General features: G+C 39.3%; 6 protein-coding genes, 1 long non-coding RNA gene and 1 other non-coding gene across 10 annotated transcripts in view; 4 read left to right on the top strand and 4 right to left on the bottom strand.

Moving 5' to 3' along the window:
• Positions 1 to 17,055: 17,055 nt before the first annotated feature.
• trnat-cgu (transfer RNA threonine (anticodon CGU)) lies at positions 17,056 to 17,127 on the bottom strand. The gene has a single exon. It is a non-coding gene; the product is annotated as a tRNA-Thr (tRNA).
• A 2,157-nt stretch (positions 17,128 to 19,284) lies between these two features.
• LOC127451323 (polycomb protein suz12-A) lies at positions 19,285 to 33,490 on the top strand. Its single transcript, XM_051715913.1, has 16 exons — positions 19,285 to 20,044; positions 20,887 to 20,933; positions 21,040 to 21,104; positions 22,916 to 22,984; positions 23,098 to 23,147; positions 23,249 to 23,334; positions 23,674 to 23,893; positions 24,011 to 24,113; positions 24,239 to 24,344; positions 24,434 to 24,614; positions 24,710 to 24,798; positions 25,086 to 25,229; positions 26,469 to 26,626; positions 26,824 to 27,022; positions 30,722 to 30,801; positions 31,562 to 33,490. The coding sequence occupies exons 1-16, from the start codon at positions 19,870 to 19,872 to the stop codon at positions 31,881 to 31,883; spliced, it is 2,094 nt and encodes a 697-aa protein (XP_051571873.1). The 5' UTR covers positions 19,285 to 19,869; the 3' UTR covers positions 31,884 to 33,490.
• Positions 23,937 to 26,860, bottom strand: LOC127451326 (uncharacterized). Its single transcript, XR_007899089.1, has 4 exons — positions 26,727 to 26,860; positions 26,475 to 26,637; positions 24,168 to 24,297; positions 23,937 to 24,073 (listed from the first exon to the last, which is right to left on the bottom strand). It is a non-coding gene; the product is annotated as an uncharacterized LOC127451326 (long non-coding RNA).
• Positions 33,491 to 33,578: 88 nt separating the features above from the next.
• LOC127451325 (cytokine receptor-like factor 3) lies at positions 33,579 to 58,023 on the bottom strand. Its single transcript, XM_051715917.1, has 9 exons — positions 57,887 to 58,023; positions 54,436 to 54,563; positions 46,629 to 46,836; positions 46,089 to 46,176; positions 39,704 to 39,881; positions 38,699 to 38,921; positions 38,444 to 38,582; positions 38,034 to 38,146; positions 33,579 to 35,436 (listed from the first exon to the last, which is right to left on the bottom strand). The coding sequence occupies exons 2-9, from the start codon at positions 54,550 to 54,552 to the stop codon at positions 35,168 to 35,170; spliced, it is 1,335 nt and encodes a 444-aa protein (XP_051571877.1). The 5' UTR covers positions 54,553 to 54,563; positions 57,887 to 58,023; the 3' UTR covers positions 33,579 to 35,167.
• A 6,812-nt stretch (positions 58,024 to 64,835) lies between these two features.
• Positions 64,836 to 211,328, top strand: LOC127451440 (caskin-1-like). Its single transcript, XM_051716153.1, has 23 exons — positions 64,836 to 65,486; positions 145,538 to 145,589; positions 168,890 to 168,987; positions 170,168 to 170,313; positions 173,542 to 173,637; positions 173,765 to 173,895; positions 182,728 to 182,836; positions 183,201 to 183,309; positions 183,462 to 183,556; positions 185,847 to 185,973; positions 190,133 to 190,363; positions 191,218 to 191,244; positions 192,213 to 192,317; positions 193,694 to 193,809; positions 199,161 to 199,257; positions 199,539 to 199,642; positions 201,140 to 201,250; positions 202,393 to 202,494; positions 202,589 to 202,727; positions 203,074 to 204,272; positions 204,396 to 205,131; positions 205,285 to 205,804; positions 207,790 to 211,328. The coding sequence occupies exons 1-23, from the start codon at positions 65,393 to 65,395 to the stop codon at positions 207,884 to 207,886; spliced, it is 4,641 nt and encodes a 1,546-aa protein (XP_051572113.1). The 5' UTR covers positions 64,836 to 65,392; the 3' UTR covers positions 207,887 to 211,328.
• Positions 211,329 to 211,730: 402 nt separating this feature from the next.
• On the bottom strand, positions 211,731 to 227,967 carry LOC127451441 (E3 ubiquitin-protein ligase TRAF7-like). 2 transcript variants are annotated; one of them, XM_051716155.1, is made up of 21 exons: positions 227,847 to 227,967; positions 225,544 to 225,676; positions 225,392 to 225,449; positions 225,058 to 225,143; positions 224,518 to 224,634; positions 224,277 to 224,369; positions 223,936 to 223,969; positions 223,314 to 223,497; positions 222,028 to 222,162; positions 220,753 to 220,970; positions 220,140 to 220,213; positions 218,867 to 218,915; positions 218,652 to 218,779; positions 218,472 to 218,554; positions 218,343 to 218,382; positions 216,947 to 217,063; positions 216,205 to 216,327; positions 214,789 to 214,908; positions 213,557 to 213,688; positions 213,348 to 213,467; positions 211,731 to 213,256 (listed from the first exon to the last, which is right to left on the bottom strand). In XM_051716155.1, the coding sequence occupies exons 2-21, from the start codon at positions 225,637 to 225,639 to the stop codon at positions 213,242 to 213,244; spliced, it is 2,022 nt and encodes a 673-aa protein (XP_051572115.1). In that variant the 5' UTR covers positions 225,640 to 225,676; positions 227,847 to 227,967; the 3' UTR covers positions 211,731 to 213,241. The 2 variants fall into 2 exon arrangements, with proteins under 2 accessions (XP_051572115.1, XP_051572116.1); XM_051716156.1 differs by lacking the exon at positions 227,847 to 227,967 and having other exon boundaries at positions 225,546 to 225,676.
• Positions 227,968 to 231,918: 3,951 nt separating this feature from the next.
• On the top strand, positions 231,919 to 240,876 carry LOC127451573 (guanine nucleotide-binding protein G(I)/G(S)/G(O) subunit gamma-13-like). Of its 2 annotated transcripts, XM_051716333.1 has the most exons (4): positions 231,919 to 232,310; positions 235,662 to 235,807; positions 239,615 to 239,704; positions 240,339 to 240,876. In XM_051716333.1, exons 2-4 carry the CDS (start codon positions 235,710 to 235,712, stop codon positions 240,406 to 240,408), a joined length of 258 nt encoding a protein of 85 aa, XP_051572293.1. In that variant the 5' UTR covers positions 231,919 to 232,310; positions 235,662 to 235,709; the 3' UTR covers positions 240,409 to 240,876. The 2 variants fall into 2 exon arrangements, with proteins under 2 accessions (XP_051572293.1, XP_051572294.1); XM_051716334.1 differs by having other exon boundaries at positions 231,937 to 232,310; positions 239,615 to 240,876.
• An 18,088-nt stretch (positions 240,877 to 258,964) lies between these two features.
• Positions 258,965 to 260,191, top strand: part of LOC127451939 (dynactin subunit 5) — a 1,853-nt gene continuing 626 nt past the window's right edge. The window contains exons 1-5 of the mRNA XM_051717021.1: positions 258,965 to 259,088; positions 259,378 to 259,446; positions 259,538 to 259,656; positions 259,794 to 259,905; positions 259,999 to 260,101. Of these exons, the coding sequence (XP_051572981.1) occupies positions 259,041 to 259,088; positions 259,378 to 259,446; positions 259,538 to 259,656; positions 259,794 to 259,905; positions 259,999 to 260,101 (451 nt within the window). The 5' untranslated portion in view covers positions 258,965 to 259,040. The remainder of the gene's footprint in view (positions 259,089 to 259,377; positions 259,447 to 259,537; positions 259,657 to 259,793; positions 259,906 to 259,998; positions 260,102 to 260,191) is intronic.

Below are 260,191 nucleotides of genomic sequence, written 5' to 3'. Positions count from 1 at the left end.
CAAAAAATAGAAGTTTGTTTGAAATCTTTGCAAATTTATTAAAAATAAAATAAATAAATATTAAAAAAAATCACATGTACATAAGTATTCACAGCCTTTGCTCAATACTTTGTTGAAGCACCTTTGGCACCAATTACAGCCTCAAGTCTTTTGGAGTATGATGCTACAAGCTTGGCACACCTATTTTTGGGCAGTTTCTCCCATTCTTCTTTGCAGGACCTCTCAAGCTCCATCAGGTTGGATGGGGAGCGTCTGTGCACAGCAATTTTCAGATCTCTCCAGAGATGTTCAATCGGGTTCAAGTCTGGGCTCTGGCTGGGCCACTCAAGGACATTCACAGAGTTGTCCCGGAGCCACTCCTTTGTTATCTTGGCTGTGTGCTTAGGGTCGTTGTCCTGTTGGAAGATGAACCTTCCCCCAGTCTGAGTTCCAGAGTGCTCTGGAGCAGGTTTTCATCAAGGATGTCTCTGTACATTGCTGCATTCATCTTTCCCTTGATCCTGACTAGTCTCCCAGTTCCTGCCGCTGAAAAACATCCCCACAGCATGATGCTGCCACCACCATGCTTCACTGTAGGGATGGTATTGGCCAGGAGATGAGCGGTGCCTGGTTTCCTCCAGACATGACGCTTGCCATTCAGGCCAAAGAGTTCAATCTTTGTTTCATCAGACCAGAGAATTTTGTTTCTCATGGTCTGAGAGTCCTTCATGTGCCTTTTACTGAGGAGTGGCTTCCGTCTGGCCACTCTACCATACAGGCCTGATTGGTGGAGTGCTGCAGAGATGGTTGTTCTTCTGAAAGGTTCTCCTCTCTCCACAGAGAAACGCTGGAGCTCTGTCAGAGTGACCATTGGTCACCTCCCTGACTAAGGCCCTTCTCCTCCGATCGCTCAATTTGGCCTGACGGCCAGCTCTAGGAAGAGTCCTGGTGGTTCCAAACTTCTTCCATTTACAGATGATGGAGGCCACTGTGCTCTTTGGGACCTTCAATGCTGCAGAAATTTTTCTGTACCCTTCCCTAGATATGTGCCTCGATACAATCCTGTCTTGGAGGTCCACAGACAATTCCTTGGACTTCATGGCTTGGTTTGTGCTCTGACATGCACTGTTTACTGTGGGACCTTATATAGACAGGTGTGTGCCTTTCGAAATCATGTCCAATCAACTGAATTTACCACAGGTGGACTCCAATAAAGTTGTAGAAACATCTCAAGGATGATCAGTGGAAACAGGAGCTCAATTTTGAGTGTCATGGCAAAGGCTGTGAATACTTATGTACATGTGATTTTTTTGTTTTTTATTTGTAATAAATTTGCAAAGATTTCAAACAAACTTCTTTAACGTTGTCATTATGGGGTATTGTTTGTAGAATTTTGAGGAAAATAATGAATTTAATTCATTTTGGAATAAGGTTGTAACATAACAAAATGTGGAAAAAGTGAAGCGCTGTGAATACTTTCTGGATGCACTGTATGTTAAACATTTTACCTCTGATTGCCAGGATATCTTGGAGGGTTTGGATCATGTCAGTGGCTGTAGGTACCATTACATGATTCACATGATAGTACTTTGGCAGAGCTGCAAGATGTTGAGATGTCAATGAGTAACCCATGTAGAAATACAGTATATTTAAATTAAAATGACTTTTTTTACTTTTAGTTAGTTTATGACAAACTCTTAGGCAGTAGACACGTGCACTGTAGAGAATGCAAAATATTTTAGCATGAATAAATCTTCAATAAACAAACAAGTAAAATAAAAAAACTACGTCACATCATGTTCTCTGACAATTAAAAGTATATTTTCATTGAGAGAGCACTCTAATGCTATTAAATATACATAATTTAAACAATGATAGGTTATAAAGTTGTACTCAGTTGAAGGTGTCTATAGAAAATGGTAGTTGTCCTTTCTCTGCACCTGTACTCAGCAGAGGTCTGCTGCTCTCATTTGGGCCGTTTTGCACCATCAATTTCTACGAGTCTAGATGGTCTGACCCACAATGGGCTAAATTTGGGCACTCATGCCTCTCTTTGTCTTCCTGTAACAAAGATGTCGACTCCCCTCATGTACTCATCCAAAGAGCATTCAGTACAAGTGGGTGGAGGTGCTGGTTAATTCACTGTATTTTGTTTCTTCGGGTTATTTAAGGTGGATCACTGCCTTTCAGTTTGGTAATTGGTTACAGTCTGCGATCACATTTGCCAAAAACTGAACAACACTTTCACTAGACCGCTTTGGCAGAAACAAGAGCCCAACAAATATTATAAATACTTGTTCAATACTTACAATAATATGTTTCTAAATTTTTAATAACATGTTACTTGTTTTTAGAAAATGTTTATTATTGAGGTCAAGTTAATTCTGTAGCATTGTTTAATTGTGATTATTTTGTTTGGACAGTGAGGTCTTCATTAACATAAGCCTGATCTTTTCCTCAAGACTGCAAATACGGCATTTTCCAAAAATATCTAAATGAAAACCCAGTGCTTTTCAAATACTAATAAACACAACTTTAACCAGTGACTGCAAAAGCAGGCACTTAAAGCACAGACACTAAAAGTTAGGCTTTTAAAAAAGTCAAGCTCATGACATTCATGACATTACTCTGTTTCATGCACCATATGGAAAAATAAAATGTAGTCTGTATCTAGCAAATGGGTGCTTGCTGTTCTCACTGAAATAGCACATGTTCGAATTATTTCAGTAAAATATTGTTTACAACTATAGGCTAGATACATTAAATATGATGTTGAGGAAGGGTAAATTGCCCCTTTCTTTTGCCCCTCTTATTTTGGAACTGTCAGTTCCAGTGTACACTGCAACAGTGGGTCTGTTGCATGTACAAGTTATTCTGTGCCAAATGTGGAAGAACATGGTTTTGGCAAGGATGCTCTATTTCTACTTGGTTCAAGCATTGTAGAGATGGTAAACAGACTGACCCCTTTATTTTTCAAATCTACCAAGCTAAACCTTTCTGGCATTGATTCAGGCAGTGGAAAGGCAAATTTTTTGGCATTTAACACGTATAATTCAATCCAATGGAATAAACATACTCGTTAACAATAAGAATTTAGTGATCAAGAACTGTTTTAAAAGCTATATATCAAATAAAATCAGAACACATATAAACAAAGAAATTGATGCAGTGTGTATGCATGTACTATCTTTGTTTTACAGATAACTGTTTTTCATCAGTACACAACACTGAGAGATAAGAGGATCGTGATTGTGACTGAAATTTGAGTGTTAATTTACTGAAATCTTCCTCTTCACCCATTCGATTCTGGCATGTGCACGAGAACATCTTTGTTTACATAGGTGCAGTGCAGTGAGTGCACACTGACACCACATAAGGAGAAAAAGGCAGAGGAAAAAACATTGTGTACATTGGTTCTTTCGTGTATTGTCACCACAACAAATTTTAATGTGTGAAAATGATCAAGATTTGAGAACGTGGCAGTCTTCAGCACGCCCCTTACAATACGGGTACATCCCACACTTTGAGAACCAATGTGTACACCAAAGAAAAACAATACTTTCACCAAGCGGCAAGACAGTTATCAAAAAAATGTAATAAATAAATACCAGAAAACCTCAACCCTTGACCACGCCTTCAAGAGAAAACCAAAACAGACGCTTCCCCACACATAGCATAACATTCTTAGTCTTGACATACAATTTGCTAACAAAGTGTCTGCCACAGACAAAATAAATCTAAGCATCCCACTGTCAGGATTTATTTCTGAAATTCTGAAATACTTAAATATCCATGGAAATGCCACGGCAAATCCAGGAAATAAAAGATTAATTACAAATTCTCAGTGTTCTACGGGACCCTTTAATATTTTGTGTATATGACACAATGGTGAAACATCTCAAATTATGCATCCATGTGGCTCACATGATAACGTTAGATAGACTCAATTTCAAATATAGATAGAAACTACATTTACATTTAAAGTAAACGCTCTTTTCCAAAGTGACTTACAATGCTCCACACGAGACTGTTGATGACCTGATTTACAAACATAAACTTATTCACAGATCTTTTGTGATTCATCACAACAATATCACAGGCAACTTAAGTCAGGTAGGATTTTAAGGCTTCCAGATTCGAGATGGTTATATTTTAATTTACTTGTAAGTTCTTTCCTCTTTCATCCTTTGATTTCTATAGACCTACATTCATGAAGATTATACATCAGCTGAAAAGCTAGACCCATGGCTACAATGTGTTAAACCAACTTTCTAATGTAACTTTTATTATTTTATTAACCAAAATAATCATCCAAATTATGATAATATCAAATGTGCAAGTTAACTTAATTGTGTTTAAGATTACTCTGCAAAAAGATCTCTTGGATCTCTCTGACAAACACTTAAACTTGGCCACTCCTGTCTGGGATCTGAAAATGCATTTGGCCGTGGCCCAGTTGGTCTGGATTGGCAATGGACAGACTTGTGACAGAATTAACCACACAGTAAGTTTTTACTCTCCAGCATGTTTATGATATCTCATATCATTCAGATTATTAAGGGCACAAGGCTTTACCACATTAGAGATACAATATCTAAAAAGCCAACTTCTTAAGAAGTTGTTTTATAACTTTTTGATCGTGAGATGTTGCTAAAAGTCCTCTAACCTGAACAAATCTTGCCATGGAATTACTGGGTGAACTTAGATGGAAAGTTTGATAAATATTCTTTTAAAGCAAATTTGTGCCTTGTACAAACTTGGCTATTCCCATACGTTTCCCTTTAATAAACAAGAGGTCCATTTTTGTGTGTAAATTCCCACTGCACGTTATACCACAATCATTTTCCAGCTAATTCCACCACATTCTTGTTTGAAAAACAGCCTGTCACATAACGTTTGACTAAATAGGTGATCTTTAGAAACTTTCTGTATCTGCTTGCCAGACTTGTCCTGGAAATAATTTGCAAGTAGAGTCCAGGTATCACAGGACATTTTCAAGCCAAATGACAGATCGTGTAAGTCCGCTAGAAGCCTATGTAATGAGAATAAAAGATGTTTTCTCTAAAAGGTTTATTCCTTATAAAGGCGATACACTGTTTTTTGTCTTGACAGACAGGCCAAGAGAGAATACAGAGAAAATTGTCTGCCTCAAACTAAAAATAAATTTGGTGGTAAAGCACACCACAAGGCTTAAGACTGCTGGCTGGGTACAACTGAACATGTCATTTGTATCTTGTTTGCTTCAACAAATATAAAGAATCTGGACACTTAAAGCAACGCATAAAAATATATGAATGTCTTTGCATTATATAAAAAAATATCTAACCAAGTGGCATATATTTTAAAGAAATATACTTTTCAAGCAAAAAATATCACATAAAAAAAGATAGTAGGTTAAATAATTAATCAATATATTGCTCAAAATAAAGACAATACTTTGTTGGTGTCAAATGTTAGTGAACATGCCCATAGTTGATGTGAATTATACTTTTGATGGGAATTGGAGGTGAACTGACATCTGCAACAACAACAAAAAAACCCTCCTGAGACCAGTTGTTTAAAAGTGACTGAAAGATGGCTAAGAAATTTTTTAGAAAAGGCTGAATTTGTTTGCAGACACCACTTGGTTTGATTTTTTGTGAAATGCAACAACATTCAGACATTGTAAGTGTGACTAAAGTGTCTGAATGTGTTTTGATACTTATTTTTTTTTAGCATTTCTCTCACTAATTTAAATGATATTCCCCTCTCTAATTTTTACAAAAGCATACTTCTCCACCTCTGTTTGACTGCTTCTTTTTTCTCTCCTCTGTGTTCATATTTGATAGGATCTTTCATTTCTGCTGGCAGATTTTTCACTGTTCACAAAGTTCTGGCTGTGCTCTAACATACCACAGGGCATGTTTGCGAATCATTTTAATCATGAGGTGTATGATTTATTCTGGCATTCCCACTCCTTTCTCCATTGAGCAGAAGCTTTACTAGATACTGTGTATCTTAGTTTCGCTTGCCTAGCGTTGACAATGCTTCTAGGAATATGTGTGTACACATATATGGCCAACAATTTGACAATTACACCCCGATAAAAACACTGAAAACTTGAAAAGGACAACTTTGATTGTGGTTGGGGATTTTATGTAGTTTACTCAGTTGGTGTTGGTTTGTGCCTACGGGCCTGAGGCCCCTTCCTGCTGAGGAGCAGAGAACAAAATGGTTTGCAGCATAAACAACACCACTTTGAACAACTGAAAAGAGGAATTGCTGTCTTCCGTTAAAATACTTGCTTCAGAGATCTACACCTTTGCTGAACTTTAAGCGTCCACATTAAACCTTTACAACTTATTAGCAGAAACTAAACTTGCAGCTTCAGCAAATCAGAAGCATTTATAAACGGTTGCCAGATAAACAAATTCCTCAATATGATTGTGACTCAGTGTGGCTCGGGAGGTGTGCCTGTGAGTCATCAGATCCGTGTGTCACATTTTATTTCTCACCGAATCCTAGTACACTTCCCCACCCAGTTACAGCCCACCACCTCTTCACTCCTCAACAACACACAGCTACTCACTCACACACACAATATTCATATTCAAGTTTTGGATCTCTCAACAGATTTTCACTCGTTGTAATGGATGGATGTTTGTTTGTAAAAAGTGAACGTGTGTTTCAACCACATGAGTGTGAACCTGGGGTCTGGTTGTATTACAAAATTATGGACACACCCATTATATAGTATTGTAATTGCGATTATGGATTAGATAAATAGAATTTACAGTGGGCGAATCTAAAACAATTCCAAATTGCCAAGGATGCTTTTCGATTTGGTTCTAAATCAGGTGACATTTTTGTAATTGACACTTTTCATGATTATTTAATGGCTGCAGACATAATTGTAATCTATATTATTTTAAGTAGTTGTCCATCCCTTATTATTACTATTTCCAACATTTTAGTGGAAGTAATCAAAACTATGAAATAACACTTGGGAATTATGGAAAGTTTTTACTACAAAATTATCTTAGATTTTAGCTTCTTCAAAGTAGTCACCATTTGCCTACGTTACAACTCTGCACAATTTGGGCATTTTATAAACCAATCTCATGAGGTATTCACCAAGTATGCTTTTTTGAACAATATGGAAGAAGTTCCTATGTATGCTTGTGGGCATTTGTCTGCTTTTCCTTCACTCTCCCATCCAAATCATGCAGTAAAAAAGTTTGAATAAAAGTTTTCAAAGGTAGGCACAATTTAGTCTACATAAGTGTTTAACAGGTTATTGGCATATATCAGTCATTTGTACAAAAATAAATATGGAATGAGTAACCAAATTTATTCACTGACCTTTCCTATCTTAAATAAAATGTTGGATGGAGGCTAGCTAAAATGTGATGCTTGTAATGTATCGATTTGGAATTCTGTTTGTTGATTGTTTGGTCTTTATGGGAATAAAAATTCGAATTTTTCATACAAGTCAAGTCGAATGACATCTTACCATTTCGCCATCTTGTACGAATTATTACGAGTTGACATGAGACTATGTTGGTCCAAACTTTTGATTGGAAATGTATAAAGTAGGGGTGAAACGATTAGTCGACATTATCGACAACGTCGACAATAAAAAACTGTTGACAAATGTATTCGTTGTCGAAAAGTCTTTGATCTCACTGAATGTTACGAGATTATATGTAACTTTAATGATGATGCGTGAGAGCGCTACAGGGGTCATAGACCTTATTCACAGCAGTCCTATCTTTGATTTTTGATGGGAATGACAATGAGGCTGTGAGGGACAGACGTACTATCTCGTCAATGGGGTGTTTTTGGATCGTTCTGCTGGTGAAACATTGAAAAAATATCTTTCCAAGAAATTTCAGTAGACAAAAAAATCCATACAATATGAGTTGTGGAAAATTAGTTGTGATCTAGGAGCTTTTTGATAGCTTTACACAGTGCATGTCATTAAAGAGATAGTATGTCTATCCCTCACAGCCTCGTTTTCATTCCCGTCAAAAAACAAAGATGGTGCTAATGTGAATATGGTCTACAGTACTACTCTAGTGCCTGATAGAAGCAGGCAGAAAGGAAGAAGACACAGCTCACAGTCCAGACATACTCCAAACTTTCCAAGAAGCTTAAGGTGATGTAGATCCCAAAGTATAAGGGAAATATACAATTAAAAATACAAAATAAGTAAATACAGAATCATTGTTGTCATGAAATAAAGCAGAGCTGGCGATCCGCTGGAGCAAAAGCTGCACGTTAAAGTAAACACCTCTGCGTTTTATTTTTAATGTATCCTTTATTAAAGTTTAAATAATAAGGAAGCGGGTTAACTGGCATTTCTCTGTGCGGTCAGAGCCGTTTCTATGAGTCGCATGAAGTGATGCAAACAGCACACGTTTGCCTTTCAAATATAAATATCTTAAACTCTTTTAAAACTTCTTTAAAACAAGGTACATTTACTTGAGGAGCAATACTGCTTTCAGAGAATGCTGAATATAATCTTGAATAGTGTTTTTTTGTCTTGCTACAGTTGCAGAAGTATAAACAAGTGAAAAATACACTAATATAAAAAATCAACATTTATTCAAGAAATATTCTCTGAAAACAAGTATAAATATCAAGTACTGTATTTTACTTATCAGGTAAATGGATCTTTTGTTTAAGGATTTTTTATATTTTTCATGCAAAACCAGACATAAACCCATGATAACAATAAGATTTTTTGCAGTAATTTTTATTTTATTGAATTAAACAAAAATCCTCAAATATTTTTTCCTGTAATTCAATGAAGGTCATTTAGAGGTATTTTAAATATTAAAAGATACTTTCATCCTTTTTTTAGGAAGCACATGTTTAATACAACCTCTTAACTCAAGCCACAAGCTGAATTGTTGGTTAAGAGCTGATGATTAATCATGTAATAATCATCCAAGCAGTCGAATAATCTTTCTTATATTTCTTAAGATTAGTCGATTATGAAAATAATCATTAGATGCAGCCCTAGTATCTCTTTCTGTGAGGATATACTCCCACAAACATTATCAACACCAAATACTTATATAGTCAAATGAGTGGGTTTGATTTCAAAGATGAGAGATGAATGGTTAAAGAATGCAATTCTTTTCATTTAAGGATGTTTACAGTTTTAAATATTTATATGGTCTTAAAAGTGTTGTAAGCAGTTTAAGCCATTCTGGAACTTCCACAAAATTGAGACTTTGAATTAGATGCCCCCTCTTTAAAAAACAAAACAAAAAAAAAACCTCCTCTAAAGATAGCATTGGGACCGTCACCGAGCAGAAGAGCAGCAGTGCATCTTCTCACAGTTGTCAAACACAACAATAGCAAAATAGCTCATTCAGCTGACAACAGTTATGAATCTGAATATGGCTTGAAACCTGAATGATCTGCTTCTACTACTACACTATGAGAACATGCAAAATGACAGACAGAAAGTACAGTCTTCTTCACATTTTTGTTTGCCGTTTACACAGTTTAGTGTGGTCACAGAAGCCAGTGAGATATCTCAGGACACTTATTTTTAGTAATATCTTTCTGGGAGTAGTAACATTTTCGGCATACCATTCCTTAAAAAGAATCGCTTACAACACTTTTAAATGTCCATTCCTCTCCACAAGCTCCTTATTTTGGCACAGGGACGTCCTGGCCCAAATCATATCCTGCTCTCAGTGGAGGTAAACGCACAGTTTCAAGCATGCTGTGAGAATGGCGGAGAGCAAATGAGACGTGTGGGACAGCAAGCTGTTCTCAAAGCACAGCTCAAGATTCCACAAGCTTACACCCTCTGAACGCATGCATCCTCTCCAAGCTCAACGGGGCTGAGTCACTTTTTCTCCCAGCTTCTGTGCAGGCTATTACCTGTCCCTCACCAAAACATGAGAAAGAGAATGAGTAGACACAGACCTTTTATTGAGTTTTGAGTTAAATTTTCATGAGAGATTATAACAGGAGACTCATGGAGCAGACTGGCCAGGCTAAAACACCAACAGAGTGATACAATCCAAAGGAACTGAAAACTCTGAAAAGACATAACCTCTAGCAGGGAAATCTTAATTCAGCGCAAGCATTCACAACAAGACTTACATTGACTAGTGGACTTGACAAAAAGCAGTAAGAGTCAGAGCAGAATGAAGTCACTGAAAAGAGTGTAAATGAACACTGTATTGTATTAATGAAAGAAAAGTGTAATTGCTGAACAACTCATTTACATAAACCACGTTTACATTAAATGAAAAAGTTTACCCAAAAATAAAAATTCTGTAATTGTTTACTGCTATGTTGTTCCAAACCTGACCTTCTTTCTTACACGGAACTCAAAAGTTTTTTCACAGACATTTTTGTAGAATATCCTGGTCACTCTTTTTCCTATTATTATAGTGAATGAGGACAAGTGTTGGGTAAGTTACTCAAAAATAGTAATCCACTACAAGTTTCTAATTACCTCTCTAAAAACTGTAATCAGATTACTTTGCTGATTACTTTATGGGAAAAGTAATCACATTAGACACTACATTACTTTTAAGTTACTTTCCAAAACAATTTTCACGGAATAGTTTTTTTTCCTCTCTGAAAACTGAGAAAATGAAGACATTATTTTGAATTTGTATTGTTGTCTCATCAGCTACCACAGAAACACAAACAGACACACATACTGCATGAATATAATTTGTTTTAAATGTATTTTACATAAATAATATTACTTAAGAAATGTGTAACCCATATAATGTACTCAAATGTAATTAACTTGATTTAAAGTTGGTAACTGTAATCTTATTATAAGAATTTATATTGTAATGCATTACACTACTTGTTTTAATAAGAGTAATTACAGTAACTAATTACATTGAAATCAGATTACAACCAACACTGAGGACTGAGGCAGTCAAGCTTCAAAATGACAAAAAAGCACCAAAAACTTATCATAGAAGTGGTCCATTCGACTTGTGCACTATATTCCAAGTCTTCTGAAACTATACTATATAGTGAATGTGTGAGAAACGGACCGAAATTTCTAAAGTAGTTTAAGACATTATTCACTGACAATCTTGACATCTGCCCTAGCTCACCTTGGCATGTTGATGAGAGAAGAAGTGATGTCTGATTTGTGAATAAATAACTTTTTAGAGTCAGATCTTTTCAATGAATTGACCGCTCCAGTTCATATTGGTTTTGAGAGATTCGTTCACAAAACGGACTGATCCTGTTCTTGAGTTCAATGATCTGGTTGCAGCGATTAACAACTCACTGGAGGGGAAGAACATCAGTGAATAACGACTTAAATTGGTTCTAGTCCTCATAAAATCACTATCATATTATTTTAGAAGACTTGCAATGTACTGTAGCACACAAGTTACATGAATCTTTTTTATGATGCTTTTTTTTTTGTGTCATTTTGGAGATTGACAGCCCCAGTTCTCATTCTCATTGAAAAGAGTGGCCAGGAAATTCTTTACAAATTCTGATTTTGTGTTTCACAGAAGAAGGAAAGTCATTCAAGAGGAATTCACCATTTTTTTCTTTGGGGTTACCTTTTCCTTTAATTTACACTAACAAATTTGAAGATTCTTTGACTGTGCCCTAAAAAACCACAATTATAATGCAGTTCTAATAATCTTTATGTAAAATAAGTGAGATTCAAAACATATTTAACAATGAATCTGCCCGATATTCTGTGCATCGTGGGCATTAATCTCTGCTCAGTCATGAATGTCCATGCAGGGGCGCTGAAAATTGCAAGAGCGATAAGGATTTTTAGGGGCATTATGACTGGGTTAATAAAACACAGCTGCCCCTAAAAGTCCCTCATTTTTCTTGCTGCCTTTTGGGTCCTCTTCCTAGACTCACATTTCAGTGGCACACAGCCGGCTTTCACTCTAGTGGCTGGGTGTTGGTGAGAGCTGGACACCCTTCCCTCTTCAGGGAGAAACCTACACACTCTCACGGCGAAATCGTAAGGATTCATATGACTTTTCTAAATTTGGCAAATTCGTATGATATCATACGACTGCACTCGTATGAAATCGTACAACTTTCTCTACAGCCAATGATGTCGCTGGACATCATTTCCATCTAATACGCGACAAGTACTTGCTTCTGTCACACAAAACAGCTTCCTATCATGTTTACACACTCTACTGATCGGTAAGGTTTAGATAAGGGGTTTGGGTAAGGGCATAATATTAATAAGCATGTCCTTAAAGACTTGTGCGCGAAATTCGCGCTTCCACATTAAACATCCGGGCATTTGTACATGATGAAATCATACATCATACGAACAAACTCATACCAAATCATACGAAATAGCCAACTCACAAAATATGTACGAATTTTCATGAGACTGGGTTGGAGAAACAGATATGGGGCTGCTCTATATTGCCGACTGTAAGTGAGCAGACCCTGTTTGCCAGCCGTCCAAAAACTGAAAAGTTTAAATTAAGGAGAGAGTGAGGGGAATTTTAGCCACCCTCCTTCCCTCAAGCATGCATGCCAGGGTTTTATAAATTGCGCTTATAAAAAAGGGGGTTTGCTTTGGGATTTAAGTGGGTAGCTGACAGAGGTGAATGAGTTCAGCACAGTTTTGACCTGGCTTTTTTCATACACGGATTGGTATTCCTCTGTTTGTATATGGGCTAAAAACATAATAATTGAGGGAAATTTTAATATTACAATTACACGGCATCGAAATGTCTTTGAAATTTAAGACTGCGTACTAGATTCTCATTCTAACTTGACAGTGCTATAATTGTGCCAAGTGGTTGAAAGGAGCTTTGTTATTACAAAGGAATAAAACGGCAACACTTTACAATAAGGTTCCATTTGTTAACATTAGTTAATGCATTATGTATCATGAACTAACAATGAACAATATTTATTTTTACAGCATTTATTCATCTTTGTGAATTTTAGTTAATACAAATACAATTGTTCATTGTTAATGTTAGTTCATAGTGCATTAACTAATGTTTACATATACAACTTTTGATTTAAAAAATAAAAAAAAAAGTATTCCTATATGTTCAAATTAACATTAACCAAGATTAATAAATGCTGTAAAAGTATTGTTCACGGTTAGTTCATTTTAACTAATGTAATCAAATGAAACCTTATTGTAAAGTGTTACCAATAAAACAAATCACACTGATAAAAAGTATAACAAAGTGTTTAATCAAGAACCACAATGCACCTTAGACAACGTCAAATGAGAAACTATTGGCAAACAGACCCAAACATTTAATAATAATATAATATTTAATCAGTTTTGTTGGTCTGCATCGATGCATTTCCGATCTTGGGATGTTGATCTTATAAAATCTGTACAGAGATTTGTTATTTTTTTTATTTTATTTTTTTGCATTATTTTAATAAGTTATGTTTTATATTTAAAAGTAATGTAACTTCACTTATTTTAAGCAGATTGGACTCATTTTGACAATGTAATGTAACTATTCTACCAACAAAACATGTCTCAAATAAATAACTATTTAAAATATGGGTGTACTACACTATCTATTCAGAGAGAAATGAAGTGAGGATGATTACATGAGCCAGAAACTGGGACTTTGTAGGCCAGTTGAGAGAGAAATTTTAACTACTCACCTTGCCCTCAAAGACCCAACCTCTAACACATTTACAGTCTAAAACCCTTATATTCCTCATCTGATCATTAGCCTAATAATTTGTTCTAAATTACTAATAGCCTTAAATCGCAAGCTACATAAATCCACTTCATAGGAATGTAATATGCTTTGCAATAGAATTTCAGATGAACATAATGCCAAATCATTAGGCTATATAAATCATAATGAAAAGTACCAGCAAATCCTCCTTGAATTCAGCGTGCGTCAGGGATGACGAAGCACAGATTGTGATCATGTATTTTCTCGTCAACATTTAACTCTAGAACACATTAATTTACCTCTTTTGGACATCCACAGTTTATAGCGTTGTATCTGAGGTAGCTGGCCTGTATTTGTTTTTACTTCCACAGCCGTCATCTTATCGTATTATGAAGGTTACTGAAACAGATGTAGAAAAGTTTGTCGAACACATATGGTCCAATTCTTGTTCCGATTGCTGATAAAGATGCAGTCCTCACTAAACCGCGCATATAACTTTCTCCTAAGAAGAAATACGTTATTTCGGGTTGTTTTCTCCAAATTGCACAAAAGCATTTTCAATGACAACGGAACCTATCAGTAGCGCAGAGTCACGACTGTCACCGCTGTCTTCTAGGATTTACCTGCATCCCTCACTCTCGCGTGTCATGTGCGACAGCAGCGACTACAGCTGCGAGCGGAGAAGATCACGCGCGCGGAATCGTCTCGTGCAGCTCACAGGCCCTCCCTAAAATGGAATTTTAGGCAGCACATGCATTCGTGAATGTGTCACAGTCACACTCACCTACTGTCTCACAGCCTTTGTTTTAGGGCTCAACAGCTAGAAAGTTTATTGCTCGAACATGTTGATGTCATAAATGCCTGCGTGGTATCGCGAGACATACGATTCATTTGCTGTTCCTCTGAGTACAGTGTTGTATTATTATTTACTGCATTGTGTATAACAAAGTGCACATTTGCAGCCATGTAATATTCACTGTCTTGACTTACATTGGTTATCGCCGTTCCATAGATGCTTTCAGCCTTATTTGACTTTGGAGCGACATCTCGTGGTGGATAGCCTATATAACGTTACAGACAGACACTCAGACACTAGAGGTCTGCACGGGCCTTAATATCAAACACGAATCCGACCCGTACCGAGTCCGTGTGGCTCGACCCTACCCGGCCCGATCGATACCGTCAGATTTTAAGCCCGAACCCGACCCGAACCCGAAACTGTGTACTTTCTAATTTCTTCTCCTAGCAAGTACTGTTGCAATAGGCTGTATTTTATGTAAGCATATAGGCAACATTCCTATCAGTACTGAAACAGTAAATACACAGTTTTAACAAGGCACAGCAGCCCCTTAGTACACTAGAGCAGAAGGGGGAAAAAGCATTGACTTACCGTTTATTTGCTGAAACTTCACCTGGTGCAGAACAATCTGGAATAATATGAAACACTGCAACAGTCCCCTCTATGCAACCTGAACTTGTTCGAATGTTCAATCTTTGTGACAACTGCGCTGAAAACAATCTAGATGCAGCGCAAAGAATGAAAAGTGTGCAGGTGTCTCAACATGTGTTTTTGAAAATGTTAAGTTCTTTTTAATTTAACATGGTCCTGCGCGAGACACTGACATTTGCACCGCGTCTCGCTTTTTCTTCAAAGACATTCGTGCAGCATGTGTTTAAACAATGGGAAAACAGGACAGATGTGCGCAAAAACAAATTCAAACCGAACCCGAAGTCCTACTGGAAAAACTAACCCGAACCCGGCCCGAAACCCGTCGGGTTCTCGAGTCCTGTCGGGTTGCAGACCTCTATCAGACACCACCAATTTAAAGGAATATTCCGGTTTCAATACAAATTAAGCTCAATCGACAGCATTTGTGGCATATGTTGATTTCCACAAAAATGTATTTTGACTCGTCCATCCTTTTCTTTAAAAACAGCAAAAACTGAGGTGACAGTGAGGCACTTATAATGGAACATTGGGGGTTAAATTGTGAAGAATTTACATGTTTCCACTGATCATGATATAAATATTAACCTCCCCCCCCCTCCCATTCCCCCTGGAATGTACACCCCTGGTTAAAATACTCACTGTTTCAAAAGTATAGCCTCAAGATGTAAACAAAATGAGCGTTCACATGATTTTAGTGTGATAAAATCACTTACCTTTTCTCTGCAAAGTTATATCCAAGTTTACAACTTTATTGCCATGTCGACGTAATGCCATAAACCCTGTAATGCTGGTAAACGACCATTTAAACAACTTTATAGTTCAAATAATACATGAGTTTTAACAGAAAGATTTATATAAGTGCTTTCATAAAATTATAAACTTAAGATTTCTGCCTTTAAACCCTCCAAAAATTAGCCCCATTCACTTCCATTGTAAGTGCCTCACTGTAACTTCGACTTTTTTCTTTTTTCATTTTTTAAGAAAAGGAGGGACAAATTGAAATATTTTTTTGTGGTAATCAACATTATGCCACAAATGCAGTCGACTGAGCTTAACTTGTATTGAACCCGGAATATGTCATTACATATTCTTGCATTCTGTTAAACTTCCACAATAATAATATAATACAATTTGACAGATGAATACAAATAACATATTTAGCAATCAAATGTAGTATTTTTTTATTTTTTTTATTATTCAGTAACATTCATTACTACAAAATAAATAAGTTACATTTCTCACTTTTTTCCCACAGAATTTAACCTTTCATTCCAGAATACTAACTTTACAGTAATTTAGTAATTCACAACTTATTGTGTGTGTGTGTGTGTGTGTGTGTGTGTTGGTCATTGTCCTGCTGAAAATTCTTGCCCTAACTCGACTGAAACAGGTTCCCCTCAAGAGTTTGGTCTGTATTTGGCTTTGTCCAGTATGGCTTTGATGCCAACAAGCTTTTATGTTCCTCCTGTTGAAAAGAAACCTCAGAACATATGCTGGCATCATGGGTGTTGGACTTTATTTGGTTTGTGCCAAACATAGTGTTTTGTTTTTTAGGCCCAAAACCTTAATATAGTCTCATCAGACAACAAACTTTGCTTTCAAATCCACAAAATGTTCTTCCAAAAGTTTCAGGTTTTCTTAAACTGCTTTAAACTAATTTCAGACATGTCTTGCCAGTTGCCTTTCTAAGAAATGCTTCCTTGAAGTGTTGAAGAGATTGATTATGTCTTGACAGATTTTACCATTTGTAAATCTGTAAATATGATTTCATTTGACAACACAGGAGAATGAGTAATAATTGATTGGGAGAATACTTTCTGAAAGCTGTGTATAAGAGTTTATGTGAGCAATGCTATTACGATAATACTGTACTATGTATACTGTAATACCATGAAAAAAAACTATTACATGTAAAGCTGGGCGATTTAACGTATTAGTGCTGTCTTATTTGAATAGCTTTTTAAAAAAATACACAATGTACTTGTGAGGCACGGGCGGGGTTCGAACCCGCGATCTTCGGTTTACGAGACCGACGCCTTACCACTTGGCCACCGCGCCTAATAGGACACATCCGGTTGACATTAGATCATGCTGTTCTCCCGGATGTGTAACCATTCAAACTGAGCTCTTCAACAGGCAACATTAGTATTACTACATAACAAAATGATCACTCACGTATGATCTACGCCAGAGAGAAAGAGCGTCCATAAGTAACAGCCGATACACCACAAACGTTTGCATGATTTGTTTTCTCGTTAATTATTTTATGGATCAGATGAAAATTCCCGACTCATTCTGAACGTCTAACCGATTAACGAGTGTAAACGTGTTATAAACCTTTAATTACCCAAATAAAAATATATAATGTTTAAACTTTATGTCTGATACACTTCAACAATTGTAACACTCCATATGTTCTGCTATGGTTTCTAATACTAAATTCCTGTTGGGCAAGAAACACAAGAATAGATACGTTTGAATAAATGTGAGTGCATTGACGCTTTTGTAATTTGCTTCAGGGGTAAAAAGGATGGATAGATAATTTTGTACATGTAGAGGCCTGTAGAGAAGTCTCTCTAATGACCATTTCTAACGAAATAACCACCCTCTGACATATTTTACTTTGTAAATGCTAATATATTATGTAGAATGTGCAAGCAATGATGTACTTTCACAACTAGACATTATTGTTTGGCGTAAATGGTGTGTGTGTGTGTGTGTGTGTGTGTGTGTGTGTGTGTGTGTGTGTGTGATATATATATATATATATATATATATATATATATATATATATATATAATTTATTTATTTATTTGCCCTTTACATTTGAACTGAAATCCCTCAAAATGATGTCTACAGGCACAAAAGAGTTACAATTTTGATAAGGTCAATAAGGAAATCACGCACTGCATTGAGAGGCATGGGCATCACTTCTGAAATTATACACCTGAAAATGTCTTCCTGACACGAGTAATTAAATTGTTCCACTGGTTAATTCACAAAACACAAATTAACAGGACTTGGACGGGTTAAAGTTCAATTACAACATTCAGACAAAGTGGCATTTTGCTCATATTCAACAAATGTGGTAAAGGACTGGTATATTTATTTTACACTTGATTTTAAGAGAAGAATATTATGACATGGGACTGAAAAAAGTATTGTTATTTATTATTTAAATAAATGGGGTCTATCAACAAATCAATAGTGCAATGATACGTTACTTGTTTCAAAAGCTACTCTGAAAGATTTGTTTTGTCATCGAAAAACATTTAAAGGAATATTTTGCCCAAAAATTAAAATTCTCTCATCATTTACTCACCCTCATGCCATCCCAGATGTGTATGACTTTCTTTCTTCTGCAGAACACAAATGAAGATTTTTAGAAGAATATTTCAGCTTCGTAGGTCCATACAATGCAAGTGCGTATGGTGACAAACATTTTGAAGCTCCAAAAAGCACATAAGGGCAGCATAAAGTAATCCATAAGACTCCAGTGGTTTAATCCATGTCTTCTTAAGCGATTCAATCAGTTTTGGTTATGAAACCAAAATATAACTCCTTTTTCACTATTAATCTTGACATCAGCAGTCTCCTGGCAATCAGGATTTCAAGCTCGATTACACTTCCTAGTGCCATCTAGCGCTCTGCATGCCAAGCACTAGGAAGTGTAATCAAGCTTGAAATCATGATTGCGCCTAGAGACTGCAATGGCAAGATGTACAGTGACAAATTAGTTACATTTTGGTCTGTTCTCACCCATAATCGATTGGATTTCTTTCGAAGACATGCATTAAACCACTGGAGTCACAAGGTTTACTTTTATGCTGTCTTTATGTGCTTTTTGGAGCTTCAAAGCTCTGGTCACCATTCACTTGGATTATATGGACCTACAGAGCTGAGATATTATTCCAAAGAACTTTGTTTGTGTTCTGCAGAAGAAAGAAAGTCATACACATCTGGGATGGCATGATGGTGAGAAATGATGAGAGAATATTTTTTGTTTTGGGTGAACTATTTCTTTAATATAGCAAAGTAGCCAACGCCTGTTACATACCCGTATACTGTGTTTCTCGCCTCTGTCACAGTGTTGCCTACTACACTGATGAAACGAATTTCCCGCGGAAAACAAGCGGACCAGTGCGAGCTCACCAGCAGACTCTCTACCAAACTTGACTACTTCCAAACTCAGGGTTTTATCAGCTGTGTTGAAAATATTCAAGAAGGAGGGCGGGTAATATTCCCAGCACTGTCGACTTTAGGTTGTTTCCTATGGGGCACAATACATCTGTGTATTCTTAACAACTAAACAGAGGTTTATGGGGATATTCTCATAGGAACACGACAGTAGACCGCTAGGTTCTGTTATATACGCTCTGTTACGAGATAACGAAAGGTTTTTGTGTTCTAGCCAGGGTTCGATATTGTACCCGGGTAATACTACAATATATCGGCTTTCCTACCAAGTCAGTAATCCAAATTGTAAACTGATTCGATAAGCTATATGAGATAGTTCGCTAGGCGTTCGATTCTAGACGCTGATGATACATTGTAGCAGTCCTCTACGCGCGCGCACACACACACACACACACACACACACACACACACACATTCGTATTGTCAGGAATTCCATCCGGTCTGTAAAACAAACTGAACTACCGGCTTGTTGATGTTAACTGCTACTTTGTTGAGGGGGCAAACCGGTTTCGGCTACTCTCCCTTTGTTTGGGGCCAGGACTTGGCTGAATCCACCGGAGTTCATTTTCAAACATCTGACTCGACCACTAACACTATTTCAGGATGGCCCCACACAAGCACGGTTCGAGTGGAAATGGTTTTTATGGCACCAGCAGCACGGGTAAAGCCGCTAATGGAGGAGCGCACGTATCGTCCGGTGTTGTGATGACTTCAGTCAAGCGACCCAAGATGGAGCAGATCCAAGCAGACCACGAACTCTTCTTGCAGGCTTTCGAGAGTAAGTTGCAGTTTGTTTGCTGTTTATCTACGTTTAATAGCATGTAAGCCATATTTCGGCAATCTTTCCGTGTTTGTTGTGCGACCGTTTTTAAAATGGAGATTTGAACAAGCGGTTTAGCAGGTTGCTAACATTCTCGCACCAACTTGTGGTCACGTACCTTTGTATTGAGTCAAACCACTGGCCTGTGTGTCATTAAGAAAATATCTCCCCAAAGCCTCCTTGCTCTCCTGCTTTGGTAACAAACTAACTTGTTGTTTTAGTTGTGCACTTTCCAGCATTCTCTCCAAGCTTGAGTCTGACCACACACAATACTAGCTTTGTGGCTAAACACCAATACTGAGCAGCAGAATGTGTCCAGTAGCTCACAAAATGCCGAATATTTCTTCTAATATGTGATATCTGACCAATACTGTGTGTGTTTGTTATAATATTGGCATAACTAATAAGGCTTCTATTACTTGCCCAGGCCACATCCTACATGAAAATTAGACACGTGCATCAAAAGATGACACGTGCTATGTGGTGCCTTTATGTTTCTTCTAATTTTAATATTCCTGTGGTGTTTGACTTATAGATGTAAAAGTGACAAAGAAAAAAACAACAACTCAAAAGCCATAAAGTTTCTCTGCTGTAGCTAGTGGCTGCAAGAAAGTTGTCTTACCAACTGCCCCCTTGATTCCTGTAGAAGAGTGTCACTTTATGAGAGAATGGGGTTAGTTTGATGAAGTCTGGCTAGACATGTCTAATATGATTAAAATGAATAATTTGCATGACAAGCCTCATTCTGTAAACATCTGTGCACTTTATGGTTTTTAATGTGTCTGAACATCTGTTTACAGAACCAACTCAAATATACAGATTTCTTCGGACAAGGAATATTATAGCAGTAAGTAGTCCTTGATGTGATGAAATTAAATTAAGACAAGCTAACTGTGCACAGTTGCCATTAACAATAGACTAACAGGTTGTATCATCCCTTTTCCTTCTATCAGCCAATCTTCCTGCATAGAAGTCTCACATACATGTCCCACAGAAACTCGAGAACAAGTACAAAAAGGTAAAATGATTTTTTTGCTCCTAAAAATAGCTTTAAACTAGCTTATTTTTTTAATCTCTTTGTCAAAAAGCCACACCTTTCTTTTCCTTGTACAGGCCTCACATTGAGTAAAATTTGCATGTTGTTATAAGCATTGTAACAGGAATGTTCTGTAGTTGTAGATTAAAGGTTTCATATCTTAACATATGACAGAGTTGGGTATCTGAATTAGGGATGCACCGATCCGATATCTGAATCGGCTCCGATACTGACGTTTTTAACCAGGTTGGATATCGGATACTGTGTGTTAAGTCATGGTCGTTACTGTCAAGCTCAAAAAAATGACATAAGAACAACAAATGCACCATTAAAGTAGTCCATACAACTCATGCATTTTATTCAATGTCTCATGAAGACAAAATATAGCTTTGTGAATTGCAAAAGGCTGCGTTTAATATCAAGAATGGCACCGAAGTAGCATTTTACCAGATTTTGAGTAAGAAGAGTATTAAACTACTGTGAACTTCAAAAAATAATTTTCCTTTTCTTTAAAAAAAGCTAAATGGAGGTTACAGTGAGAAACTTACATTGGAAGTGAATGGGGCCAAGTTTTTGAGGGTTTAAAGGCAGAAATGTGAAGCTTATAATTTTATAATGCACTCACATTAATTGTTCTGTTAAAACTCATGTATTATTTGAGCTGTAAAGTTGTTTAACAGTTGTTTTAGGGTTTGTTGACAATACATCGTTGTCACAAGTTGTACAACTTTATACAGAAAAGGTTATTAAATGATTTTTATCACACTAAAATCATGTTAACATGCATATTGTTTACATCTTGTGGCTATACTTTTGAAACAGTGAGTTTTTTAACGTTTACGGATTGGCCCCTTTAACTTCCATTGTAAGTGCCTCACTGTAACCCAGATTTTCTTTTTTTTTAAAGAAAAGGTCAAATATTTGACTAATCAAAATATTTTTTTTGTGGTAATCAACATTATGCCACAATGCTGTTGATTGAGCTTAACTTGCATTGAACCTGGAATATTCCTTTAACAAGAAATGTAACAAAGTTTTTCTTTATAGGCTACACAATTATATTGGAATAATGTGTAGTTAGAGGTGGTTTCTTTTTATATAAAATAGTTCCCCCAATCGGTTCCACACAGTGAGGTATAGATATCAGAGTTGCTGTAAGTGAATATATATATATATATATATATATATAATATTATTTTTTTTTATTTTTTTTTATGGAATGGTATGCAGAAAATGTTCATTCTCCCTGAAAGATATCACTGAAATTAGTGTCCTGAGATCTCTGTGACAGAACTAGACTTTATAAACAGCAAACTAAAATGTGACAAGGACACATTCTTTGATCAGCCAATCAGAAGACTCTGATGTGCTTTCTGCCTCAGTCATTTTGCATGTTCTCATAGTGTAGCAGTTAAAGCAGAACATTCAGGTTTAATGTCATATTCAGGCTCATAACAGTTGTCAGGTCAGGGCGTTAGTTTGCTACTTTAATGTTTGACAACCATGAGAAGACGCACTGCTCTACAGTTTGATGACTGTCTCAATGCTATCTTTGGAGAGCAGTGTTTTGGAAAGAGAAGGCATGTCTAATTTAATGGCTCAGTCTCTTGATGTTCCAAAACTGCTACATTTGGTTACAGCATCTTTAAACAACAGCAGTATCGGATCGGTATCGGCCGATACTGAGAGTTCAGGTATCGAAATCGGATCAGGAGAAAAAAATGTGGTGTCAGTGCATCTGTAATCTGCACCCAATATGCAATTATTTAATGTTTGTTGGCATGTTATTTCAGAAAGAACTTTAACGTGAATGATCTGCTGTTTAAAGTAGAGAAGTCAAAAGTGGATCAGGAATCACACAAGTAAGATGTGGTTGTTTTTTTTTTTCATTCACTCTTTGGCAGAGTTTCAATGAATAGGTCAAATACATGCAGAGAATTTACAATACAGTTTTTTTATGTTTCTCCAACCACAGTGTGGCTTCAAACCTGCAGCTCACTTTCACTGGATTCTTCCATAAAACTGGTAGGCAAACATTAAACATTTTAAGCCTTTGGCCTTTTCCTCTCCTCAGTCTTCACTTATAAGATCAGTTAGTAATTTTGATTTTCTGTTCAATGAATCAGAAAAGCCATTGCAAAACTCAGAGAATGAAGAAAACTCAGTGTCTGTAGAAGTGCTACTTGTCAAGGTCTGCCACAAGAAGAGAAAGGTAAAACATTGTCCTTGATTTGTCACAGAAAAGTTTTCATTTAAACTGTTCTATTGACCTTGACCACCATTAAAACAAATTACCTCAATCAAAACATGCCTTTTTCTTTCCTAACTACTGTACAGTATGTGAACTATTAGCTATCCATTAACATTGCAGTCAAATGTATCAACCTGGTAATGAAGCTTGTTTCTTTGGGGCATTTTCCATGTGCCCACTTGTCATACGAATTTGAATGGTAGTACCTGTTTTACTTAAGGTTAATTTACAAGATAGTTTGTTCATCTGCTTTCATACTCGCCAGTTAGCACATAGTTAATGTTTGTTGATTGTTTATAGGATGTGAGTTGCCCAGTGAAGCAAGTGCCTACAGGTAAAAAGCAGGTGCCTCTGAATCCAACCAGCAGTCAGACCAAGCTGGGTGCTTTTCCCACACTGGTAGTGCCCAGCCATGAGTTTGAACCCAGTAACAGCCACATGGTGAAGTCCTACTCCCTTCTGTTCAGAGTGTCTCGTCCAGGGGGAAGAGAGCTCAATGGTGTGACCAACAGAGATACCAGTACGAGCTTCTGCTTTGATTCTGAAACTTTTAAATCACATTTGATAATAGAATGTTATCAGTGTTAAGAAGGCCTTTTCAGAAGAAGGAATTCAGGTAGATTTATTTTGTTCTCAGATGTTATTGAAGAGATGTCCAACAGAAAGAAGAGATTTTCTTCTCGTCCGGATGATGGAGAAACTACATTTGTGGCACAGATGACAGTTTTTGATAAAAACAGGTAAACTAATTTTTCTTTGCCTTCATATTTTTTTATGTTATTAATATTACTGACTCTTTTAGTGTTGGAATGCATTCTGTTGTCATTTTTGTTTGGTTTGTAAAGGACTTTGTGTTCTTTAACAGACGTCTCCAGCTTTTGGATGGTGAGTATGAATTCTCTATGCAGGAGATGGAGGAGAGTCCTGTAGGCAAGAAAAGAGCAACATGGGAAACTAGTCTAGATGGGAAGGTCAGTTACAGGGTTCATTAAAAATCTGAGATTGCTGTAGGTCATTATGCTTTTAAAAATTAGAATGCTATCTTTACCCTGTTTTTCAGTGGTTACCACCTTTTGAGACCTTTTCTCAGGGACCCACATTGCAGTTCACTTTACGATGGACCAATGACACTGCAGACAGAGGAACGGCACCAGTAGCCAAACCACTTGCCACACGCAACTCTGAATCCAGCACAGTGGAAAGCAGCAAGCCAAGCAATGTTAAGCCTCCACAGGCAGTTGGTAAGAGCATGTAGCTATGCATATCATGATATGTGGTTTATATCTCATAGAGTTCAGTACATATTTAACTAAAGGTTCTGTTTGACTGGTTGCAGCTGTTAATGATTCAGTTGGCACTGATCAGCCAGTAAGAAGAGAACAAACCCATGTTGAACCTCGTCAGAAAATACGTGTCTACTATCAGGTGAGTAACATGCATATTTAACTTTACCTGATGATACATCAGAGGCTCTTCCTAAAGATCTTTTAGCTACAATACAGCACATATCTGTGATCCCAGGCCTTTTTTACATGGACTATCAAAAGGGCAGGGAGTTTCCTGTGATTCTCTGCCCCGTCCACTGTTTATTTCTGTGCTATTTTTGGCTTTTGTGCTGTATGATATCGCTATTAGAGTGTTGACTTCGTAAGACCTGCTGTGACATTTTTCTGTGTGTGCTCATCATCTGTTGTGTCCATCCCCTTTTGTAGTTCTTGTACAACAATAACATGCGGCAGCAGACAGAGGCGAGAGATGACCTGCACTGTCCCTGGTGCACGCTGAACTGCCGTAAGCTCTATAGCCTCCTTAAGCACCTCAAACTCTCGCACAGCCGCTTCATCTTCAACTACGTGGTAAGGAAAATCATCTCAGGTTTTATGAAACTGCCACTAAATGCCATAATCAAATTGCCAATACATCATTACATAGTCATAATCAAAATGACCACATATTTGTTGTGTTCCTTGGCATGACGTAATGTGGAATGCCTAAAATCCCCTTAACTGTGGGAAAATCACTGTAACACACGGCCATGAGTGGCTTATTGGTTTTATAAAATGGAGTGACTATTTGCACCTACATATAAATAACACCTGCCACAAAGTGCAGCTGTTTGCACCCTAATAGTCTAATGGAAACGTAGAAATTAACAACAAACTGCATTGAGTGTCGCTTCAGTGGCTTGGGTGTAACACCGGAGTCTGTGACTGTTCGACCCGTGTTCAATTCCGTGTTTGTCGCACTCTTTTTCTCATTCAGTTTCCTTTCTCCTCTCTCAATATTTTCTTTAGGACTGCTTATAGTAATGCATAAAAATGAATATAAAGGTATATAGTAATATTGTAATAAAGATGTTTTTTTGGTGGAAACCATAGATTTGTTGCAATTAACAATGGTGTTACTACAGTAATATGACGTTTATATTGTAACCATGTTTAATTTTGTGGTTACTATGATTTTACTACAAAATACCATGGTGATACTGTGGTTACTGTAGTAAAACCATGTAAGGGAAGGTTAGGTTTAGAGGTGGGGGTTGGTGAAGTATGTCTGTGGGACTCTAAATAAACATGCTGCAGAGATGCCCCTATACGTTTACAGTTTAATTAGGGGTCCAAATAGCATCTACCACAATTTGCACCAGGTGCAAACAGCATCTACCATTATTTGTAACAGGGTTGGGGTGCAAATAATATTTGGCACTATTTTCAGTGGTGTGTGAATAGCATCTACCTTTAGCAACAGCTGTATAATAAAAGATGCTGATGTTCAATACATTCATTAATATTAATAATCTTATTAATTTTTCTGCCAAATAATATTGTTCTTTAGGCTGTTTATGGTTGCCAAGCAACATAGCTACTTGGCACATTAACGTAGAATGTGTGGTCACAGGTTTGCGTCTGTCCACATTTTTCAATCCTTTTGAACACATCTCATCTAATTTGGAATTTTAAACTGTCTGTTTTTATGAGACTAGGTAAGACTGTTTTTATAAGATTTTTTTATATATATATATATATATAATGAGTGTAGATATAATCAAATATTGTTGTGTTTTATACTGATGGAGTCTTGTTTGTCTTGGCCAGCCTCACCCTAAAGGAGCCAGGATAGATGTGTCAATTAATGAATGCTATGACGGCTCTTATGTGGGGAACCCTCAGGACATCCATTGCCAGCCTGGCTTTGACTTCAGCCGTAACGGACCAGTGAAGAGGACTGCAGTCACGCATTACCTTGTCTGCAGGTCTGTGCACTCTGGAATTGAAAGAAAAGAGTGTGTATCTGCATGTGTATTCTTATACAATACCAGTTCTTGGGATGTCGTTGCCTTGGCTGCATCTTACCAGAAAGATTACCAGAACCGTCTGCCAATGTCACAGACCTTGTGTCACTTTCTTGGCTTTTTCAAAAGAATGGAGTTTAAATTTTCTCTTTCCATAGGCCCAAGCGCTCAAAACCCAGCCTCTCTGAGTTCCTGGAGCCAGAGGATGGAGAACAGGAGCAGCAGCGGACTTACATCAGCGGCCACAACCGCCTGTATTTCCACAGTGACAGCTGTGTGCCCCTCAGACCACAGGAAATGGAAGTGGACAGTGAAGACGAGAGGGACCCAGATTGGCTTAGGGAGAAGACCGCTATGGTGAGGATCTTCATCATTAGATCTTTAAATGTTACTTTTGGATTATCATACAAATTACGTTGTTGTTCAGTCACAATGACAGATTTCCAGCACACCTTAATTCTGAAATCCCAAAGCAAAAATATTTGTCATTAATCTTATAGAGATTTTAGTCATGATGTCAATTTGTAGGCCAACCTGGAAGGCTAATTTGCCGTGTGCTCCCTCGGGAATTTCTACAGGGTTTTAAGCATAGTATTTTGATTTATGGGTAAAATAAAGTCTACTGTTAAAGACTTTTCCATGTTGTCCTACAACATATATTACTCATTAATCTTACAGTTCATACAAAATCTTTTTGTTTAAACATTGGCCCCTAACACTTAATTGAAGTCAGAAGTTTACATACATTTTTTAACCACTCCACAGATTTCATATTAGCAAACTGTAATTTTGGCAAGTCTTTTAGTGCATTTACTTTGTGCATGACATGAGTCATTTTTTCCAACAATTATTTACAGACAGATTGTTTCACTTTTAATTGACTATATCACAATTCCAGTGGGTCAGAAGTTTACATATACTAAGTTAACTGTGCCTTTAAGCAGCTTGGAAAAGTTCAGAAAATGATGTCAAGCCTTTAGGCAATTAGCCAATTAGCTTCTGATAGGCTAATTGGAGTCAATTGGAGGTGTACCTGTGGATGTATTTTAAGGCCTACCTTAAAACTCAGTGCCTCGTTGTTTGACATCATGGGAAAATCAAAAGAAATCAGCCAAGACCTCAGGAAAAAAAATTCTATGATTAAATGTCAGGAATTGTGAAAAACTGAGTTTAAATGTAGGTGTATGTGAACTTCTGACTTCAGCTGTACTTAGTTTACTAATTTTAAACCATGACTTGTACTACACATAAATAACTAATATTGGCGTTATATTCATGCTGTTTAGCCAGAGGAGAACTGGCCCCCACAGTGAGCCTGGTTTCTCCCAAGGTTATTTTTCTCCATTAACCAACATCTTATGGAGTTTTGTGTTCCACACCACAGTAACCTTTATCTAGCTTACTGGGGGCCTAAATACAAATATTACAGAGGTGGGTCCTAACGCACTACATTTACTTGTAATTTTACTTGAAACATTTTACTTGGAAAAAGTTACTTGATTAACTTTTTGGAAAAATGTTTACTTTTAGAGTATGTTTAAAAGTGGGTACTTTTTACTCTCACTCAAGTAAATTTCTAATGAAAAAATTTACATTTACTTCTTTACAATGGGTGGCATTCCTGTCATTACATTACTTGGTTTAATTTTAATTAATGCTTAATTTATTGTGAGATTATTGAATGGGACTTTTATGACAACAGAAGTTCACACAGCTGCGTGTGCTGTCACAGACTGTCACTCAAGCCAAGTCCATCACTGCTGCAGCATCATGCTCTTCTAACTAAGTGAAACACTTTCTTCACTCTGCACAGTTAAAAAAAAAAAAAAGAATAGTTTCATCATGCAATGCCTTCATTTAACACCAAGACAAGAAGATATATCAAGATTAAAATTGCAGCTCCAATTTAAGGCAGCACGCTAAGGTAAGGCATGGCTCTAATGATAATGCAGGCTTTTCTGTGTCATGGTGATGGTCATTTTCAGGGTGATTCTGTAAATATGGGCTCTTGTGACATCAGTTTTTACAAGTGTACATTTTTAAATCAGTGCAGCAATAATATATCAGTGCACTTTCTCCCGTGTCCCGCATGTCATGAGCAGTATTTACGCATTACCCTGCGCCCTCGCAGGGGGTACTGGAAACAATGGCAGCTACGGGCTGGTTAACTGTATAAATCCATGTAAACATCCAAGTTAAGTGTACATGCCTATTGCTCTGCTGTTTGTGTGATTGACAACTGGAGCACGAACAGACAGCATTTATGTGCGTGCACAGCGAGTCACGCACGTGAGAGATGTGCGGACATGAGGCAATCGTATTGTGAAGAGAGTGTTGCGCGACCGGGGTTGGTGCCCTACCCAGGCTGCGTACTCTGCGTTTAGGGAGAGGTACAGAACTAATGATCTAAATTATTTTGACTTAAAACTGTAACTACACTGAACTAACAACTTCATCCAGATCTGACAAGAGCCCTTAAAGGGATAGTTCACACAAAAATTTAAATTCTCTTATATACTCCCCCTCATGACAGATTTGTAGAAGAATTTCTCAGCTCTTTTGGTCCATACAATGCAAGTGAATGGGTGCCAACATTTTAAAGCTAAAGAAAATCACATAAGGCAGCATAAAAGTAATCCATAAGACTCCAGTGGTTAAATCAGTATCTTCAGAAGCGATGTGATAGGTGTGGATGAGAAACAGATCACTTTCACATTCTTCTTCTTTTGTTTTTGGTGATTCACAAATGGACAAATATTGATCTGTTTCATTCTCATCCACACCTATCATATCACTTCTGAAGATATTAATTTAACTACTGGAGTTGTATGGATAACTTTTATGATTCTTTTATTTGCTTTTTGGAGCATACAGATTTTGGCACCCATTCATGTGCATTGTACTGACCTGCAGAGCTGAAATATTCTTCTAAAAATCATAATTTGAGTTCTGCAGAAGAAAGGAAGTCATACAATGGTATGAGGGTTAGTAAATGATGAGCATTTTTATTTTTGGGTGAACTATCCCTTTAAAGTGACAGCTCAGCCATAATTTAATATTGTCACTTCCCTACCCTCATGTTGTTCCAAACCCGTGTGACCTTCTGCATTCTGTGGAACCCAAAAGATGTTAGACAGAATGTTAGGGACTGCCAGTCTCAGTCACCATTCACTTTCTAAATATGGAGAAAAAAAAAACACATTCACTGAAAGTAAATGGTGACTCAGACAAACATTCTATCTAAAATCTCATTGTGTTGCATGGAAGAAAGTAAGTCATATGGGTTTGGAACAACATGATAGTGAATGATGACAGAATTTCCATTAATAATAATAATTCTGTAATACATGTTAAATGTATTATTATGTAATGGAATATAGGGGAGTTAACATCCATTATGTCATTTGTGAAAGTAACGAGTTACTACTTGAGTACTCTTTTAATTGGATACATTCTTACTCAAGTAATTATTTATGTTAGTACTTCTACTTGAGTTTTTTTTATTTATTTATTTTTTATATTTTTTTATATATAAAGTAATTGTACTTTTACTTGAGTACAGTTTTTGGCAACTCTACCCACCTCTGAAATATTATTTACTTATTTAAATATTTAAGGCAAAATTTACAATCATGTTTTTATTAAACCACACCATTATGACTGTAAGACATTACATATATTACAGCTTCTTTTTCTGTTAAAGCTGCTTCAAAATGATCTTTGTTGTGAAAAGCGTTATACAAATAAAAATGACTTCACTGACAGTCATATCTTAAGCGTGAATTTTGAACTAAGTGCTGAGTAAGGACTTCAAAGGATGTTAGATGAATTACTTATCAAGAAACTTTGTTATTAAACCACACAGTGTTTTAAAATTCACATACGACAGGAAAGTTTCCAAGTAATGTTAACCACATGCCTTATTTTACTCACAATTCAAACTGCTGTTCGAGAAATTCTCTATTAGGTTTCTTCAGTTTTAGAATTATAAACTGAACAACTTTGTGAATTTACCTTTTTTTTTTTTTTTTTTTTTTTCCCATAAATACCCTTTAGCAAATCGAGGAGTTCATGGATGTCAATGAGGGAGAGAAAGAGGTGATGAAACTGTGGAACCTGCATGTAATGAAACATGGGTATGCATATTCACTTCTCACTCACTATTGTCCTTGTTGTCAGTTCTTTGTATTATTCAAAAATCAATGCTATGAAACAACCTCCTCCATAAAGTGCTGTCTTTGTTTTATTGTAGCCTGTATACACTCACTGAGCACTTTATTAGAAACACTATGGTCCTAATGTGCCAGACGTGGTCTTCTGCTGTTGTAGCCCATCCGCCTCAAGGTCAGATGTGTTGTGCATTCTGAGATGCTATTCTGTTCACTACAATTGTACAGAGCGGTTATCTGAGTTACTGTAGCCTTTCTGTCAGCTCGAACCAGTCTGGCTATTCTCCATTGACCTCTCTCATTAACAAGGTGTTTCCATCCACAGTACTGCCACTCACTGGATGTTTTTTGTTTTTGGCCCCATTCTGAGTAAAATCTAGAGACTGTTGTGTGTGAAAATCCCAGGAGATCAGCAGTTACAGAAATACTCAAACCAGCCCGTCTGGCACCAACGATCATGCCATGGTCTAAATCACTGAGATCACATTCTTCCCCATTCTGATGGTTAATGTGAACATTAACTGAAGCTCCTTATCTGCATGATTTTATGCATTGCACTGCTGCCACACGATTGGCTGATTAGATAATAGCATGAATAAGTAGGTGTACAGTTGTTCCTAATAAAGTGCTCAGTGAGTGTATATAAATGGTAATTCTGTGCTCTCATCCCTCAAAGTGGTTGATTGCATTGTTGCCAGTAATTAGCTTATTTTTACTTTGCTTGCAGATTCATAGCTGACAACCAAATGAATCAGGCCTGCATGTTTTTTGTGGAGCAGCACAGCACCATCATCGTCGAGAAGAATCTGTGCCGAAACGTTCTGCTCCATTTGGTTAGCATGCACGATTTTGGTTTAGTGACTACTGTGACCATAGACAAGGCCATGGCTCACCTGAGAGATCTGAAACTGCAAAAAGATAGCCAGGAGCAACCCAAAACTCAAGACGGTGCCAGCAGTGATCCTGCCACTGATGGTAGTTCCAGCAGGGAAGGGGAAGTCAGTGTATCGGATCCAGATAAGATTGATCCATCTCAGACTCTGCATTGAATCTGGTGTCTGGGCATTAGACACCACCACATTCTGCATAGGCACTGGGTTAAAAGTAAAAAGAGTTAGGAAAGAGTTGTGGAGCCATGATCATTATCTGCAGATTGTGATTTTGGCCTGACATCATCAGAGTGGCAAAAAGCAATTACTTGAAGATGCCAGTAGTCTGCATTAGCAGGTAATCTCTAAAATTGCCCTGTTTTTTCTGTACCCACACAACCTTATAGCTCTAGTAATTTTTTTAGCACTTGTTTTAGGTGCCTAATTTTAAAAGAACTATGAAAAGATTTCTTTTAATATATTTAGAAAATTAAGGATTGAAAATTGATGGCTCCTACAAGCTTGCTTTTATTGTATTTTCACAGGGGTTGCTATACTTGTTCTGAAGTTTTGCCTGTGTATAGATTTTTTTGTTTTTGTTTTTGTGGATAGTTTTTCAGTATTCCTTTGACACTGTGGTTTGTGCCAACCCCTACATACCAAGTGTTTTTTTCCCCTCTGGAATTCTTCTGGACCAAAGTTTTGATGGTCTGTTCTTGGTGGCTAAAATGAAATTAACCATATCAATTTTGCACCACACTTGAAGGCTTCACATGACTGTATCCTTGGAAGCTCCAATCAAGGAATTACTTATCAGGATCATGGGTGCTGCAATCGACATTGACACCGCAGTGTTTATAAATTTTGTCAGAGCCTTAACAATTCCACTGACCTTGCAACACATACATACATACATACAGGTACAGGGTACTAAAAACAAAGCAGGGTGTGATGCTTTGCATAAATGTTTACACTTGCCTTACTCATGGAAACATGGACTTTAAACGCAGGGTTGGAACTTCTAGTGTACTTTTTGGATTTATAGCTTGTTGTGCAGATTTCGATCAGTGAGCACAGTTTTCAGTCATTCATGTTTGTGTAATTTAACTGACACTGTACTGCACACCACACTGTATCCAGTTATTCCAGATACATTTAGTTTATCACCACGCATGTACTCTGCATAGTTCTTATCCTCAAGTTCACCTTGGTTCCAGTTGTCTGTATGGTGCCTATTTATTTTATTTTTTGAAAATGATTTCAGGTGTTTCTGAGCAAACCTGTTGTAACGTGTACATAAGTTTAGTAATATGATATGACTGCTTGGCTGAAGGTGATTATATTCCTGAGGGAAGATAATTTTAGACCAAAGTGAAATGGCTACAATGTTTCTCTAGTTTCTTTTGAAGATTTCCTCTCAAAAGTGTATGTCCTTATAGTTTTTTGTTATAGTGTTGTATGCATCTGTTTTTAAAAGAAGGGAGTCTGTTTATACATATTTTACTGCTTTACTTTGCTAAAACTGTGCACTGGTTAAAGAATGAAAATCATTTTTGGTAGATATTGGAGATAAATTGCATAGTGCTCGCAATTCTTGCATACAATTAGAAACCAGCATCAATTAAACAAGATGGTTTACTGATATAAATTGATATAAAAAAAAAAAAAACATTATCATGAATGTGATATGAAGATTATGAAACAAGATTGTTGAGTGAAATATGCTATGATTGAGGTTGTTCTCTATTTAAAATAAAGCTTTTTCTTTTCTGTTTTTACCACAGGAACCTCACGTGTTAATAATAGCTTGACTTATTTTTCTTGCTGTTTTGTAAATGCATTAGGGGAAAAAAAAAAAAAGGAATCAAGACATACTAAATGTTCCAAAGAGTTTATTAAATCGTTGTTCAGTTGTATTCTAACAACTGTACTGCGAAGGCACATGCAAAATGAGGTAAATATACTTTAAACTGTCAAGTTTTGTTTAAATATAGTTAAAAGATCAAAACGGTGGGTGTATCCTTGTCTGTGTGGCTGCGCAAATGTAGCAGTGAGGAATTGTATAGTACCTTGTAACTGATGTTCGTCCATCTCAGAAACACTCAAGTATTGGGTGCATGGTTTCTATAGTCTTTGTAGTTCACCCTTCAAACATGACATTGCTTTTACATTATTCACATTGCATTACTATATTGGAAGATGTGAGGAATAGTTTACACAAAAATGAAAATTCTGTCATCATTACTCACCCTCATTTTGTTCTGAATACATTTGACTTTCGTTCTTACTTCATTTGACATTTTTTCTTCTGTGTAACACAAGAGGAGATGTTAGACAGTATGTTAGCCACATTCACTTTACTTTTATGGGAAGAAAAATACAACGAAAGTGAATGATGCCAGAGACTGACATGCTAACTTTTGTGTTTCACGGAAGTAAAAAAAAAAAAAAAAAAAAAAAAGGTTATGAGTTTGGAACAACATAAGGGTGAGTAAATGACAGAAATTTCATTTTTGTCAGACCTATTGCTTTACACCAGCTAATGAAAGCATAAATTGGTACGGCAAGAGGACAAAAGAAGCATGTTTTGAAAATATGAATAAGAAAATTAAAAAAAAAAAAATTTTTGCCATAGAAATGGCACACAATTTTGGCTTAGTGCGAATTGTCACATTTCTTATGTTGTATTAGTATCTACTGATCATTCATACCCTCTTCCTTTTGTGATGGAAAAATTTAAATCAGTACTTTCTAAATTACAACACTGAAGCAAGTACTAGACAAACAAGAATACAAAAGACAAATTGGTACATCATATCATCATCACTATCGTGTCCTAGATGGATCAGCGTCCAATAATATTTAAACAGGTCCTTGTGTATCATACAGGTACTCTCCACATCTGGCTTGCAGAAAGAAAGGATTGTCTGAGCAAAAGAAATAGTGCACTTTTTGCCATTTGTTATGAAGCACATATTTTAAGTCTTTTTGAATGGCTTTGATCTCGGAGCACTTCACAGTAGATTTATTTTTCAGTGGTAAACCAGACACATGCTTTGCAACTCAACACCTGCAGGCAAAAAACTTTCTAAGACTGTTAACATGTAGCAACATCTCATGTGCAAATGTGTACTGTTATGCAAAGATCACAACACATGTGCAAAGCAGGTATGTATGTAATGAGGCCAGAGAGAGTAGTGGTTGGCCTCATACCACAGAACAGAGAAAGTTTCATGTTAATTTGCAGTGATATATGGTACTCATTATTCAAACTAGAAACAATAATGGTCTAAAAAGGCAAAATTACTTAAAATGTGGTGTCGAAACACTATAAGCACTATCCAAACTTGAAGGAAGTTTGACAGGATTAAAAAGAACTTGGTCTTGAAATCAGAACTGAACACATGGAAGCAGTACATTCCAGCAGACTGGATATTTCATCATGCTTTTTAACTTAAACAGAATCAAAACACCAGCACTTTCCATCCAGGGTGTGTGAAGGAGCAGCCAAAGAACAGGCTGTCCATAACCTGATCGAGCAACCAATCAAACACCACTTCTCTGTTCCCAGAGCCAATCGTCACCCTCAGCTTGAAGTTTCCCCCATCACTAGGGTTGTTGTTGTTGCTCATAGGAAAGAGGTTGACGACTTCCATGTCAAAGGTTACAGAAGAACCAACAGAAATGGCTGGCAACTGATTGGTCATCTCCTTGCCATTCACAAACACAGCACCTGGAAAGGGGAACACAGCACTTAGAGGAAAGTACACTGGCATTACATGGCAACTAGTCTAGTGTAGACAGACTTTTGACTATTACCATAAAGTTTGGTCTGCTTTACAGCTTATTCTGGCAAAGAACTGGTTACTTAGACAGGAAGAGACCATCTGATCGACTTTAAAAAAAAAAAAAAAAAAAAGTGCACTCTGTAATTTTTTCCTCAAAAACGTTTAACTCCTAAAGACATGAACTGTAATTTTGCAATATATGTAGGAAATCATGAGCACTCGCATTAAAATGAAGACTCCAGTCATATCAGTAACCTTATAAAAGCTGTTTTATGCCAGGTCTCCTAAGCAACCAAATTGGCCAAGTTGCTAGGGAGGGTAGAGTCACATGAAATAACCTCCTCGTGGTTGCTATAATGTGGTTCTCGCTCTCGGTGGGGCACGTGGCGATGCGTGGATGCCACGGAGAATAGCGTGAAGTCTCCACGCACTATATCTCCGCGGTAACATGCTCAACAAGCCATGTGATAAGATGTGCGGATTGACGGTCTCAGACGCGGAGGCAACTGAGATTCATCCTCCACCACCTGGATTGAGGCAAGTCACTACACCACCACGAGGACTTAAGAGTGCATTGGGAATTGGGCATTCCAAATTGCGGAGAAAAAATAAAAAAGCTGTTTTATTCGGGGGCCTGGGTAGCTCAATGGTAAAGACGCTGGCTACCACCCCTGGAGTTCACTAGTTCGAATCCCAGGGTGTGCTGAGTGACTCCAGCCAGGTCTCCTAAGCAACCAAATTGGCCTGGTTGCTAGGGAGGGTAGAGTCACATGGGGTAACCTCCTCGTGGTCACTATAATGTGGTTCGTTCTCGGTGGGGCGCGTGGTGAGTTGAGCGTGGATGCTGCGGTGGGTGGCGTGAAGCCTCCACACACGCTATGTCTCCGTGGCAACGCGCTCAACAAGCGGCATCTACATTTAGATGCCGCGGTGGGTGGCGTTCTCAGATGCGGAGGCAACTGGGATTCGTCCTCCGCCACCCAGACTGAGGCGAATTACTACCTGACCATGAGGACTTAAAAGCACATTGGGAATTGGCCATTCCAAATTGGGAGAAAAAGGGGGAAAAAAAGAAAAGAAAAAAAGCTGTTTTATTCTACATGGAGAGGGTCCACTCATGGGAGCTGCCATGTTTGAACCACATGACAAGCCAAATACTACTCGCTTAATCTCAGCAACTGCCCTGTTATTGAATGCTTTTTTACTCAGGGATTACATTTAATCATGGCTAAGTGTGAATAGTTAATTCTTACAATGGCATCTGTAACTAAAAAATATTGCGTTTGAATGATGCTACATCCACGCCCTAAGGTGCCAGTGTAAGTCCAAGATGGCATATTCAAAATATTACTGAGTGCACCTTTAATTGTCCAACCAAAGTTCACTTTGTTTTTACTGTATGTGCCATAAAGAGGTGGGTTTATCTGATAAAAAAAATTGTTGATCCCACAATAATAGAAAAATAATTGTATGTTTGAACACTGAAGACATTTGAGAAAATTTGTGCAATCTTTAATCAGTATTTCTGTCTGTCCAAAAGTAATAAGCACTGATTATTTGATAGATACCTCAAAAATCAAGCAGAATTGTGGATATCCAGTTAACATGCTACAAGAGACTGTTTAGACGAAGACGCAGCACTTTTATCAAAATTAATAAGAGAAATTGAAATGCCCAATATAGTATAAGTCCTGCATTCCAGGTAGATTACTACACTGAGATTTCCTACTTTCATTGGGTAATTAAAAAACACCCATTCCGGTTAGGAAACACCCACTGATTACTACATTTAGATATCCTACTTTCATTGGGTAGTTGAAAAACACCCATTCCGGTTAGGAAACACCCACTGATTACTATATTTAGATATCCTACTTTCATTGAGTAGTTGAAAAACACCCATCCCAGTTTGGAAATGTCCACTGATTACTACATTGAGATACCCTACTTTCATTGGATAGTTGAGAAACGTCCATTCAGGTTTGGAAACACCCACTGATTACTACATTTAGATATCCAACTTTCATTTGATAGTTCAGAAATGTCCATCCTAATTTGGAAACGCCCACTGATTACTACATTAAGATTCCCTACATTCATTGGATAGTTGTAAAAAAGCTCATCCCGGTTTAAAAGTCAACAGATTGGGAAAATGCCCATTATTGTTCCACAGAGACCTATACTTCGTCAACTCGAGAATGCACATTAGCTAGACCAGTCTTAAAATAAAAAAATATTTTAGTGTGTCCAGAGCTAAAGAAGCTCAATTTATGATACCATTGCTGTCAGATTTTATTGCCAATTTGAAAGGAGAGGTCTGACCTGCCTTGAAAGAGACTTGGTGCTACTAAGTGCCTCAAACAAAACACTGACCATCTTCAAAGATTTGATACTAACCTGGGAAATCCAATAAATGTTTATTCCTCGAAAGCCCGATACCTTGTAAACACGAGTTTCCAGGATACTGATAAAAACTGCAATGCACAGACTACTTAAGCCTGTAGACTTCGATAATTACTTTGAAATGTGTATCAAGACGTACCATTGGTGGATATACAGACAGCCTGATCCCTCTGCAGTGAGTTTGTGCCAGTTCCACTATCAGCGCACACACCCAAACTGTCACGCCTATCTGTCTGCCCGGCAGCAGTGATCCTGAAAACAGCAAACACACATTTCCAAGCCAAAAATCAGCCACACTGACAAGTAAGACATTTGATTAGCATGGTGATAACGGAAGATATCGGCATCAGAAACATCTCATATTTGAATGAAACATTTTGATTACAGTACCCTTGCATCTTCTTGTTGTTTTGAAAAATCACAATACAAGTAATATGATAGAACCTTAATCTTTTTTGTAGTGTGTATCTTTTAAATACCCCATAGGAAATTATCAAAATAGTTTGTTTCCTATGAGAATGTTTATGAAAATGTATTATGGTGAGGTACTTGAAGGTGAGGGTCTGTCCACAGAAGTAGGTGGGAGAGTTTGAATAAAGAACACCCCCATGACCTGGCAATGAGTCACTGCGCATGGCGATGTTCTTTCTACTGCTTAAAATGTACCCATCCACGCCTGGTAGCCATTCTGTAACAACAAAATGAAACAAACACAATAAGTTGTTCTATTGGACAAATTTGTTCAAATCTCTTAGAAGAGTCATTTGAGAGTATTCATAAAGGTAGGCTTTGTTTAGTCTGTACCGTGGGGTGCGAGTGTGGTGTAGCCGGTCTGCGGGATGCTCCATGGGCTCCATTCAGTTCGGCCCTCCCCTCTGGCACACACGCGGAACAGGTTGTCCATGTGCGGATCAAGGTTAAGAACTAGGAACTCAGTGTCTTTCCCAATGTATGCATCCTCATATTGAGAAGAGTTAACCCGACGGTACTGCAACCGGTAGTCCTGAGGGGTAAAATCCTCATCCACCTACAGACAAACAGCAGAGCCTTACAGGGTCATGTGGGGATAATGTCAGTCAACAACCTAAAAAAATTATCAGAGAATTAAGAGTCTTTAAGAATATTTAATAAACTTAAAAAAAAAAAAAAAAATCATTAGTGTAGTAGTGTAAACCATCTATCAATAATAATTGATGGTCCATAGTCAACGGCAGCTACTTACAAATTCTTACTTCCATGGAACAAATAAGGTAAAATTCTGAAGAATCTCCTAATACCTTTTTCCATAAAATGAAAACAAAAGGGGACAGGAGCTGTCAAGCACCAAAATGACAAAAAGCATTATAAAAGTAGTCCATACAACTAATATGCTATATTACAAGTCTTAAAGTCATTATTCACTTAAAACCTTGCCCTTCAACATAGCTCTCAAATTAAATATGGGCCATTAGATGCATTGTGTCAGGTTTGACTTCATTTGAGTTTGGATACAAGAACCAGTGACATCTGAATTCAAACCCGACTCCATACATCTAATGGCGGCATATTTTTTTGGGTCATTTTTGAACTTGACAGCCCCTGTCTTCATTCACTTTCATTACATGGAAAAGAGAAGTCATATTCTGAAGATATTCCTTAAAAATTGTCTTCTTGTGTTCCACAGAAGAAAGAATGAATGTCAAATGGATTAAGAAACACATGAGGGTGAGTAACTGAGGACAGAATTTTCAATGTGTGAATTATTAATTTAATGAAGATTAACTGAAAGACATGAAAATTGTGTATTTTGTGCTGGGAGTCTGGCCCCACCTTACACCAGCGCACCAGCATGCCACCCGGTCTCTCCACCAGCTCTTCAATCTGAACGGGTGGATGAGAGGCCACACTGCCATGCCGAACCGCTTGCGTACGGAACATATGCAGCAAAGAGTCATCCAGCTGTGCAGACAGACATGGCACATCCACCAACACAGGTACCTCGGGCAGGCTGAGGACACAGAGGTGATGACAAGTATTTAAGTACTGTATACACAAGTGCATGCCAGTCTTTCAATGTAATGACGTACAGTATCTGTTCTCTAGAGTCTAGAAGTCAGTTACAGCCTGTAATTTTCTTAAAGTGGATTAGGGTGAACAAATCGGTGGAAAATCTTATCACCCATCAGGGTAACAGCACTATTCTGCATTACATACTTGGTATGCTGTTGATTCTAGGGGTTGCATGACTACTGATTTTTAATAGTCGACAAGTTGAGCACATTATTCCAGTCGAATTCGACTAGTCGTGAAATTTCACTCCCCTACCCATTGAATATTAAAGTATACAATAGAAAGATCTACGATTGCTACAATGTAATGAGTTTAAACTAGTTAAATATAATTTTAAAAAACTGCAACATAGCTACATGTCTTCAGGCTTTAGATGGCCAGCTACGCTGTGTCTAGGGTCCTGTTGGTTGCCATGGAAACACATATGTAGTTTGACACCCGAGGGGAAAATTATGAGTTTTCGTAATTACGTTGAGTTACGAAGAATTACGTTGCTTTGTATGTGAACGGACTGAATGGAATAAACATCAACCATTATGTTATCTCCTCTTAAGCACTACCTGTAGCTGCTGGCAGTTCCCCCTCCTCTTGCAGCTGTTTGATTACAGGCGGACACGGGATCTAGCGTGCAGGATGGGGATGCATTCCATCATGTCATCATACTCCAACTTGAAGCGCTTTTCTAATTGTCGCTGAATTGTGTTCTTGAAGGAGCGAACAGCAACAAGATCAGATGTCCAAATACACAAAGTTGTGCTGATCATGTTGAAAATCACTAACTAGCGCTAGCAGGTGCCTTTTTAAATGATTATGATAGCACTATTGCATATATTGGAGGTTACTGTGGCATCTTTATCAAAGTACATTTGAGACACTTTGTTTTTTCAGTGCAGACTCTTCGGCATCAACACTGGCAAGTTTCTGAAACTTACGATGGCAGAGAAAGAGTAGTTTATATTCATGAGTAAAGTGATAACTGATTGGATGATTCAGTAATATTCATCAGAAAAGCACTACCCGATTGGTCAGAGAAAATATAACCCAACCCCTAACAAATCAGGTAGAGCTTTTCTCATTAAAATGAACGAGTCTTCACTTGCCATCCTACGTTTCAGAAACCCGCCACCCACTGTATTTCCTAAGATGTGTTTTGTAAATCACGTGGAAAGCAATTACTCAACTTCAGGCTGAAAGTATTGAATGCAATAGTTATATTCAACTAGTCTATGCAACCCCTAGTTGATTTCCACAAAAAGGAACTCATCTCTCAAGTTATAAAAAAGCAACAACAACAACAAATAAAAAGGTTTATAGTAATGCACATACAGTTGAAGTCAGAAGTTTACATACACCTTAGCCAAATACATTTAAAGTCAGTTTTTCACAATTCCTGACATTTAATCGTAGTAAACATTATCTGTCTTAGGTCAGTTAGGATCCCTACTTAAGATTTTAAGAATGTGAAATGTCAGAATAATAGTAGAGACAATGATTTATTTCAGCTTTTATTTCTTTCATCACATTCTCAGTGGGTCAGAAGTTTACATACACTTTGTTAGTATTTGGTAGCATTGCCTTTAAATTGTTTAACTTGGGTCAAATGTTTTGGGTAGCCTTCCACAAGCTTATCACAATAAGTTGCTGGAATTTTGGCCCATTCCTCCAGACAGAACTGGTGTAACCGAGTCAGGTTTGTAGGCCTCTTTGCTCGCACATGCTTTTCAGTTATGCCCACACATTTTCTATCGAATTGAGGTCAGGGCTTTTTGATGGCCACTCCAATACCTTGACTTTGTTGTCCTTAAGCCATTTTGCCACAACTTTCGTGGTATGCTTGGGGTCACTGTCCATTTGGAAGACTCATTTGCGATCAAGCTTTAACTTCCTGGCTGATGTCTTGAGATATTGCTTCAATATATCCACATCATTTTCCTTCCTCATGATGCTATCTATTTTGTGAAGTGCACCAGTCCCTCCTGCAGCAAAGCACCCTCACAACATGATGCTGCCACCCCCATGCTACACAGTTAGGATGGTGTTCTTCAGCTTGCAAGCCTCACCCTTTTCCTCCAAACATAACGATGGTCATTATGGCCTAACAGTTCAATTTTTGTTTCATTAGACCAGAGGACATTCCTCAAAAAAAGTAAAATCTTTGTCCCCATGTGCACTTGCAAACTGTAGTCTGGCATTTTTATGACTGTTTTGGAGCAGTGGCTTCTTCCTTGCTGAGCAGCCTTTCAGGTTATGTCGATATAGGACCCGTTCTAATGTAGATATGGATACTTGTCTACCTGTTTCCTCCAGTATCTTCACATGGTCCTTTGCTGTTGTTCTGGGATTGATTTGCTTTTTTTTTGCACTTTTTACGTTCATCTCTAGGAGACGGATCAGTGGTGGGCCGTGCATTTAAAGTCTAGGCCTTCAGTGTGATTCATGCCATTAAGAAAACACAGTTTCACAATGAATAAGACACCCTTATGCCTTTGGGCATCATACATTATGTCGCAGCTAACTAGTAATACCAATCGGCATTTTAAAAACACATCCACGCATGAAAGCCATAATTTAAAACGACACTTAATGCTCAAGCAAGCCTAATTTTAACTGCAGCATGACCGTTTTGTGAAATGAACGTCTCCCGAACAGACATTCAAAAATCACATTTTTCATATGTATCTACCAAGGAGGTCTATAATACCTGGAAAAATCTATCAAATAATATTTGAGATTTAAATGTTGCTTGCAATAAATTTCGTTTCGTCAGGGTACATGGTTATGCTGCATTCCATTCAAGTTGGGTGTGGGATATTCCTACTTGATATCTCCGACCATAAATGCATTCCATTCCCCGATATTCAGAACTGCAACACTCCCGTTAGCTTAGCAGGGGTTTGACTCTCATTAGAGATGTCTCCTAGCAACCCGACTGATAAACAATGCTGCAGCGTTAGCATTTGTGCTTCAGGTGTACGATTATCAAAAGAGATTAGAATGTTTTATACACCTGTTTCTGCAGGCGTTCGTTAAACAAGCTTTAATAACATGTAATGTGGAAACAAACTCATTTATTGATATTACTTAATAAAGTGAATGTTTACTTTGTATATCTCCCTGAGTGTCGACGTGTTTGTGTGACATCATGCCCCTGCATCTCGGTGAAATCAGAGTTGAGAATTTCTGCACGAGCCTACAAGTTGGAATTCTGACTTCAAGATGCATTCCATTGCACTTTTCCTAGTAGGAAGTTGTAAAATCCGACTTTCCGAGTCGAATGGAACACAGCACTACTTTTCAAAACTTGACCCAACACTGAATGCTCCAGCAGCCTAATTTACACTTAGAAAACTCCTGATGTTGCTATAACAATGCAAAAAGCACTTAATTTACTTGAAGTGAAAATCAGCCCTCCTTTCCTGTTTAATAAATTAAGCAATCACACAATCATGCAGAACATAAAACCATAAGGATCTCTTTCTCAGTAGTGATGTGGCAGTGACAGCCGACTCGTCAGCAAGATCTCATGCTTTTCGCTCTTGATTACATACATCACTTAAAGCGTGATTCAAGGCCAGCTAGAGGGCCTCAACTGGGAAATATCCTAAAGATCACACCCACCAAGAACAAATAAATCAATCTGATTGGCTGATGAATCTGACAATCTGACTTTAGTTGCTCATTCATTTGCACTGTTGAGGGATTCTGTGGAAATTCTGAAGGCCTGAGGGGGTGGAGCTCAGACTCAAGCGCTGCTTCGGGCTTCGGGCATGCGATTTGTGAAACAGTTTTCACACTTTGCTTGTAAGCATCAAGGAATCAATTCTGACTGGATAAACTTTTCGTTTTTCTCTATTTGTTTGTTGATTAATTAAGAGTGGAAAGCGATTAAAAATACATAGCATAGCAAAAAGGTGATTGAGAATGAAAGGATGAAAAATATTTATTTATTTGGCATGTTAGGCCAGCAGAGAAGGCTTTGCTGGCCCTGAGAAATCGCCACTGGACGGAATGCGTCTCCTTCCTGAGTGGTATGATGGCTGCGTTGTTCCATGGTGTTTATACTTGCGTACTATTGTTTGTACAGATGAACGCAGTACCTTCAGGCATTTGGAAATTGCTCCCAAGGATGAACCAGACTTGTGGAGGTCCACAGTTTTTTTTCTGTGGTCTTGGCTGATTTCTTTTGATTTTCCCATGATGTCAAGCAAAGTGGCACTGAGTTTGAAGGTAGACCTTAAAATACATCCACAGGTACAACTCCAATTCAGTACACCTCCTATCAGAAGCTAAATGGCTAATTGTCTAAAGGCTTGACATCATTTTCTGGAATTTTCCAAGCTGCTTAAAGGCAATTATAAGTCAATTAAAAGTGAAACAATCTGTCTGTAAACAATTGTTGGAAAAATGCACAAACTAGATGTCCTAAACGACTTGCCAAAACTATAGTTTGCTAAAATTAAATCTGTGGAGTGGTTAAAAAATGAGTTTTAATGACTTCAACCTAAGTGTGTGTAAACTTCTGACTTCAACTGTACAATGGAAGTCTATGGCGTACAGAAATTGTAGCTAGTATTTTTGGTACAGCACTTGAATCATCCATGAATTGCTCCATGTAAAAAGTGCTTTTCAGAGAGTTACGTCACATCTCTTCCTGCTATCCATATATGGATATCATTCGAAACTTACAGGGTTAACATGGTGATGACATAAGGTGAAAGACTGGGTAGAACATTGCACAGACAAGGTTGACCAGTGATTATATCATACTAGTCTTATGCTAACACATTTAATATTTTAACTATATATTTTTTAAATGTTTTGGCTATACTTTTAAAACAGTGTCACAGCATATATTTTGATTATTCGCAGTGCTGCACAATAGGATCATATACTTGAACTTTATTTAAAGTGCATTACAGTAATTCTGATAGCTCTAGAATTTAACGCGTTAACGTATACGGTTAATTAAAAAAGTTTAACATGTTAATTTCTTAAACGCGATTAACGCATTTATCGTTAATACAGCACATACGGATAGAAATCAAGTATTTTTTTTAGCCAATGTAAGGCAAATTTTAATTACCACAGAAGCAGGTCAAGTCTTAACTATCACCAAAATGCAGAATGAGACCTTTTTGTCTGCAAGCACTTTTCATGTGGAGTTCAAAGCGGTGCTTGTAGCTGGCGCTGACGCCCTGACACGAATCATGAATGCGGCTTCACGACTGCTGTAACAAATTGGATAGCCACAGTCTACCGAAAAATTTATATTATGGAGGATGAGAGTTTAAGAGATTTACTGCCCACTGCAATAAAAATGCAACCTATGTGGGGAGACAAGTTCTTTCAATTAGTCAAACTCCCCCTTAGACCTTGGGAAAAGTTTAATGGTACTTGAATTGGTGCTATTTTAGTGCATTTCTATTGTTATACTGTGGAAGGCTTTGTTTGGAAAATTTTAAAAAGGCATTGTATTGTTACATGTTGTTTTGCTTTCTTTCCCAAGATGGAAATAAATGCATTTTAACAGGAAAATAAGTATATATGGTGTCAAATTTCAGCACTTTCAATATCTGCGATTAATCGCAATTAACTAGACAAAAAAGCATGCCACAAATGCTGTCCACAGAGCCAAAGTTGTATTTAACCCAAAATATTCCTTTAGAGAGTAAATCATATAATCAGGCATAAATTACGTTATTAATACTGCAGTTCAACAGGATCATTCAAATTCTTTTTTCTAAAACAGTTTCTGGCAAATAAAGCTAGTGTTGATATTTATATGACATCAGTTGCCAATGTGCCAATGACAGTAGGCATGTTGAAACAGGACAATTCTAGGGAAAAGATTTTGTAAATGTAAAAAAAGAACACCATAAACCACCATAATTTTATCAAATTAAGATTGGCTGATTCAGCAAACCCCTGTTGGTTTGGCAGTCAGTCTCTCCATTGTAGTTATAAGCACAAGTTATGAGCTTGGCTATAATTGTATGGGTTTTTTCAATTAAAGGGTTTGTGGCAACAAGACACTGAATTGTTAAGAATTCAGCATTCACAGATAGGAGTGACAGTATATCCAAGCCCCTCTCCACTTAATGGCCCAGCTTGTCTTGTTAAGTGAATGAGTCTTTGCGTCCCTCACCTGTCCAACTGAATCTGCAGAGCTTTTTTAGTGAAGATGCCCAGCTGGTCCTCCCTCTCATTTATACCACAGCGGATGGCAGCCTCCCCTGTGGGGACAGACATACAACAAGACTATTACATTCATATTAAGTACATGACAGTGGTGGTAAAAAAAAAAAAAGAAACCCATACCAACTATAATCAATTGAACTCTAAGAGAAATTCAAGCGATTGAACAGTCAGGAAGTTACACTGTAAGTCACCTGAATCAGATTTTATTTCACTTTAAACCTTTAATCAGCTAATGATCATTTACTGGTAATTATCCAAATGGCCAAACAGTTTTTCATCAGCAAGACATTTGCAATTACACTTTGAACACATTCTGACAGATATTTTAATTGCTATTGTTATAGGAATATTTTTCTTTTCATCCAATCAGATTGGTATGAGAGCAAATCTCATTATAGTTAAAGAATCAACATTGTTCTAACACTGAGTGGTTTGCCTCTATTTCAAGTCTTTTGAACTGACCGTACATTGGGTCTGATAGACTCACCCTCCCTGAGCAGCTCATCGGCTGTGCTGATTCCATGCTCAATGAGCTTCTGACAGTCATCTAAAGGACTGACGCTATCCTGCTCGATGTTGTCAACCTCCTGCAGCAGAGTGTTTAGCCTCTCAGTCAGCAGTCTGCTCACAGTCATCTGCAGCTCCTGAAAGTGCCGCTGCAGAGCCTCACGCGTCTGGCTGGCACTGCCCCGCACCTGACACACACACCAGATTTACCTACACAACTCTCCATTGCTCAGAGCTACTGAGGACAGTTCAGGACATAGACACCCAAAAGGAATAAATCTTGAATTTTATTTTATTTAACATGCCCATGAGCTTTGTTTTAAATCAAGATTTTAGGCTAAAATGAAATGTATTTGTGACGAGGAGGAGGGTGGGGCCCTTTAAGTTTTCATTAAACATTATTTTGATGGTTTGTCTGGTTCACGCCACCTCCTTTCCCATCCTTTATAATGTTATGTTGGTGCCGAAATCCGGGAAGGAGGAGGGATGCGCTGTCGTGGATTGCTAACCACTACTGTCTGCCCAAAGGAGCAGCCGCAGCCATCCGCCGGGGGACGGAGTCGTCGGTGCCGGCCACTTGGAATGGCCGGCATCCGCGAGGGGAGGAGGGGCTCGCTGCTAGTCGCCTAATTTTGTTTTAAAGGTCTTATACAATAGATTTACATGCATCCAAGGTCAAAAAACACTTTAATTTGCTCATAATTTAAATTGCAGCATTACCTGTTTTCCCAGTGTCAAAAACGACTCGTTCAATGATCCGTTCTAAAGGATTCATTCTAAACTCCTCCTTTCAGAGAGCCTACTCTGCTCTGATTGGTCAGATGTCCAGTCTGTTGTGATTGGTCTACCGCTTAGTGTAGTGTTTGGCAGGTCAAAGCTGTTCGCGAGCAGCCAACGAAGACCAGAGGCGGGTTTTTTGTTACCAAATTACGTCTGGAATTACTAACAACTCGTTTCAGGTGTTCAGAATTGGTTCTTTCTTTGGGAGTCAATAACTCCATTTGCAGACTTTTTTTTACATTCACAAACAGCTATATAACACACTACATGAAAGGTAATATTTGAAAAACCATAATAGATGCTCTTTAAACATTATTTTGATGGTTTGTCTGGTTCCCACCTCCTTGCCCATCCTTTATACTGTTACAGTATAATTTTTTTCTCCAACATTTTTAAAATCAGCATTTTTGCCTTCACTAGTTCATCTTAAATTGTCTGATTTGATTTTTAAAAAGTACAAATATTCCACAGTTATGTAGTCTCAATTTATGAGGTCATAAAAGCTGCATGTATAACAATAATAAAAGAATTAGCAAAATGTGGTTTAAAATAGTTTTAGATGGTGTATATCATGTCACAGAGGACTTCATTTCAACTCCATGTCAACTATCCATGTACATGTCTGAAAACAATTCCTCTAAAAAGCTTAGTAAATATGCATTTCCTCAAACCAAGATAGATTTTAAGAACCAGAATTAACCAGCACTTCAAATATTATGTCCACACTTATTGTTTAAATTATCTTTGTACTTATTAGTAAAAACGATTTACTAATAAGCCTGACTGCACACCCAAAATCCCATTACAATAAACTGCCCAATTTGTTGAAAAATGTCAGTTAAAAATTTAGGTGTAGCTTTTGTAATGATTGCATAAGTCAGAGTAAGGAATTGGCCTTTTGGTATGAATTCATCTGTGTAACGGTCACTGTGGCATGCTTTAATGTGCTATACACTCATTTTGCAGATGATGTGTATAGCTGAAAGCGGAAGTGGTGAGCAGTGAATGGCACATTTAATTTTTCTTGAAACATGTTTCAGACTAAATGCTTTACCTTCAGCAAAACTGAGCCAAGAGTGACAGGAAGCCTGGTGGTTTCAGTGTAAAAAAAAAAAAAAAAAAACCAGTTCCTCTTGACTAGTGAACATGAAAGTTGTGTTTGTAAGGGTAATAGCTTGGGCTCTTCAGTGCCACATATCAATGAGCAACTGTATCTTTGCTGTAACTGAATTGTGACTTAGTACAGTTTATTTTTTACTGGGACCTGGAACTTGTGGGATTGAAATACCAAACTGAAAAAGCAGTAGCAAAGACATTTTACATAAACTGAATCTAAATACATTTCGCAACAGTGCACAGCTTTTAGTTTCTGTACCAATGTAAAGTTAAAACTGTCCTCACTCATACACTGATCATATCAACCATTTCTTCACTCTGATATAAAAGGAGATGCTAAATCCAAATATACCCTGTAATTTAAAGTATTCCTTGAGTCACATATTTGGAATGAGGAAAGTCTCAGGCCCTTATAATCAGTGAAATTGACGCAGGCAAAAGCACATTGATAGAAATAGGCTGCACAGATTGCAGAGCAAACGTGTTGACAATTAGCAGCGAGTAACTCAACAGACTGCCGTCATAGTGTGTGTGTGTGTGTGTAGGTAGGGAATAGTGTGTGCGTGTTCCCAGGATGTGGGAAGAGAGTCTAAAATAACACAGATAAACGGTGCAGGATAAACAGATAAAGCCCAAAAGGCATGGTGTTATTAATAAAGCTCGCTGGAACGTTTCAGACATCACTTTTTTGTAGCTGATGAAGTTAATGCTTCTGTCCAGAGACGAGCATCATTCCTCATACATCTAATTATTATCATGATCAATCTTAATATTTTGAGCCAGGACAGAATCCCTTGCCTAAATATTGTTATTTGTGACAATGCTCTGCGATATGTGTGCAAAGGGTGGAAGGAAGGATCTCGGGGGTCTGCTGGTTTGGGGCGGTGGGTGATCAGAATTGCAGGCTCCCAATTACAGAATGTTTAGACTTCACCCCTTCCCAGAGAACCAGTGGCTGTTTAGATACTGAAGCTATCAGTCAGAATAATTTCAATGGCATCTGCTCAGCTATCACAGGCTTCCCCCGAAGAACGCAAATTGGAGACTACTATCTTTGCTCATGACCATTCAGTTCTGAGCTCGGCTGTCATGTGATCGATCGCTCTTCAGTGGCACCAGATAGCAGATTTCATTAAAAGTTCATCTCACATTTTGAGAGCCATTTAAAAACATTCGGTCACTGGAAAAAGATGTACTTTAAATGTAAAGAATTAATCGGGATTTAAATGTTTTTTGGGAAAAAATATTTAGTCCGAAAATTGGCAACTTTTACATGGTTGACAATGGAAAGTCATGCTTTTTGCCATCATTGTGTGTAGTTACAGCATCTACCAGCAGGGATGAACAGGGACCTGCTAACTAGCTAATTCCTGAAGTTCTTTTTAACTTGACGCAGTTAAAATAAAAATACAGTGCTCATACGTCTTTCTAGTACATGGTTACATAGAAAAACAATAATAAAAAATAAAAAAAACAGCACAGATGGATGCAAAAAGTGTTCTGTGTGAGTGGCGCTAAGGCTGTAGGAACCGAGGAATCTTGGACTCTCCTATTTTATATTATGGTGTTACACTGTATATTACTGTGTAATAGATGTATACTTGCTGTGTAAAATTAGTTTGGAGCTGCTTGTATTTAGCCATTTTATATTAGTATCACTATAGTAATTAATTGAAGTTACATATAATACTTACGCTGAAAGAAAAAGTGTAACCGGAAACTCTTAAACAGGTTTAAAACATGTTTATTACGTCATACACACACTGACACACATGGACACCTGTATGCCATTTTGAAACATACATGCCATAGATCTGCATTTCCTACTACCATGTGTTAGACTTCAGTTAGCTGCAGACTGGCCCATGAGTGAGAGGCTATGGGAAACAAAAGGCCACTTGTAGGCTTTAAGGAAGCCTCAGCAGCTAGGAAGAAGTGTAACAGCTAAAGAGGAAGTAGACCAGAAACAGCTACAGTTGATTAAGACACAATCTGAAATGCTAACTATTGCTCAGGAAGCTTACTTTTTATAGAAGCACATGGATCTTAAAAGTGCACTTTAAGATACGTTTAAACCACTATCCACTATTTTTAAAGATACGTTTACATTTTTTTCAAAAAAAATGTTTAAAATGATGTATAATTAGATGAGATGAAAAATCTAGTTCCTGCAGTTTTTAATATATTCTTATGCTTTAGTGGCGTAAGAAAACGGTGTTCGAGTTTACATGACCTTTCACAACGCTGCTTTCCACAAAACCGTAAAACGGGGTCAGAGTGATCAGATGACCAGCTGAATACTACTATTTTTTCTCTCAGTAACCCTACAACGATCGGACACTTTAATTTGTGAAATATTAGTAAATGAATCATAGCTGACTGCGAATAGTGCATTTTTACAGTAACACAGCTACCCCACCCCCAACGTCGTCATTGCGTAGTTCGTGCAGGACAAAATGTAGATTGATCTAAAGGCCGCAGTGCTGCGTCACTGTGCAGTGAATACCGGAGTGCGTGGCATGTGATATGTTCATATCAGATGGGATGCACATATGGGATCTCACTTAGACAGCTGCCCACGCTGTGAGGTTAATCACAGAGCACAGTGTGGTGCCATAAAATCACAAGTCAACGATCCTAAAACTGAGGTGTGGTTTAATTCTCTATAAAAGGCCAGTGGAGCAAGTGAGGAGCCAGGAGCTTAAACATTCTTTGGGGTTACTGTCTCTTATGAAGAGCAGGAAATAACAGGCTGTTTACGCTCTGAATGAGGCATTTGAGAGGAGGGTGGGGGGAGAAGGAAGTTGAGTAAGATGCCAGAAGCAGAGTCTGAAGATAACAGCGAGCAGCAGGCCGGCTTTACAACCTAAAGCCACCCCGGGAGACACGCAGCATGAATCAGCCCTTCTGTGCTGACCAACAGGCTTCCTGGCACTGAGGGCCGACTCACTTCACCGAGACAGCAGAAGTATCACTTACCCTTGCGCTCTCAAAAACACCCACATATGTCACATTATTTGGTTACTGTGGAGAGAGCCACTACCTTTATGATGCAGCATTGTCACTGTTGTGTTCTACTGTGTGTTTGATGATATTGTTGTATTATATTAGGCGACGGCGCATGCTTGCTATTATCAATAGCCACCTCATTACTGTCGGTGTGGCATGACTGTGAAAGAGTCAGTGGTTCGGTTTCAAAACCTTGTGAGCTGCCTAGAAATGGTGCTCTGCATGGGACATGACAATACTTTAAAGAAAAAAAAAGCTGTCAGAATTAACGTGTTAACGCATGCGATTAATTAAAAAAGTTTAACGCATTAATTTTTCTTAATCGCGATTGACGCATTTACCATTAATACAGTATAAACCAGAATAAACACTTGTTGGGAAGGCGGATTCTTTGTAATGTGTCTGCCTGTAGTCATCACACTGATGCGCACTTCACAACAAACACAAAACAGTGCCAAAGACAGCCCCTCCCTGTCAGTGATAAAATGAAGGAGAAAGGACCTCTTCATGCATTTTGATGTACAAAACAAGCCCAGGTGGGACTATGTAATGAGCATTTTAATTACCAAATTAGCACGTCAAGTCTTATCACCAAAATGCAAAATGAGACGTTTTTGTCTGCAAGCGCTTTTCATGTGGAGTTCAAAGTGGCGCTTGACGCCGACACCCTGACATGAACTATGAACACAGCTTCACAATTGCTGTCTACTGGAAGACTAATATTGTGGAGGATGAGAATTTAAGAGATTAAGCCCATTGCAATGAATATGCAACCTTTGGGGAGATTGTTTCTTTCAATTTGTCAAACTCCTACTTACACTTTGGGAAATATTTAAGTTGCTTTTATTGGTGCATCTATATCTTTATACTATGCTTTGTTTGGAAAATGTTAATAAAGTATTATATTGTTATATTGTTTTGTTTTCTTTGATGGAAATAAATGCATTTTGACAGAAAAAGTAGTAAACATGGTGTAAAATTTCAGCATTTTCAAAATCTGCTAATAATCGTGATTATCTACAAAAATTATGTGATTAATCGTGATTAAAAACTGTAATCGACTGACAGCGCTAAAAAAAAAAAAATACAAAGCACACAGGAATATAGGGTAAAATAATAATAATAATATCAGTAAATAGCACTTCAGTAAAAAGCCGTGGTCCCACTACACTTCGCGCACCATTCAAATGCATCCAAAGGCGGGAGACCGGAATGCAAGCTAAAACAAAGAAATTTTGCATTCTGCTGAGCACGAAAGTTCAAGTTTGGTGAACTCTTCCCTGCGAAATCCAAGTAGGTATTGCTGCAGCCCAGAGATCTTCAAAAGAATACGTAAACTCCAAAAGAGGGTGGGAAAACTCCAGAAGGGGGCGGAGTTCCTTCAGAAGGGGTTTGGGCTTTGCTGGCGGTTTGGAACACCCACCCCTTTTTGGAACTCATCCTGTAGCTCTATCCTTCTCATGAATTCGAATGATAAGAAAACTTGTGATCAAAACACACACTGACCTCTTGGGTCAATACAAAGAGTGCGTATTTCAAAGCTGCACGTTTTTATTGTTGTAGGAGCATGAGAGAAAGTTTAAGAGTTTGACGTTCCCAAACTGGGCAAGTCTCTGCTCAGTTCAATATTTTAATAGCCACCGATGTTTAAAGTAGCAGCAGTACAAATTACTGATTTAATTTGATACTTGCACACTGTTTGACTATAGCCACCTGCTTTCAAACGCTCTCATGAGTATGTCAGCGAATGCTCTATTAAGCGCTCGTGGTGAATGCAGCTGTGCGCGTGAACAGTCAAATGTGCTCCTTTGTCAGACTGCCACTCTTGACTCGATATTAATGTAAACAAAGCCCTTAATGTATTACGAGAGTGTAAGCAGACAGGACAAATATCTGAGGCTGCTGAAAGGCCTATAATTAATATAAATCAAACAGCAATACTGAAAAGAAAAAGAGAAAAGTGCTCACTTACTCGCAGTCCTTAGCTGGATTACTTTAGTAGCTTTAAAGCTGAAGTATGTAATTTCTGCACCACTAGCGTCACCGAATGGAATTGTAAAAATAAACATTGTTTTCAAAACAGCTTTATGAATACGCCCCCCAGCAGCTGATTGGACATACAGATAGTCCCGCCCCCAACTCACGCCATTGGTCGAGTCAATGTTATTGTGTTTGTATAGATGGGTCGCTCAAAACAAACTTTTCATGTTTTTTATGGCCCCACATAGATACAGTGTTCACAGTTTTCCAGAAAATTCACCCATGAATGGCTTACTTATAGTTGTTTCTGCATGTTAAGCAGGGATAGAAAAACGATGTTACATACTTCAACTTTAAGCCTAATAAATTCAATGACAGGTCTGCTTCTCTGTCAAATTCTGACTGCATTGAATCAGTATTTATGTATATCTAATGATCACACAGAACAGATTATGTTAATAGCTTAAGCAGTTTTTATTTTCATTACATTACTTTGTAATGTTTTATATTATGATTTTTTTAATGTTTAATTGTGTTACTGAAAAACTTAAAGCACTGCTTACTCTCTCAACTCTCTTTACTGTACTCTATTTTATTTTTGTTTTGGCTCTTAAGTAATTCATTTAAAAGTTTGAAATAATGTTTATTTAAGAAACATTGTTACATTGTTTTAATTTAATTTGTTAATATTTATAATTACAATTAAACATTTAATAAAGGAATGTTTTCAATAGCATATTTTTTATTATCATTTTTTTATTTTTTTCAGTGGTTGGGGTGCAGTACATAGACGCACATCTATGATGCCTTGAAATGCTGCCTCCGGAAGTAGCTCACTAGGTTTTGGAATGGTGTAAGTGTGTTTGTTCTTTCAGTGGCAGTGGATAGAGTCACATCAGTACCTGTTTGCGTGCCTGGCTGAGTCCATGCAGTCTCTGCTGTAGCTCGCTCCTGTAGTTCTGGGCTGCTTCGATGTTCTCCTTCGCCTCCTGCAGTAACCCCTCTGCCTCTATTGACATCCTCGTGGCCTCTGCCAGAGCACAAATATCAAGGTAAAGTTAAGGAAAACATTTCCATTAATACAGATAACATATTTTTGTTTGGCTTTCTCTTCTATGGTGTTAAAACACTTTAGAGGGAAAGACTGAAGCCATAACACACCCACTTGGAAAATGTCACACTAACAAAGCTAAAATAATAATAACAGAGGCATGAAATTCCATACAGGACCGAAAAAACAGAGCCTGCTCATCAGGGTCAGCTCTTGTAAAAATCTAACAGCAACTTTATGAAACCATCAGGTAACAGAGACAGATATGTTTAACTTTATAATTTCCATGGCCTAAGTAGACGTGGGAAGTGCTTTTGAATCATAACACATTCACAGTCTTATCTGTTAAAGTTTGAGCTCAGGAGGATGATGCAGTCATATATAGTTATGACTAAAAGTCTCACGCAAGATGCAACATTGTTACCTTGAGAAATCACATTCATGTCAACAACTATCATATCAGTGTAAAACTTTGACAGTAGTGTTTATTTGGTCGAATGGCTTCTTTCCAGCATCCATGCTATGTGTGATTAGATTAAATGTTTCTTTTGTTGTTTTTGATAAATTACTGACTGTAGAGAACAGAAAGGCTATTAAACGAGACATTATTGAACAACAAATGGTTTGCTTGGATCTAGTCTTTGAACTTACATTACACAAAAAGAGTCAAAACTTTTACTCTCAGCATGCAGTCAAAAGATCTCGGTGCTGAACTTATATGCCACTACACCACTCAAACACTGGTGAGTGAAATCTAAAAAATTACAGCCAGTGGCTAATCACAGACATTTTTGTAGCAAATGGGAAGTATTTATACACATCTGATTCTTGGGGATTGCAGATAGAAAGAAAGAGTGATCTTGGCATTTTAAGAATCAACATTGGGATCGTACAAATGAAGATTAAGTAGAAAATCAATATTTTTCTCGGCCCTAGATCCAAACGCTTGAGAGAGGTCCAGCAAGTCTGTTAGAGATACCGTGAATCCTGCAGGATCAGTTTGTCTCTTTCGTGACTCATAGAAGCATCTCTGACTGCACTGAAAATATCACGATATATCACACTATACATGGATCTAAATATCAATACAATATTGTGAGAAAAAGTATCGTGATATATTGATATTTGATTGTATCAACACAGCCCTAGTGGCAAATAGGAATAGACTCACAAATAGGAATACACACACTTCGCACTTTATTAGGAACAGTATGGTCATAATAAAGTTCCCGATGTGGTCTTCTGCTGTTGTAGCCATCCGCCTCAAGGTTCGACATGTGCATTCTAAGATGCTATTCTGCTCACTAAAATTGTACAGAATGGTTATCGGAGTTACCGTAGCCTTTCTGCCAGCTCAAACCAGTCTGTCCATTCTCCATTGAAATCTCTCATCAACAAGGTATTTCCGTCCACATAACTGCCACTCACTTGATGTTTTTTTGTTTCTGGCACCATTCTGAGTAAACTCTAGAGACTGTTGTGTGTGAAAATCCCAGGAGATCAGCAGTTACAGAAATACTCAAACCAGCCCATCTGGCACCAACAATCATGCCATTTTTGTCCATTCTGATGCTTGAACATTAACTAAAGCTCCTGACCCGTATCTGCATGAGTTTATGTATTGCACTGCTGCCACACGATTGGCTGATTAGATAATCACATGAATATGTCTTCCTAATAAAGTGCTCAGTGAGTGTGTGTGTGTGTGTATATATATATATGATTGCATGTAAATATGTTGATAAACGTCTGTCACTATTCATTTCTTGAAACAGAAGTGAAAAAGAAATTCACTCACAACTTTTCTACAAATACCAAAAGTAAAACAAACAAACTAAATACATATTAGGATCCCATGTGAATATGTTGATAAACATCTATCACTTCTCTGTTAATCGGTGGAAAAAACTGTTTAAGGCTAGCATGCTACAATGAAACCACTTCCGTTAAGGTTAAAGTGAAAGTATCTGCACAGTACTTACATTGTCTGTGTGGCTTAAATTCCCAAACATGACTGAACTGATCTAAACTACACCTTAAGGTCTGTGGATTACAATAGTGCATTTATAATATTGGTACCATTTAACTGCAGAGGAGAATCACTGCTTGTTTGTTGTGAACAAGTGGACATGAATACTGAACAGGTGGATCGGCAGCTATGTTCTGTAAGCTGTACAATTTAACCTCCTTTTACACAAAGACGCTGACCTTTGTGCACAATGCAGAGAATGAAGCTTTGCAACTCCTGGATGAACCAGCCTTTCATCCTCACCTGTGAGAGACCTGAACATTTAGAACCAAATAACAAACTGTGACCTGCACCAACAAGCCTGTGAGTTCAGATTTCATAACCTCATGATTAACACAGTCAAAATGTTATGAGTTGCATTAGCTGAGCATTTAGTGGATTTTTACATTTATCATGGAAACTGATCAAAGGAAAAGGAGGGGTTCTCCAAAACCATAGTCTAATCCCCTGGTTTAGCAGCAGGGATCTCATCCAGACTGATGTTAGTAATCTAGGAAAAGAGCATTAAGAGAAGCAATAACATTATCTACTGCTGGCCCAAATTAATCCTTTCCCACACGTGAAAGCATCGGGAGTACATCAAAGGACTGGCTAACTTTCAGAGGGACTTGGGTGACCTACATTCAATGGCAAAAAAAGTCCTTCCAAAAGACAATGTTGGGAATTCCAGTGCGAGATGTCTCTGATCAGGGAATCATGTGCCCTACTTCACTTACTGCAGTTTCCACAGTTTAAAGGGCCCTCCTCTTAACGTCCATTAGATGCATAAATTAAATTAATGCTTAGAGCTCTGCTAGTTTATTTCTCATCATTCTTTACAGTTCTGCACTTACATAAAAACGTCTATTCCTTTTTTGATCCAATCTCAGCATTAAAGAGAGCAGTTATGTAAAAATAGTGCAGTAAATCTCTGAACTGAACATGTTCATACACGTTTAAAACGAGAAAAACTAAAGTCAGTCAGACAGAAGACCAGTAAATACATATAAACAATACCTTTAACCCCACAGTCCGAAGACACAACAAAATGTAAAAGTTTAGCATTTGTTTAAAACTTAAAGAGAGTAACAGTTAAGTCTCTTTTATGAGGATCGCCACACAAAATCACTCATCACATCATCAGAGTTTTATAGTAAGCTCTTCACACTGCTCCACCCAGAAACCTCATCAGGAATAGTCATCATCTTCAGCTAAACACTTAAGCTGTGGTGATGAACAAAAAAACAAACAAATTACTATAAGAGTTGTTTTTATTTATTTTTAGTAATGTTACCTTATGCGGTCCTATTTTGCTGCTGAGTTCCGCCGCCATTGACCCTCTGACAACAGTGGAAGCTCGAGACGCATATGTTCACTTTGATACAAACCCGTCATCCAATCAAATTCCAAATCAGAGTGTTTTCCTAGTGTCGTCTGTCATTTCTAGCCAATCAGATGATTTAACTTCTCTGGGCTCCCGCCCCCTTTTTGTTAAAAGCCCAAAACGTGGTGTTTGTCAGACAACAAATGATTAATGTATCAGTGCTTTAATCACAAAATAAGAGCTGTTGCCCACATTAATAAATACAGAAATGTACCAAACAAAAGCCCAAAGACTTTAGGAAGTTATATTTACAGCCAATTAATTCAGAATGCGGAATACAATACCCTACAGAACTTGCTGTGAAATATGAGAGTCTGAAAATGCAAAGCCGCGTTCTCTATGCTGGGTGTTTATCATTCAGATGTGATCATCCCTGGTATGCACTATTACCTTCGAAGACTTTACCATCCACTGTAAGTGCTTTTGAGGGATAAAAGGTGAAGGGCTAAAAAATAAGGGTCATTCGGAATCGAAACACACTTTTAAGTTATTTTTATTGGAAATTCAGTTTGAAGCGACCTTACAGCATGACTATCATGGCTGCTCTCCCTTCAAAGTGCACTCCGAAGGCATCATTAAGCCGTTTGGAACGCAGGGTCTGTGTCTGTCGATCTATACCAGTCCATGTTCTTTAGAGAGGTGAGGTCCAGGGAAACTTTAAAGGTGCACTCAGTCATTTTTTTTCCTCATAAAAAAGTTTAACTCCTAAAGACATGAATTGTAATTTTGCAATATATGTAGGAAATCATGAGCACTCACATTAAAATGAAGACTCCAGTCATGTCAGTAATCTTATAAAATCTGTTTTATTCTACATGGAGAGGTTCTGCACATGTGGGCTGCCATTTTACAATCACATGACCAGCCAAATAGTACTGGCTTAATCTCAGTAATCATGACTGAGTGTGAATAATACATTTCTGCAATGGCATCTGAAACTGAAAACTATTGGTTTTAAATGATGCTGCATCCAAGCCGCTATGTGTCAGTCCAAGATGACACAAAGACAAAAAGTTACGATGTGTACCTTAAACTGAAATATATTTAAAAACCTGCTTTTTTTAAACAAGTGTTTTTACAATGACATGGTTCTAAAATATTTAACCACAGCAGTGCAAATACAACACACAAACATAATGTTTTTGGTACATTTGCCACTAATTCAATATAGGCCTGCTATAAATTTTCTGAGGTAACATTAGTAGCATATTCACATTTAAAACAAATGTAAAATATCACTCCTGTTTTAAGATCACCTATAGCCTTCATGACTTGATGTTTAATTTTTTTTTCCCTAAAGCATGCTCTTTTCTCGTAGCTACACCTCCAATCATGCAAAGCTGGGTATAACGTTGAGGAAACTGTCATTGGCTATATTATCTTATTCACTAACCTCATTGTAATCGACCTCGATTGAAATATTTTATAATTGCACCCATTACAATTTTTTTTGAATATTTATTTCACAAATAATTGCAAGAATTAAATGTGCAATGTGGTCTGTGTTATAAGCTCAACTGTATAAATATCTTACAAATATACACTGGCGGCCAAAAGTTTGGAATAATGTACAGATTTTGCTGTTTCGGAAGGAAATTGGTACTTTAATTCACCAAAGTGTCATTCAGCTGATCACAAAGTATAGTCAGGACATTACTGATGTAAAAAAAACAGCACCATCACTATTTGAAAGAAGTCATTTTTGATCAAATCTAGACAGGCCCCATTTCCAGTAGCCATCACTCCAACACCTTATCCTTGAGTAATCATGCTAAATTGCTAATTTGGTAGTAGAAATTCACTTGCCATTATATCAAACACAGCTGAAAGCTATTTGGTTCATTAAATGAAGCTTAACATTGTCTTTGTGTTTGTTTTTGAGTTGCCACAGTACGCAATAGACTGGCATGTCTTAAGGTCAATATTAGTTCAAAAATGGCAAAAACAAAACAACTTTCTCTAGAAACTCATCAGTCAATCATTGTTTTGAGGAATGAAGGCTATACAATGCTTGAAATTGCCAAAAAACTGAAGATTTCATAAAAAGGTGTACGCTACAGTCTTCAGAGACAAAGGACAACTGGCTCTAACAAGGACAGAAAGAGAAGTGGAAGGCCAGATGTACAACTAAACAAGAGGATAAGTACATCAGAGTCTCTAGTTTGAGAAATAGACACCTCATATGTCCTCAGCTGACAGCTTCATTGAATTCTACCCACTCAACACCAGTTTCATGTACAACAGTAAAGAGAAGACTCAGGGGTGCAGGCCTTATGGGAAGAATTGCAAAGAAAAAGCCACTTTTGAAACAGAAAAACAAAAAGAAAATGTTAGAGTGGGCAAAGACACACAGACATTGGACAACAGATAATTGGAAAAGAGTGTTATGGATCTTAACCCCACTGAGCTTTTGTGGGATCAGCTAGACTGTAAGGTGCGTGAGAAGTGCCCGACAAGACGACCACATCTATGGCAAGTGCTACAGGAAGCGTGGGGTGAAATGTCACCTGAGTATCTGGACAAACTGACAGCTTGAATGCCAAGGATCTGCAAAGCTGTCATTGCTGCACGTGGAGGATTTTTTGATGAGAACTCTTTGAAGTATTTTAAGAAGTTCTGAACATTTTTTTCAAATTGTAATTGTAATTGTTCACGTTATTAATTTACTGACTATACATTGTGATCAGCTGAATGCCACTTTGGTGAATAAACGTACCTATTTCTTAACATAAGAGCAAAGTCTGTACATTATTCCAAACTTTTGGCCTCCAGTGTATAAGAACACTCCTAAAAGATTTTCTTACATGTAAATACAATATATGGTGTCTTTAGGGTGATAGCCACAAACCAATCTGTAGTTCTCACATTTCAAGTTAAGGCCTGACTCCACCCATTCACGGCATTCTTTCCGCAAAACGTGTCAGATGAATTGTAATATAAGTAGCGAACACTAGAGGTCAGTGTCTGCAAGATGTACTGCGCATGATGAGGCGTTCAAGAATTATTCCTATTTACCACTGAGTGGCGCTTGATCACATTACATGCAGATGTTTTGGCAGGTACAAATCCCTGGATGGAGGATGTTGTTAAGGTAAATGTTGATCTTCTCGACGATATTGTTTAAGTCGAGGCACTCAAACTTAATGTTACTTAAAGTGTGTGTCACAATACTTTTTGTTATTGCCTAAAGTGATCTTTTTACAATTTTGGCAAAGTTTCCATATCTTGTATTGATGCTAATTGTTTGACTTATCATTAATAGCTTCAATATTCAATAAAAATAAATCGGTTATTTAAAACCTTGATACATTTTGTGACCAGAAAAAAAAAAAAAGAAGCAAATTTTCCTTGAGGTGTGCCTTTAGTCCCGTTGTACCCTACCATTTCATGTACCCAGTTGAACATTTGGAATTCTACATACCTGGCATCTTATCATCTTCCATTTCTCACAGTTGCTGATGGTGTCATTGTATGAATGGATCCTCTCAGTTGTAGGATCTCCCAAAGTTGACATCATTTTCCATAGATTTAATGTAATGCTTTTCAGGTGGCCGCACATGATTATTCGGGTGCATTATTAGATGAAGATCTGCTGTAACAGAGGTGGAGAATGATGGGAGGCCCATATAGTTATATGCCCATTAATGTATGTCCTTTTCTTATATGGTGTTGCATTAAAATTAGCTTACTGTCTCGTCTCCTAAAAGGCCATGGCTGGACATTCTCGTGTACAGTAGGGTCCATCTACCTACAGCAACTTGGTACTGAATGAAATTATGTTGTTTTATTTAAAAATTACATGTCTTATTCATTTTGGATGTTTATGATCTCAACATAGGGAAAAGTAACTCTCATCTTTTCCATGTAAAAGAAACTTTAAAAGCTCTGTATTGAAAGGCACAATATGAATGTAATTTAGAGAAAGATCATATAGAGCTCCAAATGGAGGAGAGGAGACTGAGCATCAAAAGATACTTCTTTTCATTGAATCAGTTCACAACAAAATAAAGGAGGGCACTGTAGGTTACTCTAAATGACAGCATGACAGAAACCCAAAATCACAGGACTTAATGACTACAGACCTGTCGCCCTGACGTCTGTGGTCATGAAGTCATTTGAGAGACTTGTGTTGACCCACCTGAAGGACGTCACTGGACCCTTTCTAGATCCCCTTCAATTTGCTTATCAAGCAAACAGGTCTGTGGATGATGCAATCAATTTGGGATTGCATCATATCCTGCAATATCTGGACAGACCAGGGACTTCTGCAAGAATCCTTTTTGTGGACTTCAGTTCGGCTTTCAACACCATCATCCCAGCTATACTCCGGACTAAATGACACCAACTCTCTGTTCCCATGTCTATCTGTCAGTGGATTACCAGCTTTCTGACAGACAGGCAGCAACTTGTGAGACAGGGGAAACTCACTTCCAGCACCTGTACAATCAGCACTGGTGCCCCCCAGGGATGTGTGCTATCCCCACTACTCTTCTCCCTCTACACCAATGACTGCATCGCCAAGGACCCCTCTGTCAAGCTCCTGAAGTTTGCAGACGACACCACTGTCATTGGCCTCATCTGAGATGACGATGAGTCCGCATACAGAAGGGAGGTTGAACAGCTGGCTGTCTGGTGCAGTCAAAACAACCTTGAGCTGAACACGCTCAAAACGGTGGAGATGATTGTGGACTTTAGGAGGAACACCCCAACACTGACCCCCCTCACCATTCTAAACAGCACTGTGGCAGCAGTGGAGTCATTCAGGTTCCTGGGCACTACCATCTCACAAGACCTGAAGTGGGAGCCCCCCCCCCCTTCAAGAACTCTACACTTCCAGAGTGAGGAAAAAGGCTGGAAAAATCACTCTGGACCCCACTCACCCTGCCCACTACCTTTTTGAACTGTTGCCTTCTGGCCAACGCTACAGAGCTCTGAGCACCAGAACCGTCAGGCACAGGAACAGTTTTTTCCCTCAGGCTATCCATCTCATGAACAGTTAAACTGCCCCACTGAGCAATAATTATGTGCAATACACAGCTTAGTCTTTTATATTATCCAACACATCCAACCTCTTCTGCCATTACATTCCCTTGCACTGTATATAACCGGATTTGTATTTAGATTTGCACTATGTATGTGTATGTGTCTGTGTATGTATGTGTATGTGTCTGTGTATGTATGTGTGTGTGTGTGTGTGTATGTATGTATGTGTGTGTGTATATATATATTTATATATATAAATAAATAAATATATATATATATATATATATATATATATATATATATATATATATATATATATATATATATATGTCTATTGTGTATTCTATATATACTTTATTATCTTTTCAATATTTATTTTTTATTCAATTTTTAATTATTTTTTAAAAGTCTTGTTGCTGTTTTGTATTGTGTACTGGAAGCTCCTGTGTACTCTGAGCTTCAATGGCCACTGTGTAGTTATCTAAAAGGCATATATTTGCTGACAACCCCTGCAACTTACTGACATTTACCTGAAAAATACTAACTCTGGAACATAACCTTCTCTGGAGCAGGATAGGTTCACAGAGTAAGCTGCTGTGGTCATTCTGAAAGATACTCCAGTTTTTGGAACCGAAAGTTGAGGTTAACCACTAACTCTGAGTAAACTTATCCAGTTTAGTCACTTAACCTGCTTTCTGGAACAGACCCCTGCTCTGTGTCAGTCTCAACAGTATCTTTGGAGTTTTGGAAAGAGGGGGCATGGCTAATTTAACGGCTCAGTCTCGTGGAAGTTCCAGAATAGCTAAAATTGCTTACAGCCAGGCCCGGTTCTAGCTCTAAGATGTAAGGCAGGCCATAGGATGCTGTGGTTGGGAGTGGTTGCCAAGGTGGGCCAAGGTGGGCCTAATGATTTGTTGGGCCAGGCCTGTGGAGCCGGGCCTGCTTACAGCTGGTTAAAGCTCACTTCCCCAACAAATGGCAACTTTTAAACAAGATGCTAATTTTGCACATTTACAGTGTACATTTTCACATAAGAATATTATCAAAAGCTAAAATAATGATTTGAACTTAGACTGAACTGACACAAACATCTTAATACAGACTGTTTACTAGCTCCTAAGAAAAACATAGGCTTTGGCTCAATCTTTGGCCAACAAGCCAAAATGCAATATAAATGTAGCAACTAAAACTGCAGCAGTCTAAACTCTCCAATACATAAAAAATAAAATGATACAGAAATACAAATACTGTTGCTGAGATGGTAAACCAAGTGTTAAGTTGCTGTGAATGGAACATGTCAATCACAGACTGGATTCTGGTGCTGAAAGAGGGTCATTGTGCTTAGGGCTTGAGTCTAAACTTTGAAAGAAACCCCATGTAGTTAAGACATGCATTCAAGGGCACCATGCAGCCAAGCTCTTTTTGCACCCTACTTTGTAATCTATAGGTTTAGCTTTCGCTGAGACCGAGAGGTAAGAACTAAATCTTAAGTGTTATTTCCCATGTGTAGGTTATTTTAACTTGCATGAAGAACAAAAGAAAAACAACATGAATCAGTGGCATCTTATAACCCAATTCTGCTCTTGGAGATCTACCTTCCAGCATCCCTACTATCACTCTGCAGTGCACAGGTACTTTTCTTGCTGCAATCCATCAATGGCAAACAACAAGAGCATAAGTTCCTTCCTAGTGCCAGCTACAGAGCAAGGCTGTTTTCCACACAATGCCTAATGATACAGCTGAGCATGAATGTAGTCTCGTAGCATGTGGCAGTACTGGAATGGGGGTGTTCTTAAACTTTGGGACCGCCCTCTAGATGAAGCGGAGCCATTTACCACAGCAATGTCAGCCCAATCCACGGTTGGGATCATGCACATTGCACACCCCTTGTGTAGATCCGTCAGAGGACAGAAAATAACGGTGCGAGTAGAAAGCTACGCGCGCGGAGCAATGGCAAACCCGACTGACGCGTCTTCAGCACAGCCTCTCGGATCAGTGCAAAAAACGCGGATGGGGAAATAAAGTCTTTATGCTGTATTTTTAAAAGCATCGCAACATCTTTTGCCTGTCGATCACGCCACCAAATCGTGATTGGATCCGTCTGATCATGAGTGTCTAGAAGAGTCATAATTTGGGCATCACAACGCAGATAGCGGACTGGAAATCCGATCCACCACTAACTAGTGTTTATGAGTGCAGTGGACGCTTATTACAGTATTGGACGGCTTCTCGAAATCGGAATAGTAACATCTGTTATTCATAGGAGCCAGCTGCACCAGCTATATAGTATTCGAGCATCCTTCCGCCAGTGTGCATCATCGTCATCATCGCGCCCTGCAGCTCCATCGCAAGAAGGAGGATCCGCAGAGGAGCTCTCCGGGCAACACTACACGCACATTCAGATGATGCTTTGGGTGTAAAAAGTAAATAACGATGGGGAAAGATCAGGAATTACTTCAAGCGGTGAAGACTGAGGACCTGATAACGGTGCAGAAGCTCCTGCAGAGGCCCAAACCTGGGAAAGCAAGTAGGTGTTATGAAAATCACTGGCATTATCGCATGTTGTCATGGCTGGTAGTGGAAAGAGAGATCGTGAGTAGTTGGATCACATTCTGATGAGAGACCAAGAACACTTGCCCTACCCGTTATTTATGGCTGGAGATTTTTACCGGCGCGATGGGATTCATTCAAGCTATTGATTTTCATAGGATAGAGAGAAAGACTTCTCAGTGTCGGATTATCATTATAGAGTACAACTGATTCTAATGACCACCTCATCTGCATGAGTTAACGCTGTTCTTTATTGCGCGAGCGTCAGTGGGGTTCCTTGCAAACCTTCATTTATTCCCATGCAGTGTCACAAGTTAACTTTTACATTAAGGGGCAATATTTGCCCCCTGGATTTGATATACATTTATGGAGCCATGTTTTTTTCTAACCGTATTTAAACAAAATGTGTCTCATCCGTTTTTCTCAATACTAATCAATTCACTATTAATACAAATTCTTAAGATTGAGAATGTATTACCTCTTAACCTAAGATTTAAATCAACATTAATTCATATTTAATGCCATAATATTTATAACTAGTACTATAATAAAATATCAGATGTTTCAAATGAACAGAAGATTTCATTACGAGGGCATTTTTTGGCCCCACCTTTTGAATTTCAGGGGCATTTTTGGTGCCATTTTTGCCCTGAGACCTCCTAAATTTCTGACCCTTTTCCAATTATTTTTGTAATTGGAAAATGTGCACTTATTCTGATGTATTCACCTTAATCAAGGACCAAATACAGATGAAAATGAATGCTATTTGTGTATGAAAACCAGTAAAAATATATAGTTATTTGAATATTATTATTGTTTTGGTAGCAAATGACTTGCAAGTGGAAGAAATATCTAGATTAATATCTAGCTGTTTGTTAAACATAGACATTTTTAGATTGGTTGACTGGATCTAAACATGATTTGAAGCATAAGCATGCATCAGCATGTGCAGCCATAAATGCAATATTTTTTGTCATCTATTTCTCACACTGAGATAAACAATCTACCAGTGAATACTAGATTTGCTTGGCAGGCCCATGCCATCAGATGCAAAGCAAGTGTGAATATTCAGGCAGATGCACACCTGGATTGAGCTTCACAATGGTATTCTGCTTTGAATGCTACAAACTACAAGGTGGGTGACCCTCAAATGCCTCCATAGACACTGAAGCAGAAGTGTTCGGATTAGTGGTGGTCACTCAATGTGGGGTTTTCTCTTTCCCTCTCTGCCTATTCTCCAGTGTGGCAGCAGCACACTCCTGCTCAGCTAAACACTGCCCCCTGTTATGATGGGTTGAATGAGCTTGAGGTGCATCCACATCACTGCACATGCACAATAGCAGAAAGAAGAACGAGCTGCCAGTGAGTTTCATCACTTGGCTTCGTGCCACTGAAGCAACATGTAGATTTATGCTGTAAACTCTGACAGCGTTTTGGCATTAATTATGAACAGGGCTCTTCTGTAGGAAATACATCGGTTGCCTGTCTATGATTTATCTGATCTACTGTTGAAATGTTATATATTATGAAAACTTTAGTTTTATTTAGGGTTAAGTCAGTCCCCCTTTAATTAGAGTTCATGAACATTTCTGTAGAGGCACTGTGTGTTCACATGTTTATGTAATACTGGCAATTAAATTGCATTTTCACACACACACAATAAACCAGCTTCTTCAAACAAATAGAGTGATAAGCTATTGTGAAAGGGTTGGTTAGGTTTATATAAAGCTCCTCCTCTGTATTGGAAACACAAAGCCACCCAGAAGCCAATTAGTTACAGTCAAAGCAACTGCAGTCTCCTGTTTGATAGTGATTGGTTGGGCTGGATGCTGTCTGGGCTCTGTAACAAAGTTTTGTAATCTGAGGTGAATTGACTGAAATACATTACCTGCATTTGTTTTTGCACAAAAAAATCACATGATAAAATCATATCTTATTTGTGCACGATATGATTGCCTGTACATTTGAACACATTTAACTAAAGGGCTGATGTGAAAATGTTTTGCCTTAACAGTGTGTGCCTTAGGCACCCAAAAATTTTCAGAATATATTGGCTGGAGTGTAATGATACTTAAAAGGATAGTTTACCCAAAAATCACCATTTACTCACCCTAATGCCATCCCAGATGTGTTTGACTTTCTTTCTTCTGCTGAACAAAAACAAAGATATTTAGAAGAATATTTCAGCTCTGTAGTTGAGCTCCAAAATGCATATAAAGGCAGCGTAAAAGTAATCCATAAGAACCCAGTGGTTAAATACGTCTTCAGAAGAGATATGATAGGTGTGGGGGAGAAACAGATCAACATTTAAGTCCTTCTTTTATTATAACATCTCCTTCCTGCCCAGTAGGTGGCGATATGCACAAAGAATGCAAATCACCAAAAGCAAAAGAATAAGAATGTGTAAGTAAAAGAGAAAGAGAAAGTGGAGACTGATAGTAAAAAAGGACTTAAATATTGCTCTGTTTCTCACCCACACCTATCATATCGCTTCCGAAGACATGGATTTAGCACTGGAGTTTTATGGATTACTTCTATGCTGCCTTTATGTCCTTTTGGAGCTTCAAAATTTTGGTACCCCTTTACTTGCATTGTATGGACCTACAGAGCTGAAATATTCTTCTAAAAATCTTTAGTTTGTGTTCAGAAGAAGAAAATGATAAACATCTTGGAAGCCATATTGGTGTGGAACAATATAAGGGTGAGTAAATGATGACAGAATGCTCATTTTGGGTGAACTATCCCTTTAAATATTGAAATGTTCAGTGGTAGACAGAAGATGGGGAAGTAGTGGTTCCTACATTATGTGATAAGGTGGGTTCAGAGATGTTCAGAAAACATCATAAAACATGCCCAGAAAAGTCAAAAGAACCTGCTGCCCAATCTCATATTTGCACTCACTGCCAGCCAATATTAAGATAGTGGCTTGGAGCCCTGTAGCTAATCCAAGAAATCATTACTTCAGTGCTTAGCGTGATGATTGAATTACAGTGCAGATGGCTTTAAGTGAGTGAGCTGCAGAGAGAGAAAGTAAAGAAAGAGAGAGGGAGAGAGTGGGAAAAGAGTGTTGGGAGGGAAAGGGAGAGAAGCAGGATAAGGCATAGCTTTAAGACATCACAACTGTTTTGTTGTATTAGAGTAACTTTTACATCTCAATGAATGATTGACCCCTTTGTGGGATTTTAGTGGCGAGAAAAATTATCTCTTGGATCTCATGCAAAGCTCTTGTGTTTCTCAATGAGGTTAAACCTGTTTAACTGTTCATTTAGTGGCAGTTTTGATGTCTGCATTCGATGGTATGAACCCAGAGGAAGCGTGAATTGGAAAAACTGCTTCCAGACGATATGCAGCATTTGGCAAACGTATTTCCACATATTCAGCACATTTTTCACCTTCTCTGCAAGCGTTTGCTGTAGAAAACTACACATTTGGATCTGTAGCATTGCAGTGAATTGCTGATTAGTTTAATTAGAGCACAAAGTAAGTGGAACGTTGCAAAGCATGACTCGACATACTGATGAAGATATGACGGGGATGGCTTCTCCATTCTCCACCTCTGCAACCTGTTCGCATATCCCAGCAGCAATTAGAGCTGAGCTATTTTAGCAGAGGAAACATATGGGGTCTCTAAGGAGGAAAAAAAGAGCAGAGATCATTGTAGGCCTCGCTCACTCTGGTTTCCTCTGCTGACTTGATTCTGGAGTTTTAGAGAGAAATAAATCTGTTGAGAAAATGAACACTGCAGGGCTGAAATGCTGGATTGATGGCTGACTCTGTCCTCACCGAAGTGATGATACTGTTGAAATTGGTGGGATGTGATTGGAGGATGGGCTTTTCTGTATATTCATAACCTTAGAGCTGAAGGGAAGGGAAGGCTGTTTAGGTGGATGGATGAATTTCTCTGTATCTCTATGATCCTTCATCCTCTGCAGCAGGTCTCCATGGAGATTTCCAACATCTGGTACTGCGTGGTTGTTGGTGTGACCATTTAGGACAAGTGCAAATAGAATGTAGGTGGTTGACATGGCATGCTCTCTTGATGTCCAGGGTTGCATGTGTTAAAATCTGTCTATGGCCTGCCCATATTCCTCCCTCAGTCCTCCTCTGAGTACGTACTTTGATGATATAATGTTATATAGACTTCATTGTGAAGTCCACACCAGGGCGGGTTCGGCAAAAGGGCGTATGTGAGCACCAATCTGAATCATAAAATGACCAGTGGACTTCATGGATGTGCATGGGTGAAGGCCATGAGATATTTGGGTCTATATTTTTAATCACATTGTACAGCATAGGATTAATGGAGTTCACTGTATAAATCAATATGAATGCCAGAGGTGGCTGACAGCATAAAGCCTCCTGTCATTAGTAAACTGCCCAATCAAAATGGATATTCAATGTAAATGCATCATCAAGCCTGCTTGTGGTTAATGTGACAGGTTAAGAGAAACTTTAAATTTTTTTGCCAAAATATCAATGAAATTAAAATAATTGGAGGATCTATAAACACATAACTGAATGACAGGATCATATTTAAATTCGACTCAGTGAAGCAGTGGAGGATGGAGTTCCTCTACGCATACTGTATTTGATGAGTATTGTAGATGTTATATGGAAAGGGGCCCTCCATTCATTTATAAATGTTTGCATTATTAGTAGTCTGTAGATGGCATGGCGTGATTGGTTCTGCTTGTTTACTGTATTGACAAAAGTTGGGTTGGTGATCGGAAAGATTATAACACATCAGTTGTTATCTAGACTATTTTCAAATATAAGGGAGAGGACTGTGTATGGGAGCATAATTACCAGCAGAAACATATAGGCTAATACAATATGATATTTAAACCCACTGCAATATTTTATTTGTTTGATCTTTCAATAAATTTCCCTCACAGATTGCCACTGGTATTTGGGTTGAACATCAAAATGCTTATTTACACTTTTACATAAAGGTTGTATTTGTTAACATTTATTAACAACTTTAGTTAACATGAACCAACAATAAACAATAATTTTTCAGCACTTATTAATCTTGGTTAATGTTAATTTTAACATATGCTAATACATTTTTTAAATTAAAAGTTGTATATGTTAACATGAATACATTATGAACTAGCATGAACTAACAATGTACAGTTGTATTTTCATAAATTTACATTAACCAAGATTAATAATTGCTGTACAAAATGTTGTTCATTGCTAGTTCATGATACCTAATGCCAATTAATGCTCACTAATGCCAAATGCTCATTTAGTGTGACTATCCAGGACATATTTTTTGCTCTTCAGACTTGAATGTAATCAAGAAAAATCAGGTATATCCTAAAATGTTTTAAAAAACACTACATAATACGGAGCCCATGCATAATTCTGGATGTTAAACAATCGTTCAATCGATTTTGCCTAAGAACTGGCTAATGCTTGATGATACTAAATTGAACATTTTAAACAGCCATTTATTTAGTCACCTTTGTGGTGAAGCGGCCACAAAGAGCAAAAAGCATCTCTAAGAGACATACCAAATTTCAAGAGGTGTGTCGCTGAGTCAGAGGCTTTGAGAATTCTAGATGATAACACGATGATGAAGGTTCTTACTCTGTTATTATTAAATGGTGTGATTCAAAATAATGATTTGTTGTGATTATTTAAAATAATGGTTCAAAATGTTTTAAGAACAAAGTTAAGAAAACCTACCATAACATTTACACATTAATACTAAATCATATGTTTTTTTTTTCAGTAGACAAATGACTTGAAATAAGCATGTTTTATTTATTTATTTATTTATTTTTAAGAAAAAATATAACCATGATCTGCCACACCATATGAGGGTTTAATAAATATTACAAATGTTATAATTACCAGTTTGAAAAAGGAAAAATCAGTTATCAGTTCTTTAAAAGTATGCACACAACGATACACAACAATAGTTCACCAAAATAATGTCAACTACCCAGGTCCATTGCCTTAGTCCCCTGGAGCATTTACAACACATGACCTTAATCTGGGGACCTGACCCACATAATCCTGAAGGTAGAGGGGAAGGCAGAATTCTTAAGCACATTAACTCTTGCTTATTTCCCCCCAGCGCAGCCCTGAACTACTCAGGCGTGTCCAAATGTACTTATCACTATAACTTTGATCAAACTCCCAGTGTGGTACACTGTTTATGTTTTGTTAATGTAGCCATAAGTGGATAAGTGCCATTTTGTAAATTGCTAAACACAGTATTCGAAAACTACACATAAAAATGTGTAAAAATCATTTGTATTAGGTGTAGTTGCCTGTGCTTTTGTGTACAGCAGTGAGAGGTGTGAAAAACAGTAGCTAAAGGCTGATAGATTTTATGTAACCTCTTCCAGTGGAATCGTGGGTATAGTGGTGGTGGGTGGACAGAGAGAGAAAGGATGGAAAGTGGACTGTGTATTTTGTCATGCCGCAGTGCTGTGGAGCATCGCCTGAAAACTTGCATAATATCTAGCATAATACCCTGAGCTGAATTACTTAATGTTGAGAAATGGAATGAATGTGAGCAATGTTGTGACTTTTATTGCAGCAGCACACATGGTTATAAAATATTCTGAAATGATGCCCTTACGTAATCTATACTCAGTTTATAATCGGTGTTGGGTGTATCCAATTACAAAGAAATTAGTTATTATAATCTAACTAATTTTAGTAAAAAAAGTAATGTAATGCATTACATTTTAAAATCAGATTACGGTAACTTACTTTTAATTAGTGTTTTTGTGACAGCTGAAGGGTGTGCAACAGTGAGTGAGGAGGAAATAAACATTTTGAATTTGGGCGGAAAACCAAAAACTTTTCTAGAAAAAGTGATTTAGAAAGTAGCTTAAAAGTAAAATAATTAGTAATGTGGTTACTTTTTAGATTAAATAATCAGTAAAGAAGTAATTAGCAATTTGCAGTGGATTACTTGTTTGAGTAACTTACCCAAAATGTTTAAAATATAATGCAGGGTTTCCCAACCGGAGTTCCCAGAGAAACTGCAAGGGGGTAGTAAAATTGTGATAGAAATGCCAATGGCCAATTAAATTGAATAAAAGTTTTTTTTATTCAGTATATATATATATATAAATTGTGAAATATAAACTATCAAAACAAAACACTTGCATGATTTCATGATCTTATTAAAAGTATTACATTATTTATATGAAAATAAATATTCAATAACTTGTTTTGCAAATAAAAACAGGAAGATCTTGTGAAGTTCATATTAATTGAAAGATTAGCATTCCTCATAGCAGTAGGGGTTCTCCATACCTTGGCAAACTTGCTCTTATTTTATATGTGAAACACTTTTGCTAATCCTTTGGAAAATGCACATAGACACATGCACATTATTAGTTTCTGACCACTGCAAGAGTAATTCTTGTCATAATCCTCACCACAAATAAACCGATTTAACAAGTGTTTCAAAAAGAGTGACTCAGTAAGCCTAGTGCAGATAAAAAATGTTAAGCGATATTGAGAAGGTTCTTCAGATGTTCGACTGATGTGAGCAGACCGACAGACAGCTGTGTGAAGAATTGCAGCTATCGACTGAGAAAGATTAAGCAGATGCCTGTGTCTGCAGGCCAGACCTGCCTGGCAGCAGAGGGACAGATTACATATCTAACAAACCTGACTCCATCTGATCCTCACAGACCTGGGCATGATTAAGGTTCCAGTCTGCAATGTGGGTGAGGATAGATACTCAGATCAGCAATTGGACACAGAAGTTTCTAGAAGGATCTGTTCGAGTGTGCTTAGGGAGGTTAGTTAATATTTTATGCCTGAAAATGGGTTTGCCATATTGCATTATAATAATAGATCCACTAAATACTAAATTGTGCTGACGGTTCTGAACAATTAGGCCCTTTCAGGGAACTTAATATTTTTCAGTTTTTCAGACATACTACCAAAACATTCTCCCACACATTCTTCAAGAGTGTCATCTCTGCTTCCCTTGGTCCTAACTGCTGGATCTTCTAATTTTCTTTAAAGATTTTTCTTTTAAATAAACCTTTTCCCACTCACCATATCACTCTTTCCCAGAAACGAGAGTGGAGCCAATGACCCAGTCTGATGAGGAAATGGATGCCCCCCGCCCCCCTTCTCCTCCTCCTATTGACATTAATCATCCTCCCAGTGTAGCTCCAACTTATTTCAATCCAATCTAGTCTGTGAATTAATTCTCCTCACTCAAGCCTTCTTTTAATAAAACATAACTCACAGCATACAAGTTCTCTGTGTGTCAAATCGGTCACACTCATAGCAAAGGTTAAGACTCTGTTTTCTTTGCTTTTCACTTTGCAAAGTGGTAGCAATTTTTTATGTGTTATGTCTCGATCAAGCATAGGGGCTACAGTAACAGCACGATTTCCCAAAGCTTTTCCATGACAGAATATTAGACCTCATTGCTGGATATATGTTTATATAATAATATTGTACAAAGGCATTTTCCTTTGACCTTTTTGTCTTATCTCACCATGCACAGACCATAGAACAAAATTCAGTTTGCCTATAATAATGAATCTAACGAACCGTAGGCTACTATAGGCCCTTTAAGATTCTTCTTTTGCTTGTTAGAATGTTAGAAAAAGGATATCCCAGAGCACGTATTTGTCTTAATTAAGTTTAAAGAGTCATTGTCATTGTTTCTAAAATAGTGAAAGGGTTCTTAAACCCTTTGATCTGATTTCAGATTAAAACAATCAGTAGGATGTTTGCATAATGTCCATTTTCTTTGTGAAACATCTTGGCCACTGTTACTTCGGTCTGGATTCATTGTTGGGCTCAACAACTAAAACACAATCTCCAGTAAAGTTGCTTCTTAAGTGTGCTTTAAAAAGTTTGGCAGTTAGAATTAACACTGAGATCAGCCAGTCAGATTGAATACATTGATAATCCGTTGCTAGTCATAAAATAGAGCAGTTTGAGGTTTTGTGGACTATTCCAGAAATCACTGTAGATTTTTCCACAAGTTGATCCAGTCGCTTATTGTTCCCCTTAATGTGTTCTCACTCCATTCGTTATGATCATTAGAACATTGTTTTAATACAGTACATCTTATTTTGTAAAAACATGTTCTGCATGTTGCCAGACTGTATGTGGCTACATGATGGCTCATAATATTTGGCACTGACAAACCGTCATGAACACCAGATTAATTTAATTCAATTCTAACTACCAGAAAAAGATCTGATTAGAAGAAAAAAATGTAGGTTCCAGATTGGAGGATGGATACATTTTTTTTTTTTGAGCTATTGTTATTTAACCCCTGTGTCATGTTCAATTTGCATCATTTTATATAAAATGTTTCCATTAAGAGAATAGGGCTTATCTCTGGAATGTTTTTGGATTTCCACAGGAAGGATTTTAATATGCAACTGGTTATTATTCAGGATTAATTTTACGCCCATTGACCCAATGACAGAATGATACCACCCATCTCATCAAGCCCTGCATTGCAGGTCAAGGCTGATTGCTAGCACTACTCTACTGGTGCACTCTTGCACGATCAGGGAGCAGTTAAAAGAATTAGGCGGCCTCTCCTGTGTGTGTGTTAATGGTGCCCAGCAAGGCAGCAGAGAGCAGGCAAATGGTGCCAGGGTTTAGAGGTGCCACACTCTTGAGAGTGCTCCTGGTGCAGATTATATATGTGGAGGCCCAGGATAGAGATAATAGTTTTCCCATTGGTTACTGTCTGCTCTAGAGATTCTCATATATTTTTGTCTCGTTCAGCTGTGCAATGAAATCGGAGAATGAGGGGTTCGGTCATCACACTGCGGCCCCTCAAACTCACTGTGGAAGTGATACAGTTTGATGCATGTTGTGTGGAGCTGCGCACATGAGCCTAAATTCCTCCAGACTGTAGCATCAATCAGGAACAGCTCAGGATAACAGATGCTATGTCTTGGGGATCTGTTGGACCCAACCATACTTTCATTCTCATTCCTTGTCTGTCTGTCTTACAAACAGATACTCTTTATTACTGTAAAAATAATTTTCTTAAACATTAATCATTTTCTTAATTTTTGCATCAGTTCAAGTGTGTTTACCTGGTGCGACTGATAGCGTGTTTCATTGACAGCATGGGAGACCCGGGATCTCGTTCTGTGTTGAAACCAGTAAGTAGTCATGCTCACATAATCTGTGATGAGCGCGATTTGGAGGTTCCCTTTTCCTTGTAAGATTACATTTTTACTCCACCTGATGGTTAGGTTTAGGTTTACAACTCACTTTTGCTGCCTCTCTGTGGGCATTTAACCTGTAAACTGGAGCTTACGCATGCCTTTAAAAAAAATTCTCACTTCGGCCACTGGGGGCAGTGCTTCGAATTTGGATAAGCACAGACCGAGTTTAGCTTAAGAAGTGTCAACCTGCTGTTTCCGAATCCATAGTGAGATCAGTCTGATTTGTTCTTGCTCCAAAAGCAAATAATTTTTTTCTTTCTTTTTTCATGTTTTAAGCATAAACCTCACTAAACTGTACTATATTTATGCTTAAAACAAAATACAAAAATTTACTAATGGAATAAAAAAAATAAACAATTCAGAATATATTTTTCAGAAATCAAGTCTTATTATCTTACACAATTTCGCTTCTCAAGTAAATGTACCTTGTTTTAAGGATGTTTTAGATGCGTTTTCTGGAAAGCACAGCTTTATATGCAGTGTTTTGGATGCTCTTGTCCTATTTGCCCAGCTTGGGATGCTGGTGTGCTGGTTGACCAAAATGGGATTCTGCTGTGCTCATTAACCATCTTAGGACAATAGCTGGCTTGTTGACCTGCTTCACCAGCTAATTTTTGATGGTGAACAGCAAGATTATGTTGGCCCAGAAGCTAGACCATCACTAGACCACCAAAACAACATAAACCAGCTGGATGAGCATGGAATTCAAGCTGGTTAAAGCCAGCAGGGGAGATGGGTTCACTTTCACACTTTTGGAAAACAGCAAGTTAGTGTGATTAAAATTCAAACATACTGTATTCATGGGGAAAATTAAAGAACAAGTACCTTCCATTTCAGATGACCTTGAAAAGTTTGCCACACCACAATATATTCAGCTGGGTGCTGCTAACAGTGCCCTGATTAACAATGTTTCAAAGCAATTTGTAACTGAAATATTATATCCTCCTGCTCATTTATATTGTGGTGATCTATGATAATCTCATTGTATTAATGTCTATTCACTTCAGCTGCTAACTGGGTTATTGTACAACTTGTACAGTTTGGGCTACATAGAGTTAGTCTAATTTGTCAGTGTCCTTGTTTGGCTGGATGAGAGACAACACTTATAGCGCTGCATGAATATATAATTAGGAAAGTGTTCCTAGCCCTGTTCCAACATCAGAGTATAAGCATGTGCTATCTCGGTGCACAGCTCCAGCTGCTTGCTGAAGTACACTTCAGGAGCATGGTAGGGTCTATGAGCTGGAACACAGTGCAGTGGAGGGTAGCTTTGCTTTGGAATGGAAGAAAAGGGAATACCAGTCTTTGACTAAATACAACACTTTTTCAGCTCTATTCACAAATGTGATTTTCAGGTCAACCATTTTTCACAGCACAGGATGATGTGAATGCTCAGGTGTACAGTCTGTGATTGTCTAGTGAGACCGTTTATCAGTTTTTCCTACAGAATGCTGTTTTATGGCAGAGGCTAGCCCCCCAGCCATCCCCGCATAATGCACCATACCCCCATTTTTGGTCCTAATAACAATATACAAATCAATACTATTTTGGAAACATATTTTATTGTTTAAAAGATGTAATTCATAGTTAAATGTTTTAATGTTTTTGTAATAAAAATTAAAATACCATTAATAAAAACTGCAAATCTATATTTAACTACACCTTGTCATATGAGCAGTAATGATATTGTTTTAGGTTTCATGAATGTAAAGTACAAAACAGTTCTTGTTGAAGTATTCATCAGACTGATTCAATTCGATAACTTGCGAGTTTTGTCAAGTTATTTATTGTCATTTTACATATACAGCAGAATTATTTTGTCTTCCACAGGTGTTGCATCAAATTAATGATGCTGTAAGCTTTTTTTTCCATGCAAAGGTATGCAAAACATTTTCCTACTCCCTGAAAGATATTAATGAAATAAGTGCTGTGAGATATCTCACAGGTCTCTGTGACAGCTCTAGACTCAGTAAACAGCACACACAAATGTGTCCGTGGTCTCTAACGCTTTCTGCCTGTCAATAATTTTGCGTGTTCTCATAGTATTGTAGTTGCAGTGAATTATTGAGGCTTAATGCCATTATTATGGCATGTTGTTCATAACAGTTGTCAATTGAGGGTGCTATTCTTCTGCGGTTGGTTTGGACAACCGCTGCTGCTTGGTATTGGTCTCAATAAAGCTTTGGAGTGTGGGGTTTTGGAAAGATAATCCAACAGCTCAGCTTGTGGAAATTCTAGAACAGCTAAAATCTCTTACAGCGACTTTAAATAGAGAAATAAAGATGAGAATAAAAAGTATATAAGGTTTAAATTAAAAGTATACTGAATGTGTAAAGGTATAGAAATTAGGGCTGTCAAACATTTTTTATCAAATAAATTACATAAAATGCATATAATCAAATATATATATATTTGCTCAGAAAGCCCCTAAAATAACAAAAATACAATATAATGATAAAATAATTATAAATATAATATGTACTATACAAATAATTAAAATGCCTCACATTATTGTGGCAGACGTGTAAAGCATTGCATTGATAAGACAATACAAAAAGTGGCTTTAGAAGACAATATATTGTTTATGTTAAAATTATTAGACATAAGCCTGTCTTTAGCCTACAGTTCACAGCACTCCATTTTGCAACTGAATTCGTCAATCTGTCCGAGATAGATTTATTATAAGGGCTTGTCTAAGGACATTGTCAATGTACACACGTGCTTCAGACGGACGCTTTTGGGGCAAACAGCGATTTTAGGACACGGTGTCAAGTTAAACATAATTTAAAACTTTGAAAAACTTGTCTCGGTATCCTGCATTCGGAATTGTGCTCCATCCAGCTGTGTTTGATGACAAGACTGCAATCTCATCTTGTGCTTTTGCTAGTGTCGAGCATGCCTGAATGTGGATTGTTCTCTATAAAACTGCACTTTGCCTATACAGCTGGAGTTTTGATTACTGCCCCCTGCTGAAAACTTCAAGAACTGTGGTACTTAAAGCTTTAATTGCTCAGATGTTAGGAATATTCCTCATTGTGGTCCCGGGAAATGACTAGTTATTTTTTATATAATTAATTGCACTGAATTAACATGTTAAATTGACAGCCCTAATAGAAATATAGAAATATAGAAGTAATAAGACAGATACATACAGGGCCGTTTTTAACCATTTTGGCGCACTAGGTTAGATCGCTATTTGTCGCCTATGCCAAGAATACATAGGTAAATAAGACATATCAAAGGTAAATAAGAAATTTACAAAGGTGCAACAAATAATAATAATAATAAATAAGCATGAAGGTGCATCTTTATTTCTTTTGCTGTGGCTCTGTAGATTCATGAGGCAACACTGCGGTGAATAATGAGAGGACCTGTGATGCTCCTATTTATAAGGGATAAAACAGGCAGATTTTATCCACCATGTAGTTTGCTTTATAATAAAACACAGGATTTCTAATGGTTGGTGTCCTGAGAACAAGATATATTCCATAGACCTCCCTGATTAATCAGCTGGTTTGAATGTGTGCTGATGCAGCGTTATAGCACCTCATTATATGGATGAGTGGTTTTAATCTATTTTGCCAGTCCTTAAACCACAGAGTACTCATTAATGCTACTCAATGGTTGCAGCCTCCTCTCTCAGTTTCTATCCTGCAAGACCACCACCTTAATCTCAGTCCAATATCTTGTTTCCTTCAATAAACATATTGGTCAGATTCCATATTAACTGGCTAGCTGTTCTCTTGGAAAATAGGAACAGGATTGACTTGTCCTGACCTCCTATCCTGTGCAGCACAATGCAAGAAGCACAATCGTTAGACAGGAAAGAGTTTGGTTCCTGGCGCATGGAAAAACCTTTTTGTGTTCTCAGAGCAAGCAAGGAAAAGGAGCTCGAATCTCCCTGCTGGAGCAGATTAGGCTCTGGAAGAGTTTCAAGAGCAGGGCTGTATTTGTGGCACTGTCCTTCTGTGAGTCATTTTCCCCAACTGGTAATATCCATGTGCTGCAAGAAGCATTTCAAACCTGGATTTGTTTTATTTATTGTTTTATTAGTTATTGGATTAAAAAGGGTGAGGAAATGAAGGGAAAAGGTGTTTTTGCTTTTTTGTTGTGTTTGAATGGGGGAAAGATTAGTATGTGTGTCCATATATCTTTCTGGAAAGACTAGCTTAGACCAGCAGCAATTTCCATGCTGGTCCACACTAGGTTAGATAGTGCTGGTGTGGTGCTGGTCTAGCTGATCGATTAGCATAGTTTTTCATCAACAATGAAAAAATATTATAGTTTTAGTTGGTCAGACAGCATGGTCCATGTTTAACAAAGGAACTGTTGCTGGTTTAGCTAGTTAAGAAGACCTCAATGGACCTTTTCACATATCCGGGTTTGGAATGCAGAAGTAATTGATAGCAGGGTAAACTTGTATAGTGGTGAATGGGAGACACAGCAAATATAAGTTTATGTTTATCCGTTTGCTCCAACAGCAAAATAAATAATCCACTATTATGCTTTCACAGCTTCCAAAAGAAGAAGAAAAAAAAATAGAGGGTGGTGGATAGGGTTGTGCGATAAAACGATATCAATATTTATCGAAAAAAAATATATAGATGATAAACTTTTGATTAATTTTTTGATATATTTAGCCTATGTTCTACATCTAGATGATCGAATCAGAGACATGTTGCTAAAAATGCATGCAGTTTGGCAAATTTATACACACAACTAGCTAACTGAATCACAGTCATGAAATCAGCTGGTTAGGAAGCATTAGCTGGCTTGTGACTACAGCCCTACTGTCATGGAAACCAGTAATGAGGCTAGGTAGCTAGCTGTCAGGCTAATATGATATCATTGTGTACCGAACAAGACAGCACTGACAATGCAATACAGCACTTATTATGTAAGTAATATTATTATATAATGTTTTTAATATAATATAACGTTTTTCATGATCCATAGCATTGTCACAGGTAAGAAAGTGTTTCTTCTTCTTGGGATGTTTCTTGGCAGTTGTCAATCCAGTTTATGGTGCATTACTGCCATCTACTGAGCTGGAGTGTGGAGCGTCACAAGAAAGTCTTTCAGTGGAGTCAAACATCAGCTGAAGATGATGAAATTGGTGAAAGTTCATTGAAAAGAGGTCATACACCTTATGTAAGATTAAATGCTTAACTGAGTATACTTCTTAAACTTCAAAATAAAAGGTAGTTTACCTTATGGAGTTTACTTGTAAACAATACTTGTTTATATTTATTCTTGAGGTCTAACAAACGTGTGAAATGCATTTCCTTCACCATTGATGATAAGTGATAAATATCAATATCAAATAATATGAAAAAAATATAGCATGATAATATTTTTTACCATATCACCCAGCCCGAGCGGTGGATTACGGCAATCAGGAGAGAGAAAGAGGCCAGATTTTCTGTCACTCCCTCTACAGCTGTATTAGCAACATGATCACAGGGGAAGTCGGCATGCTGTTTCCGAGTGTTCCGGTACCCTAGGAACGGTCACATTATTCCGACTTACCGACATGTACCATTTCCAATCAGACATTTTTGCATCAGATCCAGCATGTTTACCTTCCCCTGTGGTGTGGCCGGAAGCGTGTTTCTTCAGCAGTGTGGGAGACCCGGGTTCAGGAAGTAATCGCGTTCATATAAACCGTAACAAGCACAACTCTAACATTAACATTTTACTCCACTGATGGTTAGGGTATGGTTTGAGGGTAGATTTTGGTGTTAAAGTTTATAAAATATGCATTCCTCTTCACTATAATACACACTGTACAGCTGAAAAACAACTCTCTTCACAACTCGCTTTTGGCGCCCCTCTGTGGACATTTCACCCAGAAAATGGAGCTCACATGTGCCCATACGCCCAACAACAGTTACCACTTTAGCCACTGGGGGCAATGTTTCACATTTTAGCTAAAGAAAAGTAGGTTTACTGTTTTTGATTTCACTGTGAGTTCAGTCTGGTATTAGAAACCTCATCGCAGCTGTGGCAACTATATATTTTATTTATTTATTTATTTAATTTTTTTACTTATTCCACGGCAATATTATACAAAGTATAATGTTATGAATTTGCACAAATACTTAAAAAAAATTCCAAATATAAAAAGTTTGCTAGATTTACGTTGCTAAATGAGTTGAAATGCATCATCACAGTCTGTGAAAGGGTCCATAGGCCAGCTTTACCAGCTAAGTTGTGCTGGTCAACCAGCTAGACCAGGACCAAACCAGGCTAGCACAGCAGAATCTCATGCTGAGGATCATTATGCAAAAATTTACATTTACATGTACATTTATTCATTTGGCAGATGCTTTTATACAAAGCAACTTACAAAAGAAAAAAAAAACAATATATGCTGGAAACCAGCTGATGTATGGTAGTCTTTTCAGCAAGGTATGTTTATATATGTGTTATGTATGTTAGTCTGTGTCTTGTGTAGAATTAATTCTGAAGCATTTAGATGTTATTTTCCATGTATGGAAGATGTTTTGACACTCAGCCAAGAGGCTTTATCTGTCGTGAACTGATTATCGGGAGATGAAAGGGAGACTGCCTGGCATTTAACCACATCACACACTGTAATGTCATAAGACGCACGAATCGCTGCAAGACTCACCTCCAGATGGTGTGAATCACAATCGCTGTGTGAATTGGGGCAAATCTGTAGGGGTAAAGATGAAAAGATGAAATAATAAGTAGCTGACAAGTGATGACCCGACCCCCCCGATGATTTCGTCTTTACCCTGGCAGTTCCAAACCAATTCACATTGTGGTTGCCTTTGTATTATACTACATTGAATCCAGTGACCAGGATGACTGGGAATCTTCATAGACACATCTTTTAGCCCGTAGTATGTGATGGCTTAAGTTAATTAGGCATTCACTTTTAGGACTTTTAAACCAAAAAGAAAAGCAATAGGTGTGGCAAACCAAGCAGACAAGGCTGTGGAATATACATATAGTGATATTATTTAGAAAAAACTGCTTTTGCTAAATAAATAAATGTCAACAATTTTGCGCTGTTTTACATCCATTTCCAATTTGCAGCAAAGGTTTCACTGTTTCTTGCACCTACCAAAAAGACAGGCTCAGCCCCTGAGTGGACATCATCGAGTGGGCATTTTAATACCTTTATAACTTAGAAAAGGTCTCTGCTTTTTTTTTGGCAGGTTCTGTGTACCCTCACAGGACAATTTCCAACACAATTTCCATTAAGCAGATGCTTTTGCATCACAACAATATGGTTAAGGTTCCCATACCTATATAAAGTATCTTGTCAACTAATGGCATGGAGTTTATGATTGCTGATGGATGGATTTCGCTCGAGGTGACCTGCAGTGTTGGCTCTTCTCTGACATTTGTCATGCTAACAAGTCAAATCTTGCAAATGTGCATTTCAAGGCAAGCACAAGTTACACACTAATCCAGAATTGAAGTTGTGATTTTAATTAGGAGAGCATTAGTACTATAGAGGAGCTGTAATTTGCTGCTGGGTTATATACCTGTGAAATAAGTATATTTGACCTAGCAGAGGAAACACATCATTGTGTGAACTACTGTATAAAAAGAATATACATAACCGATGGTTGGAAGTTTGAATGCATGAATGGATGAATAAGGTAAACACAAAATAAGTTGATCAATGCACCCAGTGAAATCAACTTTGTCTTTGTTTAAAATTCTTTATGTAAAAATAGAAACAAATTAGAATTTTTTTTGTCATAACTGAATAAAGATATACATTTGATTGGGATTGCATAGTGCAGAATAATTAGATTTTTGGAGAATTCAATGTAAAATGACTTGCAAACACTGATACTGTATTTTGGTAAATCTGTGCAAAGTTTCTGACATTGTTGAGATCACTTCTGAAACTCTAGAGAAGACAAATGTGAGATTATAGTTTGTTTGTTTTTTCTCATGAGAAACACCTGAGAAGCTGGACACTAAAGTAAAAGCCTCCATTTTCTTTCTATTTAATCTCATTGTTGTCTTGGAGAAATTTGTTATTTGATATTTTATGAATGGGCATTTAAATGCAAAATCTTTTGGCACACAAATTTTTAACTGAAGTGTTCCAGCACACAATTAATGGTATGATGATATTTCGGCAATAGCTCCATGAAAACAGGCCTCAAGGATTCAAAGCAACAAAACTGTTAGCACTTACACAGTGTAAAGAACCTGTGAAAGTTTAGCCTTCATAAGTCATGGAGATGACCATGATGGGACATTTTAGAGCCGTTACGATTATACGGTTTCACCATTAACTGCAATTAAAACTGTCATGGTTAATTTAACCGTTTGAATTTAGAATCTACTGTTAAAAACTGTGAAATGTTTTATTTAACATGGAAAAAATATTTTTATATATATATATATATATATATATATATATATATATATATATATATATATATATATAAAAGAGTTTTTTCGGTGTAAGCCTAAATTTGAAATTCTATTGTGATTGTGCCTGGGTGGTAAGAGCAGCTGTTATTATGGTTACGGACAGTGTCCGCATGGTGTTTATCCAGGTATCATGGACTGAATGTTAACTTAAATTCATGTGAAACTGGGGATAGACATGAACTCATATCCACCAAAAAAACTGTCTGGAAGCATTTGAATGACCAAGGCTTATTGAAGACGATTGATGTTGAACATGCAGGCAAAAGTCATATAAAGATACACATCCTAGAAATGGGACAGGATGTTCCACTAACCATCCACCAACAAACTAGTGAGTTTAATATTTTTAGCTTTGGTGCTTGTAAAGGGATGAATTAAGAGATGAAACTTTTTGTAATGTATTAGTGTGCTGACAGCGTGCTGTGATTTTGCATGTAGTTACTATCAGCGTGGCAAACTTCAAGAAATTGCGTAATAAATCATCCTCTTTATTTAAAGGTGCAATCAGTAATTTTTGTCTTTGTGTCATCTTGGACTTACGCTGACACCTAGTGGCTTGAATGCAGCATAATTTAAAATCAATAGTTTTCAGTTTCAGATGCCATTGTAGAAATTTTGTATTTACATTCAGCCGTGATTACTTTAATCAGTGAGTGAAAGTGTCAAATAACAGGACGGTTACTGAGATTAAGCAAGTAGTATTCAGCTGTTCATGTGATTTTAAAATGTCAGCTCCCCTGTGTGGACCCTCTCCATGTTGTCAGGGATGCGGGGAAGACAGGACCCAAAAGCAGAGGGAAAGTTCAATTGGAATTTATTTAAACAACTCAGCCAGTTCCTTTTTCAAACTTAAAGCAAGCAATAGCCCAGACGATTCTCCCGGGACACGGGCAGATATCTGAAAAATCCTCCTCCACAGTACTGGGCTCCGACAGGTGGGAGCGAATGCAAGCAGACAGGTAACCGTACCTCAATAGACAGGCAGCCAGAGGATACACAAGCTCCCTCCCACTACACAAAAGAGATCAGTTAGACTTGATTTCTTCAACAGCGCACATGTGAACAGTCACACTACAGTAACACATAACAGTCACAGTACAAGTTACACCACAATAACAGTCACAGTAACTGTTGACATCGGACATGACACACGCAGGAGTTTAAATAAGAGAAACAAACACGGGGCAGGTGTCGCTCGAAGCTTGTAATGATCAGCGTTCCCATGGAAACAATCAAGGTTCCCATGGAAATGCTGATTCAGCATGCTAATGACACCTGAAACACATAAGGGCAAAACGTAAACACGTTTTGACAAAACAGACAAGGGACGATGATGCCACGGTCTTCCACAGGCGAACACACAACCTAGCAAGGTGCCATGACCGTGATATCACCGGAGGGCGCACGGCGGCAAATCGTGCACAGCGATAACTGCCAGACCCGTGTGCCCACACAAAACACAAGACAGACAGGGGACGATGATGTCATGTTCCTCGTCAGACAAAACCCAACCTGACCGGCTGACAGTGCCATGACATCACCAGAAGGCACGGCGTTAACATGCGCACGGCGGTCCCAAACAACCGGACCAGTGCGCTCACACAAAGGGGGAACACAAAACACAAAGGCCGGCCGATACTGCCAAGGTCCTGTCAGGTAGAACCTCAACCTGACAAGGTGACCGAACCGTGACACATGTAGAATAAAACAGCTTTGATAAGGTTACTGATATGACTGGAGTCTTCATTTTAATGTGAGTGGTCATGATTTCCTACATATATTGCAAAATTACAATTCATGTCTTGAGGAGTTAAACTTTTTTATAAGAAAAAAATTACTGAGTGAACCATTAAAGCATTACTTATGTACAAATTGACAATTCAACAATAAATATAGATTTTAGTAATTATCAGACTCTAAATTGCCTGCTTTAAGCAATGTTCCCGTTATTATGCATATAGTAGTCCACAGGATTATTAGTGAGGTGTTGTGGACAGATTAAATGCAGGATTTTTATAGAGTCTGTTGCAGATTCTTTATGGTGGGGTCTCTGACAGATAACGGATTGCTTTAAAAAAAAATTTGGTAGAAGAAAACACTGATGGATGCTGTGAAATACATGCTGTGCACGCACAAACATCTTACAGTTATGCACTTTTGAAGCGACTCCAAGCACTCTGGTTGCATTGAAAAGCATCATTCTGCACCCAGGATGCACATAAGTGGTGTTGTGCCCTATGTTGGAGCATCTCTTATTATATACCTCCTATTTAGTTATTGTGTATTTATCAGTTTTCCAATTGTAGGGCTGCATTTAGCGTTAATATATCCCTAAGAAACACGTTCACTAACAAGTTGTGATATAATATGACTTTTTTGCCTCAGTGCTGTTGGATAATAAGGAAATAATCGCAAAACTGGTTAACAGCGTTAACTGTTTCTCTCAGACGTAATCTAACCGTCAAAAACTCACACCGTGGTATCCCTTGGTTGTACTAGTCCAAAGACACACGGTTCTATTGCTCACTCTCTCAATCTGTTTTCTTCATTCTGTCTGTCTATCTGTACGTTTATCTCTCTATCATTTCATCTCTTTCTGTCTCCTTTCCTACAGAGCTGTGTTTTCTGATTATGACTTCCTATATTATCGCCTGTTCTCCGTGACATTCCTGGGCAGAAATCCTAAACCATTTAATGTTTTACTTAAATCCAGAATGCAGATCAAGAGGAACATTAAAGTTATTTACTGCAAAACCATTTGTTTATCAAGAAATTGACAACTTTTTAACATATGCATCAATGGCCACAATTACATGTAGGGTAGACACAAATGTAGCATTTTTCTCCTCTGGCGTACTGCGGTGCAGAAAGCAGTTTTTGTGTGGTGGTGAGAGCTGACAGACTCTTCCATGTGAATAGTCTTGTTTACTTTGCCCACTCCATGCTTGTTTGTGTCCATCATTCTCCATTCCTTCTTATTTGCCTTGGCACTATGGTGATAATTGTGGATGGGATTGGTGAATGGTCGTGACCCAAGGTGGTTTGTTTTGAATGGATGTTTAAGTAGTCTGGCATATAGGGGACAGTTTTATTTTAAGGCACACTTAATACTTAACGCAGAATTCCACATATTTGAGAGATACCAAAAGGCATGGTTAACCATTTCCGGCACTCCAGTCTCAGCGTTTTCACTTAAAGTTTCAAAGTTAAAATTTCAGTTGCAGTTTAAATTTGAAAAGCAGCTCCAAAGGCAAGAAAGCAGCAATAAACTCTCCTGATACTGATCGTGTTGTCCTTTCTGCAGCACAAAAGAAAACATTTACTTAATCTAATCCTTTGATGTAAATCTGATCACATCAGAGTAGCTATAATATCTAACCAGTTTTGTGTATTGTACAATATAAGTAATTAATAGCCAGTGGCCTTTCATGCTAATCTGAAACTGTTTTGACATATCTTGGTGTAATAGTTATGATTAGGGTTTAGGCAGCAACCCCCTGCTAAATAAAGCAGCTTTAATCAGCCTTAGCTGGTTTGCTGGTTTAGCTGGTCTCCCAGCCAGGCCAGGCTGGTCTGTTTGTTGGTTTAAGGGGGTTTTGTGCATTTCTCAACTGATCAGGCTGGGAGACCAGCTGTAGACCAGTTTAGCCAGGCTAAGATACCAGCTAGCCCATCTTAAACGAGCTAAGACCAGCAAAACATTTTTGGCTTGTTTAAGCTTTTTTTCTACAGGGCATACAGTGCAACAAAATCAGCGTTAGTCACAAGAACATGTTGTATTTTGGATTCTAGACCCAGCATGGGATGCTGGTGTGTTGGTGTCCCCACCTTCCCCTTTAACTCTCTTAACTAGCAAGAGTACCTTGGTCAACCAGCTTCACCAAAAAGACCATGGTAGTCAACTAGCTTCCTCTAGTTTTGGTGCTAAACAGAATGAATATGCTTGTCCACCAGCTAAACCAGCACCTAATCAGCAGCACTAACCACAATAAACCAGCATGGAAATGATTTCTGATCTAAGCTGGTCTTTTCAACAAGGCCAGTATGTTTAGACTGTAAAGACAGTTTGGATAGAAAGGCGACTTTCTCCCAGTGTTGAAATGCTGTGTCTGCCAGGGGAACAAGGTTATAATTATAGGGGGTTTGGAGGGGTCTGACCCCCTAAATAAGGCTTAATCCCCCTCGAAGGATGTCAAAACAATATGTTAGAGGGTCGTAGAAAGTACCTGTAATATGAAGCTTTAATTTTGTGTATAAAGATACATTTCTATAGCTCTGCTTGAAGTTGTAATTTTGGTCATCCCTTAAAATGGATCATACCACTGACATTGCATGAGCAGTTCAAGTAAATGCGATAAAAAAAATGGAAATAAGAATGCGTGTTTTACCTGTCAATCACGTTCGTGTGGAGGTTGCGTTCGTTACTATAGCAACAATAGACCCCGGGTGTGTTTTCTCTCATCATCGGCATGTAGATAGAAAAAGTTGTACATGCAGCCTTTTTTTTTTTTTTAAAATGAGTATGAATACCCTCAAGTCAATTAGAGGTGTGTTACAAAATTGTAATAAATAAAATATTAAGAATGATGAAGAAATCAAACTTTGCAGCTCTTTACCAGTAGTGGTGAACCTGCAGCAAACCTTTGCAGACAATGAAGAGTTTTGCAAGTTTGCAGCAAGTTTGCCAGAACTCTCGATTTTTGTAAGAGTATGTTTCCAATTAAAAAATCATAATTCCCAATCAACAACAAATGCCTAAAGCTCTGTCAGAACTGGCATTTACTATGATGGGGATATTTCGTTAAAACCACAAGCTCTGTGCTACCTGGGAATACCACATACTGAGAGATATAGAAATAGAAAGAGGGGACAATCACCTACAAATTGACTGAACAGTTCAACAAACCCTTCAAGATATATGTAGAGTTCTGTTTATGCCCAGACTAAGCCAGAACTGCGAATGAGAGCTTACTTAATTGAATCTCCATCAAAGCACAGCAGAATCACCTCACAGGGTCCAGATAACATATGCTGAGCTACAGTTTATCTCCCAGATGGTCTGGCCATGTTTAATTTATCCAAGAAAGTGTTGCTCTTGGGAAAAGAACAGTATGGTGAAGAGTTGGTTTAAGAAAAAGGCCTCCATGACTGAACTCATGTCTTATTCAGTTGCAGTGCTTCTGACACATTCTATGCTAATGTGCTCTTTATCTGCCCTCATTAGAACACTGCCCGTGATTACAGCACAACACAACTGACAGCTAAAAAGTGTCAGAGTCAGGTGCTAACTTGTAAAGATAACTAGTAAACTTGTCTTAAAGGTGCATTCAGTAATTTTTGATGTATGTCGCGCTAGTCTCGCGTGGCATAGGTCTGGGATCTATAGCAACTTCAATTGGCCAAGAACCTCTTATTTAGACAGGAAAAGCCATCTAACTGACATGTAAAGTGACCAATCACAGTCGGTTTTGTCATTACGGGGTGTTCGGGGTGGTGTTATCTGAGATGTATCATACCATAATAAAAGACCAACATGGGGGGAAAATAATTTATATGATGGCACGCGAGTCTCCGCAAGCGATTGCACAGAAAACACATGGTAGAACAGTAGAAAATGTGTAGAGATTCTAAGAACAGCACAGAAAACCGCATTATAGAGAATTTCACTGACATAACTAAATACAAAATGCAGAAAATGCAGCTCTGCTCATCAAATATCCACTTTACTTTCTGCTAGGTGCCTCAGACCAAACTCTAAATATGTTTAAAATATTTGATGTCACTAACGTGGCAAACTTGGACAAATTCTGTGATTATTTAGTCCTCAGAAGTGCTCATTCTATCAACACAGAACCTTGTGAACACAACTCGGCTTCCAGGCGGCCTGATAAAATGTTCTATATCCATCTACTCGAGTAAGTTCCATCGAACCAGCCAATCAGATCTGCATTGTGAAAGCGTTTTCCAGTTTTGTGTGCTATGTGCATCAGACGGGTAGAGAACGGACTGTGGGCAGTCCGTGGGCGTGCCTTCTGAGGATGAGACTAATGTCAGAGATCTTCTATATATAGATAACAACCTCTGTGTTTTTTACATTGGAGAGAGTATAACGGTCAACTAGCGTGTTATGACAGTAAGTCACTGTTTGTGGATGCCACACAAATGAATGGGGAGAGCCGTAAACTGATTCCTACCTGTCACAAAAATGTCAGTGTCTTCTCTTATAAAACAGCAGTTTTATCATTGTACACTCCACACATAGTTCATTCCAAAAGTATTGTTTAGTGTAAAACATGTTAAGAATTTGTGGATAGGTGGACAATTCATTAAATGATGAGCTGTTTCCTTACAAAAGCAGTTTATTCTTTTTTTTTATTTTGTTATTTTTTTATTTTTTATTTTTTATTATTTTTTTTATGATTAACATATTTATTTATTAAACACAGAAAAAAAAAACATAATTATAAATACACAAAATCAACTTTAACACCCACTACCACCCCTCCTCCTCCCCAACACCAACCCCACCCCAAACCTCAACAAACATCTCTGTGGTTTTAGATGAACACATATAGAAGAATACAAAAACAAAAACCAAACAACTAAAAGAGGATAATAATAATAATAATAATAATAATAATAATAAAAATACATATATATATATACAAATATAAAAATCACACACACCGACAATTACCCCTCTTTCCCCACTATTCCACCCGAGAACCCTCCAAGAATGCTAAATATCCACCCCATTTTCCCACAAACAGATCCGGATTCCCCAGTCTTCTATAAGACCCCTCCTCTAAGGCCACCACTCTACCCATCTCCGAGCACCATTCCTGAAACGGGGGTGCTCCAACCATCTTCCAACCCCTCAAAATCACCCGCCTGGCGACCATAACACAGGTCAGGACCCAATCCTCCACATGTTTATTCTCCACATTAATTTCTGCCCCATCTCCCAAAATACAGAGTCTTGGGGCAAAATGAAACCCGAGTGCCCAAGACCTCATATACAAAATTCTGAACTCTTAACCAAAACCCCTGGATCTCAACGCACCTCCAAAAAACATGGGTTATATCTCCATCCTCCGATTGGCATCGCCAGCAGGTAGGTGTGTCTTTAAGACCAAGCCTATACAGTCTAGAGGGGGTCCAATAGAATCTATGTAAAATCTTGAACTGAATAAGGCAAACTCTTGCATCTCTAGATACAGACTTGACATTTTTCAAAATCTTAGTCCACACTCCATCCTCCAATACCAAATTCAAATCTTTCTCCCATAGCCTTTTAATAGAAGTTAAGGCTCCATCCCCCATACTCTGAATTAACAGGGAGTAGTACATTGATGCCTCATGACCTTTTCCAAAATCCGCAATCACCTCACCCAAAGCATCTGCCTCCATAGGTGGGTGTGTGCTACTCCCAAAAATAGTACAAAGTAGGTGGCGCAATTGTAAATATCTATAAAACTGAGGTCTGGGGATCCCAAAATGTTGGACCAGGTTTTCGAACGATCTCAACACTCCACTTTCATATAGGTCACTGAGTGTAGCAACCCCCCTCACAATCCACTCTGGCCAGCAGAAAGGGGACTTGCCAATACGTAATTTTGGGTTCTGCCATATACTCGAGGCAACATTTAAATAAGTGTCCAATTTAAACAATCTGGACACTTTAGTCCATTCCAAGTGTAAATGCGAAATAACGGGGTGTAACTTTAGTTTGATAGAGATGCTTTGTAATGGCGAAATAGGGGCAAGAACTGCCTGTTCAATAACAAACCAGGGAGGGGCTCTCTCAGGTGGAAGTGACCAATGAACCAAATGTCTGAGACTGAACGCATAGTAATAAAACAACATCTTGGGTAGCCCTAGCCCACCTTTGTCAATCGGCCTAACTTATTAAAATGCAATCTGGGACGTTTACCATTCCAAATGAAGGACTTCGCTATACTATCAAATTGCTTGAAATAAGAGAGGGGGACATCTACAGGGAGAGATTGTAGCAGGTAGTTAAATTTTGGAATACAATTCATTTTGATAACATTAACCTTCCCAATCATAGATAAATCTAATGAAGCCCACTTACCCACATCGCTCGAAAACCTTTTTATTAAAGGGTCAAAATTAACACTAACTAAATCAGACAATTTTGCTGGGAATAAAATCCCCAAATATTTAATGCCCTGTTTGGGCCATTGGAAGGCGCCCGGCTGAAAAGCCGTTACTGGACAGTACGCTGTCAAAGCCAAAGCTTCGGATTTAGACCAGTTGACTTTGTATCCTGAGAACTTGGAAAAGGAATGAATAATTCTGTGGAGGCAAGGCATAGATCTAGTAGGTTCAGAGACAAATAATAAAATATCATCTTCATAAAGCAGAAGCTTATGCGCCACACCTCCCGCAATCACCCCTGGAAAATCATCCTCCTTTCTTATCGCGGCTGCTAATGGTTCCAGGGCAAGACAGAACAATAAAGGGGAAAGAGGGCAGCCCTGCTGGGTGCCCCTATCCAGAGTAAAATAATCTGAAATTAATCCATTTGTTTGTACCGCTGCTACAGGGTGTTTATAAAGTAACTTAATCCAACCAATAAATGCACTCCCGAACTCATACATTTCCAAAATCTTAAAAAGATAATCCCATTCTACCATACCAAATGCCTTTTCAGCATCAAGTGAGATGGCAGTGACCGGAGACTGATCATTCGCCACTGACCACATGATATTGATGAGACGCCTGATGTTATCAGAAGAGCTACGGCCCCGAATAAATCCCACCTGATCTATATGTATAAGAGATGTCATAACCTTACTTAATCAGTTAGCCAAAATGTTTGACAATATTTTTACATCTAGTTGGATCAGGGAGATTGGACGGTAACTTTTACACTTGCTTGGATCTTTGTCCTTTTTAAGAATCAGACTGATCCGGGATTGTGTCATGGTTGGAGGAAGCTTTCCATTCTTTAATGATTCCATATAAACTTCTAGCAAAAGTGGAGCCAGTTCTGTAGCATAGGATCTAAAAAATTCTGAGGCAAAACCATCTGGCCCCGGAGCTTTGCCAGCAGGTAGGGACTTAATTACCTCGTCAAGCTCCTCCAAGGTTATCTCAGAATCAAGAGAGTTTTTTTGCTCAATCGTCAATTTAGGAAGATCTAATGGTTCCACAAAGTTTCTAATATCTTCATCAGTAGACGAAGACGTGGAACTATAAAGATCAAGATAGAATTCTTTAAACGCATTATTAATATCAATGGCTGAGGTAAAAATTTCACCACCAGCAGATTTCACTGAGGGAATGATAGAAAGAGACTCTCTCTGCTTTATATATCTAGCCAAAAACTTCCCTGCTTTGTCACCCAACTCAAAGTATGACTGTCTTGCCCTGAATAACCAAAACTCCACTTTCTGCGACAAAATAGTATTATACCTATATTTCAATCGGGTCAGTCCTCTGAGGCCATCAGATGACATACGCCGCTTCAGCTCTGCCTCGGCACTTTTAATATTTCCTTCCAACTCCACAACTTCTTGTGCTTTGGATTTTTTGGTGAATGAGGCATACTGTATGATCCGACCCCTAAGAACCGCCTTAAGTGCCTCCCAAGCCATGCCCACAGAGGATACTGAGGACCAGTTGGTCTCCATATAAACATTGATTTCAGTCTTTAACATTTGTTGGAAATCAGGATTTTGCAAAAGGGACACATTAAGGCGCCAACTATATGATTTCTTTTTCTCCATATGTGGCAACACCTCTAAACTCACCAGGGCATGATCTGAGATTAAATGTTTCCAATTGAGCAATGAACAACAGATGAAATGAGGGATTTGGATATTAAAAAAAATCTATTCTAGAATAAATCTTATGGACTGATGAAAAAAATGTATAGTCCCTCCCAGATGGGTTCAAAAGTCTCCAAATATCCGTAAGACCAAGATTTTTACACATCCTGTGAAATGTAAATGTTGCTCTAGGGGATTTGCACACTTTTGCTTCACTGTGATCAAGCACTGAGTCCATCAAAAGATTAAAGCCTCCTCCCAATGTTATATCATGAGGGGTGCCAGCGGCTTGCAGCATCCTTTCAAGATCTATAAAAAAGTCCTGATCATCAGCGTTAGGTGCATAAATATTAGCCAAAATCAACCTTTGCCCTTGAATTTCAGCTAAAACAATAATGACTCTTCCTAATTTATCTTAAATCTGTTTGAGACATTTGAATTGTAAATGTTTATTTACCAATATAATGACTCCCTTGCTCTCACTTGAGCCAGCACTAAAAAAACATGTCCACCCCATATCTTCCCAAATTTTTCAGCTACCTGCGGGGAGAGATGTGTTTCTTGAAGAAACACAATATCATATTTCCTACGTTTAAGAAAAGTAATAACCTTCCTTTTTTTTATGGGGTGCCCCAACCAATTCACATTCCATGTGGAGAGCGATAGTATACTCATATAAACAACTGACATATTGATATAATAAAAAAAATAAATTGTGTGTTAAAAATAAAATGATACAGACCACATTCCCCATTGGTGAAACAATCAAACCCCAAACATCCCCCCGAACAAAACAAACAGAAAAAAGAATAACGTGCGCATTAACACTGCGCACGACAGCGCCAACCGGCGACAATCCCTCTAAACTCAAAAGGTCCATGAACGCCCATGAGTCCCCACGACAACTTTGCCATCGGATTGCTCAATTTTGCCTCACAAATTTGTGAGGCAAAATTACATAACAGAAAATACATTGTAAAATAAACCCCAGCAAATAAGAAGAATGAACACAAAGAATGTGCAGATTCATTAACAGAACTGTCTCAAAGGTGTGATCTTCCACAAAACAAATTCCAGCTGATATAAAACCATTCAGATTCCTTGGACAGACAAACAAATGATCAGTGAGCCAGCTGTTATGAGTTCAGTGGATGACGTAATCATTCCAATGTCCCGTAAAAAAACTCAAAACAAACTACAGCCAGCAGGAGGAATAAGCACGAAGAACGAACAGATTAATCCACAGCTGTTCCAAAGGAGTGTTATTCAATAGAATAAGCTCCAGCCGCTAGGCGGAGCCAACACAAAAAGAAACAAAATCGGCATCCTGGTTCCCCTGGTGATCGAGTCAATTCACTCGGAGGCCGCACAAAACTACATACCATGACTTATACAATCCGTCAACTTTATAAAAGGCATCCTTTGTGTGAGCATGCAGATATTTTGCGGTCATCCGTAGTGTCTATCCTCAATCTGTCTGGGAACTTCAAAAGTTTCTTTAAGGAAAAGCGTAATTCACAAAACAAGCTCCAGCCGCACGGTGGAGCCAATGCAAACAAAAAAAAATGTCGCCTAGCTTCCTCGAGTAAGTACAGTGAGTCGACCCACTCACATGAGAAATATCCACTGGTTTACTCAGACATTGATTCAATAAAAGACATTGCCTGATTTGGACATGTAAATACTTTGCGACCGTTTTTCGTTTCTATTCTCAGTTTGGCCGGAAACATTAGAGCAAACGAGATCTTTTTCTGATGTAAGAGTTTCTTGCATTCCTTGAACCGATCGCGTTTCACTCTTGTCGAACTCGTAAAGTCCGGGAAAAATAAAATATTATGGTTCTTCAGAAAGCTTCCCTTTGCTCCTCGCCTGGCGCAACACAAGATCTTTATCGGATGATCTCAGAAATCTGGCCAAAATCGATCATGGCCTGTCTCCCTCAGCAGATCTGTGAGCTGGGACTCTGTGAGCTCGTTCGATTTCCAACTTGTGGCCTGTTATGTTGAGCAGACTCGGGATAAACTCGTCTAGGAATTTCACCATATCTCTGCCCTCCTCATGCTCAGGAATTCCAACAATTCGAACATTATTCCTGCGGCTTCTATTCTCAAGATCTTCAATCTTGTCAAGGAGATTTTCCAAATCAACTTTGGTCGCGGGCGGATTAGCGGTTAATTCCCTCTCCGAAGATTTCAGAAAATTGATTAGTTTTTTCAACATCAGTCACTCTTGTGACTAGCTCAGAGAATTTTATTTCCATCGCCGTAATTGATCAACGTATTACAGCGAGATCCTCCAAGTCAGCAAGAATCTTCGTCAACATCACCGACATGTTGGACAACTGACGCTGGATTCCTTCTCCCGCCGCGCCATCCAAATCGAGTCCCCTGTCTGCCCGATGATTTTGACTTCTTTGCCATGTTTTGCAACAAAGAGCAAATGTGTAACTGGGTGTATCAAATTCACCAGATTATAACATGAAAGTAATTAAAAATTTAGCAAAGTGCGCAGAGATCGTCGCTCACATGTCTGCTCCTTGCATGGTGTCACGTGACCCCAAAAGCAATTTATTCAACATAATGAAGCATCTCCTCGACAGACATACATTAAAAAAAAAACGTCCTCTTGTCTCCTCGCCAGTATACCGCCCATAGAATGTTTATGGGACTGCCTCGATATGGTATTTTATACTAAGCTTGTAGGCTACCCTATGTAGAAGGGTTGTGCTAATGTCGCACTGTCCGATATGGTTGTCATCTTGGATTTATGCTGACACCTTGCGGTGTGGATGTAGCAAAATGCAAAAGCATTATGTTTTGGTTACCAATGTCATTGTAGAAATGTGCTATTCACAATCTGTTATGATTGATTTATTCCTTTATATTCCTTATTATAAATGTATTATTATATTTTTAAATATATTAACTGCACAGAAAGCAGTATTTGAATTATTTGAATAATGTTTCAGTTGTCAAAAATCTACAAATACATTTTAAAAAGTTACTTAATCCAGGGCTTTTAGCAGACCGATGATCGAAAATAAACCATGTGTTTTTTTTAGACAACAATTTAACTTTTATATTGCATTACATTAAAAATCAGGCAGGAAAAAGTATGTATTTTTTTGTTAAAGCTGATGTAATTTTTTCAATGTTAAAATATTTTCTCCTATCCCATCTTAATATGTAGAGAACACTATAACTTACCAAAATGAATCTGTTTGTTGAGCGACCCATCCAACTTGGCACAGCAACATCGGGTCATGCAATAGTGTGAGTCTGGGGCGGAGCTATTAGTTTTTTCAACCAATGGCATACAGAGGGTGTTTTCGGAAATCTGTTTGAAAATTTTGTTTTTTTATTTCTGCTTGGTGATGCTAGTTCAGCTTCAGCTTTAAATTAAATTTTAAATAAAATGTAAATACATATTTATATACAATATATTATACTGTATATTCTTTTTAAGCAAAACTTTTAATTCAGTGTTAGTTTATGTGTGCTGTTTCAGAGTTCTTAATGTCTGGTTTAGGGAGCACATTGCTTTAGTTGTTGTATTTATGTCCATGTAAAACCTTTATTTGCTCTCATTCAAAGTACTTTTGCAGTGTTTGAAGAATATGAGTTGCGCATATCTTCAGTGACTTTTCCCTTTCAAATGAATAAAATATAAGACACTCATACATGCTCTGGTAAATATTTATATCCTGTGTTTCAAGTCTGACATTTACCCAGATAGTGTTCAGACCTGCATCTCATCCTTTGTTGTTTGGAGGAAGAGCTCTGCTATGTGATGAAATGAGATGACCCTTTCTTTTCTTTTTCTCCTTCCTTCTCTCTGTCTCTATTTTTTACCCTCTTTTGTTTGCCTGAAGGAAAATGAGACAAACAACATAGCAATATAATCCTGACCCTGAGTTAGGTGCCTATTTAATCTGATCACATCGACACTAAATTCAACTCAACATGAATGACCCAGAGAAATGGAGAAGCTCAGATGATCTCTAAACTAAAGAACCCCACCTGCCATGGTCTTTCAGGCCAGAGTTTCCTCTGTACCTTCAAAGACTTTGAAGATTGTGAAATGGCTGTGAGAGCCAGCAAGCCTTTTAGTTTATTATGAGTCAAGAAGAACAAAAACAAAACCTCAGTGAAACTCAACACACACCAGGAAGAATAGATACTCTTATTGCATGCCATTATAGCCATTGTGGTTGCCACCAAATTGCTAAACTGTAGTTATATCTTGGCTTTGGAGGCATTCACAAACTCCTCTCTGTATAAGCTGTGGTGTTTTGCTTAAATAGTTGATTTTGTTTGTTTGTGAAAGCGTGTCAGGTTTTGCTTACATTGTGGGGACCAAGGGTGCGTCTCATCTCGCTCCCTAGCTCAATATGTTATGAATCAGTATATTTTGAACACGAATTCTGGCACTGGCAAGGGTGTTGATCCACTGAGCATTGGGACACTTATGACTCGAATACCTGTGACACGATTACAAGCTTGCACGTTTTAACACAGCTTTAACAACGTCACTGTAGAAATGACATTATCATGCATTTTCATTGTAGATGTTATAACCTACAATGCTATTATGAAATATAAACTACATAAATTAAGAAATATAATTACAAAAAAGTGTATTTAATCTTACAACAGCTCAAATGCACATTCTGGATAAAAGATCACTACAAACAAAATCCCTTTTGAAGAAAGAACAAGTCTTTGACTCCATAATTTTACACTTGCGCTTATCCTCTCTTAACTTAAAAGACTTCAGAAGCGCTCAACTCTGATCTTTCATCATCAATACAGAACACTGGGATTCAGGCCTGGATGTCAAGGGGAGTGTTGGAGTTTGGCCATTTTTTTAAAAATGGTCAAATTAAAGGTGCGATATGTAACATTTTTAACATTTTTAACATTTTTTTTGCCAATGTGTGAACGGCTTGTAACGCAACTTAAAAAATAAGCCCTTCCTGGACTTCCTAGGTTTCCTATTAAAGCCTGTAGACTGATTATCATGCGAAGGGAGCAGGTTGCTTTTGCCGGAAAAATCCAAAGGATGTGACGTTTTGCGCGCTCCCGAGAGCCTTGCCTCAGTGCTTCCTTATTTAACAGTGTCAACAGACAGTCTGCAACACTAGGTAATGTTATCTTAGAGATGGAATCCAACAAACGTCCAGCTCCCAGCACAACACCGACTCCTACACAAACTCAGAGTAAACCAAAAAAAAAAAAAACATTTATCTACTGAATTCCATCTGGCTAAGCGGGAACGTGATCGTGGTCGAGCGAAAACTAGAGTGAACATCGGCAGGACATTTGATTCCTGAAGGGAACTTAGTTCGGTTTTGGGGATCAAAACCGACCCTGAAGAATTGGCGTTCTTCTTATTGGACAGGTAAGCTTACATAACTGCAAAGCATGTGAAATATAGTGCCATAAGGATTGATCTGTGTAATTTTAGCTAACTTAATCTTGCCTGCTAACGCTGACGAATTGCAAGCTACCATACTTTGTAACTTTAAAATAATTTCAACGATCTTCTCTTTATACTAAAAGTCGGGTATGCTGATTCACAGTAACTGACATAATGTTAATCTGTAATTATTCAGCAAGGTAAACTACAATAACACATGAAATGAATGCTAGACAGTGCTCAAGATAATGCAAAAAGACCATTCATTAGTGTAATGTAACTTGGTTATACAGAAAATATATACATTCTATTAGCGCATTGATATATCAAAAGTGATTACTTCAAACTACAGTCTCGCATAGTCAGACCTATATCCACACTTTGTTTTAGCCCTGTTCCAGCACTGGAGAGTCAAATATAATATGCAGTCTCAAAGTTTGTAGTAAAACAATCATAACTGTGTAATTTTAATTATGCTACCTTTTCTGTCATCATGATGCCGGTGAATCACGTTCAGTCTCCTTGTTTTTGTTATGCTCGCTTGCGTCCCGAGCAACAGGCTGCAGTTCACTTAATGGCCACAGGTGTCATTAATAACAAGGGTTTCTGAATCTTACATACTGCACCTTTAAATAATTTCAGCTTGCTTGGTAATGATTTCTATACGCTTCTTCAACTGTGGCACTTTATAGAGTCACAGATAAGAGAAGGTAATATACGATTTACACTTTTTTCCTCATCCACTCTTAAGAAGAAATTTCTGACTTATACACTATGTTATCTAATGTTGGTCCTTCACCTTTTGATTCTTTGAGGGTGAAATGGGAAAGAGACACTGGGTCATCTTTCAGTGACGAGGAATGGTTATCTGTTTGTGCAAGTGTTTTTCCTAAGTGTGCCCCAATTTCGGCCCATGAGCAAAATGTTAAATTTATCCATAGGCCCTACTTAACACTGTTTTTTTTTTTGGTATTGGTATTGATATTGGTATTATTTCCCAATACTTCTCAATTATGCATTAAATGTAAGACAGACATCGGCACTGTGATGCATGCATTCTGGGATTGAGATCAAAGCCTTTCGGAAAGAGATTCACAAAATTATAAAAATGATCATTGGAAAGACTTTTACAATATCTCCAAATGCATATCTCTTGAATTGTAAAATTGAATGTGGGTCTTGATTGTGATAAAGAATGTGTACTGAATTATTGCAAAAAAATAAACAAATAAAAAAATACTATTGTTATGTTCAACTTCACAGATACCTTCAGTCAAAATGTGGATGTATCAGGCCGGCACTCTTCTGCCATTAGAAAAACTTACTTGTGACCTACATCATAGGTCTGACATTTTCTGGTGCACTTGGTCTTCTCTTTGGGACTTTCTTGAAGGAGCTCATTGACTATTATTTCCCATTTATCATTGTATGTATTTTATTTTCGCAGATTCTTTTATTTATTTTTTTCTTCTGTTTGTATTCATTTTGAGTTTTACATGCCTTTTCAGATATGCCCTGTTCTTATCTATAATGACTTCAGAAGACACTTCTGGAAAGTGACCATAGTGAACTACGATGCTCCCTGGTTTTTACGGTGCATTCTGGGAATTTATTGGGAGCGAACATTTCTGGGCACTGGAACAATTTTGGAATGGGACATCCCTAAATGTAACCAAGTCCCTGGTCAGTGCTCTGACTACTGAACTAGGGAGCTGATTGAGACTCATTCCAACTGTCCCTACAAAGATAGTAAACCTAAACCTAGTTGAATTTGGTAAGCCCAACAAAATTCGAGTAAATGTATTTTATTTATTTATGTACTAACTAGTGAAAGTTAATGTTAGCATGCTAAATACATGCTGTGGGAAGCACTATAGAGTGTAGTTTAATAACTGCATTATGGATAGCAGCACAGCAATTGCTCAATGAAGTGAGCAATCAATTTCATGTGCAACATATACCTGTCACCATAATGATAACCCCCAAAACTCCAACATAACAAAACATTAAACACTAACAAGGATCCCCCTTTATATTCATCTTGCACAAAAACATATAAAATAACACTTAATTTTAACATTTACTTTCCCTATCAAGTCCCATGCAAAAGCATTCTGGGAAATGGAAATCCCCTGCCCAGTTTCATCACTGCTAGATTTAACACCACAAAAAGTATTCATGTAGTCCCAACTCAAATAGATTAAGTAAATTTTCATTTTAAATTGATAGAAAGCAAACAAATCAATTTGTGAAAAAGGTTTTTAGAATTGTGATGCTTTAGCAGCAAAAATCCTTTTTTAAACGTGTATAAAATCAATTATATGTATATACAGTTCATTTACATTTAGTAAATGTGTGCATGTGATGTTTGTGGAGGGTTTAGTGATGGTCTGCATGATGAGATTATTTGGCGTGTTTATTTGACTGTTTTTCTCCTGGATGGGACACACATCTTGCCATGTACTGCAGTAACAGTATGCTGTATGTTTGTGCATGTGCGTGTGATATGCCCTAGCATCTCTGTGTTAAGCTCTCAGTCCACAGACAACAAAGCTCCTCTGCCTGCAGTACAGACTGAGATTGATGAGGCTGAAAATTACCTTGAGGTGGCAAACAGTCTTGTTTATTTTCCGCTTGCAATTTGAAAATTGCTCTTGTATACAGGATTTTGTTATTTGAGACAATGATGATATGCGTTGGCATTTTCAATAACTGTCATAGTAAAATCTCTAAGTTTAATAAAGCACATGTTATACTCTTGCTTGTTGACACAGTTGACATATCCATTGGCCTGTGTTTGACCAGAGGCTAGAGTTAGTCATCAGATGGGGGCGAAACGTCCGGTAGAGTCACAGACTGCTATTTTTAGGGAAATGCTCATGTTTTTCAAACTTAAAACAGCTGCACAAGTTCAAAGGAGGCCTTATGTAAGTTTGTTCTCTCAAAATGTGCCCCTTTGTGTGAATATTGACAAAGTAAATGATTGTGCAGATGTTTGCTGGCTGTTGCTTCGTATTTTGTTGATGCGTATATGTCTTTTGCATGTTTACCCTAGACTCCACAAATAACTTTTTAGATGACATCATGAAATCAGAACTGACCCTGATTACTTTTTATTTTAATTTTATTTGATCCCCTTTTCTCCCAATTTGGAATGCCCAATTCCCACTACTTAGCAGGTCCTCGTGGTGGCGTGGTTACTCAACTCAATCAGGGTGGTGGAGGAAAAGTCTCAGTTGCCTCCGCTTCTGAGACAGTCAATCCGTGCATCTTATCATGTGGCTCTTTGTGCATGACACCGCGGAGACTCACAGCATGTGGAGGCTCATGCTACTCTCCATGATCCACGCACAACTTACCATGTGCCCCATTGAGAGTAAGAACCACTAATCGCGACCACGAGGAGTTTATTCCATGTGACTCTACCCTCCCTAGCAACCGGGCCAATTTGGTTGCTTAGGAGACCTGGCTGGAGTTACTCAGCACACCCTGGATTCGAACTCGCGACTCCAGGGGTGGTAATCAGCGTCAATGCTCGCTGAGCTACCCAGGCCCCCCCGTTTACTTTCTTAATAAAAGTCTTCTGTTATTGTGCAACTTATTCTATTTTCATAATTCACTTTCACTGCCTTTGAAACTTATTTCCTTTTTTGCTTTTCAACAAATAGTATCATATATCACCCCAGTCAAATACCAGTCTATAAAATCAAGTCCCACCCTACATCATTTCCAGCTGCATTTTCTGTGTCACTCAGAAATATATAATATATGTTTCATTTCAGAACTTAAAAGCATTGCAAATTCTGTTTCATTGGATTTAATGACCACCACTGATACTTTACATACACTGGTAGAAACAAAGTATTCTCCTCTCACTCTGGGCATCTTCTTCTCATTCACATGATTGACAGGAGCTCCATCACTCCTGTTCCATGCTCAAGTTGCATAACACTGCAATTCAGCTATCCATTTTTGAACTAAGCCATTAAAAATAATTACTAGGGGAGTCCTTTGTCAGCTGTATTTAATTCAAGGACCCAAACTGATTGGTTGTCATAGTGCGCTCTCTTATTAGTAATTAATTAGTAATTGTTTTAAATGTTTGTGTTTTGTACTTTATTTGAACCCTGATGAAGGCCTACATGCTGAAAACCGTTGGGTTGTTTTATTAATTTTAAGTTAAATTAAAGTATCTGTTCATCTATTCTATCCTTATAAATTATGGGACACAAGTATGAAAGTGAGAAGAGTGAAGATGATAGAGCAGTTTTCAAATCAGAGATTCGAATATTTTGTTTAAAGTTCAACTTTTGAGAATGAAGTGAAAGCAGGCATTGCCACCAAAACCAGGACTGCTTAGAGACCTAATATAAATTCATAGATATTTATTCTTACAAGGAATGTTTCTGTTTAATGCAAGTTAAACTCTATTGACAGTGTTTGTTGCATTATGTTGATTAACACAGAACATAATTTCGACTGAAATTGCAATCACTAAGGCATATAATAAATGTTGTTGGAGTTGGAGCTTGAGGAGAAAACTTCAGCCAACAAAAATGCTTGCTCCGGTCCGGTTATCAACTGTGGTCCATTCTGATGAGTGACTCCGATTTCACCACAGTGTTCTTTGTAAAAGTCTGTTCTCAAATCTGGGCCAGGAATCTCTGTCACGTCTGCGTGTGATTTTGAATTCTCCACTGTTATTCAATCTCACCAAGGAGCCCCTGTCATATCTGTTCTGTGGCTGTGACTGACATGCCACTAGGAATGACAAAACTTTTTATGAGCTCACAATTACACTATTTACATAAATTAAAGAATGTAATGTACTGTATATAGTAGTGCATAATAACCTCTCAGACTAATGGCCTCTTATGGTTGGTTGGTTGATTGCATTTGTGCTTGCTGGAGTGTCTTTTTGTTTTGTTTTTGTAGTGTGTCTAAACAAATGTATGCATGTCTCTTTTAAACAAGATTCCATTTACCACCTGCTTTTTATTGATGGTAATAATGGTTAACTGTGTCAGGCAAATTGCGCTTTTTTTGTGATTAATCGCTAATCGTTCTGCTGACTGATCATGAAAACACCAAGAGTAAATGTCCTCCAAGAATGCGCTTCCTGCGGCTGTGCCTTCCCTCTTCTTTTATGGGCATCAGAAATGACAAAAAACTCTTTTACCCCCATTAGACAGAGTGCTAGGAGAACACAGACGGGCCAAATGGCAAATCTTTTGAGGCCACACACTGACCTTCTGGCCTCAGCAGAGTGCTTGTGAAACCACTGTTGCCTATGTATGACTCCTCAGAAATCACTTGTGCAAACAGGCTGCTACGATGGTGCTGACTAATTGCATATGTGTGTGGATTTTAGGAATGTGTCATTACATCATTCCTTCTTTCATTCATCTATGCAGAATCCATTCCTTCTTTTTCTTAGGGGGGGATTCTCTCACTTTTATGCTCTTTTCTGCACTTGCTCCCCCAATGGGAGTTCCAAGGTCACCAGCCCAGATTGGGATCTTTTAATTGAGGATGCTTGAACTGGAAATGAAGAATAATGTAATTGTGGTGGATGGATAGGCTCTATTGATTTCTTATTGAACCCTCTATAGGAGTCCTATGGACATCATGGTAAAGGTCAGAGTCTCTATTAGAGCCCACTGTCATTCATTTTGCTCTCTTTGCCTTTCAGTTTCTTGTCTTTCAGTTGTAGATATGGACTGTTTGCTGTATGGACATTATTTGACTTAAAAATGACTTAAAAATGTAACTCCATAGTACAACAAGCCCTAACATGATAACCTTGACACAGTTGCTAGGAGACAAGATTTATGTTGCTCTTGGAAGGATCAGCGAAATCTAGCAGGAAAACATTATTATTGGCTGAAGACAAGTGCAGATTTCTAATGTGATTATTGGATTTGTGTCATTTGTACATGTCTAATCGAGTTCCTCTGTGATAGTTACATTAGCTGAGGCAGAGCTCGCTTTCAGCATCTGGAAAATCTGTCCAGGTTGTTTTCTTTAGCTGTAGGGCTGTCTGAGAGGAGAGAAAACATTAAAATTATCCCCCACTGGTGTTTGAAAGCCTCTGTGGCTTTGCTGCACTCATTTTCCATTTTTAAAGGCCATTTTTCTTATCCTATTATGATGGAGCTACTCTTGATTTCAGGTTTCATACACGCACACTCACTGAGGGATGGTATTTTGCCTAATCAGAAACTGAAGCCGGAATTACAGTGGTGTCATTAAACTCATGTTGAGGTTAAACCAGGCAGTTTCCTCTACTGGTTGGCAGATGATTTGTAAAAGGTTATACTCAGGGTTGGGGAGTAACGGAAGACATGTAACGGGATTACGTATTTAAAATACAAAATACAAAATATAAGTAACTCTATTCCATTACAGTTACAATTTAAATCATTGGTAATTAGAATACAGTTACATTCAAAAAGTATTTTGATTACTGAAGAGATTACTTTGCATTTTATTGTCATTTGTTTCATTTAATATTTAGTCCTTTCAGATGGAAAACATTTATACATATAAATGATACGATCCAAAGAGCATTTGAACAGCGGTGAAACACTTTCTTATGATGTTACATTCAGCAGCAGACAGAGAAGTAAGTTTGAAGTAAGTTTGGAGCAGAAGAAATAGAAATAAACCTTGTGTAAATTGTCAGCTTTACGCTAAACTAAAATGCTATTTCTAGCCATTTTACATGCACGTTACCAGGCACGATCATATTTTTTTATCAAGAAAATTCATGTTGGATCATAATTTCTTTTTTTCTAGTAAGACCTTTGATATTAGGGCAAAAATCGTATTCTTGATAATAATTTTTGTATTGCTTTCCTGTAAAAATATCTAAATATCCTTTAACAAGAAACAACACTGCATAAGATATTTAGGTTTTTCAGAGAATATATTTTTAACATGTGTATTTTGTCTTACTGTACTGGCAGAGTTTTTATTGTCAAAACAAGTGAAAAAATCTACCAGTGCTGAAGAAGTAATCCAAAGTACTTAGAATATGTTACTGACCTTAAGTAATCTAACAGAATACATTACAAATTACATTTTACAGCATGTATTCTGAAGGATATGCATGCTTTTAAGAAGACTTGTCACTGGAGAAGAGAAACTCTATATTCCCATTGCTAGCATGGAGTAGCTCAGACCAATACAGCAAGGTCAGGGAGAAGCCATATTCTTCCATTTAACATTGACACTATAGGTGTTTCATATTGATATGCACTATTATAACAGAAATCTAATGGAGGGTTAAAAGAGGTAAAGTCTCTTTATGTTCCTCCTTTATACAAAAAAGGAGAATTCATGATGAGGGCTAAGAGAACTTTGAGTGACATTTGGTTGAATAGTGCAGAAGTACACCCTCAAATCGTCTAAGATTCAGATCTGAAGAACTGTTGTGTAACCATGGAGACTGCCTCCACTAGTAACATACAGGGTGCAAACATAAAGATAACCTCTAGTCAGAGGGCTAGTTTGCTTAACTCACAAACATGGAAGCCTCATACACTCTGATGTTCATAAACACTGCACATCTATGCCCACACACACACACACACATGCATAATTTATATGAGGTTTATCAGAATTGGAGCCTTTTGCAAGGACAGGATCAGATTTCATGGCTTGCTCAAAACAAATATCAACGTATTAGGGCTGAGAAATTTAACATGTTTATTTCTGCAATTAATAGCTGACTGTTTAACTTATTTTAAATTAACGTATTTTAACGCAATTAATTCAGTATCTGTTTTTTTGTTTGTTTTTTTTTCACTCGCTTAACTCAACTTCACATCCTAGCACAGAAGCTGATTGTGTGGAGCAGTGCATGCTTATTCCTTACACGCAATGCATGTCCTGGGCATAATAAACATGGGAGTGGATTTACTGTACGGAGAATGGAGAATTCACCCGCAAGTGGTGAGCCAGGTGTGGGAGAGATACAGGCAAGCTGCTGCACCTCTTTGCATCACCTGAAAATGTTCTCTCACTGTCATCTGAACTGTTGTCAAAAGCGAAACTGGGTGAGAGAGACCCAGCATCTGCAAGATAGAGACTGAACAGCAAGAAAATAATAGTTTTAGATTTAAAATTTCAGAAAATTAAACTTTAGCATTCAATTTGTTTTATATCTGTATGTATTTTATCTTGCCAATAAAGCTTTATATGTACTGAATCTGCCAATTTGATCACTGGAAAACGGCAGAAGATTTTGCCCAACTTTTAATTACAGCATTTCCACTGATTTAATGGCATGTATACATATAATTGAATCAAAGATTTGTACCTGTGAAAATGAACATTTTAACATTTATATATTTAAATAATTAAAATAAATGATGACTAACCAAGTTCTTGCAAGTTCTTTGAGTAAAAGTATAAAGTAACTATATTTATGATTATACATTAATGTTTGTTGTAATGTACCGTGTACCATGATTAATTGCAATTAATGTGCGATTAAATAGTTAAAATGTTGTCATTGATTCACAGCCTACAACATATTAAAGCTAAACCTATTGTTGTATTTTGTCATTATAGTTATTACATAATGTGTTATGTTGTTAATAAATCACAGCATTGTTTACTGTAGACTACATACTGTAGATTGAATGTATACACACGATCGTTTACTTAGCTATCTAAATGAGGACGTAACATAGACTTCCATTGTTTTTATATAAAGGTAATTATAAATACTATAGATTAACCCAAGTCTAAACCCTTAGACTACCCCTAAAATATTTTTTTAAAATTAATTTCTTAATTAATACGTTTTCCAATAAAGGATGCCCCCAAATGTCCCCAAAAGGAGGTTGTGTCAGATTTAGCTAACTTCTGGGGACAAACTTGTATGTACATATATACACAAACAATCTCAGACCCCGTTTACACCTGGTATTAAGATGCATCTCGGATGATCCGATCACATGTGGTCAGGTGAGACACCGCTGTTTACACCTGGTCACTTAAATGCACCCGTATTTAGCGCTGACTCTTGTGTTCGGATGACCCGAAACGCATCTTAATACCAGGTGGAAACGGGGTCTCAGACACATACATACTCACAGAGATCCAAACACACACTGTAAGAAAAATCCTGTTAAATTTTCGGTCAAAAACTGGCAGCTGTGGTTGCCAGAAATTCACTGTAAAAAATACGGTAACCATGCTTCAGGCTTTATGGGATGTAATTTTGATGCCTGTATATTTTACCGTGCATTACCGTTTATATTATTAAATGATATAAACTTAATACTTTAAACTTCTGAAAATGTAAAAATCTGCTTTTCACTTTATAATGTATTGTTACTCACCATAGTAATTACAAAAGGGCACATGATGACATGAAGTTCATCAAGAGAGGCCCTTCCTGGAACAGATTAATAAGTATGTAGAGACAGTGCTCAGTGTCATTCACACAAACACTAAACACTATCAGGGTGACACATGTGAGATTAAAATAATGCAATAATCATTAACTAAACTACATCAAATATAACACAGAACATCCCAATGTAGATAAGTGATATTAAAAATAAGAAGAAACATAACTATTCCCATAAAATAAAATTAAATGTGATGGGTAACGCAGGGAATTCTGGGAACGTCCAATTATTGTTGTTTTTTTTAACCGTAATTTTAACAATAATTTACTGTAAAAAGTACATGTACTCTCTTGTTAAACATAATATAATTTTTTTACCATTAATTATATGGTAAAATCATACTTTTTACATATAAAAAAAATAATTTTGACAACATTGTACTGTAAAATTACATGTATTATCTTTTTAAATATATTATAATTTTTTATCGTATATTTTAAGGGAACTGCCCATTTACCAATTAACTTTTTTTTTTTTTACTGTAGCATTTTTGCAGTCTTTTACCATTAGAACTATAGACATTTTTTACAGTGCAGATTCATGTTGTCAGAGTCCCACAGGGGCACTGTAATGTGTCTTGTAGTGGGGCATTGACCCGAGGTGACCCTGACTTGTGGGGGGCACAGAAAGAGCAGCTGCTTATAGGATGTTATTCTCTGAGGGGCGGATCACAACACAAGTAATATGGCATAAGTTAGCATGATGGAACAAGCCCAGGGCCCACCCAGGCCTCTGAGCAGCAGCATAAGGCTTTTGCCTCCTTTCATTCTTATGCTAATAGTTCTCGCTGTATCGCTGTAAGGCTAAAAAACAGAGACCATTCCGAGGCCAGCCAGCTCTGTCACAGCATCCACCTGCTGCTAACCAGCCTCAGCAGCTCTGGAATGTTCTGGAATGCTTCCTGCTATCAGTTACATAATTCCTCAGTTAAGTGGTGTTCACACAGGATGTGCTCTTGTGAGTTATTTTTTATTGTTGGTCTATGTGTACATGTGTTAAATAGAAGCTTGTCTGTGTTAAAACAAAACATGTTAATCCAGCCTAAGATGCTTTGCGTGTCTTCTAGCTGATCTTACAGCCTGGCCAATCTGAAAAGTGCCCAAAAAACCTCTAAACCCGCAAACAGATAGCAGGGTGGGAGATTATCTTAGCCAGCAAACTAACTTAGGCTGGTTTAAGCTGCTTTTCTACCACAGGTGTATATCAACAGTCTTTGGCCCTTAGTGTAACTTTTCTTCTGCACATAACAGGACATTATCAATGTCACTCGTAAAATGATGGACCAATGAGAAGAGGCTGGGAGCAGGACATGATCACTAGTATATTAGCGTGTGTACAGTAGCAACTGTAACTTTTGTCTGCTACAATGTCAGAGGAGGGTCTTATCGTGGTGGTGTTTGAGAATGTTTTAGCCATAGGGCTGGGTATCGATACAGATTTCCCGATTTGATACAATTCCAGTTCACAAGCTCTCGATTGGATTCTGATTTTGATATGATTTGGTTCGATTTGTGATTGATTTGGGTACATTTCAGTTATTATGTCTATATTTGCTTACATATGAAAGAAATATACAGGGATCCTTCTAACTTGGTAAATTACAATATATTAATTACAAAAATTGACAATAGGGCCCAAACTATGCAGTTCAATTGCTATTTATTTAACAGATATAATAATCAACACAACCAAAACTGAAGTAAACTTTAAAGTTAAAGTAAAAGATATATCTTGGGATTTTAAGAATAAATAACACAATTGTTTAAATGAAGACTGCGATTAATCGGAAAATCTATGTTTATACTCAGCCCTATTTAGCCAGTTAGCAAGCTAGATGTCTTGCTAAACCAGAGCAAGCTTGCTAGCTCTCCGCCGTCTTACATAAAGGGGCATATTTACATTGTAACAAGTTGGGCTAATTAATTAGTTAACTAATTAATTAAACATGCAACAAACTGGCGACAAGCCTGGGCATTAAAAAACCATGCATTCTGTTCCATTCCGTTGCACTCTGTCTAGCTTCTTTTGAATGCAAGAACGCATCCTGTCCTGTGTTTACCCCCCAGTCTACTGCATACATCTAGTACTGTCATCTACTGCCTTTATTTGTGGAAAAGTATCCATATGTGGCAGGAGTTTTCTTTTGTGGTTGATTTTGTTACAAAACTCTTAAACTTTGATAAACTACATTTCTAATGTGCCTTACAATTACATTTTTCCCAACTCAAATCAGAAAAAATGCTTAGTTGCAATAGCTGACTAAAAACAGTGGGGAGCCTGAGGGGAGAGTTGTCATTGTGGATTGCTGAGATTTGAAGATAAACCATCACACTCAGACTTCCCTCCTGATTAAATTAAAAAACTATTCTGTTCAGCACATTGCACTATAGAGGAGATTTCTTGTTATTTTTATTTTGACTGTACCTGAATGCAACTTCAAAAATAAATGTTTTTTTTTTTTTTTTGGCTGAATATCATGAGTTATACAGTATATATTTTAATGTCGCTTATGAAACGGTGAGAGTCATGAATTTGGAACGAAAACAGAATCAAGTTATGTTTAGTGGTGGTGTAGTGGGCTAAAGCCCTGAACTGATAAGCAGAAGGTTGCCAGTTCGATCCCCAAAGACACCACTATTATGTCCTTGAGCAAGGCACTTAACTCCATGTTGTTCCAGGGGGATTGTCCCTGTAATATGTGCACTGTAAGTCACTTTGGATAAAAGTGTACAAATGCATAAATGTAAATGTAGTGCTTATTCATAGACAAATGTGAAAACACTGAACATTTTGCTAGTGTTCATTGAGCTTAAAGTCTACATGAAATGACATTTGCAACACATTGTACTTCCGTAATGCGACATATTTCCAAGTGAAACTGAATTATCAGTGAGAAAATATAAGAACATCATTTTATCCATGAGGAAATAATTGGATCATGAAAAGTGGTCTTAATATGACAGGTGTTTCTAAGGGAGAGGCTGAAAATAAGAGGGCCTGGTCATGTCAGCCAAATAAAAATTATGGTTTCAGAGGTGGAACAAGTTATTTTGATGAAAGATTACAACAAAAAAAAACTTTCTCTTTGAAATAGCATGAACCGATGAATTGTGCACAATGAGACCAGAAATGTGTAGAAGAAAATAAATAGGGTCAATTTTGATTTTATGCTGACTTTGAAGCTAATGTTATCATTTTTTTCTGAAAAATACTTTCTCTTATCCCATCTATAAATTAGCTATTAATATTATTTTATAATATTTTATAATTTATTTCCCCCAAAAGTACATTTTGTGGCACTTTCAGAACATTGCTTTTTTTGTTTGAGTGGTCAGACTTTGCCCTTACCAGTGGTGTGATCATTGGGTGGGACTGTCTGTTTGACAAACATTGACAGACAATGGGAATGTTACGGACACCTGAAAACAGTCATTATTTTAGCAATTTCTAAAGGTGAAATTACACACTGCAGCTTTGAGTACAAACAGTACACAATCTTTCATTTGCTCAAATGCACACACTCACACCAAGACATGGTTCTGCTTTTCCCATTACTCTCACAACACACAAACTGCTGTGTTTGGTTTGGCTCGTGATGCTGCAGCATGCACAATATTGTGCTGTCAAAAATTTATCAAACATTCTTATTTATGAGGGAAGTTAAACCACATACCGTATTAAGACTCTCATTTCCACTGCAATAAATTTCTAATCAACCAATTGCAGGGACATGCACAGTGTTCTGGGATCTTGGGCCACTGCAGTTTCCAACATTATATCCTAAAAAAAATTTCTTCGTAAACCACCCAAACCCACACACACACACACACACATACACACAAATAAATGCAGTTAAAGACTTCTAGAGTAATATAGATAAGAATTACCATTGGTACCATTGGACTCTTCTGCTTTATGCAGAAGAGTCCACTCTTACAACCAAAATGCTCATTGAGCTTTATCTGACTCTGGCACTGTTGGTAGAACAGCTTTACCTATTTCTAGTGCATCAATACACTGACTGGGTCCAGGCATGCTGCCTTCTGTGTGGCTGAGTAATTATCTGTTCCCAGATTACTAAAACACAGCAAATATCAAGAGAGCCACCATAGAGATGTTTCTTAAGCTAAAGAAGATGCCAGTGACCCAAAGGAGTCTATCAGAGTCATGCAAAGAAGGTTATCAGAAAGCATCCTTTTTTAAAGTGTACAATAATGTTTTTATATTCCCAACATTAAGGGGATAGTCACCCAAAAATGAAAATTCTTTCATCATTAACTCACTTTCATGCCATCCTTGAAATGTCTGACTTTCTTTCTTCTGCTGAACACAAACGAAGATTTTTAGAAGAATATCTCAGCTCTGTAGGTCCACACAATGCAAGTGAATAGTGGACAGAGCTTTGAAGCTCCAAATATCACTTAAAGGAAACCACATGACTCCAGTGGTTTAATATATGTCTTCTTCTTCACTTTGGGTGAGAAACAGATCAATATTTAAATCATTTATAAATCTCCGCTTTCACTTTCAGGACTTACATTTTTATCTGTTTCTCACCCACACCTATCATATTGTTTCTGAAGAGATGGATTTAAGAGATGGAGTCTTATGGAGTACTTTTATGCTGCCTTCATGTGAATTATTGGAGCTTCAAAGACCTGGTCACCATTTACTTGCATTGTAGGGAACTACAGAGCTGAAATATTGTTCTTAAAATCTTCATTTGTGTTCTGCAGAAGAAAGAAAGTCAAACACATCTGGGACAGCATGAGGGTGAGTAAATGATGAGAGAATTTTCATTTTTGGATGAACTATCCTTTAAAAGGCCGTCATATGACATCAGAAGGCTTGGAATATACTGCAAGAGTGGTATGAACCACTTTTATAATGCCTTTGTTGTCATTTTGGGGCTTGACAGCCATTCACTTTCATTATATGGAAAAGAGGGGCCAGGATATTATTTGAAAATTCACCTTTTGTGTTCCAGAAGAAATAAAATCATACGGGTTTAGAATGGCATGATGGTGAGTAAAAATTACAGAATTCAAATTTTTGGTTGAACTATTCCTTTAAAATACAGTAGTTTCATAGCAACAAAAAATATATTCATCACTCAGATTCAGTCATCACTGTCATATTGAAGAGCAACAGCTGAAAATCCAGATGTGTTTGTGCTGATTAATCATAGAGAGGAAGTAGAATAAGAGAGAAGGAAATTGTTAATTAAAAGAAAGAGGCTGTTTGTAGGGCCTGGAGACTGTCACATACAGTTTTCATTTATCTGGATGTAGGCCGCGTCAGACAGGTCTGTGCAGACTCGTCTGTGCCATCCTCACTCTAATTAGCCCGCTTTAATCATGGACAAACTGCAAAGATCCCAGAGATACTTTAAAGTACCACTAACCTTTACTGTAGAAAACACTCCAAGGTGCCTTAAAGTTCAGTCATCGTAGTGTGTAATGAGAGGGGAAGTTTGTTTAGACTCTGGGCTGTTTTCATGCATCCTGTCTGAGAGCTGCCCTCATTTTTATCTGCGATCTGCAGGATACAACAGTTCTGCTCCCTCTAAAGTTCAGCTTAGTTCAGCATTATAAAATGTAAATTTTAAAGGTATTAATCAAGAGATTAGCTTTTCAAACATGAAGGGCATGTGCTGTCAGTGTGCAAGTGAAGTGCCCGTTTCACACGGCAAACATAAGCAGCGTGGGAGCATGCAGCAGTATAACTGCAACAGCAGGCTTGCAAGGTACTTTCACACTGACAGCATTTCTGTTGCATAACAGAGCTACGGCTCTATACGGAAAACAAAGTGATTTTCAGGGCTGCTATTTTGAGTATTTTCCTTTTATTTTGACCATAAGTTATAAAATGATTATCAGATGAGAACTATCACAAACTTGATCGTTGTGAAATCTAATTATTTCTTAAAATGGTAATTAATAAACATGGAATGGAGCCTAAACCCCAGGATTTTCTCTGCAGTGTCAGCTGAATTCAGCTCTCTACATACAGTAAAAATAGATTCAGATGTGAAACGCTACACTGTAGACGGGCAGTGTGAATACCTCAACTTGTTAATAAGGCTGGATAATGTAGTTTGAAACAGGCCTCATGCTGATGCAGCTGAAGACAGGAGACTTACATGAAGTTGTTCGCAGTATCATTGTGGTATACTGCTCACCCTCTTAGAAAAGACCATTTTTGCAGTCCACAAAGTACTTCTGTATAATGACCAGTGGTGAATTCTCAGGGCCAGCAAAGCCTTCTCTGCTGGCCTAACATGCCAAATAAAGAAATATTTTTCAGTCTTTCATTCTCAATCACCTTTTTACCTATGTATTTTTAATCGCTTTCCACTCTTAATTAATCAACAAACAAATAGAGAAAAACGAAAAGTTTATCCAGTCAGAATTTATTCCTTGATGCTTACAAGCAAAGTGTGACAACTGTTTCACAAATCGCATGCCCGAAGCCCGAAGCCAGAGCAGCTTGTGAATCTGAGCTCCACCCCCTCAGGCCTTCAGAATTTCCACAGAATCCCTCAACAGTGCAAATGAATGAGCAACTAAAGTCAGATTGTCAGATTCATCAGCCAATCACATTGATTTATTTGTTCTTGGTGGGTGTGATCTTTAGGATATGTCCCGGTCGAGGCCTTCTAGCTGGCCTTGAGTGACGCAATCACGCTTTAAGTGATGTATGTAATTCAAGAGCGAAAAGCACGAGATCTTGCTGAGGAGTCAGCTGTCATCACTGTCGCTATCGCCATTGAGAAAGAGATCCTTATGGATTTAAAAACATGAGATGTTCTGCATGACCGTGTGATTGCTTAATTTAGTCAACAGGATAGGAGGGCTGATTTTCACTTCAAGTAAATTGGTAAGTGCTTTTTACTTTGTTATAGCAACATCAGGAGTTTTCTAAGTGTAAATTAGGCTGCTGGAGCATTCAGTGTCGGGTCAAGTTTTGAAAAGTAGTGCTGTGTTCCATTCAACTCAGAAAGTCGGATTTTTACAACTTCCTTCTAGGAAAAGTGCAATGGAATGCATCTTGAAGTCAGAATTCCAACTTGTAGGCTCGTGCAGAAATGATCAACTCCGATTTCGCCGAGATGCAGGGGCATGATGTCACACAAACATGTCGACACTCAGGGAGATATACAAAGTAAACATTCACTTTATTAAGTAATATCGATTCACATTACATGATATTAAAGCTTGTTTAACAAACGCCTGCAGAAACAGGTGTATAAAACATTCTAATCTCTTTTGATAATCATACACTTGAAGCACAAATGCTAACGCTGCAGCATTGTTTGTCAGTTGGGTTGCTAGGAGACATCTCTAATGAGAGTCAAACCCCTGCTAAGCTAACGGGAGTGTTGCAGTTCCAAATATTGGGGAATGGAATGCATTTATGTTCGGAGATATCAAGTAGGAATATCTCACATCCATTCTGAATGTAACGCAGCATAACCATGTTCAAGTTCTGGCTTTCGTGCGTGGACGTGTTTTTAAAATGTCAGTTGGTATTATTAGTTAGCTGCGACATTATGTATGATGCCCAAAGCATAAGGTGTCTTATTCATTGTGAAACTGTTTCCTTAGTGGCATGAATCACACTGAAGGCCTAGACTTTAAATGTACGGCCCACCACTGATAATGACACATGGGCACAAGGTGTCATATTTTATGTCTGACAAGTTTAAGGAACAGAGAGAGAAAGAGAACTGGCAGCTCCAATAAACTGTGGGAGGTTAAAGCGGGAGACAGTTTATGGGAACCATTGAGCATGGCTGAAAGTTAAGAGTCTGTGCCAACTAAAGGCCCGGACACTGCAGCATTCTTGCATGGCACCTATCCATACACACACACACACACACACACACACACACACACACACACACACACACACACACACACAGACACACACACACACACACACACACACACACAGACAGACACACACACACACATACACACACACTGTGTGCTGTCAGTCCCTAACATTCTACTTAACATCTACCTTTGTGTTCCACAGAAGAAGTAAGTAATTTGGGTTTAGAACAATATGTTGGTGAGTAAATGATGACAGAATTGTCATTTTTGGAGGAACTGTCCCTTCAACAGTTCTAAAAATTTCTTGAGGGTATAACCCCAAGATTGTTGCTCCGAAAAACCATTTTCACTGAATAAGGAATAATAAAGAGATAGCCTGTTGTGTCCATTTTGGTACTTCAGACTGTATTTATAGTAAATGATATTCACACTAGCTGGCAGTGTCACTGAACTCTTCTTCCACTGCTCTGCTGTGGAACAATACTGTCTCTGTGTGAGTCTTTAATACTGTCTCTCTGGTCAGACCTCACAGTGAGCTTGTGTACATGGACACCAGAAGCCATTTATTGCGAGAAAGCTGCTAAAGGGGGCGGTCACACTACATTTTGCACTCCATTCACTCCCATTCAAATGCATCAGAATGGAGGAGACCGGAAACGCAACCTCATGCGAATTGTTTTTTTTTTTTTAAAGTTCAAGGTTGGTGAACTCTGACCTGCGAATCCGTATGACGAGAGGATGCATGAGCAATAGAAGATCGAAACGTCACACGCTGACCTCTTGGGTCAATACAAAGAATACATATTTCAAAGCTGCATGTTTTATTGTTGCAGGAAAGTGAGTAGACAATATATTTTAACACTTTGTATATAATATTTTTTGTTATTTGTGATGTATTATTTATACACCAGAAGCCCTCCCGTGTAGCATCATTGTCTTGTCCGTTGCATTGTTTGAAAAAAATTTGCATACTCAAAGTCTAGTGTGACCGCCCCTTAAGGCTGTGAAGCGGCGTACCCATTTAAATGCACATTGTTCACGGCTTCCATCACAACCTGCAGCGGAATTGCATTTGCAATAGTTGGGTTTCCCTCTTACTCGAACTCTTGGATTTCCCCCAGTGTACTTGAGTGCTTATACACGGACGTGAAGAACAGTCAATATTTTAAACTGATGTGTATGAATGGGTGTATTTTATCGTGAATGTGCTTTTCCCACTGTACTCCCAGAAATGTTGAATTCTTTCCGCTGTGTGGACTTGTTGGAATACATCCTATGATAATTGTTGTCTGGTCTGTTCAAGCTCATGTGCTCTCTGCCAAACACTGTAAAATGTGCTTAGGCATTTACATGACCACATAAACAGTGTTCTCTGGGAGAAACCTCGTTGTGTGTTAAACCTCTTTATCTTAATCCGGTGTAAGGAAATCTGCATTCCTATTTATATGATGTTTCAGAATGCCGCTTTCTGCAAAAACATGGTCACTCTGAAATGGACACTCACTTTTCTACTCTATTTATCACTTCCTCTGTGGATGTATGATACTGGCACTGTTGTGTGCTGTCTGCTGAGCTGATCTCATGTCCTCTGACATGACATGACACTGGCACTGGCTTGTGTATCAGTGTGACAAAAGTGAAGCATTTGGTTTTATGGCATGGTACTGTACTGCTGTAATAGCCTGATGCAGTGCAGACTTGCTCGTCTGTTATGAAACATGGTGGGTCTTTAAGGGTGGCATGTTTGTTACGATGTGTGTGTGTGTGTGTGTGTGTATGTGTGTGTTATGGACTGATATACTGAGGCTATTCAACCTGTCACATACTGTCAAAATTAAATAACAGATTGTTACATTGCTTTAAAGTGTCTGTCAATCTATTGATATGGCAGCGCTTTTGTATACTTTTCTTGAAAATGACAAAGTCTAGAAGCTGATCATAACGTGTGGACTTGTGAGAGAAAGAAGCTAGTCAATAACATCTCTTGTTGACGAAAGTCTGCCATTTTTGGAGCACTTTGCCAAAGTAAGAATTTGAGGCCTATGGTTATAATTGTTCTTGGTGAAAATAATAGCTTAAACTAGCCTAATGTTATCTACTGGTCTCGCAGCTTGGCCAAACTGGTTTTGCTGGTCTGTTTTGCTGGTTTTAGAGGGGTTTTGGGCATATGTCAGCTGGTCAGGCAAGGGGGACTAGCTGGCCACTAGCTTGGGAGACCAGCTAAACCTGTGTAAACCAGCCAAGAGCAGCGAACTACCTAAGGCCGAGAATCTGAGCTGGCTAGGCTGGTCTTTTTAGCTGGTTTTAGAGGTGTTATGGGCACTCAGCTGGGCAGGCTGGGAGACTAACTGACCGACCATCTAAACCAGCTGAAAACTGGCTTAGCCAGGCCGGGAGACCAGCTAAACCCACTTAAACCAGCTAAGACCAACACGTTTTGCTGGTAAAGTTGTTGTTGTTGTTTTTTTACAACAGGGATAAGTGTATGTTACCTGAGGTCATTATGTTTATCTTACTCCTCTGAAGCCCTTTTTTTAAAGAAATCAGTGCAGTGGTTTGCAAAATGTACGACGCACGCCACTGTGAGCCTTTAACTGAGTAAACACTCATCACATAGTGCTAGCCTACACATAAACCAGGCATTTGCTTCCATAGCAAACCCACACAATCTTTAACGTCCTGCCTTATGCACTGAATCTCAGCCGGATAGGGCTGATGCATGCCGGGTTTGCAGCCTCAGTAATTTGGGAATGATCAATGATGGTTCTCTAGCCGTGGCAGCAGTGCTGTGGGAAATAGATTAGCTATCAGTGTAAGAGGAGAGGCAGACTCACCTGTGGGCTCTGGATCCCTTGAGGAGACATGTTCACAGCCGATGATACTTGAGAAATGAATGGCAGGATACCTGTTTGCATGCTAATATGCAGTAAGGAAGAGTGATGTTGAGGGTTTGTTTGGCTGTGTGTAGTACAGAGCAGAGAGTTCAGAGGAAAATAAGTGGGTATGTCAAGACAGCTTTAATTCAAAACGTGTTCTGTCCTGTGTTGTGTGAGTGTGTTTGTGTGTGTGTGTTGGAAGTAACAGTGTTGAAGGGATTGTGTGGGTGCGCTGCACTAATTCTTGTGCACATGTGTAGGAAGAGGAAGATGATGCTTGTTGCCTAGCAACTCCATTACATCCCTACAAAAAAACAAGATAGCTGCTTTGCCAAAAATATTGCTTTAGTTTTGCACACTACAATGTTGAAACCTTGATACCCCCCACCCTCTAACTTCTCTTTGTACTTAAAAGGGATATTTCAAAGGTATATTTACTCACCATCATTTTGTTACAGACTTTCTTTCTCCGTGAAAGACAAAAGGAGATGGAATGACATGAGGATGAGTAAATGTAAACAGAATGTTCATTTTTGGGTGAACTTGTGGATTTGAGGCAAGCTTGATATAAAACTTGTGTTTAGGAGATTGCGTATCAGTTACAGGAAGGTGATATCCCAGAATAACCCTACAAGAGGAACACCAGATGGTCTCCCTTGTTTTACCTGGAATGGAAATGACTCCACAGGAAGTATAGTAATCAAGAAAAAGAGGGGTCAAAATGGATCAAAAGCTGCTTACCAGCATGCAGCAGTCAAGCTGTCCTCCACCACAGAGGAGCAAACTGCTGTTTACATGCTTTGTCATCACATCCCCTATCTGAGAGTAATTGTTTAGACCAGTGGTTCTCAAAGTGTGTGGAAGAATGCCCCTTTTTCAAATCTCATTCACTTCCACACATAAAAAAAACATTATGAATTTACTTGAATACTTGATACTGCGGTTTCTATAGCTTGTAATTGGTTCCTTTGTTTTCATTTATTACTGATTGTTTACTTGTCTTTAATAATTACTTTAACTTGAAATAGTGTTTACTTAATTCACAAATTAGTATTTGTTTTTGTTGTGGCTATCGAAATTGGTATCGAGAATCATCAAATTTCACAGGTATTGGTAGCCACTACTGAACTATATTGACAATGCTTAGAATGTAGCCTATATTTAAATTGCATTTTAGATCTTACTATAATAACATTATGAAGAAGTTGATCTCATTCCATAGAAGTGTGAGCACCCCTGGTTTATGTGGTGTCAGGTGCACTCACTGCACTGTGCTTATGTAAACAAAGATGTTTTAGTGTGCCCGCCAGATTTGAATGGGTGTAGAGGTGAATTAACACTTAAATTTCAGTCTGTTCCTCACACAACACCATCACATGGCTTCAGAAGAAGTGATGTGGACGACTTTTATGGTGCTTTTATGTGCTTTTGGAGTGTGACAGTCACAGTCATGGTCCTCTCATCCCTAATTCTGTGTTTTAAGGTTGAAAAAGTCATATTTGTATTGTATGAGGAGGGTGAGTAAATGTGTCACAGTCTGTCTCCCTCATTTTCTTAAAGGACTCTTATTTTGAAGTTTTCCACTGGACTACATCACCCATAGTTCACTGCCCTAATCACTTCCATCTGTTCATCGTCATCCCCACCTGCCTTCCATTCCCTCATTAGTTTCTTGTGTATAAATACCCTCTAGTTTTCTTCATCATTTTCAGTTATTGAAGTGTTGCATTGAGTTAATGAAGTGTATTGCTAAAGTGTTTCCCTGTTTTGTTATCTTGTGACATTAGCTCCATCGTTTGTTCTACTCCAGCATTTGTTCCACTCCAGCATTTATAATTAAAGGATTTAAAGATTCTACTCCTGCATCTCCTCTCTTCCACTCCTAGACACCAACTTTACAGAAGGACTGACCTACAAAAATACGGATATATTTCCCTGTTCCTCCTAACGTCTTCCTCTACTCCAGCGATCCCGCTAATACTCCTCTCCTGCAAAGCCTCACCTTGTTGAGCATGTCACTGAGCGTGAAGCCAACAGTTGGAGTTATTCTTGGAGCTGTTTAGGCAGGATCTTCCCCTCTTGGAATACACAACCAAGTTCCTTCACCTCGCTGCTTCAACCTCAATACCGGATATATACCTCAAGCCCATTTATGGAATGGGATTAAACTTCCACAGCACTTCCGGTGGTGGAAAATCTTCCCTTGGCGAATTACATCCTAGCCACCCTGAATATGCATAACCCTTCACTCGCATCATGTCTTATACAGAAATTGACTCCTTCCACGGCCCCTGTCTCCACGCATTCCACACCCCCTATCTCCAAGGTAACTCCTCTCCATACAATTCCCCTAAATGTATTTTTTTGGGGGGGGCGTCATCCTCAACAGTTTCCGGTGGTCGATTCCCTGCCGCAGTCAGCGGTATCGACCACGGAAGTTGCATTTCCCCCATATGCTGTGAATTATGGCGGGAACCCCGGGCCACAGCCTGTGCCCATGCCTGCCACGGTTAACGAGCCAGTGCCCATGCCTGCCACGGTTAACGAGCCAGTGCCCATGCCTGCCATGGTTAACGAGCCAGTGCCCATGCCTGTGGACTCCTCCCCAGTCTCTGCCCATGCTCACGACCACGGAGGTTGATTCCCAGTCTCTGCCTGTACTCTTCCACAGCTCTCAGCCCCGAGCCACGGAACCTTCCCTCGATCCTCTCATAACTCCGCATTCCATGGCTCTATCCCTCAAGCCTTCTGCGGCTCTGCCTGCTTCCCCAGAGTCTCCTCCTCCAGCGGTCCTGCCTCCTGACCCAGTCCCTGCCTTGTGGCCGCCTCCCAGGCCTCCTGACCCAGTCCCTGCCTTGTGGCCGCCTTTTGGGGGGGTAATGTCACAGTCTGTCTCCCTCATTTTCTTCAAGGACTCTTATTTTGAAATTTTCCACTGGTCTACATCACTCATAATTCACTGCCCTAATCACTTCCATCTGTTCATCATCATCCCCACCTGCCTTCCATTCTCTCATTAGTTTCTTGTGTATAAATACCCTCTAGTTCCCTATCTGTCACTCACTCAACGTTGTGTCGATGTAGTGACACTAGGGGTCACTCTTGGGAGCCCGAGACACCTCTGGTCTTTGATAAAAGGCCAATGAAAATTGGCGAGTGGTATTTGCATGCCACTCCCCCGAACATACGGGTATAAAAGGAGCTGGTATGCAACCACTCATTCAGATTTTCTCTTCGGAGCCGAACGGTCATGCTCACTGAGCTGAATTCCCACGACTGTTCATTCACCTCTGATGGATCTGACGGTGCATTTCAGCGGTTTTTCCCCTCCTCTGCACTGGTGCACTGCAGAGAATGCCCCTGGGCGCTTCGACAGAAATAAAAGAGTATATTTCTCTAAAAGAGTATATTTCTCTAAAAGAGTATATATCTCTAAAAGAGCGGCACACACAGAATGTCTTTTTAAAGATGTGTCTTTTTAAAGATGCCTTTCCTTTGTGTGTTATTCCTGGTTGCGCTCATTATCTTTTGCCTTCTGATGGTCACGATCACTGTCTTTCGTGTCTGGGTACTGCTCACGTGGAGACAGTGTTCGTGGATGGGTCATGTACTCATTGCGAGAACATGTCCATGGCAATGATGCAGTCGCGGCTTACCTTCGTAAGAAAGCAAGCCACCCCAGAGGCTACCGCCTCGGTCCTTCTACCCACGGATATGAGGCCAGCGCGGCTAGCACTGGGGGCGATTTTGGGACCCCAATGGGACCACCTCCTCCGGGTATCCCTCCACAGACCTCCCATTCCCCAGCACGCTCGTCTGCCCTGATTGGGCTTTCGGATGAGTCCACCAGCTCGTCTCACGGCAAGTTCGACCTCTTATTCGGAGCCCGCGAAAGTGATGAACTCTCGAGCGCAGCATCGGAGAGCGGGCTCGTCCAGTCGGACGCAGAAGCCTCAGCTGGGCTCCTCCCTTCGGGTGCGGTCGCCCAGTCACAGGCTGATACGGAGATGACGACATGCTTTCCCGGGCAGCCGTGAGCGTCGGGCTAGAGTGGAACCCTCCGCTCTCCCCTGAACCCTCGCGGCTCGATGATTGGTTCCTGGGCTCGCGGCGCCTCTCAAAGCCCCACCCCGCCCCCGTTCCTTTCTTCCCGGAAATGCATGAAGTCTCTGACGGCCAAGGCCTATGGTGCCGCTGGACAAGCCGCCTCCGCCCTGCACGCCATGGCTCTCCTTCAAGTCCGCCAAGGCACTAAAGTTTCCCAACGGGAAGACCCCCAGAGATGCGCAGTCGGATCGATGCTTTCCTTCCTGCAGGAGAGGTTGGAAGGGCGGCTGTCCCCTTCCACCTTGAAGGTGTATGTAGCCGCTATAGCAGCACACCACGACACAGTGGACGGTAAGTCCTTAGGGAAGCACGACCTGATCATCAGGTTCCTGAGAGGCGCCAGGAGGCTGAACCTCTCCAGACCGCGCCTCGTTCCCTCATGGGACCTCTCTGTAGTTCTTCAGGGTCTACAGAGAGCCTCCTTTGAGCCTTTGCAGTCAGTTGAGCTTAAGGCACTCTCCTTGAAGTCTGCCCTCCTGAGTGCGCTCACTTCCATCAAGAGGGCAGGAGACCTGCAAGCGTTCTTTGTCAGTGAAACATGCCTGGAGTTCAGTCCGGGCTACTCTCATGTGATCTTGTGACCCCGACCAGGCTATGTGCCCAAGGTTCCCACGATCCCTTTTAGGGACCAGGTGGTGAACCTGCGAGTGCTGCCCCAGGAGGAGGCAGACCCAGCCCTGTCGTTGCTGTGTCCGGTGCACGCTTTACGCATCTATTTGGATCGCACGCAGAGCTTTAGGATCTCTGAGCAGCTCTTTGTCTGCTTTGGTGCACAGTGGAAAGGAAGCGCTGTCTCCAAGCAGAGGATCGCCCACTGGCTCATTGATGCCATAGCTATGGCACATCACGCCAGGGACATGCCACCCCCGGTAGGGCTACGAGCCCATTCTACCAGGGGTGCAGCAGCCCCCTGGGCCCTGGTCAGGGGTGCTTCTCTAACAGACATTTGCAGAACAGCAGGCTGGGCAACACCCAACACTTTTGCAAGGTTCTACAACCTCCAGGTGGAACCAGTTTCGTCCCGGGTAGTGGCACGCTATACAAGCGGATAAGCCAGGGATAGCCGGCCGTGTGTATCGCTTGCACATAGCACTTTCACCTCCTCTGAGCTGAAGATGTGCGCCATTAATTCCCAGTAGTGTTCACAAACTATGTTCCCTGGTTGACTTCCTCCGAGCCCTGTGGCAGTCGAGTTTTCGGAGAGACTCGCTGCCGGCCCAGTACACGTGCTAACTAAAAGCCCTGTTCTGGGGTAGGTGCTCCACATGTGGCGGTTACCTGTAGGTAACCCCATGCAATGTATATCTTCCGCTAATTTGTTTCCCTGTTGACAAACTGCGTCTTCCTTGGGCAGAGGCCCCTCTGCCACAGTCTCCATGTTTGTAGTAACTCCTCCCCTGTTGGGTAGGACCTACCATGAGACTTCTCCACATGATTGGCAAGACCATGTGACGTATTTTCCACTTAAATATCACCCCTCTCTCTGGGCGAGGTGTGGTCTCCGCGGCGTCCTCCCCTTGGGAGGGACACCCCCCGACTAGACCTGGTCAGCCCAGTCAGATAATCCCCCCTTTTTTTAGGGAGTGGAAATAAAGAAGGGGAAAAGAGGCCACGACTGGGCTAGCCTGTCTTTTAGGTAGTTGACTTGTCCCCAAAGGGCCGTTAGGCACTCATAACTATGTTGGGGGAGGTTACGTGTCGGCCTGGTGCGCTGGCTACGAGGCACACAGTTGTCTGCCCGTCACACACCACCAGTTCACGTAACACAATTCAGCCAGTTGCGGCGTTTTGTATAGGGACCCCTAGTGTCACTACATCAACACAACGTCGAGTGACTGACAGATAGGGAACGTCATGGTTACTTGCGTAACCTCCGTTCCTTGGTGGAGGGAACGAGACATTGTGTCCCTCCTGCCACAACGCTGAAATGGCCGGACCTTGTCTCGGCTCCTCAGCATAAAACCTGAATGAGTGGTTGCATACCAGCTCCTTTTATACCCGAGTCACTATGCCATCACGAGGACTTGGAGCACATTGGGAATTGGGCATTCCAAATTGGGAGGAAAAAGGAAGAAAAAAAAAACATGGCTCCTGTAGCAGTATACATTTTTGGATATTTTACAAGTATATAGGCATTATTAAAAATGTATGTAACACAGAACGTATACAGAAAATAACAGAACAATGTAGTCTTAGTGACAAAACATTCATACAGATTTTTTTTCAATGAAGAGTGTAACTTTTCATTATTCAGCAAAAAAGTGAAAACTGAAATTTCATTGTATTATTTTTTTTAAATAAATATTTTTTTCGTGACTTGAAGTTGAAAGAAAATGCATTTAATCTTTAAGTGTTTTTCAATCAGATTTCAATGAAAATGTTCTTGTTTCAAAGGGGGGTGTGACCAAAAAATATCGAGAACCACTGTTTTAGAGCAGAGTAAAGGAGATATTTTTGGGAGCATGATGGAGAAGGTGGTTCAGGAGGTCCCAGGTTATACACTGAGGCATTAAATCCCCTTTCAACTCCCCTGATAAAAAAGCAAGAGACACCCTGCTAGAAATTTCAGGTTGTGCCTGTACAGTTGCTGTTAGGCCACGTCCACACGTTTTCGCTCAAAAATGCTTTCATTTAGTTGCATTTACACCTCTCATCAACATTAGAATGGCTTTTTCCTCCACTAAAAAAGGAGCATTTCGAAAACACTCTCCATAACCGCATACTTGGGAAAACTTTGACGTTAGGAAACAGATTTGTGTGGATGTGTCCTTATGCGTTCATGTTGTGTCTGATTCACTGTAATTACGAGATGGCAACTCTGAGATTCTATTTGGAACTGTTCACCTTCTGGGATCTTGGAAGTTATTCTTTTCTACGGCAACATTCATAATGCCAAAACTGCTTTGTTGTTGATAAAAGCAAAACAGTTATCACTTCAATAATTCATTAATTCACCTTTATATGTTGTCACAATGTTTAAGAATCAGGAAAGTGCTCCAGGTAAAAATGGCATAATAAAATGGCATATAAAACAGAAATATGTGTAAACTACCTTTAACTGTTAAGGCTGCTGCTTTATTGATTCTTTTTACATGACGTCACGACTGTCAAGTCGTGCTTTCATTGATTTCAGAGTTTAAAACTTGTAATTATTAGGGCTCTTTGCAATGAATTCAGTGAGAAAGTTTGGTAAAAGTATATGTGGATAGATTGAAGTTTGATTGAAATGTTTGAGAAAGTGGAGCTAGATGGAGCAGCTGGGTGTGGAGCAGGCGGTGAGAGCCGCTCCACCAACCACTAGCCAAGAGAAGAAGCAAAACAAGGGAACAGGGCCAAGATTTAACTAATCACTTTCCATCCGGTCTGCCAGCGCCATGGAGACTCAGACGTTTCTATTAGCCACCTGCCAGCCCTGGCGGCACCAAGCCCCAATATGAGGATTGGTGGATTGGTTTCGCCCTAGTTCTGTTGGAAATGGATGTTGAGGGTGATCACAATCAGGCCAGTTCATAAGCATGGAATGGGAACTGCTCCCAAGATACTTTGATACTTGGAGCCATTCCCTGCCTGGGCCGGAGCCTATTGCTTTTCTGCCTGCTTCTGATCCGTTTGATCTGCTGTCCGTGTTTGGCTGATTAGATTGGAGGAAGACTTCAGGATAGTCAATGGACCACCTCTCAAAAGACTTTCCTTTCTGTTAGGGATGTGGAAAGCTACATATTTGTAAAATGGACTACTAAATGGGGTTGCCAGAACGACTAGTACATTAACCCTTAAACGCATACTTCAGGTCTTTAGAGAACCTCATTCCACCTCCTGAACCTTATACATTTTTTGGAGTTGTGTCCACACCTCTTTAATATTTCTTAATCTATCTCTTATAAATAAAAAAAAAATGCCAAAATTGCACACACACACACACAAAAACATGTTTATAATGGTTTAAGTACCAAAAGAGTAAAGGATCTCTAGAGGCCCGAGGTATGTAAGTGTTGTTTTTTTTTTTTGTTTTTTTTTTGCACTTCCATAAATTATATATTTTTTTAATGATTTCATATCTATTTAAGTTTACTATCAAAGGATATCTATTTCTTTGTGTATTACAAGATAAATAAGTACTATATTCATACAAATAAATACTATATCACGTTGACTTTCTGTGCAACAATGAACCATCAACAATGGTGAATTATCTTTATTTTATATGCGTATACACATACATAATATACATGTTATTTCTTACTCAAGGTGGCACTGATGTTTCAGTGATTGACTTGATTTACATTTGAAATTGCTATTTGACAAAAAAAACAACATCGAAGTAAACTTATAGCAAGTACATGAACAGTATGATATGACTATTGCCATTTGGATGTACCACTGAAATAATGTAAATTGTGCATCTATTTAGACTCAACAAGTGCCTGAGAAAATACATGTAAGATACACATAAGCTACACATAAATTACACATACATTACACGTGTAGATTATGTGTTATGTGTAGCTCAATATGTGTTTGACAGCCAGTTGCATCTCATGAAATTTCAGTGTGAAAATAATGAATCCTTCTCTTGATTTGTCCTGATTTGTTGCATTATCGCTTTAATTTATGAAAAATACAACATCAAAATATTTTATTTGATTGATTTCTAATCATCTTGAAAATATATATTTTTTATTTTACACTATCTGGGCATTTTGTACATACATTTTTGATAGGTATAAGTGCCGGGTCTCTAAAGACCCGAATATGTAAGGGTGTTTGGGAAAATGACCATGCATTTAAGGGTTAATCGATATTAAGGAAGGCCTGTATAATTAGCCAGATTCTGGGTTCACCTGATCCCGTTCGGACATGTTTATTAGGAAGTGTTTACAAGGCGCTTTCTTTTATTCAAAAACAGCTAGACGGAGCACAACAGAATGGAACAGAATGCAGGGGTCTCAAGATGCAATTTGTAAAGGTATTATATTTTTAACTTGAGACAGTATCTTAAAAATATTATACTAGTGGTATGACACTCAAAAAATTGTATGAGGTGTGACGCAATGGCCAAAGACATTTGTCTGAGTATGTTTGGCTGTAGTAACGGTGCTGTACAGCGGATGAATTGAACTTTTCCAAAAAAGTTTGACCATGCTAATAAAGCACCACCCCCTTAAAAAAACAAAACTATAAAAATATACAGTAAACTGTGTATTTGCAATTTAACTCATTCCTACTTTATTTCTTCTCTCTCTCTCTCTCTCTCTCTTATGAATGAACAGGGGAATGTTTTATGTTCACACTGCGGAGCTCTGCATGTCTAAAGGATGTAAAGATGTGTGTGTCATGTAGCCTGTCTATATTGGATGCTTATATGTTGCTGTTTAGCATGAAGCACAGACCTCAGCAGTCAGAGCAGATGAAAGCCTCTCATTGTGTACATTCTGGGAAAGCCTCAAAGTAACAGTTCTGAAAGTGTGGACATTTTCCTGTTACCGTATTTTCTGGAATATAAGTCGCATTTTTATCATCATCTGAAAGATCCTGTGACTAATAGTCCGAAGTTACTTTTTTTTTACACAATTTATACGTAATTGATGTCGGCTGGTCAAACACATATATGCTTACACACAAACAGATAAAAAAAGAAAACATCAGTCGTAGAGATTGTAGTAGTGTTTTAAAGTGAGTGGGGGGAATATATTTTTTACCCAAAATACTATCTTTTCACTTATTGGACAGTTATTTAAAAACTTTTGATTTAATCACCTTGAACAAAACTGAAAATGACAAATAATTATTTTGTCTCAAAATAAATGTGATAATTTCAGAGATTCTCATTAACTACATAAATTTGCAACATTTTAAAAATGTATAAATATTAGATCAGTTAACCTCAAAATAAAGTTTTAGACATTGCACACAATGATCTCATGGATCAGGAAAATTGTTCAGTGCATAGTGACCAACAGGTGTTAAGGAAAGTACTTTGGTAGTTTTTGTTGGCAGTTTAGTGAAAATAAAATGAAAATTGCCTTTTACCCCGGGGGTCTTTAGCCCCGTTGTACCCTATATGCGAGTACCACTTATATGTAGCTGTCCAAACAACTTGCACAATGCACAAATACGTTTGACAGTAATAGAAACCAACAACAGTACATACATGTACATTAAACATACCAGTAATGTACTATACTGCCCTACAAAGTTAAATGAAACACTTACATTCAATTATTTACACTGGATTATAATCTTAGTTTTCCCTGAATCTGAGCATAGTTGAGCCAACACCGTCATTTACAGGACAGATAGAGAAGCGATTTCAGTAATTACTCAATACTGACAACATGTGCAATTACTGCTGCTTATTCCCTTTGCAAGTCATTAAAGTTAAGCTTAAGTATACACTGAACTAAACCTAAAAATCCCAATTAAGCCTAAATCAGAAACAAATGCATTGTTTTCAAAGATCAAAAACATTTTCTTGACATTTGCACCTGTCTTTCTCAGACCATAATATACAGTATATTTATATTGGGCACTGTTACGTCCTGCCCTAGTCTAGAGTTGGGGAGGAGTAACAAAAAGGTATGGGATTTCCCTTCTCCCGTCACAACACTCAAGAATCAGTCAACTTTAAAAGCGAAACAAAACGTTTATTTTATCCAAAACAGAAAATGGAAGTCTCAAAGCCTTCAGGAGGGAGCAAGGCCAAAATAACACACAAAATTTCACCAGTTGCTAAAGGGGAGTCAAAACTAACTTACCTGCAAAAGAAAATGCAAATAAACAACATAAATCCACTCTCTAACTAAAAACAGGAGAAAAGACAAGATTAAACAAAATGGCACCCACCTCCCTAATACTTCCTTATTTTAATTTTACTATTTACAATAGTTGCAACAGTTTCTATATTAAAAAAAATATATAAGTGTTCAACAACAATGAAAGACTGGAATCACCCACAGTCAAACTGGTTGTAGCAGCAGTTAACTACTAAAACCATCAATCATACACTCAAACAACTAGAGCAGTACAATATGTCTGACACAGGAGAAGGGAAAGAGCCAATGCAGAGAGGTTCTGCTGGGATTTAATCCTGAAGCTCTTTTCCAAACCAACCAATCCCGACAGAGGAATGATTTGCAGTCATAATTTCAGACACCTGAAGAGGCAACAGAACAGGAACACACAAGGGAAGCAGAACTCAAAGAACAATTGCAATAAAACATCATACATCCATGGATGTAATTAAACAATAGGACAAAAATAAGAACAAACATATATGTCCAGGGATGTAACAGGCACAAATGCTAGTTCTGCAGTTTATTTAATCAGAATACTAAACCTGTTGTCTGAATGACAGCATTTTGTATTCCATTAACATTTAACCGTATAATAATTTACAGCTGCATGCGAACATTTCAAGTTCAGTTTTAAATTTTTTAGTGCAGTTGTAATTTCAAATAATAATAAACAAGTAATAATAACAACAATGCTAACAATATATATATATCCCCTTTTCTCCCAATTTGGAATGCCCAATTCCCACTACTTAGTAGGTCCCGTTGGTGCATTTAAAACAAATTAATTGTTTTGTTTCTCATTTGTAAGTCGCTGGATAAAATCATCTGCTAAATGTCTAAATGTAAAAATGTCTCTTTCGACAGACATTGGCTGGCACTTCCTGCTGACAGCTGCCATTTTTTCACTGAACCCGATCTCTACTAGTGCCTGCCACATGCAATCTCTGTCAGTGCGACTTGTACAGTGATGCGACTTATCTGTTTTTTTTTTGTGTTTTTTTTTTCTTCCATCAACATGTTTTTGACCAGGCGCCACTTTATATCCAGAAAATATGGTACTACTAACAAGCAGGGAGCTTGATTGCAAGGTTATAAATGGTGGATAAAACAAAGGTTGGAATGTGAAATGGGATATGAGTGTTGTTGCTAAATTTATTTTCACCAATGTCTGCTTTCTCAGTAGGCCATTTTCCTCAGCTCTGCTGAACCCCATAGACACAAATCAATACCTTTAAGCCAATAAAAATGCAGTTTTATATTCAGCCTCTTTGGCTTTGTAGCATCTTTTTTCACTAAAAAAGATTTTGGAGTGCTTGTTAGTGTTGTTTTGTTTGTGCTTGAAAAGTTATGCCTCTTTCTAAGCAATAATGACTTGCAAAACTTTACAGCTGTTTTTGTGTATGTGAGAGGGGAGGTATTGGCTAAACCACTGATTAAAAACAAAGTCTGCTTTCAGTCTAGTGCCTATTAATTACAGTATGCAAAATAAAGGTGACAAGTGTGTTGATGGACCCATCAATATGAATACTTGGATACCACATTAGCAACTGTTTCTGATTACTGTAATATGCCTGCATGTCCTCCATATTGGAAAGGTCAAAATTTCCTGTAGTTCCATTAAAGTGAATTGACAAATGCCATCTGTAGCAGTCTGTTCCAACCGATTTTCACACAATTTGGTTTGTCATAAATGTGGGACAATTCTGCATATTGCAGATGATATAAAATTCAAAATTAAGCAGACTATTGGTGAAATACTTTTGTAAATGTTATTGATCATCATAGCAGAGCCTGATTGCTCTTAGCTAATTAAAGCAGTGGGACAAGTGATCTTAAAGGCAATGGCTTGGATGATCATAAATCATGAAATTAATCTAGATCCAAAACCGATCCAAAAACTTTCATAATACATTTATTTATTCATATAACTATGGTATTAGTCATCATTGAATGTTTTTTTTTTTCATGTAAGCCTATCTGTAACAGGTTTGCGGTGAAGGTGTAAGGAGGAAGCAGGAGATGGCAAGATCCAACTCAAAAGGTATTTTATTTTTACAAACAAAAAAATTTGCTTTTCAGCGTAACATCAGTACATGCAGTCAGCTTTGTGTCTCTCTTGATCCCACTTGCGTCTGGCTTGCTCTTAAATCCGTCTCCAACTCTCACTGCAATGACAAACAGCTGTTAGAGACCATTTTTGACAGGTGATGATCTTTACCGTTCTCACCTCCCAAACTCGCTCTTCATTCACAAGCCGGCACTCGGCAACGCCCCCACCACCACATAATCCCATCGCCCGACTCAGGCCGGGGAGCCATCCAGCCTGCCCTGTACTCCCCCCCACCATTCCTGGAGAGGAAGCCTGCAACAGCCATCTGCGCCCCCGGCCTGTGGACCACCTCAAACTTAAACGGCTGAAGAGCCAGATACCAACGGGTGATTTGCGCATTGGTATCCATCATGCGATGGAGCCACTGGAGCGGGTGTGATCTGAACAGAGGGTGAAATCTCATCCCAGGAGGTAGTACTGAAGGGTGATGACCGCCCACTTGATGGCCAGACATGCCTTCTCAATGGGTGCTCCTCCCCCCGACCACCTGGGACAACATAGCTCCCAACCCCCTGTCCAACACGTCGGTCTGTAAAACAAAAGGGAGAGCAAAATCAGGAGAATGTAACAAAAGTTTCACCTGCATAAAAACCTGTTGGCAAGGCTCCATCCACTGGACCGAGTTTGGGGCTCCCTTTCTAGTGAGATCCACTGCCAATCATTACTGTATATAATGATGTCATCCAGATAGGCAGCTGCATAAGCAGAAACGTTGCCGGGGCCCCGAACAAACTGAACGGAAGGGTCATGAATTGGTGTAAGCCAAACTGTGTGGAAAAGGCCGTTTTCTCGCGGGACATTGGTGTTAAAGGGATCTGCCAATAACCCTTTGTCAAATCCAGTGTCAAATCCCAACCGATCGAGCAGTTTGTCAAAACGAGGCATTGAATGCATCAAATTTAGACACTGCATTGACTTTCCTATAATCCACACAGAACCGGACCGAGCCATCGCTCATCGGCACTAGAACGTCCAGGCTGGCCCAATCACTGTGGGATTCTTCGATTACTCCCATATCGAGCATGGCCTTTAAATCTTCCCGTACCACCTGTTTTTTTGTGTATGGGTAAGCTGTAGGGATGACTGCGTACCACTACCCCTGGGGTTGTCTCGATGTGGTGTTCTATGAAATTTGTACATCAGGGGAGAGGCGATAACACGTCAAAGAATTCTTTCTACAACCTGGCAACCTCTGCAAGTTGGGGCGGTGAGAGATGGTCTCCCCAAGTGACCGGGGCGATATGATTGGCTTTTAAGTACACATCCGGTCCGAGCTCCTCCCTCTCGGGAACCACCGTAGCCAACATCACGGGGACCGCCTCTCTCCATGGTTTTAGGAAGTTGAGGTGGTATATATGACATTCCCTGACCCTATCTGTTCTCTTAACCTCATAGTTGAGTTCCCCGACTCGCCTTGTGACCTCAAAGGGCTCTTACCACTTGGCAAGTAATTTGGAGCTCGATGTGGGGAGTAATACAAGAACTTTGTCTTCCGGTGCAAATTGTTGTAGTCGAGTGCCCCATTATACAGTCGGCTTTGCCGTTTTTGAGCCTGGTGCAAATTCTCCTGTGTTAGTTACCCCAAAGTGTGGAGTTTTGCTCTCAGGTCAAGAATGTATTGAATTTCATTCTTACTAGTTGAAGTTCCTTCCTCCCAGTTTTCACGTAGGACGTCTAGCACGCCACGCGGCCGATGCCCATATATAAGTTCAAATGGGGAAAATCCTGTGGAGGTTTGTGGGACCTCTTGAACTGCGAATAATAGGGGTTCGAGCCACTTATCCCAATTTTTTGCATCGTCGTGAAGGAACTTACAAATCATATTTTTCAGAGTCTGATTAAATCGTTTGACCAAGGCGTCCGTTTGAGGGTGATAAACGCTAGTACGAATCAGTTTAACCCCCAATAACTCGTGTAGTGTATGTGACATAAATGTAGTGCCTTGATCAGTGAGGATTTCTTTTGAAATCCCCACTCAGGAGATTATTCTGAAGAGTGCCTCCACAACACTACGTGCGGAGATGTTGCGTAGAGGCACTGCTTCCGGATATCGCGTTGCGTAGTCCACCAGAAACAACACAAAGCAATGCCCACATGCCGTCCATTCTAATGGCCCAATGTGGTCCATACCAATTCTTTCGAAGGGAACCTCAATCAATGGAAGTGGGTGCAATGGCGCGCTTGGGGTGGCCGGCAGATTCACCAGCTGACATTCAAGGCATGCCGTGCACCATCTGCGGACATCCCTGCAAAAGCCCAGCCAATAGAAATGGGCCATTAGACGGTTCAGTGTTTTCCCTTGTCCTAAGTGACCTGCCATCGGATTATAATGATCCATCTGGAATAGCATTTCCTGATGGCTCTTCGGTATTAACAATTGGGTTGTATCCTCATTTGTCTGAGCTTCCTGCGTCACTCGATACAACCGATCCTTAACAATTGAAAAATACGGATATGAGAGTGCAATGTCTGGCTGGAGACATTGACCATCAATCAATTTAACTTGGTCAAAGGCGTTGCCTAAGTGTTTTGTCTCATGTCTACTCCAGAGGGAAATCTCCTGCAGGGAAACCTCTAAGGGCTTCCCCCTCACTTACGTCATCCGCCTCCCCAGCCAGCGCATTGCAAATCATACACTGAGTTTTTTTACAGGACCCATTCACACAAATTTCCCTCAATAAAGTTGTAAATGCCAGCCAATCTGTACCCAAAATTAGTGGATGGGTGAGGCAGGGACTAACTGCCACCTCTACTCTATGCTTTTGCACTTTAAATTGAATAGTGACAGACACTAAGGGGTAATCGTGGATATCCCCATGCACACACCTCACCTTCACCCTTTGATTAGGCAATGATGGATGGAGGTTTGGTTGCAACCTGAATCCACCAAGGCCTGGTATGTACCCCCCTCAATACTCACAGGTATGCGGTATGTCCCAGCTCAATCGGGGGCAGCCTTCGGTGCATTGGGGACCCGGACCAATGCATGGGGTCATTGGTCCTTGAAATGCCCGGGCTCCCCGCAGCTCCGGCCCAGACTTCACACCCACAGTGGCAGATTCACCAACCTGGGAGTAAGACATGGGGGGACATGGGGAACTGGCGGGTTGCGCAGCCCCCGAAGTTGGGGAGTCTGTTTGGGAGTGGGAACTCCACATTTCCGGGGAGGAGGAACAGGACGGGAGTAAGGGGAGGGAAGAAAAGGAGGGGAAACAGGAGAGAGAGAAGAAAGAGGATCTCAGGGCTCGCTGGCTCCCGAATATGCCGCCAGATGGTCCACTACCAGCTGGATGGCCGTGTGGAGCGACACCGGGCAGTGGCACTGGACCCACTCCGCCATCCCTCTTGGAAGCCGAGCAATAAACTGCTCCAGTACCACCAGGTCAATCAGAGTCCCGACGTCGCCTTGTTCAGCCAGCAACCACCGCTGGCAGGTGCCCCGGAGCTGCTGGTCAAAGCCAAACAGGTGGCCATGCTCGCCAAGTGTCCATGAGTGGAAACGTTGGTGCTGATCGGCGAGATCCAACTCAAAAGGTATTTAATTTTTACAAACAAAAAAACTCGCTTTTCAGCGTAACATCAGCACATGCAGTCAGCTTCATGTCTCACTCGATCGCACTGCCATATGGCTCGTTCTTAAATCCGTCTCGAACTCTCACTGCAATGACAAACATCTGTAAGAGACAATCATTGACAGGTGATGATCCTTATCGTTCTCATCTCCCAATCTCGCTCTCCATTTACAAGCTGCTGCTCGAACACGCCCTCACCACCACACTATCATATAAAAATATTATGGGCTTTAGTAAACTGTTTGATTAGTTATGGACAAGAAGATTAAGAGAGGTTCACGACAAGTGTACAGTCCTAAGTAATCAAGATTTATTCTCCAAACCTGAGAGTATTCATCTCTTCCAGACAGCACTTTTAATTATTATGAACTCTCAGACTTTCTAAAATGCCATGGCCCTTTTTGGTCCTTTTTTTGTTTTGTTGGTGTTATGTCTAATTTTTCTAGGCTGAAACTGTCAAATGTGGTGTCATGTGAAATATTGTCTTGTCATATGACTTATTATAGCACTAAGTTGTGTTTCATAGTTAAGTCAGTGTATGGCCAACTAGAAATTTTATAAATCTCTTTGAAGGTAATTTGCTGTGTACACAACATTTATACATAAGGCCCAGCTGTGAGTCAATTTGTTGTGGTTGACTGCTAAAGTTGCTCCAGATGTGTCACAAATGCGGTTTCCTCATGCCCATGGCTACTGTACACACACTCTGCCACAGATTTGTACTATTCTTTTGTCAAATGCTCTGTCAAATTTAAGCCTTAGTTAATCCTAATGATGTGGTTTAAAATTAAAATGAGTCCCCCTCCACATACTGTGCTAATGTCATGGTCTGTTCAGCTGTGGTTTAAAATATTCAGTACTTTGTATTGAGAGTGTCACTTCATTTCTGAGGTTTGCACCCAACTCATGTGTAGTGCTAATGGCATAATTTTGAATTTTGAACTTTTAAATTGCAACCCTTACAAAACAGTACCATGGTATTACCATAGCATTCACCTTTTGGGTGTGATATTATGGTAATACCATATTTTTGGACACTACCACAATGGTAATGCCATTGTATTCTTAGGAGTACTTTGGAATACCATTAACGACCCCATGAAATTGCTTGACAAGTGCATTTTTCTTTCCTGTGTTAATGTATTTCCTATTGAAACAGCAAGTAGGGACATCACATATTAAGGTTTTGTTCCTTTTTTTGAAAATAGCCAATAGGCTTTAGTTATGTCTCAGCCATGAACCATGATTTGCTAGTCAATTGCATAAGATATTAGGGGGAGGGACATTCTAATTCTAAAGAGCATTAAATTGGACAAAAATTTGTGTAGTGCAAGATGAGTCTTAAATATTTTTGGTCCATTTTACCAGAAAAACATACTATACATTTTAAATGTGTATATCTGCTAAAAGTTAATTTTCACAACTTTTAGGATATGGACTAAAAGCCATATTGAGTTTTCTAAGTAGACTTTTGGCTATACTAGCACAATACTTATAGTCACGTTCCAGGATCATTTTAGGAGATTTTATTATCTATTTCAGATAAAGAGAACACATCTGCGGGGCTATAAAATGCATTCTTGTTTTAACCCATTTGTCTTACTGTAGCTTCATCTGTTATTCAGATCTCTCAATGCTGCTCCCATTACCCATTACCCATTAATGCTCTGATCTGTGTCTAAAATTTGAACAACTGCATGTCTCTCTACAAAGGCTCTGTACAATAGATGAGGCCCTGTTTCTCAGGGCTTTCAAGTGACCTCTCACCCGGTCTTTTCTGTGAGTCACCACATACTTTACTGTGCCGTTCCACTTTGGATGGGCTGCAGAGTGTGATAAGGTACAGAGGATCTTCTTTCTCCACTACACCTCATAATATTCTTCTGTCTGGAACAATGGATATGCAGAATCAATCATGGCTGCACAGCATTCAGTGTTTCTCCCCTTGTTAGTCTGTAGTCCTGTAGTCAGTGCTTTGATTTTTCCATTAGAGCATCTGTCTCTTTTGTCCATTCCAATATTTTAGCACTGTGGAACAACAGTTTGCAAGAGTCTTCTAAAATGGCATTCTTCAGGCCTGATGATGTCATGGAAGTGAAATGTACACTCACTGAGTACTTTATTAGGAACAACTGTACACCTTACTTATTCATGCGATTATCTAATTAGCCAATCGTGTGGCAGCAGTGCAGTGCATAAAATCAGGCAGATATGGGTCAGGAGCTTCAGTTAATGTACACATCAACCATCAGAATGGGCTGGATTGAGTATTTCTGTAACTGCTAATCTCCTGGGATTTTCACACACAACAGTCTCTAGAGTTTACTCAGAATGGTGCCAAAAACAAAAAAACATCCAGTGAACGGCAGTTCTGCGGACAGAAGCGTCTTGTTGATAAGAGAAGTCAACGGAGAATGGCCAGACTTGTTCGAGACTCATTGACAGAAAGGCTACGATAACTCAGATAACCACTCTGTATAATTGTAGTGAGAAGAATAGCATCTAATGTCAAACCTTGAGGTGGATGGGCTACAAGAGCAGAAGACCATGTTGGGCACTTTATTAGGACCAAAGTGTTCCTTATAAAGTGTTCAATGAGTGTATAGTTTACAAAAATTGAAAATTCTCATAATTTACTTACCCTCATGATGTTCCAAACCTGTATGAAATACTTTCTTCTGTGAAACACAAAAGGAGATATGCATAATGTTAGCCACAATTAAATTTCTTTGCATTTTTTTAAAGGAAAGTTATTGCTGACCGAGGCTGACATTCTGCATAACATCTCCTTTAGTGTTCCACACAAGAAAGAAAGTCATATAAGTTTGGAACGACAGGAGGTTGAGTAAACAATGACAACATTTTCATTATGGGGTGAACTATCCTATTTAATTCATTCAGTTCAGGTCATTTAAGGTGTGAAAGCACTGTTGTCATTTGTGAGGAATGTGTGCAGGCTTCACAGCTGTTGTTTACCCCACGTAGATTGTATGAGTACATGCTGAGATTCTGTTTGAGCCCTGTTTGTTGTGCTTCATTAAAGGCTCATTAAAGACAAAAAACTCCACCTCTCGAGCAAACATCTCCAGGCTCATATTTGTACCTCTAAATGTTTTCATACAATAAAGCAACCTGGTTTTGTCTCTGCTCGGAGCGAGTCAGTGTGATATAATCTTCTGTTTTCACTTTCAGGACCAGATTTCACAGACCCATATTTTCCCTGTATTTATCCCTGTGGGTTAACCGTAGGCACTATAAAAAGATCTAAAGGAAGTATCTACAAAGCAGTCCTGAGAAATATTTTGGCAGAGTTTAGGTCTACACATTTAATATACTACTGTATGTGTATATGCGTATTAAAGGGATAGTTCGCCCAAAAATGAAAATTCTCTCATCATTTACTCACTCTCATGCCGTTCCAGACTTGTATGACTTTCTTTCTTCTGCTGAACACAAACAAAGATTTTTAGAAGAATATCTCAGCTCTGTAGGTCCTTACAGTAAAAGTAAATGGTGGCCGGAACGTTGAAGCTCCAAAAAGCACATAAAGGCAGCATAATAATAATCAATATGGCTCCCGTGGTTAAATCCAAATCTTCAGAGAAGCGATATGATAAGTGTGGATGAGAAACAGATCAATATTTAGGTCCTTTTTTGCTATAAATTGTCCTCTCTGCCCTGTAGGTGGCGATATGCAAAAATAATGTGAATCGCTAAAATCAAAAGAACTCTTAGGAGACAAGAGTGCTTAGGAAGGCTGTTTGAAAGTGGAGATTTATAGTAAAAAAAAAAAAAAAAAAAGGACTTTTGATCTTTTTCTCACCCATACCTATCATACCTCATTTGAAGACATAAATTTAACCACTGGAATTTTATGGATTACTTTTATGCTGCCTTTGTGTGCTTTTGTAGCTTCAAAGTTTTGGACATTGTTGACTTGCATTGTATGGACCTAAGGAGCTGGAATGTTTTTCTAAACATCTTCGTTTGTGTTCAGCAGAAGAAAGAAAGTCACACACATCTGGGATGGCATGAGGGTGAGTAAATAATGAGAGAATTTTCATTTTTGGGTGAACTGTGCATAAACGCTGAGGCTGATGTTTATTACTGTACTGCTTGTCTTAGAAGGATGATCAACAGATCAAAAGCCATATCAGTCTTATCTTACTTAGTGTGAATCATAAGACCTCGTGGAAGATATTCAGAAAACACTGCAATTTGTTTAGTAGCATATAATCATAATATTTGGTGCTTGCCCTTATTTCCATGATGACCAACTAGTTAGTGGGCTACTTTGACAATCTTCAATAAACTCTCTTTATTAATGGGCTTTTTTTTACAATAATTTTACTGGATAGTAGAGAGACAGGAAAGTGGAGGGAAAGAGAGGGTCAGTGGGATCGAGACATGACACAGACTGAATGTGTCGCAATCACATGTGTCACCTGTGTCCTACTCGACCCACCCTGAGCGGGATTCGGACCGGTGATCCCCAGCATGGGAGTTGGACACGCTAGCAAGGAGGCTATAAAAGCCATGGCCTCTAGCCTTGGTCGCTAGTGCATCTCTTAAGGCCAGGGGAGTGAGGTTTACACACTGCACAGCTATCACATACAGGCTGGCTACCGTTACAAGTGCACAATACCCACTGTGCCACAGTTATGACCTCTAATAAACACTTAAACAATAAATGGCTCTGGTAGGCTAACATCAGTTACATACAGTATATGAAAAGAAAATACACATTTAGATTTGTTTTGTTATTGTACAGTATGTAATATATGGCCATTTTAAAGAAATACCCCTACCATTGGAGTTGGTTTGAGTGTAAAGCGATCTTGAGCTTTTGGAAAGTTGCTATATAAATCAAACGTGTTATTATTTGTATTATTATATGATGCATACCCTGCCCTTGATAATGATTTTAGTATAATCATAACTACTTAAGCTGTATTAGATCACTTTAGATTAGCACATAGTACACAATCAGTGCTTTGATATTATCTGAGCTGTGCTCAGAATTGCGTTCTTATTTGTTCACAGGCAAAATATTACACTATTTCCAAAGATAGAAAAAACAAAAAAACAGCTAAAGAGACATCAATATTAGGCCAGCCTATTGATGTAAACAACTGAATAACTGATAAGGAATGTGAAAATAGAATTTCTATTCTAAGTAGAAATCGGCGCTATATTCCACATAACACATATTGACATGCTCATATCGGTGCCAACTTTGGGGTCAAACCTAACATACCTGTCATATTAAACTCAAAGTCTGATTACAGAGGCCAAAAGGTTGATACACAGACCATCTGAGAGAAAGAACACAAAGGCGGTGCTTACTATATATAGCAGTTCTCCTCTGTAACCTTTGTTTCTTGAAATAGAAGCATCCACTTGTTCCTCCATAAACCCAAGCAGCTATTTGCTGGAGACCATTGCTATGTTTTATTTAATATCAGTTCTCATCCTGAACTGCTGAGACACACCAGGCCAGGTCTGAGAGGTGAAAGAGTTAAAGACATGCCAGAAAAAGACACAGATGTTCTGTGTCACACTGAGGAACAGCTGTTGAAAACAACGCAGTATTGAGTCTGACTGATGTAGATGGCTGCGAGCAGCTCCACTCCAGATGGAATACGGACCTCATATGGCATTCTGATCTGCTTCCAAATTCCACTGCTCATATTATAAACCAAATAGAAGCACATTTGCCAGGTTATTTTGATAATCGACTAATCTATTGATTATTAGAACTATTATTTGACTATTCGGGTGATTATTGCAACAATTAATCATTAACGCTTAACAAACTATTCAGCTTGTGCCTCAATCTACAAGGTTGTATTAAACGTGCTTACTAACAATAAAGAGGACAAAATCATCTTTTAAAAATACCTCTAAATGACATTCACTGAATTAAAGGAAAAAAACTTGGATTTTTATTTAAATTCAGTAAAAAAATTCACTGCAAAAAATCCTTTTGTTATCAAAGTTTTTGTCTTGTTATTAATTTTAAATAATCTAAACATCCTTAAAACAAGATACATTTACTTGAGAAGCAACATATAAATAGGGTGACCAGATTTCTGCTTGTGGAAAATGGGACAGCTCCTTCCCAGCAAAAATTAGATTGACATATCAATCCTGGATGTCTATTGATAGGGGATTGTGATTGGATAGTTTAATCCAATCATGTTCCTCAAATAACACGGTGTGATTTTATTGGTTTTAGAAGCCATATCCTTGGGTACCTCTGATTAGAATACTCACGTGACTGAGAAAGCCGCATAGGAGATAGAGAAATTTTAGGAGAGGGGAAATACGGAACAAAACACGATGTTTTCAGAAGAAGTCGGGACACTAGAAAAAGTGCTTAAATACGGCACTGTCCCAGGAAAATCGGGACGTCTAGCCACCCTACATAAAAGAATTTTAGACTTGCTTTCAGAGAATATATCATGAATATAACTGTATTTTGTATATAATAGTATTTTTTCACTTGTTCATACTTCTGCCAGTGCTGTGAAGAAAAAAAAGTCTAAATATCTATATGTTGCTTCTCAGGTAAATGTATCTTGTTTTAAGGATTTTTAGATATTTTAAAATATTAAACATTGTATTCAACATTCTCCAATACATTTATTTTCTTCTGCAGTATAGCTCCTAAAGTAAATGTACATTGTTTTGAAGGAGTTTTATTTTTATTATTTTGGAAAACAAGCCAAAAAAACTAATCAAAAACGTATTTTGTTGCAGTGTATAATGGGCTAAGACTACACTCTCTCAGCTTTATGTTCACTTCGATCCATTTTTAACCCACAAAAAACAAACTCTCTCTTCTTAATAGAGCTGGGTATTGCCGATTTTCTTCACAATAAGATACACACCATGACACATACAGTATATTATTATTCAATATGTCGCAAGCCATCATGTTATAACCTAGCTGCAGCAAGCCGAGTGCAGTTTCAATCTCTCCCTCTTAGATTGGGTCACTTCACGTGACTCATAGAAGTAGCGCTGACCACACAGAGAAATGCCAGTTTTAAAGTTTGTTTATTTACAAGACCCGCTTCCTTATAATTTGAACTTTAATAAAGGATGCATTAAACATATAACGCCGGGGTGTTTCCTTTTTATTCGCTCTGACAAGCAAACTTAGCTTAAGCGGAATGCCAGATCCGGCTCCGCTTTATTTCACGATGACACTGCTTCTGAATTTACTTATTTTGTATTTTTTCATTATTATTCCCTCATACTTTGCGATCTACATCACCTTGTAGGCTGTTTGGAAAGTTTGGAGCACAACTGGACTGTGAGCTGTGTCTTCTTCCTCTCCTCAATCATGTACTCAAGCTGCAGTGCTGCTCTCGTGAGACATCATTAGAGTTTCATATGATCTCATGTTACGTTGAATGAGATCAAATGACTATTCGACAATGGAAATTTTTGTCAACATTTTTTTTTATGTTGACGTTCAGCCCTAATGTTTAGATGAATGGAAGCTTTGAACAGGTTTCCCAAACACTCCCCCTATCTGCCACTGGTTGGACAGAAAGATAGTCCTACCCCAAACTCACAGCAGAACTGTTCCATCTAGTTCTGTGACGGTCCTGATCTATTTTTATTCTAATCTTAATCAACTAGGCTGGACTGGACTCTTCTGGACCCTGCATCATGGCCTCCTGGTGGCGCTGTAGGTGAATCCTGTGTGTGATTCAGTGAATGCATGCTTGGCAGGAAATGCAACACCAGTCTTTATCCCTCCACAGAGTCTCTCTCTTTATGGCTGTGCACTCAGTCAATGCTGTTAGGGAAATGGTGGAGAGAGCGGCCCCCAGAGACAGCCTTTAAATGAAACCCTATTTCTGTTGGGAAACAGTACAGTTTGCCATCTACCATGTTTATATGAATCAGACTAAAAATGGTCACAGTGCATAGCCTGTGAGATACGCCTGATGATAAGAGAGTGTTTTTTTCTGATGTCCTCTTCCACATTCTCTGTGCGACAAGGATGAATGGTTACTTTTCTAATAGCAGTGATTGTATTGTTTTGGCCCACAGAGTTGAAAGGAATCATTATCCTGTTGTTCCTTCTGTCTAATTAGCCCATCAAAATTATGAAGATATGTGCAATATACAGTATACATGAGAACATTTTCCTCTTAATTGCTTCTGCACCAGAATCTTTACAGAATTGAAGAAAAACCCCAAAGTAGTCCTACCTCCATGTGCTACCAGTTTCAAGGGATAGTTCACCCAAAAATAAAAATTTAGTCATTATATACTAACCCTCATATCACTCCAAATCGGTATGCTGTTCTTGCCATACAATGACAGTTTATAGTGACCAGAGGCTGTAAATCGGCAAAAAAAACACCAAAAAAACCCCCCCAAAAGATGCTCCATTTTTTAACTTGGAAGTGGATGCAGGTGAGAACTTCACAGGAGTGCAAGATTATCAGTGAATAATTACTTAAATTTCTGCTTTGTTCCTCAAAGAAACCAGTTTTATGGCTTTAGAAGACTTATAATATATTTAGGACATTGTAGCTAATTCATATCGACTGCTTTTATGGTGATTTTTTTTTGTGTGTGTGTGTACTTTTTGAAGCTTGACAGCCTTTGGGTATTATGCAATAACAGCATACTGGTTTGGAACGACATATGGGTAAATAATGACAGAATTTGTATTTTTGGATGACCTTATTCACTTTATCACCATCTGTAATTTTTGAAGGGAATGACAACAAGGTTATGAGGGATGGACTTACAGACTTTTCAATGGGTTGTACTGTTGTTTAAAGTGTTTCGTATTGTTCTGCTGATGAAACATAAAAAAAAAATAAAAAAATGACTTTTTAAAAAAAGAAATTTCAATTGGCAAAAAACTCCACACAACACGAGTTGTGAAAAATTAGATGTTCCAGGAGCTTTATACCAACTTATACAGTGCATGCCATTGAAGAGACTATTCCTCCAATCCCTCACAGCTTTGTTTTCATTCACATCAAAAATCAAATATAACTTTACTGTGAAGCAGGTTTATTCCTCTATAAAGTTGAAATACAATGCAGAGTTTGAGGTTCTGTGTGCAAGTGTGCAGTTTTGGTTCACTGTCTGTAATGCAGCTATTAGTTGTTGTGGAATCCAGCTCTAGTAAACATATTCTCAGCATGTTGCTCACTCACACTTGCTCTCAAAGTTACTGTATAATCCTAGAATAGAGTATTTTCCATTGCAAATTCGAAATATGAGCCTTAGATCAGATCATTACTGCTCAAAGCTTGTTCACACTCATTTATGGAAGAGCTGTTACACATTGCTGCAAAACATTTATATAAAACACTAGTATCATAGAACATTCTGAAATGTCCTTACTCCCACAGTTTACTGCTGTAACTTGTTTCATCATACTTATCCCTTTTCTTTTCTGTTTCTCTTTTCATTCTTTAGAGTTGCTGGGCTCTGCCAAGAAGGTGAACGTCAACTTCCAGGACACTGATGGGTGAGTGGTACATATAAGGACCTTTTTTGAATCCATGTGGCAGACTTTTGTAAACATGATCAGGGTTCCTGACTGACTGCCAAATGTCTTTAGGTTCTGCCAGAGATTATGTGCTTACAAATTGTTGGTTGAAAAAAAAAACTATTAGTGTTTTTAGTGTCTTTTCCCCAGTCACTCTCTCTTCTATCTCTACCTTAGATGTTCCCTTTATCTCCCAGTTTACCTCCATATACAGTGCATCCGCAAAGTATTCACAGCGCTTCACTTTTTCCACATTTTGTTATGTTACAGCCTTATTCCAAAATTGATTAAATTCATTATTTTACTAAAAATTCTACAAACAATACCCCATAATGACAACGTGAAAGAAGTTTGTTTGAAATCTTTGCAAATTTATTAAAAATAAAAAACGGAAAAAAAGTCACATGTACATAAGTATTCACAGCCTTTGCCATGACACTCAAAATTGAGCTCAGGTGCATCCTGTTTCCACTGATCGTCCTTGAGATGTTTCTACAACTTGATTGGAGTCCACCTGTGGTAAATTCAGTTGATTGGACATGATTTGGTAAGGCACACACCTGTCTATATAAGGTCCCACAGTTAACAGTGCATGTCAGAGCACAAACCAAGCCATGAAGTCCAAGGAATTGTCTGTGGACCTCTGAGACAGGATTGTATTGAGGCACAGATCTGGGGAAGGGTACAGAAACATTTCTGCAGCATTGAAGGTCCCAATGAGCACAGTGGCCTCCATCATCCGTAAACGAAAAAAGTTTGGAACCACCAGGACTCTTCCTAGAGCTGGCCACCCGGCCAAACTGAGCAATCAGGGGAGAAGGGCCTTAGTCAGGGAGGTGACCAAGAACCCGATGGTCACTCTGACAGAACTCCAGCGTTTCTCTGTGGAGAGAGGAGAACCTTCCAGAAGAACAACCATCTCTGCAGCACTCCACCAATCAGGTCTGTATGGTAGAGTGGCCAGACGGAAGCCACTCCTCAGTAAAAGGCACATGACAGCCCACCTGGAGTTTGCCAAAAGGCACCTGAAGGACTCTCAGACCATGAGAAACAAAATTCTCTGGTCTGATGAAACAAAGATTGAACTTTTTGGCCTGAATGGCAAGCGTCATGTCTGGAGGAAACCAGGCACCGCTCATCACCTGGCCAGTAGCATCCCTACAGTGAAGCATGGTGGTGGCAGCATCATGCTGTGGGGATGTTTTTCAGCGGCAGGAACTGGGAAACTAGTCAGGATCGAGGGAAAGATGAATGCAGCAATGTACAGAGACATCCTTGATGAAAACCTGCTACAGGGCGCTCTGAACCTCAGACTGGGGCGAAGGTTCATCTTCCAACAGGACAACGACCCTAAGCACACAGCCAAGATAACAAAGGAGTGGCTACGGGACAACTCTGTGAATGTCCCTGAGTTGCCCAGCCAGAGCCCAGACTTAAACCCGATTGAACATCTCTGGAGAGATCTGAAAATGGCTGTGCACCGACGCTCCCCATCCAACCTTGATGGAGCTTGAGAGGTCCTGCAAAGAAGAATGGGTGAAACTGCCCAAAAATAGGTGTGCCAAGCTTGTAGCATCATACTCCAAAGACTTGAGGCTGTAATTGGTGCCAAAGGTGCTTCAACAAAGTATTGAGCAAAGGCTGTGAATACTTATGTACATGTGATTTTTTTCGTTTTTTATTTTTCATAAATTTGCAAAGATTTCAAACAACTTCTGTCACATTGTCATTATGTAGTATTGTTTGTAGAATTTTGAGGAAAATAATGAATTTAATACATTTTGGAATAAGGCTGTAACATAACAAAATGTGGAAAAAGTGAAGCGCTGTGAATAATTTCCGGATGCACTGTACATTACAGAACGCTAACAGCTCTTTAATTTAAACCTCTTAAAGGGATAGTTAAACCAAAAAATCTCTCATCATTTACTCACCCTCATGCCATCCTAGATGTGTATGACTTTCTTTCTTCTGCAGAACACAAAGATTTTTAGAAGAATATTTCTGCTCTGTAGTTCCAAAAAGCACATAAAGGCAGTATGAAAGTAATCCATAAGAGTGGTTAAATCTACTGTATATCATCAGAAGCCATATGATAGGTGTACATGAGAAACAGACGTGAACTATCCCTTTAAGTGAATATCAGCATAATATCAGCATCTAAAGGTAAATGTTTGTATAAGTAACTCATAAGTATGAAAATGCAGATAGTCTGGCCTCTGTGCTGTAAAATCTATTTAAGCTAACCATGGTCTTATGTCAGCTATTGCCCTTGCTTCATCTGTGTGTTTTAGTAAATTAGGCTGTTTTTATCAATGCTCAGACCACATAGTAATAAGGACAAAAGTGAGCAAACATGCCTATACAATTGCCCCAAAACGTATTTGGACACACTTACAAATGTCTGAATATCACTGCATTAGAAACAAACTATCAAACCAAATGGCATCTGCAAATAAATAAAATGATGCAAGATCTTTTGTCAGAACTAGCTTCACTATTTTAGCCATTTAGACTTTTAATCAGCTGTTCTCAAGGTGATTTTAGTTATGGATGAAGTCAGTTCACTATATTAACCTTGGATTAACAACTGTATGTTCCACAAAGTTTGACATCCAGAAAGTTTCCAAATACTTATTTTCTTAATTTTGAACAATATATCTATTGTTTTACATTTTGAAACCTAACATTTTCTTAGTGTGAAATGTTTTTCTTGAAAAGTGTGTTTTTTAAATAATCAGCATCATATCATCTTATCAACATTATATAGATCATATAATGCAAAGACATTTATAGATGTCAAATGAGACTTAAGTGTACAAATACTTTCTGGGGCAACTGTATGTTGCACAATATTTTTATATCTCCATCGCTGATAATGCTGACTTCATTATGATAGTATCACAGGCATAATTGCTGTCATCCAAATGGGCCCTGCCACATACAATAATTCTTCCAGCTGCCCTTGAGGATTGTTCATTTTTATCCAGTGTATTGCAGAGGCAGAAAGCGTCATCCTAGGGAGAGCAGTCTGTTATTTGTGCTAGCATCATATAGGTGAATCAGCCACTTGTTGGGCTGAATTGTCCTACATTCATTGTAGACTTTTTTCAGGATGTCATGAAAATCTGGAGTGCATATCAGCTATTACCCATGCATTCCAATGAAGTTTTACCTTAGTACACCACAGCTGAAGAGAAGAAGATGCTGTTTGTTACGATGTGTTGAGATATAAATCAGATGTTGTGGTTTGTGGCTTGGCACAGATCAGCAAATTACCTGTGTTAATGCAGCACAGTCTAAGCCATTTCTTATGCTGCATGTATGGTTATTCCCATTAATGCAGCTGAATAAAACAATGGAATAAAAAATAGGGATACAGTAGGGTTCCAGACTTACTGTGAGATGGGATTTATGTGGACAACACTTCACATACTGGTGGCTGGAATGGAGATAATGGAAGACCAGGGTTGGGAGGGTTACTTTTGAAATGTATTCCACTTCAGATTACAGAATACATGCTGTAAAATGTCATTTGTAACATATTTCGTTAGATTACTCAAGGTCAGTAACATATTCTAAATACTTTGGATTACTTCTTTAGCACTGGTAGATTTTTTCACTTGTTTTGACTATAAAAACTCTGTCAGTACAGTAAGACAAAATACACATGTTAAAAATACATTCTCTGAAAAACCTAAATATCTTATGCAGTGTTGTTTCTAAAACAAGATCAATCAAACTGATCTTGTTTTAAGGATTTTTAGATATTTTTACAGGAAAACAAAAAAAAACATTATTATCAAGAATATGATTTTTGCCCTAATATCAAAGGTCTTACTAGAAAAAAGAAATTATGTTCCAACGTGAATTTTCTTGATAAAAAAATATGATCGTGCCTGGTAACGTGCATGTAAAATGGCTAGAAATAGTATTTTAGCTTAGCGTAAAGCTGACAATTTACACAAGGTTTATTTCAATTTCTTCTGCTCCAAACTTACTTCAAACTTACTTCTCTGTCTGCTCGTATGAATGTAACACATCATAAGAAAGTGTTTAACCGCTGTTCAAATGCTCTTTGGATTGTATCATTTATATTTATATATGTTTTCCATCAGAAAGGACTAAATATTACATGAAACAAATGACAATAAAATGCAAAGTAATCTCTTCAGTAATCAAAATACTTTTTGAATGTAACTGTATTCTAATTACCAATGATTTAAATTGTAACTGCAGTGGAATACAGTTACTTATATTTTGTATTTTAAATACGTATTCCCATTGCTTGTATTACGTTACTCCCCAACCCTGTGGAAGACTGATACTTTGCAACAAGATGTTGTTAGTACAACTAGTTTTCTGTCATTGCAGGAGCTACTCTGTATTATTCAGAGGTTTTAGATTCAGACGCTATCTTCCATCGGAGCTGCTCCCATCAGTTTTGTAGTTTGGCTGTGACCCAAATGCTGTGCTCCAAGATTTGAAGGAGGAACTTATGATTGGACTTATTTAATAAATACAATTTGGTCAATTGTGATGATACTTTTCAGTTTTACAGAAGTTGCCATCTTTGATATTTACTTAGTCCTTAGTCCATTATTCATGGCTGTCATGAGAATAGAAAAGGGGCTTGACTTCGGATATTCAAGCTGCTCCTGTAAGCTGTTGTATAACAGGATCATTCAAAAGTCACACCTGTTAAGAAATATGGTTGTCAATCCCAAACATAATAATATAAATATAGAAACAATATATTTGAAGTTTTAATGCGAAATATTCCAATTTATGCGAATATATATAAATAGTTTTAGACTCGATTGCATCATCCACAGTGCTTCATGGGAGTGGCCACTTTCTGCAGAGCTCTTTTGGCACACTTTGCGTTTGCTTGTGCTTTGTTCTCTGATTGGTGGATCATTCTTTGCATGGTCATGGGTTGTGTAGTTCTTCAACAAATGAACGTTAAAAACAATGTGGACTGATGGCTTCAACAGAAGCACATACCAACGATTTACAACCTCAGAACTCGTGGTAGGTCTGTCTTAAAAGGTTTATAAGTTATCATTAAAAATCAATTTTCATGTGGAGAAAATAAATTGCATTTTTATTTCAAAAATTCCAGACTGTTGCGCTCTTTTGTACTGTGTGTTAGAGCAAGGAGACAGAGTCGTTACTCAAGCCTCACGGATTTTGCACCTCACTCACCCTCACAAACACATGAAAACACGCTCATGCACATGGGCAGGCAGCCACAAACACTCAAACACATTCTCACAAAAACACACGGACGGGCAGACGGACTAGCAAACAGTCACTGATGCACTCTCACACATATGCACTTGCAGTCAGGCACAAATACACAAACACAATGTAACAAAACTCCCCAAAGCAGCAGCAAGGGAGCCTTTAAAAGAATCAAAACAGCAACACACCCACTATTCATACTATTTCAAGGTCCCCAAAAATACAGCAGGGCCTGTCCTGCTTTGAGCCCAGAGATCCATAGATCAAAGCCTGTTTTATTTTGTCATAATCTGCCAAGCTGTAAAAGTGCCAGAATAATTAAAAAAACTCTTCTATTGACCACTGTCACTGAACAATGGCGGCATTCATTATCACAGCTCTGCTTCATGGGTTTTAAGGAAATGAAAGCTGTAACTCTAAACCAACGGATACCCCTGTGTAGCCTGAATCCTCACATACACTGTGTGTTTACTCATGCAGCGCTGCTCAGCCTGAACTCTCATTTGAATCAGCAAGATAAATGACTTGCACATTAATTCTTTCTCCATAGACTTTTGCTTTCTACACAGAGATAAAATTATGCCATCTCTGCTGAGTAGAGGATATAGCTGTGGTGAGAAAATGGGGTTGTGGGCTGATCTGTCTTCTCTGAGAGTAAACTGCCAATTTGGGTGGGTGGGGGTGCCAGCCATCTAGAAATGACAGTCAGATATCAACAGTTCCTAAGCTGTGTTCACTTCCCTCAATCACTTTAACATCATATCCCCCATGTAACTGTAAATCCCTGTGCACAACATCAGTGACTTTGTCGCTGCATGCCTGCAGTCTCTGTACTAATGGTTGCTAATAGGTGTTTCCACTGTTGGTTATTGGTGGGCTATACAACTGGCCAGAGCTTTTAAAAATCTGATTACAATTGAGACACATTACCTATAAAAATAAGATATATTTATAATTTTACAAGGAATAAGTTTTCTTGCAGCTAAAAATAAACACTCTGGAGAGTGTTTTTAGAGCTGTCAATTTAACATATTAATTTAGTGTGATTAATTATATTAAAATTAATGCAATTAACCATGCCCCCAACCTGTATGTAAATTCTGTAATAAGGAATGTTCCTACTGTTGAAGCAATTCAAGCTTTATGTACAACCTTGATGCAGGAGGGGGCAGTCAGGTTTATAGCTTTACAATCAACACACCTCATCGAACCGAAGAGCACAGTTGACGTGCTCTTGTGCTCAATGACAGTTGGACCGAGCACAACATAATGCAGGGATCTCGAGACGATGTTTTTATGAATTAAGTGCATTCACATTGTAAAATTTTGATTTTGCAAGAACAATAGTGTCTCAAAAAAGTGAGGACTTACTGTCATTGCATGTTTTTGCTGTCATCGGAGGCTCTTTTGTGAATCAAACAGTTCAAGAACTCAATAAAAATTATTTGAAATGAGTGTACAAAATGTTCAGTTCACGCTGGGAGGGGGATGTCTACAACCAATAACCTTCTCTGGTTCAGTTCGCAGCGCATCACCAGCATCATTTGTGAAACTTCTCGGGTAAATCATGATGGTAACAGTGATATACTTGCAACTGGAAGAATCTTCAGAGAAATTAATAGAATCCCTAAAGAAGATCTTTGACCGAAACACTTTTTATTACAGATTTGCAAGTTATACAACAGTGTGCAGCTTTTTCTATTTTTCCCCCATTGTATTGTGTACGCACATGCCCGCGATGTGTTTATTTATGTGTTTAACAGCATTAGCATTGATCATACGTTATCTAGTGAAAGCGATTTACCGATGCCTGTACTAAATTATGAAACTTAAATTATAGAGCTCATTTCAAATAAAAAAAACAGTCACGTTAGAGGGCATACATTTTTTCGAGAAAATCAAACGCAAACTGCATCTTTCCATGAACTTTTCACCCCATGTCAAGCACTTCTACTGGAAAATGATAAGCAGAGTTGGGGAAAAAAAACAATACTTTGAACAAAATAAATGCAAGCAGCAAAGAAACTTTTCTAAATAAGTATAGGCTATGGTTTAAAAAGTAAAGAAAGCTTTTTTTTTTTCGTAATTTTTTATGGTTAATTTCACTAATTTAATTATTAGATACTTCTTTTTATTTAATTTAACTTCTATCAAAATGTAGTCATAACAGTTTGCCTGGAAGAACACTACACGTTCGGATGTCTTGCACATGATTTACACGTGGTTGGGAGCAGGTGTACATTTTGTTCGTACCAACTAACGTTTCGCAAATTCAAAAACTTTCATGAATCCGAAAATTTACATCAGAATGGCTTTACGAACGATTTACACAAAAATTTGTTCTGTTCGTGTTTCATGAATGAGGCCCATTATTTGTAAAAAAGATGAACATAGATTAGCTACAATGTCCTAAATTTACATTTAAAAGGACAATTTAAAGGGAAAATTTGTTGGAGCCTTGGCTTAGCATTTTAAGTACATGTAGATCTGAGGTGCTCATGTGGGTCAAACAGGTTCAAATCTGGCTCGCTACATTTTCCAGTCCCATTCCCCACTCTTTCCCCCATTATTTCCTGCCCCCTCTCTACTGTCCCTCAATACTTTCAATGCAACAAGTAAATTCTGATCTTAGATCTATATTTCATGGCATTTCATGCCACGGTAAGATGCATTTAGAGCATAGGTGCATGAGGGGAATGGCAGAAGCACAGTGTGAAGAATAAGGCTCTGAATCAAGTCAGGGACATGATGATGATAGGAAGATTCCTGTGGGCATCTGCAGGAACAATGAACACAAAGGTGCTTCAGACAAGGCACACATTAAGACCTGATTTAAAGGCTTGTTGTGACAATGTTTCAGACAGATTTGTGATGGCAGTGCATCTCAGTGCCACAGGAACTTAGTGTGAAGGTCACTGACACTGACAGCCACACAAATGCAACCTCTCATTGCAGCCAGAGCTGAGGCCCAGCAAAGCCAAAGCAAAATAGAAGGCTTTCACAGTATTCAGAGATAAGCTCTATCTAAAATGAGCTAGAAGAACATTGCTACATGACTGCCATCTGCTGTGTATAATTTTACCTTGTCATCTCTTGTGCAGAATCACACACACACACGTGGGGTATCTGTCGCAGCCATGTTAATCATCTCTGCCAACTATAACAGCTTTTCAATTGACCATGGATCATACCAGGCTTGGAGGTCGATTGCATCCAGCTGCAGGGGCGGGATTACGATGTCTGAGGCCCCAAGCAAGCAACCAACCCATTTAGAAAATTTCGCTAAAAAATGACAACATTTATTTTAAATCATAATTTTAAATTCTTACTATCAGCCATTGTAGCCAAGATAATTAATGCAGGGGGCCTTTGGCAGGGGTAGCTCAGTGGTAAAGACGCTGGCTACCACCCCTGGAGTTCGCTAGTTCACTAGTTCAAATCCCAGGGCGTGCTGAGTGACTCCAGCCAGGTCTCCTAAGCAACCAAATTGGCCCAGTTGCTAGGGAGGGTAGAGTCACATGGAGTAACCTCCTCATGATCGCTATAATGTGGTTCATTCTCGGTGAGGCGCATGGTGAGTTGAGTGTGGATGCCGTGGTGGGTGGCATGAAGCCTCCACATGCGCTATGTCTCCATGGCAACGTGCTCAACAAGCCACGTGATAAGATGCGGAGGCAACTGGGATTCATCCTCTGCCACACGGGCTGAGGCAAATCACTACGTGACCACAAGGACTTAAAAGCACATTGGGAATTGGCCATTCCAAATTGGGAGAAAAAGATAATTAATGCATGTTTTCCAGTTTTTCCACAATACAGTGATAAAAAAAAAGCAATATTTACCTACATATATTTTTACAAAACTCTTTTTGTGTGTGTGTGGGCAGGTTTAAGTGGTTTACGAGCACTTTTTTTTAGGTTATAATTACAAGGGTATTATGCTATAAATGTGGTTTATGAGGACATTTCTAGTGTCCCCATAATTCAAATCGCTAAAAAACATAATAAACGATGTTTTATTGAAAATGTAAAAATACAGAAAGTTTTTTGTGAGGGTTAGGTTTAGGGTTAGGGTTAGGGGATAGAATCTATAGTTTGTACAGTATAAAAATCATTATGTCTATGGAGAGTCCTCATAATGATAGCTGCACCAATGTGTGTGTGTGTGTGTGTGTGTGTGTGTGTGTGAACAGGGTGTGCAAAACTTACTACTTCACCCAGTAACATTTTGAAATTCAGTCGTTACAGTATATATTAATATTATAACCCAACAATTATTTATTGTTGTCCAGATTGTCATTATAATATGATACAGAATTATTATTATTACTTTGAGGATTTGTTGTATATAATAGTAATATAGTTCTGTCTTATTAACTTTCACCTGGAGTTTATATTCTAATGCTGCAGTGTATTGTTCATCATGTTGCAAAAGGCTGTATTTTATGTCGGCTAAGCATCGTAGGCAACATTCGTTACAGTACTGTAACAGTAAACATACAAACCATGGCGGCCACTCAGCACACTAGAGCATAAGAAAAAAAAACATTGCCGTTTATCAAGCACTGAAACTTTGCTTGGTGCAGAATAATCTGGAATAATGTTAAAAATTGTAACAGTCACCTCTTTGCAGCCTGAACTTGTTCAGAACGTTAAATCTTTGTGACACCTGCGCTAAAAACAGTCTAGATGCAGTGCAATAATGAAATAGAACGCAAGTGCCTCAACATGCGTTTTTGAAACCTTAAGTTATTTTTAACTTGACACAGTGTCTAAAAATGTGCCGGTCCTACATGAGACACTGAAGAAACAGCGAGATGCGGTACAGCAGTCAAGGACGTTCATCCAGCGCATGTTTACATAGGAAAACAATGGAAAAACAGAGTAGACACGTGCAAAACACGTTCAGTGTGAATGGCCCCTCATCCGTTTACGCGTATCTGTGTGAGTGAGCGTGCATGGGCGAAACAAGTTTGGAAGGCCTTTATATTTTTTTCATAAATTATAAAACTGAACCCAAAGTCCTACTGACCTGAACCCGGCAGCTTCGTGAACTCCTCTGAGACCGCAGACAACATGTCTGTACCCAGAACAACATGTCACCCCTCAAGCGGTTTTTGCAGAGCTTTCCTACTTGGGCCGGGTGGCCCCTGACATCTGGGGCCCCACACAATTGCGTGGTTTGCGTGGTGGTTAAAACCGCTACTGTCCAGCTTGATTCAAAGGCAGTCTCCCGTGACCTGATAACCAGGAGCTTTTAAGGTTGAGGATATTTGTAGTCTAGTCTAAGTATGGGATTCAAAAGTTTGAATCCACCTGTGAAAATTTTTCTATTTTTCTATTTTAATAGATTTTCCATTTCAAATTATTATCAGAATAACAATTTGAGAAAATACTAAGATTTTTTAGTATTTGGTATGTTTCCCTTTTGCTTTAATTACAGCATGCACTTGAGCTTGCATGGACTCCACAAGTTTGTGCCAAACCTGATGATCCACTTTATCCAGTATGATTTGAGGAAGTTCCAAAGAGTATCTTGTCTTCGTGCAAAGACGTTAACATGCTCAATGTCAAATTTGCATATTTGATTAGTGACCTATAGTGCAGAATCTTAAATATTTCTTATTAGTTTTATGTTATAACATTTCTTTTTTTTCTTTCAATTCTTTCAAAATTCTAAAGCTTTGTTAGTTTCAAGGTTTAAATCACATTTTGAATCCCAGATTTTCAATGTGTACTTTTGAACCCCACTGTATGTCACCAATAGTTCCCATTACTGTGTTGCTTGCTACCACATAAAGTGGGCGGTTCTTGTTCTCTGCCAAGGGACACAAACAGTTTAGCTGAGCAGATATTGTTCAGGTTTCTTGATAGAACGTGTGAGAAAAACCCCCTCCTTTATAACCTTATAAGCTTCTTGCTGAGGTCTTCAAAACACACACAGCTTGTGCAGCTGTGACTCAATGACAGGAGTAATGTGCAATTCATTTATTGGATTCATTACCACACTCAGTGAGCATTAATAAAGTCTTAATTGTTCTGTCTAAACCCAATCAGTTAATTATGACTTTTAATTTTCTTGATCCGCAACTCTGCATTTTCTCCATTGCAGTTCATCATCTTATTATGAATTTTAATAGACTAAGTGTTCTGCTGTTGCTGCCAGTCAGTTTAACAGAATAAATAAATTTCATGAAAGCTGCACTCTCACACTGCAGCTTGCTTTGAAAACATAAACCTCAAATGTTAAATTTTTGTGTGTATTTCTTAAAATAAAATAATAAAATGGATGGTTTTGACTCTAAATTCTGATCGGATGTGCTGCGTTCGTAGTCATTATAAAATGTAAATAAACTCACATCTGTTATCACATATTCTAAACTTACAAACTGTTTTGCTTCATTAAACAATAGTTTATTCTGACAATTAATATGAATAAATACACTGTAACTATTTATTGATCATTGTTGTCTTTTATCATACTGTATTGATGTTGCCACCCAGCAACAGTGGTGAGGATTTGATTTATGAAGAAGGAAGAGCTTGTCGTTGTGCTCCCTCCCATCTTTAATAAAAGGATATGAAAGCTGGCTTCATTGGAAAGTTATTCAGTGAAAGAAAAAACAGTGAGATATTTCAGAAACTGATATTACCACCACAAGCATCTATGGATCATCTTGTTTGATTACATTTAGTTTGAGATGCATGAATGAGAGGTAGCAGATCTGTTCGAGTGCTTGACATGCCTGTATCATTACCATTGATCAAGTAAGATCACTGATGAACGAGAAGTTTATTCCATTTTAAAGCTGAACTGTGTAATTTCTTTATTTTTAATATATTTTCTCTTATCCCAGCTATATTTGCAGAGACTATTACAGTATAGTTAAGCCATTTATAGGTTGATTCCCTTCAAAAGAGTAAACACTGTGTCGCAATCAAAGCATTCCTTTTGTTTGTTTGAGCATCCCGACCAGCCCGACACAGCAACATTGGCTAAACCAATGGCATGAGTTTGGGGCAGGACTACTTGCTTGTCCAACCAATGTTCATGAAACTTGTTTGAAAATAGTCATTTTTGGTATTTCGTTTGGTGATGTTAGTGGCATGGAAATGTCATGGTTACTGGTGTAACCTCCGTTCCCTGATGGAGGGAACAAGACGTTGGTATCGATGTAGTGACACTAGGGGTCACTCTTGGGAGCCCGAGACACCTCTGGTCTTTGATAAAAGGCCAATGAAAATTGGCGAGTGGTATTTGCATGCCACTCCCCCGAACATACGGGTATAAAAGGAGCTGGTATGCAACCACTCATTCAGGTTTTATGCTGAGGAGCTGATATAAGGTCCGGCCATTTCAGCGGGTAGTTCAGCGTTGTGGCAGGAGGGACCAACGTCTCGTTCCCTCCATCAGGGAACGGAGGTTACACCAGTAACCATGACGTTCCTTATTTGTCACTCACTCGACGTTGGTGTCGATGTAGTGACACTAGGGGTCCCTATACAAAATGCCACAAGGCTGAACTGTGTTACGTGAACTGGCGGTGTGTGGTGGGCAGACTTGCTGTGTGCCTCATAGCCAGCACACCAGGTCGACACGTAACCTCCCTAAACACAGTTATGAGTGTCGAACGGCCCTTTTTGGGGACAAGTCGACTACCCAGAGATAGAGACAGGCTTAACCCAGTCGTGGCCTCTTTCCCCTTCTCTTTTTCCACTCCCTAAAAAAGAAGGGGGATTATCCGACTGGGCCGCCAGGTCTAGTCGGGGGGTGTCCCTCCCAAGGGGAGGACACCGCGGAGACCACACCTCGCCCCAAGAGAGGGGGGGATATTTAAGTGGAAGAATACATCACATGGTCTTTCCAACCATGTGGAGAGCCTTCAAGGTAGATCCTGCCCAATGGGGGAGGAGGTACTACAACATGGAGACTGGGGCATGGGGGCTCTGCCCAAGGAAGTCGCAGTTTGCCAGCAGGGAAATGAATTAGCGGAAGATATAGATTGCATGGGGTTAGCCTTACAGGGAACCGCCACATGCGGAGCACCTACCCCAGAACCGGGCTTTTAGTTAGCGCGTGTACTGGGCCGGCAGCGAGTCTCTCCGAAAACTCGACTGCCACAGGGCTCGGAGGAAGTCAACCAGGGAACAACTTTTGTGAACACTACTGGGAATTAACAGCGCACGTCTTCAGCTCAAAAGGAGGTGGAAGGCACTATGTGCAAGCGATACACCCGGCTGGCTATCCCGGGCTTATCCGCTTGTGTTGCGTGCCACTACCTGGGACTAAACCGGTTCCACCCGTAGGTTGTAGAACCTTGGGTGTTGCCCAGCCCGCTGCTCTGCAAATGTCTGTTAGAGAGGCACCTCTGGCCAGGGCCCAAGAAGCCGCTACACCATGGGTAGAATGGGCTCGTAGCCCTGCCGGGGGTGACATGTTTTTGGCAAGATATGCCATAGTTATGGCGTCAATGAGCCAGTGGGTGATCCTCTGCTTGGAGACAGCGCTTCCTTTCCGCCGTGCACCAAAGCAGACAAAGAGCTGCTCAGAGACTCTAAAGCTCTGTGTGCGATCCAAATAGATGCGTAAAGCACGCACCGGACACAGCAACGACAGGGCTGGGTCTGCCTCCTCCTGGGGCAGCGCTTGCAGGTTCACCACCTGGTCCCTAAAAGGAGTGGTGGGAACCTTGGGCACATAGCCCGGTCGGGGTCTCAGGATCACGTGAGAATAGCCCGGACCGAACTCCAGGCACGTTTCGCTGACAGAGAACGCTTGCAGGTCACCTACCCTCTTGATGGAAGTGAGCGCAGTCAAGAGGTCAGTCTTCAAGGAGAGTGCCTTAAGCTCGGCTGACTGCAAAGCTCAAAGGGGGCTCTCTGTAGACCCTGAAAAACTACAGAGGTCCGATGAGGGAACGAGGTGCGGCCTGGAGGGATTCAGCCTCCTGGCGCCTCTTAGGAACCTGATTATCAGATCATGCTTCCCTAAGGACTTACCGTCGACTGCGTCGTGGTGTGCTGGTATGGCAGCAACGTACACCTACAAGGTGGAAGGGGACAGCCTCCCTTCCAACCTCTCTTGCAGGAAGGAAGGCACTGATCTGACTGCGCATCTCTGGGGGTCTTCCCGATGGGAAGAACACCACTTAGCGAACAGACGGCACTTAAAGGCATACAGGCGCCTCGTAGAGGGAGCCCTAGCCTGATCGAACGTGTCTACCATCGCAGGTGGGAGACAGCTTAGGTCTTCCGCGTCCCGTCCAGGGGGCAGACATGGAGATTCCAGAGGTCTGGGTGCGGGTGCCGGATGGTGCCCCTTCCCTGACAAAGAAGGTCCTTCCTCAGGGGAATTTGCCCGGGGGGAGCTGTCACGAGGAGCGTGAGGTCCGAGCACCACGTCTGGGCGGGCCAGTAGGGTGCTGACCAGGACGACCTTCTCCTCGTCCTCCCTGACCTTGCACAGGGTCTGTGCAAGCAGGCTCACTGGGGGAAAATGCATATTTGCAAATGCCAGGGGACCAGCTGTGTGCCAGCGCGTCTATGCCGAGGAAGGCCTCGGTCAGGGCGTACCAGAGCGGGCAGTGGGGAGGATTCTTGGGAGGCGAACAGGTGCACCTGTGCCTGTCGAATCGACTCCAAATCAGCTGGACCACCTGAAGGTGGAGTCTCCACTCTCCCTTGAGGGTAACCTGTTGTGACGGCGCGTCCGCCGAAGTGTTGAGGTTGCCCGGGATGTGAGTGGCTTGCAGCGACTTGAGGTGCTGCTGACTCCGTTGGAGGAGACGGCGGGCGAGTTGTGACATACAGCGGGAGCGCAGACCGCTTTGGCAGTTGACATATGCTACCACTGCCGTGCTGTCTGTCCGAACTAGCACGTGCTTGCCCTGGATCAACGGCCGGAACCTCCGCAGGGCGAGCAGAATTGCCAGTAACTCGAGGCAGTTGGTGTGCCAACGCAGCCGCGGACCCGTCCAGAGGCCGGCGGCTGCGTGCCCATTGCCAACAGCGCCCCAGCCCATTTTGGAGGCATCTGTCATGACCACGACGCGCCTGGAGACCAGTTCTAGGGGAACACCTGCTCGTAGAAATGAGAGGTCGGTCCAAGGGCTGAAAAGACGGTGACAGACCGACGTGATGGCCACGCGGTGTGTCCCGTGGCGCCATGCCCGTCTCGGGACTCGAGCCTGGAGCCAGTGCTGAAGCGGCCTCATATGCATCAACCCGAGCGGGGTGGCCACCGCCGAGGATGCCATATGCCCCAGGAGCCTCTGAAAAAGTTTCAGTGGAACCGCTGTTTTTTGTTTGAATGCCTTCAAACAGGCCAGCACCGACTGGGCGCGCTCGTTCGTAAGGTGCGCCGTCAAGGAGACTGAGTCCAACTCCAAACCGAGAAAAGAGATGCTCTGAACCGGGAGGAGCTTGCTCTTTTCCCAGTTGACCCGAAGCCCTAGTCGGCTGAGGTGTGAGAGCACCAGGTCCCTGTGTGCGCATAACACGTCTCGAGAGTGAGCTAAGATTAGCCAGTCGTCGAGATAGTTGAGAATGCGAATGCCCACCTCCCTTAACGGGGCAAGGGCAGCCTCTGTGATCTTCGTAAAGACACGAGGAGACAGGGACAGGGCAAAAGGGAGGACTTTGTACTGATACGCCTGACCCTCGAACGCGAACCGCAGGAAGGGTCTGTGTCGAGGAAGGATCGAGACGTGAAAGTACGCATCCTTCAGGTCTACCGCCGCGAACCAATCTTGATGCTGGACGCTAGCTAGAATGCGTCTTTGCGTCAGCATCTTGAAAGGGAGTCTGTGTAAAGCCCGGTTCAGTACTCGCAGGTCCAAGATTGGCCGCAACGCACCGCCTTTTTTCGGTACAGTGAAGTAGGGGCTGTAAAACCCTTTCTTCATCTCAGCTGGAGGGACAGGTTCTATCGCGTCCTTCCGTAGGAGGGTAGCGATCTCCGCGCAAGGTAGCAGCGTTTTCGTCTTTCACCAAGGTGAAGTGGACACCGCTGAACCTGGGCGGATGCCCGGCGAAGTGAATCGCGCAGCCGAGTCGGACGGTCCGGACCAGCCCTCATGACGGACTGGAAGGCGCAAGCCATGCGTCCAAGTTCCGCGCAAGGGGGACCAAAGGGACAACGTCATCTGTTGTACCGGCAGGTGGGGCCTCGCGGCGGGGCGGAGCTCGAGGTGCCACTCCACGTTGTGGCCGTGCTGAGTCCGAGGACATCAAAGCACTTACCTGGCTCCTTGTGACCACCCCCAGAACAGCCTGGGACGGGGGAGGAAGAGGCCTGTCCTCATGACCCGTGGAGACTGTCACATCGGGGGCGGCTTTGTGCCACAGCTGGGCGCTCAGGGCAGGAGACCGCCGCTGGAGCACCAACCTGCCAAATGGAGTGGTGGACGGTGGTCGTGATGCCAGCCGTACACACCAGATACGTGACCCAGGGAACAAGGAAACCACTCTTGCTGAGCTCTTGAGTACTGCAGCCACTTGGGCATGCAGCGCAATTAAATGCAAAAGGTAACAAAAAGATGAAGATCTGCTTACCAACTCCAGAGCAGCGGGTTTCGTTGTCCCTGGGTCGCCCATCTCAAGGGCGCTTTGAAGCCTTTCACGGGTTCTGGGTGGCCGCGAGATGGGTGGCATCTGCTTCCTGCGGTGGGCTCCACGCCGGGGCCAGTCCGAAGGGGCGGGCTGCGGCGGAGCCGGTGCAGTCACCGCAGGGGGACGCCCTTGGCGATGAGTAGATGGGGTGCGGGATCTTGAGCCGCGCCGGGGCAGGATATGCCGGCTAGCATCCATCTACTGCTCTACCATCGAGAACTGCTGGGCAAAGTCCTCGACGGTGTCGCCGAATAGGCCCGCCTGGGAAATGGGAATCGTGTCCTGTCGGCCTCACCCATCTCGACCAGGTTGAGCCAAAGGTGGCGCTCCTGGACCACTAGTGTGGCCATCGTCCACCCGAGAGACCGCGCCGTGACCTCCGTCGCTCGGAGAGCGAGGTCGGTTGCCGAGCGCAGTTCCTGCATCAATCCCGGTGCGGAACTACCCTCGTGCAGTTCCTTTAGCGCCTTGGCGGACTTGCAGGAGAGCCATGGCGTGCAGGGCAGAGGCAGCTTGTCCAGCGGCACCATAGGCCTTGGCCGTCAGAGACGACGTAAACCTGCAGGCCTTGGACGGGGGCTTTGGGCACCTGTGCCAGGTGGCGGCGCTCTGCGGGCATAGGTGCACCGCGAGCGCCTTTATCCACCGGGGGATTGCCGAATAACCCTTGGCCGCCCCACCATCGAGGGTAGTGAGAGTGGGGAAGCTGAAAAGATCGGGACCAGGAAGTAAAAAGTGCCTCCCGCGACCTTGTCAGCTCTTCATGCACTTCCGGGAAGAAAGGAACGGGGCGGGGCGTGGCTTTGAGCGGCGCCGCAAGCCCAGGAAACCAATCACCGGGATGCCCAGGAAAGCATGTCGTCACCTCCGCGTCAGCCTGTGACTGGGCAATCGACCCCGAAGGGAGGAGCCCAGCCGAGGCTTCCGACTGGATGAGCCCGCTCTCCGATGCTGCGCTCGAGAGCTCATCACTTTCGCGGGCTCCGAATAAGAGGTCGAACTCGCCGTGTGACGAGCCGGCGGACTCACCCGGAAGCCCGATCGGGGCAGACGAGCATGCTGGGGAATGGGAGGTCCGCGGGGGGATACCCGGCGGAGGCGGTCCCATTGGGGTCCCCAAATCGCCCCCAGTGCTAGCCGCGCTGGCCTCAAACCCGTGGGTAAAAGGACCGAGGCGGGAGCCTCTGGGGTGGCTCGCTTTCTTACGAAGGCGAGCCGCGACCACAACGTTGCCATGGACATATTCTCGCAATGAGAACATGACCATCCACGAACGCTGTCTCCGCGTGAGCAGTGCCCAGACACGAAAGACAGTGATCGTGACCGTTAGAAGGCGAGAGATAAAGAGCACAACCAGGAATAACACACAATCGGAAAAGCATCTTTAAAAAGACGCGTCTTTAAAAAGACGTTCCGTGTGTGCGCTCTTTTAGAGAAATATATACTCTTTTAGAGGGGAAAAATGCTCTTTCAGAAAATATACTCTCTAGTTTTTCTGCTGAAGCGCCCAGGGGCGTTCTCTGCAGTGCACCAGTGCAGAGGAGGGAGAAGCCGCTGAAATGCGCCGTCAGATCCCCGTTCGGCTCTGAAGAGAAAATCTGAATGAGTGGTTGCATACCAGCTCCTTTTATACCTGTATGTTCAGGGGATTGGCATGCAAATACCACTCGCCAATTTTCATTGCCCTTTTATCAAAGACCAGAGGTGTCTCGGGCTCCCAAGAGTGACCCCTAGTGTCACTACATCGACACCAACGTCAAGTGAGTGACAGATAGGGAACTACACACTTCAGCTTTAACTAGCACAAACCTTTTAAATTAGCATTGAACTACACTCACTGAGGACTTTATTAGGAACCCCTGTACACCTACATATTCATGCGATTATCTAATCAGCCAATCGTGTGGCAGCATTGCAATGCATAATATCATGCCGATACGGGTCAGGAGCTTCAGTTAATGTTCACATCATCCATCAGAATGAGAAAAAATGTGATCTCAGTGATTTCAACCATTGCATGATTGTTGATGCCAGACGGGCTGGTTTGAGTATTTCTGTAACTGCTGAGAATTTCTTGCACAACAGTCTCTAGAGTTTACTCTGAATGGTGCCAAAAACAACATGTTGAACCTTGAGACAGATGGGCTATTACATTAACAGACCACGTCAGGCATTAGTGGTATTATGGTATTAGTACCAGTGTTCCTAATAAAGTGCTAAGTGAGTGTAAATCAAAGTCCCTTTCAAGGCAAGTCAGTCCACTCGGTGGCCATGTTTGGAACATTTTTGGTCAGGCTGGGCAGCTTTTTTCTATGTAAACAAGCGGCATAAAAGTACAGCTCCTTTCTACTTTAATGGGGAAAGATCAGAATCTGCGAAACGGTTGGTCAAGATTCAATCAAAGAACATATTTCAAATCAGTAGTAAGTTCTGACAACAATGGTATCATAAATTGTGCTTCTTTAGTTCAGATTACACTTAAAAAATGTTATTTTTCAGGCTAGTTCAGCTAATGTCCATTCTCGATTCGATTGACAGGTGATCTCTGTACCTAAAAGCTGATTGGCTCTTTTACCTGTAAGGCGGGACTTCCTTGACTACAACCGTTGGGCGTTTCATTCATTTTAATAGAAGTTGTTAGTCTCTGCTAAATATTCTCTGACTATTTACAGAGGTCGGCATACAGTTAGGTCTGCTGTGCTTGTAGATGCGCAGCTGTAACCCACTGGAGTAAAAGGCTGTTTATGTTTATTTAACATGGCTGTAAAATTTTGCCATTTAACCAGTGGATTGTATACATTAATGTGCATTAATGTGTCATTTGGAAGAGGGTACAGAAAGCTTTAGTGACTCTACATAGTTATGAGTCCCCAGATAGATATGAACAATCCAGTGAAGTGTTGATAAATTATCTTAGTCTGCCTTGAGGGCACAATTGTTCTCCCAGTATTGGATTCCACAAGGATCCATGTAAAATACTGTATGCTTCACTGTATAATGAGTCATTGTGACTTGCATGGACATTTTAAAGCCACATTGATAGTAACGTATTCAGCATAAACTACTTTTTTTATGTGAAATGTGTTATGATTGAAAAAGTGTAAGAGATTTGGTCGTGCAAAAATAAAACATCTCGCCATATTGTGTCTGAAATCTCAGTTACTCTATATTATCATACTGCTCTCTGGAATACTTGACTAATTTAGATTTCTGTGGTCAAATATTTTTGTATAATGACCACTGAATTGTATAATTGACTATTGTTCCATATGCACAGTTGGCATTTGGAAATATGTTTTCTCACTCTCTATTATTATATGATAATGATGATTGTAACAATATCTTAGCAGGTACGTTACGTAGTGAATGGAGAAAGTTCGTGCTGATGGCATCTCCTCTGGAGACAATGCCTCAGGGTTTAGTGCCCTCATTAAGAAAAGTAGGTCAGGCAGTATGTGTGAGTGTATATGTGTCTGAATGAGAGACAAGAGACGGTTCACCTCTGTCTTGCCTTAAAGTGACAGACAAGAAAGAAAGACATTATATGAAGAGACAGGGCCTACTGCATTTGACCTCCTAATAGAGTAAGTGAAGAAAACAATGGATATTGCATGGCTTGTGATTTTGTACTTCAAGCCTGTGAGATGTGGGGAAAGGGGGAGGTTGGATGGGGAGAGTGGGGTTTTCTGGCCTATCCCCCAGCATGCTCTACTGCAGCAGCATAGTGCAAACCTGCGTACTAGTGCCAAAGAGAGAGGGAGAGAGATGGGTCAGGCAGGGTTCCTGTGTGTTTAGTATTCCACTCTGAATCGCCTTCCTCTCACTCCAGGGTTTATGTTCACAGTGACACTGGTAGTAAGGCCTTCACAACCGTCTCCATGGTTACAGCATATTTCATGCAACAATCATGGAGAACGAGCTGTAATAGAAAATCCAATGAGATGTTTGTGTGTGCTCTTACCACTAAAAAAACATCTGCACTGATGAGTTAAGAGCACTGGATCTCATTCCACTGTACCCCACTGCACACTCCAGTGGACGAGGACCAATCTCATAATGCATTGTGGCAAAACACTTCAAATATTAGGATCAATCCAACTAAAGCAAAGGATGATCTTTATACTGCTGGCTCTTGTTCATTGAGCCAGTGATGTTTCTTGGAATGCTCAAACAATCAGAACAATGTTTTGATGGTGGCATAGTGTTTACACTTTTTAGAGGAATCAACCTACGAATGGAGTTCACTGTGATAGTCACTGGGATTTGGGGAATAAATAGCCTGAAGTGTCTTGATTTTTTTTTTCTCAATAATAAGCCAAATTCTCATGATTGGAATAAGGGAGATGCGTGTATACATTTATTTTTATGGAGTGACTATTTGCACCCAGGTGTAAATAACACCTGCCTCACAGTGTGGCTATTTACACCCTAATAGTCTACTGGAAACATAGAAATTTACGACAAACTGTGTTGTAGGTGTCGCTGCAGTGGTGTGGGAAGTAACACCGGTGCAGCCTTAATTTTTCGACCCAGTTTCAATTCCGCGTTTGTCACACTCTTTTTCCCATTCTGTTGCCTGTCTCCTCTCTCAATATTTTCTTTAATACTGCTTATAATAATATATAAAAATGATTATAAAGGTAGTTTTTCTATAGTATATTATAGTTACCATGTTTTTGGTAGAAACCATATATTTGATGCAATTAACAATGGTGTTACTACAGTAATATGTTGTAACCATGTTTAATTTTGTGGTTATTATAATTTTACTACAAAATACCATTGTGATACTGTGGTTACTGTAGTAAAACCATGTAAGAGTAGGTTAGGGTGCAACCAGCATCTACCATTATTTGTACCAGGGTTGGGGTGCAAATAATATTTGCCACTATTCGAACTGGGGTGTAAATAGCATCAGCCTTTTTTTATGACTTTGTGTTTTGCGAGCCACGGCTGCTTTTTGGTGAAGCATTGAAGGTGGAATGATTAAATCTTGTGTATACAAACACACACAATCTGCTGTCTAAGCTGTAATTACATATTCTTACACTAGCACACTTCAGCTATTATAAGAAACAGCTGAGCTAACATGCTCACAGTGACACATACTGTACTCATTGTTAAATTAAGTACTGACTGCAGGTTCATAAAGAGGATCCTCATACTAAAGGTGAAGTGTGTTGCTTTTTTAAGTTAAAATACTTTCTCCTATCCCGTTTTGTGATGCTAAGTTAGAAATGATGATCACTGCTAGCAGAAATTAAAAACTTTGGCATTTCTCTGGACTGATATGACCTGATATGGCTCGGAAGCACACCACATAGTTGACATCAGAAAGTGAAAGGTTCTTTTCTGAGTATAAGAACTACATAAAACGCTCTGGGCGTGCATATCCACACAGGTTCTCATACAGATATCAATCAATGCTGACAGTTCAATCTCCTAAAGGCAAACCTGAGAAATGGCATTGGCCCTGATCGCCCTCACCCTTATCAGACAGAAAGCTTTTTTAATGTTTATCTCAATAAAAGATTTGAAATCTCATTTCATTTTTTTTCTTATGTACCCGCACAGGCCTATTAGTAAGGCTTAAGTACCACTTCATCAACAATGACCCTGTGTTCGTTTTAAATTATATTATACTGGATGTCATTTAGCAGTATCATTAAGTTTATTATTACAATGATCCACTTTTAAAAAACAATGGATACTGTGGGTGAAAAACAGACATGTACTGTAGCTTCCTCTTTCTTTAATGAGACACTTTGTTTTGTTTGAGCTTATTTGTTTTTAACAGGTTTTGACAGTTCCTACATTTTACATTGACATTTACATTTGGGAGATGCTTTTATCCAAAGTGACTTACAGTGCATTCAAGGTATACATTTGGTCTGTTTTTTTATTTTATTTTATTTTATTTGTTTTTTTTTGCACCACAAACAAGCGCCACAGTTCTGATGACAATCTTGGAGAATCTTTCTGGAAAAAGAACTAAGAGCAAATTTATTTGTAAAAGAAATCCAGACAGGACGTTTAACAAAAGTTAAGTCATTTGCAGCCTTTGTAATGTGAACTTTAAATACCATAGAATCTCAATATGTATGAACTATAATCCACAACACTGTCATTTATGAAAATTGTAATGGGAAGTACATGTACCTCTGGTTGGGAGTCACTGACTGACCGAGCTGACCAAAGGTATTGGAACAGAGATTGTAAGAGAGTCTATAGCCTATTAACATCTGTTATGTGCTGCTAGCCAGCAGCACATAACAGATCACCCTTATCCTCTGGATGACAATGCAATATAGCCAGATGGGATGTCACTCAGAGGCAGCTTTGTGACTCATAATTCTTTGAATCCCTGTCCTGTTTATGTCAATCTAAGCACTGATACTAATTGCGTGTGTTTGTGTTTCACAGTTTTTCACCGCTGCACCATGCAGCTCTCAATGGAAATGTAGAGCTTATATCCTTGCTTTTGGATTCTCAGGCCATAGTGGACATCAGAGATCATAAAGGTAAGGAGTGACAGACCAAATTTCAACAAAGTTCTATGAAATCTATAAACACTGCTAGGACTGGGTGGTATTACAGTATTTATCTCATATATATATATATATATGTAGGTTTCGTGTAGCTCAACTGGTAGAGCATGGCCCTAGCAATGCCAAGATCATGGGTTTGATCCCCAGGGAACACACAGACTGATAAAATTTATTCCCTGTAAGTTACTTTTGATAAAAGCGTCTGCCAAATGCGTAAATGTAAATATCGTGCAATGTTTGAAATAAGTCAGCTGGTAGAGATTCTGCCATCATTTATATAGCAGTATAGCAGACAAAATCTGACAGCAAGCAGAAAACAATAGTCTGCAGAATGGCATGTTCAATGTGAACAGCTTCAGCTGACGCGCTGCACAACACTGTGCATGTCCGGTGTAGACATGGTAAGTTGTTTTAGGTTATTTATTCCAATAAATGAGCCTATATTTTGAGTTGTGCAGTTAACTCTCTTTTTTCTACATTTTTTGGCCATAACTTGCATCTCTGAATCAAAGGTGTACGTTTACTTCATTGTCATTTCTACAGTTGTTTTTGGTTGGTGTCAAGCAATGCTGTACAGTAACTCAGCACATTAATATAGAAATAAACTAATACAAATGTACAAATATCAGCTATTTTACAATTGCCAACTTGCTCTTCTTGCTCCTGTGACATTGCTTAATTTTACAATGGCTGTGGCTCATCCAATCACAATTATAAAGTTTTACTGTTTCAAGTCTTTAGTTTTTACGCAAGTGTGATATGATGTGAAACAGTTGTTATCTTTTGGTATGTTCCAATCAAGTTCCAAAAAAAAGTCCTTTAATTTTTTTGAAGAATTAAAAAACTGGATTGTCGATGTATTAAATATCTAAAAATAGATATTACTGCATGGTTATGTAAAATATACTTTTTACATATAATATTTTGGTGTTAAATTTCCAGTAAAATAACTATATTATGTTAAATATTGTTACCGTACTATTAAATTACTTACCAAGATATAAGTCCAGATCATTAGCATTCTCAAATCATACATCCAACATAATTTAAGCAACATGACTAAAGATGTCCCATCTTCACAGTATGAAAATAATACATTTTAGGAATATGAGTTGCATTTACTGGATATTAAAGGTCTCTCCTTGTTTTCCAGGGATGCGACCTCTGCATTATGCCGCATGGCAGGGCAAGTCTGAGCCTATGAAATTGCTGCTGAAGTCGGGCTCCTCAGTGAACGGTCAATCTGACGAGGGTCAGATCCCCCTGCATCTGGCTGCTCAGCACGGACACTATGACGTTGTGAGTACAAACTGACATAACACCATGCTCACTGTTCTTCAAAGACTCCATATTAGCACTGCTGTATGATAACAGATCAGACATGCGTTTATGGATACTGACAAACTTACAAGCACATGCTTTGAAGCTAGAGCATCCCACACACATGCATTTGATTTGAATGCAGGAGGCAGATACTTCACCTTGTCCTCAGCTTCACTGTTCCTCCCACTCTAACACTTAGAGAAGAGGCAGTTTGAGGAGATACTGTGGCCTTTATTCTTTATATCTTAAAGACTTTGCTCACATGTTTAAACATGAGCATTGAATACGGCCTTATTTATGTATGAGACTTTTGTGCAGAGGGGTAGGACTGTTTACCAACTGTCTTGACAGTATGGAACATGTGTCACTATGTGTCCATCATCGTCAAACACTTTAGTACTGCTGTACATGTATGCAGAGGCACAGCATGATGAGAGAAGGGTAGACATAATGGGTCTTATGCACTATAATATTGAACTGTTCTCACACAAAGGTTCTCACACAAACTTTTCACTGGATTCACAACTGGTGCGTACATACATACATTTGTTCTTACCCTTGCTCTAAAAGTGATAAATCTGTCTTATTCTAAATGAGGGAGTGAGTGCCTAGAATTAGCAATTAGCATAATACACAGATAAACCATCTCCATATAATGGCTTTTTTCTATCCCAGATTGAGCTATATAACACACATCATTATTGTTACTCTAAAAAAAGTAGAACTTATGGAAGGGTCACTTAGTTATTCAATTTATAAAAATAATATATAGACAAAAACATTTTAGCTTAGCACATTTTATGTTTCAAAGGCCACCAGAAAGAAGTTTGTGATGGTTGTGTGTGTGGTTTGAATTGGTTCTACATTATATCCTAAATGTATGTGCGAACTTGTTGAGAAATCCCGATTTCAGTTTGAAGAGGAGATGTCAAGGATGGTGTAGATGTGAAAACTTTCAACATACCAACATCTAGCCATTTTAAAATTGCTTACAAATGGCTAATTATTAAAACACACACACACACACACACACACACACACAGCTGTTGTAATTTCTGTGGATTGACGGTAATCTCAGATAGCATATGTGTTTAAACTCTAATGATGTATCAGATCAGTTAATGTCTCAAGCTGTAACTGCTTACAACTCTTGGGTGCCTTTAAAAGAGTAGATATTGCACTAGATTGTATTTAAAGTAAAATTAATGATATGATTAAGCTTTGGCTGTCATATTACATTCTAGTCTTCTTGTATTGTACTACTTAGTACTTCTGAAGATCTTGCCCTCAGAAATGCCACCTGCAGCACCAGCAGTAACTAGGCTTACATTTACATTTACATTTACATTTATTCATTTGGCAGACGCTTTTATCCAAAGCGACTTACAAAAGAGGAAAACATAAGCGAATCATCTTAAGGAGACAGTGGTATGAAAAGTGCCGTATTACAAAGTTTCACTAGCATCAGAATAGTATTCAAAACAAAATCAAGTGCAACAGGAATTATTTTTTTTTTTTTAATGACTGGTTAAGTGCTCATGGAAAAGATGTGTTTTTAGTCGTTTTTTTGAAGAGAGAGAGTGAGTCAGCTTAACGGATGTTGTTGGGAAGGTCGTTCCACCAACGTGGTATGATGAAGCTGAAAGTCCGGGAAAGTGTTTTTGTGCCTCTTTGTCTTGATACAACAAGGCGACGTTCCTTAGCCGACCACAGGCTTCTAGTGGGCGCATATCTCTGCATAAATGATTTTAGGTATGCTGGAGCAGACCCAGTGACTGTTCTGTATGCCAGCATCAGAGCCTTGAATTTGATACGTGCATCAACCGGCAGCCAGTGGAGAGTGACATGGAGTGGTGTAACATGCGCTCTCTTTGGTTCATTAAAGACCAGACATGCTGCTGCATTCTGGATCATTTGCAGGGGTCTAATTACACATGCAGGGAGGCCTGCAATGAGAGTGTTACAGTAGTCCAGTCTAGTTATGACAAGTGACTGGACAAGCAGTTGTGTGGCATGTTCAGAGAGGAAGGGTCTTATCTTCCTGATATTGTAGAGTGTAAATCTACATGATCTTGCGGTCTTTGAGATGTGGTCTGTGAAATTGATTCTGTTGTCGATGGTTACCCCTAGATTTCTGACTGATTTGGAAGGTATTACTGTAGTTGCACCCAGCTGCACGGTGATGTTGTGTTCAGCAGCAGGGTTGGCTGGAAAGACAAGGAGTTCAGTCTTGGCTGGGTTGAGTTGCAGGTGGTGCTCCTTCATCCAGGCCGAGATGTCTGCCAGGCAGACAGAAATTCAAGCAGTCACTGTGGTGTTGTTGGGCTGGAAAGACAAGTAGAGTTGCATGTCATCAGTGTAGCAGTGGTAAGAGAAACCATGTGCCTGAATGATGGCTTGGGATCAATGCCTTTTTAACGCATCAATAATCGAAATATTTTACAGATGATTATCGATATATAAAGGGATTTTTTTCAGATATAAATAGGGCTACCCATTGCACAATAGTCTGTCTTTTCAAGCATATTTCTTAACACAACTTTGGTGAAGTGTTAGCAGTAGAGTAAATTAAAGGGGATCGCACGTCAGACATGTCTGGCGGATGACATGGCGAGTTCTAAAATTCAAAACAATTATTTTCTATGAAGGTATGCATGCATACACAGCAGGCTCGCCATCTTTTGAGGCTGCTCAAAAATCTGTAGCGCCCCCCCAACCCCCAACCAGATTTCAAGCCAAATCTACGCTGATAGCAGTTTCATACACTAACCTGCAAACTCATCAACATCACTTTGTTCATTCTTGAAGAAGTACAAAAACCTTTGTAACTTTAGTGTGGATGTGCCCTGTGCAAGGAGCTCTAAAATACATGTCCTATGTTGTGATGCCTGTGCCTTGTGACCTGCTTCAGTAAATGTTGCATCACCCTTTTGTGGTCTCCTAATGCTATTATGCCAGACATTCAACAGAAGCCCAACTGAGTTTATTGGAAAGCACGCAGATTAGACTTCTAATCTAAATGTCAGCTAATGTTAATATATTGATGCCTCAAAATTTTATCGATAAAATAACGTGTAGATCTATAATTGATATATCGATATTTTATGACATGCCTAGCAGTAACTCAATTCGGTTGTCATATCCAAACTCATATTTAAGCTCAGTTGTCAAGAGAGAAACTAACAGCTGGTTATCTTTCCTCAGTCTGAGATGCTTCTCCAGCACCAGTCGAACCCCTGCCTAGTGGACAATGCTGGGAAGATGCCATTGGACCTGGCCTGTGAATTCGGCCGTGTTGGGGTGAGTCACATGCTGTTGGACTTTTTTGTGTCTCTATCAAATTACTTCCACAGGTATGTCTTCTTCCTGTCTCTAATTGGCTTAAGCGTGCATGTTTTGTGTGTATGATCATCTGTTTGCCCTGCAGGTGGTCCAGCTGCTACTGAGCAGTAACATGTGTGCAGCTCTGTTGGAGCCCAAGCCCGGAGACTCGACTGATCCCAATGGCACCAGCCCACTGCACCTTGCTGCCAAGAATGGACACATCGACATCATCAGGTGAGCGCTCTGAGCCCAGAGACAGAGAGAGTGAATCAGATGGAAAGACAGCTACAGGGCTCAAATGCCTTTCTAAAAATGGAAGTCACACTTTCAGTGTGCTTTTTTAAATCTTAGGTTAAATCTCAGGTTGCCATTGCCGGGTCGATGTCGCTGTTTACCAGACATTGAAAGTAAATCAGAACACCTTTTCAAGCTATTAATGACCTTTTGGGATGAGAAGCATTTTCTTTTTAAAGAGGTCATGTCATTCATATTTTTTCTTTCTTTCTTGAGGTTCACTTATAATGTTAGTAATACTGTAGTATCACATGACCTTTCTCTGTCAACTCACCAGCCACGACAATTACATTTGTTGTGGTGGCAAAGACTATGCAAATGGCCTCATCTTCTACGTCACTTGGGGGGCGATTTCAAAATGAGTCATTTTTGCAGGGTGGAAACAATAAATGCTCTTTTTGGGCTGGAGAGGATATTTTTTTTGTTCTGAAAACAGTATGTTTTTATAGCACAATGCTATCCTTTTACTCATGGGACAGTTATTAAAATAACTTCTGAGTTAATCACCTTGAACAAAACTGAAAATAATAAAATTTTATTTTGGCTCAAAATATATGTGATCATTTCAGGGATTCTCATTAAATGAAAAATTATTACATTTTAGATCATATTACCTCAAAATTAAACTTCAGACATTGCACGTAACGATCTCATGGATCAAGAATATTTTGCAGTGTATAGTGACAAACAGGTGTTAAGGAAATTGCTGTAGCAGTTTTTGTTGCCGTTTAGTGATTTGGGAGAAAATAAAATCAAAAGGGCCTTTAGCCCCGTTGTACCCTACTTGAGAAGGAGAATTGTGTAATATAATAATACTTGTTTTCAGAGAATATATTCTCCTTCTTTTCAGAGTAAACCTTACAAAATTTTGTTAGATTTATACTTAAAATAGAGATTCAACAGTTTGCTAGTGGAGTTAGAAAAACAAACTTAATTCAAAGTGTATGTCTGGAATGTCGTATGACATTTTTTTCTAAAGTAAATTTGTCTTGTTTTAAGGTTGTTTAGATATTTTCACTGGAAAGCAAAACAAAAATACTGATTAAAAAGATAAAAGATAGTGAAAGAAATCAAGATCAGAGAGAGAAAAAGGGAAATGGGATGGGAACATGACCTGGGCCGGAACTGAACACAGGTGTTCCATGAGCAATATGTCAGAATATTAGCACTGACCACAAAGCCACCACTCCAGTCCAAAAGCTTTTCATTACAAGTTTTACTATACAAGACAAGGCCATATCAATAAATGTGTAAATCTGAATGTACATTTTATATGCTGAAGGAAAGGGGTTGATACCCAAGACATGCAAAAAAAAAAAAAAAAAAAAACTCTTGCAATGCGTATTTGTAATAAGATAAGGCTGCTGGCCTGATTTGCACCTCATATATTATGGACGACAGAACATCACATGTTGGATTTGCTTGTACACATCAGTAAACCTGTTGTCTGTGTGTATCTGTGGCTCTTTCACACTATTTCTACATTTTTCTGTAATAAATCAAACCTGATGACGAGCCGCTGTGTTACACTGCACAGCAGCACAGTGTGAGAAACAATCCACTTTCTCCCTGTGGTCCTAGAGCTTGTGTGCATCGACTGAGAGTTACAAATATAGCAGCTCTGGGATGGAACAGGAAAGTTTGAGTTAAATTCGATTAGAAGACACTTGAATTATTTATCATTTTGTAGAGAGCAGCACTAACAAGGTTGCTAACAGTTTGTGATTTATCATGTTCATATATTTATATTTATATGTTCAGCACTATAAAAGTCATCCATGCAAATTGTACTGTAAGTCTTCTGAAGCCAAACCATAGCTTTGTGTGAGGAACAGTCTGAAATGTATGATGCTATTCAGTGAAAATCTTGCCCTGTGCCAAAGCCCACAAATCTCATTCACGTTTGTGCATATTGAAACTTGACGCAGGAAAATTTATAACGCCAGGTGTGACGTCAATGTGTCTTTCGTACCCATTCACATTGCACCAAGTTTGAATATGCCTCGCAGCAGTGTTTAAATATTTTTACTGTAAAACAAAACAAAGAAACGTATTAAGAATATGATTTTTTTTTTGCAGTGTGCCTTGAATCCCTCCACAGTTTAACTGAATCTGTGGTCTTTGATTTAACAGTTAAGAAAGCTGTTTTATTCCTCTTCATAAAGACAATCAAAAAGTGTTGTAACATTGCAAGATTGACTGTAGCTCTGAAATGGAAGTGTAAAGGGCGAGGGAAAACCCCCTCATCATGATAATGACAGTCGTTTATGGGTCTGTTCCAAAACCTAGTGAGCTGCTTCCGGATGCAGCATTTTAAGGCTTCAAAGGCTGTTATAAAAGGTAGGTAACTAAATGCTGCCTCTTAAAACATTGTATATATCCTTACCTGAGTAGGCAATCCCAGAATGCACTGTTTTGAGCTTGTTTGAAAAATAAATCCAAGATGGTAGGCAAAGCGAGAGAATTTTTTTAATATAAATATACTTATAATTCCATCCCATACTGGAAAGTATCCATAAAAACTTGTTTAAAATAAGAGAAAACTGACTATTTTACCCAAAATGTCTGTGTGCTGTGTATATTTATGCTCAATAGAGTATCGCGTCATTCCTCTTGAGTCACCTGTATTGAAATAAGTTGCGAGTTTGAGTTTCCCGTGTGCTGCGTGTAGAAGGAATCCTATGTAGAGCATTTCAAATCGGTATCTTATGAGGCTCTATTTTGGACAGGATGCTGCCATAGTGTCATACTGATGTGCAGTGTGTGTGATGGATCCATGTGCTTGATTAAGTGAGACTCTGCAAACAGATACACTCTCACTGATGATAATGTGTAACCAATGAGCGTGTGACGATGATGCAGGCAGCATATGCAGGTCAGAATCATTGGATTTACTGCCTGCCAGTGGTGAGGAAAGGAAAAACCTAGTCACCCAGCATACAATAAATTATACATAAATCACATTCAATAAAGCAATTTCAGTTTGTTATTTATTAGTGTTAAAGGTGATGTACTTTCTGCACCACTAACGGCACTAAACGAAATGGCAGAAATGATGGTTTTCCAAACACTCCCCTCTGTCTTCCATTGTTTGGTCAAACAAGTAGTCCCACCCCAAATTCATGTCAATGGTTGACCCATCAATGTTAAATTCACCAAAGAGCCACAGTGTTTAAGCTTGTAGGGAATCAACCTATGAATAGGTCTGGAGAAGGTATTTTAATATCCAAAAACCAAATTACACCCATTACCAACAGTTTTAAAGATGTATGCAATGAGTGCCTATAATAGGTTGTAATTAACATTACTCCAGACTTCTGAAATACATATTTAAGTTGATGCTTGCACCTGCTTTTTAATTTTAGTGACTGCTTTACTGGGGGTGCTAATTTTCACATACTCTACTTGTATGTTTTATCTTACTGTACATTTCCACACTCATTTCGGATGAGTCATTGGTCTATGAATGTGTGTGTTATGAAATCTAAACACTATAAGAGAATTCTGTTAATTAGAAAGAGGTCTCTAAGTCAATTATCACGTGACTTCCCACATCAACATTATACAGATGCCCAGAGCTCCCCATGCCAGTATGTACATTGAATCACATAAGATACATATTGAAACAGGGCTAAATATTGATCGCTCCAGTCCTCAGCTCAGCCATGCATTTCCTATATGAGTGGTTCCTAACTGGTGCATCATAGGTCAAAAATGGGTCACGGACAGAAGGGAATAACCAGTACTAAATGCAAATTATAAAATGCAACTAACTATAATTTTGCATAGTAAGAATAGCAAAAAAACTTTTGAATGGATAGGGAAAACACTTTTTATGTTTTGTTGTTGACGCCAAAGCTCAAAGTGCAAATTGTGTTACTGTGTCGGGTTGCAGCTTGATTAACAGTGTAAAATCTGGGTCCTAAAGCAAAACCAGTTGAGAACCACTGTCCTATATAAACACACAGGCTCCAGGGATTCAGTAACTGGACTAGTGGTCTGCTCAGCATCACCTGCAGTATCTGTGTGCAGACAGCTGCACATATGTTCATGGTGAAGGGCATCTTTCCTTCTTGCCACTAGGAACAAGCTTGCAAGCACAGATGAGTATGTGTGCACGTCTTCGGCTGTTTTCCTCTGAGTGTGTCATCAGGCCCCATCTACTCCCTAATACAACTGCCATCCATCATTGTGACAACCAGACCCCCTCCCTGATCGGAGAGAGATGAAAAGGAGATTAGAAGAGTTCAACCCCGACCTGCTGATCTACCATCCTAATACTGCATTTCATATCATTACATTTGCTAGAAAAATGGATCTAACAAACATTATAACATGCTGAAAGTATTTGTTAGTAATAGATATTTAGGCGATATCATACAAGCAAGAGTGCTGTTGCACTGAACATCAGCATGGCTGTGATTCGACCATGGGCACAAAACTGCAGGTAATCACAGCCATGCTGATGTTCATTATAGAAGCAAGATTGCCAATGTTATATTGCTTTTATACAAAGTTAATATAGAGCAACTTGTATTTTAGACAAAATAGTGACATATTATTATTACTTTTTTGCTCCACCAAGTACAATAGTTTCAAACAAAGCCAAAGAAGGATTGAATGTTGCGTGTTGCCAAGCAACACAAGTGGAGTGATACAAACAGTGAAACATTTTAGTGCTGTTAAGTTGAGAAACCCTTTTGTGATGATACCCTTCCTTACAATTATAACTAAGGGGTTTGTTGCAGCTGGACCCAGCACTCTTTGAACAACGCTTGTCTGTTCAGATTAGAGGAGCAGAACTAGCCATTGTATAATCTGGAGTAGGACATTAAGATGAAAAACTGAATCAATTAAATGAAGTTTACTGAAACAGAAAAAATATTATTGTTCATATTTTAAAGCCTTTTTTCTTAAAGGTACACTCAGTATTTTTTTCTTCTTTTAAAAAGTTTTACTCATAAGGAAACTAATAGTACTTTTGAAACATATGTATAAAATCATGACCATTTACATGAGATGACTCCAGTTATATCAGTAACCTTATAAAAGCTGTTTTATTCAACATGGAGAGGGTCCACTCATGGGAGCTGCCATGTTAGAATCACATGACCAGCCAAATACTACTCACTTCATCTCAGTAACTGCCCTGTTATTGGACTTTTTCAGTCACAGATCAAATTATTCATGGGTGAAATAGTGAATTTCTACAATGGCATCGGTAAATGAAAACTTTGGTGTTTGAATGATGTTGCATTCATGCCCCATTGTGTACAGCCCAAAGTATACTTCGGTCAGACACGAACGCTGATTGTCCGTGTACAAGATGCATAACGCAATCTTCATCATCAGCAGAATGCTCGAGCACTAAACGCGCCCAGCCCGATTTTAATAACCACGCGTCTTTGAACGCACAGAATGCACATGCGCCTGGAATTATTTACACTAATTAGTGGGCCCACAAGTTGGCAACACTCACAGTTGGGCCTTTGCTGTCACGAAGAAGCTCTAGAAGAAGATTTAATCATAGGGAAACATCAGGAGACAAATGTGGAAACAACAACAATGGATGTGCAAGTCAAGAGTGCGTGCGTGAGAAGGTCAGGAGATGCCTGCATTCGTATAACTCCAGTCTGAAGGAATATAAAGACATTTTTAATGTGTCTAAACTCCTGAAGAAAAATAGTCCAACTGCCTGCGTATGCCCGCACAGTCAAATGTAGTATACTTTGGCAGGCTCGCGTTCGAATGTAAGCAGACGCTAAGCTTTAGCGTCAAAACCGGAGTATACTTTGGGCTTTAGTCTAGTACAAAATACATATAAAATTAATGAGTTTTACCTGAACTAGCATTTTACTCTTTTATGACCCAGTGGTTGTTTAAAAAATGCATTTAGATTTGAATGTAAACTCTCTCTCTGGTCATGATTATAAATGATGCATGAATGGGCTCAAACTCAAGCCATGTAGCCAGCAAGACTATCAATGCAGTAACCAATAAAGATCAATACTGTATGACAATACAGCTGTCAGCATGTGACTGTTGGCTCATCCTGATGACATGGATTTAGGAAGAATAATCTCAACAAACTATAAAAAAGACACTTGTCATTAATTAATCCTTTAATTATTTCCTGCATAAAAAAAATGGCTTACACCAGTCTAAGATGGTTTAAACTAGTTTAGCTAGTCACCCAGCCTGAGCAGCTGACAAGTGCCCAAAATCTATCTAAAACCTGCAAACCATACCAGGCTGGGAGACCAACTAAGACCAACAAACCAGCTTCGGCTGCTCCTCAGTAACACATTAGTATAAGAACCATGGACAGCTGCCTTCTCCAGCTAGTTGTGCCCACACCCATGGCACCCACACCTCCCTTTCCAATCCAGCACAAGAACAGCTCTGATCAGCCTGGAGCTAATTATAGGCCATGTGAATGTGCAGGTTACAGCAACAGAGCATGGGCTATCACAGGGCTGTTAATTAAATCATTAATCCAGCAACCCAGAGGCAGTATGCATGCAGCCCGATTCAAATAGTTTGATGCAGAGAGGGAAAAAATGAAAGCAGGCTTAATTTGATGTTCATATCTGTAAAAGAAATGGATCATGGCACCCCTAGCCAAAGCTGTTAGCTTTATATTAAAATGCTGTCTCTTAAGCTCAGTGTCATGTATGTGTGTTAACACTCTTAATACCTTTAATTAGCACAATCGGTGTGCCTATTTGCCCACTAGCAGCCATGCCTGTCCACCTGCTTGGTGATCTCAAGTGCGGGCCAATGCAAAGTGACATCTCAGCCCTTTTCATACACACAAACAGACCTACAACCACACACATAAACACCTTGCCAGTCAATATGTTATATAATCTCTCATTTCCAAGAGAGGTGCATAAAAGGACATTATCTAGAGCTTTAACGGGTCATTTTGGCAGCTAATTATACAGAGAGGTGTCTTACGATGCACCAGGGCCAAGATCTCTCCTGTGTCCTCTCCTCCTCTTCTAAGCAATGACTCAGGCCTACTGTGCACTGATGTAATTGAATTTACTCTTGTGTCAGAAGGTCATGCACTGTGCTCTGAGGTCCTCCAGTCTGGGTAAGGCTGGTTGGAGGGTTTTTGACAGCCTTGCATTGTTCCAGATTCAAGTCTAGCAATATTGTACCATTTGCATTGTCACTATGAGGGCAATAGAAATTAGAATGAGTAGTGCTTACTCGGGTGTTGCTGCGTGGTTGCTAGGGTGTTCTGTGTGGTTGCTAAGTGGCCAATAGGATGGTCTGGGTAGATGCTAGGTAATTATTTTCTGGCCCACCCTGAAGTCTCTATGATATATGTGCTCCTCTATGATATATTCCCCATCCCTTAGTGTCATATATATACAATATGTATGTATATGTATATACATACAGTATATATGGTCCCTAGATAGGGCTTGAGTACCTTGATGTAAGTCAAAGTTCAAAGTTATGCAACAAAGTTCAATACTTACACAATAATGCAACAAGCTTGTGTTTGTTTAAGGAATAGTTCACCCCAAAATGAAAATTGTCTCATAATTTACTCACCCTCATGCCATCCCAGATGTGTATGACTTTCTTTCTTCGACTGAACACAAATGAAAATTTTTTGAAGAGTATTTCAGCTCTGTAGGTCCTCACAATTCAAGTGAATGGTGACCAAAACTTTGAAGCTCCAAAAGCACTTAAAGGCAGCATAAAAGTAATCCATACGACTCCAGTGGTTAATTTCATATCTTTAGATGCGATATGATTGGTGTGGGTCAAAAACAGATCAATATTTAAGTCCTTTTTTTATTATAAATCTCCACTTTCACTTTCACATATTATTATTATTTTTATTATTATTATTATTTTTTTTGTTTGTTTTTTTTTTGTGGTGATTCGCATTCTTTGTGCATAACGCCACCTACTGGGCTGGGAGGAGAATTTCTAACAAAAATATTCTTGCATACTGATCTGTTTCTCACCCACACCTATCATATCGCTTCTGAAGATATAGATTTTACCGCTGGAGTCGTATGGATTACTTTTATGCTGCCTTTATGTGCTTTTTGGAGCTTCAAGTCTTTGGTCACCATTTACTTACATTTTGAAAACCAACAGACCTGAAATATTTTTCTAAAAATCTTTGTTTGTGTTCAGCAGAGAATTAAATTCACACATATCTGGGATGGCATGAGGGTGAGTAAATGGTTATATAATTTTCATTTTTGTGTGAACTATCCCTTTAACATTTGTTTATGTGATAGTTAACATGAACTAACATTGAACAATACTTTACAGTGTTTATTCATCTTGTATATGTTAATTTTTGCAAACACAAATGCATTTTTTACATTTAAATTTAACTATTTTAACATAGTTAATGCATTTGAACTAACATGAACTATCAATAAGCATTAGTATTTTGATCAAATACATTAACCAAGATTAATAAATGGTGTTAAAAATGCATGCTCATTGTGAGTTCATAATAAATATCTAATGCACTAATGTTAACAAATAGAACCTAATTGTAAAGTGTTGCCATACTTAGGGTTAGAGGTTTAAAAAAAAATAAAATAAAATAAAATAAAAATATTTGCTGAGTATGAGCAATAGAAATTGGTACGCCTTATCAAGTACTGTACCACTAATTGGGTTTATCTCAAATTAAGATCTAAGTGCCTCATGAATTCTGGTTTCAGATGTAAGCAGTATAATCACACAGTTTTCAGTGGTTGTCTGAATTCTGTCCACCCTCACTAGACTGCTGATCCAGGCTGGCATCGACATAAACAGGCAGACCAAAGCTGGCACTGCCCTTCATGAGGCTGCACTCTGTGGGAAGACTGATGTGGTGCGCCTCCTGCTGGATGTAAGTTGACAGACAGATAAACTTTATTGATCTCCAAAGGGAAATTTAGTGTACAACAGCAGAAACTGAGAACTTTATAAAGCTATAAAGAGCGCTATAAATACACACAGCGCATTTAAAGAATAAACAGTGCAGAAACAGAGATTGTCTTTGTGCTTCAGAGTGTCAAGTGATTTCATGGGGTGTTTAAATATAAAGATAGAAAGATGTACTGTTTTAAATATGTATGAAAGTTTGAAACAGCATGCATTAACCTAATATTATATATTGATCTTGCTGGCATGTAGGCTACCATAGAACTGAAACAGTTAGTCAATAGATTCCTGTACATTTCCCAATATTGCTTTTTACTTTGACCTTACAGAGTGGCATCAATGCAGCAGTGAGGAACACGTACAGCCAGACAGCGCTGGACATCGTCTACCAGTTCACTGCCACACAGGCCAGCCGTGAGATCAAACAGATGCTACGAGGTTAGAGAGAGAGGGAGATGAAGCCATTAAAGAGTACACACTGTTTCCCCCTGTTGTTTAAATATGCATCTCGGTGTGTAAGAAAACTATGCTGTGTTTATATGTGGGTATGTAGTGGTTTGTGCCATTTATATTTGTTTATCTTCATATAGACGCCTCTGCAGCCTTGCAGGTCAGGGCTCTGAAGGACTACTGCAACAACTATGACCTAACTAGCCTTAACATAAAGGTTGGAGATGTTATCACGGTAATAATCATATTCATAAGCTCTACTCTAAATAAATTCTGTACTTTTGTAATGATATAGTGTTCATGTTTTATTCAGATGTAAACTCAGAATTCAAACAGTATTAATTATGCAGACTTTTTTTTATTCACTTTGCAAGACTGTAGTTGTAAACATCAGAAATTCCACATTAATCCTTTGTAATAATAGCAGTTAGTTCAGTGTGCTTTGACAATTTGTCGACAGAGGGCGCTTGTGCCTATGTTTTCACTCAGACACAAAAATGATTAAGATCAGTGGTTCTCAACCTCAAAACGGGTGTAGGTCTGTTTTTACAAGGTCAAAAAACAATGCTAAACAATGCTAAATACAGCTGATAAAATGCAAATAACTCTATAATTGTACATAGTTAGGATAGCAAAACAAATAGGCTTATCAACTTTAAAAAGTGATGAGAAAATCTTTCCATATCTTTTGTTGTTGATATCAAATATGGGTAACACTTTACAAGTGTCTCCGTTTAATGCATTGGGTATCATGAACTAACAATGAACAATATAATTTTTACAGCATTTATTAATCTTTGTCAATGTTAGTTAATTAAAAATACAATTATTCATTGTTAGTTCATGCATATTTATAGTGTATGAACTAATGTTAACTAATACAACTTTTTTTTTAAATGTATTACTATATGTTGAAGTTAATATTAACTAAGATTAATTTATGCTGTAAAATTATTGTTCAGTTTTAGTTCATGTTAAATAATGTTGTTAACTTATGTTAACAAATGGAACCTTATTGTAAAGTGTTACCCAAATATGTGTGTCCAATAAATAAAAACCACAGTATTTTGGCAAAAATTCATCTGTCCATGGATAATACGGCTAATATGAATTTAGTATTCAGCCCAGTATTTGTCCCATGTGTTAGCTTGGTAAATCTGACTTGGAGAATCTGAAAAAGACTTAATTTTGCATATGTTGGGACTTATCAGTACATGGTGATAATAATAAATTTAATATGTTTGGCTTTATTGGCATTTTTGTTTACTTTTTTTGTTTTCTTCTTGATGCCCAATGTAAAACCTGGGTCCTGAAGCAAAACCAGTTGAGAACCACTGATTTAGATAATTAGGTTTACTTGTTACTTCAGAAAATGTGATTACTCTTTTGGCCTTTGTTATTGGTATAGCATTTTAAAATCTGAAGTGAAATGGTCTAATTTATTTTTGTTGCTGCTGACTCACCAACGTACTGTAAGTCTTTATGTTAACCTCCTGAGACCCGAGCGTGACTGCTGTGTGCATTTTCCATTTCTCTTTTTGATTTGTAACTAGTAACACCTAATAAACAGGCAAAATGATAATAATAATAATTTCTAGAGCAAATAGTTTTCCTATAAAATCATGGCAAATCATGTTTTTGAGACGTTACAGACATTACATCAGAAATTTGCATAATTAATTCTGATTCAAAGTAATGGCCAGCATCATCCAATCACTGCCAACCATGTTAAAATAAAATGTAGCATTATAAATTCTGAATCTATGTTCTGATTACCATTGCCCCATGTCTGCCAAACATGTTGAGTGGGCCAAATGTTATCTGCAGCCTGAAACTGAACTTTTGGTTGGATTTTAGGAGTGAATGCACTTTGCTGCATACTATAGGAAAGCTATAGGATGTTACCTTGCTCCCTTGCTCCATAATTAGTGAATGACTTAATCTCCAGTGTGCTGGCTGTCTGCACTGGTCTCAGAACAGTCCTAAACATTGTTCATCTTTTGGATGAACCCATTGATTCTAAATGTGAAAATGCACAGTAAATATAGGATTTCTAAGGAAAAAATTTGCTAAAGTGCACATTAGTGTACATTTCGCAATAAATTGCTCACATTTTCTAAATGACATTTCGGATGAAACTAGAGACTCTAATCTTTTGACTCAAACAGTAAACATGTAAAAACTTAATTAGGTTTCTTACCAGATGTAGTTTTGTTTCCGTTTCTCCCAAAGACAAACTCTGCTGTAGTCGGCACCATGTTGTGATGACTCCGTACATCGAAAGCTTAACCCTTTACTGACAGCATGGAGTCTCCTGAACTGAGAACAGTTGGTTTAAATGAATTTTAACTATGCATTGCATATAGCGAAGCCAAAATACAACGTCCACGCATGTGTATGCAGGGTCGCACAAGGTTAAAATAATTTAAAAAAAAATTTGCTTGATGGCATCAGTCTTAAAAGTGACTAGATGATGTATATTTGCATTATAGATTATAAATGATGATGATTAATTTTTCTTGTAGGTATTGGAGCAGCATCCAGATGGAAGATGGAAGGGCTGCATCCATGACAACCGTACAGGAAATGACCGTGTGGGCTACTTCCCCTGCAACATGGTGGAGGTGATCAGTAAGAGGCCCGGGGCTGCGGGTAAGAGAGGACAGCGGGCGGGTCAGTGCTGCATCTTACTGCATGCTAAATGCTGCTGAACTCACATGACCTTGACTCTGTTGCTGCCAGCTGTTCATGCTGCTCTTATGCGCTGGATTGAGGGCCAGACAGGGCCAGCTGTTTCTGTGGCGACAAAGACAAGGGAAATGGAGAACATATAGCTCTCTTCTCATCTCTTAAGGCTCAGTTAATGTAGCAGTTAATGCTGTTGAAAACATAGTTCAGACCAAGAGTTGGTGATTAATGGTGCCTTAGGAGAAGCCGACACAAAAATGAAAATGTTTTCATTATCTACTTACCCTCATGCCGTTCCAAACCGGTATACTGTTATATTTTTGGTGGAACACAAAAAGAGAATTTTGAGGAATCTTCAAATAGATTTTTTCTATACAATGATGCCGCAGGTTTGACACCATGACATTTGGTTACAAGACATGCGAGAACCAATGACGATTAATGTTATTATGGTCCAACCTAGGCACCATATTTGATTTGAGAACTGCAGTGGATATTTTGGTCTGTTTCTCACACAAAGCTATCATATGGCTTCAGAAGACTTGGACAAAAGTGTACAATTCATTTTTTGTTTTTTGTGTCCCTTTTGGAGCTTGACAGCACGTGGTCAATACTAAATGTCGTTGTATGAAAAATATTTACCTGAAGATTCTTCAAAATTCACCTTTTGTGTTCCACCGAGAAAAGAACAGCATACAAGGTTGGAACAACATGAGGGTGAGTAAATAATTACAGAATTTGATTTTGTTTCAACTACTCCTTAAATACTGGCTATACCTTTACACATACTTTGGCAAAACAGTTGCTCTGGTTGGATTTTGTCCTCTGCTGGTCAATAGGAACAAAATCAATGCTTTGAGTCTGTATCCACAGTCACTCTTGTCATCAAATACCCTTCCGTTACTCAGACACCCCACCACTGGCCACTGGTCACTATCGCAACCACAGTTCATCACCATGTCCAGACATGGGGTTATCCCACTTATCTGGCTTAATCCTACATCAGCTTTAGGATATCTTATGTTGTCACTGATTTTACAAATGAATACAGAGCAACTGGGTTAATATTACTATGTGGTGGTCATACTGTATTGATCTTCATTGGCTCACAAAGGCCATATTAGCAGTTCAGCAGGTCTTTATCCTAAGTTTAAGGATGATAGTTTTAATGGAGAAGAGAAGAGAAGAGAAGAGAAGAGAAGAGAAGAGAAGAGAAGAGAAGAGAAGAGAAGGGAGGATAACTTCTGAAACTTTGCTATTAAAATGCTGCATTTTCCAATGACAGGAAGATTCATTGGGAGTCAACATACTCCTCTTTACAATTATGCAGACATAAAGTATATTACCCATGCATCGCTCTGCCCATCCAGAGGATATATTTCTTGTCTATGGCTCTATTTAGGAATTACAGCAGGGGTCTAATCTATGTGTTCATTGTGTCTCATTTTTCACTAAGCAACCATGTCTTTGTCTGCATCTGTACAGCTCCACTACTCGATCTCTTCCACTCCATCCACATTTTTGTGCTCTGCTCTTTATGTACTGTAGATCACCACAGGCATCCATTTTATCTTGTTTTCCTGTAAACATCTAAACATCCTTAAACCAAGATGCAATTACTTGAGAAATAAAATTCTATAAGATAAAAAATAATTAGTTTTTTATTGTTTTAAGCTTAAACATCACACAATTGTGTCGTTTTTATGTTTAAAATTAGAAGAAAAAAATTGCCACTGCGTTTCAAAAATGTACGTTAAGATACATAAACTCATTACAAATTTTCTTCAGTGCTTGTAAATGTATCTTGTTTTTTAGGATGTTTCGATATTTTTACTGGAAAACAAGACAAAAATACACTGACTGAGACAATTATTTTTGTGCAGTGTTCATTGTAAACATTATGTAGATTTTTAGTAGTATTTTCTGTTGTATTTGTGTAATTTGGAAGAGGATAGTTCTCCTCTCAAGTAAGCCCCCTACCAAGTCCTGCTGTATTCACAGTAAACATACTGCAAATGGCACACTCAAATTGCACACTTTACACTCACCCCCACACAGACTTACTGAAAAGAGTCGTGCATACCAAATTACTCATTTGAGGAGATGATGAAGATAGAAATTTGTTACTTTAATTACTCTTTTTCTTCTTAAGGCACTTGCACAACAGCTCTAAGAAACAAGTATAAGAATTTGTGTTTGACAAAAAGCATCTGCTCATCTCCAGTTTATTCCAACAACCCTAATTTTCCACATTTTTTTTTTTTTTTTTTAAATATATATGTGTATATATTTTGAGGTCACATATACAGGTGCATCTCAATAAATTAGAATGTCATGGAAAAGTTCATTTATTTCAGTAATTCAACTCAAATTGTGAAACTCGTGTATTAAATAAATTAAATGCACACAGACTGAAGTAGTTTAAGTCTTTGGTTCTTTTAATTGTGATGATTTTGGCTCACATTTAACAAAAACCCACCAATTCACTATCTCAAAAAATTAGAATATGGTGACATGCCAATCAGCTAATCAACTCAAAACACCTGCAAAGGTTTCCTGAGCCTTCAAAATGGTCTCTCAGTTTGGTTCACTAGGCTGCACAATCATGGGGAAGACTGCTGATCTGACAGTTGTCCAGAAGACAATCATTGACACCCTTCACAAGGAGGGTAAGCCACAAACATTCATTGCCAAAGAAGCTGGCTGTTCACAGAGTGCTGTATCCAAGCATGTTAACAGAAAGTTGAGTGGAAGGAAAAAGTGTGGAAGAAAAAGATGCACAACCAACCGAGAGAACCACAGCCTTATGAGAATTGTCAAGCAAAATCGATTCAAGAATTTGGGTGAACTTCACAAGGAATGGACTGAGGCTGGGGTCAAGGCATCAAGAGCCACCACACACAGACGTGTCAAGGAATTTGGCTACAGTTGTTGTATTCCTCTTGTTAAGCCACTCCTGAACCACAGACGACGTCAGAGGCGTCTTACCTGAGCTAAGGAGAAGAAGAACTGGACTGTTGCCCAGTGGTCCAAAGTCCTCTTTTCAGATGAGAGCAAGTTTTGTATTTCATTTGGAAACCAAGGTCCTAGAGTCTGGAGGAAGGGTGGAGAAGCTCATAGCCCAAGTTGCTTGAAGTCCAGTGTTAAGTTTCCACAGTCTGTGATGATTTGGGGTGCAATGTCATCTGCTGGTGTTGGTCCATTGTGTTTTTTGAAAACCAAAGTCACTGCACCCGTTTACCAAGAAATTTTGGAGCACTTCATGCTTCCTTCTGCTGACCAGCTTTTTAAAGATGCTGATTTCATTTTCCAGCAGGATTTGGCACCTGCCCACACTGCCAAAAGCACCAAAAGTTGGTTAAATGACCATGGTGTTGGTGTGCTTGACTGGCCAGCAAACTCACCAGACCTGAACCCCATAGAGAATCTATGGGGTATTGTCAAGAGGAAAATGAGAAACAAGAGACCAAAAAATGCAGATGAGCTGAAGGCCACTGTCAAAGAAACCTGGGCTTCCATACCACCTCAGCAGTGCCACAAACTGATCGCCTCCATGCCACGCTGAATTGAGGCAGTAATTAAAGCAAAAGGAGCCCCTACCAAGTATTGAGTACATATACAGTAAATGAACATACTTTCCAGAAGGCCAACAATTCACTAAAAATGTTTTTTTAATTGGTTATGATGTATTCTAATTTTTTGAGATAGTGAATTGGTGGGTTTTTGTTAAATGTGAGCCAAAATCATCACAATTAAAAGAACCAAAGACTTAAACTACTTCAGTCTGTGTGCATTGAATTTATTTAATACACGAGTTTCACAATTTGAGTTGAATTACTGAAATAAATGAACTTTTCCACGACATTCTAATTTATTGAGATGCACCTGTATATAAAAAAAAAAAAAATCATATCATTTAGAAGGAAAGTTATTTCATTTCATTCACACTGAATAGCTCAAAATGAAAACAATTAAGCATCTTTATTTCTTCCTTTTAATTTGTCTTTTATGGTTTTGCTGTTTTGAATTGTGTGGTGACTTTGTGTTTGGTTAATTTGCTTTCCCTCTCTTATGTGTCATTGTTTTTGTTTGTTGTGGTGGTGGTTGGTGTTGTCGTATCTAGGTTCATGGAGTACAGTCACTTGTACCCAACAGTATCAAAAGATACAGCTCTGTGCGCCGGTGTGCGGCCCTGTGTCGCCCGCCGTTGCCATGGTGAATGGGGACTCGTATCATGAGATTCATATCCTGCCGCCTCCTCCACCTCCGCCACCACATTCCCATCTGCCACTTTTCACTTCCTTTGGCTATAACAGGTCCCCAAACACCTCAGGAGAGCCACACAGTGGACAAGGTACAGGTCCCCTAATCTGTCTCCACTGTATTATTATTATTATTATTATTATTATTCACAAAGCTTTAAGGAATGTCTTAAATTGCAATACACCAATTGTTTACCCTACGTGTCCACTGGTGCAGAAGAAATCTGCTCAAAACTCCAAATTATTTTTAGTATTATTTTCTATAATTAATTTCAATACATAGTGAATAAAGTCATACATACATGATCACTGTTGGAATAAATTCTAACTTTATTTACAATTTCAAAAGTTCACATACTGTCATTAAATAAATTATTGTTAACCCAGCCGTAGCATAGCAACAATAAATTAAATGTATTCTGAATATATTCTGAATATAAATCTTAATGAAATATAGTAGCTATACATTACTATATTTCATTCAGATTTCAAATTCAGTTCGCACACTTTTTGCACACGTAAACAAGCACTGATTTAAGCACTGAATTCCCCTGAAAATAAAGCACTCTTGGCATATTTTGAAGCACTGCCATCAAAGAAAGTCATTCACATCTGGGATGACATGAGGGTGAGCATATGATGAGAGAATTTAAATTTTTTGGTGAACTATATCTTTAACATTTTAAGACTCTATTCTCTCACTCTGCTCCACTGTCAATCTCACAAACCCACCTGAGAGCCTGTCGCTCAGCTCCCATAGAGACTGAATTGAAAACACACGCTCACATGGCAGCAGTGGACACCTGCGGTTAGAAAGTCTGCATACAATTAAAATAAATAGCTCCAATAATTCCTTAAAGTTTTCTGAAATGTTTATTTTATGTTTAATGAATACATTTAATTTAATTTACTTAAACATTATTTTGGTTGATTTGCTTTTTGTTAGAGACCAAGAATGACCCAGATTTGTCCAGTAAGTCTTTTAACCATCACAAAAGAGGTTTGTAGGCCTCTCTTTGTTGAATTTCCTCTTTTTCCCCTAAATTATCCAAATCTTATGACCTTGTGCTATATTTTCCCTCTATCTTCATGATGACCACACCTGGGATTCACTACTTTTCATGTGACTCATCGGGAATGCACAGCCACACTTTCACCCCTCCATTACTGCAGCTCACACTACCATCAGTCCCTCTGTTTGCTGTCAATGAATGTCTGTCTGTTTCATCTCTCTTCGTCTCTGTTGTACTGATCTGTCCATTCATATACTAACTCTGATCCTTTCAGTGTGTGCGTATCAAAGCAAATTTTCTGGATCAGCATACATTTAAATATGAAATCATCTGTTTCGGTTGTAAATGTTCAGTAATCATAAAATAAGTGTGATTATATTGAAATTTCTGGTACAAACCTTGTCTCTCCAATGATTAGAGGCATGAGCTATACTGTATATTATGTTATAGAGTTTTTATTAAAGTGCATTAATGTACACTTGTGGTTTAAGTCTGTGGGATCCCTAATGAACTGCTCCTGTAATGCACTGCAGTTCCTCTGGTTGTTTCACCTACTTACATATATAATCATATATATCTGTATATATTATATATGTTTTTACCTATGTGTTTGTGTAATTCAAGGCATATATATATATATATATATATATATATATATATATATATATACTGTTTACAGTGCATGTTTCTTTTTATATATTTTTTATATGCTATATAAATGTTCATATATATTTGTGTTAGATATACAGTATATATATGCGTGCTTGACCTGTGTGTGTTTGAAAGAAAGAGAGTGGTTGCTAAAGATTGCGAAGTTTGCTTAAGCGGATAGATATAGTTGAGGTTCCCTTTTGCCCGGCCTTTCCTGAAATCCTCCCTGGGCAGGTGGCAGGCCAGGGCACAGTTAATGATGGTTTCTGTGTTAAAGGTTCTCGCGGTCCAGAGTCCAGTCCCCATGGCTCACCCACCCCAGTTGGTGGCCCCCAGTGTGGCAGCAGTGAGGAGATCTGGGTACTGCGCAAGCCTGTAGCAGGTAACAGCAGGGCTGCCCTTTCCTCCTCCTCTTCCTCTTCTCTCATATTTCCCCCTGCTTTACTACACTCCTGGAGCAGCTGCTGTATGCCTGACCTCAGACCCTTCTTCAGCTGCAGGCATTTTGGCACACTGAAAAACTCTCATCCTCTCTATTATAATAACATCCATGGAGCCGTCCCCCCAGGAACACACATAGGCTCTGTCCCAAATGGCACACTTAATGTGGATATGCGGTCCCGCATACATCCATGAAGTTCACGGGACCGTAGGGTGTCACATTTCCTTGCTGCACTGTAATAAAAGTTTCTTACTCAGTATTTCTGTCTTGTTTACATGTAAACATCCTTAAAACAAGATAAAATGACATAAGACTGTTTTCAGAGATGTCATAATGAGATTTATGCCTCAAACAAAACATTTTTGCTAATGTGGTATGAAAATTAAACTTGTTTTCCTTTATATTAAGTTTTTTTAAGCATAATACTTCTATACTACCGTAATACCTTAATAAGCATAAAGATTTCTCTGAAAACAAGTCTTAATATCTTATGTCTTTTTACTTCTCAAGTAAATGTATCTTGCTTTAAGGATGTTTATAAATTTTTACTGGAAAACAAGACAAAAATACTGGTTAAGAGAACACATTTTTGCAGTGTGAAAAGACCAGCTTAACCAGCATGCAATTCCCATGCTGTTCTAGGCTGGTTAGTGCTGGTTTGATACTGTTTGTTCTGGTAAAAATGGTTAACCAACAAATTCTTGCTGGTTAAGTTAGTCAGATAGCCTTGTTGGAACACCAGCACACCAAGATCTCGTGTTGTGGACTAGCATTCCAAATGCAACATATGCTGGTTGCCAGCTATGCTGTTTTTTTGGGGGTTTTTTCAGCAGGTTTGGCGTTTCAAGATTCAGGAAGGTGCATGAGCTCCCCCTTTGTGGTCAGTTTCCACCCTCGATGCACCCTTTTGCCAAGCCTGCACATGTGGCTAAATATAGACTCTGAGGAGGATCACTAGGGCTAAGGATGCCATTTGGAACAGGGCCGTACAGACAATCCTCAGATATGTCTGTATCTGTGTGTGCAAACTTTTCGATTAGGGCAGTGTGAGTGTGCTGTGTCTGTTTTACCGACTGTGTCTAATATGTCCTGTATCCATCAGTTGTCGTGTCTTTGTTCAGCATTGTGTCATTTACCCTGTCTCTGTCTTTTGTGGCTCTTCTTGTGTGTAGTCACATGGTGCTTAGTTCTTGTATCAGTAGTCCATCCTGTGTATCAGTGCATTGCAGAGGGGGAGTTCAGAGTGTTTAAGTTTTGAATGGTGTGGTCTGACTGGGCTGACTGTGTGTGTATTTGCTGGGGGCTTGTTGTTTCAGGTGGAGACCGGAGTAGTGTGGGCAGTTCAGGTAGCGTGGCCAGTGCTCGATCCTCTGGTAGTGGACAGAGCGCAGGCAGCAGCAGTATCCTCCATGCACAGGCAGAGGGAGTCAAGGTGAGCAATGTGACATGCAAACAGTCTGCAAACAATTGAATTCTAATCCTGGATTAAGCAAAACTCTGAAGGACTCAGAAGAACTGCCTTATTTGTTGTTCGGTCTAAGATTGCCTTATGAATGTTGTGTAACTGGTCTTTATGCTATGGCAGACATCATTAGAGGTACCGTATTACTGTATTACTACCAGTCATGACCAAGTTGAACAAGATGATCTACAATGTCGACCCCCTAATGTACAAGCTGGTAGTCCAAATAAACCATCTTGGACCAGCGGATGAGCACAAATGATCAGATATAATGTTAAAGTAAAATGTAAAAGCAAGCATCAGAAGTTCCCTATCTGTCACTCACTCGACGTTGGTGTCGATGTAGTGACACTAGGGGTCACTCTTGGGAGCCCGAGACACATCTGGTCTTTGATAAAAGGCCAATGAAAATTGGCGAATGGTATTTGCATGCCACTCCCCCGGACATACAGGTATAAAAGGAGCTGGTATGCAACCACTCATTCAGATTTTCTCTTCGGAGCCGAACGGTCATGCTCACTGAGCTGAATAGCACTGTTCATTCACCTCTGCTGGATCTGACGGCGCATTTCAACGGCTTCTCCCTCCTCTGCACTGGTGCACTGCAGAGAACGCCCCTGGGTGCTTCAGCAGAAAAACTAGAGAGTATATTTTCTGAAAGAGCGTTTTTCCCCTCTAAAAGAGTATATTTCTCTAAAAGAGCGCACACACGGAACATCTTTTTAAGACGCGCCTTTCTAAAGATGCCTTTCCGATCGTGTGTTATTCCTGGTTGCGGTCGTTTTCTCTCAACTTCGGATGGTCATGATCGCTGTCTTTCGTGTCTGAGCGCGACCCACACGGAGGCAGCGTTTATGAATGGTTCATGTTCTCACTGCGAGAACATGACCATGGCAACGTTGCGGTCGCGGCTTGCTTTTGTAACCGCCGGGTATCCCCCCGCGGACCTCCCATTCCCCAGCATGCTCGTCTGCCCCAATTGGGCTTCCGGATGAGTTCGCCGGCTCGTCGCACGGCGAGTCTGGCTTCTTGTTCGGGGCCCGCAAAGATGATGAGCTCTCGAGCGCAGCATCGGAGAGCGGGCTTGTCCAGTCAGACACAGAAGCCTCAGCTGGGCTTCCCACTTCGGGGACGGTCGCCCAGTCACAGGCCGATGCCGAAATGACGGACATGCTTTCCCGGGCGGCCGCGAGCATCGGGCTAGAGTGGAACCCTCCGCTCTCCCCTGAACCCTCGCGGCTTGATGATTGGTTTCTGGGCTCGTGGCGCCGCTCAAAACAGCTGCGCCCCGCTCCAGTGCCATTCTTCCCGGAGGTGCATGAGGAGCTGACAAAGTCGTGAGAGGCACCTTTTACTGCCCGGCCCCGACTTCGCAGTTCCCCCGCTCTCACTACCCTCGATGGCGGGGCGGCCAGGGGCTATACGGTGATTCCCCCGGTGGATAAGGCGCTCACGGTGCACTTATGCCCGCAGAGCGCCGCCACCTGGCTTGGACGCCCTAAGCTCCCGTCCAAGCCCTGTAGGCTCACGTCGTCCCTGACAGCTAAAGCCTACAGCGCTGCTGGACAAGCCGCCTCTGCCCTGCATGCCATGGCTCTCCTGCAGGTCCACCAAGCCAAGGCGCTGAAAGAACTGCACGAGGGTAGTTCCACCCCAGATTTGATGCAGGAACTGCGCTCGGCGACCGACCTCGCCCTCCAGGCGACGAAGGTCACGGCGCGGACTCTCGGGCAGACGATGGCCACACTAGTGGTCCAGGAGCGCCACCTGTGGCTCAACCTGGTCGAGATGGGCGAGGCCGACAAGACACGGTTCCTTGCTGCCCCCATTTCCCAGGCGGGCCTATTCGGCAACACTGTTGAGGACTTTGCCCAGCAGTTCTCGATGGTAAAGCAGCAGACGGAAGCAATCCGGCACATCCTGCCCCGGCGCGGCTCAAGATCCCACACCCCGTCTGCTCATCGCCAAGGGCGTCCCCCTGCGGTGACTGCACCGGCTCCACCGCAGCCCACCCCTTCAGTCCGGCCCCGGCGTGGAGCCCACCGCAGGAAGCCGATGCCACCCGTCTCACAGCTGGCACCGAAGAACCCACGGAGGTCCTCGAAGCGCCCCTGAGACGGGCAATCCAGGGACGAGGGAACCCACTCACATGGAGCTGGTAGAAAGACCACTCCATCCCCCGGTGGAGGGCCGGGTGGAAAATCTTTTGTTGCCTTTTTGTTTGATTTCGCCGCACGCCCAAGTGGCTGCGGTACCCAACAGTTCAGCAAAAGAGCGGCTTCCTTCCTCCCTGGGTCACATACCCGGTGTGTACGGTCTTCACCACGACTACCGTCCACAGGCTTTTTCTTGCAGGATTGGCGCTCCAGCGCTGCCCTTTCCGCCCCTGAGCGCCCAGCTGTGCCACACAGCCACCCCCGATGTGGCAGCCTCCACGGATTACGAGGACAGGCCTCTTCCTCCCCCATCTCAGGCTGTTCCGGGGGTGGTCACAAGGAGCCAGGTAAGTGCTTCGATGTCCCTAGACTCAGCACGGCCATGACGTGCTGTGGCACCTCGCGCTCCGCCCCGCCGCAAGGCCCCACCTGCCGGTACGTCCGACGACGTTGTCCCCTTGATCCCCCTCGCACGGAATTTAGACGCACGGCTTGCGCTTTCCAATCCATCGCGGTGGCTGGTCCGGACCGTCCGACTCGGCTACGTGATTTGGTTCACCAGGCGCCCGCCCAGGTTCAGCGGTATTCAATTCACCTTGGTCAAGGGCGAAAACGCTGTCACCCTGCGCGCGGAGATCGCTACCCTCCTACGGAAGGGCGCGATAGAACCTGTCCCTCCAGCTGAGATGAAGAAAGGGTTTTACAGCCCCTACTTCATCATACCGAAAAAGGCGGTGGGTTGCGGACAATCTTGGACCTGCGAGTACTGAACCGGGCTTTACACAGACTCCCGTTCAAGATGCTGACGCAAAGACGCATTCTAGCAAGCGTCCGGCATCAAGATTGTTTCGCGGCTGTAGACCTGAAGGATGCGTACTTTCACATCTCGATCCTTCCTCGACACAGACCCTTCCTGCGGTTCGCGTTCGAGGGTCAGGCGTATCAGTACAAAGTCCTCCCTTTCGGCCTGTCCCTGTCTCCTCGCGTCGCAGAGGCTGCCCTTGCCCCGTTAAGGGAGGTGGGCATTCGCATTCTCAACTATCTCGACGACTGGCTAATCTTAGCTCACTCTCGAGACATGTTATGCGCACACAGGGACCTGGTGCTCTCACACCTCAGCCGACGAGGGCTTCGGGTCAACTGGGAAAAGAGCAAGCTCCTCCCGGTTCAGAGCATCTCTTTTCTCGGTTTGGAGTTGGACTCAGTCTCCTTGACTGTGCGCCTTACGAACGAGCGTGCCCGGTCGGTGCTGGCCTGTTTGAAGGCGTTCAAACAGAAAACAGCAGTTCCACTGAAACTTTTTCAGAGGCTCCTGGGGCATATGGCATCCTCGGCGGTGGCCACCCCGCTCGGGTTGATGCATACGAGGCCGCTTCAGCACTGGCTCCAGACTCGAGTCCTGAGACGGGCATGGCGCCACGGGACATTACGTCAGTCTGTCACCATCTTTTCAGCCCTTGGACCGACCTCTCATATCTACGAGCAGGTGTTCCCCTAGAACTGGTCTCCAGGCGCATCGTGGTCACGACAGACGCCTCCAAAATGGGCTGGGGCGCTGTTTGCAACGGGCACACAGCCGCCGGCCTCTGGACGGGTCCGCGACTACGTTGGCACATCAACTGCCTCGAGTTACTGGCAATTCTGCTTGCCCTGCGGAGGTTCCGGCCTTTAATCCAGGGCAAGCACGTGCTAGTTCGGGCTACGAGCCCATTCTACCCGTGGTGTAGCGGCTTCTTGGGCCCTGGCTGGAGGTGCCTCTCTAACAGACATTTGCAGAGCAGTGGGCTGGGCAACACCCAACACCTTTGCAAGGTTCTACAACCTCCGGGTGGAACCGGTTTCGTCCCAGGTAGTGGCACGCAACACAAGCGGATAAGCCCGGGATAGCCGGGTGTATCACTTGCACATAGCGCCTTCCACCTTCTTTTGAGCTGAAGACATGCGCCGTTAATTCCCAGTAGTGTTCACAAAATTTTTTCCCTGGTTGACTTCCTCCGAGCCCTGTGGCAGTCGAGTTGTCGGAGAGGCTCGCTGCCGGCCCAGTACACGCGCTAACTAAGAGCCCTGTTCTGGGGTAGGTGCTCCGCATGTGGCGGTTCCCTGTAAGGCTAACAACATTCGATCTATATCTTCCGCTAATTCGTTTCCCTACTGGCAAACTGCGTCTTCCTTGGGCAGAGCCCCTCTGCCCCAGTCTCCATGTTTGTAGTAACTCCTCCCCCATTGGGCAGGATCTACCTTGAAGGCTCTCCACATGGTTGGAAAGACCATGTGACGTATTCTTCCACTTAAATATCCCCCCTCTCTTGGGGCGAAGTGTGGTCTCCACGGTGTCCTCCCCTTGGGAGGGACACCCCCCGACTAGACCTGGCGGCCCAGTCGGATAATCCCCCTTCTTTTTTAGGGAGTGGAAAAAGAGAAGGGGAAAAGAGGCCACGACTGGGTTAAGCCTGTCTCTATCTTTGGGTAGTCGACTTGTCCCCAAAAAGGGCCGTTCGACACTCATAACTGTGTTGGGGGAGGTTACGTGTCGACCTGGTGTGCTGGCTATGAGGCACACAGCAAGTCTGCCCACCACACACCGCCAGTTCACGTAACACAGTTCAGCCTTGTGGCATTTTGTATAGGGACCCCTAGTGTCACTACATCGACACCAGCGTCAAGTGAGTGACAGATAGGGAACGTCATGGTTACTGGTGTAACCTCTGTTCCCTGATGGAGGGAACGAGACATTGGTCCCTCCTGCCACAACGCTGAACTACCCGCTGAAATGGCCGGACCTTATATCGGCTCCTCAGCGTAAAACCTGAATGAGTGGTTGCATACCAGCTCCTTTTATACCCGTATGTCCGGGGGAGTGGCATGCAAATACCACTTGCCAATTTTCATTGGCCTTTTATCAAAGACCAGAGGTGTCTCGGGCTCCCAAGAGTGACCCCTAGTGTCACTGCATCGACACCAACGTCTCATTCCCTCCATCAGGGAACGGAGGTTACACCAGTAACCATGACGTTACTTTTATCTGGATATTCCAACAGGACCTTTTCACCCATTTTTGCAAAGCTTTATTTTTCAAAGCTACGTGTTAGGAGAACAATTTCAGGTGAACTCACATAGTCTGCAATGATATTTTGATTTGATTTTTTTGATCTGTTTATCCTGTAGCTTCTGGCCACGGTTTTGTCCCAGTCAGCCAAAGCTAAAGAACACCTCCTGGAGCAGACCAAGTCTTTGGATCACCCTGCAGTTTCCACCACAAAGGGTTAGTGGGAATTTTAAACAACTCTTCTAAAGAGAAAATGGCATAATATGTATTTTGTCACAAAGAACTCTTTCCATCCTAAATGTTCTATCATTCCTTCACAAATTAGAAACTTGGCTACTTTTTCTGTGCCAGATGGTTACATTAATAGCTGTGGGTGGGAGGAAGCAATGCAAGGATCTGATTGGCTCGGGTGGCTAGTTGGTGAGGAAACATAAAAGGGGATTGGTAATGAAATTGCGAAGCACGAATGTGTATGAATGATCTCATGGTTCTTTCAGGACCCTCCTCACGCAGTCAGAGTTTATCAAGCTGTCCGCTTCACGAGCAGCCATGTGGGGAGGCGGTGTCCCAGAGGAAAGGGGAGGCGCTGCCCGAGGGGAAGGTAAGGAGACTCTCACTCTAGCTTGAATCACACTGTCCCCTTACCTCACCCTCAAACAGGCACACGCACTCTCACACACACATGCACACACACACACACAAATATATGCACTGCCACCTGCACATCCAGGATGCTGTCCCAGCACTTCCTCTCAAAGCTGGCCTCATCGGTATTACGAGCACTGGGTTGTGGTCAGGACAAGGTGAGTGGGCTTCATTGCATGCTGTCCTTACCTGCAGGCATCTTTCAGCCACTCTTGTCTGATATCGACAGTTATTCCTTTTTTGCTGATCCATTTCTGATCATTCATCTCATTTTCTTTTCTGCATTTTGAAAGTCTATTCTAATTTTTGCATTATTTGCAGTAAATTTCACCTTTGGTTTCTTTTCAGAGAGTACCCAAGAATGTAGATGTGTGATTTGAATATGAATTATGATATTTTAGGGGTGAAATAGTAATGGATGTGAGCAGGAGATGGTGTTGTCTACCCACATTGTGACTTGCGGAATTGTAAGAATGATTGAACAGTTGCAGCAGTAGAGTAAATGTTACTACAGTATGCTGCCTATGTTTTGCTCTAAAAGGTTAACAACAAAGCAACTGAACATAATAGTGTGAAGGTATTAAAGGCACATTTCACCCAAAATTTGTTGTTCCTTTATCATCCTATAAACACTGAGTTTGTATGTCGCAGCTTAGCTTGGTAACATATATTCAAAATTTTCTGTTTTTTATGAAGTCATTTTTACAATTACCTTAAATCACAAAGGCACCAGTCTGACAATTCAACTAATCTATCACCTGTTTTCAGTATTATCATTTCAGACTACGTGTTCCACTGTTTAGTCACATAACACAGAACTGTAGTTGACATATTTGTCCCCAGTGGGGCTTTGGAGCTGCTGAGTAGAACTGCTCCATGCTGGATGTCTGGTTTTAAGTGCCATCTGTTTAAAACAGCCCTATTTTTGCTTGCTGCCCACCTCTCTTTTTGGCTCTCCTACACAGAGTTAGATTGCATCCTCCCACTTCAAGAGGAATGGCTTTCCAAAACAGATACTGATTCCCTATAGAAAGTTGTTGTTTTTATTAGATCTAAACCTTGCCTAGAACATTAACAGGGGTCATAGTCATAATTAAAAAAAATAATTTAACTCAAAATACCAATTGCCTGGATCTTGCAGCCACTAGTTTTTATGATTTACAAAATAATTTCTTTGCTCTTTAGTTATAAACGGGAGCTCTTATTTGCTACAGCTTTTCTATTGCCAAAACAAGTACCCTGACAAAGAGCAATAATTCTTTATCTAATATAGGACAAAGACAGAGCAGTAGGGGAAGGTGTGAATTAATTTATGAACTACTGAATTTGAGTGAAGTCACTGGTCACTGGGACTAACTTTCTCACTTTGTTGGCCTGGCGTCTGCTCCACCCTCAGTATCCCTCGGCATTGGGACCCAAAAAGTGATAGACTGCCACCTATCTTCTCTTCTAGAACTCAGAGGCTGTTATCGAATGGCTGAGTGAATTTCAGCTGCAGGTGTATGCTCCAAACTTCATCAGCGCCGGCTATGACATTGCTACCATTAGCCGAATGACCCCAGAGGTAAGAGTTGTCCCCTCCCCAACCCCGTCCCAAGCCACACTAAACTGTTCACGTCACTTTCCTCTTCCCTAAATGTAACCCACTCACAGACCTACTCAAACCACAGAAAAGAAGTTGGAAGATAAACATATCAATCAGTTTTGAACTAATATGGCTGGCAATGAACCAGGAGCACAAAAAGCCACGTGCAAGGCCAACAGGGGCATTATGGGAGTTAGAATCTGATTGGTCTTCCTGTCCAATGCAAGATGAAAGATCACACCCACAAAACCAATCCCAGACTGTCATGGTTGTGGTAAATGACAGTAGCCATGTGGGTCTTATTTTGTCCTATTTATTATGTGATTGTGTTTGTTTGTATTTTTAAGGGAATACAGTGTGTAGTAATAGAAAGTGTCTATAGTAACAGATACATTTAGACCCACATAGTAACTGTTCAGCACTCTGACATGCTGTTGTGAATGACCTGTGTGTACATAAAATAATAAAAACATCTAAATAAAAGATTTTATTTTATTACAAAAACAGGCTTTGCTAGTAATATCTTGTTATATTTGCAAATGTAGTGAGACTGCAAATTGTGCAATACAATTATAATAGGTTATTTCATTATATTTATATTATATTACAGAGTGTAATCTAGTCTATGGCTAATGATTTCCTTAAATGAATATTTGAGCAATTCCTAGAAGCAGCTCATCTATGCCTTTTTAATTATAATTAGCCAACAGTTTCATGGGACTTATGTGTTGTTATTACTGAAAGCAAAATTAACAGGAATTCTATGGAAGCACTGAGGACATGCTCAATTAGGATATGCTTGAATTAGATAGTTATGTTTGAGGGTACTCTGAAAAGGCTTCTTTTTCTCACCTGCTGTTGTTATTGTTTTGCCTTTCCCATTTATTTTTATTTACATCAGCTTCTATCATTTTGCAGCTTATTGGCTATCAGAGTGTTTGATATGCTCAGTTGTGCATGTCTAGTTGTATGCGTTTATCTTTTTAGGTGTATATGATATGTTTATATGTACAGAATGAATGCTACTTGGTTGAGTGTGTTTGTGTGCATAAGGTCTTAGGAGCTTGAATGTCATTGGCTATGGATTTGATGGTTGGTGGGGCTCCTGTATGTATTTTTAGGATTTAACCGCCATTGGAGTGACCAAACCAGGACATCGAAAGAAGATAACTTCAGAGATAAACAAGCTTACTGTAAATGAATGGCTGCCTAACAAAAAAACTGTGAGTTTAATGCACACACACACACACACACACACACACATTTATTTCGATACGTCCAGACATGTATTTAACATTATTTGTATTGAATTTATAGGCAACTCTAGGAGAGTGGTTAGCCATGATTGGGTTGAGCCAGTACCACCAAGTTCTGGTCCAAAACGGATATGAGAACATTGACTTTATCACTGACATCACTTGGGAGGACCTTCAGGAGATTGGCATTATAAAGCTTGGTAGGAGAGACAATGGACTGGAATGCATCATGTTAAAGCATGTGATTGCATATAAAGTTTATTATACAGGATTATAAAAAAGTCACTCTGTTTTCACTAAATTTGAGCATAGTTCAACCAAATCCATCTGTCACAGGACAGATCATAGTCTAAAAAACCCTATTTTGTTTATAACTGAATTTTGACAAAATATGTAAGTTTTGCATTTTGTCTTTGTAGGGCAGTAAATTTGAAGCAATTTGAAACAAAAATGTTTGAATCACTCATTGTGAAAGCCAATGTTGTTTTTTACTAAACTGCCTAAGCCATGGTAGTTCACACTCTGTCTCAAATCAAATTTCCTTAGGACACCAGAAGAAGCTTATGCTGGCAGTGAAGAAGCTGGCAGAGATCCAGAAGTCCTCAGACGGTCGCAACACATTGCGCAAAAAGCCTTCAGCCGCTCAAGATGTGATGGCCATTGAGAGCCCGCCCCATGACAGTGGGGAGTGTATGTCCCCTAAAATGAGCACTTTCCAGGACAGTGAACTGAGCGGGGAGTTACAGGCTGCTCTCACTCGCCCTGCAGATTGCCAGGATGGCTCAGAGGTCAGAAACACCAGCACCCTGGGTGCACAGCAGCAAGCCCAAAGTCTGCATGAGAGCAGCATTAATAAGAGCCGAGACTCAGAGGAGCATAGCGGACCACCCAGGAAGGAAGCACGTACCATGCGTCAAAGCAGCCAGGGAGGTCAGAGAAGTGTCTCATCAACTCAGCTTAAACCCCGCCAGTCATATCCCCAAGGTGCAGGACCACCCTACACGCCACCGCAGACCTCCACCAAAACAAAGCCTCTGACTTCACAAACTATGGCCGCCCCACAGGGTAAACCAAAACCTAGTTCTCAGCTACTCCAGCAGACAGAAAAGCCTGTGTCACCACGTTCTCTTCCCCAGTCCCCCACTCACAGGTCCCATCCCCTCCCAGCTGCCCAGCCTGTGGAAACTATGGAGGCTACGCCCCCAGGACCTGCCATCTCAGTGCCACTCCTATGCCTGCCACAAGAAAGCGATGAACCTTGCGATAAGCATGGACTGCCTAAAAAACGTGCCCACAATTTTAATCGCTATGCTGTGTCTGACGGTGAGCAGGAGACTGACGAGCTAAACATATCAGATTCAGGAGGAAAGTATGCTACAGTACAACACCCCCGGGTGGGCCGCAGCAACTCAATGAAAGGGCAGACGGACAAGAATGTCAACCGAAGTCAGTCCTTTGCACTCAGGCAGAAGAAGAAGGGTCCACCTCCACCTCCCCCCAAACGCTCCAGTTCAGCCATCTCAAGCTCCAGCAGTAATCTGACAGAAGTGCCCAAGGAGACAAGCAGTGGACCCCTACTGGAGGTCCCCTACCAACCACTAAGGCGTGCTAGCGACCTGGGTGGCACTGTGGATACGGGTAGTGCAGGTAGTGTGAGGAGCATTGCAGCCATGCTGGAAATGTCCTCCATTGGAGGGGGTACCAAGGGTCTGGCTCTGCAGAAATTTGCAGGTCAATATCTGCAGGTAAGATGATAGTTCCTTTGGGTTTTTGGATACAAGAAAACTAGAAAACTATTCTATCTGAAATAGAATAGTATATTTAAGCAATTTTCTAGTGCCTTTATGAACATACCTTTTAATTCACAGGTGGGTCCTGCAGGAGCAAAGCAACGTGATGCCATTGGACTGGATGGGGAAGTAGTGAACCGTCGCAGGACCATTAGTGGGCCAGTCACTGAGTTGATAGCAGCTGCTAAGCGAGGACCACAGCCTGGGTCAGAGCCTGTCCAGGATAGACCACAGCCAAGTTCCAGTGGAAGCTCTGCGGAGAACCTTCCATTTGCTGAGGATGGAAACCTCACCATCAAACAAAGACACAGGCAGGGCAAGGATGAGGCTGAGGAAGGCACAGACATGCCATACTCTCTACCCCCTGGGGAGCTTTCACATGTTGATGCCACAGCCACACTGAAAAGGAGGGTACATAGTACCAAGCAGCAACCCAATGGCACCAAGTTCCACCTCACGGAGTCAAATACGGTTAAGCGACGGCCCAAGAGCAAAGACAAAGATGCAGAGGAACTTCAGGATGGGCAGATGCCTGCACACTATGAGAATGGGACTGGCACAATTAAAAGGCGCCCTACATCAGAGGTGACCGTTTCAGAGCAGCCCAGGCCACAGGAACATCCTGAGAACTCGCCCCGTCGGGACAGTGCAGACCTGGAGGGCCACGCTACTGAGACACCCACTCGTAAGCCTGTCAAACCCCCAGTGTCGCCCAAACCTCTTCTGGCCCAGCACATGAAGAAACAAGGACCTCCAGCTGCCATGACCAAGAAAGCCCCTTTTCCTGGACCAGCCGGGGCACCTGGCAGCCCAGGTACTACACAGTGCGGCCCTTTCTCTTGCCCTGTCTTTACACAATTATGTGAGTATCCCTTAAAGTCTCGTAGCGTCTTGACCTCGTTGGATCAAAGTCCACTCAGTCTCTCTTCCCATCCCTTTCCCTATGTCTTTTGTTCTCTATTTACAGTTGAAGGAAAGAAAGTACCTCCTCCGGTCTCACCGAAACCTACACCTCCTCCTACGGCTCCCAAACCATCCAAAACTGTTCTGCAGTCTTTGAATGCAACACCTAACCCAACTCCAACGCCATCTCCAGCCAAACAGATGGTCACCAGAGTGGCCAGCACAGCTTCTGCCCAAACCAACAACTCTGTCAAGGCTACAACCCCACCAGCCCTGAGTGCCCAGACCCCTCACACACCCCAGAGTCCACACACCCCACAGACACCGCAGACACCCCAAACCCCACAGACACCCCTAACTCCTCAGACATCAGGCCCCCCAACCCCCATACCCACACCCCCACCTGTGAAGCCCCCTCGCTCCTCAATCAGTGGGGTGTCTATGGACAGTGCAGCTGGTTCAGGGTTTATGGCAGGCGTAGTGACAGTAGATGCAGTGCACCAGAAGATAGAGGAGACCAATGCTTCACTGGCTGCAGCCCTGCAGGCAGTTGAGGAGAAGATCAAGGAGGATGGGCATAAAGAGTGAGTGTCACAAGCCTTTAAACATACAAAATAAATAAGTTATTCTCAGTGACATCACAGCATGATGATCAGCATTTAATGTCCAAGACATGAGTATAAAGTTGTTACAATATAGTGGAGTGGAATCAAGAGGATTTAAATATTATGTAAGCTGCAAGTCCTTCAAAACAAGTGATGAATCTTGAGTCCGCAGCTATGGTTATTACAGAAGCAAGTGCTATCATTTAGCAAAGAAGGTTTTTTTCTGTTAGATTTTTTTTTTATTCTTCTATTTACACTCCTGTGATAGCCCCTAGAATGGTAAAAAGTTGTGAAATTTGGTATATTGATTGGGGATCATTCCTGGTAGCTATTTTGGGGTCATTAGCTTTCAACTTTTTGCCTAGAAACAAAACATCATAAAATGGTCAAAATAAAACATCATAACATCAAATCATCATAAAATGGCCAAAAAATATTTTATTCAGTAGTGGCCAAAAGTTTGGAATAATGTACAGATTTTGCTCTTATAGAAAGAAATTGGTACTTTTATTCACCAAAGTGGCATTCAACTGATCACAATGTATAATCAGGACATTAATAACGTGAAAAATTTATATTACAATTAGAATTTTTTTTTTTTTTTCAGAACTTTTTAAAATAAAGTTCTCATCAAAAATGCAGCAATGACAGCTTTGCAGATCCCTGGCATTCTAGCTGTCAGTTTGTCCAGATACTCAGGTGACATTTCACCCCACACTTCCTGTAGCACTTGCCATAGATTTGTCTATCTTGTCGGGATTTTCTCATGCACCTTACAGTCTAGCGGATCCCACAAAAGCTCAGTGAGGTTAAGATCCATAACACTCTTTTCCAGTTATCTGTTGTCCAATGTCTGTGTTTCTTTGCCCAATCTAAACTTTTCTTTTTGTTTTTTTGTTTCAAAAGAGCCAGTTGTATTTTGTCTTTGAAGACTGTAGCGTACACCTTTGTATGAAATCTTCAGTTTTTTGGCAATTTCAAGCATTGTATAGCCTTCATTCCTCAAAACAATGACTGACGAGTTTCTAAACGAAGCTGTTTCTTTTTTTCCATGTTTGACCTAATATTGACCTTAAGACATGCCAGTCTATTGCATACTGTGCAACTAAAAAACAAACACAAAGACAACGTAGAGCTTCATTTAATGAACCAAATAGCTTTCAGCTGTGTTTGATATAATGGCAAGGGATTTTCTAGAACCAAATTAGCAATTTAGTATGATTACTCAAGGATAAGGTGTTGGAGTGATGGCTGCTGGAAATGGGGCCTGTCTAGATTTGATCAAAAATGACTTTTTTCAAATAGTGATGGTGCTGTTTTTTACATCAGTAATGTCTTGACTATACTTTGTGATCACAGCAAAATCTGTGCATTATTCCAAACTTTTGGCCACCAGTGTATATAAAACAACATGACCTAAAGTCATGCCTCTTCTCTCTTTATGTTCCTGGGAGCTTGCGGAATACTATGATTAGGGGTGGGTAAAAATACAGCGGGAAACTCTTGAGGTAAAACCATTGATATTTCAGTGGGTAAAGCACAATGATAAATGTCCTTCGTCTGCCACCGAAGTACTAAGTTCTTGCCCACAAGTCACCATCCTATGCATCCTTGATATTCGGCCTTATCAAGAACACATCCAGGTAATTATATCCATTCTTAGTATATGCGTTCTTGAGTATTGGAATTAATGACTATATATCATGGCAATAATACCCAAGGTTAAACCCATTTGGTTACAGCGCCACATATTGACCAAATGTTATAAAGTTCTAAATAAAGGCAAATTTATTTTCAGCCTTTGAACTTTTCCTAAGATCACCACTGGGGGCGCTTTGACCAAAGAAATCTACTTAGCCTCACAATGTACATGCCATTTGTGTGCTTGGCCTCATAACGATTTTTTGCAGGTTTATTTTAATGTTATTGTAATAAAATATTTGGTGTGTGTTTATAATTCACAGCTCAATGGCTGAAAACAAGAGCACAGTGAGTATCCTTGACGACATCAGCAGCATGTTCGATGACCTGGCCGATCAGCTGGATGCCATGCTGGAGTGAAGAGCACAGCTTGTGTCTCTGTGGCACAACCTCAGGGCCCCGGGAGAGCACAAGGGCACAATGACCAATCACAGACCCACCCATCTACCCCCCCCCCAATCCCCCCTCCCCCCCAATGAAACACCCATCTCTCTTTTCTTCCCCTGAGTTGGTTTGCACAAACCCCGAGCTGATGTACCTCAGGACTGGGCATAAGACCATCCAGGGCTTTAGACATACCAGACAAGAGCAGAGGGTGGAGAGGCAGAGGTTGGGTTTTAAAACAAAGAACCTCAACTGTCTGTTCTTTTTTTTTATTATTCAGAGTCCTTGGAGTATCTCAATATATCATGAGCAATTATTAGTAAAATAATATGAAAACAATAATTACTGTAAATGAAATAATAGTATGGTATATGTACATTGTAAGCATGAAGAAAGTTTGTATCTATACAGAAAAAAATCTCATAGTGAGAGTCATGCATTAGTACAGTTATATATATAAATATATAAATATAAATATTTTATGTTTTTATTTCATGTAAAATGGTACAGTGTTGAGACATTAAAATACATATAAACTTTGATGACAGATATGTGGATTTTTCTATGATTATAATGGAGTTATAAAAAAAAAACTTATGGCTGGCTTAAACATCCTGTATGTTTGGCTGTGTTCTGCTGACGAGTGTTGTGGGCTGTGTTGAATGTAGTGACTGAAGTGGCTGTTTGACCCCCTGCTCTGTGCTTGCTCTGGGCTCCTGCTCTGTGCTGCTGTGTAACCCTATACTTTTCCATTCACATTCTGCCTGTGTGAACTCATACATTCCTGCACAGCTTTCCCATTCCCTCTCTCTCTCTATTCCTGCCCTTATCTTGCGCAGTGTCCCATGTGCCTTAACATGAGAGGTGACCTCAGTGCTGCTAACACACAAGCAAACATGCGAGCAAGGCAAGACAGGCCCCATGTCCATGTGTTAGGCATTGCCTTATGCCAGTGAAAGGTGATGGTGTGCTCTGATTGGGCAAGGAGGAATGACCTAATCCTGCGTCACCTCAATACCTCAACCATCTGCAAGATGATACACAGGCTGTGCCCAAAAGATGAAAAATGCTGCCTTCATTGGCAGTATATGGAGATAGGAAGGCAACAAGGCAAATCCATATCCCATGTTTGCGTAACAAACTGTCTTCTAAGATGCCTTCATCTGGTTGGTTTTTGAAGGCAGCATAGATGTGTTCCCATCTGCCTATGATATTCCACAACCCTGTGTGTGCAGTTCAGCTGTTAGTTGAAAGAATAAGAATGGCATCTGAAGGAGTGGTTGAAAGAAATACATTTATTTATAAATGCTAATCTTTTTTTTTTTTTTTTCAACTTCATTTCTTATGAGAAATAAGAATTATTTTTTCTTGGTTATCTCAAGTTCACTTGAATTTGATTTAGATCATCAGACATGATGTTATAGTGCCTGGGAATTCAGGCTGAAACCAGTGTCCTTATGAGGTACCTTTATACACAAAACGCTGTCTGTAAAGTTGACTGACTGGGCAGCAAAGTACCATGGTAGGCCATTTTGTAGGCTTTTACTTTATGAGTGACCTCAGAGGCATGGGTGAGCACAAGGGGAGCCTTCTTCAGTGGATGGGGTCTAATGATTGAGGACTGAGAAGGTTGAACGTTAGAGGAAGCACAAAATGTGGAAGTTGCAAACGTGCATGGGACTTTTAAAGACAAAACAGGAACATAAAAGAAACATGCATGTGAGAAGCTTTGAATGGACAGTGTAGTGAACTAACAAGGATTTTGTGGAAGTTTGCAATATGGATATGTGTTTGAAGGTTGGGTGCACACCATTTCCATCTGCCAATGTCCATTTCAGTATCCACTGAAAGCCTGCATGCAGTCTAATGTCAGCACATTGCTCAGTAGCTGTTTAAAGGTGAGAATGTACCATGGTGTGCCTGCTTTGTACTGCATCCCCCAGTATTGTCCAGACAGGCATGTCCTTAATGACCAAATCTAGAACAGTAGTCTGAGACCGAGAGTAGGTTATGCATTACTTAAACTATCCGTTCTAGCAACCATAACAGTATCTGCCTGGGTTAAATAAATTCAGAGAATCACTTTAAATAGCTTTAGATGGACGTTTTGAGGGTAGGATGAATGATGCATTTGTAGTCAGAACACATTAAAGTTTGGGCTCTGTGGACATGTAATGTTTTCAGGTGTAACTGGCAGGGCACAGCTTGCTGTTATGATGGCACTGGTCACAAGTGAATCTCTTGCAAGCCTCTGAATGTCATTATCTCATTGCCAGCAAACTCTCAGTCCTTCGTTACTTTAACCATCCTCAATGTTGCCATGACAATCTTCCTGCTCATTATTAGAATTGCCACAGTATCCAAATGATGGTCCTGAAATGGTTGAGTAATTAGAATAGAAAAAGGGCCCAAAGGTGATATGTAGGTCCCACACTGCTATACTCTCTTGAAGTAGCTCCATAATTAAAAAGTCCCTTCACCTGATCTCATAAATAATATTTGTAATATTTAAGTTATGAACAGAGTTTATTATAGATGTTTTCAACAAGTATTTAATGATGCAGTATCAATGGGGCTTGTTGATGAAACTGAAAATATTTGAGATAAGAGTTTAAAGTGTCTTCTTGGCTCAGTGTTTTAAATGAATTGTAAATGGTAATTTTTAGAACTCCAGTTTTCTTTTTTAAGGTAGCTTTTTGTGATAAGTTTTTGGATCGCCATGTCTTCAGAAGAAATAATTTGTATATTATGCAATGTTAAGTTTTTTAAAACATGTATGTGCCTTGCTTAAGTTTGTTTTATTTTGTCATGAAGTCTTTCATGTTTAAACTGTGTAGACGACATGTGGTCTCTTTCAGCTTTATCCACCAGATGTTCAGAATTATTTCCCTTTTTGTTGTGGTCTGCCTGTGAACACAGTGCAGATGTCTGGCTTGGGAATAGCTTTTATGAAAGCTTTATCATGCCTTTTGCTTCAAAGGACTTGGTCCACACCCATCCCCACTTCTTCTTTGTATATAGCTGGATGTTTGTCACTGAAAATTCATCCTTTTTTTAAAATTTCTCCACTTCAAAATTCTCATTGCAGTCATTTTCTTAATGTCATGTTTGCTTGTTTTTTCTTTTGTCTTTTTTAATACCTGAAGAAAAATACAATGAAAAATAATGAAATTGTGAAAACACTGAAGTAAAACTTATTGTTGGTGCAAGATGTTATTTAATATGAAAGCTGTTTTCCATCCTATTTGCAGAGACATAAAAAACTCTCACTGCTCAGTGTGTGCAGGCTGTATATTGTGTTGATGTTCTGCCATTGACTTGTATGATACCTGCTGTGACTGGCATTGGGAACAGTGGTGTGCTTGCAGTGAATGCACCAACAGCCACCTGCTATAAATAAACATTATTTACAAACATTCTCGTCGCAGTCCAATTACTGAATACCAGTAGCCCCAGCTGGAAATAGCTCAACATGATGCATTTGAGTACTTTTCAAAAAGCCAACAAACTGGTACCAAAGAGCCCTTAACAAATTTATATTTAAAATTCTGTAATTTACTCACCCTCATGTTCTAAAGCTGCCATATTACTTTCCATTCACTTTGTTTGTGAAAAAAAAAAAAAAAAAAAAAATCACAAAGTGAATGTTGACTGAGGCTAACATTCTGCCTAACATATCCTTTTGTGTTCCACGACAGTGTAATACAGGTTTGAAACAACATGTAAATGACAGAACTTTCATTGTTGGGTGAACTATCCCTTTAAGAATATAAAAGTTAAAACTAAATATAAAAGTCAGACAGTTCACGCAATACAAGCATTAAAAATGTATACTGCTTTAATGGTAAAATCTGGCTTATGTGATTTATACAAGCAACCGTTTTCATATTTGCAGTGGACAGTCTCAATTTCATGTCCTCTCTCAGGCACAAGGCTCGATGCTGACTTAAAACATACAAAGAGAAGGAACAACCCTTGCTAAAATGTGTTTAGTTCATTTTCCTTAATACGAGTAGCCCCATGACACCGAAAGGCATCCATGAAATCCAAAGTAGCAGCTGTTAATGATGTCTTTTTGAAGCTTGTAGCATGAGCTTGAGAGAGGAACCCGACATTGAACACAATGCAGCGTTCCCTTTCAAAACCACTGCATTCACCTCAATTATTCCTCCATGTTGGCCCAGGATGATTGATAATGATTTAGTAAGTGCCTTCACTCATTAAACTAATTATTTTTTTAATCTAATTAGTTTTTCCTCTTTTGTAAGTCGCTTTGGATAAAAGCGTCTGCCAAATGATTAAATGTAAATGCAATTATAACTACTTAGTTTAAAGTGATTTAACTAATTTAGCTAGTTTCAATTACATGTGGAATTGTTACTTGCTTGGTTTCCATGACAAACATGGAAAATGCATGAAGCAGTTGTGCCTTTGGTAAGGAAACATTGCATTATTTACACAAAAGTATGATGAATGAGCAGGTAATTACGCCATCATACAAAGGTTTCACATACATAACAGGCAGTTATAAAATGGCTGAGCAGAAGCTCAGTTGGCACCCTCAAATTTGAGATAAAAACACGGGCACTGTGTTCTCCAAAACAATGCACTGCTGTAGGCCTCCATTCAGCCCTGTCGATGCTCCCTGCACATGCAGAGTGATTGCTCTGTATAAGAGTCTCCATGCATCTCCATTGGCATCATTCTGAAGCTTAGGCACTCACTCAGTCGTGAGACTGTAACCCACAAAGGTCAGAGTTCAAAAGTCACCTCTGAGAGCAGCGACACAAAAACATTGCCGTGGTCTTCAGTGAACATGATCTTGGACTGCATTAAGTTTCATTTGAAGTATTACAGTAGATCTAGATCAAAATATAATAATAATACTTGAAAGAACTCTCCAAGTTAATCTGAATTTATCTTATTTACGTACATAAAATACAGTGTTGCCAAATTTATGACATATGTGGAGTGCTCTCCAATGGCTGTCCAAAAAGACCTTTGGAGGTTTTGCATGCTCACAAGAGGTGTCTGGTATGAGCTCCATAAAGAAGGTATGTGGAAAGCAAAGGGCACCTTAAAGCTGTATTCACATAACTCTTGTCTACACTTTGCTGTGTAGTGAAAATTCACATGGGGCAGATGCCCAAATCCAAAACGATAAAAATGATAAATGAGTAGAAAAACCTTTCTGGTCCAATGTATTTTGAGATGCTCTCTTGAAACTGAAAAAAAAAAAATCACACTGGTACTCGTACTCTTTTCATTCGTAAGCCTATGCATCTCAGTTCCTTCAGTATTGACACAACTACTGCTGATTATCTGAAGTGTTTAGCACGTCCACACCTGAGGAGAGACAGAGAATCCATTGTAAGAGCTCTGTTAGAGTGAAAACTCAGTTCAAAATGGTTCAAGAAGTGATTTAAGAGCATCTGACCTTCACTGTGCTGTCAACAGCCCCAGAGAAGAGTCTTCCCCTGGACACGGCGAGCGCCGTCACGCTGCCCTGGTGCCGCAGCAGAGTCTGGGTGCAAATCATGTTGTCCATGCTCCACACCTGCACAGGTAAAATCAATCAGATCAGAAAGAGCTTGCAGAAACAACTACATGTCGCTTTCCACACCCAGGCCTAAGCCTTCCCCTTACCCTGAGAGAACGATCATAAGAGGCACTGAACACTTTGGTCTGATCTGGGGTGGAGATGACAGCCAAGGCGTACACTGTACCCACGTGGCCCGTCAGCGTCCGCACCTGCTCTTTGGACTCAATGTCCCAAACCTAGATAATGAGGGGAATCAAAAAACCAGTTAGTGGACAAATGAGAGCAGCTCACACTATGTATAAGGTTCCTACACCTTTTGACCATTTTCAATGACTTTTTTAGTAATTCATGATCACAGAAAAAAATCATTTTCCATTTGTATGTAATATATGTAACAATCATTTGTATTAAAGGGATAGTTCACGCAAAAATGAAAATTCTTTTATCATTTATTCTCTCACCCTCATGCCATCCCAGATGAGTATGACTTTCTTTCTTCTGCAGAACACAAATGAAGATTTTTAGAAGAATATCTCAGCTCTGTAGGCCCTTAAAATGCAAGTGAATGGTGACCAGAAATTTGAGGCTGCAAAAAAGGACATAAAGGCTAAATATAATCCATAAGACTCCAGTGGTTAAATCCATATCTTCTGAAGTAATATGATATGTGTGAGTGAGAAACATATCAATATTTAAGTCCTTTCTTACCCTATTCTCCTCCCTGCCCAGTAGATGGCGATATGCATATAGAAAATGAATCGCCAAAGAATGTGGAAGTGAAAGTGGAGATTAACAGTAAAAAAGGACTTAAATATTGACCTTTTTCCTCACCCACACCTTTCATATTTCTTCTGAAGACATGAATTAAACCACTGGAGTCATATGGATTACTTTTATGCTGCTTTTATGTGATTTTTGAACCTTCAAAGTTCTGGCCACCATTCACTTGCATTGTATGGACAAACAGAGTGGAGATATTCTTCTAAAAATCTTAATTTGTGTTCAGAAGAAGAAAGTCATACACATCTGGGATGGCATGAGGGTGAGTAAATGATGAAACAATTTTCATTTTTGGGTGAACTCTCTCTTTAATATATCTATTATTAAATCTAAAAAATTAAATTTATAAACAATATCGTCTAGATTGCAGAAAGATTTACTCTACACAAGCACTCACAAGAGCAATAAAACCTAGCTAATGAAACAATTTGGAACAGAGTGAAACTAGAAAATGTCCATGACTTTTCCAACCCTGGATATAACAATTTAAAAATTCCATGATTGGGAACCCTGTATGTAAAAGTCTGCAGGGCATATAGATTTCAATAACACTTACATGAATGAGGTTCTCATAGGTGCCACAAACTATATGGTGGTTGGTGACGGCAATGGAGTACACACTGCCACCAGAGGTCTGGAGCACATGGATGCAATCCAGAGAACGAATGTCCCAGATCTGAGAAGGATGGGAGCACAGACACAATTGAACATAAAATCTTTTGAAAACCTTTCACTTGTTCAGAGTGGATAGGATGCACACTATAATGCATGTTCTGCATGAGACATGTAAAAAATATGTTCATCTGTCCTTCAGGCAGATGTTTAATTTGTTACAGATCCAGACTAATATTCTTTCTTAGTCATGGAGATACTCTACAGCTAGCTATTTCTTTGCTATGGCGATGGTGGAGTGTTTGTGGGCTACACCAATCACAGAGCCTGGCTATAGCCCTTCCCTCACAATAAGCTCTGGAATGCAGCAAATAAAAAAAATAAAAAAAGACAGCAGTAAAATCTAAACTGTGTAACTGACCCTGATCTTTCACTCACTCCCTCCCACGCTCCATCTGTGTTTATTCTTTCATAAGCAAATGCTCTGAGAGTGAAAGCACTGAGGATGGGGTTGTAGTCTGCTTCCTGATTGCAGTCCCTGGAGTCTTAATTAGACAACTTGAAATGACAAGCAGCTCAGTTTTATCTTATCTAGTTCAGCAAAAGGCGACTTCAAGCTGCTCTATTTTTTTTTTTTTTCACCAGTTAGACTGAACAACAATGCAGGAATTCATGAGAACAGCTTCTCATCTGATTATGATGCTCCTGTAAAAGAACTATGGGAATACTAATCATCTAATTATTCGGCAACACTTCACAACAAGGTTCCATTCATAAAAATTAGTTAATGCATTAGGTATCATGCACTAACTATGATCAATATATTTTTACAGCATTTATTAATCTGTGTTAATGCAAGTTAATAGTTAGTTCATAGTGCATTAACTAATGTTAACATATACAACTTTTGATTTTAAAAATGTATAACTATGTTGAAATAAACATTAACCAAGAATAATAAAAACTGTAAAAGTATTGCTCATTGTTAGTTCATGTTAACTAATGTTAACAAATAAAACCTTATTGTAAAGTGTTACCAATTACTCAAACGTGTGTGTGCGTTCCTTTATAGTGAAATCTGGGCATTTCTCAACTTCATGTTGTTTCAAACCCGTATGACTTGAGAGAAAATGCAATACCTCAGTCATCATTCATTTTCACTGTATGAAAAAAATGCAGTGATAGTGAATGGTGACTGAGGTTGTCATTCTGCATAACATCTCCTTTTGTGTTCCACAAAAGAAAGGAAGTCATACGTGTTTGAAACAACATGATGGTGACCATTTTCATTTCTGGGTAAACTATACCTTAAAGCAGAAAGAAGAGCTATTTGAATTTAGGCATTTCCATCCGTTCTGACCTTTATGGTTTGATAGGATCCGCTGTACAGATGATTCTGTGAAGCAACCAGAGCACGAACCCAGTGATTCAAGCCAGTCAGTTCTTTCTTTAGCTTCAGCTCTGTGCCAACAATATCCCACACCTACACAGAGAGAGAGCAATGCTCCATCATTTCAAGAACATCCAAAATTGGTAAACTGGAAAGTCCCGAGGAGATGAGATCATTCTACAGTTAAGCCTCCACCCCCTCCTTCCTCCCACACATCACCATGGTGATACGAGCAGAGCGTGTACCCTTCAGACGAGCTCTAAGAGCAGAGTGAATCTAATTCTGCTCTAATCGTGCCTCAGCAGCTCGAATCTGTGCTCCTCTCTTCTGCTGAAGCACTAATCACACCATCCTCATCACTTTAAAGCCCTGTGATTTAGCTTGACGAGTGCAGTTTTCATTCCTGTGTTGATGCATTTCCTACTGAAACAGGATGTTTAGGCTGGACATATCAATGGGCTTGTCCCCTTTTTTTAATAGCCAAGCTTTCGTTATGTCACATTAGTTTATCGCATGTTTACATAGTATTCTTTTTTTTTTAAAACAGCACACACAGATGCAAAATCATGTTCTGTGTGAACTGCACCTTCACGGCTAACATGCACACAAATCACATTAGTAAATGGAGCAGAATAATGCTCAATATTAGCTGCTTGATTGGGCTGGTCTCTGCAGACATGTACATATTCTCTTCAACAGACGGCCAACTGACCTTAATAGCTTTGAGGGAGCCGCTGAAGAGCATGTTGTGGGAAGACACCAGAGTGCACACGGGGTTATCATGCGCCCGGATTGTGTTTACTTTCTGCAGGGTCTGGATATCCCAAACCTGAGGGAGAGAAAACACACACATGCATTAGTTGCACAAAGACTCCGTCATGTTCGGTTAGATTCCTTTTAAAAATGTAATTGTAAAATGGATAGTTCTGGTTCTAGATGCTGATTGGTCAATACAGCGTTCTAAAACTAAATCTATACCGAACACATTCTGTTACTATTTACATGTCAGAGACAAAATCTTCTAGCGGATGGCATTTAAAGGAATTTGCTTTGTAAAATAATATTTCAGTGAAATTTTGTGTCCATAACAATTTGTAGTAACTATTCTATAAAAGCAATGTGGCACTCCAGGCCATGCTATACGGTGAATATAGTTACACCTAAAAGGATTGCTAATTATGGCCTTTAGCTGTGACTATATTCTAGAGCTGTCAAAGTTAACGCATTAACGCAGCCGATCAATTAAAGTTTAACAGTTAAAATTTCTTAATCACGATTACTGTTAATACAGCAAATAACCAGCATAAACACTGGCTGGAAGGGCGGAACCTTTGTTAGGAGTCCACGCGGAGTCATTACACTGATGCACACACCACAAATACACACACATACAGTAAACACACACTAGCGATTCCATGTCAGTGATAAAGTAATGGAGAAAGGAGCTCTTAATGCAACTTTTGATAGAAATCAAGTATTTTGCAGCCTTGTAATGCAGAATTTTAATTACCACAGAATCACATCAAGTCTTAACTATCACCAAAACATAGTGACATTTTTGTCTTCAAGGGCTTTTTATGTGGAGTTCAAAGCGGCACTTGATGCTGCCGATGACGCCCTGATGCATATCATTAATGTGGCTTTAAGATTGCTGTAGCAAAGTGGATAGCTACTGTATGCCAGCCAATTTAATATTGTGGAGGATGAGAGTTTAAGAGATTTAATGCCCATTGTAATGAACCTATGTTCCTATGTTATTTCAATCAGTCCATCTCCCACTTATACTTTGGGAAAAGTTTAAAGTTACTTGAATTAGTGCTATTTTAGTGCATTTCTATCTTTATACTGTGGAAGGCTTTGTTTTGAAAAAGTTAATAAAGTATTATTGTTACATATCATTTTGTTTTCTTTACTAAGGAAACAAATCCATTTTGACAGGAATAGTATATCTGGTGTTAAATTGTAGCATTTTCAAAATCTGCGATTAATCGTGATTCACTATGAAAAATTATGCGATTAATCATGATTTTAAAAAAAATAACGATTGACAGCACTACTTTATACACAATATAATGGCCTCTCATACCATATTGCTTATTAACACTTACAATAATTGTGCAGTCAGCTGAGCCGCTGTATAGCTTGTTCCTGCAAAAAAAAGAGAAGGAAAGAGCATAAGCTTTAGAAGGTGTTCAAGTAAGACGCTCATGTCCTCTTAAGACTGTCTCCATGCTTACCCCTGAATGCACAATGCCAACACAATGCCATCATGGCCCTCTAGGGTCTTCTGACACTTGTATGTGGTGCATGTGTCCCAAACCTGTAGAGAGCACATATATATACAGTAATTTATCTAGATGTGATCAAGAGGAGGAATACATACGTTTAAACTAAGTGCTGATGACAGGTGGAGTTACCTTAATGGACTTATCTGATGATCCGCTAAAGAGAAGATCACCAGTAGAATACACACACAGACACCACACTGGACCCTGGTGGCCCACAAAGGTACCCTTGCATTTGAAGATCTGCTGAGGGTCGTAGGCTGCAAAATGTATTTTATAAAGTCAGATGATGACCTAATCCATAACTTGCAGAAATAAAAGAGTATAAAACAGCAAGAGATACTCACAGCCCAGTATACCCATATTGAGCCTGGCATTAATGTGGGACAGTTCATCCTGCAAAAGGAGGGATGGGTTAGAAAGATCAGAGAGAAAACCAGAGAGGAAATAGACTAGGGATGGGTAAGAGTACTCGAGTACTCAGAAGTGACAGCAATGACAGATCATGAAAACGATCGATAATGTTCAGTAACAACTATACAGAAACGTGTCAAAGGGGGTTCTTATTTTTTATTTTGAGACTGAGATTTATTATGTCATGACTTTTGGTGGTACTTTGTGATCTGAACCATCACAGTAACACGCTGCAAAACAGCGCACTTTCTGTCTGGGGCAGAGACAATGCTTAACACTCTGGAGAAGCGTGCACACACAACAGGTGAGTTCTTCCTTTTAAACAGCTAGACGGAGTGAGGCTGAATGGAACAGATCACAGGGTCTTCAAAACTATTATTTTTTTCTTCCCCTTTTTCACCCAATTTGGATTCACAATGCGCTTTTAAGTCCTCGTGGTCGCGTGGTGATTTGACTCAATCCGGGTGGTGGAGGATGAATCCTAGCTGCTTCCGTGTCCGAGACCGCCAACCCGTGCATCTTATCACGTAGCTTGTTGAGCGCGTTGCCATGGAGACATAGCGCGTATGGAGGCATCAAGACATCCACCGCGGCATCCATGCTCAACTCACCACGCACCCCACCGAGAACTAACCACATTATAGCGACCACGAGGAGGTTACGTCCTGGGATTCGAACTAGCGAGCTAGCGAACTCCAGGGGTGTTAGCCAGCGTCTTTTACCACTGAGCTATCCAGATCCCTTCAAAACTATTTTTAACTTAACATGGCATACAAAAATGTGATGGTTATGGCATATCCAGTCAAGCTAACCGTTTGCAAATACACAGTTCAGCCAGCCACGATGAAACAGTGGTGCACGCTTAAGATAATTACGGTAACCTTTGAGCAGAGAGGCGCACTTTTTGAGTATTCTTTCATCGAGTTGGCCAGCGAGTCTTCACATAATGACAAAATGATGCATTATATTTTAATTATGCCATTTTTTTTTTTACTTTTTTAACAGACTACATTATAACAGCCTATAAAAATGAATGTGCGAGACATTGGACCAACAAAGATGAAGACATCTGCCTGATATTCAGTATATGTCTGTTGACATTATATGTACACATCTATGTGCCCCCCTCCGAGTACTCAACGAGCACTCAAGTAATCACTTCGAGTACTCGAGTAGACAAAATGACCATCCCTAAAATAGACCAACATTTAGCATGGAAGCATCTCTCCGGAATTCCATCAAATCTTCACTGAGCTTGCTCTGATTCTCATCCAGCACATCTGCATACAAAAAGACAGTGATGATTTTCAACAAAATGCAAGTTTATGCATCTTTTGTCTTTAAAAAATGACTGAAATTGTAAACATTTAATGACCACATTAAATTAAAATTTGAGTTTTGTGGCTTTTTGTCCATGCATACTCCTAAAAGCATGACAAAATTCATTTTCAACAGATAAATTCATTTAAAATTCACTCTTTCTCTTCTGGGAAAACAGATCAAAAATATTTAGGACACATCTTGCACTTAGCAGCGTATCCAACTTTTTGTCCAATCAAATGCTCTCTAAAATAAGAATGAGCCTCCACCTAATAACACCTACTTCTGACTAGCAATAGCAAGCAGGAATTCATGGTTAACAGCTGTGATGTATACTAAAGGCTATTTGGCTATTATGAAACAGGATGAGCCCTTCAATATGCCTTGCGCCGACTTCTTGTTCCCATATGAAATACATCAAAACTAAATTTTCTACACAGGAAAGAAAATGTGTCAAACGATTTCATGAGGTCTTTCAAAGTCAGCTTAGTTTACTCACCAAATTTTAGTTCCAAGTTCTTCTCCAACTGGTCCAGTTTCTCAGAGAGTTTGCCCAGCATGGAGCGCAGGAACGAGATGTCCTGGTCTTTCTGCGCCAGTGTCACCTGCATCTCGTGGAATCGGTCATCTGTCTGCTGCAGAAACTCTTTCAGTCCCTCAAACTTACACACATCCAGATGTGTCTCATATGTGTCCTGATTCCCAATGAAGGTGCAGCTGTGAAAAATTCAGCACAAACTATTTCAAGAGTCTATTGTTTTTATTTACTTTATATTAGAGCTGTCAAAATTAACGCTTTAACGTATGCGATTAATTAAAAATGTTTAACGCATTAATTTCTCTTTAACACGATTAACACATTTTCCAATTTTCACATTAGATAAAATTCAACTCCGTGTAAGTTCTGACCACAGGCTGGAATAGGGTGGAACCTTTGCGATGTGTACCGGACAATTCGGATGAAGTATCATTACATTGTCAAGGCCAGCGCTAAAAGCAGAAGATGATGTTGGACGTGTTTGGAATGGCATACTATATTACTATTCTTACTAATTCTGCCATACATAGATTTGTCTGAAGCGTAAGAGTAGTATGGGTAGTATGCCATTTCCAAATTTGCCCATTTTTTGCAGCGCTTTTCATGTTGAGTTCAATGCGGCGCTTAACGCTGGACATCAAGTAGATATTCACATCCTGCCAGCTGATGAATATTGTGGAAGATAAGGGCTTAAGGGATTTAACAGCCATTACAATGAATACACAACCTATGGGGACTAGTTCTTTAATTTAGTCAACCTCTCACTTAGACTTTGGAAAACATTTAGTTTTACTTGAATTGGTGCCATTTCAGAGCATTTCTGTCTTTATACTGTGGAATTCTTTGTTTGAAAAATGTTAATAAACATTGTTACATTCTGGGTTTTTTTTTCCTTTCCTAAGAAGGAAATAAATACATTTTAACAGGGAAAAAAAGTATATATTGCATACATTTTCAGCACATATCTGCAATTAATCGCAATCAATTATAAAAAAAAACAATCTTGCAATTAATCAAGATTAATTATTTCAAAAATCATGCAATTAGTCTTGATTAATTATAAAAAATCATGTGATTAATTGCGATTATGAAAAAAGAATGCGATTAATCAAGATTATGAAAAATTCTTGCGATTAATCACGATTAAATATTTTAATCAACTGACAGCACTACTTTTTATATATAAAATCTATATAACTAAAGGGAAGGAATGTTGGCTTGGTAAAACTTCCATACCCGTATTTGGAATGAGGGCACTTAATGTGTTCGCACTCTTTCAGATGGGCCTCCAGGTTCATGGTGAGCAATGGAGGGCAGTTGGGGTTGTTTGGGCAGCGAACAGGTCTGTAGTCACAGCTTCCTTCATGATCTCTGCCACAGACAAAATGCACACAATACAGTCATTACTTTCTCTTTGTATTACAACTCATGTGTGCAGTTGAAGTCAGAAGTTTACATACACTTAAGCTGAAGTCATTAAAACTAATTTTTTTACCACTCCACAGATTTCATATTAGCAAACTGTAGTTTTGGCAAGTCGTTTAGGACATCTACATTGTGCGTGACACGAGTAATTTTTCCAACAATTGTTTACAGACAGATTGTTTCACTTTTAATTGACTATATCACAGTTCCAGTGGGTCAAAAATTTACATACACTAAGTTAACTGTGTCTTTAAGCAGCTTGGAAATTTCTAGAAAATGATGTCAAGCCTTTAGGCAATTAGCTTCTGATAGGCTAACTGGCTAATTGGAGTCAACTGGAGGTGTACCTGTGGATGTATTTTAAGGCCTACCTTCAAACTCAGTACCTCTTTGCTTGACACTGGAGTGGAGCACTTTATAAAATAGATGGCATCATGACGAAGGACAATTATGTGGATATATTGAAGCAACATCTCAAGACATCAGCCAGGAAGTTAAAGCTTGGTCACAAATGGGTCTTCCAAATTGACAATGACCCCAAGCATACCTCCAAAGTTGTGGCAAAATGGCTTAAGGACAACAAAGTCAAAATATCAGAGTGGCCATCAAAAAGCCCTGACCTCAATCCGATAAAAACTTTGTAGGCAGAACTGAAAAAGCATGTGCGAGTAAGGAGGCCTACAAACCTGACTCAGTTACACCAGCTCTGTCTGGAGGAATGGGCAAAAATTCCAGCAACTTATTGCGAGAAGCTTGTGGAAGGCTACCCAAAACAGTCTGACCCAAGTTAAACAATTTAAAGGCAATGCTACCAAATACTAACAAAGTATATGTAAACTTCTGACCCACTGGGAATGTGATGAAAGAAATAAAAGCTGAAATAAATCATTCTCTCTACTATTATTCTGACATTTCACATTCTTAAAATAAAAGTAGTGATCCTAACTGACCTAAGATAGGGAATGTTTTCAACCATTAAATGTCAGGAGTTTAAATGTATTTGGCTATGGTGTATGTAAACTTCTGACTTCAGAATCTGTAAACAACAGAACACACAAAATCCCATATTGCAAAAGGCCATGAAACTGTATTCTTACTTCCTGGTGCTGAGCTTGATAGTGAAAGGACAGCCAAGTGGGTCAACCTCAAAGGAACCAGGCTTGCCCGAGGCAGCTGGCCGACAGCCGTACTTGCAGTGGATGAAGAGCTCACCGATCTGCTCAGCAACTGCTATGTTATTCACTACCACTGTGAGCTTGGAGTTATCCACTGGGCACTTCTCTATAGAAATACACAAGATATTATTGACAAAACAAACAAACTATAATGCCGAAAGTAGTGTCAAAATGAAACTAACAGTGTGAAATTAAAGCATTAGTCATTTCTGCAGTACTAGGTTTTCCCCAAAACACCCCCCTAGCTGCAATAGGCTAAATATGGGCTGGTCAGGATGCTCAAACAGAGCAATGATCTGAAAGCACAACAGAGCCACAATGTTTGCACTTTTTGGGTTAATCAACCTACGAGTGGTGTACTCTGCATATTAAACTGGGATAGGAGAAAATATTTTAACATTAAATAAATTACACGCATCAGCTTTAAAGATTCAGCATGAAGAGGAACTGAAAGAGAAACCCGTACTTCCTTGCTATTGGTACAAATACGCATGGGGAAGGTGAAAGTAAGACATATGTTTAGATTAAAAACTTTTTTCCTTACCTGAGGTCAAGGCACATCGCCTGCAGAATGTGTGCTGAGGTGACAGAGAAAGAGAAATACAGCAGAGAGAGAGAGAGAGAGAGAGAGAGAGAGAGAGAGAGAAAGAATAAACACTGACTTTTACATTTTAACCCATTCAGCTATTTTATTTGTAATTCATTTCTGAACAGACACTTGTACTTTTGTATTTAACATCCTGACAATGCCCTAGGAAATGGGTCAATGAGTCAATAGGCAAATATTGGCCCATGCTGATGGGAAATCAATGCATGGCCAGCAACCAGATCATGACAGACAGCCCTATCTTGAGGGAAAGGTGAGGGGGCGTCTGGCTGACTCACTCCGCAGGTGGTGATCACAGGGTCCTTGAACACACTACAGCACAGCTGGCAACAAAGCTTAACGGAGGGCTGTTCCGCAAACACCTGTGGCTCCTGGACAGGAAGAGAGAGGGAGAGACAGAAAGAGGGAGAGAAAATAATGCCAATCTCCTGCTGGGTACAGATGGTGAATCTATCACTCCTTTGCTTCACTATATTTGATAAGCATAGGAATAGGAAACATATGACTGCTGACACTCACTGTGTCTTCCTCTTCCTCGTGCAGGGAAAAGGTGGAGCGCAGTGACATGTTGGACTCAGAGAGCAGGGAACGAACCGAAATGGTAGAGTCTGAGCGACGAGGAGTACTGATGGGTGGCTGTAGGGGAAGAGTCAGTTTATATGCATCTGAAACTCTTTTAAAGGAGTAGTTCACATCTGAACAACAATCATGAATCAAAGCATGGACCATGGCCTGAAAAAACTAAATATTTTTGGTGAAAAATATTGCCTTAATCACAAAAAATTTTGCCAATATTCATAATGTGGCTGTCTGAAAAATAAAGTTTACTTCTCTGATTTGCAGTCAAATGCGTAAACGAATCAGAAAGACTTTCAAAGAAGAATTTCCAAGTTGCATTTATCAAACACTAAGAACAGCCCAAACAATGAATCAGCTAATGCAAATGCCTGCTGTGATGCAAGACAATGGCAACACTGTAAGATGTAAACCTTTGCTTTTCAAATCTCTCGATGTGTAAATGTGATTGGTTGTTTTTATAAGGGATGGCGCTGTGATTACCATGCCATCATCGTCATCACGAGGGGAGTAGGTCAGGGTGCTAGACGATGAAGGGGTCCTGCGGTGCTGTTTGTAATTAGTTTCCACTATAATGAAAGAGCACAGTTACAAGCAACTGACTGAATCTTGTTGCTAAGCAGACAGTCTCATGTATGTCTGTCTACCTAAAATTTCATTTTTAGGTAAACTATCCATTCAGTGCTGATTTAGCAGTAAATACTTTCATACTGAGTTACAAAATGTAAAGTTAAAGGTCACTCAGTCCATTTGATGATCCTTATTTTTATGACTTTTTATCACAAGATATACAAGTAGTCCAACTGATGGTACTTACCTTTAGCTACTTGGGGAACTGCTGGAAATGTAGATCCAAAAGTAGTCTCCATTCTTGTCTAAACATAGAAGAATACGACACAAGAAAAAAATGAGAATGTTTACCACTGAAGAAGCTGTATAACTCCAAAAATATATGTACTACATTCTCACACGGTTGCTGATGTCAGGTGATGGTACAGTGCTGGTTACACCTGCCACAGGTCCTCCTGAGAATCGATCAAAGAGTGTTGGTTTACTACAGATCATAATACAGCAAAGCCCGGGAGAAAAGATCTGCTGCAGCCTATAGACAAAATATATTTTAAATCTGTCAAATTTCAAAGATAGATGAAAATCACATAAATAAGTAGACAGGGATGCAATGTTAACTGACAACAATGAAGTAAACATACACAAGGAAACAATTCCAGACCAATAGAAAAAATGCTCATGTAAAACTGGGAGTGAATAGCTATAACATGTATCACAACACAGACTGGGGAACCCTGCACAACCTGCAAAACTAAACAAATCACGGTCACTGATTTAATAATATACAATAATCATTTTGTGGAGTGAGACATTTAATGTTCATCTTTAAACTACAAACTTATGAATACAAATTAAAAATGAACTCAATTCATCAACACTGCTATAGGTATTGTGGTTGATGCTGCTGCTGATGAAACCTTTATGATCATCATCAAACTCTTTATTTTAGGAGTCTTAAAGGGATACTTCACCCAAAAATTTAAAATTCTCTCATCATTTACTCACTCTCGTGCCATCCCAGAGGTGTATGACTTTCTTTATTCTTCTGGACACAAGCAAAGATTTTTAGAAGAATAACTCCATACAATGCAAGTGAATGGTGACCAAAATTTTAAAGCTAAAAAATGCACATAAAGGCTGCATAAAGTTACTCCATAAGACTCGTGTGGTTTAATTAATGTCTTCTGAAGTGATCCAATTGGATTTGGGTGAGAACAGACCATAATCTAACTCAATTTTCACTAAAGATCTTGACAACAGCAGTCTCATTGGCGATCATGATTTCAAGCTTGATTATAATTCCTAGTGCCATCAAACGCTGGGTGCATGTGTCAAGCAAGAGGAAGTGTAATCAAGCTTGATATCATGAGCCTAGACACTGCAATAGACCTTATTAACGCTAGCGCCATCGTTGGACAACAAGGCTGTGAGGGATGTCGTTCATGTCATCTCTTCAATGGCATGAACGACAAAGTTGTATAAAGCTCCTAGATCGCATCTGATTTTCCACAACTCATGTTGTCTGGAGTTCTTTGTATACTGAATGTTCTTGGACAGATATTTAATCAATGTTTTGTCCACGGAATGATCCAAAAACACTTTAAACTGCAGTACAGCCCTTTGAAGAGATGGTATGTCTATCCCTCACAGCCTTGTTGTCATTCCCATTAAAAATCAAAGATGGCGCTAGCGTGAATAAGGTCTATGGCTATATGTACAGTTAATAAAGAGTTACAATTTGGTCTGTTCTCACCCAAAACTGAATGGATTGCTTAAGAAGACATGAATTAAACCTGCATTTATGTGCTTTTTGTAGCTTCAAAATTTTGTTCACCATTAACTTGAATTGAAAGGACCTACACAGTTGAGATATTCTTCTTAAAATCTGTATTTGTGTTCAGCAGATTAAAGAATGTCATACACATCTGGGATGGCATGAGGGTGAGTAAATAATGAGAGAATTTTCATTTTTGGGTGAACAATCCATTTAAAATAAACGAAAGATTTATATAAGATTTAAGGAAACAACCTCTTGTTTTCAAATCTGTGCTAATCTAAAATGTGATCATTTTCAAAAGCGCTGTCGATTATATTGCCAAAAAGTGGTGGATATATATTCAAACAACACCAGCTGTGAAGAAAAACAGACACATTTCCCGACACAACGTCAAAACAATTCAGACCGTGTCGTGTGACAGAATAAACAACATTGAGAGAAGCTGTAATATTCAGCGCGGAGCTATCAAGATATCACAAACTACACATTAATGCGTTAGGCTAGTTTTGATAAGCTCTCCAAACCCAGTCAACTGTCAACATAGGCAGCCTTTATACAGTGCCAACTATGCCCGCAAATGGTGTCTAAATAGGCAGCGGTGGTTGCGGAAAATGTGGGTATGACCCAATCTGCATCCGATTAACCAGAAATCAAACAGTATTTGTAATGTTTACTTTTCTAAATATAAACCACGTCAAACTAGAGGGGTTATTTGATTGTGTAGCTGTAAATCGCATGCCTAAAGTCAGCTGGTTAGCTCTGTTGGCTAGCTGACGAAGTTGGTTCTTTAAACAGCTTCAAGAAAACATCAGATTTCGCTTTAAGAAATATATCAAATAAAATAGCCCTCTGGCTTAACAACAAAGACATCATGACATAAGATATTTATCGCATGTCTATTTAGTCAAATAAAGTAGGTTCTCACCATTGATGCTATATCAAAGTCTGCATGTGATCCAGTTTTCATCTTTCTCTCACACGCCCGACAGACGACACGCAGTGGACTTCTGGGAAATGTAGTGCGGAACAACAATCCCGTTCATTGTCGAGAAACGACAGAAGTTACATCACCGGAGGTTTGACTGGTTATTCTGTTCCCTTTGATGATGATTTTTAATTTAGCATCCGTCAAATATATTTCAAGTTATTCAAGTCTGTTTAAAGATTTTTTATTCAAACAAGCCCGGCTTTTGAATCCATAGCACTGATATACTGCATATACGTACATTAGGGGCCGTTCACACCGAACATATTTTGGCGTCCGTCCTCACTGTTCTTCGATTGTGTTCTATGTAAAAACACGTTAGGCCTTCATCTTTGACAGCTGATTTTTTTTTGTTTTTTTTTTTTTTTTTTTTTTTTTTTTTTGTTTTTTTTTTTTTTGTCTCGGTGTGAACTGCCCCTCAGGCATCTCACGTACGCACTGTTAGTTATAACTACTTAGTTAAAATTATGTATACCTATCCCTATAACTGAACATTTTCAGACACCAGCTTTTATTTAACTGTAAGCAACGTACATATCACGCATTTAATTCCAGAAGTCTAGTGCATATTTTGTTTTCATTATTTTCTAGCCCACAGCATATAGTCACTTAGTTTAACGGTAGGGGGTGCTGTTTACTCAGACCCTGAGTCTGGACAGGAACTCTTCTGTAATGCATTTGACTCACTCAATAGCAGATCAATAGAATCTGGCTGCAAACAGGAGCCAATCTCTCTAATAATACTCGTGTTTGCCACTGTTAATGTATACGGTGTTGTCTACAGATGACCCTTCAGTTCCCTCATGCAGCTTTTGTGCATTGCAAATATTTTGGTGAAATATTGTAGAAAATGTCTTCATCTGAAATCTGTAAAAGTTAAGTCACATGTTTATACTTATGCTCACTTGTTTGACTTATAACTGCTGTTTAAGCACACTATTTATTGAATATATAATACTACATGTTGTAATAACTGTAATTATAGCGTAACAGCTTATTTTTTCAAAACTTGAGTCTTTTTTAAATACAAAAAATTATAATAACATTTTGGTATTTGTGCACTGTCGTGCACTTTGCTTTGCGCAGAGAGAGTGAACGATTCGACCTGCATTCACCTGCTTGCTCTGCTCCATTACGCTGCTCTCAAAGCCACAGGCAAAACCACTTAAGGCCAATACGAATGCTAAAAATTGTATGTCTTAGGCTGCTATGGTCTTGATTCCTTTCAGCTGCAGCCTCCATTAGAGTAGGTTAGGGCCCCCTGCATTTGCTCTTTGTGTTAAAGCACTAATGGCAGTTTCTCATGGACACCCATCAATTTAGGACACATGGGATGTGTCTTTATCTTCAGAGTGTGGCCCCAGGCTATTAAATTAAATTATTAAATTATCTGTGCAAATTTTCTGTGATGAAGCATCATTGGCTCTATGAACGGTTGTCCTTCTTGCCACTTAATACACTCTTTGCACTGTTAAGCCCAAGAATTGCCAGTGGACCCATCAAAAGCTTGACCCCATCAGCAAGCCATCCCAGGACATACTTTCTTCAGGATCCATTAACCATATTCAGAACAAAGGTGCATTCTTCCCATTTGTCTGTGCAATAAATGTTGGGTGTAATAAAAATAGAATGTGCTAAAGTAAGAAAGTATGGCTGAAGGAAGAACCGATCAATGGCTGTATAACTCATTTTCTGATTGTGAAACACATATCTGCAAACAATGCCCTGGATAGGCCATGTAATAATGAATGTTTACTATTCAGTTGTTAGAATTTAAATGGCTGCTTCTCTCACCTGAAGGATTCTGTGGTGATGTGTGTCCCACACAAATGTCAATTGTAAAGGGAAAGATTTATAAGTATTTAAAAAATATACAGAAAAGATAGAAAACTAGACATAGTTTGGCCATTACATAAATAATAATGAGTTTCTGTTTTCCACTACTGTGATCTGACAAAGACCTGATAATGGAGGTTTGTAATCAGCTTTCAGAATATATCTAATCCACACAGAATCATGGGCATCTAGAATCTGGTGCACCATAAATCTTATCAAGCCTATATTTAGCAAATACTATATACCCTTTTAAATTCTGTTTATATTCGGCTATGTGAATTTGTCTACAGTTTTTAGCTGTGGTCCACTTTAGTTTGTTAGGCCACTTCCGGGCCACATCTTTGAGTTATCTGGCCATTAGTTTAGTTAATGAGACAAGTAGTTCTGATACTAAATGGGTTCTGTGGTTAAAGAAATGTACATCTTTTCTTGCCACACGGTGCCATGCAGTTAATATTTTTGTCTGTTCTTCAACAAGACATTTTTTTTTTTTTTTTGTGATTTGTTTTATTTAGCATTATAGCCAAAAAAAAAAGGGGGCTCATCTGATCTGCTGCTCCTGGTGTCCCACAGGCCCTATCCTCATCTTATACCTCCTTATGTTACTCTTCAAGGTGTGATATCAGAGGAGACTGACACGAGTGCAGCTCTGCTCTGCACTGAAATGGACAGATGACAAATGCCCTCGGATCAGCCAGTGAGCAAACTTTTATAGTTCACCCAATAATAAAAATTCTCTCATCATTTCCTCACCCTCACGCCATCCCAGATGGGTATGACTTTTTTTCTTCTGCTGAACACAAATGAAGATTTTTAGAAGAATATTTCAGCTCTGAAGGTCCGTACAGTGCAAGTGGTGACCAAAATTTTGAAGCTCCAAAAAGCACATAAAGGCAACATAAAAGTAACCCATAATACTCCACTGGTTTAATCCATGTTTTCTGAAGCAATCCAATCGGTTTTGGGTGAGAACGGACCAAAATGTATCTCCTTTTTCTTTATAAATCTTGACATCAGCAGTGTCCTTGCGGCGATCATGATTTCTAGCTCGATTATACTTCCTATTGCGCCATCTGGCACTCTACCCATGTGTCGAGCACTAAGAAGTGTAATCGAGCTTGAAATCATGATTGTGCCTATAGAGGCTACAATGGCAGTATGTACAGTGAAAAATGAGTTACATCTTGGTCTGTTCTCATCCAAAACTGATTAGATCGCTTCAGAAGACAAGGATTAAACCACTGGAGCCTGATGGATGACTTTTATGCTGCCTTTATGTGATTTTTGGAACTTCAAAATTTTAGTCTCCATTCACTTGCATTGAGAGGACCTTCAGAGCTGAAATATTCTTCTTTTGAAGAAATATTAAATAAAGTCATACACATCTGGGATGTCATGAGGGTGAGGAAATGATGAGAGAATTTTAATTTTTGGGTGAACTATTCCTTTAACTCTCCCTATGAGCGTGGTTACAGTCGTAGTATTCTCACTGTAAAATATGAAAACATTTTTGAGCAACATTTGGGGTTCCTCAGAAGCCAAACTGACAGAACCCTCTGGAGAACATTTTTAAGAACCCTTTAAATTCTCTGAACTTACTCCTGCAAGAACTCTAAAGACTGTCAACGGTTCTTCCAAAACTCCATCAAGGGAAAGGTTTCGAGGCACTTTAAATATATATTGAAGTTCATTGAGTACATACATGGGATATTTGAGACTTCTCGACATGGTAACTAGAGGTTCTCCACAGAATTCCACAAATATGGCATCCGAAATCCCACATGGTGCCTTGAGATTCCTTTCATTTTTACAGGTGTACTTTTGACAGAATATTATCTATGCTTATTGTAGTCAAAGAATTTTATATGACCGCAATAAACAACTTCAATTTGTTTCAAATTGTGGGTAGAAGCACCTGCTGTTCTTATTTTTCTGTTCTGCATGAATTTATTATAGCATCAAGATATAAAGTCATTTCATAGCTAAATACCATAAATTTGATGTCTTATTTGGCAGAAAGTTTCCATAGCTCAATGTGTAACATTTTGAAGCTCAATTTGGCCATATTAGGGCATGAATACCGGTCGAAACGTATAAGAAGACTTGGACCGTAAGCGTATGGAAAATCTAAACACCGACACTGTCATTTCGGGAAACAAGTCGTGGCTGAAGCAACGGGACATTCATTGGCTGTCCTTTTGTTTCGAATATTAAAAAGGCATTTTGACCCCCGATTCTACCCCTCCCAGACAGATTTGCCCCCACCGCCTTTTCTCATTCGCTTCTACATTGGCCCAGCAGCGACTGAACAGCGTCCTAGCACTTTACTAGGCTGCAACCACTGCCATCAGCTCAACTTCTTCAGCACCATTTACGCTTTCTCTGCTGCTGCTGCTGCCGGAGCGTACCGGCGTTACTGTCCGGTCCTTTTGCTATCTATTTACAGCGTCGAGGATTGGATATAGGCGTATCTCCGTCTTTTGATTAATCTAACGGACAATTTCCAAAAAAGAACAGCCTGCGCCAAAGACGAGCTTCGGCTATACTACCTAAAGATACATCACTGAGGTAAGCGACTAAAATGTGAATTAATATCCATCTAATTTTTTCCGCATTAACTGATAACAGCTGACATACCTTATAATTTTGCCGCGAAATTTCGGTGATGGATATTTGGCTTGTGTAATTTTTTATTGTATATTTTTTTTCTTTTTTTTTTGACATTTTTCATATTTTTACCACTCCCACCATCAGCACTGTGGCTAGCAATGATTTCGCCGGTGTTACATAAAACTTCGATTTTATGCGTCCTCCTCTGGTTTACCTCATCCCACCCTTTCCTGATGACTTAAATCACTGAATTCTCTAAATTTAGCCGAGTTAGCAGCCGATCACACAGAACGCGTTTTTTGCGTCTGTGTGCGTTGTTTTTCCAATTGTTTTTCTAGGCTGTGTAAACGCGCGCTGGGCGGACGCGTTTGACCTTTGCGCCCCGTCTCGATGTTTTTTCTGCGGCCAGTTAAAAAGAACCTCAACTGCTAAAAACGCGTCTTGAGACACCTGGCGTTCCGTTTTATGTGTTGCGTTGCGCCTAGCTTTTTACGCGTTCGGCCTTACAGTTTGACAATAAAGAAAGACAACATAAGTTGGCAATTCAGCCTCATGCCTGCAATGTCTCCTGTTGTAAATTGTTGTATCTGTTACATGCGTTCTATGAAGCCTAAATAGGCATATAAGCAGTCATGTTAAACACCCATTGAAGGTAATTGAAATACAGCAAGTCTATATAGCTGATGGACGACTTGTTTCATTATCATTGTTGGAATCCATTTAATCATATATTACTGACATACTGACTCTGTTTATTCCTTTCCACACCAGTGTGGCACCAGTTGATGATGGGATTCATATAAAAGTATCATAATAAATATAAGCTACTTCAGTTTTGTAATTGTTACATTTTTAATACATTTGTTTACATTTCTGAGTTCTGAGTTGAAACACAATAGTTTAGACCAGGGACTAAAAACAAAATGTATTTCATTTCGGTTCGTTCTGAGCAGAAACTGTATTTTTTTGTTCCGGTTCAGGCGTTCCACAGCCTCCTTTTCAATTGGTATCCTGTAAATAACCAATTAATAATGTTATTTTTAAAATAACAGTACTTTGTGCTAAGGGTGTGTGATATACTGTACCAGTTGCTGTGTTGCCAGATCTCACAATAGAAACAATCGACCTGGTCTGGAAAAGCAAGCTTAAAATAAGGGAACTTGCCTTACCCAAAAGAAGTGAAAATATAAGCATTATTTTTTCCCCCCATGAGGAGGAATTATCAGCATAGAAATCATAGCAAGCATAGTATACAGAAGCCTATATAAAATAAAATAACATCATTTCAATAAATGTATTCTTATATATATATATATATATATATATATATATATATATATATATATATATATATATATATATATACCCCAACATATTGAAAATACTGTATACATCTGGCCAACTAAAATCAAATAATAGCCTAAATCGCTCTCTCCTGCATACATGCACACACACTGCGTGGGCACGTTTGGACTGAACCTCATCTTATACAAATTATTTTAATTATTTAATAATTGTTTAATTATTTTATTTTAATTATTTGTTATCATAATTCATCAATCCTTGCATCTGGATTAATAATGCATGTATACTGTATGAAGTAAGTATGCAGTATATAGTTGCCAAAAAGGTCTTCAGCATGTTACAGAAGGCTACATCCACAACATGCAATTAGGCAAAGAAACGTGTGATGCAGCAGTTTCCTTCAGAATCAAAGCACATGCTTATCATGTTCAACTAAAAAGAGTAAAGCCCCATTTTTTGGGAATCAGGAAGTGGTGTAATTCCAGAAATTTACAGGGATTAACCCTTTGGTCTTTGGTTTCATGAAAAAAAAAAAAATTATTATTATTGTTATAATTATAAAATTACCAGCATTTAAAAATAACGTTTTCACACGGAAACAATTGCAAGGTACTTTGTTCCATTTTTTGGTTCCGTTCTGCAAAAAATATCGTTTCCGGTTTTCGTTCCTTGAACCGTTTTTAGTTTCTGGTTTGGACGGCACTTTCAAGAGTGTAAACTAAAATGTAATCCTCCTATTTGGATGCTATGTAGTAATGACCTACATCTTTGAACGACCTACATGAAGAACTTGGCTTGGGAAATTACTCCTGGTGCTCCTTTAAAAATGATACACTGTCATACTACGGTACACACTATGTTATAAACAAACAAACCAAAAACATAAACCTTAATGGTATAATTCACCCACTTAATCACAAATATTTCATATATGAATAATATTTGGTTCATGAATAATTGGGGGGGGGGGGGGTACGCCTTAGGGCAAACTCCAATATATTTTAGGACACTATTGATTCAAAGAACCATATATGTTTAGGGCCTCAGTAAAGCACTGCAGAAATCCATGAATAAACCCTTTGGCAACAACCGATTTATGCTTCAACTGTATTAGGATGAATGTCACAGTTGCACATTAAATAAATTTGGTTTGATTTGAAAGAAGTGGCAAGTTTTGGAGCAGTACAATTGTTAAGTGCATTCATTTGAAAATATTTGAAATAATATCTAAAACAGTGTCCACGTCCATTTTGTAAGCATCACTTTTATTGGAAAAACAGCACAGTTTCCAAGCTGCACAGAGTGTGTTTAGTAACAGATAGTGAAATCAGAGCTTTTAAAGTAAGAGGCTCCAGCGTCTGGCTGGTGTTGCTGGGAAGCGCTTAAAAGCCATTATGGGATGGATGTAGTCAGGCATTAGAACACCTGCATGCAGAACTGTATCTGCTCTCAACACTAAAGCTCTCAAGACACAAACTCTGATCTCCGCCCCCCCCCCCCCAACCCCAGCACAGAGTGGAGGAAGCATCGGCCAAGCATCTAATTGCTGAATTCTTTATTTATTTATTAGAAAGCAATATGCATGCAGTACATCCCAGGACAGAACAGAAACACAATATGCAGTACATATATTAATACATTTTTAAGACTCTGTACAAAATACATTCAAAAATATGTGTATTAAAATACATATATGGATGTATTCATGTACATTACATATAAATAAAAATCTTAAGCATGCTTGATTATTTATCAAGATTCCCATTAAATATATCTAAAAAGCTTTGAAGTTTTAAATGAACTTGGGGACAATTCCACAAAACTAACCTCACAAAAGTGTTAATTTCATGATTCTAAATTTGAATCACTGAGTCATATAAAAGGTCCACTAGAGTAACAAGAATCATCTCAGTATCCATTCAGAAGAATTAATATAATCCATTCACAATCAGAGGATCTGTTTTGAGACAGAATATATAAACGCAAACTTCTTTCTTGTTTCAGTCTTGTTGTTTAGGTTTACTTTAATTGCTTCCACATCAAACTGCAGTCATGGATGAGATGGACTTACCCCAGATGAAGAAGGAGGTAGAAAGCCTCAAGTACCAGTTGGCCTTCAAAAGGGAGAGATCCTCAAAGACAGTGACAGAGTGAGTGTGCTCTCTGCTGCTCTTCACACCATGATAGTGTCTGTTCCAACCCGAATGTTTTACGTTGTTGTCCCACAGGCTTCACAAAAGACTTAAAGGAATAGTTCACCCAAAAATTATAATTCTCTCATCATTTACTCACCATTATGCAGTCTCAAACTCGTATGACTTTCTTTTTTCTGTGGAACACAAGCAAAATATTTTGATGGAGATTTAATGTGAATATATTTATACAATGGGGTCAATGGGGTCCAACACTACCAAGCTCCAAAAAGGAAATAAAGGCAGCATAAAGGTAATCCATACGACTCGAGTGGTTTAATCCATGTCTTCTGAAGTGATATGGCTGGTTTTGGGCAAGAACAGACCAAAATGTAATATATTCATATATAAACTATAAACTATATTAATTTGCAGTCTCCGCAATCATGATTTGAAGTTACTGTACATTGTATGGTAAAGAAAGTCATATGAGTTTGTAAAGTAAATGATGAGAGAATGATCATTTTTGGGTGAACTATTCCTTTAAGATTAATTTTCTATCTTCCTTCTATTCTTGTTGCTGTACATCTCATAAACAACCTCAGAGAACCCAAAGGCATCTCAGAACAGAGGATCACCCATGTATTCTGTCCTGTTTTTACACAGTTCTCTGGAATACTTAGATTCTAATTGGTCAGTCGCATCACTGAGTGATCAAATCTTCTTGTATAATGGCTGCTAAACTGTGTGTTTGACCATTGTCCATTGCAACATACACTACTTGGCTAACATACATGGCTACTTTCATTTCTCTTGTATCTTTCTGCAGTCTCTTTCTCTTCAACGCAAGTTAGAACTGCTAATTGGTGCCATCTTCACTCCGTGGAACGGTTTAAGAAGACCCCTCCCTGTTAGGCTTTATATTGTGAAAATGGCTGGTTGACTGTACCTGTGCATTATCCCCTACTTATTCACTCTCTATAACTCTCTAACTCTCTTTTCAGTAGGGAGTGACAAAAAACAATCAGTTTTGCCAGTAGTTTTCCTTAAACTTTCACCTGATTAGATAACCCGACATTATCACTCACTGCAGTTATTTCTGAATTTGCAAGGTTCACCTCATGTCACAAATTAGGCTGCCCACAAGCCAGGTCCTCTTGGTGATTGTTCAGGACAAAGATAATGCTCTCAGATCTCTGGTGCTTTCCTCTCCAATTTGAGAGCAAGTGTGGCCTCTTAGTCACACCCGCCACTGTCACATTAGTGACATCTCATTTCCCTGAGTCCCAAGGGTCTCTTCCTGAAATATTCACTATGGTAATTTCTCTCATATAAATTAAATTTGACCAAGCTGTAGTGAATAGCCCAGTTTATGCCAATGTAGTGGCTCTTCCCACATTATTGTGGAGTTTAGCTGAATAAGCAGTGGTGTCAGTTAAATCATGATGAGATTGCATTTGGTGTTATGATGGGTTTGATTGAAGGCTGGTTTAGCTTTTCTCACATAAATCTATTTACACTTGGTCACTTCATTTGCTTTTAATGATAGAATAGGATATCTGATCATAAAAAGACCAAGTGTAAATGGCATCCAAGATGCATTTGAGACAGATAGCAGTCCGATCACTCAGGAGATGGTTTAAGATGCATATAAGATGTGACTCATCCAAGTGTAATTGCATCTGGTTGTTCAGGCCACATATGAAAACTTTACTACTCCCAAACAGATTACGTCAGCATTCAAAGGTATAGGAGCCCAAAAACGACAATGTAGCACAGTACAGCTGTTCCTTTTTGTACTGCAACCATCAAAGCAATTTTAGTTGCCACCTGTTTCTTGTTTTTATGAGGCACATTAAGTGCAGCAAAAGTGAAACTCTGTTATATTTGCAAATCACTGTAAAAAGTGGTAACCTGCAATTGTTACCTTTAGGAGCTCGTTTTACTTGATCTAACCCTTTAGATTCATTTTGTGTATTCAGGTTGATAAAGTGATGTTAAATACAATTTTTGACTAGAATAAATCCAATGAATTTAGGCCACGTCCACACTAATAAGTTTTTGTTTTAGAAATGCATCTTTTTCCTCTACATTTTGGCCTTCTGTCCATACTGAGACAGCGTATTTAATAGCGAAAATGCTTTCCCAAGTGAATAAATTTGAAAACATCATCTTCGCATTGTAGTGTGGACAAGGAAAATGGACAATGACGTATTTGTTTTCATGTGATGCAGTCATGTGATCCATTCAACACAAAACAATCAAGACGGCAGCCCATGTTGTAGCAGCGTTGTTGTGCCTGATATTCACTTTGATAGCGTTGTTAAAGATAAATTTTACTTTGTACAACCTTCACATTGCATTCCTTCAAAGGTGATGGGAAGTTTACTAGGAATTGCTGTCCGTCGACAGAACACGAGGACAATTGCGTTTCAGACCGTAAATGGAATGGTCATTTTTTGCATGCGCAGTAAGGGTATTTGAGCATTTCAGTGTGGATGAGAAACTTCTGCAAAGTGCTTGAAAACGGCAGTGTGGGCGGAAAGTGCTTTGAAAACGAAAATGGCGTTTTATTCTTTTGGTGGGGGGGGGGGGATTTTATCCCCTTTTCTCCCCAATTTGGAGAAAATATCGCCTCAATATGAGTGGCGGAGGACGAATCTCAGTTGCCTCCGCATCTGAGACCGTCAATCCATTCATCTTATCACATGGCTTGTTGAGCACGTTACCGCGGAGACCTAGCACGTGTGGAGGCTTCACGCTATTCTCCGCAGCATCCACGCACAACTCACCACGTGCCCCACCGAGAGCCGAGAACCACATTATGGTGACCATGAGGAGGTTAACCCAACGAAACTCTACCCACCATAGCAACCGGGCCAATTGGTTGCTTAGGAAGCCTGACTGGATTCACTCAGCACGCCCTGGATTCAAAATTACGACTCCAGCTGTGGTAGTCAGCGTCTTGAAAATGCAATTTTCAAATGGATCCAGATTAATGTGGATGTAGCCTCAGATCTGTTTTTCAGTGTTGCATTTGAATTGTAGATTGGATTTATATCCGTTTTGCAGAGACATATTTATGTGCCAAGTGTACATGGAATGTGCATGCAGCATACCCAAATGGGCAGAAATCCAATCGATCAAGATGCATGAAGTGACTAAGTGTAAATATCACTCTTATCTTGGGCACAGCATTTCTATTAATCGGCTCTGATAGATGAGATGGATGGTTCTTCGGCGAAGACTGATGTGATTATCCCCCTCATTTATCATCTGTTCAACATGGGTGTCACGGCGTGATCTTGCATGGACTGTCTATTTCCACATCCAGGTCCCCATCCAGTGTAATGTCATATTAACACCTTCCATATACACACCCAGAACAAATTTCTGCTCTATTTACGGCTAAATGGAAGCCATTTAGTCCCTAAGCGCATCAAAATTCATGCTCTAAGTAGATTTGTAACTTTAAAGGAATAGTTCACCCAAAATCATGTTGTTCCAAACCTGTATGACTTTTTTTCTTCCATGGAACACAAAAGGAGATGTTAGACAGAATGACAGCTTAAGTCACCATTCACTTTCATTGCATCTTTTTTCCTTACAATTAAAGTGAATGGTGATTAAATAATGTCAGTCCTTAACATTCTGCCTGACAGTTCCTTTTGTGTTCCATGAAAGAAAGTCATACAGGTTTGGAACAACATGAGGGTGAGTAAATGACGACAGAAGTTTCATTTCTGGTTGAACTATCCCTTAGTTGCGTGGTAGAGTTTGCATTGTGTCTCAAAATAATAAAGACATTTTCCATTCTTTCCTCAGCCTGGTGAAGTGGATCGAGGAATGTGTGCCTGAGGACCCCTTCCTGAATCCTGAGCTGATGAAGAACAACCCATGGGTGGAGAAGGGCAAGTGTGTGCTTCTATAAAAGAGTAGTAGCAGCAGCAGCAGCAGCAGCAGTTGCCCAAGCCCTCCGCCAAGCCTCCACCAGCCTGACAGGATCACATGGCGCTTGCTCTCTCTGTTTCATGGCCTCACCATGAATGTACATCAGCTTAGCACATACACACACATGCACACATCATTAGCCCCATATAGTCACTTGCAAGATTTGACACTTAGCCATGCATTACTATTCTAATTATAGCAATCAATATATCTTTATAGTGGAATTTATCTTGCCTACTCTGTTGTCACTGCTGCTTGCAAGCTTGATCTTGAGTTCAAGCATATAGTGTCGACTTCTAAATGCCAGAAAGAGCCTGTCAGACGACAGACTGCATGACAGAGGAGCAAAGAACACAGCATGCCCAAAAAAAGCCTCTACAGCTAATGTTTTGAGAAACCAGAAAAGGCAGCATATTTGTGAGCTTTCACTCTATTTTACAGCCTGTTAATTTCTCCTGCAGATCTATGCACTATTTACACCACACTCAGCACTCTCACCCAAGGAGCATTTTTAAACATGTACAGATCTTTTTTATTTATTAACTTATTTATGATCATTTATTTATCTATTTATTTATGGTCTGATGCACTACCGAAGCTGTCGGCGCTACTGCTTTTTAGAAGCTACAATGGACCTGCTGTTGTTCAACTGCACCTTCCTTCCTTGAACGCGAAAGGAGAAAAAAAAATTGCATCTTGCCAGTTCACCATCGAATACTGCCTTGTACACAATTTCCTTAAAAAGAATGTATGTGTCGTGAGGGATCAGTAAACCATCAGCACCCTTAAGCATTGAATGAGTATGCAAACGGATGAGGTTGTGCACTGGCCAAGGCTTCTTTTTTTTTCTTAGATTAATAGCTCTATCTGCACTGACTGTATGAGGTAAGGCAAAGATGTGGGGTTAATTTATGACTTTTGATTTTTGTTCATGTTTTTATATTTTCAAACAGTAGGAACCTGTCTAATTATCTTGAGGTGTGTTACATATGAGGATGCTTAGAGAAAAAATGCATACGATCAAGTACTAGTTTATTAACAAGCAATAAGTGATTACATTTTTTATTGAATGTTTTACAAAAAAAAAAAAAAAAAAGAAACATCTTACTGAATAAAGTAGAAGATTTTTAATGTCATTTGTGTGTTTCAATTGGGTGTGTGCTCCATGAGTGGGGAAGTTTCTTATGTATCTCTGTTTACACAGAGAAAGAATGTACAGAGAAATTACATCACAATTATAGTAACAACCATTAAGAGACTGACATGTAGTAATAATAATATTTATCTGAGAAACAACCTGTATTGTCCTTTAAAGGAATACCTCGGGTTAATCTCAATCGACAGCATTTGTGGCATAATGTTGATTCCCACAAAAAATTATTTTGACTTGTCCCTCATTTAAAATAAAGCAAAAACATTTGGTTACAGTGAGGAACTTACAATGGAAGTGAATTGGGCCAGTCCAAAAACATTGAAAAAGTTTCAAAAGTATAGCCACAAGACATAAAAATGGCATGTCAACATGATTTTAGTGTGATAAGTAGGCTATTTTTTCACACTAAAATCATGTTAACATGTAGATGCTTTACATCTTGTGACTGTAGTTTTGAACTGGTGTGTATTTGAGCGTTTATGGACTGGTACCATTCACTTTGTTAGTGCCTTACTGTAACAACAATTTTAATGGGTGAGTCAAAATAATTGTTTGTGGTTATCAACATAATGTCACATATGCTGTTGATTGATCTTAACTTGCATTGAACCTGGAGCATTACTTTAACAGAACTCTTTTACTGTAGTTTTCCCTCCTAAATGTAAATGTGAAGCCATACAATAGCTTTGGTATGATAAACCACTAGAACAATGTGCACAGTCTGTCATCTTTTCATCCGAATACCCAAATCCCTGCTGAAAAGCATTACAAAAACTCATTTTCTGCTAAGTAATGGAGTGCACTTGAGTATATTCTTTCCCACTAGGGAAACACAGCATTATTTCCCACTAAAGCAAAGAATTTGACTCTGCTTTTTGCACACTTTGACTGCACTTTGTTGGAAGTATTGCAAGAAGTGAAACTTTACCCTGCATCACTTTTATAATCATAAAGTCAATACAGCTTTATATTCACTTAATGGACCTGTTCACTTCAGACCATACAGCCATCACCCATCCACCAAACAAACATGCCATGAGTGTTTCTCTGGCCCATGAGATTAATGCAGTGGATAATTGCTCACTCTCTAAGATTAGGATTGGTAATCCTGATGCCCATTGCCATAGCCTTGCCTGGCCACACATTCACATTATTGCTCTCTACACCGGTTGAACCTGCAGCAGATGACACTCTAATCTGCCTAAAATAATACTCTATCTCAGCCCCCATCGCAAATCTCCATTTCTAAACACATATGGGATCACATGGGCCAATAGTCTGTTTAAATGTACACATCTGGGGTAAAGTGCTACTCTGACGTAGTGTAGACACAATGACTGTAAATCTGCATATATGGCAAAGCTTAATGTCTCCTTAATCTAAATATGGCAAATGCATGCTTTTCAACACAATGTCTGGATCTGAGATAAGAATGTATGCTTAGAATGGCATATGGGCTGGGAATGGATATAGTATATGAGAGAATGGGTTCTGACTTGTAAAACCACATGCTGCTCTAAACAATCTTGTTTTACTCCTTTGAGAATTCTAAAAAAAGATGTGCTGTGTGAAGGGAACGAGCCCAGAGTGTAAACGCATGATTTGCAGGCAGTATTTCACTCTTCAATAACATATTGCTCCAGTTCCAATGAGCTGAAGGTTAACACCAGGGTGTGTGGTTATTTAAACATAATTAGTGTCAACTTCAGTCCAGCACCTCAGGCATATAACTTTATTTTTAACCACAAGGTAGTGCTAATCTAACCTTGTCCATGCATGACCATGTCTCAGGAACAATGTGGAATCTCAATGTGACCAACTAAGGCAAAAACTGTCATACACTCCATTATAGTCAAGGCAACAGATCCCAAGTTTGCTAGAACAGCTCAAATATCAACTCCAAACATCAGATTTTCTATGAGGTAGTCTAATTAGTACATGTTACGGTTCTACAACTCCTTACAAAGCATGCAAGAAGACCAGATCAAGGTTCTCTAGCTGCCATTTACTACACTGGGATTTTTTGTATATGGTAGACCCTGGTAACACCATTTATCTGTCATTAACCTGATTTTTTAGGTGGCCCTTGGGATAAATACAGTAAGCCACCTTTACTTCTGGCTTCATGAGTACTTCATTAAGTAGGACTCAACTCAAGACTGAATCTCAGTTTGATATATTTCATAATTTTCTATTGTAGCTCAATCTAGTTTTGAGTTTAGTACCTTGTAGACATTGTACTGACCTGTAGTGGTCAGATATCTGATTACTGTCTCAGAGGCAAGTATTGTTGAATGTGTTGGTAATATTATGTTTTTTTAAAGAAAAACAAAAGCTAATATCAGCTCTGAAAATACTGATAGCAAAGAAAAAACTCTCGAAAGCTTCAAAACATGGAGTTAGAGAAGAAAAAAATAGGAAAACCGTGATCACTGAAAAAGAGAGCTCTATAACCTAACATAACGGTTTGGCCAGTTATTTAAAGAAATGTTCCGTGTTCAATACAAATTAAGCTCAATCAACAGCATTAGTAGCATAATGTTGATTACTAAAGCAAATATTTTACACTTGTCCCTCGTTTATTTAAGAATAGCGGTTACAGTAAGGCACTTACAATGGAAGTGGGCCAGTCCATTAACATGAAAAAACACACTGTTTCAAAAGTATAGCCACAAGAAACATTATAGATGAGTAAACGAAGGATGAGTTGAAAATATTTTCTGTGGAAAACACATTATACCAATAATGCTGTCCATTGAACTTGTATTGAATCTGCCATGTTCCTTTAAAATGTAAACTTGCAGTGCATTTATGGTACTATGATATATTGTGTGATATTTTATGTTGATTTGATAGGTAATGTTTTTATATGGTTAGACAAAAATGCCCTCATAAAGGTAATAAATGCCCCTGAAAATCAATTCCACTAGGCAAATATTGCAATGAGCTAGCAGACTTCTTCAGACTTGACCTTTTCTAGATTCTCTTTGCTCTGTGCAACTCTAGATGTTTAGGAACAAAGAATGAATTCAGTTAAGTGTATGTATGAGGCATGTGGCCATTTCTGAGCCATTTCTGTCACTACAGCAAGGCTCTTGTCCCCTAACAAAGGAAACTGATCCAGTTCTGTCAGTGTATGTTGTGAATCTACACATATATTTCAGCACAGTCGTACACCTGCACACTTCACTTCATTTGCATATGTGCCAGGGAAGACGGGTCAAGCTGAGGCCCTGCTTCATTTCCTCAAATGAGGACAGTGCAAAGTTTCTGGAGACACCCATTTTTCCCTCTCCCCTCCAAACAATTCTGTTCCTAGCCCTGGGCTAATTGGAAGCGGCTGAGTATAAATTGAATGAGTGGAGGTGTGTGTTGGGATTGTGATCTTTGGCCCACTTTTGGCACATGTGAAAATCTGTTCAATGCTATGTATGGCTCTTCTAATGCTGTGGATAGTAGTCTCATCCTATGTACCAGAGTCAGGGAAGATTGAAACAGTAGCTTCCCAAGCTACAAGCTACTCATGATTTAAAGCATTTAAAGTACTCTTTTGAAAATGTAATTAGCTACACGCCAAACTAATAAAAATGTATAGCTCTCTGCATTCAAGCTATTTTAAAGGAGCATGTATGGCATAAAAAGGGCACTGCATTCCAACATGAAAACATCATCCCAACGCTAAAGTACGATGGAGGGAGCATCATGATTTGGGGCTGCTTTGCTGCTTCGGGGCCTGGACTGCTTGCTATCAATCAAGGGAAAAATTAATTCCCAAGTTTATGAAGATATCTTACAGGATAATATCAGGGTGGCTGTGCGCCAGCTGAAGCTCAGAAGTTGGGTGATGCAGCAGGACAATGACCCTAAACATAGAAGAAAATCCACTACAGAATGGTTTAAAAAAAAAAAAAAAAAAAAAATACACCTTTTGGATAGGCCCAGTCAGAGCCCAGACCTTAAATCAATAGAGATGCTGTGGAATGACCTCAATATAGCCGTTCACACCAGACATCCTACGAATATGGTTGAGCTGAAGCAGTTCTGTAAGGAGGAATGGTCCAAAATTCCTTCCGAATGATGTGCAGGTCTAATCTGCAGCTACTGGAAACACTTGGTTGAGGTTATTGCTGCCAGAGGAGGATCGACCAGATTTTAAATCCAAGGGTTCACTTACTTTTTCCACAGCACTGTGAATTTTTCATGTGATATGTTCAATAAAGACATGAAAGATTATAATTGTTTGTGTGTTGTTAGCTGGAGCACATTGTGTTTGTCTGTACTTGTGACTTTGTTGAAGATTAGATCACATTTTATGACCAATTAATGCAGAAAACTAGCTTATTCCAAAGTGTTCACATACTTTTTCTTGCTGCTGTATTTCAAACTCCATGGAATGATCCAAAATTGAGCACATCATCTTGAGACTTATGGCAGCTATGTTAGTCTTGCCTTCCTAAGCTTCACTGTGGAAAAATACTGACTCACTCTTACTGGCTGTATGACATAAGGAGAAGGAGTGGCACTCAGAAACTTCCATGGCAACACGTTGACTGAGAGCAAGCAAGATTCTAAAAAGATCCCAAAAGAAGAAACACAGAGTAAATGCTTTTAGACCAGAGTCTTCCATCCTTTTATAGTGCTCTCTAATTTGCTGGCAGAAATAGACGGAGTTTTGGCAATTCACCCATGTTTATGCCAAGATGATGGTGTTGCAGTCTTTGATTCCATGTTGTTCTCTTGCAGGCTGATTCTTTAAAATCAGCTGAATTTATTTCTAGTTGGTCTTAAAATGTAGCCAAACAGAGCATATAAATAGTAATGGATGATTAATAACATGAAGAGGAAATGTGCACACAGTGCAGGCACAAGCAATGCACGGCTGAAATTAAATATTTAGTGGTAAGGGCACTTTTTTAGTTGCATGCTGTAGAAAATGCCACCTACAGTGTGAGAACCTAGAAACGCCTCTTCCAGAGTTATGCAAACCATCAGATGAGAGTTAACACATTTTACATCCAACCTCATACGCTCCACATCGATGATGCCACTTTTCTTCTTCCATCTCTTTGTCAGTTTCTTTCTCTCTTGCTTCGTCCCTTAAGACTAATTAACCAGATCAAGCTCAGCAAAGCACAGTCAGCCAATTCAAAGGCATTAACAATTCATGGACAAACGTCACAGAAATAACCAGGCCTTCTCTTTCCATTTGGCTTTGGAAAGTGGAGGGGGGGCAGGGGTGGTTCAGGGAAGTCCCTGGTAGAGAGCTGAGTTGGTCCATTATAGTCCGTTCCCTCTCTCCAGTTCAACATGTGTACCGAACATCCTTTTGCTCCATCCATTGAGGTCTTTTGAAGCTGCAACCCTGCCATTAACATTGAATGATGTTCAGTGTTATACAGTCCATGAACACTATATTGTTCTTGTGAGTGATTAGAGATATTTTCTCATCTTTCGATTTATTTTGAAAAGTCTTTGCTTTTTGTAAAAGTCTTTACTTATAGTTTGTACTTATGGTTTATTGTAAAAATACAAATACAATCCCGGAGCAGTGGTGAGAATGAGTTTGTCTGTATGAAAGGATGCATAATTCTCTCATAGTAGAAACACAGGACTGTATATCATGAATTCAGGACATTGAATTCCGATTCAGTAAAAGGGTTAGTTCACCCCCAAAAATTACAATTTTGTCATCATTTACTCACCTTCATATAGTTCTGTCTGAATTTTCTTTTGTGGAACACAAAAGATGTTAGGCAGAATACAGGGACAGACAGCTTCAGTCACCATTCACTTTCATTGTATGAAAAAAAAAGACAGAATTAAAAAAAAAAAATTTATATGTCCTTAAAAATAGTATGTGTCCTTTAATGTCACAGAAAACCTACTGGATCCTAAACATTTTTCTTACATGCAAACAATAAAGAGATCTGCATTTGCTGCAAGATGTATCGCTCAGATTTTGGCATTTCCCAGTCCAGAGAAAGCTGCTCAATAAAACATTGCTGTCATTGTAAAACTTTAATGGCTCTTCAAGCATTAGCCCACATGAACACACATTTAGGGCATCTTCTCTGCATAAGCCCTAGTTAGGCCCACCGCCACCCCTCTCTACCAACTCCTAAAATCACCAGAGAAGATTTAACAGTCATTTAGCAAATAGAGCTCCCCACCCCAGATCAAAAAGCTTTACTGATGTTCAGATGGTATCACAAATTACTGTATTAACTCTTTGCATGTACATCAGGTGAATGTGGTGTCATATTAATTATCCACTAGTGAGAAAATAGTTACTGCTTTTAACTACAGTAAAACACAAGCAATGGTGCTTGTTGCTGTCTAGTGTGTTTATTTTAAATAAGTGAGAATTTTGTATTAAGCAAATGTCATTTAAAACAGAATGTTTGGTGTGGTGCTGCACCAAAGTCTTTCTAGCAAGTCATTCCACTGTCAGCCATCTTTGGAATGCTCTCGGGAGGCTATTTCCAGTCATGTCAGTGCAGCTCCTATCTACTTGAATGGAGAAAGACCAAAATCTCAAAAACGGTTGGTCAAGATTACAATCAAAGAACATATTTCAAATCAGCAATAAAATCTAACAATACTGGTAGCACAAACTGTGATTCTTTACCTCTAAAAAATATTATGCTTGTATAGCTAATGCACATGCGCGTTCTAGAGTTGATTGACAGGCGATGTCTGTATCTAAAAGGTGATTGTCTCTTTTACCTGTAAGACGGGACTTTTTGCATCCGTTGACCATTGACCGTTCAGAGCTCCTTGGTTCGGCATTCCAATTTCTCCTATTAATTTTAATAGAAGTGGCCCATCTCTGCTAAATGATCTTTGGCTCCACAAATACAAACAAAAAAAAATTCTATTCTATTCAGTTTTGCCCAAACTTCAGCTCAAATGCATGTTGCCATCACAGCAAAAGGGGAACGTACCAAATACTAAGAAATATTGTAATTTTTTCAATACAACTCAAATTATGTTGATAATATTATTTGTAATGACAAATATATATATGTATATACACTAACTCATACACTAACAATGGTGATTCATGTGGCTATATGTCACTCCAACTCCAAAGCCAGAGTTAAAGGCATTGAGAGGGATTAAGCTCTAATCTGATGATGTGGTACTCTCGTCAAATACAAAAAAAAAAAAAAAAAAAAAAACAGATCTCCTTTTTATTAAAGGCTGTTGATTAAATCAGATTACCTCGACATACAAAAGCACTATAATTCCAAAAATCCACTGAAGCCCTTCTCCTATTATGTCTTAAGCACTACAGAGGATAGGCAAATATTGCTGAAGGCATTACAAAGAAGCTTAAGTTTTAAAATCCATTTATCAAATTGCTTGTGTGTCTGTTTAAATAAGTTAAAACTATTTCAAATAATTTTTAAATACAAAAAAACAATATATTTATGTCATATTTCTGTAATTAGGTGTTATATGATTAACAAATGAAATATTTAAATACTTTAACATGTCTAAATATTTTATTCTTTTAATGGCACATATCTGAAATCAATATGGTGCTTAAAATGAAATGTAGTAAATTTAAGTAAATATTCACTGTTTTTAATGAACATAATATCAACTTTATATCATTTTCTGTTTTCCCTGATTCTGTCACCTACGCACACACACAAACACACAAACACACAAACACGCACACGCTGGCTGTATGAGACTTTGTTACATCACTGTGGAGGTTGCAGGATTCCAATAAAGTAGAAGTCTGCCCTCCATCGTCCTTTACATGAACATATCTGAACACTGATTACATCACAGCTGCCATATTCATTTTAATAAAGCAAAAACAAACTCATCATTACATGACATCATAAAAATACATCTTTAATCGTCATTTACAATTACATTAGTTTAATAAATATTAGTTTAAAGTGTCATGTAAATATGATGCAATCACAAGATTTATAGGGTTCCAATAGATTGCAATAATTTCAATAATAACCAACAATTTCTTGAATTTGAGGTATGAAAATAATGTAAATACTTTTAGAAAATTTTCAAAATACATTTTGTGGTATAGTAGGGCAAAAAGTTGTTCCACATAAATTATTACAATCTGAGACAGAGTTCACCTCAGAGTCTGTAAATCTTGACAAATTTACAGAAAGTCTAACCAATCACTTCATTTCATTTAAATGTGTTATTACACATTACACATAAGTGCACAAACTTACATACATTACCTGCCTAACTGACAAAAGTATTAATTTTCATAATTTGTTAATAATGTATACAGTAAATAAATCATTTGTTATTTATTTCTTAATTAATTGATCAATAAATCATTGTTTTATTATTTTTACTGATTTGCACCTACCTCCTTCAAGTTGAATAGATTACTTTTGTGCTGGTTTGATTGAGCAGGGATTTTCAACAGAATATTTCCTAACTTTAATAACACAGGTATTCTTTCTGACTGAAACAATGCCGCAATGATGACTTCTGTATGACTAATTCCTCTCCCTCAGGTTGGACTTAAAACACAAGGCTGTGTGGTGTGAAATCTCCTCACAGAGCAGCACAATCCTCCTCCAACTGTGGCAAAGTATGATTCACAATTCACATCTACAGATCAACAGTTATTCCTGGTGTCTTAGTCTTGTGCAAACACACACACACACACACACACACAAATCTCCTTTGTCTCTGTACCATCTGATGAAGAATTGCTGCATCACAGGATTTAGGTTCAAATTATTGTATTTGCATAGAAGGTTGACAACATAATAAATGGCTGCAATATTTGTGTGAATCCTTCAGAGTTCCCACAATTTTTGAATTTTATATTTTGTTTGTGATTACTAGATAGGGATTTTAAAAAGATCTAATTCAAACACATTCACTAATGAATCAGCCAGGCCACATTGTGAACCAGTTCGACCGATTCATTGAAAAGAACCAACTCAAGAACAATTTTCTGACAAATCAGACATCACTATGGCTTGCAAGCAGTTTTACTCTACAGAAAAAGCTACATCTAGACGATGAAACATTTTAAAGCAGAGCCTTTTCCACGACTTTTAACATTTTATTGATTTCCATGACTTTCCAGGCTTGGAAAACATTATTTTAAAATTCCCAGAGATTTCCAGGTTTTACAGTGGGAATCCTGATCCTACTGTAAATCAACAAACACAAACTTCTGCTCCAGATTGCAGCTCACTCCTCTTTAGGAAGGAAGCCCACGTTGGCGCTCTGGTTGGCAATGGCTTGCTCTAGCAGAGCTCTTTGTGTGAGAGCAGGAAGGTAGAGGAAGGCATAGAGAAGTCCCAGCAACAGAAGAGCAATGACCAGAGGAAAAACCCAATCTGTAGTCATGATCGGCTCTTCACATCGGGCCTGAAGGAAGGAGCCCTGCATTGTCCCGGTGGCAGACAGAGTTAGAGCGAAGTTCCAGTGCGACTCAATCTCTTGACCTTTGCGTTCTCCACTGGTACGCTGTCCAGAGACCGCTGAGACGTGTGTGTCAGTACGTGTCCTCTTGTCAAGACAAACCTGCCACTAGCCACTCTGCTTGGCACAGAGACACAGCTGTCAATGTGACACTCTAGCCAGATGTCAACAAATCTGGCCTGCCCTGGGAGATTCACGCCCAGACTGCTGCTAGATGCGGCAAAAACCTTGTCAGAGAAATGCAGAACTTTGAAGATGTCAAAAGTAAACACCAGCATAAAGTATGCTTCATCACTAACCCGTTTTAAGAGTATTACCTTGGCATGATTATTCACCTAAACCTCTCACAAGGTAGGGGAAAAATTTAATGTAGCAAAGGGCTCATTTGAAATGTTATGCAACACTATTTGGGGACAGAACACTATGTTAGAACTAATACCTGGAGCCAGTACCTCCGCATTACAACATTGAAATCATCTCCCAAATCTACAATTTGGATTATGAAATTTCAGTGCTTGCATAACGTAATTATGTAATTCTTTGTAACATTCTATGCCACAATATTTTGTGAATCAGACAAAATTACCTGTGATTATTGAACATTGTTTTTAATTATGGGATATTCTTACAATGACTTTGTGCAACATAGTTAAAAACGTATTTTAGACCAGCTGTTTTAATTTAGAATCAATAGCTGCGTCCAAAATCACGTTCTGTCACAGTATATACTGTTTTTGTTACTTTTTTTTTGTTTTGTTTCTGCACTTCTCGGTCTGTGAAACAGTATGTTCTTTAGTTATGCATGCGAGTATGAATAGATTCCAGACATACTTGTAGGTATTGACCCGTTACCTGAATATAGGACGTAATAACAACAACCGCAAAAATAATTTACTCTGGTTTTGTTAAACGAGCACCATTTAAAGGGTTAGTTCAGCCAAAAATGAAACTTCTCTCCTCATTTACTCACCCTCATGCCATCCCAGATGTGAATGACTTTTTCTTCATCAGAACACATTTGAAGAAAAATAGAAAAATATCTTTGCTCAGTAGGTCCTTAAAATGCAAGTGGATGGTGATTAGACCTTTGAAGCTCCAAAAAGAACAGACAGTCATCCATATGACTCCGCTGGTTAAATGTCTTCTAAAGCTAAACGATCACTTTGGCTGTGAAAAAGATCAATATTTAAGTGCTTTTTAACTATAAATCTTCACTTCCGGTCAGCAGCAGTACGCGCGTGTGATGTAATCACATTGGCTTGTTCACACAAGAACAGACGCACGTGCAACACAACTGGAAGAGCAATGCTGTTTACAACTTAATAGGATTGTTTTTATCAGTTTGTTTACTCACAATGGGGTGTTTGTGTGCTCATCCTGGATGTCTCAACCGAGAGAAAAACATGAGATTAGATCCATAACATGCCAACACGAATACTTTACAAGAGACCGCGTGAACTCCGCCTTCTTTTGTGAATGCACATAGAGCTGCTAACCGGAAGCGATGGTTTATCGTTAAAAAGTACATCAATATTTCAATTTTTGCAGCAAAAGCGATCATTTTGCTTTAGAAGACATTAATTTATTGTATAGAGTTGTGTAGGTGACGTTTATGCTGACTGTCTGTTCTTTTTGGAGCTTCAAAGGTTGTATCACCATCCACTTGCATTTTAAGGACCTACTGAGTTAAGATATTTTTCTTCAAATGTGTTCTGATGAAGAAAGAAAGTCATACACATTTGGAATGGCATGAGGGTGAGTAAATTATGAAATAGTTTTCATTTTTAGTGTGAACTATCCCTTTAAACACAAGGAACAACTTACAGGTATATTACTTACAGTTGAAAAGAGCAGTCCGACTTGGGGCAGTCCGACCCTTTTTTAAATCCAGGGTTTGAACGTGATGTCTTCTCAGCTCATGAGGCATTATGGGATAGAACAGTGTCCAGTGGATGCACACTTCAGAATCTCGCCGGAAATTTTAGGTCATCTGGGTATTTCTCGCTCACTGTTTTATGAATACTGAGGATTCGGACATACTACTCCGTTTGCATACTTTTTTTTTTTACTTACAATATAGTTGGGAAGTATGGATATTCGGACGCAGCGAATATTATCAAGGTCTATACTTGTACAAGGCCATGTGGCAGGTTATGGATCCAGTGCTTTATAAGTGTATACTACTTACATATACAGTGGCCCAAAAAGTGTTTGGGCATTTTAGCCACACTTAAAAATATATGAATGTATTTGTATTATATGTATAACAAAATTTCAAACCAAGTGAAATTTATTTGAAAGAAATATAGTAAATACATAATTTTCGGTAACACTTTACAATAAGGTTGTAAAAAAAAATTTAAATGTTAGTTAACTACATTATATGAACTAACAATGAACAATATTTTTACAGCACTTAGTTAATTAATATTAATTTCAACAAATTAAGTTGCATGCGTTAACATTAGTTAATGCATTATGAACTTACATGAACTAACAATAAACAATTTTATTTTCATAAATTAACTAGGGATGGCACAAGTAATCAACTAATCAAGTACTCATTCAGCACCAGCTAATCGACTATTAAAAATACTACTTGCAAATTCATTTTCTTTTGCATATTTGTCTGCTGTAGGCAATGCTAAATTATACCGTAATTTCCCTCTGAATGTCCCACCAAATCTCACAGTTACAACTGAGTCATAAATGCACTGAGAATTGTAATGAAAAACAATTGTAATTAAAATAATATTATAAGTCTTTTTTTTTTTTTTTTTTATTAAAAAAACACAAAAGTACTCAATAATTCCCATCCCTAAAATTAACTGTGGCAGCGGGGGCATGGTCAAGCGTCAGTCCGGAGAGAGAGAAAGCAGTAAGGGCGCTTGCACCTGAGCAAGATTATGTTTAACACCTGTTTCTAATTCCAGTGAGCATGGGGAGAGTGGTATATAAGCAGCCACGCCACCAGCAGAGAGAGAGAGAGAGCCTGGCACAAGGAAGGCCACGGTGCTCCTGAAGCTGCTACGTTTAATCTGTTATGTTTGTGAAGATGATGTGTTTAAGTTACTACGTGCCTGTGAAGCTAATGAGTTTAAGTCTACGTGCCTGTGAAGCTGACGAGTTTGTGAAGTTGTAAAGCAATGAAGTGGCCAATTAAAAGTCCTACCTGAGCCTAGAAAAACCTGCTTCCTTGTGTTCTCCTTCCCTTCTGTTTGTGAGCTGTGTTACATTAACATAAACCAAGATTAATAAATGCTGTTCATTGTTAGTTAATAATACCTAATGCATTGACTAATGTAAAAAAAAATTAAAAAAAATAAAATAAAATACAACTTTGTTGTAAAGTGTAACCCAATTTTCAAGCAAACATTTCACAAAAGCAAGTTTGTTAGGTTTCAAATGATAAAACAGTAGATAAATTGTTCAGAATTAGGACAAAAAGTATTTGAACACATTCTCATTCTCAAACTTAGTGGAACATGCCCATAGTTAATGTGATGAACACACCTGTGGTTACTCTGTTAGGACATCTTGTGTGAATGGCTAGAAAAAGTCAGTTATGAGGAGAGCTTAAGCAGAATCTGTTTGCTTTGCCGCTTGGTGTAATATTTTGCTATTTAATACAATTAAACTAAACCATTTTAAAGTGTCCAAATATTTTTTGGCCACTTCAAATGGCATTCAGTCATCGATGAGCACATGGCGTCCTTTAAACTGTGAACTGCTGTAAAAAGCAGTAAAGTGACAGTAAGTGTAATGGTATTTATAAATGATGCAGAGGTAAAGCGTCTGACTCAGATAGGATGTCTTAACCTCCACTGAAAAAGGCCTCTCCCTCAGCACCTGAAAATCAGGTCACCTCACTGTGGAGCACCACAGTGACAGGACACAGTGCTGGCGAAACACCAAAGGTGCTCATTGTTTTTCCAGACACAAAAGCATATTTCACATAGTTTTCACCTCTGTTTTTTTGTTTTGTTTAATGATTGAATGTGATTAATAACTAATTAATTAATTTGTTATAACATTTTGTCAAGATTATAGCAATACTAAAATGAATGGACATGGCTAATCAATGCATGGGGGTGGTGATGATGATTTTATATTCAAGGGTGCTTATTAAAATTTCAATTCAGTTTTAAGTTGGGGTGACACTAGCAGGTCTAAACAATTTCTTGCTCTTTCATTAATGTATGAACAAGGCCCTTATTCCAGGTTGCTTCAGGGGACAATTTTTTTTCAATTAGGGCACTTTGCATGAAGAACTTGAACTTAATCAAGATGTTGTTGAAAGTTTTAAGAAAACTGTTGGGCTTTAATAAGTTGCTTTAAAACTATGTGTATTGTGAAAGTGCAGTACAAATATAAATGTCTAGAGTGTAGACAAACTTATTTTCTCAAGAAAAACATGAAAATTGTGAGTTCATATTAGTTTTTTTCTCAACAATCGAACAAAATAAATGCAGTCCTGTTGTTTAAGTTACTTAGAGCTCTGTTTTTTGTTGCTAATGTCAGACACTTTTGTGGCATTTATGATTTAAAAGACATTCATGTCGAATCCTTGAATAAGTTTGAGCAAAACATTTGTGGGTGCCCATATCATATTGTATCGTGAGGCTATGCATCATATTGTGAAATTTGTGTATCGTTACATGCCTACTCTGAACACGTAAAGCGCATGTCATGCCAACCACCTATATAAACTGGCACAACACCCAAGTAATTATATCAACGCATTCGATCTAGGCGCAGGGAGGATGGCATTAGATAACATTTAACAGATAAACAGGAAGCATTACATAACAGCTCAATAAATACAAATCCTACACACTCTGAATCAGGATCTCTATATGGATTTAGAGAAAAAAAGACACTGAAATAACAATTAAAGAACAGAAAGATAGAAGGTATGAAAAGAGTGCCTCCAGATCTCCTTTTCTCTCTATACACAGGCAGTACAAATCATCACGACACACCAGCATTTGATGCAGTATTAACTTTGGCTTCACTGGCTCTTCTGAACAGATAGATAGCATGTCAGTCGCCCACAGACATGGAGGCTGTATGCATTATATAAGGCCCTCCTGAAATTCTGTCCACTATTTCAGCAGCTTTTATCCATTACTATACAATGATGACAAGAATCCACATACCTTATTGTGCATACACACACATAAAGTACATAAAACAACATTCCCCAGACACTAAATGATCCCTAAACTATTTTTAACTCAGCTAGCGCTAAGAACAGTGAAGCATGATTTGTTGAAGCATGAAGCAGTCAAAAATGTATGAATACAGTTCATGTCTTGTAAAAAGCCCTGACAAATTCTCAAGAGCTCTTCTATGCAGGATAAAAATACCAACATTTGATAACGAAAACAGAGAGAGAGAGAAAAAAATCGAATTACAAATACAAAATTCTAAAGTCAGGAAATGTTTGAACTTTGAGTTCAGTTATCTTGCTTATTTAAGATCTAGAGCACTGGTCAGACTATTTAGATGCAAGTTAATAGCAATATATTCTTGCTTGGAGACATTAGGTGTGTTCGAGTTTGACTGCGCCTTGCCTTACCGATCGGTGAGATTTACTGGTTGCAGTCGGGGGAGGAGTTGAAAAGAGAGCAGACAACCTGGATGCTTTGCTCTTCCTGTTGTCTGCTGAACCTACACCAGTCACGGAAGATCAATTCAGATAGACAGATGCTTGAATTTAACACAATATAACCAGAAACATTGTTCATTTGAAAGGTTTATGTGCTGCTAAATACAGTGCCTGCTGTGTGTACAAGAAAGTACAATAAAAGCCTGTATTATTTTAATATCAATAAAGGAGTCAGTATTTGTAATAATTTTGAATGTTTTTAATGAATAAACATAATATTACTATGACCAACATAATATAACATGACATAAGCATGATGTACTGTTATAAAAACACGGATTTGTGAGAGTTTTTGCAGAACTGGAGGTGTCAGAATTAACACCATGGTAATGGCATTCTACCATACTACTCTTATTTCTGCCATAGACAGACATAGTAGAAGTAGTAAGAGTAGTTATGTGAAGTGTGCAATTGCAAACGCAGCCCATGAAACATGTGTAACCGTTGTCACATTGTGAGTCTGGCCAATCGCAAATAAGCTGTGTCCTCATTCAGAGCTCGTGCAGCTGCTCTGGAAAAACTGCGCCAGCTGCATGAGGCGGTACTTTGATGGCATACGTCATGGTGACATGGCGATGGCGCCGTCTCAAGTCAGACAAAAATTATAACTGACATGCACTGCTTCAAGTCCAGCACTGCATGAAGTCTAACACACCTATTCTTTCGTTCATTATGGTGGAAAGACTACGTACTGCTTATGCCCTGAATCTACTCACTATAGTATGATTGCCCTTTTGACATGGAGTGAAATGGGCCAGAGAAATATTCCCATACAAATGCCAACAGCCAATCATCAACTCCATTAGATGTTTCCATTAGAAATCCCCAAAGGGCAACAGACCATGACACAAATAGGTGTTTTAGCGGTGCTTGTTATGTGGTGGCCTACGCTTTGTGGTTAGACTTAAATAATCGTCGAGTCAATAGCTGTGCCCCAAATGAAGCACTATACACTATGCACTTACAATACACACAATGCACTAAGCCATGTAGTGTTTATACTTTCAAAGATTAGTTTTGTCCCAAATGGTACACTTAGCTAACGTTGTTTTACTACATGGAAGCATTCGCCATTTAACAACTGACGGAAGTGACGTTTCAAAGGCATGCAATGTGTTGCTGCTAGCTTTAGCACGTTAGCCAACCTCAGTTCAACACGTGTATCTCAAATAACGTACATATTCACACAGTGTGGGGCGATGGTAAAGCATTCAACTCACATTTGTAAAGTGCTGTCTTCGCTGTTGTTTCACTAATTGCCACATTCTTCATTATTTACAATTGTTTGTCAGACCTGCGATGCAACCAGGTAACTCCGGCCCTTCCACTACTTATGGCAAGCCACGAGCACTGAGTGCATGACATGCCCAACATTCCACACTTCGTTTTAATAGTGCATCATCCGGGTACTCATAGTAGCCTACACTTCTTTTTGTTGCATTTTCAGTGTTAACATACTACTTGCACTACATTCACTACAAAATGACATAGAGTAGTGCAGAAGTTTGCACTTTAGGACGCACCTAATGTGTATGTGACCTTTGCTATGGCATTGTGATCTCTGGTATTGTATAACTATTACAAGAGAATTTCAACCTGACAGATGTAGTCACAGAGGGATTTCAGGACTGGCTTACACAACACTGCATTCGCTTGAACACATGATTTCAATCCAGGTGAGGGGGCTGAGTATTCAGCAGGCTATTAACAGCTTCTCTGTATAAATACTGCATAGGTTTTGTAACAGAAATACAAATAAATAATGACAGAAATGTAGTTTGGAACAGAACAGTTTGAAAATCATACCTGATTATGTGTATAATCTACTAGACCTGTTGTACTCATATTTATAACGCCAACAATATTTGAAGTGCACACCAAATTTATTTTTGCATATTATTTTTTATAGTGCACAGCCTACTAGATTTGTAGTGAATACTAGCATTTCACAGGATTCTGACAGAGTGCTGTTCTTGATAGCAAGACCAAAGCCCAAACAATCAGCCCACGAGTGCAGAGTGCTTTGGATTAATAATAATGATGCACATCTTAAAATAATACCACCTCCGTACAGCGGAAGTCCATTCCAAACCTATACATCATCGCCATTTTCCATTTACAACTTGGCATGTAAGAAAATTGCAAAACAAAGTATGAAAAACAAAGTATGAAAGTGTATATGTATATTATGTATTTATTATATAAATAAAAAACTAGAATCTAAAATTTTCACACACACACACACACATACACACACACACACACAAATCCAGAGTACGATATCCAGCACACTGACTCACTTTGTGTGAATCTTGCATACTGGTTAACCGAGATTTTTTTAATTGAGAAAACACAACCTCCGCGGCTCTATCATAGGAGAGAGCATAACGGTCAACTAGCGTGTTACGACAGTAAGCCACAGTTTGCGGATACCATACAAATCAATGGGTAGAACCGTAAACTGACACCTATCTGTCGCAAAATTGTCCGTGTCTTCTCTTTTATAAAACAGCTATTTTATCGTAGTAAACTCCACACATAGTTCATTCCAACAGGATTGTTTTGTGTAAAACACGTTAAAGATTAGTGAACAGGCTGTAAATTCATGAAGCGATGAGCTGTTTCCTCACAAAAAAAAAAAAAAAAAAAAAAAAAACAGTTTATTCAGCACATTGAAGCTTCTCCTCAATAGACATCCATGAAAAAAATCTCCCAGCCAGTGTACCGCCCATACTGTCTGTGGGACCGTCAAATTATACTTATGGTAGAAGGGCTCTGTGGTGGTGTAAAAATTATGAAAGCATTTTTAATTTAAAAAAATATATAATAATAATAATAATAAATAAAATAAAATTAAACACAAATAATATTCTAAATGTATCAATAAAAGAAATACATAAAACCTAAGGTAGCATTTGTATATTGATTTGTCACCTACAAGTTGTCTTGATACTAACCGGAAGCGGAAATAGCGAGGGAGTGGTTGACAGCTGCTGATCTCAAGAGTTTCACGAGCAAAACAATACAATTTTGCAAATATGGAGCTGTGTGAGATATTATACAATAAGGCAGAATACATCGAGACGGTATGTGAATAGAACGGTGAGGTTGCGAGGTTACGAGTATAAATCAGAACTACGATATATCTGAACGATTAGTTGTCTCTGCAAACCGAGTGTGTGAATGTTTTCATTTGTTAAACAAAGATGATGGAAGCAGCACGCGATTGCTTGTGACTTATCATTACTTACCGGTCAATAAGTGTCGGTATCAATGGCTCATTTAGTTAATTTAGTTACTCACATCAGCCTGGAGCTGATCCACAACTGGACCGTCATGTAACGGTAACGTTCACTCTCCTTTTAATCTTTGCAGGCGTCGGGCAATAAAGTGAGCAGACAGTCCGTTCTTTGCGGCAGTCAGAACATTGTACTCAATGGAAAAGTAAGTCACCTCTATGTCGTGTCATTTTTGCTGTGGTATTTCCTGTTCTCTTAGCAAACGTATCGATTTTGTTGTTTAATGTCTGTTTCAGACTATTGTGATGAATGACTGTATTATCAGAGGAGATCTTGCTAATGTCAGAGTTGGGCGACATTGTGTCATTAAAAGTCGTAGTGTAATCCGACCACCTTTTAAGAAATTCAGCAAAGGGTAAGTAGTAGTAAGTAGATTGATAAACATGGAGCTGTATGATTGAAATGCACTTGATTCTGACATCATATTCAACTTGCTTATGTAGAAATTATAATTCTTTCTTTAATTCTTCTTCTTTGTTTTGTGTACATCAGTGTGGCTTTCTTCCCCCTACATATTGGGGACCATGTTTTCATAGAGGAGGACTGTGTTGTCAACGCCGCACAGATAGGATCATACGTCCACATTGGCAAGAACTGTGTGATTGTAAGTAGCCCTCATCCGCATGCTGCCATTTGTTATGTGTTTGTGACTGATATTTTGACCTGGCAGTGCTTAACTGGGGTGCATATATTTCAGGGTCGACGCTGCGTCTTAAAGGACTGCTGTAAGATATTGGATAATACTGTCCTTCCTCCAGAGACAGTGGTTCCTCCATTCACAGTGTTCTCTGGCTGTCCAGGTGGGCACCTTCACGTACACTTCATATATATTTCTTCATAACAAAGATGGCAATCGGCATTTGGATTTTATCCAACATGATTATAAATTG

The sequence above is a fragment of the Myxocyprinus asiaticus genome, chromosome 14 (genome assembly GCF_019703515.2).
Source record: "Myxocyprinus asiaticus isolate MX2 ecotype Aquarium Trade chromosome 14, UBuf_Myxa_2, whole genome shotgun sequence".
Taxonomy (NCBI): Eukaryota; Metazoa; Chordata; class Actinopteri; order Cypriniformes; family Catostomidae; genus Myxocyprinus; species Myxocyprinus asiaticus.
Note: the sequence above shows the minus strand (reverse complement) of the source record. Positions and strands in the feature narration are given on the sequence as shown.

Coding starts and splice junctions, on each gene's coding strand:
- LOC127451323 (XM_051715913.1), top strand. CDS start 19,870: ATGGCCCCACACAAGCACGGTTCGAGTGGAAATGGTTTTTATGGCACC. Junction 21,105..22,915: donor TCGAGAACAAGTACAAAAAG/GTAAAATGATTT, acceptor ATGTTATTTCAG/AAAGAACTTTAACGTGAATG. Junction 24,114..24,238: donor ACAGTTTTTGATAAAAACAG/GTAAACTAATTT, acceptor GTTCTTTAACAG/ACGTCTCCAGCTTTTGGATG.
- LOC127451325 (XM_051715917.1), bottom strand. CDS start 54,552: ATGTCAATAGAGGCAGAGGGGTTACTGCAGGAGGCGAAGGAGAACATC. Junction 39,882..46,088: donor CTGCAGATTCAGTTGGACAG/GTGAGGGACGCA, acceptor CTGTGTCCTCAG/CCTGCCCGAGGTACCTGTGT. Junction 38,147..38,443: donor GGACAGACCCTCACCTTCAA/GTACCTCACCAT, acceptor TGCTGTTTTCAG/GATCACTGCTGCCGGGCAGA.
- LOC127451440 (XM_051716153.1), top strand. CDS start 65,393: ATGGGGAAAGATCAGGAATTACTTCAAGCGGTGAAGACTGAGGACCTG. Junction 183,310..183,461: donor GATCAAACAGATGCTACGAG/GTTAGAGAGAGA, acceptor ATCTTCATATAG/ACGCCTCTGCAGCCTTGCAG. Junction 204,273..204,395: donor TTGCAGGTCAATATCTGCAG/GTAAGATGATAG, acceptor TTTAATTCACAG/GTGGGTCCTGCAGGAGCAAA.
- LOC127451441 (XM_051716155.1), bottom strand. CDS start 225,639: ATGATCTGTAGTAAACCAACACTCTTTGATCGATTCTCAGGAGGACCT. Junction 223,970..224,276: donor CTGTGATCACCACCTGCGGA/GTGAGTCAGCCA, acceptor CTGTCACCTCAG/CACACATTCTGCAGGCGATG. Junction 214,909..216,204: donor GATCCTATCAAACCATAAAG/GTCAGAACGGAT, acceptor CATCCTTCTCAG/ATCTGGGACATTCGTTCTCT.
- LOC127451573 (XM_051716333.1), top strand. CDS start 235,710: ATGGATGAGATGGACTTACCCCAGATGAAGAAGGAGGTAGAAAGCCTC. Junction 235,808..239,614: donor TCCTCAAAGACAGTGACAGA/GTGAGTGTGCTC, acceptor TTCTTTCCTCAG/CCTGGTGAAGTGGATCGAGG. Junction 239,705..240,338: donor CCATGGGTGGAGAAGGGCAA/GTGTGTGCTTCT, acceptor GCACTACCGAAG/CTGTCGGCGCTACTGCTTTT.